The following is a 288,358-nucleotide window of genomic DNA, read 5'->3' on the forward strand; positions in this document are numbered from 1 at the left end:
GCGCATTACCTTAGGTCTGGGCGCTGGCTGCGTGGGTTGCCGGGACTTCTCAAGATGGCAGCGTGCTAACCAGAGCTCTGTGGAGTTGTGTTGTATTTCGAGAGTAAATCTGACGTACGACCGCTGGTGGTTGGGGATCTACCTCAAGTGTACCTGGTGCGATCGGTTAGTGTGGTGCTTGTTCTCAGTTGCCGGAGCTGCCGATTATATCAGATCTCTTTGAAGATTGGGAATCGTAAGACAGTCTCGTTTATTTAAGAAGTGGTAGATTATAGGGTTAGGGAACCCGAGCGAACCAGTTAATTGGGGAATTAGCGAAGCTTAGACTAGAAGGATTGTGTGCCGTTGTTCCATGCTTGTTGGCATAGCGACGGTTGGTTGCGGTCCTGGTCTGAGAGCTTGCTTTCCTCGTTGAGGTTTACTGGGTGCAGGTTTCCGTTAGAGTCTGGTGAGGACTATTATAATCGCCTTCTTAATCAACTTACCTGTGTTATTTCATAATAACTTGAAGTGGGTGAGGGTTATTTAAGTCACCTTAAACCTTGTTGCAGTTTTGGAAATGTGTTGCTTTGTAAGGCAGTACAGATTATTCTTGTATAAGTGTACCCTGTTGTGTTGTACAGTTACGAAGATTGTAATTGCTTGTGTGGTCAAGACTTATCAGTTATAAGCCATCAGTAGATTATTTATTTAGATTTGAGGGCTACCCTGATCACTGTGAGGGTTACCTGGTTATTGTGAGGGTTACCCTGATCACCGTGAGGGTTTACCCTGATCACTGCGAGGGTTATTCTGGTGTAGGTTAAGGATAAGGCTGATTAATCACGTTCGTGGTGCAGTTGACCACATAGGACTATCTCCCCGTGAGGATAATTTTGTATATAGTTAATTGCTGTTGTATATAACGGATAACTGAGCACTGACATTGAATAAACCAATCATATAATTGCCTTAGAGATCACTGGTCACCGTGAGATTTAGTCAGTCCTGTATCACTTGTATTGACATTAACTGTAATCTTTATTGACATTGGGATCAATTACCTAATCACAGAGCGGTGGTAAACTTCCACCAAACGAACAGCCCCTAAGGCATAGTCCACCGTTCGTTAACTGATATCCCCCCTTGCGTTTGGATAGCCGCTCATTCTTGCGTAAGGTCAAATAAATATATTTGTGCGGTAGGCCAGGTCAATTCTATCTCCGATCCGGCCAGGCTGCTGGTCCGCCACAAAAAGGTGTCAGTTGTCCCGCCACAAATGGTGTCAGAAGTGGGATGATCTGTGTTTTTGTTATAGTTGTATTTACCAATAAAGAGAAAAATTTTTGTCATTTGTTGTGAAGTGGATGTGCCTCACAGAGGTGCACAGCGAGGGTATTTGTAACGAGGTAGGCGGGTTATGCTTACCTGGGTAGTTACTGCCTTGTACATTGTATTCGTTGTTGGGTTGGTGACATTGGTGGGGATTCTGTTTAGGATTCGAGCGGAGTTGCGATCCTTGCGACGTACTGCAGGACAGCAACTGCCAATCCTGTTGAGAACTCACCGGGTGGTAGTAGGTATACAAAGCTTGGTAAATTCTGGAGGCTTGGGACTGGGAGTCCCGCAGCCTGAGTTTGCCTGTGAGTTACCAGTATCGCCAAGTGGCCAGTGGCCGAGTCTAGAGAGTCTAGTTGAGACTGAGATCCCTGCTCAGGAGGAAACTCCAGTATGAGCGTGGTTAAGGACAGTGGTGTTAGCTCGATGGGGGCTGACAAGGGTTCTGTCCTGGACGAGCTGAACCGGTCAAGAATGGAGGTTCAGTGGTTAAAGTGGGAGAGGGACCGTTTGTCCGCAGAGTTGGAGGCTGTCAAGAAAGGTACACAGCCTAAAACGCTGAATGAGGATACCCCTAAGAATAGGGATACACCTCTGGTTGAAGTTGATTCTGAAATCAGCTGGAAATTGCCTAAGGGTACCCTCGGGTACGACCTGAAGGCAAGAGAGCGTTCCTGTGTTGGCACATCGCCGGAATTGGTTCCAAAGGAAGTGCCGAGGCACGCTGAGAGTACGCCTGTGAGGCCTATTCCCACGCGTAGTCCTAGCACCAATCCGTTTTTGAACCATGAGGTTGATTGCGCCGAGAAGGAGCGAGGGTTACACAGTGAGTTGTTGAGTTTTCTTACTCGCCCTACTGTGGAGAAATCTGACAAAGTTGTCGATAAGGTGGACTCACCTGGAGTTGGCCCTTGGCCACTAAAAAGGGAGTCTAGGTTGGTGGGTAGTGAGGGTTATGGTACACCAAGCGGTAGACCTCGAAGGCCTACGATTACCCCCGATCGGTATAACGGTAAGGTTCTTTGGAACGAGTACTACCGCCACTTTGAGGCGTGTAGGAAGGTGAATCAGTGGAGTGAGGAGCAGGCAACCGAGTTCCTGGCTGCTAGCCTCCAGGGTGATGCGCTCCGTATTCTTGGCGACGGGTCCAAGAAGTTCACGTTTGAAGAACTTGTTCAGGTTCTAAACAGGAGGTTTGGTCCCAGCCAACAGGCTGAGAACTACCTCGTGGACTTAAGGAGCCGACGTCAGGGGTTGAAGGAGAGTCTTCAAGAACTGGGGCAGGCAGTCCGTGAGTTGGGGGTGAAATCCTATCCAGAGATTCCCGAAGAGGCACGTGAGCGCCTGGGGAAAAATCACTTCATGGATGCTGTGTCGAGTCAGGTGGTCCGGGAAGGCATTTATCGCGCCCGTCCGAAGACACTGGACGAGGCGATACGTGCAGCTATAGAGACTGAGAATTTTGAGAAAGTTGAGAGTGAAAGGCGAGTAGAGAAGAAGCCAACGAAATTCACAAGGGCCATGGACTCGGGCACCGAAGAGCGTTTGCAGAAGTTGGAGGAGAGTGCTGGGCAGCAAGCCAAGAAGATAGATCAGGTGGTCAAGATGTTGACTGAGTTCACGAGTAAGGGGCTGAGCCAGGGTGACGATAAGCCTCCAGCGAGGCTGTCGCCGAAACTAGAGAAAAAGAAGCCTTGTGTGTTGAAGTGCTTCAGGTGTAAAGAGGTTGGTCATTTTGCCAAGGAATGTACCAAGCCTCGGAAAGAGAGAAAGGGGCAGGCTGGACCTCCCCGAGTGCCCAAACGAGGGACAAACGAAGCCAACCAGAGGCACAGGACAGAAAAAGGCAGAGAACCACTAGGTGCTCAGCCCAAGTCTGTTTCCCGGCCAAGGTGTGGGCTGTTTGTCGATGGAGTCGTTAGAGGGGCGAAGTGTCGGTTCTTAGTTGATTCAGGGTCAACAGACACTTTAATCAGTAGTGTTGTTTATCATAAAATTCCCAAGGAGCAAAGGCCTGTGCTGGAAGCGGAAGAGGCCAGCATTCGGCAAGTTGATGGCAGTCCATTAGCAACAATGGGTACTGCTTGGGTCGATATACAAATAGGCAAAACAGTTTACCCGGTTAGGGTAATTTTTGCCGACATGAAGTGTGAGGGTATATTAGGGATGGACTTCCTGTTACCTACCAGAGGTAACTTAGATTTTGGAAGGTTGGAGTTGAGGCTGAATGGAGAAAGATCAAGGTGTACTAATGGTGCTGGTGGGCCGTTTGTCGGTCGAGTATTGGTGGCGGAAACCACCGAGATCCCAGCGGGCCATGAGGCTATTGTGCCTGGTACTGTAGCCAGTACCTGTGAGGCAATGCGACAGCCGGCCTTGGTTGAACCTGTGGAAGGTGGTGGCGAATTGGCTCAGCGAGGGTTAGTTTTAGCCCGGTCGCTGGTGGAGCCAAACGCCGAGTCTCTACCGCTGCGGATATTTAATCCGAATGAGGAGAGACGCGTTGTCCGAAAGGGGACAGCTGTTGGTACAATTGCTGCGGTTGAGGCTGACTCCATAGTCCTGCCTGGTGAGAACCATGAGTGTGAGGTCTATGGAGACCTGCCAAGTCACCTGCATGATCTGTATGACCAGTGTAAGATCAACATTGGTGAGGAGTATCATGAGGAGGTGAAGGCTTGTTTGATTGAATATCAGGACGTATTTTCCCGTGGTAATGAGGACATAGGGCAGACTGATGTGGTAAAACACCAGATCAATACTGGCGCCGCGAGGCCTATTAAGGAGCGGCCAAGGCGTCGTCCCCTGTGTAACCAACAGGAAATAATGAGGCAGGTGGAAGATTTGCAGAAGAGGGGCATTATAGAACCATCTGACAGTCCCTGGGCTGCAAACGTGGTGCTGGTCCGGAAGAAGGACGGGACCCGACGATTTTGTGTCGATTACAGAGGGTTGAATAGGGTAACAATCAAAGATGCTTACCCTGTCCCTCGTATTGATGAGACGCTAGATGCGTTAGCAGGGGCAAAGTGGTTCTCGACGCTTGATTTGGCGTCGGGATATTGGCAGGTCGCCCTCGACGAGGACGCGAGCCAGAAATCAACCTTTGTGGTGCGGAACGGGTTGTATAGGTGGCGTTGCATGCCCTTTGGTCTTTGTAACGCCCCTGCGACGTTCGAGAGGTTGATGGAGAAGGTGATGGCGGGTCTCCAGTGGGAGACACTGCTCATCTACCTGGATGATGTCATTGTTTATGGCAGGACTGAGAGAGAGGAGATTGAACGGCTTCGAGTCGTTCTCTCCAGACTCCGAAAAGCTGGATTGAAGTTGAAGCCTAGTAAGTGCTTTTTGTTCCAGCGCTCTGTGACCTATTTGGGTCATGTAGTGTCGTCTGAAGGTGTGGCTACCGACCCTGAAAAGGTTCGGGCAGTGGCTGAGTGGCCCACACCTAAGTGTGTCCGAGAAGTTCGAAGCTTTTTAGGCCTCGCTTCTTATTATAGGAAGTTTATCAGGGGATTTGCCGAGGTAGCGTCGCCTCTGCATGCGCTGACTGAAAAGTCAAGAGAGTTTCGATGGACGGATGCCTGCCAAGAGGCATTTGAAGAGTTGAAACTGAGGCTGCAGACTGCACCTGTGTTGGCATATCCCATACCTGAGTCTGATTACGTTTTGGACACGGACGCGAGTGGGGATGGACTGGGGGCAGTTTTGTCCCAGGTCCATGAGGGTCATGAGAAGGTCCTGGCCTTTGCAAGCCGCAAGCTCAGCAAGGCCGAGAGGAACTATTGTGTTACCCGGAGAGAACTTTTAGCGGTAGTTGTCTATCTGAAGAAGTTCAAACAGTATCTGTATGGTCGGAAAGTTTTACTTCGCACCGATCATGCTGCTCTTAGGTGGTTACTTGATTTTAAGAACCCCGAGGGTCAGCTTGCTCGGTGGCTTGAGGTAATCTCCGAGTATGACGTGTCCATTCAGCACAGACCTGGACGTAAGCATGGAAATGCTGACGGGTTGTCTAGGAAGGTCTGTAAACAGTGTGGTCGGTCTGATATGAAAGGGGCAACGGAAGTTGCCGGAAATCCAACGGTTGTGTCTGAGAAGGAGAGTCGCCGTGAGGTTGACTCTGACTTAGCAGTTCCTGAGGCAGACGTGAGGGGCATCTTTGCCGAACCACACTGGTCTAGGGATGAAGTAAGGGGGGCACAACTTGACGATCAAAGTATTGGTTGGATTGTGAGGGCTAAAGAGGAGTCGGACAGCCGCCCGGTTTGGGAGACTGTATCAGCCGCATCCTCGGCGCACAAGACCCTATGGTCCTCATGGGATCAGTTGGGGGTGCGCGATGGTGTCCTGTACCGAAGTTGGGAGTCTGATGACGGAAAGTCATCTAGGTGGCGACTGGTACTGCCTGAGAAATTGAGAAAGGCTGTACTGCAGGAGCTACATGGAGGTCAGACTAGCGGTCACCTTGGGGTTACAAAAACCTTGGCTAAGGCCAAGTTGCGGTACTACTGGCCTGGGATGACCGCAGATGTGAGGTCATTCATTAGGAGCTGTGATCTGTGTGCGAGGAGGAAATCTCCTGCCCAGAGGAGAGTATCCCCCCTCCAGCAGTATTTGGTGGGCGAGCCCATGGAGTGAGTGGCTGTGGACTTGCTGGGGCCACTGCCCCAAAGTGACAGTGGCAACACTTGGATCATGAAGTTCGAGAACGACATTAGATGAGCCACCGGAGAGGTGTAGGAGGAGAGCAGCCCTGCTAGAGGAGCGGATCCACCGGCGAACCTTCCTAGACGGTGAGCTGGTCCACGAGGAGACCACAACTGCCAAGTACAAGAAGGTGGTGGACGCCAGCTGCTACTCAACCCAAGCCTAATTACACTTTTTATCTTCCCAATCATAATAATTCCAATTTAAAATTTGTTTTATATTCATGATTTTTGATTGCCTAGGATTATTTGTAAATAGACGATTCACCATAATTTATCTTAAAGTTGCGGACCCAAACTAGCGTTTTCTCCTTGTAAAAGTATAAAGTGTGTTGAAGTGTTCTTAAATTTTCATATTAGTTATCTCTGTAAGGTTTTCTAAAGCATTTTATAAAGTTGCAAAAGTTCGTATATTTTCTAATTCAACAGTGCATAATTTATGTTAATTATGGTGTATGAGGATTACTAGGTAAGCCTCAGGTAAGTTGCTTGAGCGTGGTTGCACGTGCAGGTACAGTAATGAATGTGTTTGTGTAACACGTATGTGAGGTTGATCAACTAGATCTCATGGAATGGTTTTTAATTGTATAACATGTATTGTGTGGTTTCAGGTAAACCTCACATGTTATGCTGTATAAATTTCTATTACCCCTGTTTCTTTTAATATTTCGGTTAAGCGTTTTAACCCGGGACGGGCTAAGCTTAGCTGGGGCCTGTGTGGCGAAACAGGGTAGCTGCGCAGACTTGTGTTTAGTCTGGGTCATTAATAATTCAGGAGCGTCTTAATCATGCATTAAACATGCGCGCGGCAACCAATCAGAGGCGCGCATTACCTTAGGTCTGGGCGCTGGCTGCGTGGGTTGCCGGGACTTCTCAAGATGGCAGCGTGCTAACCAGAGCTCTGTGGAGTTGTGTTGTATTTCGAGAGTAAATCTGACGTACGACCGCTGGTGGTTGGGGATCTACCTCAAGTGTACCTGGTGCGATCGGTTAGTGTGGTGCTTGTTCTCAGTTGCCGGAGCTGCCGATTATATCAGATCTCTTTGAAGATTGGGAATCGTAAGACAGTCTCGTTTATTTAAGAAGTGGTAGATTATAGGGTTAGGGAACCCGAGCGAACCAGTTAATTGGGGAATTAGCGAAGCTTAGACTAGAAGGATTGTGTGCCGTTGTTCCATGCTTGTTGGCATAGCGACGGTTGGTTGCGGTCCTGGTCTGAGAGCTTGCTTTCCTCGTTGAGGTTTACTGGGTGCAGGTTTCCGTTAGAGTCTGGTGAGGACTATTATAATCGCCTTCTTAATCAACTTACCTGTGTTATTTCATAATAACTTGAAGTGGGTGAGGGTTATTTAAGTCACCTTAAACCTTGTTGCAGTTTTGGAAATGTGTTGCTTTGTAAGGCAGTACAGATTATTCTTGTATAAGTGTACCCTGTTGTGTTGTACAGTTACGAAGATTGTAATTGCTTGTGTGGTCAAGACTTATCAGTTATAAGCCATCAGTAGATTATTTATTTAGATTTGAGGGCTACCCTGATCACTGTGAGGGTTACCTGGTTATTGTGAGGGTTACCCTGATCACCGTGAGGGTTTACCCTGATCACTGCGAGGGTTATTCTGGTGTAGGTTAAGGATAAGGCTGATTAATCACGTTCGTGGTGCAGTTGACCACATAGGACTATCTCCCCGTGAGGATAATTTTGTATATAGTTAATTGCTGTTGTATATAACGGATAACTGAGCACTGACATTGAATAAACCAATCATATAATTGCCTTAGAGATCACTGGTCACCGTGAGATTTAGTCAGTCCTGTATCACTTGTATTGACATTAACTGTAATCTTTATTGACATTGGGATCAATTACCTAATCACAGAGCGGTGGTAAACTTCCACCAAACGAACAGCCCCTAAGGCATAGTCCACCGTTCGTTAACTGATATCCCCCCTTGCGTTTGGATAGCCGCTCATTCTTGCGTAAGGTCAAATAAATATATTTGTGCGGTAGGCCAGGTCAATTCTATCTCCGATCCGGCCAGGCTGCTGGTCCGCCACAAAAAGGTGTCAGTTGTCCCGCCACAGTATTCTTATTTCTGTGACTGGAGTTTGAAACTACTTGAAACTATCAGTGTCTCAAAATCACGTGGTCCACTGATATGTGAGTCCTGCCAGAGCATTTATAATAGCTGCTACCGAGATTGCATTCATATTTCAACTATCGCCTGATACTGGGTTATCACCAACAGACTGAAAATTGCCTAATATTACCCCTTTATTCAAGAAAGATTCCCCATCAAACTGTTGGTCTATTTCCGTGACGTCTACTTGTTGCAAGTTACTGGAACATATTATTATGGACAGTCATCTCATGGAACATCATCAAATTCTTGTTGAAATTAAATATGCTTTCCGCAAGGGCAGATCACGAGAAAGCCAGCAGCGACTACTGGTTTAAGCGTCTTGGACTTTGCTAAAGCCTTTGATATGTCTCATTAAAAGCTTTGATATAAGCTTAGCCATTATGGATTGGGGGGATAAATACGTGGATCTCATCAGCATTCCTTAGTTATCACCTCCAACAAAAAATGGTTAACGTACGGTGAATCGTCAACGTGGCGTCCTGTCACTAGTGGAGTCCTCTAAAGTAACAGTGACTTGGACACCACCTCCCCCAGAGGCGTAACTACTGGATTTATAAATGACATCTGCAAGGCAGTAAAGTAGGGGCAGGAAGTATTATCAGGCTGTTTGCAGACGATTGCCTACTCTAAAGAAGCATAACCTCAGTGCAGATGAAAAGCATTCTAGAATGATCTCAGTAACCTCGAAAAATGGGCTACCGCCTATGCGTTTCAACATAAGCAAGTGCAAAATCACACGTTTAACACGACAGAAAAATCCTGGCGCGATGTCCTATACCATGTCTGGTGAACTTCTCATAAAGAAACTAAAGATTTCCACCTACTTGGGCGTAATCATTCAACATGATCCTGGACGCGAGACGCAAACAAATGCACAGAGTCATCGAAGTACTAAGAACGCTGAATTTTATTAGGGGTAATACATGTGCTCCAGATCAATCAAAGAGAAGCTCTACCTGACACTTGTATGACCCCCCTTGGAATATAGTATTGCTGCCTGGAATCCAAACAGAGTGAATCACATATCATCTACTGAGTATTAAAGGTTCAAAGGAGAGCTGCCAGATTTGTTTGTGGTGACCACTCAAGAAACAACAGTGTGACAAATGCTGGCAACCTTAAACTGGGACACCTTCGAGTTGAGACGTGATACCTATCAGATCAAAACCTTATTCAAAATCAGACGTCAAGCCATCAAAGTAAATATTAGTTATATCTTGAAACGTAAAACTAAGGGGTTAAGGAGGGGGCAATTTCAGGGTTGTAGTAGTAGTAGTTGAACACCCGTTTTCTAAAACTTATTATGGAACAATCTAATTTAACCAGACCTTCATTGATTCGCCTTCGTCAGTAGTTTCCAGTCAAAGGTGCAAATAACTACACTGCAATAACCCCCTGAAATCAAATTAGCTTTAATTCCTTTTCCTAATGGCCTCCTCCTTAATCTCCCCATTGGAGAATTCAGGAGGAGTTTACACGAAGTACCAAGCAAGGGGTAAGCTCATTACCAACGGAAACAAGTTCATTTATATTGGCTCATTCTGCAGGAACCTGTCATCTGTAACCGGGATATGTGGTGCAATCTTGAAGAAAAACTCATAGGAATGATATTGGAAAATTCATTTCTTCTTCCTTGAGAGTGCTACATCATGTGTATGACGATAAAATTATGCACTGTGTTGCACATGTGCTGGTTACTTGAGCCGATCACCCCTCAGCACAAGCTGGAGGGCGCTGAGGAATTTGTGCTCTGCTTGATCTACTGCGCAAAGAAGACCAAAGTCACTGTAAAAAAAACACGGAATGATGAAGACGCAACCTTTTTTCTTGATGGGGATGCCACTAAAAAGGTGGAAAACTTTGAGTTTCTTGGCTCCATCATTAATGTCAAAAGTGACATGCACCCATGAGATAAAGCTCAGACTAGCAATGGCCTTGATTGTAGATAAAACATGGCCAAACTGTGAGAAAGACAACTCCCATCGTCCGTTCGACTGTAAAAATCATCAGCCTTTGCTGTGGCATAATGGCTCTGAATCCTGGACTATGAAAACGGTGTAGAACAATACTGGATTCCTCTGCTCTGTGGTGCTATCGATGTACGTATCCTGAGGATACCATGGTCTGAGAAGAAAACAAAGGAGTGGGTACTCCAAGAGCTTGGGTTTCGGAAAATTTGGCGGGCTCTATGGCCAAATAGGCCTAATTGACATACTTCAGCCATGCCACCAGACATCACTGCCTACAGAAAACAATCATCCTAGCCGCGGTTGAGGGAAAACGCAAGAGAGGAAGATCTGTAGCAAGTAGTGGCTTAACGACATCAAGATGATTACTGGCCTGACCTGACTATCACATACGCCAGTGGAGCTGCGGCTGTCAGCATTCGATGGCATTTTTCTAAGATCACAATCACGCCTTTTATGCAATGTGGCCTTGAGAGCGAGGGTCTACGGCAAATCTGTTCCAGTCCCGAGGAGGCCTAGTGCGTGGAAAGAAGGAGTGCGTGAGAGAAACGAAAAGGGAATTGTGCCCTCTGGTTCCCAACAATGTCGACTAAGTTGTCGGTGATTTTGTATATCGTGACCAGGCAACTGTGTCCTGTAGAGATGGCCCGTTAAGATCCCTGTACTAGCAGAGACACTGCTTGCCCTGCTCATACTAGTCCCGCATAACAAAGCGGGCTGCATTGCGATAAATCTGATCAACCTTATTCTGTGTCCCGCTGCGTGTGGGTATCCTATGATGCTTGGCAAGCATATTCCACTATAAAGGTGGTGTAGGCAGCTTCCTTTTCCTTATGACTGCGATGTCTGGGGTTGTGGGACGAGAAAGCCAAGGTAGAATTGGCTCGGATGGTGCACACGCAGGTATTAAAGGTGAGATGAGGATCGAGATAAACTCCAAGTATACTTTGCTGACTGGCTTCTTGCAGGATATCAGTTGCCATGAGCAGTGTGTGACGCAAGTAATGTTTGGTAATTCAAAGAACTAATTGATACTTCTTGGCGTTGAGCCTTATCAATGTTGAACAGCATTGAGATCTCTTTGAAGAATGGTTGTGCCTCAGGGTGCAATGCGCCACGCTGTCGTCAGCAAGCAGCCTTGTTTGAGAATCAGGGATAGGTCATTGGTGAAAATTAAGAAGAACAGGGAGCCTGGCCCAAGACACTACCCTGTGATACCCCCGATGTTACTCGTGATTCGGTGCTCTACTAGCCGTCACTTTGGACAACTCAGTGGAATCGTCTGTAGAGGAATTCCTGGATCCAGTCTTATAAGACTATATACCAAGAAATAACTGGGAAGGTCTTACAGATGATGACACCAACATCTTGTTTTATAGATACTAAAGCCATACGAGAAACGAGTGACTACGAAGCTGTTATCATTGTAAACAGAAACCCGGAATTTGCATTTTAAAGGAAGTCAATAGGGGCAATATGGATGCTGCCCAATTGAAATCTCATAGAAATCAAGCAGAAGATGGCGCTTGGAGTTGGGAAATGAAAACTGGACCTTGCTGCGGGATGCTATCATCAACACTGTTACTGCACACACACTGATTAATTGGAAAATAGGTAATCTGAGGATCGTCCTTGCATGACTTATTACATAAAGAATTAGAATTATAAGACACAAAAGCGTCAAAAGATAAAAAAAAAGACTGATAAGCCGGAAGACTGGAGATTGTTTCGTTCATTACGAAACGACATTCAACGGGAATTCGATAAAGCCAAAATATATGCTCGACACAGAAGGTCTCTGAGCAGCGCAAAAAATCTGGTCTTATAGAAAAAAATTATGTGGTCTCGTTTGTGACAGTAAGAAGGAATGCAGAGGCTTTGATTGCACAGTAACATTATAGTAGCATACGTAGGCCTATTCACCAGGGAGGATACATCATCAATACCAATAATATGCAGTTACCACGGCTCGCTACGATGGAAACTTTCGCTGTTGATCATGCAGGGGTACTTAAGCTGACATCTTATCTCAATCCTTACAAGTCACGTGATCTAGTCCAGTTCCAGTCCAATGAAGGAGTGTGTGCACGCGATAGCACCAATTCCGACAACCGATCTCCAGCCAATCACCATACAAACAGATAATCTGCCCTCTACTGTAAATGGCTATCAGCCAATGTTTGAACTTAGTGCAGGGGGATCATCACCCCCAAAAAACTACAGAACAAGAATTCTTTCCCTTTGGGCAATCCTTCAGGAGCTGATTATATTTTGTCCTTTGTTTATTTCTGTTCCAAAAGTCAGTGGACTCGCAACTAGTGTTGTATTCCAGTCCATTAAAAGTCCCTGCAAGTCCCTGTAAGTCCATCACAAGTCATCCAGTCTTAAGACAATTCACAAGCTGTTCAAATGAGCTGTGACAAAAACATTCACCCTGTTACTTATGACTGGCATAGCGAAGAGACTCGTGACTGGACTTGTCAAGGGACTTCGTAATGACACTGATGTTGGCATCCCTCATTACCTCACCCCCGAGGAACATTTCTGAAGAAACAGACATAACCAGTGCTATATGCTCCGTGGCGATGCTCCTCTCAAACACTAGGCCTACCGAAAAATAAGTTTTCTCATAGACGATTGCACCTGAGTATAAGCTTCCCTTTGGAATTATTCATCCGACATCATCATTGCTATTTAAGACATCCCACGAAAAATATCTTTCATCACGAATTTCATGTATGTCTTGCACCGCTGCAAAGTCAAACGTGGGCGATGATGATAATGCCTATCGTCAGTAGCGGCGCGACGATGCCTACTCACTGCCACTGTATTAGCGCAGGGCAGAATCACCAACCACGGACAATTGAGGGCGCTATGCATTCCACCGAAATTTCTCTTCGGTCGGAAGACAGCGTCTGTAACAACCGTGCGAAAAGTGTAAGTAAATTTATTTTAACGAGTGATTTCAGACTGGAGAACGTAAATTTTCTCTCCATGAATAAAAAAACATGCTGAGATTTGTCCATCAACACAAGTCGATGAAAAGAAATGGGTTTTTGGGGGGGCTTCAAATTTTCCGCTCTGTACACATGGTAGCCCCACTACCGTGGCACGGACTATCACTCCGTCCTTAGCCACACACATCCGTATGTGCAATTTCGTGTCGGCGTATTGAACATTCCGGCGCACTCACTTATCATCGTGGGTGCAATTTCTTTTGACGAAAATTCTAATTTTGAAGCCTTACCTTTATTAATTGGACCAGCAGCACACCTTGGGAAGTAGCTGGTGGCTTCCCGTTTTGACATCTCTGAGTGTCTGGTAGCCCATCACCTCGTGCCAAGATGATGGAACTGAATCTGCATCGGGCAGATTATATCCAGGTAGGCAATCAGGTTCACATTGTCCTTCAAATTAGACACTAAACCAGTCTACTCATGGATAGAGTTTATCACACATTGATGGTTGACCTGAACTACACTAGAACCAATATTATATCCAGCAGGAATCAAGGTCCGTCTGATGTGAGTTAAACCCTCTGAAACTGCTAATGTCTAAAAGCTTGGAAAGATGCCTTTTATGTTACCTCTTACCACAAAAAGTACATTTACAACAGAACATGGAGGTGTGTTATGTCATGGTTATGTAAACCCTAACTAAAAATATGTTTCTGATTCACAAAGATTGCCAGAAACATGTTTGAGGCACTGGGAAAAAACGGAGAACCCAAGCTGGTTACACCATCCAACAGAGACAAAATACAAGCAGATCACATCGTTGACAAAACGTCAGTTTTGCTCAATATGTAGCATATTTCTCACCACTGCTGCTCACTTTTCACCTAGAAGAAAGCACCCTTCACTGTACGGAACAACAAATTTATGTTGGAGATATGACCAAAACATCCACTCATTTTCTGCCAATTTGGACTCTGAATGAACCAACTCCAATCTTTGGTTCTTGCCTTGGTTGGAACAATGACGTCACCTAATTAGGCATAACCTAATTCGCAAAAATGGCAAAACGGTGATTAGAATGGAAATGCATTTCTGGTCTGGGTGGCGAAAGCACGCTCCATCTTTCAGATTCAACTTCAAGGCAGAAGTCATTTGGCATAAAAAAGGTTTCCCAGTACGGGAGACACCATTCAGTTTGGATCGAAATGCCCACGAAATCAGTTCTGGCTGATCTCTGGTTTATTAGTTGGTGTGTCATTTGTCAGGTCGGGGTCACCACTCCCCGTACCATGCGGCTCCTGCCTGAGAAGAAAGCTAAGGCACCGCAGCGGGTGGCTGTAGCCGACCAGACTGGTGTCCTACAGTGCTTCAACATAAAGAAACGGGAACCGGTGGTAAGTCGTAGCGTAAGGCCTGTACAACTTCCTCCATTGCATCACTGCTTTGAATTGGTCAAAATCAAATACCTACTTTTTGCAGAATATTGATAATTCAGACACCGGTTGCGGAACCATTTTCAAATTAGGAGGGGGACAGTTGTTAGACCATCAGACATCATCCATTAATAGGCCGATCCATTGAGCCCCACCCTGTCATAGGATCTGCAAAAAGTGGCGGGTGAGGGGACCAGGCCCCCCCATCACAAAAGTCACTTTCACCCTTCTTCGAATGAAGCTCAGTGTAACTGTTTTGTGTACACTGTGCCATTGGTTAATTGTACACTGTCGGAAAGTTCCCAAGCAAAATGCAGTGTTGTCGATGAGTCCGTAACAAGACCCTGCAGGTCCATCACAAACCATCTCAATCCGTTGCCAAGTCACAAGCAATGCAAAGGAATGGTCACAAAAGCATTACTCTGTCATTGCTTTCACCCTGATGGGTACAACTGTTCCCTTGGCTGTACTTTTGAGGGGACCTGTGAATGACTTGACTTGCATGCTGCTAAAATGTGTAGACACGAAAGGTTAATATACATGTACTCAGGAGTTTTAGGAACTTCTCTGTGCTGCTGAGTTTCCCTACCAATGGGAATGCAAAATTCATATTTATGCCAGTGTTGGGCATTTCTCTTGTGCATACAATGATGTCCAAAATTCCAGGCACAATGGCTGACAATACTTCATAGGTACCAGTTGTAATTGTTGTCACCTCTAAGCTGGTGTCCAACCTCTCTTTTTGAAATCTGTAATTACACGGTAGGAAACGGGGGACCAGTGTCCCACTTTAAGTTTTATTGTCGGGCTAAATGTTGCCATTCTTATCTTAAAAATAAACATTCCGTATTTTTTACCAGAGTGCTTTTAAGACACTACCAGGCCCAAAGATCAACCGGCTGGAGCTGGGCGGGGCCCTGGGCACCCCTCCCGACAAGGTCTTTGTGACCTCAGGGTCAGAGGTCAAAGGCTTCACCAAGAAGGGCAAACAGTTCCTGGGCTTTGACACCAACTTGACGGAGAGCATCAAGACGATGTAAGACACGGACTTTGCATAGTAGTTGATTGACAGTCGGACTATGTCCTAAAGTTGTGGCTATGGCAAGAGCTAACACGTGTCAATGGAAGCCAGTGGCTAAAGCGGCTTGCAGACACTCCCATAGATGCGTGTGCTACTGCCAGTCACAGCCATTGGGTTAGGCGTAGCCATAGACATGGAATTTGTTTGAATTCTTGAATGCACTGTGTTAACAGTTTCGACCAATCTGGTCCATTTCACATTAACTCCTGTAATTCTTTTCCGTGAAAATTTTGTCAAAGCATTAGGTTTTTCCCACATTAAAAGACGTCAAATAAACTCACACCTTCAGTGCAGCATGCTATCAGATAGCACTTTGCCACAGACTACGAAATTAAAATCTCGGAATAACAGGTTTTATGGGTACTAAGTTCTCACATTTCGTGAAACTAATATATATCAAAGCAGAGGTTCCAACAGTTCACGATGCTCCGTTTTTTAAAGAGACAAGACAAACAAGGTGATTTAAAGAACAAAATGAAAACTGCCGCACTGTTATTCTACCGGCTAAGCCATCCACCCTTAGCAACTTTGAAGGTCGCCATTGTCCTTGCGAATGGGTGCTCATGAAACTTGATGGTTTATTTAGCCTTTCTTCGAACCTTTTATTTCAACACAGAGAATTTCTTAACCAATTGCGTCATCAAATATGTTTATAATTCTGAATGTTTTGTTGCCTGAATTGTAGGTGGGTGTGCGGAAGTCATCTCTTTCTGGGAGGCAACTACATCTTCAACCATTACGTGGACTGCAAGGACGAGAACTATTACCTCTGTAGCGACCGCATCAACGACATCGTTTGCCTGCCCCTGAGCAGGGTGAAGGAGGTCACGCCCGTCCTGGCCTGCCAAGACAGGGTCCTGCGGGTGCTGGATGCGTCCAACCTGCTGTATGAAGTGGAGGTGGCCGGCCCTCCGCAGACCTTATGTCTGTTTGCCGATGAAGGAGGTATGTACCACTTCAGAAGGGGGGGTGGTTTCACTTACGTCATCAGCACGTTCTTACTTTTGAAAAGTTACTATTTTGAGGAACTTCAGCACCAACACGGTATTTGCTACAGCGGTTACAAATTTGAAATTGAGGCATTTTATGAAAATTGTGGATATGGCTACTAAAACAATGCAACATTTATGGATAGGGCTTTGCATACTGGGCATACCGCAGCCCAGCAGTCACGGTTAAAAGAATCCCGCCGTGAAGGGATTAAACAGCCGTAGCCAAGCAATGTTTAACAATGCCTGAGGCATACTTTTCGGGATGGCCTACTTTCTCGAGATCACTGAGAGTGCCACCCATGGCTGTATAAATTGCTGTGTCATTTAATCCATTCTTATGGCTAGGATCAACTGTTGGCAGAGTTCTTATCAGTGACAATAGTAATGTGGAAAAGGGACAGCACACAAATCATGTCATTGGAAAAAGACCCCATCTTACCATATTTTGAAAGATGTGTCATATCCTGTCTGTCTAATCAAAGACTGACAGAATTTTCAGGAAATTCTTGTAACATTCTCTTTCGTGGTGACGACCAATGATATATGTTTCCCATAACCGGCTGCGATTAATGTTTTCGTCGCACGCTTAACTTGCAGGTGAGGATGGCGAGGAGGTTTTGTACGGCACGTCAGATGGCAAGATCGGACTGGTGCAGCTGGGCAGGTAGGGTGGCAGCGTGAAAATAAAATGAAGCTAAAATAAGGTTTGTTGCATATGGAAAAGATGGAAACTATACTTAGGTGTCGAGACCTGACACCAGCGTATCACCTCGTCTCCGTGCAAGGCTTGTACAACTGCACTGGCTTTTCTGTAAAGATTTTTATGTCCCTAAGCAAGAAACCTTGCTGTAATGGACCTTTCCCATGAAATAGGTAAAATAGATGGGTGCCTGCGGGCTACCACTGGTTGGCAAGCGCGTCCCATCAACACTGTTGGCAGTGTAGGCGAGCTGCTAGTAACCATAACCTGGAGCATTGACGGTCAATCAAAACCATATTACAGCCTTTGCCCGATACTTGAGCATGCTTTTCTCGAAACTAAGTAAAAAGTTTTCAGTTTTCTGAGGATGGAAAGTAGTTCCTTGTCTTTAAGGTTGGCACTCATGTCAAACTATAAGAAAACGGCAATATTGACGAGCACATGGCGATTTGTATTGTCACGTCATAGATTTAAGCAACTTTGCCAACCAGTGGCAGTAATGCGCATGCACCTGCCTTATTTGCATATATCATGGGAAAGGTCAATTAGGCTTGTGCCTGGTCTCAGCATGCCTTCACGAGGCTGATCTGTCTTTATATGATGTCAACTTTTTCCCCAAGATGCATTTGGGTAAAGTTGGATTGGCGTCCCCCCCCGGAGAAGGGATTTTCATTCACCACGAATTGCTCTTTAATTGTGAACTGCTAGAAGTGGCATTTGTTTTTAGTATTGAAATTTTCGTTTATAGGAAAGTACATATAATATCTTTCAATTTTCATTTTTTTCCGTCTACAGAATGGCCCCAAATCACAAGTGGGAGGTTCCAAACGAGAAACGCCACGGGGGTGTGCTGTGCCTGGACAACTTTGACATCACGGCCGACGGAATCCCCGATCTGTTGGTGGGCAGAGACGATGGTCTCGTCCAAGTGTACGGTTACGACGAATCAGACGAGCCCGTCTTGCGATTCAGTCAGGTGCGTGCCTGAAACATGTTGTTGCACAAAACATGGGCTTTAGATGTTTTACCTCAACATTGTTTCCCTGTAGGCTGTAAAAGTTTTATGCAAATCAGCAGACATGCTGAAATTGGAAGGAAACCATAGAGGGGCTTTGTTCACAAACAAAGCGTAGAATTCCACTTTCAGTCAACAATGACAGAAAGTTCATTTTTGTCTATAAAAACAAAATTAATGGTCGTATTCAAGTGTGTTACTAGTGTAAACGCGTCTATACGCTAGAACGCATGGTCAGCAGGAGTGTCACCCAGGTTAAAAAGGAAAAAAAAAGAGCGTACTCCCGATCAGAATGGTGCTTTGCTCTTGCATCACACGATTGTTCCAACGAAGGTAGTCATTCAATGTTCGAACGATGTCATTTGAGAGTTCTGCGTACACAAGATTTTCCTGCATCCCCAAGTATGGAAAGTGACACACACACATGTAGCTTACAGGTTTCATTAGAACTGAAAAGGTGTTGGAAATAACACCTGCTGATGACTCTCTGTTCATCTCAAAGTACACTACCAAATTTCACACTTCCATTGGAAAGGCGGATGACAATCAAAGTTCTGGTATTTTGTCGCATTGAAATTGTGGGAATCTTATGAATCTGGGGAGAAGCCATTTGCGGTGACACCGTACCTGCGCACATGTTACACATTTTCTTAAACGATACCTTCTTTTTTCTTAATCCCTAATTGCATGCCTACTTCTCATTGCGGTTGATGTACAAGTCTCTGTTTGTCCTTCTTGCAGACGTTGAGTGAGAGCATCAGCTCCATCCAGGGAGGAACTGTGGCCACGCCGGGCTATGATGAGGTGGTAGCGTGTACCTACGCAGGTCAGTACCCATTAGTCAACTCTTGATGCTGGGTGGTGTGGTGCCCTCGTTCGCTCACGCTCGAAGCCAACACCTTGCAATCACACAGACAATGGTATGCCTTTAAACTGCAGTTAGCCTTCATTTGAAGAAGTGTGCGTCAGTGTTGGTTCTTTGTGTGATTTGCACAAGTTTGTGATGTTTCGTTTCAGGCTGGATCCAAGGGCTGAGCACGGAACCGCCCCTCAAAGAGGCGGGGCCAGGAGACAAGGTCAAGGTCAGCCAGGACACCCAGAATAAGATTTCAAGTCTCAAGTAAGTCAGGCCAGTCTTTCAGGGCTATGGGGCAGTGCTGCACCGGTTAAAACAGCGATCTTGGCACCATCCAGTCCAAGGATCGGGTTATACAATCTTTTCTTTGATCTGTGCGTACGCGCGCACTCGTTGCAGTTGTTTTCACCGGCCGCGGTGTGGTTGCTACCCATATTTTTGTGAAACTCCCCGATGTCCGCGCTGCCCCATAGATTTTCTTGCGGTCAGAAAATTTGTCAGGACTTTTAAAACTCCAAATGCTTGTTATACTTGACCAGAGCTGAGTTGGAGGGTCTCCAGCGTCGCGTGATCCAGGAGCGGGAGAAGTACCACTACTCGGCCATGAACACCAAGGCCATCTCCGCCGTGCCCTACTTCAACATCAACGACCGGTTCTCACTGAACCGGGACGACGCCAGCTACACGCTCAGCATCGAGGTGCAGGTAGCCATTGACAACGTGCTGCTGCAGAGCGACGTGCCCATCGACCTGCTGGACGTGGACAAGAACTCGGCCGTGGTCAGTTATAGCTCCTGTGATACAGAGGTCAGTAGGTGCACAGATCAGATATAAATTGCAGCCTTTCGGCGTACTCCTCAACTGTTAATTACCTGTGGACGGTATTATTCCACATCAAACTTGGAGGACAAACTTGAGGGATGTACAGTCAGTCCTGTTGCTGTCTTTAACCTTTACTTTTTCTGTCTGATTACTTTGAAAATCTAAAAGTCACAACAGCCTTCATAGCCAGATGGTTGTAAATCTTGAAAAAGCAACGCTTTAGAAGGCAGCCCTTCACAAAAGGCATGTGCAAAAGTACTAAAGAGTTTTGAAAGTGCAGTATTTGAAATGCAAATGCAGACATCAATGCAGAAAAAGTCACAAAATTCTCCACAACGAGGCTACTAAATTGCAAAATTCAATGGGATGAGAGGTTCAGAGTTCAGTCGATGAAAAGTGATATCAATTCATAATTAGAAATCTTTTAAACAATCGAAAATTTAATCAGAATATAGGGTTACGAAATTACGAATTTACAAAAATGGAAACGTAATTGTGCTGGTTACCTGATTGATGGATGAAACACTTCAGATTAATTTCCTTGGATGTAATCCATTTTGTGAAAATTGTTCCGCTGAGAAATGTACACCAGAAAGCTTGTACGATTCTGCATTCTTGTTCTCTCCTATTTAGAATGGCAACTTTCTGTTGGCCACATACCGCTGCCAAGCCAACACCACTCGTCTAGAGCTCAAGGTGCGGTCCATCGAGGGTCAGTATGGGGTACTGCAGGCCTACATCACCCCCAGGCTGCAGCCCAAGACCTGCCAGGTCAGACAGTACCATATCAAACCGCTGTCCTTGCATCAGAGAACACACGTACTGGACGACGCAAGGTGAGGGGAAAATTCATGACAGAACTGATGAATTCAAAATCGTTAAATTGTTGAGATGCTAAGTGCGGGATTTTGATAAGCAATTAAACAGACCACCTTTGCTAAAACAGGTTACTAAGAGCTGTGATCTTTGAGATTGGCAGTGCATTCAATGACTTCCCGGGTGCTTACCTTTAATGTCGTCAAAGGTTTGAGCGAGCGTGGGCAATATGTGATATTAATGAACGCTCAGGTCATTTGAGGTATCCAAATGGGTGAAAAGGTCATGCATAAATCAGATTTGTAAAAGCCATTTTGAACTGTCAAAAGCATCGGATATCCACACACACATATTTAGCTTTTAGTTCACATAACCTACTTGAGTTGACTTAATTTACCCCTACATGCTATGATTTTTCTGAGCTGTTTACAGTTTCATTAACTTCCCTTTGCGTCCTTCTACTAATATCTAAGCCTCCATGTTTTTGCCTTGCATTGTGGGATAATTCCCCCATTAACCAATTTTACAATGATTGCGGGGTCACTTAACTCATAAATATAATCTTTTCCACTGTAAACTTTACATTATCTGTCAAATTGCAGTGAGATTAAGCTGTAGGTTTTCACGGCGTTCATTTCCTTCCAACTTAAAATCTGTAAACCGTTTACAGGGTTTTCCTCACAATACTCATGATTAAGACTTCACAATTACCGAGTCTACTGAACTCATTCCAAATGGGGTTAAACAAAGGGTTTTTCAAAAACTCAAATTTACCTTGTGAAAGAAGAAATGTAGAATAAGAACTCGGGTGTTTTGGAATGTCGAAGTGTTAAAAAATCAGGACACTTTCGTACGTAACACCTGGCGATGGAACAACCTCATTGTTAAAACATTTTTGGCAGGCCCATGAACACCCTGAAGTTGAGCGGTCAGTTCAGCCTGGCTGAGATCCACTCCTGGGTCTGCTTCTGCCTGCCGGAGATCCCCGAACGCACCCCGCCAGGAGACACCATCAACTTCCACTTCCTCTCCACGTTCCTGGACACCCAGCTGGACTGCCTGTACAGGTAAAGCCACTTCGGAATGCAAGGCTGCGGCTTATGTTCTCTTTCCATCTTTAATAGTTCCCCTCAATTTTTCCTTTCAAATTTCATTTCAATCTGACCTTGCATCAGGTCCAATTTATAATTTTCCTATTATGGGTAAAAAAAAAAGGGAAAGAAACGAAGAAATCACAACAAAATGAATATTACGTCACAGGAAAGGAGAGGGCATCTTCCGGTCGGACAACATCTCCACCGTCTCCATCCTGAAGGACGTCCTGAGCAAGGAGGCCACCAAGCGCAAGATCAACCTGAACATCAGCTACGAGGTGCAGGAGGAGTCGGTGCCCGACACGCTGAGGAGGCTGCACCCCAAGCTGGAGTACCAGCTCCTGCTGGCTAAGAAGGTTCAGCTCATCGATGCTCTGAAGGTATGTGGGAAAAAAAAGCCATCCTCCCTCCCCCAAAACCCGGTGTAATCAGTAACATTACGAATGTACAAAATATAAAGTGACCCTCCCTCAACCATATGTTGCCGGGGAACTTGGGATTCGGGTACCTTGAGTTTGTACGTCGTCAATAGCGGAGGAAATCCGTCATTGTTTTGAAAGATTATAGAACTGTTTGTGGTATTCAGCGCGAGCGGATTACCACAGGGGACAAAAGCGCTCCAGCACTCCAGTGATGAGCGACACCATACTGCTGTATGATAATCTGGCTCATGTTGAAAAGATGACAGCAGCGTACTGTGCCAGTTTCAGGGAACAAAAGAAACTTTACACCACACAATCTGGGCTCTTTTTACCAGGCGCCAGGCCTGGCTGAAATACTCGGGCGTCAGTAGATGTTGTCTGTCAGATTAGAGTAGCCGCCAGACAGTCACTCGATGGGGTTTAGGCGTTCAGGAAAAAAAATAAGAAATTTTGAAGATTTTTGAAAACCGAAGATATTAAAAAATTGCCCGTATGTAGGAGCTGCATTTTTAAAAGGCACCTGTCAGGAAGTGGTGCCCCCCACACACACTTTTCAGAAGTGATTGACGCCATTGAAATTACTGTGGATTTTAAGCACGACATGTCAACTGGTGTAATTTATAATTGACATGAAAGATTTTTGTTCCAATTTTCTTTTCTCTCTTAGGAGTTACAGATCCATGAGGGGGATCTAGAATTCTTGTCCCCCGAATACCGGCAGATTCTTGGTGATGCCGACACTTTGCAGGCAGAGTACAAAAAGCAGCCATGTCACCTCGAGAGGTTGTACGGTAAGCAAGAAATAATTCGTATGCTGGTTGTTTTGTTTGGTTTGAGTTGAGGAATGTGGGAATACTCCAAATTTTCCCCAACTGTCTTTCTGAAGAATTACTCCCACATAAGTCCTCCCTGTCTGTAAGACTTCTTGCCATGTAACCTTACGGTTTTATGAAACCCAAGCTTAATGCAGAGTAGATAACTTAGGATCTCCAGTGACAGTATATACGGTGCTTTTATTTGCTGTTCTGCTACTGCTAATTATGTTTTATCCCACTTCTGACACCAGAAAAGAAACTTGGTATGTAATTAATGGAAACAGTCTGAATGGGTGCTCTTAAGCGGGATTTTAAAAGTCGTGAAACCCCAATTCCAGCACTGCACTTGTTCTCTTTGCTTAGCACACCATAATTTGGCAAACACATAATTTGGGAAGTGTCCCAAATGTTTGGACCAGCAAGTTTCTCCAGACTCAATCTGCTAAATTGACCATGCAGTTTTTTTGTCTGAACAGGAATGATTACAGATCTCTTCATTGACAAGTTCAAGTTCAAGGGAACCAACGTCAAAACCAAGGTGCCTCAGCTCCTGGAGGTTCTGGATAACTATGAGCTCCAGAACCTAATCGACTTCTTCAACTCAGCTGGCTCATAAAAAAACCCAAAAAGAGTCAAGCTCCCCGAAAATCAGTCTCCTTTCTTCACCAAAACGAATCTTGTGGCATCACTTCCAATTTAGAAACAAACACTGTCCATTGTGCAACACCTGTGCTTGCCAGGATTCTGCTTCATTGTAACTGGTCAAAGGAGAGAGCTTGGTGATGTTTCAAAATCCTGTCGGGGTGCTATAGGGCCCATGTAAAAAATGGAGAGGTCACTTTGTTGTCTGACCCCAATATTGAAATTACGACTTCATGAGGTGAGATGTTTCATGTATTACTCACAGTCACAGCACTTCCCAAGCCTACCAGGTCTGGAGAGATTTAACACTTTTCTGCGTCAAACCGTGTTAGCACTCTGTCGTTTTCTGGACTCACCGGTGGACATTAAAATGCATTGTAGTCACAGATGGGTTTAAGAAGTCCTGCATTGGGATTGGCAAGAAGTACAAGTGACCAATTTTCCACTGAATGTGTACAAAATGAGCATTTTCGGGTTTGGATACAGACCAAAGTCTCCAAAGTTTTCTGCGTTGACATTTGCTTAGGAGTGTTATAGGAGTGCGTATAGCCTACATGGGAGTGCTTTAGTCATTAGCAAAAGTGGTCCATTCTAGGCAAGAGAGAGTAGAGCAAACTAATAAAGCATTCAACGAGTGCCAAAAGAAACTGTGTACAACTTTTTTTATCAGGAATACATGCATTCTGTCAGTGCTCTCTGTCTTTACAGGTTTCCAAGTCTTTGCTGCTTGGAAGTGGGGTGTCTGGTGTAACACCCACCTGTTCTGGTGATGTCTTTGTCATTCTTCCATTTGAGAAGATGATTTTTGTATAAAACGGTGTCGTTATTTTGTGAGGTGGGGTTTTTTCCCCCAGATTTTCAAAATTGGAATTTCCATTTCGTTTTTTGTTTTAGTACAAACATTGTTTTCTTTGTGGTAACATGTACATGTGACCTACACATGCAGAGGAGAGGACTAAATTCCAAGAATTCATACATTTTCAATTTTTGCAATGATGACATTTTTCTTCTTGTTGCGGAACCAGTCTATACATAGATCCACTGCTGTCTCATTCTGCTGGACAGCCACACCTGCTCCTAGAAACAATCCTAGACCTTGTTTGCCCTACCTTATGCTTTGCAACAGAAAACATAGACTACATTGGAAAGTACTCTTTATGTGTAAAAGTACATATTTGCACTTGCTGTGTATACTTGAATGGAATCTGTACATTGTATATGATTGTAAATAAAAGTATCGTTTATCATTGCTGTGACAGTCAGTGCTACTGAATCAGTTCATTTTGAATATATTACAAGCCGTGCGGTGACTCACGGAGGGTCCAGTTTCATGTTTCAGCTCAAAGTGATATGAATTGCAAAATTAGGGCCATAAAAACAGAAAGATGAAAGGAATATCATGATCCTTTTCGGGCAAATTTACCTGGATTGGAACCTGTTGAGTGTGCAGTGAAATTTCTGCCACTGAGGTACTGCATGTTCTGGGCACTTCTTAACAAGTATATATTTGCACTTGCTGTGTTAAGAGCTCTTGTTACTTCATAACAAGGTTTAAGGCAAAAAGTTTGTGCTGTGCATGGTCAGTTAATGTACACAGATGGAAGCGGCATCATCCTACTGTGTTACGTATTCCTAGTTTTATATCTCAAAAAATCAAGGCCTTTATAAACAAACTCTGGTTGAATTTGGTTCAACTGAAAGAGTTCGCCCCTTTCAACGTGATGTGTCATTCGGAGGTAAACAGATTCCGTGGGATATCGTTTGTAATTGATGAGGGGCGAGATTGAAGTATGGCAGTATTTCATTGTATCATTACTGATGAGGTTTCTTGCCTCTTAATCTTACACATTTTGGAAAACCTTATGTATGTAGGGTTTGTTAATAAACCTAAATTGACCCTTTGAAGACAGGTGAAACAAACCGGAAGCGGGGAGCCAAGTGGTCTTTTCTCTTGTGAAAATACTGAAATCAGGTCGTGCGGGTCGACCCAATTTCAGAAAGGACTTCACTGCAAGTCAGCAGCTGCTTTCCTGAATTTTGCAGCATTTGCTGTATCAACAGTCTTCCTTTTTAACATTTTTTTCTGATGGTTTTGTAGAATGGGGGTGTGCAACCATGATGTCAGAAATTACAATGAAGCGATCACTGATTTCTGAGTGAGCTCGCGAACATTTGGTGTAAGTGACGGCCTGGACGTGACACAGATCCAAGATATTCTGTCTCAGACGATGGATCCTTCCAAGTTGATAACCCCACCTTTTGTTAAAAATTATTATTGTTTGCTAAATCATCCATCTTTGATTGAAGACTCCCTGGGCCCGGGTTTTTTACATTGAAAAAAAAAATCAAAATTACCGTGAAAACGAAATTGGAAAATAATTCATAAAAACGAACTAGAGTTTCGTAACGTAAGGTTTTATTCCAATTTTATTTAGATGTGATGGAATTTGTTGCAGTAAAATTGTCCCAACAGAATTATTGTACGATAAACCTATGTCCACACATGAATATCCAGTGCATAATTTAGGAGGCGTCACTGGCAGACACACTGTTTCACAGTGCCACGCTATTTTTGGTTCCAACATCGCCCGGCGTGAAAAAGTTTCGCAGGCATTATTTGCCACCGTTAAAGTTATCTAGCGCCACCAAACGCGCCACCAAAGCATTATTTGCCACCGTTAAAGTTATCTAGCGCCACCAGACTTTCCCCCTCTGAAAGGTTTCTAAACTTCGGCTTCGCACTGTTCGGCTGTGCCTCGAAATATGTGAGTGCTGCTACTGAACCCTTGTATCTCGAACTACAAGAAAATAATCCCATATGTTGATGGACAATATGCATATTTGATATTCCTGTAGCAGAAAAAGGCTTTTTGTGTTGTGTTTAGCAACAATTTTAAGATCAGTTTTTTTGCCCCTCTGATTTCTGAGTAAAATTAGGTGGAGTAGTGGAAACGGAACCTAGATTTGGACATTCCTGGACACGTTAAAGTTATCTAGCGCCACCAAGCGGTGTGCCGATTCGCGCCGGCGCGCCATACGTGAATTGCACATGGCATGACGCACACACATGTACGCGATACTAACCTTGTTGTTTCTGTACTGCTTCGGCAGTCTACATAGTGCGTGGTGCTGATGCAACGGGAGTTGAAATGGACGAAGCAAGATTGGTCGAGTTGGTTCTTAAACTTTACAAAGTTGAAGCCGTCAAATTTGGCTCCTTCACTTTGAAAAGTGGCATACAGTCGCCTGTCTATTTTGACTTGAGAGTCATGGTTTCGTATCCTGAAATAATGGCAAGTAAATTTATTAGGAATAGCGTGAGTGAGGCCATTCATCATGAATTAAGCAGCGGCTGATTTCACGAAACATGGCATAAAACATTGAACCATACTTAGAAAATTTTCTCAATTCCCTGTAGACTTAGTACACAAGTGGAGTCAGGATGCAACATCCTTTCAAAAATTGATGATATTCGTCTAAATCTTGTGATGTTGCGTAGACACAGACTTGCCGCGAAGACTTGGTTTATACATGAACACAAATTTTCTTGCATGCTTTATGATGTGAAATTAAAACCACAAGGCTGTGAAACTCCTATATAGTCTTTATTTGTATTGATAGGACGAAGTGTCAGAGTTATTGTGGGAGGCATCCGTGCAGAGCAAGGCTGACTTCAGTGTGGTGTGTGGTGTGCCGTACACAGCCCTACCATTGGCAACAGTAAGGCACAAGAAATATGAATAATGAAAGTGTTTTCAAAAAGCTGTTTCTGATGTTGAAACTCATGTTTTTGAATTATTGGATAATGTAGCTATAAATTTATGTCTTACAGATGTGCCGTCTCAAACAACAGAAAATAACGTTTTTATGCGAGTTACAGTTTCCAATGTGAATTTCTCCTTTGTGAATATTTTTTGAGTCTCCAAATTTCTACACAAATCTTATAGAGTGGATGTTTCCATACAAGATTTCATAGGCATTTGGACATTTCACTGTCTCAATTCACTTGCACACATTTCACGTACATTTATATTGTCCAAGAAGGTTAATGTTGATAGCTACATGGAATTTCACTGGTCCCCAACCTAACAGTTGATAGCAGTGAATCACAAGAAACCGATGGTCATCCGACGCAAAGAGGCCAAGGATTATGGCACCAAGAAGATGATAGAGGGCGCTTTCCAGCCGGGCGACCACTGCCTGATCGTGGAGGATGTCGTCACGAGCGGTGGGAGTGTCATGGAAACAGCTCAGGTGTGTTTTGTCCACATCTTGATAAAAAAAAACCAAAAACCATTGCGCAGAAATCCTTCTCATGCAATTATTTTACATTTCTATGATACCCTAAGGCTGGTTCATATTCGATGCTAAAGCAAACATAAACATGATTTTGCAACGTCAAATCAAATACATGCACTGCAGATTTCCAAGTGTTTGCCCTTAAGTTTTGTTTTTTTCAATTGGCCAGCAGGGCTAGCTGGCCCAGGTTTTTGCTGGCCTGCAGACATTCAACTGGTCCTAATAAGATTTTTACAAGAATCTGTTCACAGAGAAAAACTAAACTACATGTACATCAACGGTAGTTTAATTCACAGTAATTTATTGTTTATTTTAACCCATTCATCCTAGCGACTTAGAAAGTGTTGAAGCACATCCACCACTCCTATTTGTACTCACAATTGTTCATCTACTTTATAACCCAGAAATCACTCGCAAAATTTCTTATGACAAAACATCCTATTATATGCAGATTTTCAGACGAAGCATTTCTTAACAAAGAAAAATCATTTTCTATGAAATAATTCTTGTGAATTTAAAAAAGAGGACTTGTTTCATTTAAATTCCGACGCATCTTTTTTGAATGCACTAGCCCGAATTCACCAACCACATCCCCTGTGCCGCAAAGTTGACCAACCCATTACATCATGTAAAACCAATTATGCACATGTAGTTGAGTCTGCATTATGTGTGCGTTCGCAATCCAAAACTAGGAAATAATTGCAGACAAAATAGACTAAGGCCGTGTCCGGAACAGGCATCCAGAGCTATGGCTAGATCTGTTGTCTGCGCATCGCCGTGTATCTCTACCTAGACCTAGCCATAGATGACAGATTCGGTTGTAGCCTAATAAGCCTCAGCTCTGGAGGCCCATTTTGGACACTCAGCCGAAGCCGATCTACGCATGTGCCGGCTGGGTTGCTGTTGCATATTTTGCTGTGCTGGGCTGACTAGCCGCCACGGCGCAGCACGTGCTACAGCAATTTAAGTCTATCGTCCCCCGAACATTATTTTGCAGAACAAATTTGCACATGCATTTATGTATTGCAGATGGAAGCCAAGCGCATGCATGCCTCACACAGTACGTACGGCGCGGTGCACCGGTCTGCCAGCTGGTCTGGTCTGGCCGAATGTGTTGTGAAGACGATTGTGTACTGGAAGGCCGCACTACGAAAAAAAGAGTGAATTTAGGTCAAAAACTAAGTTCATGATGTAATACATTTTAAGCCTTCGACATCTGGGCTCTATCCTTTATAAACAGTCAACATTGTGGTTTGGATGGAAAACTGAATCTGTTTATTACAACTGTTCAGCTGGCCAGCTGGGCCATTTGGGGATGCTTCTCAGCTGGCCCAAGGCAATTCTAACTGTCATTTGGCCAACGGACCACCGCTAAATTGAACACTGTTCGACTCGGGCAACCTTCTCTGATCGGCCTTCAGGCATGGCAGAAACATTGTTTCAGTTGTCTGCTCTGAGCAGTAACAAGAGAGGGCATGGTTTCATTTTGCAACCACCGTCCTTTGGCGCAGACTCACCCCTCGTACACACAGGTTCATGCGCGTTGGCCGCAAGAAGCATTGAGCACGCACAACCAACTTCTGTGAGAATGCACAGACTTTGCATGCGTGCCTGGCATGTATGCGTACATGACCCCAGTGTAACCACTTCCCTCCGGCCTGTGTCTTTTTTGAGCCAATGAGGGTACTCTTCAACTCTGAACAGATTGGTCAAAATGACCTTTGTCTTTTTTGAAAGTCCAACATAAAACAGAACCAGACGTGTTCCTGCTATGAGGCTAAATATGCTCAGTGTAGCTCCATGAGGCATTTCCCAGTGTCTGTTTTGTCTCTTCTTTGACTTTTCTCGACCAAGGGGAGTGAAGGAGAAAAATGTTTTAAACGTCGTTTGTGAAAAAGGGTTGCTTTCCTACTTGAACGAATCCATATTACATTCAACTACTCCGGGTCGCTCAAACTTTTCAGCTGTGGGATTGAATCGAGGCTTCTGGTATTTTAGTAGGGGCCCTACAAAATTGACAGATAGGATAATTTGACGGAAACTATTTGGTCTAATTTAAGTCTCTTTTTTTCCCCTTCACAGTCGCTGAATGCTGTCGGTATGAAAGTGAAAGATGCAGTGGTCTTGTTGGATCGCAGCCAAGGTGGAAAGAACAGACTGGAACAGCGAGGCATACGCTTACAAAGGTAAAATGACCCCTACCGTCTATTTGAAGAACACAAATCTATACACTCATGCAAAGGGACACTAATACTTGGCTCCAAGCCAAAGTGTACGTCACATGCATTGTCAGCAACAGGCGAACGCTAGTATTCCACAACAAGCTTATCGTATTATTTCCAGCCCAAAATTCCAACTTTTAAAATGACAAGGTACCATATCCCAGCCCTTTACAAAGTCGGACTTAACAGATCAATAGCGATATTCATTAGTCAAATTCAGCCAAGGTTTGTGTGACATTTATCACTACATCATTGCTTTTTGACACCCTGCAAGAATGTCGCGGTTCACTTTGCCACAATGCCAAGGTGTGGCCCACAGTCGCTTGATGGGCTCCACCCATGCTCAACCTCCTTCAACTCGTTTGAGCCTCCGTGTGTGTACGATTTCAATGGGAATCAGTCAAGTGTGGAGACGGGTGTAGATGTCATGTTGAAGCGTCCACTGTGTAACAGGCACAAGAAAGTCGCAATGCCCTCTTGTCCGAGGGACATTTAACTTTCATGGAAGACCTGCCTGTAAACTTGATACCACCACAATAACGGCTTCTAAGTTCGTCATCAGATAGAGTCCACATTCAGATGATGAATTTTTGTGTCCTCCTGGTTCTATTTATATCGCAGCGTCCTCACCCTGCCCAAAGTTCTGCAAATCCTAGAGGATCATGGGAAGCTGGAACCGAGTGTGGTTGCTGCCGTGAAGCAGTTTATTGTAGACAATACCTTCCCCGATGAAGCGAAGGTCACTACCCCGGAGAAGCCATCAGATGCTAAAAAGCCTCGAATGGTACAGTTTTCCCATGTCTTTGCCAACTGCGGTGCTTGTCTCGTTGACCAGTGCCATTGTTGGATCCTGTTGTGGCTGGTAAATCCGCTCTGCTCGGAACAAAAGAGGGCATGTTTTTTTGGGTACTCACCGCATAGGCGCGCCTCATGGCGCGCAGGTATATGCGAATTTGACGCAGAGTGCGCTGAGTACGCGTAACTAACTTATTCCAGCCTGTATGGTCTTTGCGTACACCCAGAACGCGTGCAAGAACCCACTTGTAACCACCTGTCCCTCTCATGCCGATTGGGGGCGTGCTTCACCTCGGGGCGGATTAAGACTCGGAGGCTGTTTGGCCTCAGGGTACTTGACCCATTGGGGTATTGCACACTGACCTCACTTCTCTCTTAAAACCTGGTCATACTTCCGGCAAAAGCGAAAGTGAAGCGAATTTGACGTCACAAAACCTTCCTACAAAATCCATTGAAATTTGTTCAACATATGCAAATTCACATTGGAAATATGGGTCATTCTATAAATTTGGGGTCCAAAGAGTGACATTTTCCCGTCCCTGTTACTTCTGATGTGTATGCTATCTGACATATTTGACAAGGGAAGTATTACTGAAATTGATTTCAAACTATTATTTGTTTGGCAGGTAATTTGCAGTACTTATTCAATCTTGGATTTAAACAATGAGTTCTAAACATTTCAAAATCATATGCCGGACGTTACAGGGACGGGAATAAAATTGGACCCCCAAATTTATAGAATGGCCCGTATTAGAGTTAACATCACAGAATTGTGTTCTATTTTTTTTTTACACCAAGTTTGAACTGACCTTTTAAACACCGGCAGTGTTGCTTCACTGAGCATTTGGTGTACCCTCAGTGCTAAAGGAGATAAGGTCAAAAAGGTTTAACTTAGTGTCGGGTGTTCAACAGTCCAATCTTCATATGTTTGCGCACGCCGCTGTCATTGACGTGTACCCCCTTTCTTTTTTGTGTGTCAGTCTGGCTATGAGACACGGGCGGAGTTGTGCCAGCATCTGGTCGCTAAGCAACTCTTCACCATTATGGCTGCCAAGAAGACCAACCTTGCCTTCTCGGCCGACCTCACATCTTGCCAACAGGTCCTTCAGGTAATTAGCTTGAAAAAAAAATAAAGTCATGTAGTTGATAACAGTAAGGCACGTAAGGCTACCCAATACTGCAGTCTCAAGCCAAAGACACGGGATCTACAAGTTTTTCTGAAGTCGGATTGATTCTGTTTTTTTGGCCAACAACGGTATCTTTTGCCTCGTGCATCCTCCTTCAGCTTGCAGATAAGGTCGGTCCCCACATCTGCCTCCTCAAAACTCATGTTGACATCCTGGAGGACTTCTCAGCAGAGTTTGTGTCGTCGTTGACAGCCCTCGCCAGTAAACACAACTTCCTGATATTTGAGGACAGGTGGGTGCGAGCGTGCCTTCAGGCATATTGAAGAGTTGGTTCATAAACTTAGAGAGCGTCTCAAAAGTCGGAACTTTCCTGTTCGCATTGGAACGCTCCATTTGGGAACACCAGTTGTTCCCATCGGGAACACAGCCTTTTCCAAATGGGAACAGCCAGTGTTCCTGTTGGGAACACGAGTTGTTCCCAGCTATTCTGTCGTGAACGCTTTGTTGTGACGTCAGCGTTCCTTATGGGAACATTCAAAGTCAGTCATGTCAAGTTCTAATTGGGACGCAAAGCAAACGAAATAGATTTATCCTTGGAGAAGCACTCGACAACATACACATCCCTACACTAGAGCTCTGTATATTGAGCATACCGGAGAGTAATCGAAAGGTAGTTATTTTTGGTTTAATTTTTCGTATGTCCTCTGCAGAGTCAGTTACTGTGCTTTGAATTTGTGTGGAAATATTGTGTAAACATGATAAATTATTTCCCTCTGGTACTGTTTGTGCTTTTAACCGTTTGCGTGTTAAACCCTGAACATTGTGCTTTACAATACTGGTACTAAGTGACTACAACCATTTTTGATGAGGGGTATGCCAAAATACACAACTTCCTGGCAACTTCCAAGTTCTTATGTTAGATAGCCCTTTCAATTTGAATTTCATAAGTTCAATATCGATGATATACAAAATATTTAGGTCGTTCTCAATGGGAATATTCATATCATTCACAAGAGTAAACGCGCGTTACATCAGGGAACAGTGGCCTTCCCACTGTGTTCTCTGTGCATTCTACCAGGGAACGGCAGTGTTCCACAGAGCAGATTTCTTATCAAGTGACGATTTCTCTAGTTTCTTAGAATGTTTAGGGTTTACTGAAGTGTGATGCTTGTGGTGCTGAATACGAAAGCAGTATTCAAGTATTAGGTTCAGTGTAGGTTTTCTTTTTGGACGTAATCTGGAGAAATTCGAAGTATTCCGTCGACAAATAGTTGTCAAGTCTGGGAACAAGGAAGCTTGCCTTGATAATAATCCCCTCAGCATCAAATACTCCAGCCTAGTCTATCATGTGTAGTACTGCAGTACCCGCGGTTTGATTCAAATTTGAAGATTTAGTTTGCGGATAATATCCCAAGATTTACTGAATCTTAATCAATACGGTATCAGGGCAAAGGTCTCGCTTCCGACATAAACAAGGACGCTATAAGTTTACTTGCGGAGAATACACCATACAAAGGCAAAAGCATTATGGACTGACTGCGAATGGGAAAAACAAAACTTGTGTGCTCAGCATTCATTGACAGCATTCCGAAAAGGAACACATGCGTTCCCTTATATCAGTGTTCCCAAAAATGGAATGTTCCGTTCGGGAACAGCGCGTGTTCCAAACTGGAACAAGGCTTGTTCCAAGTGGGAATAGCCATTGTTCGTCATCGGGAACATCCCCTGTTCCCTAAAGGAACGTTCCGACTTTTGAGACGCTCCCTTAGGAAGATAGAAGATGCCACTATGGGTCATTCTATAAAATGGGTTGCAATTCTTCCACGCCTTGGTCGTGTCTAACGTGATTTTGCATGTTTAGGACACATTCTTGAATTTTCAAGTGATGCAAGTTACCTGCCAGATAAACAATAGTTTAAAGTCAATTTTTAGTGATGCCTCAGTGTCACATTACATAATTTAGGTGTATCCGGGAAAACAGTAATACATTTGGACCTCAAATTTGTAGAATGACCCTTATAAAAGTCTTTCAGGGACTGTTAATCTCTATCAGACATCTTTCAGCCTTACTAGTAACAGTAAGGAGTTAACCCCTTTGCGCCGGGAGGCAGCTAGACAAGTCGTAAAAATTGAGATCCTCAGCCCACTTTTCAGCTATTATTCTTGGCCCAAGCTCGAGCAAACACGGTGAAAGAAGGCAGACCCTGGATCTTGTATATATGGTAATTGGTCTTTGTGCGTAGCCCAGAAATGAAAAGACCGATTTTGCATCATAATCACCAGCTTCACAATAGTCCCCACTTTGAAAAGAGGCTACGGGAATGTGGAAGGGTGACTAGAGCTGCATGCCACCCAACAATTAGCCTTTTCACCGTGTAATTCAAAGCATGCAGAGCACGCAGGGCCACAAACCGAAAATTTGCGAATTGGCAGGTGGCCTTCGTGGCCAAGCGAGGCTGGAATTCTTGGAGTCGGCATTTGGGAAGAAATTCCCGGTGCAAAGGGGTTAAATATCACCAGTGAGTGACCTTATCAATCAGGCACAGATGCTAGGCATGGCTGTGCCTACAGAAGAAGATTAGCCATAAATGTCCATTTTCTTTAAAAAAGTATAAATTGTTTGTTTGCAAACTTGGGCTTTTCTGCGATTGAGTAGAGAGTAATTTTTCTGTGGATTTTTAACAAAATATTATTGCCATGAACTGTTTTCTCTCTGTCTTCAGGAAGTTTGCCGACATTGGAAACACTGTCAAGCACCAGTATGGTTCCGGACTCTACAAGATCGCAGACTGGGCGCACATCACCAATGCGCATGCCGTCCCCGGGGCCGGGGTGGTACAGGGATTGAAAGAAGTGGGCGTGGCCAAAGGGAGGGCCTGCCTCCTCATTGGCCAGATGAGCTCAGCAGGAAACCTAGCAACCGGAGAATACACACAGTGTAAGCTCTTAAATGTATTTAAGTCTTTCCTGTATATATAACTGTTTTATTGGTTTATTTAAGAGAGCCTCTCGTCAGTAACCACATGCATGAATTTCACCATTCAACCCAAATACTAAAATGCGATTGTACTAAGCGATAAAGCTTGTTTTATTTTTGACGTAAAATAAAAAGAACGCACATTCTATATATTACAAGAAGTTGCTTCTTCCAGCTCTATTGTTAATTGTTTCAAACTGTTGTAGATTATGTTTATTTCCGTAGCAACCGTAAAGATGGCGGAGGATCACACCGACTTTGTGATTGGATTTATATGTACGTCAGGGCTGTCTTCGGATCCAAAGTTCATTCACATGACTCCCGGTAATAAAGACAGACCTTGTTTTTCCTTTTCTTTGACAGCTTTCAGCACTGGGTCAGTGTTCGTTCAGCCATTGCAAATTGGACACATGAAAACATGCTGCGATGTTACACGGATGCATTCACATGTGCACTGAGAATGACCCAACCCATAATGCAGGAATCAGTCTTGTTTTAATGCCAACTGTGCCTCATAGGACATGGGGGGTTTCTCAAAGCAGACCTTTTTCAACAGTGCACAATACAGCCGTTCTCCGACAACCCTAGTCGAACCATTTCGTAAAATGTCCCAGTCACTCACATTTTGCCATCGACTGCAACTCTCGCGACATACACGGTCATCGCTGACAGTGTTTTCTTGTGAAGGCTTCCCTCCATGCTGATAAGTTAATTGGCTACTGATCACCAGCAGTGCAACCAGGCCCGAGGGCCCGGTTCCAAGTAGTCTGCTGGATGGTCCAAAACATCTATCTTTACTTGAACAATAGTTTACTGTATTCATTACTGGAACATTTACTTTAGTGCAAGGTGACTTGGCATGTGAAAAGGAGCTCTTTGTCCTAGGAAGATGCGACATGTGATGTTGCTACCTGTGCATTTCGCAATGAGGTGCTTTGCAGGGGGGTTCATTAATTACAGTTACAAGTATCATTTTCACCATGTTGAAATTAAAACAAGTAATTGTTTTCTTAAACCTGCTACAATAGCCCCACTGTTTTGGAAATGGAAAAAGTTGTCACGCTTGCTGGCATGAATTGCAAGTTTGTCTTGATGTGTTTCAGAGGTCAATTATTCAGTTATATTGGGTCACATCTGATGCAGGTGTGAAACTCGCAGAGGGGAATGACGCCCTGGGCCAGCAGTACTTGACCCCGGAAAAGGTCATCACCCAGCAAGGCAGTGACATCATCATTGTGGGAAGGGGCATATATCAGGTGAGTGACATAACAACATGAGCAAAACCCCCTAGGTGTCCAGGTTAAAAACTGATGAATACTTAGATTCATTAGTTGAGATCCCCACATGTCGGTGGGTGTAAACAGATAAGAACACAGATATTGACAAATGGGAGAAGCCACCAACATTGAGGACTGGATAGCTCAGTTGGAAGAGCACCGGTATGGTATTCCAGATATATGATTTATGTTCAACAACCACTATCCTCTCTGAGTGATCCCTGTTTCACCACCCTGTTTCATGACTTCTGGCCAGCACCCCCCCTCCCCGAACAAAGATATTGACAAGTGGGAAGAGCCGCCAACATTGGCAGAGCACCGGTATGGTATTCCGGAGGCCGCAGGTTCAAATCCTGCTCCGGTCAATTTCTTTGTTTATCTTTATAATCAAATGATAGTTACAAGTTTCAAAACTTGGTCTGGTTTTATGTGATTTTTTGGACCAATTCTTTTACTGTAACCATCGGCCACCAACATAATTATTGTCATGACATATAGGCAGGTCTTTAGGTTTTTCTGTTATCGTTCCCTACGTAATGTATCATAACCACCATATCACACTTTTATTCCTTTAACCCTAACCCCCCAAGGGTTGCTGGCCCTAACCTTCCCCATTCCCACAAAGTTAAACACCCATATGGGACTTTGTGCACAAAGACTGTTGGACTTTGTTTTTCTGAGGTATGCCAAACCCAATGCAAAAGCCAGCTGTTATGGGCTTACCAGACCTATCCCCACAGAATTAAACACTTTACTAATGTTTAATTCTGTGTGGTTGGGGAAGGTTAGGGTTAATAGAATGAGGCTGTCGTCAAAATATAACTTGGGAATTGATATGTAATCTGTGAGGGGTTGAATCGCCCCCATTTTTATTGTGGTATCGGGAAAAAGAGGGGGAACTCAGCTCGAATTTCTGAACTTTCTCGCCGTTAATTTTGGTGAATCGTCTGAAAACGCCTTCTGTGCAGGAAACCAATGGCATACCCTTTCTGCTTTGACTCTCAAGGAGCATTAAGCTGCATGTAAAATGCAAGCACCTGTGGCTTGGCTATACCTTCCCCAATCCTTTGAAATCTTCCAGTGGACTTGGAAGGACCTGATAGGGTTAGGGTTAATGTAGCTCTGCTTTTTTTGTGTGTGTGTTTGCAGGCAGCCGACCCAGTGGCAGCTGCCCAGGCCTACCGGGAGGCGGGCTACTCCGCCTACCTGAGCCTGCTGTCCTGACCGAAATGGGACATGACCCGCTCAAGTGTGGCCTCTCAGAGATGTATGCTTGCAAATGGTTCAGTACATCGACATCTAGTTTTAACTTTTTCAGGTTTATGGAGTACTTTAAACAGCTTGGGTATAGAATACCGAGGTGTGACATCACTTAGAACCAGAAAGTGTAGTGTGAACGAATGGAGTAACGCGCACGCATTGGTTCACACGCTGGCTCAATGTGTTTTACACACACAATCGTGTGTGTGACATATTTGCTTCGGTACTCTATAGGGACTTTGTAGGGAGGTCTGTCGGGTCTACTAACATGAAGCGGGCAGCAGTTCATGCAGCTGCACTTGGCAGGAAAACATTACTCGGAAATTTTTTACGCTAAGCACAAATGAGCAGAGAACCTGTCTCTATTTATGGCACTTTTACCGATAAACTAATTTTGCTTAGTATGTATTGCAGTGCTGAGAAAATGTTTCTGCTGAGCAGCTGTATAAAATTGGCCCGTACTAAAGAACACATACTTGTTCCGAAGTTGAAGGCACGTACGTTTTTTCACTAAATTTGGGGGACCGAAAATGTTGTGGGTCAGAGAAATGTCCCCAAAATTTGCCTGACAAAAGAAATTGTCCCCATAACAGTGAAGGCCTGCCCTCGGTGCTTTGTGCAGAGTGTGTACAGCTAGCATTCGTCAGAATGTGCACAAATTACTTCTTGTAATGAGAGGAGTGCACGTGTTCTCTACTAATCAGAGGGATGCACGTAAGCATGGTTTGTATACAGATTTTATACAAAGCCCAACATTTGATTGTCGATATGCTAATTTCTAGAGGTTATTTGTGATGGCTACCATGTAAGATTGTAAGATTTACCAGTTCACAGAGTAAGCCCAGAGACCGTCACCATAGGTCTTGGTGCACTGTCCAGGGTGAAGGAAATGTTAATGCCAGTCATTGAGAGTTTTATTGGGGAAAACTTCCCCATTTTGAATCAACTTAAAAGCCACTCACATTTTTGGTCAACTTTAATAAAGGTCAAAATGTTAAAAAATGTAATGAAAAGGGTTGGGGGGTTGGTAAGAATTTTTTATTTGAAATGGATACCTGTTTCCCATATGGACGAATACTTACAGAAATGACCGTCACTGCGTATTCCTCAGTAAATTCTCTAGACTCCAGGCCGTGGGACTGTGCTGTAATATTGTGAAAATGTTACAGGAGTACTTATTTTGGAGTCATTCTGTAGATGCAGAAATGTTTTTAGAATATTTTTATCCGACACTTATCAATGAAAAGTTGTGATTTCATTCCAGGGATGTTGAGACTTGTGGAGAAAAACAAGGAAAGGCCCATTCTATCTCAAATCCATAAAATCACATTTGTTCACCAAAACACAAAAATACTAGTGTTTATTTTTGTCCATTTGTCATTTTTGTCAGCACTATAGTTTTGGTCCATTGACAGTCATTTTCCATCATCAGTGATTGGTCATGGCTGGTCTTTGTGTTGATTATTGAGACTTGGCCCATCCGTCCGCCTCCGCAGCTTTTTCCCTTGAATCTCCAGTGCTCAACACTGGAAGACTTGGGCCAAATGTGGCACTGAACACCGGACCAGAGGGTAGAGTCACGGTGGCCAACGGGTACAGTCTGAATGCATTCATCATCACAGTTTGATCACAGTTCATTAGCGTACATTGCACCCGACGATGACCGGACAACTGTTAACCCCTTCCGGCTGGGATTCTGTTGACCGTGACTGCTGGGCTGCGGTATGCCCAGTATGCAAAGCTCTGTCCAGCAGCAGGCCCACATTGAAACCACAGCTGCATAATGTATAGAATGCACGTGTGGTATGCACTAATCCTCACATAAAGCCGCAGGATGAAGGGGTTAATGCACTTTGATTCAAATCTTGGGAGTAACAAAATTCGTCACAAAGTACACCAAATGGAATTCTGCTAGTTAGAATGACTATCAGATTTCTTTCAATGATTACTCTTTATTGAAAACCCTTGGCAGGAAATTATACAAACCTGTGTACTGATACGAGTAATGTCCTAATTCCGTGGTACTTTTTTTCCCCACACGTCATTTAACTAGGGGTATCACCGCCCATTCTGCAGATACTGACTCATAACACTTCCAGTCACTCTTGTCAAGGAGTGGAAATAATGACAGAACCAACTGGCCAGAGGAAATGACGGATTGGTGAGGTGTAAAATGCACCACAATGTACCAGCAACCTCCACAAAGGCCACAGAAAGTTAGTACTTTATAAAAGTTCCAAAATGTTGCCCACCTCTCCCCTTCCACCACCTGGACATTTGGTTTTCTGGATCCGCCCTTGACTACTCATCAAGGCTCGTGCAGGAAAACTCCTACCGACTCTTAGTAACTGAGTTCTCCAGCCTCTTACACTACTGTACCTACAAGTTTATGCGATTACTGAAAAAAGTCTGTCACAGGAACAGACAGGATGTAAACGACACATAATTTGATTTTTAACCGTAAAAAACTAATCAAATTTCAAATCCTGCAAAGATTTACATTTAATCAAGCCCAGTTTACAGCAAAGAAAAAGCTATTATGGAAGAAAACACTACCAGTCCTTCACAGTCATGTAGTGTACATGTACATTGCTCCTGACTACTTACTCATTTGATGTGGATTTAGGCATTAAATTTGCAAAGCAATCAACTGTTCAAAAACAACGTGGACCCAAAGTTTTCCGAGGGTTCCCACAGAATTCAAGCTTTCCCGTGTACGTTATTAAACTGCTTACAGCTTGGCAGTTGATTGTATCAACACAATCTCGCAAAATATTGATGTACATGTATATGATGATGTATAATAAGGCATTTCTCAAATTTAAACTTTCAAAACTATAAATACACTTTAACCAAATAATTTCAGTGTTGTGGGTATCAAATCTAATCAAAATCTTCCCCCTTGCATTTCTCCAAGGATTAATTGATATTTCTCTCTCTGTATAATATATGCATCAAATGTAAAAATCATCTCAGAATTTTATTTACACACATATACATTACAATTATATTTAAAATCAAAGATGTGTCAAAATAGTTTACAAGCAAAGAATCAATCTGAGACATCGAATGCTTGAAATATTAAATTACAAACTGACATAAAATGACTACCATTTTATACAATATGGAGGTACATGTACATGTTAACTTCAAGAAGATTAAGTTGAATTTTTTTACAAGAATAGATTTACCGTAGGAAGAGGGGATGTATGTTGACAGTGTCTATTATCATGGGGGATATGGTTTGTGCTTTATAAATGTCCATTACTATTATCTATTATACTATTATTAGGTAGGCACGCTATCAGAGGGCATTATTTATGGTCTTTATGTTCAAACCTTCATCTGATAAAGAGTTACTTCCACCATGACCACTTTCAATAAAACTGACTTTTTACAAATTTTCGTCAATCTAACCAACAAATCTGCACACACACCTGTGTGCTGTGCAGATGTGTACACATTGAATGTCGTGTAAACTTTCCATGGGATTTTATTGCTGGTGATAGGAACTGAATTAGAAAATGTTTTCATCTTTAGAACCAGGAAATGGATATGATCCTTTGTCAATGCCCTTGGATTCAATGCCCAGAGATGCTATTTTAGAAAGTTCACACACTGGGAAAAAGTTTGGTATTTCGTTGGGTATATTGCAGTATTTTAACACAAACAAAAGGTACATAATTCCATTAACTTTTCCACCGAAAAACTTTGGAAGAATACTTCCCAGAATGTGAAGGAGATAAAGCCTACTGTTTGTGAGATTACACAAACTGTGAACATTAATGTCCCCATGGACCAACAGCAGGATGACTGTACGGTCAGTGCCTACCTTCACGCAGAAAATAACTGCTCTGTGACAATCATTATGGAAAGTGGTTGGCACAGTGCAAACCTGTGGGTGTGTACACATCCCAAGCTCCAGCTGGCCTGGTGAATGTGTTAACATACTTCAGCATGTCCCATTTCAACAGCAGATGGTTTTTCTGCTAGTAACTACACATTTAAAAGAAAGGCTGGTTTATTTTTACATCCTTTTGTATACATGTGCATTCTATCTGAAAAAATCTTGACTGAATTTTTTTGAATAAGTGTTAGGACTTAAAAACTCTCACATAAAAGTGAAGCTTGAATTGGTCAGATTTTACTTGACATGCGTCAATAGTGACTGGTCAATGGTCACTGTAATTGAGCTGTCTTTTACTGTCTCAAAAACTGATTGGCTGGTAGTGGTAGAAGGCAGAGCCACCGCTGGATATGTGCGCCATTTGCAGCGACCTCAGAGTGGGTACCTGCTGCTGTAGCTTCTCGGCCGTCGCCATGGTCACGCCACCGCACTGTGAGATGTTGAGATGCTGCAGGTGCTTGGTGTATTGGCCCAGGGCCAGCAGTGTGGCGTCCGTGACCTTCTCGCAGCCGCAGACATCCAGCGACCTCAGCCCCCTGCGCCGCTGGACAAGAACCTTCAATCCTGTGTCAGTCACCTGGTGGCAGTGGCCAATCAGCAGCTCCACCAGGTTGGGGTTGTTGGCTGCCAGGGCAGCCAGGCTCTGATCGGTGATGTTGGAGCAGAGGCTGAGGGTGAGCGAGTGCAAACAGGGGAAGCGGACAGCGTGGGATACGCAGATGTCCGTCAGGTGGTTGCAGGCCGTCAGATCCAATGATTCCAGCCTGGTCAGCGCCGTCAGGTTGACCTGGTCTGGGGCATCCATCAGCCTCTGAATCTCCTTCTCCGGGATTTTCAGGATCTTCTCGTTGAAGGACGGGCGCTTGAAGAAACCCATGTTGCTGTGGCTCTTGGTGAAGCGGTCGCTGTAGTGCTTGGTGGCTTCGTTGTCGGTGATGAAGACCGGTGCATTCTGATCCAGGCCCAGCAATCCAAAGTCGGTGATCTTCTTGCACCAGGCTAATCGAAGCTTCTTAAGATTGGGCAAAAACCTGAAATCCAGGAGGGATAAGAATGAAAGAAATACAACGAGTCAGTTACACATGTAGGTTCTAATGAATAACATTATCGAGAGGCATATAGAATATCATCTGTCAACTTGACAGGTGTGAAAAGTTGATCAACATTGAAACCTGAGGAAAGTTGTACAAGTTGTTTCACTATGTACACAGATCTTTCAGTGTCAATTTAAAAGTGATACAAAGTCAGTGTATTACATGTGTACATTGTATGAACGTCACATTTGTGAGAATTTTCTTAAGTAGTTGATGAGGACTTTGAAGTACATAAACACATGTAAATGTAAGTCCCTATGGTTTCATGGCTCCTACCTTGAAATGGCATGTACACTGGAATCTCCAACGCCGAAGCAAGAGCTGAGATCAAGTTGCTCAAGCTGAGGTAAGCTCTTCACGAGGCTCAAGACGACCTCATCGCGGACGGACCCGCAGCCCCCGAGGCTCAGCGAGACCAGGTGGGAGGAGTTGCTGCTTCCGAGTCCCTTGCACAGGTGGTGCAGGCCGACGTGGTAGCAGTTGGACATGTTGACAGACTTCAGGTGCCGCAATGAGGAGAGGTACTCTGATGCCTGGGGCTCTAACTGGGACCACTCGCTGGCGTTCAGGTGCTCCAAGTGAGGTAGATACTTGCAGATGGCGATCAGGGATGGGCTGTTCAGGGACGCTACGCTGCTGAGATCGAGGGATCGGAGCGAGGACTGCTTCTTGACGAGACTAGCGACTCCCTCGTTGCTGATTCCACTGCACTTTTTAAGGGTCAGTTCCTCTAGCACCAGGCCCTTGACATGGCTGATGAGATGGAGTGCCTCACTTCCTATCCCGGTGCAGCTCAGGTCCAGGGACAGGATCTTGTCTGCATGATGCTGCAGGTACATCAGGAAGTTGGACAAGGACATGAAGGAACTGGACTTTCGATCAGCGCTGATGTAGGCATCGCTCTGATGGATGATGTTGCAGGATGCCAGCGAGAGCTTGGCCACACTGGGCATCACGCCCACAAGTCTGTTGAAGAGGATGTCTGACAGGTACCGGTTGGAGGCAAGGTTGAGGGAGGTGACATTCTCGAGTGGCTGGGCCACTTTCTCCCGGTCCTCCGCCTTCTGCAGCAGGTTCCCAGACATGAAGAGGCTGTTGCAGCAGCTCACGTCCAACCGCTGCAGCCCAGGGCAGTGGCCGATAATCCCGACAAAGACAGTCTCGGTGACGTCGGATCCCCGCAGGCTGAGGCTGGTCAGATGTGGGCCCAGGTGGTGGCCAATCTCCTCCAGGACTTGGCCACAGTCACGGGACCCATCAACGTGGCTCACCACCAGGCTGGGGCTCTTGCGCTGTCCCAGATGGTGGAACTTCTCCCCAGTGCTATTACTGGCTCGGAGAGTTATGACAGAGCTCTGGTGCAGGGCAGGGTCCAGCGATGCATAGTACCATTTCTTGCAGACCAGGGATGCTTCATGGCGCTCAGAAGATGTTAAGAATCTCATAATATATGAGATCAGCTGAAATACAAAGGAACAAACATTTTCAGATCTTTTTTTCATTTACAGTTAATCGTACTGGTATCACCAATGGTATGGCTCGGTTTAAGTTTACAGGAACTTATAAAAGTACATGCTGTGCACACTATTCAGATGTGTCAACCTCTTTAACTTGAAAAACAAAGTATAAATTATGCTAAATGTATACAAGAGAAACAAATCATATGGGGAAGCGCAGACATCAGGGAGTTGAACAAAAATACGGGTAGCAACCACACCGCGGCTGGTGAAAACAACTGCAACGAGCGCGCGTGTACGTACAGATCAAAGAAAAGATTGTATAACCCGATCCTCATACTGGCTGGTGTGTGCGTACGTCGCCAAGGTTGCTGTTTTCACCGACGCAGTACCTGTCATTTTGCGAGAATCCCGGATGTCCGCGCTGCCCCATAGGGAAACTGACTACAGCTTAATGTTAGTTTTAAGCCCTGTTAACCCTAATATTAGTAACAATTCTCAAATTTTATAACATGCTTATTTCACACAACTTAGTCATAGTATTTAAGGCAAGGTTCAATCTCCAGACATATCATACCAAACATGCCATACAGGCAGACTTCTCATCACTTGTCTCAAAAGGACATGTTTATAATGAAGGATAGGAAATGTCACCAGGGTGATTCAAGTAGGTACATACATGTATATGGTTTGTACTAGATACATAAGAATACAATATCTACCAGTACACGCATGCACGTGACACGACCTGATAAGAGAAAATCCATAATATCACAGGTCCCCACTCATGCCAGTATCTACATCAGTAGGCCTACATGTATCTGATCCTGATATGTATAAGTTTTTTTATTTCCCTGCTCTATCGATCAGTCCGTGCTTACTAACTAGGCTATATGATGTACTCACTTCAGTTGGAAGATCCATCCTGAATCAGAAATACAGCATTTATCACACAAATGACCCACTAAGCGCTTATAAAACAAACTGCGATGACCGCTTACATCAGGTGAAAACACTGAAATCATCCTTAACGAATCACCTGACAGATCCGATGATAGCGTGATGGCTGGTATGAAGCGCCTATCACGGGATAATTAAATAATTACATCAGTGTACCTGTGCGCGATGGAACGGGGACTATTGAGGGCGGGCTACTAATATATTTCCAGATTACTGAAGAAGATGGCGGCGTACGTCGGAGTGAAACTTCGTGTGTCCACAATTGGAGGCGATGAATTCGAAGGAATTTTACACTCTTTTGATGCCAATAGCAAGAAAATATCTCTGATGAAAGGTAAGTGGTACATATGGTGTTCTAAAACGGACAGACAAACGTCGTGTGTGTTTGAACGTCGTATTTGTAAGTTCCAACGTCTGGACGTCGTGTGTGCATGGTGTGTGCGTGTTTAAAGGTCGTGACGACCCGTGACGTGTTTGTGAGTTTGAACGTCGTGTGTGTGAGTTCAAACGTCATATTTATGAAATGTAAACCATGTAAATGTTGTCAGGTTGTATATGACTGGCTATCAATGCCATACCATATTAAAGCCGAACATCTGAACCGACCAGTTTGGTTTGGTTCGAAAGTGCCATGTTCAATGATTTTTGGTGCGGTTCGGCTGCCGCACAATTGCATTCAAGACTAAACAATCGGCGTGCTGTAGCGATTTCTTCAGTTTTGTGGGCTTGATAATCAATAATAAGCACAGTTCAGTCGCCATAAAATTTGGCACAAATGTTCAACATATCCATCTTTGGTCTGCTACATTTAAAATGGGACGGCCCAACAAATGTAGAGATTTTTGAGATTCAAAATTGCTAGCATGTAAAAACAGTTATAATGTTGCATTATAATCGAAAAGAAAATGAAAAACAAACACAGTATATATTTAACACAGACAGAAATTACTCTCTGAAACAGCAAGCACTCTGGCAGAAAATGCATTTTTATGTTGTCCCTTATTCTGCGCAAGTGTGATATATCGAACAGCCACACATTGACCAATCAGAGAGAAGAACCAAGATGCTGTCATCCCGACCGTGAGAATGCCCAACGGGCTGACACCAGCACTAACCACACATATGCATTGCCAGACACTTCCGGATAATCCATACTATACTGACAATCACAACATTGATGGGCATGGCAATCAGGCCCCACACGTTTCATGGTTGGGCAGGCATCTGGGCATGGCTGCAATTGGCAGGATTTTATACTAATAATATCACGTCACTTGATACACGGTTACTGTTAGGAAAGAATGTTGCATCCCGACTCCACTTCAGCTGCTGCCTACAAAGTCCAAGGAGAATCAAGAAAAATTTTCTTAGTAGACTGTGGCAAGATTTTACTCTTATCCACTCTGAGCGGAACAAAAGAGGTCATGTTTTTTTAGGTACTCACCGCATAGGCACGCCATGAGGCGCGCACGTATATGCGCGTTTGACATGGAGCATGCTGAGTACGCGTAACTAATTTACTCCAGTATGTATGGTCTTTGCGTACACGCAGAACGCGTGCAAGAACCCGCTTTTAACCACCTGTCTTTCTTTTCGCCAATTGGGGGTGCACTTCAGCTCAGAGCCGATACCCCCTGCGTAAAAAAAACAAAGTCAACATTAGACTTATTATTGTTGTTTGCTGAAACACCTCATGAAATGGCAGAACTAATTCGGGGGAGATTCACCAAACCTACTTTGAGAACTCAAAGTCGCTTCTCCGGATTGACTCTGAGTTCTCTAAGTACTCTCAACCAATCTTGGAAAAAAATGGAATGAAAACGGAAATCTTGTGACGAGTGCTTTTTCTCAATATCGCAGTATGTCAGAACTTCAACTGTGCCATGCATTGTGTATACATGTGTGTCAGTATTAAGCAAGCTTTGATGATCAAGTGATCATGAGGCCAAGCGTTAGATGCACAGCACTATCACTGGTCCCCTTTATAACACATGTAGACCCACCACAATCCATTTCAAAATTTTTTAGGGGGGGTGTACCTCTAAAATAGCTGCATGAATATCCTTTTGTTGTTTTAGATTGAATCCCACATTAAATTGCTTAGTATTTTGTGTTCCTTTCTTGATTCATGGCTTCAGAGATTTTTTTTAAAGAACAGAAATAAGGTCCAGTGTTGCACTACTGCCGAATTGCATCTCGCGAGAACATATCCACATGCAACATTTGCAGGGCAGGACCAGACACAGATTTACGTATAAGTATGATCATTTATCACAGTGAAATTTCACCCGGAACTCACACTTCACTTGTTCAGTCATAGTGCCAGTACAGAAGCCAAACAAGAGGCTTTGCATGGTAGCCATCTTGCAGGGCGGCTCTTTTGTTCCACAGGGAAACTTCCTTTGTGTATATCCTGTGGAACAAAAGCACTGGCCCCCAACATGGCAGCCATGGAAGCCCTCCATTAGAGCTCGTTGGTGATATAATCCCTAGTACATGTACATGTTGTACATGTCCATATTGTAAAGGTTTTACTCGGTCCCTGTTTCATAGCAACAAAATTTGAAATGTAATATTGTGCACATGTGTGCCATCCACACACCGTGAACCATTCCAAAAGAATGTGTTCATGTAGTTGTACCACGAATTTCCCATTCACAAAAGTGGTGACATTGTTGATCTGGGACTTGCCGATCATTAAATAGCACAACCACAAAGAGCACTAACAATGGGGGAACTCAAATGCAGCAGAAATTCTTTCAGTCGGAGCCATCATGAGAGCTCAAACCTTCAAGAAAAGTCGTTCCTTTACGGAAAATGAGAGCTTACATGTGTACAATACTTTTCAAAAGAGGTGTGTATGATTTTTCTTAGAATACAATGACAAACAAGCAAAACAGCTTTTACGTGAATATGACATTGCCAGCAATGCAGGAAAGTGGGCACTCGGTTCACTGTCAGAGTTGTCAGCCCGGAATATTGTCATGACCCTGGGGACATTACATGTACCAGGCCAGATAACTTGGAATGTGGAGCTTAGCATGACTGTGTGCTGGAGAGAAGGCCTTGACACTTGTGGGTTGTTTATGGGTGGGGAACACCTGTTACTATGTGTCAGGGGCATTTGGTCTCTGCTGATTTCTGAATCTATTTGACAAATTTAAGTCTCCATGGTATTTTTCTATTTAAAGTGAGTATCCTGCCGTCTGGCAAGAAACTGACAGGGCTGCTTCATTTCTATGGACAAGAAATAAAGGATTGTGAGTAGACAGGCAAACAGAAGTTAGATGTTCTGTGGAGTAGTCTTGTTTTCTTGCCACGAATCTTCAAATTTTATTGCTGCATGCTTTTGTGGTCCACTCTGTGGATCTTGAATATTGCTACTTCTGAGATTGTACAATGGTACATTATGTATTATGAATTTCCATATATTCATCCATGCAAGCACCTTGGACAGTGGGTTTGGTGGAGTAGAGCAGTGGAGTAGAGAAATGCACATGCATCTCTAGAAAACCGACAAAATTCATTATTATAATCATTAGTACATATGTGTTATTATGTTCGAGTCTACTTTTTATCAATAACACTCTCTGAAGTGGTCAACAGTTCCATTTGCTATTTAATTACAAAAAGCACTGCATGCAGTAGGGGCGTTTCACAATAGCATGCCTCCAAGAATTTGCAACATGTTGACCAATCACAGTGTGCGAAATCGGTCAACCCAATGCGCATTGGGAACAGATGGACAGATTTCGCCCTCTGTGATTGGTCCATGTGTTGCAAACTCTTGGAGGCGCACTAGTGTGAATCGTCCGTATTCTTTTCCCTTCGGTGTGTATTAGATATGCAAAAGGTCCTTTCAAACAACCCCTGATACAGGTAGTGTACCATGGCATTGTATCTCTTGTGCATTTTGTTTTCCCGCCAGTGGTTGAGGTGGTGGACGTGCCAGAAAGCAACTCAAACCAGACAAGGAAATCACCAGCAAGTCAGGCCAGCAAGGTACAGTGTACGTGTAACGTCAGACTCACAAAATCCACGCTGCTCCTTCCTTCACGGTTTCATACGCATTTAAATTTGCTAGGGATTGCAAATGCAGAAGTTTTTGAGTAAGTAAATCTGTGAGTTGTGAGAGAAAGACTTCAAGTATCAGAGAAACTGAGTTCAAAAGCATACTCAATAGTTATTTTTGAACTAAGAATTTTTTTTTTTAAATTTTCATTTTGAAAATGATAGTGTCAGAAGAAGAACAATAACCCTAACTACCCCAAACCTGCCATACTCCAACAGCAGGTTTTGTGAGGTTTTGGCAGGTTTGGTACCGTACCTGATGAACTTGTTGAATTTTGTGAGACTTGGGATGAAAGGCCCAGGGAGATGGTGCTGGATTCTGTGTGAGTTGGGACACACAGGGTTCATTGTGTGCAGTGTCTGGCTTGCTGTACCAGTTGTTGGACTATGCTTGATTTTGTCAGGTTTGGTACTGTTCAGTGCAAGTCATCCTATACTGCATAGATCCATCCATACCATATCACTCAAACTCCAACGGCCTCATTCTGTTGGAGTTTATCAGGTTTGGTACAGTAACCTGCATGTACAAGTACATAGACAGGTACATGAACCTGTTGGATTTTGTGAGGTTCGGTATGCTTTCTAGTGCAGGAGCCTAGTGGGGTAGGGTTAATTTGCCTCCCCAACTTTGATGATTGTTTGCGTAAACTTTTTCGGATCGTTTACATGACTTTTTACAGAATGAAGTTGGCCCCGCTGAGACAGAAGATAATGAGGACTTGAACCTTGAGACACCAGAGGGCTACGTTTATCTCCATCGCCCAGGGGCCAAGTTCAGGCAAGCCGTAAGTGTGCCACGTACACGTAGCTACCCACCCTGCCTTTATTTTCAGCTATTTTCAATAGTTTTCAGCTATTGTTTTGTTTGGCCTAACCATTATTTTGATTTGTCCATTCAGGTGGATGTCATCAAAACCCAGCAGCTGATTGGTGTTGCTACGGAGGCGGAGAGGTTGGGCCGCAGAGCCAAGATATCCCTCTTACAGGTGAGATAGAAAAAACTGCTTCATTCTGTCTATTTACATACATGTACATGTGCCATTGCAAATGACTATATTTGCTGTATGTGAAAGGCAGTAACCGTGCCAGTGTCAGGCTTCTTTGGCTAAGGCTTTTTATTCATGTCAGGCAGAATGCTGATGCTGATCCATAGCCATGTTGAAAATAGCTTAATGGCTATTGTGTATTCAATAAGCCACTGGTATGCTATTGACATGCTTTGAAATTAAAGCTTTAATGAATGTGAAGCCTGGACTTGTTGCAGTGGTTGATGTTACACATAGTTTGAATCTTGTGGACCACACAAACGGGTAGTACATGTACACCGGCATGCAAAAGTCTGATCGCACTTGTGTGCACGATTTCAAACAACTGTTCTCTTGTAAAATGTCCTGAGTTACGAATAAATGACAACTGGAAGGAAGTGCGTATTGCATCAGATCGAATCTGAGGAAGCTAGATGAGATTGGGACCATGGATGTCCAACCAAGATCTGGCTGTCCTCGGGCAGCGACCAAGTGGGACGACAGATTCCACATCATCGAGACACGACCACTTCAAGACCACCCCTGAGCCTGGCAGTTGATCTGGCCGGCGTGACCGGTGTTGCGATTCTCCGCAGTGCTGTGTCACATCAATGGGCTGATGCTGGTCTTTATGAGCAAGTTGCCAGGGCGGATAGCATGGGTCTGCCGCCGACGGCCACCGACTGGGACCACTTTCTTCGGACAGCCGTGTTTATGTCAGGCGGGCCTCTGGCAAGGAATTTCAGGAGGACTGTGTGGTTCCTTCTGGAAATGACAGAGGCTCTGGCATCATGGTTTGGGGCTGTATTGGCTCTGCAGGCCTTGGTGACTCGACATGGGTCGAGGAGCATATCTGCACCAACTTGCTGCCATCTGCCCATCATTTGATTAGCCCTGAATTCCTGTTCCAACATGACAATGCACCGGCCCACACGGCGAGGGTAACACAGGAATTCATTGCCAATCCATCGAAGAAATGGGGAACAGTTGGCAGTTTGAAGTGATGAGTTGGCCAGCGCCGAGTCCTGACCTGAATCCCATTGAGAATCTCTGGGACGAGCTGGAGTGTCCTCTTCAGCGTGAAGACAGACCTCGGAATAAAAGGGAGTAATACATGTAAAAGATTCTCAATTGGATTTGAGAGGGACAGGACGGCCAAATCTTCACAAATCTCTTGGCCTCTGTGCCAAGCCGTCATCGACCCTCATGGGGCCTATACATGTACATGCTACTGATCCATGGGCCATCTTCGTGCTTTTCAGGGAACTTGGCACCACCATCTTGGATTTTGCCAATATTGATACTCTGTGTTCACTTTGTGCACATGGAACAAAAACGATGTCACTTTTCAACATTTTGGTGCCTTTGAAGAGAAGATTCAAGACATTAAGCATGAATTTATTGGAATATGGATATTAACAAAGACACAGGTATAGTTTTTATTCACATTTTTTTTGGCTTTTAATGATCATTTAAGAATAAATATTTTGTACAAAATACCGGTTGGTGCGATCAGACTTTGCACGCCAGTGTACAGCGTATATCCCATAAATTAGGGCCTGCTTTTGCTAGGCTACATAATTATGCATTGCCAACTTTGGATGAGAATTGCAAGAAGATGTGAGGGCGGTTGCTGTTGTATGTTTTGTTAACATTGATGTGACCTAGCAAAAGTTTATCTCATCTTAGAAGTTTACACATGGTTGCACATGTTGATTGTAATGTGGACCGCGTGGCCTGGGTTTTAGGGTGTGTAACGCGCGATCATAAAGTTGGGAGTTCAAATCCAGCAGTGAGGCAAGGGTTGTGTCATTTTATCCCACCTCAGCACCTAGAGGACAGAGAGGGTTTTTGACGCCGTAAGAAAGTGAGATGGTTTGGGGAACAGGAGAAAGGGTAATTAGGTTGCACAGTGCCTTGGTGGTGGATATCAGCGCATGATAACTTTCTCTATTATTACCAGATTTGCTGCGCCAATCAAGTCTTCCTCTTTGACGTCCTGTCTCTGGGGCCCTCTGTCTTCACCCAGGGCTTGGCGGACGTCTTGGAGTCTCCTGCTGTGGTCAAGGTAACGACTGTCCCCGACAAGCCTGATTTGTGTGTCCTCCATTCCATTGTTGCAGTGGTCATGTGACTACTGATAAAGTCATGTGACTACTGATTAAGCCTAGCTATCGATTCATCTTCTACTTGTTCAGGGGATTATCTAAAAAGGATCTTGAAAATGAAAGCTACAGGTTTAGCTTTATGTTTGGTACATTGCTTTAAGCCCAAGTAAATTTTTGATGGTGCCCTAGTGGCCTGTCGAAGTTGAATTAACAAAGAAACACCCCAAACTGGATAAGACTTCACAATTTTACCACAAGCACTTTGGGAGTCATTTAAGGCAGCAAAATTAAACCTAGTGGAATTCCTTGCCTGGAATAAAGATACAACATCCCTGATTTCCTGATTTTTAAAAATTCTTTGCCCAGGTGATGCATGACAGTAGATGGGCCTCTGATCAGCTCTACCATCAGTATTCAGTCAAACTCACCAATGTCTATGACACACAGGTACTTCCAGTTGCCTCCAACTTCCATTTTGTATGACAGAGCTTCGTCATCTTTTTGTGACGGTTCTGTGAAATTTAACCAATGGAAAGTTTGCATGGTTGCCATCTTGCTGGCCAGTGCTTTTTTTCCCCAGGGCATGCGCAAAGGAGGTTTCCCTGTGGAACAAAAGGAACTGCCCCGCAAGATGGCTCCCCGTGCAAAACCTCTGTTAAAGCTCACATCGCTTGTGATAATCACATGTCATCAAAAGTCAATCATAAGTCATTCATGAGAAGTGGAGTCTCACATCAGGTCAAGAGCTTTCAAGTTACCAGGGATGAAGAGCTTGTCTTCTTTTTTTTTATGTAGTCCATTCTCTGTTATTTGCACCCAGATGCCTGGTACGACTTACAATTGATGATTTATTTTTGATTAACTTGCGTTTGATTAGTCACCATACGGGGAAGGGGATGAGGGCAAAGGGTAAATGACCAGAGTGAGAAAGAGATGAAAGAAAATGAATATTGCCAAATTACTTCAAGAAAAAGCAAAAAAACCAATAAACTTGACCTCTGTCCACTGTTTCAGGTTAAGGTGCCTGTTTGTTATTTCCAAAATGCGAGGTCATTCGGGAACATAGGTCTGCGTTGGGTAGTGCTGAGAGGGCAGATCTCACGTGCCCGTCACATGCCTGATGAGTGTTCCCCACCCCCTAAATTCCCATATTGGAAGGAAAAAAATATTGTAGATGTTTTCTGTGGTAACCAGCGATGGAAGATGGCGCAGCACGCGATACCGTAATTTCATTGTTTTTATTTTTGGCCTGTGAAAAAATGATGTCATCGGGATAATATCAAAATCAAAATTTTTTTTCACGATATATCGGTATAAAGGGAAAAAATTGATATTTTCTGACTTGACCAGACTGACTTGTGACTGACGTATGATTGACTCATGATTTAACTTAAGTTTTGTGATCGACATGATTTTTTTGGAGATTTAATCCAAGGTTGTCTTCCAACTTACATATGACTGATTCAGAATTTAATTTGTGATTAAGTTACAATTGACTTGTGACTTATAATGGACTGAACCATAAATCCAAGCCAACTTTTATTTACCTGGTAGACACCTGTTGGTACACTGAGCCTATATTGTGTATTTTTCCAGGCTGCCGATGTGCTGGTCAGAATGCGACAGCTGAACGGGGAGCTGCCACACAAACTGAACAGCCTCCCAGAGTGCATGCTGGAGTACCTGAACATGTCCATAGGACACGTCTACCCCCACTGGCTGAATGACCAAGCTAGGGAGGTAGGAAACCAGACCGTTCTTAGCCGTATGCAATGGTATGATGAATAACGCATTCAAGCCACTGCGTGCAGTTTACAAACTGGCAAGAACCTGTCAAAGGTTTGTGCCAATCACTTCATGGTCATGTACATGTACTAAAATTTGTTGTGATTGAAAAACTCTTGTCAGCTCCTGTGTTTGTCTTTGGTTGCTTTCCAGACTGAAGCGGATTCCTGCTGGTTAGAGCGCCCTCTGTCACCTAAGCTGCTCGCCTTGGCAGCCGGCAAGGCCCGCCACCTGCCGGAGCTGCGCGTCATAACACTACATCATCTCCTGGCCGAGTTCACGGCGTCGGTGGACGTCTTCCTGAGCTGCATCCGAGACATGTCGGACATGAGCCGCAGCAAAACCAATGTAAGGCACAAAAGATTTTTTGGTTGCCTTGCTCTGTTTTATCACTGAGGGTTCGCATGCCTCCTGGAAAATCCTGGAAATTCCTCAAAAGTGCAGTAAACTCAAAATTAGTTTTAAAATAAGACAAAACAATCAAATAAAAAAATGATAAAAACTAGCCAGCTACATGTAGCTTTATCCCACAGACAGTACTCGCAGATGCAACTTTTCTGTTTTTTATCGGAAATCTGACTTTTTAATATTTTTATCACTGTTTTATCACTGAGGGTTCACATGCCTCCTGGGAAATCTGGAAAATCCTGGAAATTCCTCAAAAGTGCAGTAAACTCAAAATTAGTTTTAAAACAAGACGAAATCAAATTAAAAAAATGATAAAAACTAGCTAGCTACATGTAGCTTTATCCCACAGACAGTACTCACAGATGCAACATTTCCGTTTTTTATCAGAAATCTGACTTTTTAATATGTTTTACCCCAAATCCAATATTTGAACATTTCCCCTTCAAATTTTTTTTGAAAGTGAGGAATTTACATTGAAAAAATACAGCTGGAAGGACTGGAACCTAATCTATCATATGGGCATGACCCACACTGTGCAACTTGGTATGCAGTCGTCTATACAGTGTCTAGGTCAGATATACAGAGATATTAAAAAGTGGAGTCATCCGCGAATGGAAATACGTTTAAACATTGACCTTTGTAAATGTGAGTCACGCGCCATCGTTCAATTCAAGAAGTGTACTTGCTGCTGGTCTGTGCTGTCATGCACTCGTGAAAGGGAATCGACTTGCTTTCGTTATCTGTTGATTTCCTATTTCTGCAATTCGCCCGGTTCCTCAAACTCAAGAAAAGGGACTTTGTTTTCATGGAAACACGGAAGACTTGGTTTGCATTTTGGTTGGATAGTTCACTCAAATGTCTCATGGAAAAATAATGTTACTGACGGAACCACCTCAGCAAATCACAAAGTACGGCCAAGGATTTTTTTCGCCGATCACGGTTTGCGACAAGCTGCTCTTGCGTGCTTTTGCGTGCTTTTGCGTGGTATTACGTTTGTCGCTCTTTCAAGCAATCATCACAGTGACTTTTACTGCATCCAAATCTGTTGTCTAGGGCTAGGTCTAGTTCTTCACTCCATTGGAAATGCATGGAAACGCGTAGACAATAGACTTAGCCGTAGCTCTGGAAGCCCGTTTTGGACAGGGTCCTTTTTGTAATCAGTAATGATCTGTTATCCAGCCAAGTACTCATGTGGCCTTGAGTACTTGGAACCAGAATAGGTGATGTATTAAGAAGTTTATGAATATCTGGTCTGCAGATTGATGGTGATTTTCCCTGTTTTTCTATTCAGGTCAGTACGTCAGTGGTTCCCAGGCAATTAGAAAGGCTTGTGTATGGACGTTTGCCGAGTACCGATCCCCCAGTGTTCAATCACAGCAGCACACCCATTGGATATGATCCCTTACAAAAAGGTGTGCAGTTGGCTTTCACAGAGACTTCCAGAAACATGTGTTTCCTTCTTATTCATCAAATCCACAGGCAGCTTTTGTGTCTTATCCTGTGAGCTCATTTCTAAAAATTGTTTGTATATTGCATCCTCGGCATGTTATACATAATTGTATTGTGCTGGTAAACTGTTGTGTCACCATGGTAGATTGACAAAGTGTCTGCGATAGGCTGTTATTTCCTGCCTCCATGATTCCATGGAGGAAGGACCTCGGATAATGTAAGTATTATTGGCTTGTTATTTAGGTGAAGTGGATCGTGACTTCAACTGTACAAGGTTGGTTTCACGTCAGGAGGCATGTTGGTATTCTGTACTTGTTTAGTAGTCTGTAGTTCGATCAAATAGTTTCAATTTTATTCATGTGGCATAGTGATTGAAAGTTTCTTGCTAGATATCCATTTTCGTTCCTCAAACAGAAACAGTGCCTCATTTTCCTGGGAACGGGCACGGCTCCCTTCACCAGCAAGCATCTTCAAATACTCAGACCTCAAAGATGCCGACCAGGGAGTCTCCTCGCACCACCGCACCGTCCGAACCTGCAGCTTCAAGCGAGCAGAGCTTCTGCGTGCCGAAAACAACCGTTGCCAGAGAGACGTCAGATCTGGCCAGACTTACAAATGGTTTTTCCCCCGCCCACAGCAAGAGAGCACAAAGCAAGCCTAGCCATTCAGGGAAAGTGGCAGGCAGACGGGGAACGGCTGCAGTCTTTTGTTCCCCGAGCTCAGACGCAGAGTCGGAAGTGAAAGAGAAAGAGAGAGGTCAGGCTGAAGAGAGGAGTGCCTCCACGGCGGATAGGAGAGAGAGCGACCGGAGATTCTGGGATCATTCCGACGATGGCCATACGGCGACAACCAGTCAGGAGTCAGATGAGTCGTTGACATTGATGGCCGAAGAACAGTCTGTCGAGCAAGATGTAGTCAGACACACTCAGGGCAGAACTTTAACTGTGCGTGGGGATCAAGGGATCAAAGGTCAAGATGGTGAGGTGAATGAAGGTGATAATGGTGATGAAAAGAAGAAAGAGGAGGAGGATAGTGAAGATGACAGCAGTGATGAAGAAGATGGTGATGATGACAGTGACCAAAGGGCAGAGCCCAGTGAGGAGTCGGATACTCCCAAAGACCCCCTTCCCAACCCCAGAGGACACACCCAAACCATCCAATGCCTGTTGAGCCTCTCACCTGGACGACAACCAGGGCCACCCTCTCAGGAAGGAACCGGCCGCAAAGTGACCACACGAAATGCCGGCAGCACCCTGGCAAACAGCCTTTCCATCACCCAGAAGACCAGCGCGATGCCAGAATCGGGGAGGAGAGAACACACCACAAGCCGCCTGTACAGCTCGATTTTGAAGGAAGCGGGACTGATCAGGACTGAGAACGGGCAGGGGGATATCTTAAGAGTTCAGTCGCCCGCCCAGTTCCCCGCACTGGGTCAGGAGACCCATACAGAACCCCAGGAGCCAACCCGACCCGCGGTTGGCCGTGGGCGAGCCAGGGTATTGGCTCAAAGTGGAGATATGTTGAGAACGATACGGAGGCCAGTGGTATGTGTTTTGACTGTTTTGACAACTCTTACTCCTCATTTTGCAAAGAAAAATCATCAAAAGGAATCGCTGGTTTAACACTAACTATCCAAAGTCCCTCATACTTCAAGTGTAGGTTTTTGTCACGTTTTGGTTGATTCGATCCGTACCATTCGTGACGAACTTGATGGATTGAGGAAGAAAGGCCCAGGGTGGCGGTGTTGGATTTTGTTTGAGTGGGTACACACAGCAGTTGGTCCGTAAAGTGACTGGCTAGTGGCACCATGTGTTAAACTGTGCTTTTGTCAGGTTTGGTACTTACCACTCTGCAAGCCACCTGCATACTGCCGGGATCTGTCCATACCAAATGCCTCAACCATCATCACTGTTGACGTTCAACAGATTCTGTCCAGTCACATGCCAGTAATTACAGTGACCCCCTGGTAGATGCGCTAGTTGTATCTGTCGAACTTTGTTAGGTTCAGTGCTGCTTGTAGTACAACAGCCAAGGTGGTTAGGCTGAAAGAATGCTTGAAGCCCCCTCCTATAACTTTCAAATAGGGCATTCAACAGAAGATGCAATTACAATGGGACATCAGACATGTTTCAACCAGATCTTTATTTACACAATGATGGTCTTTATCAAATTGTGCACAAGATGCACGTCTGTAACAACCAAATATTATTTCTTGACAAATACGGCAAACAAATGTATTAAGTTTCCAAACTTTCTTGACGTCATATTAATATGTTCAGGGGGTTTTATCCGTATCAAAAAAGGTGATGTTGGTGATAGTGATGTTTCTGACTTTGAAATTGATATTTTGAATAATATTAAAGTGAGGGGAACTTGAGTTTGCACTTAACCACTACCTGCCGGGCGACCCGTTTCCGAGTATATAGGCTTTATATGCAGAGCTGGGGAGCCCGGAACTGGGACAAAAGAGTTGGGCCTTATAACAAAAGACCGAGCTCAGCACAAAAGACTGAGCTGCTGGGCATTACTGACATTTTTTTGCTCTCAATAGTGGAGACAATCTGGGCTCTTTTTCCAAGGCTGCAGGCCTGGCTGAAATATTCAGGAGTCAATGAATTTTAACTGTCAGCTTTAGAGTAGTGCCCAAAGAGTCCTTCATTTTGGTATAAATGGCCATTAAATGAAATGATGCATTTTTGAAGAATTTTGAAAACGGAAAATCTTGAAAATGACCCGGCATCTTGTCTTGCTCAAGAAAAATCCACCCGGCAGCAAGTGGTTAAAAAATGTTTGGCATGGAGCTGAATGTCTGAGAGAGAAAGTTGATGCCGTAGCTTTGGTCCGGGGTATACATTGTGAACTGATCATTCAATCACCACTTTGCTCTTCTTCTGTCTCTCTCTCTCTCTCTCTCTCTCTCGTTTTTTCTGTCCAGGAGCTTAAAGCAAGAACGTTCCGGATGCGGCAGTACGACTTCCCGTCCCAGGAGGAGATGGACAGGGTCCCCAAGAGCAGGCCCCTCTTGGCCAGCGATTATTACACGGGCCCTGAACCGCCGGACGGCAGCTACCCTTGAGGCGTCACCTCGACCCGGGCCGTCAACCTTGCTTAGTGACAAGATTCTACAGAGCCTGCAAGTCCGTGTCCCAATCCGATGATGTTGAAGACGGCTGCTACATTTTTGCTCAACATCTCGCCTCCTGGCCGTCGCCCTACCTGCACTGCCGGTTCACGGACCCTCGTGGTCACTAGAATCTAAGGATGTACCTTTTTCAAACTAGCATGGCAAGATACCAGCTGTCCTAGGGATGATATCTTGCCACTTGCTTTCACATTACCTCCTGTACCGTTCACTAAAAGCGTTCACCTGACAATTAAAGACTGAGAGGCCTTTCTTCATAGCCAGTTCCTCCCACAGAGCAACTGATACCTCCTTCCAGATATTGCTATACATCTAGTGTCTGCTCAAACCTGTCCTGCCCTGTAACACATCATGATGGTGACAAGGTTCCAAGAAGCCTGCTGTCCAAGCAATCTCTTCTCAGAGCCAAGGTTACACACATGTCAAGCAGTAAGCCTTCCCGTTTCTTTCACAGTCCGGCAGGTTTTGGAGTAGTCTTTCGGCTCCCGGGAGGTACTCCCCAGCAGCTGTTTGTTCACGTGGGATTTATGTTCCTTGAAAGCTAGCTTTCAGAGAACGTGTCACTGACATTCCAGATTCCTTCACCAGACCAAAAACAAGTTCAGGAGTTAGGGTCAGAGATATTCCTGCATCTCTGTCGCTGTGTAACCCACCTTGGACACTTTGAGGCCCAAAGTTCACAATTTTAATAGAAAAACCTGTGCACTGAACTATGTCTTCCCAGTTGACATCACAGCAACAGCGCCCTCAGTTGTTCGGAAAACATGGATAAGTTAAGTGTTTAAAAAGTGCACTTTTTAGTATATTAAAAGGGTGCACCTTTCAGTACATTTAACCCATCAGAAGTGTAAAAGAGTTTTCATACATTTGAGAAGAGTACACAGTTGCAGAAAAATTGTGTCCAAGAAAACTTCACTGTGGCTACACTTTAAGACAAGAAACCACTGTATTAGTGTCCTTTTGTGGGCACTTCTGTAAGACTCCCATCCTATTTTTCTTCTTGCCACCTGTAAAAAGAAGTTTTATTCACGACTTGGCATAAATAAATGCTTTCTTATTTTGTGTGCTACTTTTGTTAGATTGCTTTGTATACTTTTCGCTTCTTGTCTCCATTCAAGTTTTAAACATTTTCCAATTTTAAATTTATTTGTACAAAGTGTTCATATGTTATTAAACAGTTTTGTTTCAAAAATGGACCAGATGTAGATGTTGTTCCTTGTAGTTATTAAGCCTGCAGTAAGTAGCCGCTTGAAAAATGTACGTTCTCAGGAAAGAACAGGCTTCTGTCAAAAATTGAAACTTTTTCAGACCAGCTGCGCCTTTCCTTCCTGAGTAGGAATCCAAAGTCATCAACTCCTTGCTGTTGCAAGGATCAATACGATGTGACTGAACACTTCTAAGGGTCATTTCACGCAGGGAAGCGTTAGCGCTTGGCAGGTTCTTCTCCAAAGAAAAAGAATTGTAACATTGGAGCACCGCCAACAAAGAGTGGGCCAGATGACTTGATGTGGCATCACTGTAACATTCCACGCTGACAGGGTCTAAAGGTTCATGAATTGTAATTTTTGATTTTTGAAGATTTACATATCCATTTTAGCCAGCGGAGTTAGTAAACTGCATGTATTATAAACATTTATTTTATATGGGCTACAGTCTCTGTCTCCACCATAAAGTAATTCTCATTTTTCTCGATTTTTTTATACCATGGTAATAGCAGTTTACACAATAATTGCAAACATAACACTAAAATTACATGTCTTTTTCATGCAGAACGTGAACACTGGATAGTACGTAATTTTTTCATCTGGTACTTACATGTACAGATGCCCAAGTTTAGCATTTTTCATAAGCTGCATCAACAAATATGTACTTTCATTTTTAAGAGAAGTACCATTTGTTATCTTTTATAACCCCAAACGGATTTACTTGCACTCTGTGGTGATTTGTTTTTACAAGTAAGTCGTTTGGACCAATGTTTTGGGTGTTTATATTTTGTAAGAAATTGTCAAAACCTCCTACGAGCAATAAATTGGAGCGGACTGGTTTTTATGCTGTGAAACAGAGAAGGTTGCCTGAAAGTTGCCGCTCAACATTTGTTGTGAAAGTTGTTGTACTAATCATTTATTTCCACCCTGAGTTGAGGGGACGTCGGACTTCCCTGTGTGACACTCCATGCAAGTGTCTTATTGCTGCTCAAAAACATCTCTGCTTGACAACACAACACAGTTCAGCTTTGAGGTGCGACAACCACCACTTTTTATCATTTGAAGCAAGATATGGGATGGAGAGAACCCTCCCCCCGCCTTTGTGTTGGTCATTGTTTGATCGGAATCTCAGGAAATCTTTACAGACTTCTGGGGGATGTGTTAGGTAACAATAGTCTAGAGTGTGCATAGGGATTGGACAGGTAAGGGGGGTACCCCTCCATCCCATATCTTGCCTGGTATACTTTTTAGACAAGTACTGCAGTTTCAGTGAAGCATTCATGTTAGCTGTGTGACAGTGTATGCATTTGCTGTGTTTATGTGCAAACTGTCCACATCACATGCATTGGGTCAGAAATGTCAGATGTATTACCCTTACGAAATCAATTGCAGCTGGTGACTTTCGACATAGGCACTGGATGGCATTTGTTCACAACTACAAAATGAGTCGTCACAAGTCTGAATTTACAGGTAGGTGCCTTTTAACAGTCTTTCAGTCAGAGTTGTCTTGAGGGAGGAAACAATGTCTTACAGGTAACTATCATGATACACGTACAGTGTAATTCGGTAACCAGAATTAAATGCCATTAGTGCGGTGGCACAACACCTGTAGACAGGTGGTATGCGGCCGTTACATGCCTCTTTGATCAATAGGGTGTCCCGATATGCCAAAAGCACACTGGCGTCAAGCTGAATAAACACGTATGAGTGCAGTGCCACCGCAGTTTGGGCGTCTAATTGGATTAATCTATGTACGGTGTAAATGCACAGATTCACGGCACCATACCATGCTTGATTCTCCCAGTCTCACAATTACCCACGATCAATGAATTAAAAGGGTGGGAAGTTCACACGTTTAAACGTTTCTAGGGGTTTGACATTTTAACTGTCGCAATCTGGTGTTCATTTTTATTGTAAATGATGCCTGTAAAATGTAATGCAATTCTCAGAACACTTTAATGCTCAGTCACATCAAAGGAATACCATGAATTCATCACCGGAATTGTGTCAACTACATGTACATGTATTTGCATTGTAAACAATTTGTTGTGTTTAAAGTCTTCAACAACACCGTAGGAAGGGTTGGACGTTCACACGTTTAAAGTGTATGGGAAATCTTAACATTTTTCAATTAAATGTAAACTCCCACCCTTAATGAATTACTACTAATGCATACTCAGCTTGTTACCACTCTGAGCTTCGCAGTGGGCTGCCATCAAACAGCCAAAATTTGGTAACCATGCTTGTATACATATGCACATGTATATGAAGAAGCCGCCATTACTAGGCACTACCACATTTTCCCACAACTTGTATGTACAGATCAGTGCTGGGACCAACTTCAGTTATATTTTCTACATCTTTGCGACCATTTCTGGGGTATGTGATGTACATGTACGAGTATATGTACATGTGCTTACATCCCCACTTTGCCAGGGCAGGAAATCGCATATGACGAACAATAATATAAGGGCTAATCAACCAACATTATGTAATGAAAAAAAAAGACAAACCAAACCAATATCTTCATTGTGATCAAATCCAGTGGTTTTCTGACAATATTGAAATCGAAATAGTACATGTACATACAATTAAAATTATTACATAATTAACCATAACTCCCATGGTGTATGGAAAAAATCATATTCAGATTAAGGAACTGAGAGGACTTGGGCTTAAAGGAATGAACAGCTGAATCTCATTAATTGGGGGGCGAGTGGCCACTTCAAATTAAAGCTGAAAGCAGCTAGCAAAAAGCTGAAATGTGAAAGGTTCCATACCTTTGTACAGACCACGTATTGAAAAAAAAATAAAATTCTGGGTCAACATCGAAACAAAAAAGCTGAAATCAGCTACAAAGCTGAATTCTCACATCCCTGATTAATATTCTTTCCAACTTGGTTGACTGTGTACATGTACTGTACCTTGTAATAACAGAAACCTTGTATTATCTGGTAGGAAGTACTGTACCTTGTAATAACAGAAACCTTGTATTATCAGGTAGGAATACAATAAAACAAATGATTGAGACATAAAAGTGACTTTGTTACAAGTATGTTGTATAAACAGTGCTCATATTGACAAGTTTGAATGTACATGTATGTGCTTGGCTAGTCGTTAAACACTGGTTTACGACCAGATCAGGAGGATGGATGGATACTTAGAAAGGCCTGAGCCCAAGGATGAGGGACATTACCCGCATCCACTCTCCTGGGCCAAGCAACGGCAAAATCCCATTGGTATTTGTACTCTGGTTTGTATGCTTATTGTGTGAACTTGGTAATCTGGTCAAAAACTGATCATGGCAGAACAGAAGCAAGGTTTATCTAGTGTCTTTTGGGTCTTGTTTCTTTTCCACGACTGTTGACGGGTACTCCTCAGCAAGTTCTGCCTTACCATGCTTCAAAGGTCACTGGCATACCAAGCCAAAACATCAAAAAACATCAAAATTCAAAGCCAAAGATCTGCCCATGTACATGTAATACAAACGTCCTTGGGAACTAAAGTCGTGTCTCACCTAATATAGGACAAGACTTTCGATTTGATATCATAGATATATGTACTCGGATTCTTCCTTGAGAGCTCACATAAATTTTGTCTTTTAGTGAAAAACATGTTTTAATTTTACTTTGTACAGATAGGCCAAGGAGCAGAAATTAGCAGAATTTCACGTTAATACACAGTGTCTCGAAAACATTCTGAACAGTTTTAATCTTGAATCCCTGGGCCCCTGTCTTTCAGTGTTGGCTGTTGACTCATTTTATTTGTATGTCTACAAATTAAAATTCTGTACAGAGACTGCCAGATTGCGTCATTTGTCAAAGTGGCTTGCCTGCCCAGAGCAACAAAATCCAACAGGTCGGCTATCCCTAAGGCCACACAGTTTGGGAATCTGTGGTTGCCAGCCAGGTCCGACAGTGGCATTGTTCCATACATGCCGGATCAACTCCCATTGTCTCAGTGTGGCCAGTTTCTTTGGCAGCTGTTGATTGCCCGGTGTGACAAGAAGCACCAGACTTTTTATGCCTGGTGGTCTTTGCTGAGCTGGGCAGGGTAAGGGTTGATATTTTAACTCTGTCCGGGAGTAACAAGCTCATACTGTCCACAGGTTCCGCCACTGTCTACAATGTCCTGAACAAGCTCGCTCAAGTTGCGTTTCTGTTTGACCACCAAGAAGCGCTCCTGCCCTGAACCGTGTGACTGGCTCTTTAGATTAAACTTGCGGCAGGCCAGGTGGATGGCTTTACGCTCGTCTTGGGAGAGCTCCGAAGTGAAGATGAGATCGTCCCGACGTCCAGAATGTACATAGTCTTCCAGGATCCTGCGAACGGCCGCCATGTCAAGCATATTCTTGATGTTCTTGGGAGCCTTGACTGTGTACCCGAAACCCTCGCGAGAGAACTTCTGGCTGTCCTGGATGGGCTCCACGATGCCGTTCTTGCCCAGTGCGCCGCCCGTCCAGCCCATCATCTTCAGCATCTTGTGGCCCAGATTGCTGTCCTCGATGGCGCTTGGGGCCAGCGAGGGCTGGGGAGACTGCCTAGCCTCGAGCTCGGCCCGCGTGATCGCGTTGGCCTGTGCACTGTCCAGGTTCTTCCGGAGGATGGGGCAGGTCTTACGCAGCAAGGCCAGCGCATTCTCAGCCGCCACGTTCCGTGCCTCCCGCTTGTTCATGTGTATTCCGGTGCACACCTGTACCCCGTTGATGAGAGTGGTGCAGACGAATCCTGACTTGCCGTTGACAGTCTGGATGTCTTCTGTGGTTTCAAACCGTATCGGTACGTGGTTGCTCTGTGCAGAGTTGATCAAGATGCTCGTCGCAGAAGCCGCTTTCACTTGCTCTGTCAGGACAAAGTTCTCCAGCGTCCATGTTGGCGGTGGTGCCCCGCACCGGTTCTGCTGGTCCACCCGAAAGGTCCTGGTGTTCAGTCTCTGGTCGAGCGGCAGAACCTCTTTCGAGAACTTCCTCCCCAGTTGGCTCCGCTTGTTCACCTGCTGCACTGTGAAGCCAGCACCCTCCAAGATAAGCACAGCCTTCTCAGCCGCAGCCGTCTTGGAGTTGGGCTTATTGTTGGCCTCCACGCTGGCCAGGAGTGCCTCGCCCAGGTACAGGTTGCACGACCACCTTGGGTTCTTGAATTTCTTCATGCCCTTCCACTGCTCGGCACTGTTTACGATGGTTGGGACCTCAATGAACTCCAAATCAAGCGTCTGGGCCAAATGCTGACTGGCCTTCTGGAGCTTGTGCAACGCTGGCCCCCCTATTCTGTTGCTGTTCTGCTTCTTGAGGTTGTAGGCCAAGTTGGCGATGATCCTCTCGTACCCTGTTTTGGTCCCCGACTGGTTCCAGCCACTTGACTCACCGGGGCCGCTTTTCGGCCCGAGGCGGTCATCGAATCCACGGATTGCTCGCTCTCTCGCACTCTGCCCCCTTTGCATCTTCTGGGCCTTCTCGTTCCCCGTAGTCTCCTCTTCCAGGCTTCTCTTAACCGGTGGACACAATTTAGAGGAGGGAACAGGTTTGTCTTGGGCTCTTCCCTGGGGCTTAGCTTCGGCTTTGCTCACACCCACATTGGGTTGGAAATCGCTCTCCCGGGCAGTTAGTACGTCCAACGATATCCCTTTACCCATTTCCTGCACTCGGGCCATCAGCGCTGGTGGATATCTTCAACAAAGAGAACACCAGACATATGTTTTGTTTTTCTTCAAATGGCAACAATAATTTTCAGCACGGTGAATCAGAGTTCCTGGAGCAACCATCCCTCAGCATTCTGAAAACCAGTTTGCCATAGCGTGAGGTTAAGTGTGGTTTGAAAATGGTGTATTTAGTGGGGTAAGGCACAGTTGAGACAAGACTGTGGCTGGCAAACCCATGTATATACACGCGCATGAAAAAAAGCATATTAGCCAGTGTAAAAGTCCAGATTGCCCTGCAGGTCTCAGCTTTTAAATGTTCTCATGAGAATTGTTAATATTCTAATGTGAGAATTTTATCCATGGAATAAAGTTTTGCCCGTGCTAGAACGAGAAAATTGGCACATGGCCCCGTTTTTTTTCATTCTTTTCTCAAGAAAAACGTGGTTTCTGTCAAGATTTTGAAGAAGCAACAATGACGGTAAAGCTGATTAAAGTGAAATTTGCCACTTCTTAAATTTTTATGCCAGGACTGGGAAAGCGATTGTTAAAAACTGCTCTGCCACTGTCTGTCCAACTGGCAAGGGCCCAACACCCCCCCACTTCTACATGATGTTAGTTGTGTCTGTGCTATGCTGATTGTACTGCCAGTGTTATTTGTCCACAGTGATCCCTTCCGCCATCATCTTTACTCTGACCATCAGCTCTGCTGGGTACCTGCAAATCAAATCAAAGTCATCTGCTGAGGGTTGGAAGACAGTGAACTCTGAAGCATGGGGTCTGCTTATTAATCTGTGACAAAAAGATGCCGTGGAGAAAAAAAATTAAGTTCTGGAAAGAGTTTCATATACAGACAACACTTGATGCCCCTGTCCACAAAGCTATGAGACCTGTCTGTAAATACCATGGTGTTTTCTAAGGAAATGCATTGGAATTTTCCTAGCTCAAGTTTCCTTTTTGGGACATCACTTTCTGATGGCTGTTATATGGGGAAAAAAATGGTGTCCGTATATGGAACTCTTTCCACAGTTTTTTACGGTAGGGCCTAGATTTTTTTCTGTCTCTACCATGTCCACTGATCTTTTTTTGGTAAACATTTAACATATTTTGTTTTCAAGAGGCTTCGTGTGGTCGACAGTTTTAATATTTGAACAAGTTTAGTGTTATTCTGGGAACGACTGCAGTATCCTACCCACCCCAAGAATTATGGGGTATGTCATCCACCGTCATGACACTTTTGACAGTCAGACAGTCCTGGGGTGACAATCAGACAGTTTCAGGGGCAACAACCCTCCCCCCTTTAACTTTTGGGGTTAGGACTTGAGACTGAATTCATTCATCGCTTTAGGATAAACAGAAATAATTTGTTTACAGTTTAAAATTTCGTATGTTACACTTTTATACCAAACAAATGCATTCAAACTGAATACAAAACATGTTCCATTAAAAAAAAGCGTGTCATACATCATGTCATGATTATGTGAACGATCAGATGACGTGCTCGTGTTCAGACCATGGACTTACGTTGCTCCGTCAAACTCCACATTTGACCAGACCATGGACAAAGAAACCAACTGGTTTCCAGAGTATTGATCCCAGTTGTTTATCATAAATTGTTTCCGCGCCTTCCAATGAAGTGGAGGCTCGTATTTGTGGCGATGAGCTTCCAGAAATTCTTCCATCTCACTCGTGGACGCCATCTTGCAAAAATGAGTGGCAGGCAGAACAAATTCCTGACGTCTATGCCCAAAATGAATGTACAGACAAGGGCTGATGTATGTCACGAGTTGGCACCAGGCTTATTTCTTCATGGTGTTAGCCACCTGGTGGCGCACTACAGTCAAAACAACTTGGAGACGAAATCACACCAAAATCAGGAGACCTCGTTCGGCTCTCTTAGGAACAGAGCAGAAAAATATCCTTTGCATCATAGTTTAGCGAATGTTTTAACAACACCTCGCTCAGGGTTGGCTTTTTCACTAGTAAATGGCCACGACTGTGAACTAAACATGTCAGTGAAGAAAAAAATAGTAAAACTGGTTTTCATTTTCACTAGTTAAAAGTTTTGATTCCGAGTGTCCTACCCCTTGGAGGAAGGAAAACATCTGTTTTCCTTCCTCCATGGCTACCCGTAGAAGTTAGAACTGTGGGGTCCGACGTCCGGGATCAGGTCAACTCAGACCCAAACCAACTCGGACCCAATACTAACTCGGACCCATGACCATCTCGGACCCACAACCAACTCGGACCCACGCCAACTTGGACCCACCTCGAGTCAACTCGGACCCACTGAGTCTCATGGGTTATGGTTGCACTACACCAAAGGGGTCCAGACAACTCGACCGTGTACCAACTTGACTTCGGACAACTCGACGGTCGAGTTGTCTCAACGGTCAAGTTGTCCGAAGTCGAGTTGGCAAACGGTCAAGTTGTCTGGACCCCTTTGGTGTAGTGCAACCATAACCATAAAATGAAGAGGCCTTCATTTTTTTCGCTTGAAACTCAAGATTATTTTTGCTCCCTGGAAATTCAAGATTATGGCCAGATCGATCACTTTTCATTTCAATTTTCTGAACTTTTTTAATTCGCCGTTTCCCGAAGATACCCCCCTAATAGTAGTAAAACTATGCGCTCAGCTCTGAATGTAGCCGCCCACCTCTATCTAAAAAAGGCCTGCAATGTGGGGCTTTTTGTGAAAGAAATACTCTGAACAGGAAACTATCTATCCCAAATTTGGGATTTATATAAATAATTCTATGATCCCTCGAGATCATGGCTCCTCTTATTGTAAAAAGAACGTGGCATCACAAAATATTAATAATGAGCTCGCGAGCAGACACACGACACTTCAAAACTGTCTCCAAGTTTAAGACAATAGGAAATATTCCACATTTTTACTTTAAAATGATTTGATTTGTGTTGGGTCCGAGTTGACTCAGGGTGGGTCCAAGTTTGTCGTAGGTCTGAGTTGTATTGGGTCCGAGTTGGTCGTGGATCCGGGTTAGTATTGGGTCCGAATTTGCATGGGTCCGAGTTGGTCGTGGGTCCAAGTTGGCATGGGTCCGAGTTGGCATGGGTCCGAGTTGGCATGGGTCCGAGTTGGTTTGGGTCCGAGTTGACTCGAAACCCGACGTCCGCCCCGCTCATGGGAGCGGGGCGGACGTCGGATCCCACAGTTCTGGGGGTATCCCACTGCCGCTCGTAAACTTACCTGACTGTCGAAACTACAGCCATTGCCTTTCATGCCTTTAGAACGGAACTCATAATTTGTAAGAAACTGAAATGGCAGCATCTTCCAACAAGCGAGTGTGTCTTGCTAGCCGGCCAGGTAATTGTAATAACGTAGATTGGGTGTTGCAGTTTACTACAGTATCCAGCTAATTGTTGGGGAGTAAAGTTAGGCCTAACATGGCAAACTGGAGTAATTGCAGAATACCCTGCCACTCTAAAAAACGACCCCTGGATTGACTGGTTACGTGGGTACAAGGTGAAAATCCCATGAAAAGAGCGTGACACTTTGACCTATACCTGGCTATGACTAGTATGAGGTTGATCATGCGGGGTGGTGGGGTATTCTGCAATTGAGCTTTTTTCTTTGCATGCTTCCTACTTCGAGTAGGTCACTGATAAAGTTGGGATATGATATCCCTACCTTTTGGGCTACTCCCAAAACTGTAAGGCTGGTTTATACAAACCTTACAGGTAACGATGTACAAACTCACATAAGCACATTTGGGCTGAAAAGCGGAGCTATGATTGGTCATTGGAATGGAAGCAAACTGGGCCAGTTACAGTGTGGCTTTTATCTGTGGTTGACGGGAAAACAAGAAGGAACAGATAGAAGCTGTGTTTTGATTGGTCAAGCTGTCATGTAGCTGACAGTATTTGAGAGTACATGCTGCTGATATTCTGTAGTGTGGATGGGCAAAGTCTTCTAGAATTTCACCCTGTTAATGAGGACGTAAGGTGAATAAACCACCCCATCAGACATCTAAATTCACCAAGAAGGTATATGTGTGAAATTTTGTTGCAGAAAATGCTGTGATGGCAGAGTGAGTGGGCACGATAGAAATGGCCAAAATGTGTTTATGTGAGTTTGTACATGTACATGGCTATCTGTATAGTTTGTATAAAGGTTCTGGAAGTTCTCTTGGGCAGTCTTCCTGTGTATTGTGAATGGTGGAGATGAACTAAAGATCCCCATCCTACGCGTGGAAAACTTGGCCAAACCAGGAGACATGCATGAGACCCAAAATTGATGCAATGCCGGGGGGAAGGCAGTTAACAGGTTCATGAATATCAGCTTTCATATTGAGTCAGTTGGTGGGGGAAAAAGTCCATATCTGGCCACCACAGCTCTCCAGTTTTACAAATACCAACACTTTTTCTAAAATAACCAAGAAGACTTTTCCGCAGACAATTTCAGTTTTTCTTACTGTGAATGAAACGATTGTCAATTAAATGACCATTCAGAGTGAGGTGGCATGTGTTTGGATATGAGTACATGGTGGCCAGATCCAGAATCCTCGCCCATTTGATTAAAAAAAGTGAACTCAGGATTCTCAGTAATAAACTATAATTATCAGATATGAATTCAATGCGTCTGTCATGCAGAGATAGAGGTACTCAGTTGTTTCCCATTTTGCCTCAGTACGCTGTGCCAGGAATGGGTAAATCACTGCCTACTCAGACCCTGTTTGTCTTGTTAAATTTATGTTGAGAGGGACTGTGAAACAGGGTGGGTACCTATCATATTTTTGTTATTTATTGGGGATCTTTAAAATCTAGGAGCGAATGGGATACCTACGGTAGAGAACTTTCGTGTGGAAGATTGCCCCATGCCAGAGGTTGAAGATGGCCAGATTCTCATCAAACTACTCTGCCTATCTGTCGATCCCTACATGGTAAGAAGTGCGGATTTTTATAGAGGAATCCAGTGATCTTGGTAGCGCTAATCACTGTTCATTTGCAGTGGCCCCTGCCAATGGCAGTTAAGTAATGTGATAAACAGTTGCTATGTACACAACTCAACACTGTGCTTTCTGCCATTAAAGGGGGCCATTGGAAGCGTCCAGGGAAACATCTCTTGATTTGTGTACACCGGTGCTCATTGCACCAGGATAAGTTCATGTAGGTGTCCCTTTTTGGTGCCAGAGTCAAGCCACATGGCTTCCTCCTCATTTTACTTTTCAAACTTCTGTTAGAGGGATTCGCATCTACGTTATCTGTCGAAAATCAAGACGTTTTGTAGAGCATCTCAGGGAAAAATATTACATTCATGTTCTGTGGTTCAAATTCAATTTTTGTAAGAACTAGCTCCAGATTTGTATCCTTTGCTTTGAAATATTGAGAGATTTTTTGTGTTACCAGATGGAAAGAGTATCATTTATTCTGTGGTTTAACTCATCCAGAGGTGTAGGATGAACATAGACACAGGCACGGACTACATGTCGCCATGGAAACTAGACGATACCATTGAGGGAGGAGGGGTGGGTGTGGTCGTCAAGAGCCGCAGTTCTGGCTACTCCAAGGGTGAGGTGATCGAGAGCTTCCACTTGCCCTGGCAGCTCTATGCAGCGCTGGACGTGCAGGGGTTCAACTGTCTCATCGTCAACAAGGTGAGTAGTGGTGGAGTTGAGTCAGCCACTAGTCCCTGCAAGTCCGTTGCAAGTCATTCGGTGTTAAGTCAAGTCACAAACTACCAAGTGAGCAATCACAAAAGCATACCTCCGTCAGTATTCATCCGGTTTGGAAGCATCTGAAAGCTCGTCCTGGACAAGTTGAGGACCAGTTGCAGGTGGAACCGCTTGAGACTTTACCCACAAGAAACTCTGCATTCGTCACGGATGAGTACCGGACAAACTTTCAAAAGCAACTTGTTGACCATTAACAACTCTTTACATTTGGCCTGATGGCCCGCAAAAGGTGGCCTCAAGAGAGCGGTTTGCAGAGGAGTTTTTAACTTAGATTGCTCAATGCAAGCTATCTTCAAGTGCAACACGGTCTGAACTTGGTGATTTTATTGGAGTATGGTCAAACGTGAAAAAATAATTATTTTTTGATTATCCATAATGTAGAGGTTCTGTATGGCAGCCATTTTTTTCGGTAAGAGCTCTTATTCCACAGGGATACACATGAGTAGACCTTTTGTGCTATCCCTCCGCGACAAAAGCAGTTACCTGCAAGATGGCTGCCATGCACAACCTCTATACTAGTACATATGTACATCAATATGTACAAAGTAAATGTACATGACATAAATACTGCCATCAACCGAAGCTGCAGACTGTTAACTCTGTAATCTAAAAGAAGGTAGCAGTCAAAGAAGAGGTTAGCAAATGCCAGTTTCATCTCTCGTTTTACTTTTATTACCTAGGGAATCTGTTAATGTACCTCCAGAAACTGTCTATGAAGCATTTTAACCACTTTCTGCCGGGTGGAATATGCATGTGCAGGATGAGTTCCCAGGGGATTTTCAAGATTTTCCGTTTTCAAAATTGTTCAAAAATTCATAACTTCATTTACTAGACGTTTACACCCACACGAATGACTGTCTGGTGGCTACTCTAATCTGACAGGCATCCTCCATTGACGCCCAACTGTTTCAGCCAGGCTGCGACCTAGTAAAGAGAGCCCAGATCGTGCAGTGTTGCATGATTTCCTTTGTTCCCGAAATTGGCCCAGTGTGTTTCTCAATGCCAGTGGCGTCTTTTCAAATTCGGCCGGATTAGCATACAGTGGTACTGTATCGCTCATCGCAGGAGTACTTTTGTCCCTGCTGATAATCCGCTGGCACTGAATGCCTCAAACAGTGGTATATTGTTTCAAAACAATGACGGATTACCTCCGCTAATGATGAAAAATGACGGTAAATCCCAGCAGCTTGGTCTTTCGTTCCAAGTACGGTCTTTTGTTACAAGGCCCAGCTCTTTTGTCCGATTTCAGTTACCCAGGCTATGCATACAAACCCAAGGTGCCCGGTTCTGGAAACCCTGGAGGCAAGTGGTTAAATCAGTTTTGTCTGTATTATCATGAAGCTATGTCAACATCACAGGACAGTAGACCATGGAGTAGACACAGCCTATAAGAAAGCTATGGTGTCCTTGAGTTGCCATTGTCAGGGTCATATCATCCAAGTACCAGAGCTTATTAAAGTTGAAAAGATTCAAAAATGGTTAAACTGGCAGGTGTTTCATTCCATGCGCTTACTTTGAATAGAATGTGGACCTAAACAGGTTAAAAAAAGGTGTTCTTAAAACCTTAACGAATACCCTGCAGTCTCCCTCTGCAGGAGACCAGTGGCGTACTCTTTGCACTTATACAATCTAGGGGCATCAAATTCACTCTCAAGAAACTGCCTCTATCTTCCCTAATTCTACAAAATCGCTCAAGACCTCCATGTGGAATTTCAGAACATCTTAAAGGTTAAGGGCTTATGCCCAAAATGTTATCAACATCAGTTGTTCATTTGCTGCCTCTTGAAAAACATATTTTATAGGGAGCCCTCGGTGTTTACCTTCCAAACCAACAGGTGGATGTCGCCCTGGTGAAGAAGCACTGGTCCCTTATGCTCGGCCTGTACGGCATTTCAGGCATCACTTCTTACCTTGGCATCAAAGAGAAGGGACACGTGGCACCAGACGGCAGCCAGACATTTGTCGTGAGTGCCGCAGCGGGGTCCTGTGGATCACTTGCTGGACAGGTTGGTCACCAATTTGTCTCATTCAAATTTGTTTCACTTTCGTCGGAATGAGTACAAAAAATCTCTTGCCAGGTGATAAAACAATTCAAAGAAGGAATCTGTTTTGAAAATGTTCAAGGAGCATGAAGTGGTAGTGTTACTCCCAACTGTAGCATTGTCCCATTACAGTTGGGACAATGCTGTAGTTGGGGCGTAACAGTGATAAGGTCCCATTAAAGATGCCCAATTACTGGACCATCATGTTGCAAAGATTTGGTGGGGGACAAAGCCACCACCCAGCAGCAAAAAGACCAACCGTAAACAATGGAAAGGGGTCATTTCTGGGATATTTTCAATCAAACTAGTGAATGTCCTCATTTCAATTATTTTTAAATAAAAAATTTCAAATTGAAATTAACCCTTACTGAAAATTAAGCAGAATCTTGTTGGATGGTTGGGGTTCTTCGACTCTCACTATGTGACCCACTCTGTGAAAATGAGTCACAAGTCACCAGAGCCACGGTCTAGTGAAAGACCTTTCAAGAATCTCCGGCCATATCAAGCAAGAGGAACCCTCCACAGTTCTCGCCCGTAGAGTGCCTATCAACTCAAAAAGCTCAGCTTACCCTATGGTAACGGAACATAATTACTGGGGAAAAAAAATGTCATGACTCATTTTTCACAGAGCAGTTCACAGACTAACTGTGGCAGTGACAATGGCAATAATTATTCAGATGATTTCGAGATTATCCTCCATTTTTTTACCCCTGTTTTTTCAGATAGCCAGACTGGAAGGCTGCACAAATGTGGTCGGCATCTGCGGCAGCGAGGAGAAATGCACCTACATCACCCAGGAGCTGGGCTTCAGCCACGCCATCAACTACAAGACGGAAGACGTCGGGGAGCGACTGCGAGAATGCTGCCCTCAAGGGGTGCACGTTTACTTTGACAACGTGGGAGGAGCCGTCAGCGACGCCGTCATTCAGCAGGTGGGACAAGTCACATTTACATTGAGGATAATTGCATGCATTTTAGCAAAATAAACGGTATCAGAATAAATATTTGAATCACTGTTTTGAGGATTTTGTTTTGACCCTAAGAGCTTTTTTAAATAAAAACATTCACCACTTGGTCAGGTTTTAATGAAAAGCAGTCGTAATCACATTAATATGTTTTTATCTTTCCGTGAGACATACTATGAAACATTTTCATTTTCAAATGATTTACCATAATTCTCATTGAAACTGTAAAAGAACGCCCTATTTCTTGTTGTCACTTCTCCAAGGTGAAAGTCAAATGGTGGTATTCTATTTGTCGTGCATCGTTTCCATGCCAGGTTCCAATGGTGGTAACGTTCACCAACTTGTTGTGGATTTGTATACAGACATGCAGGACAACTCATGCTAAAATCTTTGCTAGTAGTTGATGCGAACCCATCAAAATATTGCATCTGTTCAAATTTCCATCAACCGGACTCGGAAATTAAAATATTTGACATTTTTCATGTGCTTGCTCATGTTGCAAGTTATAGGCGAGGCCAATCCTGGACTCGTACATAAGTTTTTTATCTTCCAACCTCGCCTTTCCAAAAAGCCATTTCAAGATTCCCTCCAATTTGTGTTCCTACGAAGCAGACACTAGAAGCCTTGCATCAATTTCGCACCTTTGCAGATGACGCCCGACTCTCACGTCATCCTCTGCGGTCAGATCTCGGTCTACAACACCGACGTCCCTTACCCCCCACCCATCCCTGCCGAGACGGAACAAGTCCTGACCGAGCGCAACGTCACCAGAGACAGGTTCCTGGTCCTCAACTACGTGGATAAATTCCCTGATGCCGTGCAGCAACTCTGTGCCTGGTACAGGAAAGGTGAAATCAAGGTATTTGAACGTATACGCACTTATGTCTTGAACACTGTTCATTGCCTTTGGCCTAGTGCAGTCCCATGTTGAAGGGAAAAGGTTAGCTTTGCTGTGACATCACTCAGATACTGCTTTGCATATCATTTGCATAATAAAGACACACTGTGCTTTGCTGGGCGTTTGTCATAGGTCGCCTGTTCTTTCAGTCTTGCCGCTTGAGAGGACAATTTGCCGTAAACCCATTTCACGATAAAACCTGCGGAATGTTCACCAGTTGTTGACAGCTGTGATGTGAGATACATTTTTACTTCCATTGAGCATAGCTCTGTCTTGGGTGCCATGCATCCCATGGGCATAAAAAAGCCATGTCCCACCATTACAGTACTCAACAATCAACCATTGTATGTTGCATAAAGTTAATCACTAGATCCCATGGACTCTCAGAGCGTATCTACACAAACCAACATGGCCAACTGTGGCAGAGCTGAATGTGTGTAAGGTAACCAGAGAAAACGGGATGCAGGCTCTGAAGGAATGTCACTTGTGATAGTTTTTGACATTCTGCACAATGTAAACTCCACTTAAAATTACACTTCCACTGTAAATTTCCTCATTTTTTTCCCCTTTCTTCCAGTACAAGGAAACAGTTGCTGAAGGACTTGAGAACGCCCCCTTTGCATTTGTGTCCATGATGACTGGAGGAAATGTAGGCAAACAAATAGTCCGTGTGGCTGACCTATGACCTTAAATTCAGCTTGTGTCTCTCGTATGCTAACATCTGAGAAAGAAATTATTAAATGCCCAGCTGATGTCTGCTATCAAGCTTCCGTACCCATTGCCGCTTTTAATATTTAAATGTCAAACTTGGCCCACCCCCATCAAAAATGATTGGAGAGTGTCATTCTGTCCTGTAATAGGCTGCAGTAGATGGGCACTTGGACAGAGATTGTGTACAGCTGTGACTGGAAGCTTTCAGTCAAAAAGACTTAAATCTAAAAACACTGAAATCTAAAAATTATGTGAAGATAAAATAGCTATTGGACTGGTACATGAATGATCGCCTGTGGCATAAATGAAGAATGGAGATTGAAGACGCATGAGAGGCATTATTTCTGTGTACTCCGGTGCATCTGATATAAAGATGCTACCAGATTGGGCTCATTCTGACGAAAAATGGTCCGGCACACTTTTTGAAATGAGTGCATAAATGTGCAAATAAATGTGGCAGTTCGGTGCATCCTTACTCTCGTGCTCTTGTGAGAAAGCCAGTAAGTGTGGTCAGTCAGGTGCAAAACCGTCTTTCTTTCGTAACCTTGGACCTGGTCATCTCAGACTCAGTCAGGAAACTTGGGCATTGTCCTCTTGCTTACAAGTAAGAGCATGTCCTAAAAGTTTTGCAGCAGAGGTCCAGGTAAACATAAGAGCACTGCAAAGTATTTCAAAACTTTTTACCCCAGAATTAAATGCCCCTGAAAATTTATTACCACTCTCGGCTAATTAAAACATGGAAACCACGTAAGTGTGAGCTTTGCAGTGTAGAATGTTTACTCACGATCTGTATTCAGTCAATCCCTTTTCTGTGCCCTTGGTACATTGCCTTAACCTGTCCTGGAGTTCAAGCATAATTGCAGTGTTAGGCTGTCAACTTTGAGCATTGAGTGACCCAGTGGTGAAAAATTGTGGTATATGAACGGCTTGAACACTCCAACCAAGATCAGTTCACACATCCTACTTTTGCATTTTGCACATTCATGTGAAAATCCTGCGTGCACAAGGCAAGTTGTACCCTTCACCAGTTTTCAACCAGTATTCAATCATATAGGAGGCCCACACTCAAGCCAGGCAGCACAAATTTGAACCGATGTGGTAGCTAGTCATTGTCACTCAACGAAAGTTGATTCCCTTTGTTGAGGGCCTTTTTATGCATATTTGGGCTGAATTTCTTTTTATTTTGTATATAATTTATACAAGCCTCTCGTAGAAAGCTCTAGACACACACTCAGTGGAAAGTGGGAACTAATGTATAAATTCCCTAGCTTCTTTAAGAACGGATTGCATCCATAGTCGAGAAACTGTTTAATTGCTTTGTTTGTCCAGGGAGAGTGTGTGGTAACAGAATCACGGTAATTCCATTGAAAAATAAATCGTATGCACGCTTTTGATCTGTGTGCCCTCATATTTATAATGCATATCACATTGACTTTCAGTATTTGGTACTGAAAGTACTCTTGTTGGCACTGAGTGCAAATACAGAAAAAAAACAAGGACCCGAGTACGAGTCGAAACAATGTGGCACTTGAGATGTAGGATACTCATCCAGAACTAGTACTTCAACTTTTACTCTTACCCATGAATGCTTACTTGATTTGGATTGAAGAGATAAGGTTTCATTCACACACATAAGTGTAAATTAAAGCTTCACGGGGAAACTAATTCAGTGGCGCGTGCACCCAGGATGTGCCGTGAGGGGGGCTGGTATTTTTGTTTTTGACCGGAATTTACCCCTTGAAACATCTCATGATGTCCAAGCGCCCTTCCCCGTATTGTGCTGCATGGGGCTGGAATGTAAGGCCGTATCAGAGTTAGTAGTTTAGTTTCAGATGTAGGTGTATAATTTTATCTTTGTTTAAAATAAATTTGACAAATTGAAAATAGGAGCTCAAGCCCACCCCCTTGGGTGCTCCTTAGTGGTCTAGCACCTCGATACTGAAATTGTAGACTCGTGTTTCTGTTTTAATACTCGCACTCAGGTTCAGCTACGGCGTTGAGTACAGTCAAAGGAATGAGACTCTCTTGGTTACACTTACAGCAAATATAAAAATGTGTACACCCTACCTGAGAAAAATGAGCAGCTCAAAAGCTGTTCAGCAGTAGTCTGGTGCTTTGGCGCTAGGACTCACACTCGGTGTACTCGCATGCAACCCAAGGGATGAGCTTGTATTCATACTGTTCTTAAATTTCTGAATTTTATTGGATTGAAGTCAAAGATTTCAAGAGTCTTTAGAATTAAAAAAAAATATCATTAACAAAGTAAATCACTATGCAGTGCCTTTGAGCAATTTTTTTTTTCCAATTGTGCATTTGTGTGTGAACTTTCTTTTTTTGTGTGAAGTAAAAAATGTATATTTTAGGAATGGACACTCAAGCAAAAAAAAAATTGCAATTATTTTGGTTATATAAATCATACAACGTTGACTTTTCTAAATTACTGAACTGCCTTGTTGAACAAAAATATCCATCACGTTGAATGACATTTGGATTAATTTGTCTGTGGCCTAGACAAACAGCAGTATTTCCTTTGAACAAATGGAAAATTTGTGATGAATTATATTATGTCAGTTTGTAATTGGTACGTAAAATTTGTAGTAAACATTAACCCCCCTGCATTTGGTTAAAGCTAAAGGTGAATTATGTGTGTAAAGTATCAAAGGTGTATGTGTACAGCTGTGTTGTATAATATGAACTAAAATAAAACATCTGCACCAGTTCAGTGTTCAACTTTCTCTGTGTTCCATCTCTCAAAATTTTTTAAAGGGCTACACAATGCAATTTCTCTTTTATGACATCCATGAAAATTCATCTTTTCATTCTAAGTGACCTTATTTTTAATTTTTACTCAGCATTTTAAGTGGTACCTTGGATACCTCTTGGTTTTATGATGCTCGTACAAATTTCCATACGAGCTAAAAACAGTGATGTCATTCCAGGCATCATACCTCAATGTAACAGTTATTTTAGAATTTGGGATATCTTTTTTGTTTTAAATTAAGTTAAATTATTGATTTTAAGTAAATTACCATTGATCAAGCCTTTCTCACATGTTTCCAATGCGCACATTTTGGGTTCATAATTTGAAAAGAAAGTGTAAAGTATATGTAGCTAAACTGTCTTCTTTGAAAGGAATGACAGCAAGCAACAATCTCTGGAAAAGCACGGAAAATTTCAAGTAACATTTGTAAAAAGAAATAGTTTTCATTGAGAAAAATGGATGTCAGATAGCTGCATAAATGGCAATACAGGTGCAGATTCGGGGGGGGTAGAAAATAAAAAAGATTAAAAAAAATGGGGAAAAAACAACTTAATTTAAAAACAAGATAGCATCCTGCAGATTCTTGTGTACAAGGTGAGTGTTACAAATAAGAGTCTCTGGTGTAGCTAGAAAGCATTGCCTGTGTGTACGAGACATTAAACAAAATCTCCAGCCTGACAGCCCCCCCCATGGAAAAATTCCGGGATCCGCCCCTGGTCGTAAGCAAGTTAAATGATTTTAGAAAATAGCTTACTGTAAACTTTTTCAATTGTACACTAATGCAAGTTTTGGTAAATTTAAAGCGGTGACAGTTGATGGGATGTGCACAATTTTCTGTAAAAAAGACTGGATATTATCCATTTTCTGTTGTGTTAGGTCAGTAACATGGTACATATCTTGTCAAAACACAAGCAAAGTTGAAACAGAAGAGCGACTTCAAAACATGTCCGCTGTTTGGAATGCCTGCCCTCTGTTGACCATTTGACAAATAATAAAAAAAACGTTCGGGATCACTATTTGTCGTTCATTGACCACCGTATTTTATCCACAGGTTTTTAGATGGTTACCCTTACCCCATTGTCCTGAGCGTGGGAAACAATGGGTACCAGACCTGCGGTTGCAGGCGACAGCTCGAAGTGCCCTCTGCTCATAGACCGCAGAATTTCGATTCTCTGGATTGTTGATTGAGTCACTGCACAACTGTACCGGCGTATGGCTGTAGTTTTTATCTGAAATTAGCAAAATATTCAGTTCTTACGAAATGGAGGAGGGCGAAAGTGATCCCAGAACGCGAACGTTGGACGTGACACTCCGAGGTGGCGCACCCTGGGGCTTTTCTCTGAAAGGCGGGTCGGAGCACCGGTGCCCACTCACCATTGCCCGGGTAAGTCTCCCATGTGTGTGCTAGCATGATATGACTAGGGCCTACGCGTCACTTCAGGAGGTCATCCTTATTTCCATTACATCAGATTACGAAATACTGAAAGATGTCTGTATCTGCAACATTTATATTACCGTGTAAACATGCACCGAATTGTTTGCAGTTCGTGGTGTAAAAAAAAAATCCACTTGAAGTTGGCATGATTGATGGTAGCCTAGACAAGCTAGAGATTGTTTCTTTTTGCGGATTTCAGGAGTTTTTCTTCAGTATAGACTTAAAGATCCACTGCAGTTTTTGTTCTCATTTATTTGGCAAGACCAAGAGTTTCACATCTGGCCACAAGTTCTGTAATTTTCATTGACAACAAGCCTATGCACCTTTGGAACACCTGAAATTGTCTGAGATAAATTTGTCTTTTGTTCCAGTCAAAAATTTTATTTGTGAAATAGAAGAATAATGGTGGTAGGATACCGAACTCTCCATTTGTTTTTCTCTTTTTTTTTTACGATCTTATCAAAAAGTAATCCTCATAATGTGAAAAGTGGACTGATATGCTCTTCATATAGCCTAGACCCGTAAACAGGACCCAACGAATACTCCTCTGTCGTATACTGGGCCCTGTCCCGATTAATAGGGATTCTTTCGAAAACTTTATCCGGGATATCCGGGGGCATAACTAAACATCCACTTGATTTTATGACGAATACTCCTCTGTCGTATACTGGGCCCTGTCCCGATTAATAGGGATTCTTTCGAAAACTTTATCCGGGATAACCGGGGGCATAACTAAACATTCGCTTGATTTTATGACGGAGTAGTATTCATTGAGCCCTGTTTATGGGTCTACATATAGCCTAGTAATGAAATTTAGTGACTTGACTTTGTGTGAAAGGGTGGGCAAATTCCTCTCAAAGCGGCCTCAAACATAATTGGGAAAGAAACACGAATGCCACTTCCATAATCTTTCCTTGATGTGACCCACTAGACATCTGAAAGCAATAAAATGTCTTAAAAACTCAAATTTGGCAGTGAAGATATTGATGTATGAATTCACATAGAAAACACAATTTTTAGAACAATCTCATAGTATTTGTGCACAGGGTGTCAAGTGGTGTCCGTACACAAACTCTCTAGGATTCTTTCCTGTAATGGTAAATCCTTACTTCGTGAAAGTCAGGAAAATTAAAGTGTAAATGATATAGATTAACCCTAACCCCCAAGGGTTGCTGGCCCTAACCTTCTCCATTCACACAAAGTTAAACACCCATATGGGACTTTGTGCACAGAGGCTGTTGGACTTTTTGTTTTTTTGAGGTATGCCAAACCCAATGCAAAGCCAGCTGTTATGGGCCTACCAGACCTATCCCACAGAATTAAACACTTTACTACTGTTTAATTCTGTGTGGTTGGGGAAGGTTAGGGTTAAGAAGGGCTCTAAATGTTTTCAAAGTAACTTTCCAAAGTTGGATTTTTCTTCCCCAAATCATTTTCATCAAAATTCCTCCTGGCATACATGTGCCTGCACCCATATTCCAAGTTTCACTTTAAAACTCTGTTTCCGCTGAAATAATTCAGAACTTGGTCAAAGTTTTCCTAGAAACAGCACATAAGGCAGCAGTCACGTGCACAGGGGTCTTTTTCAGTGACGACTGTCGGAACTGAATTTTTGAAGTGCGTGTTCAACTGTGGCATGTTCCAAACTGACTTTAGGAATAGAATGCAAATTATTTCCAGACATTTGGTATCTTTTCCTTTCTTCCTCCTGAAATATTTGTCGAAATTTTTCCCCCAAAGATAATGACTCGTGTTCTAAAAGTACCTTTTGGAAGGAAATTGAGCCTACATGTTTGTGTCCTAAAATAGTCTTTCATGCTTAGACTATAAATATCTCACATGCGCTGTGCTTGAGAGTCCCAAAACTTAAGGTAGTGTAAACTTTGCAGTACAGAAAAGTAGACCAACACAGTCCGGTACCCTTTACTGAGTATACTGTAGTGACTGACTGTCAAAGGGAACATCTTGTATTTCCATACATTCTCAGTCATACCACCAGACTCCTGGTAACATATGGCCAACCTTTCCATAAAAAGTTGGACAAGTGCGTGTACATGTAGGTACCACTCTCGTCTTAGGCTAAATCAGTTACAGTACACTTACACTGAAGAAGGACAGCTTTTACACACTGAAGAAGGACAGTTTTTACACACTGAAGAAGAGTTTAAGCATGTACAAAAAGTGATTCTGAGAAAAAGTTGTTGCATTTCTCCTTTTTTCATTCCTTATTAATTAATCATTAGTCAAAGCCTTTTCAACCTTGGTTTGTTGTACTTTTGGAAGTCTTGTATGAGTTAAGGTTTAAAAAAAGTCGACGTTTGAAAGAATCTTGGGTGTGTACATTCTTAAAGTGTAGTTTTCCTTACCCATGACAATTTCCTAAGGTACGATAGTATGTGATTTGTCATGTATTGGTCATCGTACTTGCTAAGACGGCTTCTTGTGGTGCAGTATTTTACCCGCGGAGTCATGACTGTCAGTACATTTAATCAGCGATCCATTTATCCACATCCTGTATTGGCCATTTCCTGAATAACTTCTCATTAGATAGTGAAGGAGTTGGTGCATCCTATTCGTTTACTGGGGGAGGGGGGAGACCCACGCGACGTCCAGGCTTTGAGCCCACAGTTAGCCCAAGTTCCGACCAAGTGTGAAACTGGATCCAGCATGCGGCTGGATGGTTTGATGAAAGCATGCATGCTTTCTCTTGCCTGTCGGAACTTCCACAATCGATAATGACGGATCTTGGGAACTCAAGACCCTGGCTTGATTTGGGGGATTTTTTTTCACCAGCCTACTGGTAACATCTAAAGTACCTGGTAAACACAAATAAATTTTCAGAGTAGTGAAACTTATGCAGGCGGTTGACCTGTGAAGTGTCAATTCAGGGACCCTGTATGTAAAACGACTTGAGATCTTTAAGATTTTTTTTTACACCATGTACAGGTGATTGTGATAACTGGCTGGTCTTGAAAATGAAATAACCCCCAAAATTCTGAAAGTCTGTGGACAGAAGGGAAAAGTTTTTGAGGTTGAGTTGATGTGAATACGATATCTCTCTACCAAGCGCAACTGAGTGAAAACCTTGAAAATTGAGAAAGGCCAGTACGTTGTAATTTACACGTACCGGTACATGTACATGTAGTTCTACCAAGTAATGTGTCACATTGTCTGTGAGCGAGATATTATGCAAGTTTGTCATTCCGCGCCTCCCCCTTTTAAAGAGGTCAACATTTATGTCATAATTATTATCAATTACATGGACTGGTAGTTTTGCAGGAAGTACCAGTACATGTACATTGTACAACTGTAGGTGTTTTCGATACCTGCAGATTTCCAGCGCTTGGTTGCTAGAGTACGGTACATTGTGGGATGTAGCAAGGAGACATTAATTGGTCTGGTGTCCCAGCAGTCGTGTCATAACATAATGTAATAGCTGTTTTGGCATTTATGTACATGTACCAGTATACAGGAGCTTAATTAAAGTGGTGCCTGGACTTCATGCATAAAATTGTTACAGTAGCCACTGTGGAAATTATGCCCATAAGCTCATGTTTGCATGCATGTACACATGTCTTTAAATGTAGTACAATGTACATACATGTACACTGTACATGTACTTGTATATAAATGTGGACGTATCATTCTTGAATGATAGGAAATGACTTTTTATTTTACAGTGATACGATTTTTGACAAACGTTTGTACACTTGCAATGTAGGTGTACGGGTGTCCTTTTTAACAGATTTATTCTTTTTTGAATTTCTCATTCTGGTCTCCAGTTTCCATTCTTGATTCTGCCAAGTGTAGTCACAGACCTACATGTACACGATTAAAACGGAGTCAGTCCTTACATAGATGTTAATTTCTTTCCCACGTAAACGCAAGTCTAATGTGATAGCAATTGATTTTTGTAGTGAGTGCCCTCCTTGCCAGTTTTTACATCGTCCTTGGAGTGAATGAAGACATTTATTGGCTTTTGTGTACACTGCCGTGGATTAACTGCTTGCTATCTAAACTCCTCCGAGACAGGGATGGGTACGGTTAAAGAGAGAAAAAAAGGGACCCAGGCATTTCACCGCCGTTGTTTGCAGTCACAAAAAAAAATCAGTCACAGAAACAACCTTGCATACTCCACACCTGACAAAAGAATATTTTTTTTGTCCTTTTGAAGCTAGCTCGTGCATGTAAACATGTCTTGAATGGTTTTGATTCAACATGTAACTGCCGGTTTCAGCCCCAGTGCACAGAGAGCCTTGTCCAGGAACACAAACAAGCCAAGTTGGAGCCCCGGAGCTAACCAAATTAGTCTTCATTTTACTCGATCACTGTCATACATCATAATAGTTGGGGTTTTTTTCCTTCTTTTTTTTCTTAATTTTTTTTAAAAACGTATTTGAGGCAGTATCTTGGGCATTGGACCTGCTAACACTTAAATGAGTTTGGGTCTTTTCCATTTCAGAAATAACACTATATAAAATACACTGTAATGTTTCCGATAACTTTCCTGTGTTTTATCTGGACCCAGTGTCAAGAGTTCATGAATTTCTATAATTTCAAAAATGCCAATAATTATCCTAAATAGCATTTGATCTCTTTTTGCAAGAGCTTCCTTCAATTTAAACCTGCTGCCTGTTTCAAGGGTCAGTGATTTTTCATTTCCGAAATTTTCCACGTACATGTACTGTGTATTTCAAATATTCTTCAGTCTTTTTATTTTTAAGACTTTTCTTGTGTTTAATCTGGAGCCCTTCTAGGAGATGAGGATTTTCCATTTCAGAAGTGTGGTTTTTCTGTTTGAAAAGGTATTTCAAATATTCATGGTTTAAAAGTCTTCCTAAAACTTTCCTGTGTGTTAATCCTGGTGGTGCCCCGAGTCAGCAATTTTTCATTTCCAAAATGTGAATTTTCTTTTTAAATTTTCTATTCACTTAAAAACTGCACTACTGAATACCATCACTGTACTAGAAGTGTTGGAACATCTGGTGCTTGTAATTTTATCTATCACTCGGTAAAACTTAATACATTTGTCAGAAAACTTTCCTCCCTGACCAACTGCCATGCCATGAAATAACCAGCCTACAAAGTACATGTAAATCGAACTTAAGACAGCAAAACCTCCAAAACTCAGGCAATTTTCAGTGCAGACTACAGAAGTGGCTGCAACACTGTGATTTCTGCTTCGAAGGACTCCACACTTTTTTCTCAAAGAATGCAGATTTACATTAAGGCGCAGCACAACACACCGTACCCTTTAAGTGGCACATTTGAAACTGACATTCAGGATCAATGGGACACAACGGAGCTAGTACTCAGAGACGGGCCCTTTAATCGGAACAGAGAGCAGATGAGAAGATCCTGTGCATATGTGACCACCTTCTCCCAGGAACTGAGCTGGGATGCTAAGTCTGAGTTCATACGTGTATGTCGTTTCATAAAAAGAGCACATAGTAAATAAGGATTCTATGCGGTATATGGACCTGTGCAGAGCCCTTGGGTGTGGATGTATTCATTGAGTTAGTGTTGAGCAGTTTTCTTTTGTACTGTCACTGAGTTAAAATTGATGCAGGGTAAGAAAAAAATCAAGTTTCTCTCTTGTGCATTTTATCTGAAATATGTACAAGACTACTTTGAAAGGAAAATTCAGCAGTATTGACTTTTCAAGTCAGTACAGGTGGGTAGCCCAGAAAAGTAGTTTAAAACTTTGTCCCTCATAATTCCTCTGTGTAGGGCTATGATTAAATGCGTCGTCGTGCTGGACAGAGCAGTCTTAGCTTTCCACTTTCACTATTTGGCGGGCATGCATTTTAGGATTTTTGAAGTGTACATGTATCACTTGCATTCCACTCATGGATATGGCCATCGCATGTTTTTCTTGAATATTCTCCATCCCTCGTTTGCAACAATGGCCCACCTGTGCATGCTTGAAGAAAGATATGCGAGCTTGATCTCCAATTCCCGGAGTGCCAGAGTGCCGAAACTAGAACAGGGCTGCCCTAGGTCCAGGGCCCACCAACATCCGGAGGTGGATTATACAGTAGGGTCGACACATTCTGCTGGCCGCTGGCATTTATTTATCACGGTTTTGAAGGTTGATGTTCATGCCGCGTGGGGGTCAGAGGTCGCCTGCATTGTTGATCTCCCAGCCATTTGTGCGAGCGGCTGGAGCTGAGGGACATGAATTGTGCATTAGTGACAGAAAATGTTCCAGCTTGTTAAAAGAAATGTGTCTGATTCCCCCCCCCCAATGTTTGCCCCTAGGGATGTCTTTTCAGGGCCTGGTTGAGGTGACAGGTATGGGTACGGGTGTGAATGGAATGCAGGTTGAACGTATGTGAGCAGAAACGCACTTTGCACTTTCAAAAAAAAAAGTGAATAGTACATTTGTCTGTGGCTGCTAGGAATGAAATGATTGTTGAAATGCGTGTACATTGTAAATTGTACCAATGACAAATTTCACTGTATTGTTTGGGTAATAAAAAAATGTTGTGGTTATCACTGACTAATGTCCAATGTATTTATGAAAACAAAATTTTCATGTTTATAGGTACAGTCATTCACACAACTTATACTCTCTGTGTTACTTGAAGCCCAAAAGGGGAAAAAGGAATAAAATTAAACATGTGCCGGGTACCGCCACATGTGTGCCGGGTACTGGCACATGTAATAATGGCCAGCATTGATGAATTGTGCACCTCTGAAAGCAACGTATGGATGCATTTCAATCACATTCCTTTGAGATTTCGAACATTTAACCCTAGCCATCCCAAATCCTTACAGACGGTTTTGGAGGATTTTGGAGGCTTGAGGCTGCATGGCAGAATTGCACTGTCGATTGCGAAGGATGCACTGTCTCAGGTTTGGGGTTACGCCTTATGTTGTTTATGTTCAGCGGTGCATAAATTCATGCCCACCTTCCATGCGACATCCTCCATACTGCTTCTGGATACCATCCACACTGCCTCAGCATAATGAGAGGAATTGCTGGAGGATTTTAAAGGGTCGAGGCAGTGGGCTCCCTTCCACAGTACATATTCAAGAAAAACATGTATGGCTTTTGGAAGACTGAGGCTGTATCCAATTATTTCATGGGGCAGTTGGAGGATTTTGAAGGATTAAGGGTGTAACCTCTGAAAAGGGCCTAGGCAATTAGGGTTGAGTCTAATTCCTTGACTCCTTGCATGTTATTTTGCCTATTCATGACATACACCTACATGCAACCCACAGACCTGTTTATCTTTTGTCCCAGTCCCATGTACATGTTTGCTTGAGAACAAGGTTATGTGAGTTCTTCATGAAGTAGATGTTTATGCACACATGCACATGTATGTACATACAGAGGCACTGCAGTTAGATGCACCAACCAGTTCCTCTATACCCAGCAAGATGTGGGATGGAGGGTACCCCCTACATGCCCAAACCCTATAGAGACTCTAGACTGTGGTTACTTAATACATCCTCCCTAGATGTCTGACAAGAATTCCTGAGATTTTGGCCAACAGTGACCACCAAAAAGGAGGGATGTTCTCTCCGTCCCACATCCTGCTTCAGATGTTTTCCTTTCTCAGCCTCTTCTTTGTTGACTGTTCTTGCGTTACATTTATTTGATTATTTCGGCGCACATGTACTTGTTACAGCATACGTACAGGTGCAATTTCATGTACCGCTTTGTTTTTTTACCCTTTTGCTCACTGCTAATATTAATCTTCCAAAAGTCCAACCGTACAATGCCGAGATCCAGTGACTTGAAACCTTCAAGGGACAGTGAGCCCCATGTAAAATACTTCGGACCGGTGAGCAGTACTTGGGGTACGTGTACATGAGCATGTGCCCCTGTTTCTATCTTGCAAAATCCTGCCCAGATCTCCCGGTCGATTGTGAAGGATTGGGGGGGGGAGTACATGTAGAAGGTTATTGCAAAGGGAAGCTTTGGCCAACAAAGCTTTCAACAAGTCTTCACACAATGTCTGAGTATTAATCTTTTTGCTGGCCATTTCTTTAGTTTAAAGCCTCAAGGGGGTTCTCGGAGGATTTTTATGTTAGGCCACTGATGATGCCTCTTCCAAAAATGCATATTATATTGCAGCAAAGTGGAAGAGTTTTGAAGTTTCAAAGTGCAAGAAGCTTCCTGTGGAGGGTAGGGTTTAAAACTACAATACCAAAACAACAACCAACATTTTTCCACTTAACAATTGTTGTCTGCCTTCGCGTGAGAAGTTGTTTGGCACCCAGTGAAATGGCAGGTCAAAACGGCTGGAATGATACCCCTTTGTACCTGTCTGTTGCACGTGCAGGTGTGATGGGGTCCGATTTGGGCAAGTCTCAACATGTCGTGCACCCCCCTAGCCTCTCCCCATGTATGGTATGCCCTTCTGTTGTGAGCTTTGTGGTGTACACATGTATCCAAGCGAGAAGGGAGTTGAAGCATTCTCAATGGGTTTCACATGCAGCACCTCAGACCTGACATCTTGCTCACCAATGATGTATGAAGGTGACGGGGAAAAATGGGACGGGGAGGAAGCCAAAATGTCAAAGTTAATGCTGGCCTGTGACTGTCCCAAAACAAATAATAACATCACATTCCCCACATGCAGTGTTTTGGAGAAAATAGAAATGTATATTGAATAAAAAGTGGTATTTCGTGAAAAATCGTGCTTTGAACTTTAAGTACATTCTTGAGTAAAGAATGTACACTATTTGCTTTCCATAAATATCTCGAGATACCATTTTTAGAGTATGAATTACAACTGGACATTTTTACACCGAGTGATATTTTTTTTCTTACATTTCCTGTGCTGTTACATGTAAGTCTTAGATTCATTGTAAATAAATGAATGGATTCCTGTCTTTCTCTGATGTGTGTTTTCCTTGTAATTAAGAAAGGAGCCAAATGAGACATCACACTCTGTAGGTCATCACGTTTCAAAGCATTTGTGCACAGAGCCCTGGCGTCCTTGTTCATTAAGGGGATACAGAATGTTGACATTGCAGGTGTGAATGTAACGACAGATCCAAAAAATGTCCACATGTGAGGGATGGTTCCCTTGGTTGAATTTGAACTTTTCAATTTGTTCTGCGAAAAATGCTGTTTTGTTAAACATGGTAAATGGAAATAGACTAAAACTGACGTGTAAGCATGAAACATGGGTAATTCCAGAAATTAGAATTTTTTTTCGTCCTGTCACATCTTACATATGAATGATTCTGTAAGTTCAGAACACATTTTCTGATATCCAAGAGTGATGAATTAATGCAAAGTACATTGTACCTGCCAAACAAATAGTAATTGTTTGAAATCAATTTCAGTGATATTTCCATGTCATATAACAAAGGTCACATGTAACAAGGACACGAAAATGTCAAACTTTCTGGAGTTACCCACATAGAAACCTTTTTTTACCTTTTTGACAAAACTCCCCCACCACCAAAACCCATTCAGCTCAATGCAGCTCACGTGCATAGACTCTTGTCTTGCCCATTAAACAATTTGTGGAATTCTGTACTTTTCAAGTGCAGATACTTGAAACCACCAGTTCCCCTAGTTTCAATACATGAAGGAATGCCAGCCGTTTTTTTTTGTTTTTTTTTTTTGGCTTGTTGTCCTGAATTCAGCGGCTCCTCAACCTGGCTTAATAGCTAAGTCCAGTCGCAGTTTCTAAAGCGGCACAGCTGTCTTTGTGCATCAGCGGTCCCTTGTGAGAAATCTGCATGCTCCGCTCAAAGCCCCCAACAATGATAATGCTGTCAATAGGAATAGGAAGTCTGTGCCAGAAAAGTTTCAGGAAGGGAAATGAAACTGCTTTGTTCATAAATTTGTGTTCATTTTACCAACTACCGGTACAGTGTTTAATTTTGGAACATCTACCCTTTTGGCACTTCAGCCTGTAAGCTTTTGTCCACGTATTGAAAGATTGACTGTACTCACTCTACATTGAGTTCTTAGAGTGTCAAGCCCAAGCACGACAGAGCCTGGCATGGCAGATGTTTGTGCGCATTCTGATGGAAATTATTAATGCCCACTTTTCAAACCAATAAAATGCCCACAGTATGATGCTTTTGTGGATGTTCACACATTTCTACTGTATAATTGTTACTGCCTTAAGCCTGTATGGTACACATAAGGAGATATAACTCAGGTGCTTACTTACAAATCAGATACGTTGTACCTGCATGGTCTTCATCTTGAGATGAGTTCATTTGTTCCAAGCCACAGAAAGTTGCAACTACAATAATGGTTGAGGTACATGTACATGTAGCATGGTGTGTTGGTTGAAATAACCGTCGACACCGAAAATGTCAAGTTATGTCAACATTTTTTTCTGTAGCATAACATTCCTGGTGTCTGTTTACAGTGTACACACAGTGTCTTGTAGTATGCTGAAGGTGCAGCCTATACTGTTAACAAGCGTCCAGTTATGTGACTGTTAAAAAATAAAGGCAAAGCAGGCTCCATGGAAATTTGATTTGATTTCAAATGGAATAAAGTTTCTGATGTAGTTCTTCCAGGCGTGTTTGTGACCGTTCCACTGCCAGTCAAATCTCCGTGAAACAAATGTACTCAAATCTTGTCTTAGCCCCCCTCCATAACCCACCATCTGTGGAAATTTCTGGAAATGATGCCGAGGATTCCTCAAAAGCACTCCAGGCACTGTAGCTCACAAGCCTGAAGAAACCTGTAGAGAGGAGACAATGAGAAGCAGGCACAGTTTTAGAGGTGGGAGGAAAACCCCAGAGGAATATTCTGGGTAGAACCCACGGAATCAGGTAAGGATTGAAAACCCAATCCAAGTGGTGGAAGGTGAGGAAATAACCACCATGCCAACCTGAGCTTGTTTTGTGTGAATAATTTTAAATTCCCACCAAAAATGGAAAAGTAATGGAAGGACTAAGGCCAAGACAATAACTTCATTTTATTTGAGAAATTCCAGTAATGTCCTTTTACATGTTATGGAGCCCTGAACTTTGTTGATTATACAGTGTTATACAGTGTCCTACACCCTGTTGCAGTTCCATACCAACCAGATTTGTGAATAGCGCCCTCTGTTGAATACATTTAGATCATGGCTTTATGGGTACAGTCCACAAATTCAAGCCCCATTGAAAACAGTGTAAAATCAACACCGTTCAGGGCCCAATAACATGCACGCCAACATCCCTGAGATTTCTGAAACACAAATGAAATTCTTGTCCGGTCACTAATGTTTCAATTTCTTTTCATGGATTAACCAATTGCATTTTTAATTAATCCCACAAAACAAAATCACCCCCCAAAAAGTGATTTTTTCGAAGTCTGATTGCAGCCATTTTTCAAGTGACAACCCTCAACATTCTTGGGCACTTAGGACCATTTTCCAAACATAGTTTTTAGCCATTCTGCTCTCATATGAAAGCTCAAAGAACCAGGGAGTTGATCCTGGCAAGAATTTACACAATCTCACCATTTTGGGGGCCAAACAATCTCCTAGGAACAAGACTTGTTCCCAGTGCAAGTATGGTGTACTATTTTTGACACATACAAACATTTATTAGATTTCAAAGGTATTACAGTCAAAAATATGCTTTTTATATTTAGCGAAGTATCATATCAGCGAACATGTTCACATACATGGTACTAATCAGTAGTATTGGCCAATGTCTGTCCATGCGGACGTGTGCTTTATCTCTCTGAAATATGTGTTTTGGGTACAGTGGCAAGGTTATGGCAATAAGCAAGTTTTATTATTGCATTTGAAGTCCAAACAAGCCAAGAGTTGTCTTCTGTTGTGGATACAACCGGCCAGGTAGTTGTCTCTGGGGTCTGTGGGACAAAAGCGTCGCATTCCTTTGCAACAACAGGGCCCTACATGCGTGACCAGAATATGCCTCAGCAGCTTGCACTCAATTACATAAATTCATGCCCAATTGACCAAATCAAGGTCTGGTTTTGTAAGTTTCGATGTTTCACAAGGATACGTCCTCAAGGTACATTATATCCTTCGTGGGGTGGAAATTCTCTCTTTTTGTTGTGATTAAATAAACTTTAGTGTACGGCATGTCACCTGAAGATGATAACTACAGTAGGAGAAAGTCCTGATGCTGAATTCAATGTGATCTTCAAATTTGAGGATAACATCCACATACTGTTACATATACCGGTATCTTGTTATTAGAGACAAAATGTTAAATGTACATGTTAGGGCTGAGTCAATTCGAATAATTCACTATTCGAATATTCGACCTTCAATTTGATCGAATATCCGAATATTCGGTCGCACCAACCAGCAGATTGTTGATGAACAAACCAAAATCGGTTGCAATAGCACACACAATTGTACATGTACATGTGTACGTTATGATCAATATAATAGCTTCTCACATCTAGGAGTATCTCAAGCCACGATTCAGCACAATTTTAAGAGATGAACAAGACTTCTTGCCCGGTTGGACATTTCTATTCATTTTAAATTGTTTAATGAATAATTTACTTTTTAAATCGTTGTACAATTTCTGAGAAAAATTTCCCTTTTCATGAATTTTGCATTTGAATATTCAAATTAAAAAAATAATATTCGAATATGCTTCTACTTTGATTTGTTAGTTGTTTCATTTACTTGTATTATTCTCTTGTCTCATAATTATTATATTTACCTATAATTTCAAAAATTCACTATCTGTTTATTCGATGAATTTATGTTATTTTATATAATTTTCAGTTCATGTTTTATATTTCTCCTCAAATTTTGTTTTAATTGTTAAAATTATTTTGTATTTTGTTTTTAATGTTTCAGGGCCCTTAAGAATAGCAGTTCTATAACTGAAAAGGTTACCCTGTCGAAATAAAACAAATATAATATTCAACAATCGATCAAATATTCAGTTATTCGAATATTCGGCACAGTCCTAATACATGTATGTACACAGTGAACCTCCCCAAATGATTATGGGCCTGAAACCTTGCACTGCCATGCTACGGTAACTTTAAATGGGGGAGGGAGGGACCTGGCAGGATGGCCCCATGTCTGAACTGCAGTTTACAATGTGTTTGTTACCCCGTGTTGGATTTTCATCGGTTCAGGGCGATGTTTAATGAAATCGCCCCAGGAGTTAAGGTTTGAGGATTTCACATGGGTTTTGCAATTTTCATAACTTGAATAAAAAATGTACATGTAAAACTTCAGAACAGTCTTTAACAATCCCTTTTTTATTTTCCCAAATGTTCACTCTTACTGGACCTACCGTCAAAGAACTGAATCAACACTTTTGCCTGAATGTACATGTACAGTACAGTTGTTCTTCATGTATGTAAACACGTTCCTGGTCTGGAACAAGTGGTGCACTTGTTCTTGCAAACTGCACGAATGCACAGTGGTCGTACATGTATAATTCTGTAACCTTCCTTTATTGTGAATGGGAATAATTGTACATGTAGTGCTGGTTGGGTGCTGCCAGTTTCAGAATCCACCTGTGCAGCTTCAAGTTTTTTGTTCCTGTGGCTTCTTTTCTTTAGCCGATGTCACCTGAACCTGCTGAATGTGTATTACGATGAGGATAAAACCACAAATTTCTCGAGTCATTTTAATCTGTCGCTGACTCATTTGGGATCCAAGTGTTATACACGCATATACCATAGATGTTCTAAGCCTATTCTAATCGGAACACGCACTTGCACAATTTGCCACGGTTTGCGTAGGGTGGTTTCCTAAAGAGGCCCCGGTACCCATTCACAAAGTGAAACCCTTACAAGCCAGCAAAAAAGCGGGCCCCCCGGATTAAGGTCCCTTATAGACAGATGACTTCATTACTGTATCAATATCTGCCTATCGTCCCATTGTTGTAATCCCTGTAAAGTAGTTGGGGCTACATCAGGGACTATTGTGTTCTCTCGGCCTACACAGCCGGCAGATCCGTAGCCTTGGGGCACTGGTCTATTAACCTCCCCCCCCCCCTTCATTATCGCAACACTAGTTTGGGGTTGGTATTTGGGGTAGTACTTCCGTCAGTGTCTGTGTCAATAGCTCTGGTGTAATAGCCCCCACACCAGGTGTGAAGATGAGGGGAATATGAGGGGAGTCTGGGCAAATAACAACTAAGCCAAAATACTGACAAGCCCAGTTAATGAGTGACGATGCAGAAAATCTTGTACCTGTCGGTCTGTATCACGTCCATGCGTACCGTCTGATCTTCCTTAGATACCAAATACACCATCCCTTATATCCTGTATCATTGCCTCATTATGCTGATTTTTAAAAATCAAATACTAGATTGGTTTCTTTTCAAGACAGAGCTGTGAGGTTCTTTCACTCGCCTCTGGGCCATCCAGGAAGAGATCTCTAGATTGTGCATCTTTTGCGCATATTTGTCAAACATGAGTCCGCAGTTTTTTTGGTTGCCACACACTTGTGGGTTGAGCCTGTTATGAGTTGGTGTTCCTTCCTCCAAATGACCGTTATCACTGCTCAGGAGATTGTAACTAGGGCTGAGCTAGGTACTGTAGATTTGTAGAATCATAAACCATAAATCCGTGGGCATTTTTGCTGGGGGAAATCGCTTAATTTGCCAACCCAGTCAAGATAAAATGCTGCCTTCATTTTTTAGCAGAAGTTATTCAAAGTGGTTGAACCCTATATTCTTCCCGTATCTCTCCAGTTGTTTTTGGAGGTTTCTTGGAAGATTTTGTGGGATGGAGAAAGTTTGAGCCCAGCCACTCTCATTGTAAGCCCCCTTTTTCTTCAAAGTTGGGAGTATGTGCCATTTTTTTCTGCAGAGTGGAAGATGCTGGAAAAAGGTGGTTTACAAGCAGACGACTGAAGACAGAAACTCGCATGCAGCGCAGCAATAAAACTAAACAATACTGCCACGATCTATGCTCCTGAAAGTAGTCTCGAGGACATCTCCGCAATATCCTTTCTTTCCATAAATAGACTGTAGTCTATTGTACTTGCCATTTTGATGTTGCATACAGTTGCATCTGTATCCCAGAGAATGAGGACATGACGTGGGCAACTATTGATTTCCATTGCGCAATATTTGTTTGAGGGCCTACGATGTACAGCTCAAAAGTGGTTCCTGACTATGTTTGATACTTACTGGTTGTGCCAGGGATGCAGTCTGTGTTCTAAACTGGTCTCCTAAAGGCATACATTGTACACATACATGAATGTACCGGTACATGTACAAGTACACTATAGTGCATACATGTGTATATTCCCAGAACTTCATCCAAATCTTTCCTTGGCCATCCAGTAAACTAATTATTCCTGTGTCTGCATCCACAGTCCTCCAAAGTCATACAGTTAACTTTTTGCATGAGGATTTGGGTTTATGAAGTCGGGTTTGTAAGTTCAGCATCAAGATACCGTTTCTCAACAGGTTTAACTAAAATTGAAATCCCTGAAGCCTTCAATAAAGAACTTCTATAAAGCTCTATTTGAAATTCTAATCTGTGATTCAAGAAATGTAAAAAGCTTAATGAAAAAACAGAATTCTGGGAGATTCCCAGTTTTGTGAATGCAACTTGAATTCAAATTTCCATAAATGTCCATACATGTATACAATTCACGTTGGATTTTTTTCCCTTTGTTTTAGATTGAGCCAGGAGGTAAGGCCAGCCAATCAGGTGCCTTGCAGGTTGATGACATCATCCTGAGCATCAACAACTTTGAGTGTGAGGCCCACACTGAGGCCATCCATCTGGTCAAGCGTTCCCCCGACACCCTGCAGCTCATCATCCAGAGGTTGGTGGCACTGTCTGTCTGGCTGTGGGTCAGTCTGTTTGTTAGTTTGATTGTTGGTCTATCGGCTGGTGTCAGTAGCTCTGGCATCTGGTTGTTTGTTGGTCTGTTATCTGATTTGACCTGTTTGTCAGGGCTTGTGGTATTGATACTGCATGATCTTGCATCTGGGTCATTCTATGAATTTGGAGTCCGATTTTTTTTCTCACGTCCCTGCTAATCTTGCATATGATTTTGTAAGCTTAAGAACACATTCTTTTATTTGCAAGTGTGACGATGCAAATTACATGCCCAACAAAAAAAAATAGTTTGAAGTCAATTTCAGTGATATACCCCTTGTCAAATTACACAGGTCAGGTGTAACAGGGACAGAGAAATGTCACGTTTCAGACCCCAAATGTACATAATGACCCACCTGCTCTTGGTTCTACCATTGTGTGAGTTCTTCCAGTTAGAGTGCAAGGGATGGAGAATCGTTGCAGCTACTTGCAGTGACCAGTGTAATGACACAAGCTGGGGTGTCGTTACCTCGGCTCATGCATGTACCAGAAAGCCAGTTTGCCAGTCATCAACAACCTCCAGGATTGTCACGTCCTCAGTGAGCCAGTTCATTATTTCAAAAAGTCCAAGGTCTTGCAGGAACAAAGCATGCACGTGAGTCAGTGTGGCTGGGCTAGCGGGACAGACTATCCCTCACACACTCTTCCCAAATAGCTTCGTTCTGGGTTTGCGCTGTCGGATTATCGAACTGGCTCATTATCTATGAAAATAAAATGTAAAACACAAGTTACAGATTTCCAATCCAAAGTCAAATTGCAAACTGTGTTGCATTTTATGAGACCCAGGCTGTGTCTGAATCAGGCAAGCTCCCAGAGCTACGGCTAGTTCTATTGTCTGTACAAGCTTTATGTACAGTACATTTATCTCCAACGGGCTCAGGCCGAGACATGCAAGTACACGTAGCTGTCAGCAGCCCAGAATCACTTTCACTGTTACATTGCGCCCTCAGTTGACCATTCACAGAGATGATATTGCCCTGGAATTCCAAATTCAAGAACTGTCTTACAGGTTACATGTACATGGGAAATCTGGCTGTGCTTTGCAATAGTGCTCCTGAAAACTTTTGCACCTGACAGGAACTGACTCTGGCAATCCAAACACAATTAGTAGACTGTATATGCATGTATGCAGTGATTCTAAGACAATACGTGTACATATAACACATCTTGCTGAGGACCGCGACATTTCGGGTTGAGTGTCTGCTTGGTCACTTCACCAGGACTGATCCAGTATTACTATTAGGCTGTAAAGTTACATGTACAGCATAGGTCCCCTATGAAAGTGATGAAGTAGCCTATACTACTGTGCCGGTTTGGGCAGATTACTGTATCATTGCACGTTGGTGCAATAGTACCAGACGGTTTGCACAAGTTCGCATAGAGAATGTACATATGTACATGTATACATGTATACCCTGTGATTATAGGCATTGACGGTTCCTCTCTTCATCCTGTGCACTGTGTGAGACCTGTTCCCCCTGTACTGTGACCATATGCCTTAACCCAGAATGCCCGCATGAACATGTATTTGTTCAGTTTGCTTTAAGCTAATTGCGCTCATTTCCGGCCCACAGCAAATTAACAAAACAGTTGATCAACTCTGGCATTTGCTGTTCATGCTTAGAGCATGGTTAATGAGGTATCCTACCATGCAGCAGCCGGCTTAGCATTCCTTTGCCATCCAGGTGTGACTAATGTCTGACTGCGTGCTTGTCTTTGTGACAGACATTCTCATGTGTATTTGCTCCAGTCCAGTAAGAATTGGTTGTTCCACCACTTCTATTCAGCACGCTCTCTGCATCCCCTCAAAATCAGGAACTTAGGGGGGGGACTTGGATGACTGTAACTTCCCCCTCTTCATCCTGTCAACAAAAAAAAAGTTATCCCTGGATTGTGTCCCATACCCTCAAGACAACTACTTTCAGAATGGTTTTATTTTTCTTCGAGCTTGCATCCACCTTGCTTCAAACGAACACATGAGGGCCTGCAGTGTCTATTTGTCAAAGCCCAGTGTTTCTCTGAATCATACTTTATTCTGAAATTGGTCATTACATGGTCCAGTCCAGTCCAGTCCTCTCCAGCAGTGATTCTCTGTAGTTTTGAACGAGCGTTTGTTTTTCATTTTTTTTCAAAATATGGCCCTGATGGATTGTTTGCTTACAATTACGTGCCCACTGTGTACTGTCCTTGCACACTCCAGGTTCTTTTAGTCCATGAGTACATGTAACTGTAAGCCCAGGGTGCTCAGGCACAGTAGCATTCCTTGTGTTGATGTAACACCCCCCCAAAAAAAACCCGCAGTTAACCCGAACCAAACTCCATATTTTGTTGATCTCTTTGTCCCCGCTAATCACATTGATACGTGTACATACATGTACGAAGGTGCACTTGTACTAATACGTGACATTTCGGTAAAGCCGAGATTTTATTGGGTACATGTTTCTCTGAGGAATGGACACGCCTGATAAACGGCAAGTAAATCCTTCAAATTTTCCCTCAGGGGAAATTCAGAAAATAATCACTGGAGCCGATTTATTATCGTTATTGTCGGTGTAATGGAGGTCATGTCAATAAGTCCCCTGTGCCGATTAAACTGGATATCCACCTTGTCAAACAGCAAGGTGCTAATTGGAAAAAAAAATCACAACACTGTCCCCACCACTTATCTCTGAGTCAAGGCACCAGACCGTTTTGGGAAATTTTTCCTCACTACAGTTTGTAAGATTAAAAGTAGAGTGGGTGCACTGGGCCAGATGTTGCCAGTGTTCTTGCCTTTTTAGCACCTGTGTATGCAGTGGGAAGTCCCCAAATATTGGCCAGTTTTTCACAAGTTAACAGCACTCCAGTGAATGCTGTGGTGATACCAACCAGTATGGGTATCAGATAAGATTACAGTGTAATTGATATTCACCAGTCTTAGGGTACCAGTCCTTTCACAAATTAAAATTGACATTTACACAGGTGGGCAGTTGCAATTTAAAAACAAAACTGCTCCTGTTTTAGCTTTGGATCACGAGTCATTTAAGCTGGTTGATGAGTTTTTGAGTTTTGCACTTTGAGTTTTAAGTTCCAGGTCAAAACAGTGGTCTGAAATAGTAGTGTACAAGGACCCTTGCACACGTAGTCCCCCCTCCCAAAAAGATACAATTTGCGGTGAGTTTGGTGTGAGCTGTGAGAGTAAGAGTGGAAGTTTGTTTACAAGCCTCTGCATTGTTGGGTGGGTCTTTGACCATAATATACCACTGGCACATCTCTGTTGTACTCTGACTACAGTACGTGTACATCAGGCCTCCATTGTGAAGTATTGGTGGCCAGATGGTAAGATTTCCTACTGCAGAATTCTCTGAAAACTCAAGCTCTGAAGAAATTGGGAAAGAGGTGGAGAAGTTTATTAACACCAGAGATTCAGATACCTGCATGTACCCGTTACATGTACTACATGTATTGTTTATTTAGGTGTCCTCAGCCATACACATTTGGGTCATTCTGTAAGTTTGGGGTCCAAACATGACATTTTCGTGTCCCTGTTACACCTGACTTGTGTAATTTGACATGGAAATATCACCAAAATTGATTTCAAACTATGTATAAATTCTATTTGTTTGGCAGGTAGCTTCCATTAAGTCATCTCTCTTGGAAATTAGAGAATTTGTTTTGAGTTTACAAAATCATACAGTATGTCAGATGTGACAGGGACACAAAAACATTTATAGCATGACCCATTTGCAAGCAAAAACACCGATAATGTTAACGTACCGGTAGTGTGGACATTCCTTTGTTTTCAGTGTAGTTAAGACAACTCAGTGAAACTTGAGAGATACCTTGCACTGTGGAAAAACTCTTTCACAGTAACTTACATGTAAGCTGGATTTCTGTTGATCGCCGCCAGATCACCCCAACCCCCAACAAAATGCCTGTAACAAAGTGTTTTCCAGAAAGGGAATAACCCTGTGTAAAGCTGGCTTAGGCCCCATGCATAAGAATTGTGCAACCTGCACAGGCTGCATTAATGGAGACCTAATTTCTTAAGCACAAAGCTGACCGTACATCTTGAAAATACATCTTGAAAAGCTGACCGTGTCCACCCCCACAGACACTTTACTTCCCAAGACTAATGCCAAGTACAATGTATGTGTACACATGTACAGTTGCATACACTTAGCTGTCACTGACATGGTGCGTACATGTACATGTACACTGTACATTGGTCGAAGATGCACGTACAGTACATGTACATGAGCATACATGTCCATGTCCTGCTACAGGGAGCTATAAACGAGTGCGTATCCGGTTCGTAAGTGTGACGTCACTTCAGTTTAAACCACGCCCACTGCACACGTGCACTGCACACGTGCACTGCACGTAGGGTTACATGCATTGATCGCCGTTTACATGGAAGCATGGAACCGGAAGTTAAAGCGCACCTTCAGCGATTGTCCAATGAGAGCCTGCAAATCGTGGCGCATTTGCCTTTGTGACAAAGTCACTTACGAACCAGATAGACAATTCCGGGGTGACCGTGGTAGCATCATCACTGGTAATGTTTTAGAGGCTCCCTTTAACGGTGGCAAGCATGGGACAGCTATTGTAGGGAGCCACTGTTCTATAACAGTTGCACCATAAAAAACCTACACAGTGCTTACTGCCATGGAGGGGGCCATCGGGGGTGTTCACTGGTCAGTAAAATATCAGTTGATTCGTCCAGGTATACTTTTACAGCAGCTAGACATCACTGCCAAATCTCTGGTTAATGAGCTTGTAATTTCGTGTACTTTATTGTATCTGAACAGAATCAAAACACAAATATTTGTGGGGTTTATTTTCTTCTTCTTTCTTCCCCCCCCCCAACCATATTTGTTTGGACCGGGTATTTTGAGTACCACCTTGTGACACAAATGGCCCCCCCAGGCGCGCTAACTCTGACTCCCCTAGTTCCTGGGGGCCCAGGTTTGTTAATCAGATCAATCTGATATCATTACCTTGGTGACAGTTGCGGCTAAATTAAATCAATATCAGCGCCTGAGGCGGGCTCTTTCTGGAAAAACCGGAGACGATGGAAGGAGCCTTGGTCCGTTCTGCCCAGTCTGAAGTGAGTCAGCACCTTGAGAAGGCCTGCAACTTTTTGTTAAATTTTTTTGTAATTATCCATTAATCATTCATTTTCATGTTCAATTTACCGGTTTGACAAATCAAATGACCAGTTTTTGGAGAGTACTCTTATTTTCATGTAAAAATACTAAAGGGCCAAGCAAATCATCTTGGAATTCTTTTGAGTAATTTTATTTTGAGGATCATATTGAGTTTATAGGTACATTATGTTTATGAATTTTTTAAGTGTCACTCATATGTAATTTTAACATTCACATGCAGCAGCTGTGTTCATTTTTTAAGGATTTTTTGGCCAATTTTCTCTCATCATCTGAAAAGAAAACCATTATTTCTCGAACTTGCTTTCGATGAATTGGATAGAAAAAGTCATCAAATAATGTACATGTATGAAATACAGGTAGACTGTGTCTAACACTTGCCGACCAAACTTGAGGGATTTTGTCTCTCTTCTTGTTTCTGTAGAATTTTGTACAAATCCTGTTGAAAAAACTCCCAGTTTTAAAATTGTTAATCCCCTAAAATGTGATTCATATTTCTCATGGATTTGAAAAAAGATCCTATTTGTTGGGCAGCAGCAGATGTCACATTGAAGCTACAGTTGTCGATGTGATGAAATTTACTTGGGTTTTACCTTCACGCAAAGTGGGAATCTGACTCCAAGGAAGATGAAATTACCTGCCTCTAAAAATCAGTGGCTTTTTGCGCTTCAAACAGCATAAAAAGTTGTCCTCACCACTTACAAGAATAACAAAATCTGCCTGTCCTCCGGAGTAAAGATGGTTTGGGAAAGTTACAGAAAATGTCCAACCAGTACATTCTGCAGTAGCATGCAGTGACTGGCCAGGGGGCGAACTTGTGAGTTGAACTTTACCAGCAGTTTAACACACATTACTGAAGCCCAGATGTGGAGCTGTTATCTGGGTTGAATTCCAGGCATGTCCTGTACACATCTTTGAAACGTGTAGGCCTGGAGCAGTGGGCATGTTATGCACTAGTTGGTCCGAGTTATTGGGTTTGAGGTCGTTGAGGTTAAAAATGAGATTGTTCTTCCTTTTTTTGTCTCGTTGTAAAAAAGGAATGTTTGTCTTTGTGGCAGAGCAAACAACATTACCAAACAGCCTGTGAGCAACTGGTAGAGAAAATGAGGTGGTTGTACTTTCAGAAAAGGACAGGGGGAAAAAGAAAACTGTTTTGAATACAAGCAGTCTACCAAAACTGTCTTGTTTTCATAAGAACTGATTTTTGAACCAAGGAGAGCGTAGTGTGTTTTGAGTCGAGTTTACAGTACCGTGTAGATTGAAGCGCACAGCAGATGGATACCCTGGTAAGATTGGCCCGTGCATTCAGAGCTGCTGCTGCAAAACTATTATCTTCTAAAGTCATTTTCTCGGCCGGGCCGAGTGCAGAATTCCACTGCCTACTCAGAGAAATATATTGGCAAGCGAGTGTCTGTACCTGCTCAGTAAAAGTCACAGAGCAATTAACTAGAAGTGCGGTTTCCATGGCATTATTGCGGGTCGTCTGCTTTTGCTAAGCAAACGTTGTCAACGCTTGGCCAAGTTACATTTACCCGTGTGTGCTAAGCAAAAGTCACTTGAGAATAAGTCAGTGAGAAGTCTGGGCCCTGGTACATGCTTAAGCCTGTACAACAGCATATATTCTGTCCCAGGAATGTGGCCGACTCCAATTGCCAAAGTGCCGTAATCCAAATCCTCCAAAATATTTGGGACTTTCACCACACATGCCATGCCACCCTGCCCCAGGTCCTCCCCAGGAAAAAATCCCCTCCCCTGTGACAGTTGGGTGCTAAATGCTAATTTGCTTAGGGTTTCTACCCCCTCTTCCTCCCCAGGTCATTGTTTGTGTATATTGGCATCCCCAGTATAACAAAAGGGGAGCTTCCTGCTTCCTGCATTGTACTGTGCTGGGGGAAAGGAGTCACTCCTGTTGTCTGAAAACACAGGGATTTGCTGTATCCACTGTATGGGATTGGGATGTGGTGTGTGTATACATGTAATCCGGCTGGTATTTGTTCAGACCAATTTCCCCTTGCATACAATATCTGTGTGCGCGTGTTCTATCCATGGGTGCGTGTGTGTCCCTCGGAGCACAGTGTGAAGAAGTGACCACTGGCACATTGTATTACAGTGTACTGCATTGCATACTGGCCTTCCATAACCTCTCTTATGAAGAAGTACATGTACGTGCAGTCACATCGGCACAGGGAGGCAAGATTCTAGAAGTGGACTAACATTGAATTTCAGACTAAGAGTAAAACTTTGAGATTTGAAAAGTCACTGACCCAAACAGGCTCGTTAAGCTATTACTTATTGGCACACACACTGTACATGTATTCATCCATGTTTATCAAATTGCATGTGTATAAATCTACAATTTTTGGTTCAGTGGAATTTGTGCTGTACCGTATATCACTGATATCATCTCCTTCATGAATTTGTTAAAGAAGAATTCCTTATTCATATGATATGTTTTTCGATGTTTCTTGTAATTCGGCGATAAAAAAATGTCTTGCCTGAGTAGGAATGGGGTTACTCTAGGGCTGAGCCGAATAACCGAATACTCAATCGATCATTGAATATTCGAGTATTATTTTCCGAATTTGAATATTCGAGTGCAAACTTCACGAAAAGGAAGGGAACATTTTCTTGGTTTAAATGAGAAAAAATGCACTATGAATAGTGAATTATTCAAATTGACTCAGCCTACATGTAGGTTACTCAATGTACGTACATGTATGTTCATGTATGTACATCAGGTATCCTCAGATCAGATTTCCTTATTTATCACTTCTCATGTATGCCACTACAAATTGACAAATGCTGTACAAAATTTTATGCAGTTGGAATCTTCCTTTTTGTCCCCCAAATTTCCAGTTGCAAGCCTGGTATCCGATACGCATGTAGGCTGCTCCACATCTGAAGATCACATCTGTCGGCCATTTCCATGAAATTTAAGTCTCTCGACCAATTCTCCGTTTCTGCTGGCACTGAGGATGAGTTTGAACCTTGTCCATCCAGTAAAAGCTGGTTGTGGTCTGGTTTTTGATGGATACTTGTTGCATGGATGAAATGTAAACTAGTTACAGAGAGTGTACCAATATTTGAGAATTTATCTGTGTAGCAGTAAAGTGTATGCATGTTGATGCGCTTGTTGCATACATCTCTCAGGCATAAATGTTTAATGACATTTCCTGCCATGCTGTCCCATGAAAGATATATGTACACATCCCTCTTGGACCCCAAGTGACGGCAGCGTGCGCCTGGCTCATTCTCTTGCTCTCTCTCTCTCTGTTTTGATGTGTAATTGACTGCTTCATGAGTACAGTCTAGGAACATTGCTACAGGGAGGTCCCTTGCTCTGTGTTTGATACCTGAGACCTCCTCAGGGCCGGATGCTATGTAGCCAGGCTGGAAGCTGAAAGAATGTGGGCTCATTGTTCTGAGGCAGTCTCCCCTCCCCCCCCCTTTTCAATGCCTGCTCCGCTCAATATCGCCTGTCATTAGCATATTGACTGTCCCCTGCTTGGCGCTATTGTCAGGAGTGCCGAAGTATCCAAGTGGAGGTGCACTCATGCTTGCATGTCGTGTCTAGTGTGTCGGGGCTCACATGCACCGACAGCCACACAAAGTACAGTAGGGCGAGCGCCAGCGGCATCAGCTTCAAGGAATCTGCTCTGGCTTTTGTGCGAGAAAAGTAGCCACGACGGTTGCCTCTGGTTGAAGAGAGCAGGAGGATCGTTCGAAAGAGATCTCAAGGATGTACTTTGAGGACGGGGATGGATCTTGGAAGGACCGGCGGCGCAGGCCCGTCACACGGTCCATGTCATACTCACTGGGGCGTCAGCGCCCACAGCCGCAACGATGGGGCTCCTACAGGTGAGGTGTTTTGTTAAATTGTTACCAATCGGAACACCCCTGGCCAGCAGCACAATTTAACCTTGAATGCTAAGCTGCCCGTCAATGATCCCACATTGGATTAGGGGTATCATCCTCACCGGGACTTGAAGGGAACTTCAACAAAACTAACCCTAACAGGCCCTCTCTGGCTGATCAAACACAACAAATAGGCTTCAAGGATACACCAGGAAGGTTGCCAGAAACAGACTTGTCTATGTGCAGCTCCAAAGAAATTGGTGTTTTAGCATGATTAGTGAAGCTTGGGGTGTGTTTTTTTTTTTTATTTAAGGGGTCAAAGTTCTCTTGCACTTTTTCCTCGGTCAGGCGTTGGTTCCGCGGAGTTGCTTCACCGCCTACTGTCCAGAACTGATTGAAAACTTTCCCACCGTGAAATGAGGAAGAATTGATTGCCCAGTCCCCCTTTGCCAGCTCTGTTGTGAAATATCAATTTGGAGTTTGGGGACCTAATTCCCCCCCCCCACGTTTCACTTGTCTTCCTGTCAGGGTTCATGCGGGGGACATGTGCTGTCAGCGTATCAGACGTCGTCACGTTCATACCCAGCATTTTCAGAATCATCTTCCTAATGATAACCGCAAGGCTTCAGTACTGTACATGTGACCCAGTTCCATATTTTTGACAAGAATTAAACGAGATCCAAAATGTGAACCAGAAATCGGGCTATGTGGGGGAAACGGCCCTCCTTAGCTATCGGTTATTGTAAGGTTCAATTCAGCTCAGCCATTTTGGAGAGAACTCTTGCTTTTCTTAAAGTTGTTAAAGAGTGTTGAAAAGTCACAATGCGTTTCTTTTATTCTTGCAACCGGTCTACTGGATTGTCCAAGGAGTGTTCTTCATCCCCCAATCTCATCCTGTCTCTGAGGCTAAAATTAGCGTGCCTGTGCTCGTTATGTACTATGTCGAAAACAGGTAGCGTAATGTTCATTATGTCAGCGCATTTGACCCCACAAAGTCTGTGGTGAACCAACGGCAGCTGAAGAGCGAACTTGGGTATCGGGGGGGGGGGCCAGAGAACCTGGCACTCACAGGCACACATGCCATTGTGGAAAGAACTTGTTATCTCGGCCAAATTTGGAACTCAAAAGCTCTCCAAAAGACTTTGGCACACAGATTTTTGTTATCGGCCCTGCACCTTTTTTGCTGTACAGCGGTGTTAAAAATGGGAATATAATCACAGTAATGTGTTTCTGTTCGCCTGTGAGTGTAAGGTACATATCGCAAGGCCATTAATCACACGGTTACAATTGTCCGGCCAGTGTTTGATTAACTATCATGGCTGAACATTGGATTGCGTACAGTGTCCGTGCCTCAATGAAAAACAACCATCTTCAATGTCATTGTTTAGTGTTGGGGGAACCTACTTTGAGTTTGCATTCAAAGTCTCAAGCAATGATTAACCAACGCGAACAAGAAGCAAATGGCCAATTTATTATGGCTATCGAAATACCAGCTCTCAACATCGACGCTCCGGGAGATCAGAAACAAAACTCATGGATTTTTTGGGGTCTTTATCGTGCGCGCTCCTTTGCCTGCAATCTTTAGATAGAGTCTCTCCATTTCATTGAGCTTTTCAAGAGTCCTTCCATTGTGGTTTGGCATTGATAAGGGCTTCGACATTACATATATTCCTGGGTAGATTACATATCAAGTGAATCACACAAACTCTGCGGTACTGTGCAATTCTTTGTACAAAGGGAAACAGGTCCCATGTGGACCGTGTAGTTCAGCCCCAAATTCACGAGACTGTTTCAAATGTTGGCTGCAGTTTTTGAAGGATTTTTAGGGAATCCTGGCAGGACTGTAACTCAGGTAATGAAGCTTCATGTTGCACATAAAGGCTTTCTGACCGACGGTTACAAAATGGCATTAGTTCCCAATCAGATGAGGTCAATATTGTACCATATGCGCCTTTTCACTGAAGTAATCCTCTTTTTTTTTTTGATTCTGTGATTTACTTGGAAAGGCCTGGGCTCTCTAGAGGAAAGGAAAAAAAGGAGAAGAAAAGAACAAGCATTCCAGCCCAGTGTTTGTCCCCAAATATGCAAATTTGGGGAGGGTGGTTCTTTTGGCTCACACTCCCCTCCTTCTCCTGGCTTTAGAAAAGACCTGGAAACCTAAACGCCCGAGTTTGTAAACCAAGCCCTGGTCCTGAAGATTTGGTTACCAAAATGCATTGTCACCACACACTGTGTTCGTGACCAGGGCCCCTGGGGAGGTGAGAAGAAAGTTCGGTAACCCAGTTCCAGAAAGCATGGCCAAGGATTTTGAAACTAAGTCTTGCGAGCAACTGCCAGAAAGTTTCCTTCCAGGATAACAGTAGGTCATGCTGTCTGATAAATGGTGTTTAGAAATAGGTTTTTATATGCGTCTGTTTATAAGGAAAACTGTGGTGGTGATCCCCACTTAAAAGTGAGTTGCTAGGTGCCAAAGCCTGTTACACAAATCTCTGCACAACTGATATCTGCAGGAACTGATTTTACTCACATGATGGGTATTAAATGTGTCGACGGAGAGGTGTATGTACATCTATGCAAAGAGCTTGAGTACATGCAGGCTCTTCAAAATACAAACAAGGAAGTGAGGGAGAGATTAGGACGCATTTCTCATGATTTCTGTAAATTATTACATTTTTACTTGAACAAAGATGGAGGATCTTGCTGAATTGGGGTCGCATCCTAGCAAAAAGGCCTCGGGAGATATTGTTTGGAGATCATCAATTGTATGAAGTTAAAATGTTCCATTCAGAAGTGGTTCAACTTTACAGTGTAAATATACCAGCTACCCAGGGACTGTTTTCTTTTTTCATTTTGTTTTGGATTTTTCTTACGTTTTTCTCCAGAAAGCTACTTCTTCCATTATTCATGCATATTCATCCACTAGTGTTAGTACTGTACAATCTCCACAGCGCCACCATTGTTCAACAAACCTTTGAAACCAGGGCATTTCACTCTGTTTACCCTGTGTCTGGAAATTGGCGCAGTTTCCACCACATGATGACAATAAATGGAAGTTCAGTGGTTTGTCCATTGTCCACAGTGATTGTGCCAAAGTCAGGGATTATGGCAGAACAAATAGGACTTGTCAAGAAGTCACGCCCTCCTCCCAATTCTGCCCTGCTCGCTGTCAAACTTGATGCATGCATGATTGTACGTTCTATTTACGCACATTTCGTGCGGTTGAGCCTGTGTCAACATATCGGCCTCCAATTTATTTTAATTTGGTCAATTGAGATCGAGGGGGGAATGAGTACTTTGCAGCTAACAAACTTGAGAATGTTGTGGCGTCAGTTTTTTGAAAAGGGATCCGGTGAAAGGAAAGAATGAAATGTCATAAAACTAAAGAAATGATTGACTGTACTCCTGTCAGGATGGAAAGCAGTGGGCCCGCCATGATTGATTGCTTAGAGAAATGTTCCTGGCAGGGATGTGAAGTCATATGTCAGACCTGCCAAGCGGCTGTAATTCTTTGCACCCATTATAAGTGGAGAAAAAGGGGACTTTTGGGAGTAGATGTGTTTGTAAGACAAGTTGCTGAATCCTTTTTGACCCCTCCCCTTTTAGGATGTGAAGTTATGTACTATTGGTATCTGAATATTGTTTGAATCTTTTTGTCTTTGTTGAGCTCTGTGTTTTTGTTGTAAGTTCCAGTAAAATTCCCAAGGCCCTTTCTTCACTGCGCATATTAAATTATCTTTTCCTGTCATCTGGAAACAATATAAGTGTGACAGATTTTTTTTCTTCAGTTGTCCCACTGGGATCCCAGTTTTAATTCTAGTTTTCACTCCTGAAAAAAGTATACAGATTTACAATTTTTTCCTGTTTTAGAGAGTGATGTTACAAGGGCTGAAATTTCAAGCCCTGCTTGAAATCTTCTTACAGTTTGAATTGCGATTAGTGAGATACAGTTGTAAAATTTATGTCTGCAGTTATACAATTTGTCATCCGAAAAAAGAAAATTAATCAGTACTCCATACACGACATAATTCTACCATTGCTTCATTGCACTGTGTTTACAGTAGCATGCTTGTGCGTACAGTAGTGTGCGTGCTTTCAGGAAGATTTTCAGGAGAGCTGTGCTGTAGTGTGCATGTAATTGAATGCAAGGCAGTGGCACTGAACCATGTGAGCACTTCTGGTGCTTCTCTACAGGAGACCAAATTTTGGGGGTTTTTTTGTTGTTGTTTTTTGTTTTGTTTGTTTGTTTGTTTGTTATTTTTTGGGGGGCAGTTTTTTGTTTGCTTCAATAGAACTTTGCAGTCATTGTGAACTGTGTTGTTTGATAAAACCATGGACGGAACTTTGAAGATACATGGACAATGAGCAAGTGGTTGAAACCAATTTTTCAAATAGCAAGTGGTCTCCAAACGTCGCTTGAAAACTCATCCCCTTTATACTTGTCCTACAGTATCTGTTGATTATATGTAGACGTTTTATTTTGATTAGGTACACACACACTCACAGAGTGGACTTAACGTGTTTATTTGCGTTGCGTGTAGACCCGTCTGGTTATGGCGTGGTCAAAGGTTACTTGCATTCACGAATAATTTACTAGACACAATGGGCACCTTCAATTTTTTTTTCTTTCCCTTTAATGTTTTTTTACGAGAAGTAATGTGCCATATTTAACGTGTGTGGTTTGCGGGCCAGCAACATAGTCGTAGACGGCTCACTCTGGCGTTGCTATGAGTTTGGTAGAACAGGACAGTACCACAATTCAGTCCATCACACCAACAGCGGCCGTTTTCTTCGTTGCTGGTGCTGGAAAATCTGACATGCAACGGCAGCCCACAGCTGCGATCTCTGGAACTCTGCAACTTGTGCACTCCCCTTTGTTCTGCACATGCGAGTAGATCTGGGAGCGTTGTACATGTCATTCGCCATTGGATTTTAGCCCTTGCCGTCACATCACATTCAAAATGGCGACTTGTGAAAAGGATGATTTGCCTGACGGGTATGTATGCTGCCGGAAATTGGAACAAAGTTTTCAGTATCGTTTGCAGCAATTTGGGATTTTTACTTCTCTTACGCTACTTTCAGAGAATCAATTCCAAACAACTGCTACACTGTTTCTATATGGGTACCGCGGTAAGGAGACCCCAAATGCTGACGAAAACTGCTGTTAGTAGAACTCCTATATAAAGCTACCGGTACCTCGTCTAATCGGGGGAAAAAAAGGAGCAACCTACCTTTTGTGAATGTGAATTTTCTTATCATGTTCACTTGAAAATAATGTAGAGTAATCCTGTGCAGCTGGAGCAACATCAGTGCAGTGCAAGGTTGGATAATATGTCGAAGCCAGAATGGAGGCAGCTGTTTGGCGAAGAACACTGCCAAACAAAATTGGAACATTACTCAATTTGGGGTTGGTGCATTCCCGCTGGGTTTTATTTAATAAGAATTAACCTAGAAACAAACGAGGAGGCTTTTTTTGCAGCTAATCTGATTTAAGGAAAGGAAGAATCATGATTGGGTGGAATGTTTACATGGCATTGCTCTGCATGTAGTACAGGTGATGCAAGGTTAATTATATGAATGTAAAAACTATCGCACTAACCTTGATTATATTATTGTAGGTTTTTAACTAAAAACTTTTCTGTATTTTTACATCTGACAACCTTGAATTCATGCCCGAGGTTTTGCAGCTTTTTTTTTGATTCAGGACTTGAGAACCCGGCCACTATTTCTCTACACAAGGCTTGGCGTAGTGGTTCTTTCCTCGCCTTCCACCTCTGCGCCCCGGGTTCGAATCCCAGCCCGGTCCACATGTGGATTGGGTTTTCAATCCTTACCTGATTCCGTGGTTTTTTACCGAGAATATTCCTCTGGGATTTTCCTCCCACCTCTAAAACTGTCACTGCTTCTCATTGTCTCCTCTCTACAGCTTTCTTCAGGCTTGTGAGCTACAGTGCCTAGGGCACTTTTGAGGAATCCTTGGTGTCATTACCAGAAATATACAATAATAAAATAATAACAACAGTGTTGAGTCATCTTTTGTAGATTTTGTGACGGTCTCAAGCAGAAAAAAGCACGGGAGTTGTATGTGTACATGTACATGTTGATTACGTGTTGCACCCATGCAGGTTGATCTCAAATTGTTGGAATTTTTGTAAGCTGTCTCTATTTTATTCTGTTGTAAATTGTGTTCTCATTGATATATTGCCTTTGTTGTTTGTGCGTGCATACATGCAGTTCGTGTTGCACTTGTTTACAGAAAAATGTGGAGTATGTTTGGCGATAAGACCCTATTCATATAAATCTGTTATTTATGGCTATTTGGAGCACTGGATGAAATTCCTGTTGATTTGAACAGGGAGACATTAAGGCTTAAACCTCGGATCATTTACCCAGGGATGTGCAACTTAAGCTCAGAGCTGGTTCAATGCGTGTTGCGGCCGGCACAATATCACAGCAGAAATTAAGTTGGACTATGTAACACTTTCTCTAATAATAAAACATATATTCCTGTCTACCACTTTGTTTTCTTGTAATATTTTAAGTCAGGAAACACCCTTTCTAAAAATATGCTGCGCAAGATATTTCATCCCATACATTCTGAGAAAAGTGTACTACAAAATTGGGGAATTTTGCCTCATTAAAACTTCGTTTTTGCTTGAAATTGATAAATGAAGATTTATTCGTTGTAACGAATAGATTTAAGCACATCGTCTCGGCAGAACCACGGCTGCACTGTACATGCTGCATGCTGCAACGCGTGTCATGTGGTCGCGAGTTTTTTCGAGAAAGTCGAGAGCGCCGGCGGGGGTCATAACAATCCGTAACAATCATGGAACCAAGGTCGCACATGTGTTTGCACTGGGGCCGCTCACGGTTGCACATCCCTGGGTAAATGGTCTGTGCTTAAACCTTTATTTATAGTGTCATTTATGTTATCCAGATTTCAGTTCAGAGCTCTCAAATTGGTCGGTCTCGTGATCTTTGCACAGGCGTGTGTTTTGGATCAACATTGTAATTAATAACCCAAAGTCTATCAGGCATGATCGCTGGCATTCATATGGCTTTTTGGGCTTTCGTTTTGACAAATGGAGACCTCTTTTTGGCGAGCAGTGGAATTCTGTTTTGTGGAGAAACTTGGCTAAGTTGTCTGGCCACCATGTTTTGCCTTGTTTTTTCTTTTCAAACCGTGAAATTTGTGGGGTGAAAAATGTGATTGTGGGTGATTCTGTGTGCAAGTGATACTTGTCAAAATGTGTACATATATGTACCTTGAGACAAGCAAATCAGAGAGTGTTTCAGACAAACACAGAGGGGGGATTGACCACTATACCGGTAGTCTGTCTGGAGGAATAGCAAATGATGTCAATGTGGTCTCTCAAGTGCACCCACTGGTTTACTTCAATTTGGTGTAAGGTACATTTACACATGACAGATTTTCTTCTGAATGGGCACAACAGTGTAGCACCTTCAATTGGGCCGTGGACTTGCTATTCATGCACCTCTGTCACTGTTGAGGGGTAACTGTACCGGCCGCGGTACACAGGGGCCCGTCTCAGAAACTGAACTTGGTGAAACTCATCGGAACTCGTAGCTGAGACACAGTTGTACTAAGATGTTCTTGAAAGTTGTGTCCCACACATGGAGATTTGTTGCGGGATGTCAGTTGAGGGTTTTGTGACTCTTTCCTTTGTCGTAATCAATCAATCTGCATTGAAATCATGTTCTTGAAAGTTGACCCTCAGAGCCCATTGAGACTTGACGATCCAATTAGGACTCATCAGAGGAAGGAAATCCCTCCTTCATGTTGAACAGCCCCAGGGAACCAGGAGAAGAAATAAAAACCCAGAATAGATTGTCCACCATGCCAGTGCATTATGCACTGGTATATGCTCCTCATGTTGATATCTCAGCTCTGTAGCATAGAATCGGATGTGGTTAAGCCCGGTTCATGAAGAAAGGAGGTTACTTGACAAGGGGGGAAATCGCTGCATTCCCTTCAGTAAGTCGGGAGCTCCAGTGAGATACCTTTGGGAGAGAAAAGAGCGAGGGGGGCTCAACTATGTAAGCTGCATAAGGCTCTGGATGGGGAGGGGGAGACAGGGTGACTAAGGGTGTCAAAGGTCAGCATCCTGCAAAAGAGCTGATTGGTTGAATGGGGAAGAGCAGCAGGGGAGGGGGGTGAGGTTGACAAAGGGATTGTCTGTACTGACTGGGACTGCAGTGATCCATGGAAACTCTGATGAATGTTGGCTGTCTGGGGAAGGGCAGGATTGCCAGAGCATAGGTAATAGGCTACGATGTTCTTTGCTGATATTTTGGAGCTACAGCGGGCCTCGTGGAGGTTCCGGAGTTTGCGTCTGCCACAGCCATTTTTGGACAGCCTAAAAAGTAGTTTGTTGATGCACAGATTGGAAGAGGTGCAGTTCGCGGCAGTTATGATGAAAATAACCATAGCCAGGAGCCCATTGTGCACTAGTTCAGCTCTTCAGTTTTTCAGCTAATATTTATGATTATATTCACAAGTACGCCCGTGTTTCAATTGCAGTTATGATTTGATTTGACCTACCCCAAAGTCAACTTTCCACATACCTCATATGTGTGCCATAGATGCTATGGACATAGACTTGACAAAACTGATCTGCATTCTTCAAGCCTGCTTCAAGCATACCAGTAGTTTTGTTTGGGCAAGGACCCAGGGGAAATCAGCTGGCCACCCACATTTCCACCCGGCAAGAATTTATGATGTCAGAGTGATTGTGGGCATACATATACATGTACAGGGGCTCCTAAGCAGGACTTGAATTGGGACCAACAGCATCACGAAAGCCTGAGAAATTGCTGGGGTTTTATTTTGTTTGTTTTTTAGGAGTTTATCGGCTGAGTCAGTTTTGTGGGGGGGGGGCTGCTTGCCTGCCTAGCTGGTAGCAGACTGTTCCACATTGTAGCCAAATCCTGTCAACACCATCCACGCCAACCTCAAGATTTTCCAGGGACTGCCAAGGGAGGTTTCTGTCCCACGAATTCAGGAACGGGATTTCCTCTGACAGCACCGAGCTGAACTGAACCCATGTTTCTTTCAGTGAGGAGAGCACTGTTTATCACGGACCACGTGCTGGAGGGGCTATAAAAGTGATGGATTAGCAGACGAGTCTGGGTGAAATGCTGGTGTTCCCCCTGCACAGGGAGCGGCCTGTCACTAAAGAAGCCTTTTCACCTGCCCGGATTTGGGAGGCTTGGGAAAAACCGGTCCAGCGCTTCCCATGTTGGAGAACACAAAAGGGAGCTTTACACAGGCAAGGGAGTGTTACCGGTACCTAGCTACATTGTTGTTTAACACAGTTTAGTGTGGTTGTCAACTTTTGGCCATGCAGGAACTAGATGGAGTGCAGCCCAGGATGCAGTCCACTCAGCCCAGGTGAGATCCTGTCCCGCTGTTCAGTAATTCAGCTCTTCCATGACCTCTAGTTCAATCTGTGGAAGGAAGCGTGACCCTGAAGGTCTGAATCCTGACCTCCTGGCCACCAGTAGTGTACATGTACTTGTACTCTGGTGTGTCCTGCCTACTACACATTCTGGCAGCTGAGCCATTACACTGTGCACTGTTTCCCATATTCCCCACATAACAAGGTCTTTGCTCAGGACAGGCCGGTGCATTGGGGTAGGGTGTTGGCATGAGATGTTCTGTTGTGCTCTGTGCTTGTTAGCCTACACTGAATTGCCGTGGACTGATGACGTCTGGAAGACTCAATCAGTACTACTGATGGACACCGGACTACCGGGGATTAGTTTGTGAAATCGTTTACTGGTCAGAATTCATCCATTCAATTCGTTTACCATCCGGCCATCTTTGATTCCCAATCCGGAGTTCCCGTGCAGTCGTCGGCCATCGTCACCAGCTCCGTGATGGAAACGGAGGAGGGGACGCCGATACCCATCTCGCCAGGCTACGTCAAGCGTCTGGTCCTGAACATGCAGCTCAAGATTGAGGCTTACGCTTGTCAGGACACTCCCAAGAAAAGGTTGGTCCAAAATAAGATACATGTACGAGCCATTTGAAATTTCTAGGAGTTGACTTGAGCCTTCAAACGTGTATACCATCGTGTCTTGCAAATGTGAAATATGAGTGTTGAAAAAAGGGCTTTATTCTGAATTCAGGTTTCTTAGTTTAGTGTTCTAATGTGTAGAAAAAAGAAATTTGTGCGAAGATGGCCCCTCTGACATAAAGTGTAATAACCTTTGGGTCAGTTACAGGTATGATTGAAGCCTGACAGAAAATGGGGTCAATATTGCTCGTTATCGAAGCCCTTCCCCCCTCATTATGGTCTCGTTTTGTGTGTTGTAACAATGTGGCACCGTCAGGAGTTCATGCATATGTGGAGAAAGGTCGGTATCGGACCCTTGAAAATGCCAGATATTGGCTAAGAATGCGGAGTGGTCCCAGTCTTTTAATTGCATTGCAAATTCATCAGTGATAGGGCCTTTTCTTTTCCGTGTTTGTTTGGGAGTCATTTATTTCGAGGATGCTGGGTCCTTGTATGACCGCAAGGTTCAAGGGTCTGGATTATCAGACTGAGGGTCCACGGCCAGTGGGCAAACGAGGGCTTTTTCCTGCAACCCTGGGAATTCAAGTTGCATTAGGTTGATGCTCGAGATTTTGGGGTCCTTGAATCTCAAACCTGAGTCTGTGAGTCCCCAGTGATTGAGTCGTCTGAGTCTACCTTTTTGAGTCATGAGAGTAAAGGCTGATTTCAGGTCATTCACAGCGGCATCTGAGTTATTTTAAATTTGTGACTTATTACCCTAACCCTAACGAATTTGTGACTTATTATTATTATTAGTTGTAGTAGTAGTATTTATTTCTGATAATGACACCAAGGATTCTTCAAAAGCATCCTAGGCACTGTAGCTCGCAAGCCTGAAGAAACCTGTAGAGAGGAGACAACGAGAAGCAGTTACAGTTTTAGATGTATGCGATATCAATCATGGCTCGGACTCATGTGGCTTAGACTTGAAGTCATGAGAAGATCAGTTCCCCTTCCAAACAGTTCAGTTCCCCTCTCAAACCATCCCCGAATGAGCCCCGACTATAAATCTTGAAGAAACTCAGATCGACTGAACACAAAATCATCAACCACAGGGAAACTATGTTTGGCAAATTATGCACAGTGCACTTGTGTACAAATGCAGTGCCAGGCTCCTCGGTTTACTCAGCAGTATATTTTCCAGTTGCACGGTTACTTGTGGAACCAGCCCAGGAACTTTGTTTCTCTTGATGTACTTGCGAGTCACCACAAACCAATATTCAGCCATGAACTGAGCAAAACTGGAAAGGTGCCACGATTCATCATGTGAGGGGCTTTTGTGGGGAAAGGATTTGTAAACTTTCTGTGTGGAAATGTCAACCGTGGTTAGACTCAACTGCAGACGTTCATGGATTACTGTTAATCCAAACAGGGGATGTAGCAAATTGCTTTATGTAGCATAACTCACGGCTAGGAGTTGCCCTTTTTCCCAGCACCTCAGCAATGCTTAAAATCAAAACGCCACTTGCTGGACTTTGCTTCATTTAATCAGATCCAATTAACTCGGACCCAACTTAATTTTCCAGACAATTGAGGGATTCCTGTCGCGCGTGGTTGCCAAAATAATTGTCGGGGCGAGTTCAGCGATAGTTCAGAAGTCAGGGTAATGATGTATGACTGGTCTGAAATGGGGCTACATGTGCAGTCTTACTCGTAAGATGTAATTGCATTGCGACCAAAATGAGAAAAAAAAGGAGGTGTCTTTGGATAAATAAACAGGAATGGCAGACGTGACTCAGCGGGCAGGCTCTGGTTTTTTTTGTGGTTTTTTTTCACTGTTCTTTATTTCATATCTCTGAGGAATGTTGTGTATCTTTGAGGAGTCTAGATGTATTTATTTTATGGGATGGAAGGCCCAGAGGTCAACCGTAAAGATGAGCCAGGGATCGATGTCCTGAGACTTGTTGCTGGGGGACGTTGCCTCCTTGAATTAAGCGGCCCGGGCGATGTACTTTGCCAGCTTCTCTTGGGCAAAGTTCCGAGGCGACATTAATGGACTGTTGATTTACAGGTTGCAAAGGATCAAGAGTTTCTCATTTTATGGGTAGAAAATGCAGTCGACAACGTGGAGAAGGATTGGAAGTTGATTCATGTACAGTACTTTGTTTCTTTTCATGGTGTTGAAGTGAAATCATCGCCAGTCGTACTTCTGCATCTGCTAGGTGGTTCAGAGGATAGTGCAGGGTTGAGGAGGGAGAGAGTGGAGCTCAGCCAGTAGAAGTGTGCAAGATTCATTGTCCTGGACACCCCTTGAGACTGTGGCATTTGTGTCCTGCTGGGTACGCGTTGGAGAATTACTTCCAGGTTCCAAAAAAAAAAAAAGTTGAGGGAGTGAGGGTTGAAAGTAATTGAAAGCTTTTGAAAAATGTTTCAGAAGTGATGCTCATGAAATTAATTTGAAAAGACATCTTTACAGTATTTGTTAAGAAAAAAGAACAGAAACAGCACTTGTTGCAACTTTGTTTTCTCAAAATTAAAAAGAATCACATATCTGTGCATGTAGGTTCAACAGACCTCTTAGTCACATCATGAAAATCGCATGACTGCTCATGTCAGATTAAAGCAGATCCTAGACAGACTCGTGGCAAAACAATGTCAAAGAATGAATCAGCCTTTCCTCTAACAACGTTAATATAATGCGTAAACATGTATATTACTCTATTCACTACACACATGAATAAGCATCTTGAAAAACAGTGTGTGCCAAAACTGCAAACACGTAAACAACCTTCAATGCAAAATACCACCGCATTGTTTGACTGGCCTTGAACCATATGTAGGCTGTTTCATGCTTCCCAGAAAAAAAAACAGTACAGCAGCATGTTGTCCGACATTTCCCGCAATGTTTGCAAACTCAGGAATATTTACAGCCTCGTTCCTTCCTAGAAGTTGTGAAACAGTTGTGGAGATCATGTGCACAAGTATTGGCAAGTGCATACCAAGTGGCTGTGATGATTCTTAAAGATATACGATTTGTAGTGTTAAACTCCCAACCCCTTTGGCCATCAAAATGTAACACTGCACAGTTATAAACTAGGGGCGCATTCTTCATATACAGAAGCAATTACATGTACATGATAACCTAGCACTGTACATAAATTTAAAGTAACAGTGGCTGTTCTGTGCATTCCTAAATTAATACACTTTAAATTACTTTAACTTTATATTTTAAACTTCAGCTTTTTTGTGGATTGGAGAGGTTTTGTTTATGAATTGTATGCAGAAATCAGTTTTCGAATGGTTTATAAATATTTTTTGAATGTAGATCAATTGTTAATGATGCTTCTGTGGTTTTCACGAGACAGCCATATTGCGAGGCAGGCACCTTTGAACTTGCACGTTCATTGCAGTTGGTGCCAGTAGCTTCTACCTTGGGCGGGATTTTACAAGTCATTGTTTAGTGTTTGTTTAGTGTTGTGAAATCTATTTGCGTGTTGGTTGTGTATTGTACTTCAGGCCAGTGTTTGATTGTTCGGTTACATCATGGAGGAGAGAAGATGAGACATGGGGCAGTCCATTTGGCACTGTTGCGCTTTCATGGTTGAAAAGTTCCCAACTGTCTAGTGTCCCCTGTCAGAAACCTCCATGCCCAGTACATGTTGGCATATGCAGATTGTATTCCCAAGTTTTGTGTTCATTCTGGGGAAAACAAGCAGTCAGGCAGAAGGCTTGGGTTTACCCTAAACTAAACGCGAACTGCATCGGTTACATCAGTGCCTTTTTCAGCGACACGCACACAGCTGCAATTTATGGCAACATGGCAATGAAATTCGCATGTTCATGGACAAATTGTTTATTGGATACAATTCAGGTATCATTTGTACACCTGTCTAATGAAAACTTACCACAGGTGGTGTTCAGTAGGTACATTTGCACCAGGTTGTTTATAAACCAGATGCATAGAGTGTATTCTTGCTCAACTGTGTTCAGTGACAGTTGACAGTTTTTGCCGCCCGTGATTCACCTCGACTTTTTGGATGGACCACAGGAAGGGGGCAATTCTGCGTCCCTCTGCAGATGTTCATGTATATTCCCCCAGGGTGACATCCACCTCAGTTTGCCTCGACAAGATACTAGCCCTCTGACCCAGAAGCAACTTGGAGGAAATCCTCAATCACCTGGGGAGTAAACGTTTTGCGCAACCAATAAAAAGATCTTCTGTCATCTGGTGTATTTTGGTCCCATGTTGTCCCAGAGGAGTTGTTATGGCAGAAATGCAATCTTCTACATGCATCTTAGAATGCAGGTCTCTCTTCATGCACCTGTATGGCTTTCAATACCAATGAACATACCAAGGCAGGGGCCAATCATTGAGCTGCTTAAGCATAAAATCTGCTTTAGTGCAAAATAACCTGTCATAAACAAAAATGAAGGTTACCAGCAGCTCAAACTCTATGTGATTGTCATGCTAACCAAAAGACAGCTAAATACATGTTCCATTCCGAAACTATATACATCGCATGGAGTTTTGGCTGGTTATCTGATTTATCAAGCAAGGTTTTCTCACACTTAAGCAAATTTTGTGCTTGAGCAGCTGTATGAAATTGGGAACTGGGTAGTCCCCTTGCTTCTTTATGGCAAGTCCAGGAGCGAAAAATACAGCCTTCTGATCTTGGTTAGCAATGGGAAAAGTCCTAGCTCTCCATGAATGTGTACATTTTAGAGACAGTTTTTGGTGTGTGGGCTGTTTGTTCAATTCCACCTACTTGTGCATGCATTGGCACATTGACTAGGGATGCAAAACTGTTTTGTCTTTTCCAAATTCTTTCCAAAGGAGAAAGAGAATTTGGCTTAACCACTGGCGTGAGAGCTAGACTTCAAGGACCCCAGTTCACTTTTCACCGTTGAATGTGCTGTCATTGTGAGAGTGGCTCTTCCACGTGCTTGTGAAGAAAACTCCTCTCTCCCCCGAACCGTGGGGTCCGAAGTCTGCCCTCCCTCCCACGTTTTTTACACAGAGCTTAGCATGTGCGTCAATTTTGTATCTTCTCCTTGCTTGTCCCGAGACACCTGTAGGTGAACCATGACCTTCTTGTAGGTTTCTCCCAACACAGGGAAAAGAATCAGAAGTTCAGGGGAATGGTCTTCTCTCTCTCTTCAGTCCCACTGTCTTGGGTTTGCAGTCTCTATAGGTCCCCTGATTCCCCCTACCTTGAAGCACCTGCAGAAAGAAATGCACAACATCTCCTCACTGAGCGCAGTGGCAGAATTACAACTCCTCCAGGAGCCTGCCCTTTTCCACTGTCCCCAGTTTTGTATCCTCCAAGGGGTTACAGTGTCTGTTTGCTTGCTACTTATCAGCGGAAGACAGAGCAACCTCTGCTGGGGAGCAAAGTTAGGAGTAAAGACAACCTGTTATCCAAAACGATCAGGGAAATGTCAAGCCAGCTCCATGGTGATGGATTGGCATAAATTTGCAAACTGCATGTGTATCAATTTTTTTTTTCATTCTGGCATGAAAGCGGATATTTACCTTGTTTACTTGTGTAGTGCAGTAAGCTTAGTTAGGCATTTAAGTGATTAGTGAAATCAGCACAACTTTATTGCCAATAGTGCATTGGAAGCATACAAAAGTTGGTTGGACTTCTGCTATACCATCCCAAGTTCCAGTCCTTCCTTGTGTCAGCGTTCTCTCCATTATGCATGTTTTTTTTCTTTCTTTTTCTAATCACTCTCCATGACAATTGGTACGCCTATCCATGGAAAAATGTCAAATTTTCTTTCCTGAGCTTATGTTACACATGCTGATCTATGTCAATGCCTTTCGTTTCTTGCATGTGTCATTTTCATCTCCATCTTTTTCCCTCCAAAAAAATCTGATTTGTAGCAGTCCAGCCCCTCCCCTGTGGGAAAATTCTTAATAAATCTGTCCTGGGTCTTAGAAATTTAAAGTAGAAATGGAATTCAGCCCATGTCCAGGACAAATCCGGGAAATTTAAGTGCCTACAGCAGCATCCAGCAAAATCTAGGGGAAAAAAGTTTTTGCGTGCGAATCAGGACCCTTAACATGTCACTCAAGTATGATTGATTCAGAAGAGTGCCTACCAGTGTCGGCCTTGTGAACTCGCCTTTTCCCTAATTTTTCTTTCTACGGTTGTTTAGTGATTAATGTTTCATCTACACTGCGGAACATGAAATGCAATCTTTTAATCCAGCGGAACATCGCCGAGGTCACGAACAGAACTCTCAGTGGACCCCATTCCAGGCATAGTGAAACCCCAGGCTGGGAGGGAAGGTCAGGGACGTTGTGCTTGCAACTTCTACCTGCAACTCCCAGTGGGGCGGCTGCTGACAAAAGCCCCGGAAGATTAGGACCTGCTGGCTGCTGCAGGCCATACAGCTGTATTGGCCGTGGAATTGTTCCACTGTTTTGGAGAGGGTGGGGTAAGTTAATAGTTGTTTTGGAAGGGCGGGGTATTCAGAATGTACTGTCAAGAGACCGGTACTTTGGGCCAGTTACTTGACAGTGAAAAGTTGTCTCATTCTGAATAGTTCTTCAAAATTTGTCAAGAAACTAAAAAGGGTGTTTTTAGTTGGAAGTTTAACTGAGTTTTGGCGTCCAGGAAAAAAAGGTGCACATTGTATATGCACATACCCGTCTGATACTCTATATGTGTACATGCACATGTATGTGCTTTACATGCCGCCATTATCATTAACAAGGTTCAGCCTTGCATCATTGTATTGGAATAATGTTCACATGTGTTTCAGTGGTTACATGTTCAATGTACCTCATTCCCAAATTCAACTATAACTTTGCATATCATCTTAGCCTGTACATTTTTAAAATTGCTTGACAGGAATTTAAAAAAAACAAAACAAACAAATCCTGCCAACCAGGGGGTCACTTGTTTATTTGCCAGGCTGCCCCCTGCCTGAATTTAATGGTTTGCTTAACACCTTCCAATCACCCCCTTACAAACCCCTCAACAACCAGAATTGCCAAGTACACAACACACAGAGTAATAATTCTGGTCAGGCTAATTCAGCCAGACCTGCCCCTCCCCTCTCAGGCCTGGCAAAGTCATTAAAGGGAGGTCAGTGGCCCATTCCATTCTGTGGGTCTGGTCACTAGGCTAGCTGCAGGTGGCCTGCTCATTATTTCTTATCAACCTGTTGATTTGCTGATGAGGTGAGCTCATCAGTGTTGCCACTCTCCCCATCATGGGTGTTTGTTATGTAATAAGGCTCACCTCTGCAGTGGCAGGGGAACTAAATATTGACACTTGAATTAAAGTGCAAAATATTTGGTGTCTAGCAACTTAAGCAAGTCTAGGCAGTTCAGCATTCATGTGGTAGCGTGGAGCTCCATGTTCAGTAGACCTCGCTGCATGCGCTGGCTTGACAATGCCGCCATCATGTCTTTCAGTGGGAGTTGATGTAAATTGTGGGTGTGAGTCTCCACAGTCCTTTTGTTTACAAATGTTGAGTACCATAATGTGCAGGTGGTCGTCTATCTTTGCATACTGTATTTCATTGCGGCTGTTATTAATTTGCTATTTTGAAACATTTGGCAGTTGAATACTTGATGAATTATTCCTTTGTTTATGTTTGGATCACTGGTCGTCAAGGAATCTGTTGGCAAAAAACGTATGAGCGTGATATAGCAGAAGAAATTTTGCCTAGTGTACAGTTTAGCTGATCTTCCCAAGTTTTTCCTCTTCACAGTCAGCAGCTTTGCTGAAATAAAGCGTATTTTTAAACGACATCCAGCTCTTTAAAGGGTGGGTTCAGGTTCTTTTCTTTCAGCGCATACCTCATTGCTTGTTTCGTGCGGGGCCAAAACCCGGTTTTGGACAAAATTCTGTGAAATATTAATGTTTAACTACGAGAGTTGATTGAAATGCGCATGATTCTTAATGCACGTAATGGATATATACACGGTTTTTACCACTTGAAGCGAGGTTGTTTTTTTCCTGAGTTTCTGAGCAACGCTGCTTGTTGCAACATACATGAACACCTGAGAGACACACTCTGCATGTGGAATGGTCTCTCTGTTTCAAGCACATTGATTCCCCTATTATAACTTGAAACTTTTTGTGTTTTAGTCACAGAAACTTCAAAAGGCTTTCCTTCATGGAGGAGGTCAAAGTAATCCACACAGCACATGTACATGTAATTGATTACAGGGTTAACTGGAATGTGACTCATTTAAAAGTACTGGCATCCCCTAATGCGAGGAATAATGTTACTGAAATGCACGTGCTCAACAGGTGACGAACGATAACGCATGTGGCTCAAGTTAGCACCCGTCTTGCGGGATGTGAGTGAATTACTTTTGACGATTCGTGGCGTCTGCCCCCTTCCTCTCAATTTCTGAGTGGAGTTAACATTTTTGGGGGAAAGGAATGTTTCAGCTGTGCGACTGGGTCGAGTGGAGCAAGGAGGAATGGAGGATGGGATGGGCAGAGATGGCAAAAGAGGAGGGGGTGGTGTGCAACTGTACGTATGATGAGGAAAAACGATACAAGGATTTTTAACTTTCCTAGGCGACTTTGCTAGATCCAATCCTGAATTCTCTAAATTTTTCTAAAAATTGCAGTAAACGAATGGCACATTCTTTATAACCTTAACCCTAACACTCCTCAGTCCTCCAACAGGTGAAGGATTGAGGAGGGTTAGGGTTAATTGAGCATCAAGGTAGTGTGAAGTAAGACCCAATAGTGGTACCCTATAAGCACTTTTCAAACCCTCTCAATTGTCCAAATTTCCTCCAAAGATAAGCTCAAATTTCTATTGGAGTGTTTTCTTGTTTCTTTTTTTTTTACCAATCCGTCAAAGCCATTCACAGCAGAATTCTATGAGAAATGGAGGGTGTGCAAATCTTGATTCTTCCAACGTAAAGCAGTTTAAGGGTTGATGTGTGTTCACCAGTTAACACAGCCCCTACAATACCACGAAAGGCTCTCATCAGGAGTTTCCCACTAAAAGCCCCTCTCAAAGTGGTGTTGCATAACAGACCCAGCCAAGAACCCCACCACTGTTTTTTTTTTCCCCAGAATTTAGAACCATATCCATGTATTGTGCTTCTGAGTGGATAAAGAAACATCCCCGGTACCCAGTGCACATCTATAGTCAAAAGTCACACCTCAGAGAGTACGGGTCCCTGGAAACACATCCAGGCAAGTGCGGTAATCTTCTGCAATCCTACAGTGGCCGATTTCAAGGTCACCTCTTGTTTTTTCCCATGGCCGGATTCATGTATACATTTCAACAGTTGCAGGATGTGACACAAACAGGTGGCAAGGTAGAGGGGATATTGCCTGGACAGGAAGGTATTAATTCTCCCTCCCTGCAAAGTCAAGGCAGACAGTAAATCATATCTAATTGTTTCTGCAGACGGAAACTGCACTCTCTCTGCTGGGAAACTAAAGTTTTAGGGACGGATGCATAAAGCCTAAGGCACTGTACTAATGACAGCAGTGTTACAGTTGTGTACATATGTCCATGCTAATAATCATCGAGACGCAATTTAGGGTTGAATTTTTTCTTCTGTTTTTGTAGAAATGAAACTGACCTGTTTTCGTAGACATGCCACACAAGCAGATAAAAACTTGTGAGCACTGAAGAATTACTTCAACCTCCTTTCAAGACTGCCGAAAAAAAGTTGAACAACAGAATTGGCCTCCTGCTTCGCAGTTAAAGTGAAATATAATAGGTATGAAAAACAGAAAATGTTGACATTTATCAAGTAGAAGAGTTGGTTCGAAGCTTCAGGTGCATTTCAGCAGGAGACGTACATTTATAAGTGTAGGTTGTGGTCCGTTTCAAACATTCCAACCCATTCTTCAGCTTTCAAAAGTAAATACAACGTAAATAGAAAACAAGCTATTCTTCACTATGGATTTGCTGCTTTGAGTCTGAAGAGATTCCAGAAGGGCGCTAAGTGCACAAAGACAGATTTTTACCGTTATCAACATTCCCTCAAAAAAACCACACAGGGAGGAAAAACAGGATTTCTAGACAACCTTCACACATTTTTACATGCTGTTTGTTTATTTGTCGGAGCCCACTTCATGTTTTTCCTGGCCCAGAATGTTTCAATGTGTGCGTGATGACGGAATGCTGTGGCAGTTGTTTTTTCCATCGCGGCTCACCTGCGGTGCCAGCGGACCATTCATGTCCATGCTTTGTGATAAGAGTAACAATAATATCTGGCGATGTTTGCACGTAAGTCGAGAGCTGTCATTCTCTTTTTTCTTTTCGTGCCCTTTAACCCACATACAGGTTGCCATTGTCAGAGGGGACACTAATTTTTTTTTTTTAAATTCTGTCACCATTAGGCGATGTTCTTCATATTACCGTCTATATTTGTTTGAGCATTCAAAGAGAAAGTTTGTACAGAGTTGGACAAACTAAAAAATTGGACCTTGAAACGTACAATTACAGTACCTGGTTTGTTTGTGTGCATAGAGTCTGGGATCAAGTCTTCTTAAATTGCCTCAGGCAAAAAAGGTTGGATGTATTTTTTTGTAGCCGAGGGTTAGAAATGCTGAAGGAGCCAAAAGTGTGTTGAAACAGCAAAGATTAACACAGAACAGAACTGAAACACTTGCAGTGTCCAGAGGTTGATAACCATGCCGTCTTTTAAAAGAGTTTATTTCAGTGAAATTCAGTCTTCAACCTTCAAGTTGGATGTGCACACCATATGGGAGATTTGAATACAGTGTACCTGTACAGTGGGGTACCAAATTGATTATTTGGCAGTTCTCTCAGCACGGAAATCTCACTATGACTGGTCGGTCATTTATTATTTTTTTAAAAAGGCAGTCAAAGCCTGCAGACCCTCTTCATTTGTTTAGATCTCCAAGTCAAACTGAATTACATGTACCACTTCCAGTGTGGTAGCATTTCAGACGTGTCTGGCTTCCTGAGTCCATTCATGGCTGCCGAGATGCTATCAGTGTGTACTGTGTTACCAATCATTTTCCAAACTTTCAATCATCAAATCCCACCCCCCCTTACCCATAAAGGCGGGGTGTCAGATTAGAAACACTGACTGCACTCCCTCCCATGTGGCCTTTCAAAGGTCAAAGCAGCCAATCTTGAGGCACCCAGAGAGCAGCGTTTCCTTTCTTGTAGGATGTTGCAACTTCAGATCTGTGTCTATTTTAATGCCTTACACCCCAGCCAGCCAAACTGGGGTGATCGTTTGACCCCTAAGGCTGCAGAGGTCAGATATGATTTGGCTTTTAAGGGTTACAAAGTCAGGCGGTTTCTTGTCTTTTAATGGGACTTTGAAGAGGAGCTTTCAGGGGGTCTTAAGTGGCCCATTTGGTTGTCATTTAAAGTGAGTTACCAGCAGGGCTTGAACCCGAAGGATTGAAGTTGGCCAGGGAACTGACTGCTGGCCCAGCCCCCTCAGTGTTTTTATTGGGAGTTCAAGTGTAGAGTGAAGACTGTCTATAAAACCATGGAAGAGGTCAGAACATTGGTAATTAGAACTAGCTCTGCCTTGTTGGGGCATTCTGGCCCTATTTACAGATGACGTTCTACGGTTATTGGTTAGAACAGGAAAAACTTCTCCAGTTTTATAAATATCTGTGTAAATTCCCTTAAACGCCCACCAACGCTGTATTTCAGGGAACGGTCTTGTGCATGTTTTTTTTTCAATACAATCAGGACTTACTAGCTCACTTCGTCCCAAAGCAGTCTCCGGCATCTAGCAGGAGTAAAATACATAATTCCGCCTGCCTGGTACCCCGCTGCTGCCATGATTAAGGGGTTACAGTTCATCAACTCTTAAGCTTGTCTTCCTGTATCAAGTACACCCGAATTAATCCAGGTTACAGACTGCATGTACCCTCTGATGACCAGGCTGTTGCTGGTGCTTTCTTGGGTTAGGAGGGTCAAATCTTTGGCTAACACTTCCTGCAACCCGTGACTTTCATGGGTGATCCCCCTCAGCTTAGCCAGAATGATGAAGCTCATCCGGAAGCATGGCTCAAAGATTTAGCACACACTGTTGTAATGGCTTCAGCACCGGTGTTACACGTACCATGGCAGTGGGATACCTCAGAGTTCACTACCGTTCAGCTTGAAAGTGCAATGTACCTGCACAAAACTGATTGGTACATGCAAGGTGCATGTACATGTACTGTAACTGAACCAGCTATGCATGTATGGGCAGCCATCAGGGAAAATAGACAGCATGAAAAATAAAACTCCAGATTAGAAATTGATATTTAAGTCACCTTTTTATATTTATTGCAAATGAATATAACAAATGCTTTTAGAAGAAATAAGACAAAGAAAAATTTGAATGAAAAAGAAAAGAAATTATTTGTAATAAATGATTCAAAACAAATATTAGAAAAATAAAAATTACAAATTCATCAAATATGTTAAAAAAGTAAACAGAAAAAAGGAAAAGAAATATCAAAGAAAAAAGGGAAAATATAATCAAAATTAGAAATCCAACTCAGAAATATACGAACAACTCAGAAATAAACACCCACATTTACATGTACATGTATGTGTTCAAAACCTTTCTTACCATCAGCTAATGTCTGTTCCTTAAACTAGGAAAAAACATTGTGTTGTTAGCCACCAAGTGTAAGGAGCCCCGCCAAACATTTGGTGCAACTGAAGATCCATGTTCTCCTACTGCAGAAAATACATCTGTCCTCTTTCCTGCGCATGTTTGCCTAGACTATTGTCTGAGGAACCCAACTATCCCATTAACACCATCTTTACAAATTCCCTCAAATTGGAATTGTCATTTTGCAGTGAGAAATCATAGTAAGATACTTAAGAGACTTTGTAGTACTGCTAATGTGAATTAATATAGGTGCTTAAAATGCCGGGAAAAATCTTTTGGCACTTAAGAATTTGTTCCGTAATGCCGCAGTTCCTGTGTCATTTGCTTGGAGCGGTTTTCAGTGTGTAACACTCTGGTAACCTCAACCTTCTGAAATCCCTCAAAAACCCACCAAGAAGTTGGCCCCTTGGTTACTGTTTCCTTTTAGCGGGGGAGGGGGAATACTCCCCAAAAGTTTGCATGTAAGCACCAAGAATAAAGCGTTCAGGCTCTTTTCAGCTCCAGAATTCACCAGCAGTTTCCCTTTTCACCCTGTAAACTAAAATGTGGCCCCGTTACGTGTCTGCACCTTATATCATCAGGACTTGTCAGGGACTTTGAGTAGTCCTCAACAGGTGCGAGACTGGGGCAATACCGGGCCCATGAGAGACTCTATCACTGCAGCTGGGAGAAAGAGAGAGACCTCTTAAAAGGGGACCTGTCTGACCTTAAAGATATCTACATGGGTTGACCCCTCAGTGGTTCGGGTCAAGGTTGGTCCCGGCATTGGCCCACTCAGTCTGCGGGCGGAGAGGAGCTCTTTGTTTTAGTGACTGCAGGGGAGGTCTGACCCAAAAGTGGGCCGTGATAGATTGACTGCAAGCAGTGTTGTCTAGGACATGTTTGGACTTGAACTGAAAAGTCGGCGGTGGAGATGTTTGATGCCATCTTGTATGTGACAGAGCTGGAAGTGGCAGGGCGATTTCGTCTTGGATGTCAGAACTCTTTTTGTTGGCATTTTCAGCAAGTGGCTTTTGCAGTCGACACTTTCTGTGTGGATTGTTAGATTCGTTTCATGGTTGGCATCCTGTGATCTTGTAAGTACAGTATTTTGTACATAGCATGTTTGTATACTGCTGTCATTTTGCCCCAACCAGAGTTGGAACGGCTGATGACGAAATCCGCTCAGGGATATTAAATGTGAAGAATGTTGTAATAACAACAGGTAAAATAAATTCGGAGGCAATTTCCAACAGCAGTGAACTGTTGCTTCCGAGTTAGATTGCTTTTACTGCAAAAACCGTTGTGTTGATTTATCACCCTGGTTACTACCATGGGACCACACCAGACTAGGTCTAGTCCTCTGATAACACCCAGGGTGTTAAATCAACACGAAATTAACACTGTAATACAGTAATTAATTGTGACCTGCTTCCACAAAATGAGCGTAAAGTCGCACAGTACCGTTTCACTGTACGGCGGGCCAAAGCCAAAATTTCGAAGGGGTGGTAGATTTTCACTTTTTATGATTTTTTGAATCTGCACATCACTTTCCACCCATGCTGTAGTTTTTGGACAATTATGCAATCAGAAAAATGTATTTTCAGCCCATTTTTGTTGTGGTGACCGTTCTCATTATCTTCAGAAATCTTTAAACAAAGATGCAGACAATGACAAAACATGCAGTAATAGACTGGCGCTTTCACCCCGTTCACCCACACCTACCCAGTCCTACTACCCGCACAATTTTGGTATCGTCTGAAAGCTTACAGTACGGCCTGCTTTGTTTTTAGGAATTGTTGTTCAACGTGCATTATTCTGTGTGATTTGTAATACACATCTTGGAAGCCTCTTTTCTAGGAAGCTATTCTGTAAAATGTATGCAGACTCAACGCTTTTCAAGTCTCAAACGAGAGAGGTTGGGTCGTACCCCATGAATTATACATCATTAGAAAGGGCGTCTATTGCAGATTTCGAAAATACTAAAAGCCCAAATTTGAAAAAAAAAACCTGACTCTATGCTTATTTTGTGGTAGCAGGTCTCAATAGTTTTTTAGATGACCAATCAAAATTTAAGGAGAACTCAAAATTTGAAAAACATAAAGTTTAAAAGTTGATGAGTCAATGCCAGTTTGTAATCTTGGTTGCTGCAGGACTATACTTGCTTTGACACTGCATGTGTCATTTGTAAGAAGAAACACAACGACAGTGGAAGTGAAATAATTCTTGAACAGTTAGGAAAGAATGCCAAATGAAACAGGAGGTGGCTTGAGGTTTATCTTGAAGGTTTTACGAGGTTTACCAGGTTTTGGCAGGGTACTCAGTACCTCGGGGCAGAACCTTAAGTAACCCCTTGTTTGCACTGTGTCTCAGCTCGGTCTTTAATTTGTGTATCGGTCTTTGTATCTGTTTTGTTCTTTTTCATTTTGATTCTGTCAATCGTCTCCACTGGTAGTAAATTGACACTTTTCAGGTGAACACACTGCAATTTCACTTGTCTGTCAAGTAGCCAATATGTGCCAAGATACTGCGGGAAGCCAACCTGTTATATTTCGTGTAAACAATTTCTTTCAGATTTATAGCCTTGTTTTGGATCTACCGGTAGTGTTGCCATTAACAGAGATTGCCAGCCAATGCTCCTGGAAACCAGATCCCGTTGACAATCTGTTGAGCTTGCAGTCCAGCATCCTGGGGTTTTTTTCTGTATGTTTTTTAATTTGATCCAAGAATGTTGACATTATGACGTACATTGCCCTAGTTGATAATATAAAGGGCCCACCAGCCCCATTTCAACTTCAAGACTGTGCCAATTGCGTCATTGTTGCAACCTCTCTTGACCCTCTCGCCCAAATGTTTGAGAGACATCACCAGCAGCGAGGCTTGTAGAAACAGAGTAGCTCCCCTGCTTGTTTATTTATAACCCACAAGGGGACCCGGGGAATGGAACCTGTCATTTTTCAAGAAAGAAAAAAAATTGGATGCGTGCTCGGTGTGGGGTAATCTGCAGTGTTTGACAAAAGCAGGGTTCGGTCAGTGATACCCTTGTGCATTGTGGCAAGTCACAATCCGGTTTTTTATATGGTTCTCCCCCCCCCCTTTTTCCCAAAGGGGGAAGTTTTTGTTTTGCCCCGTCAGAGGAGACTCAAGGCCAGACAACAATGGACACATAGTCCATTTTTTCTGCTTGATTAAACACTAAATAATTTGTGAGATGGCAAGGAGAGAGCTGTCGTTGGTGATTTGAACGTCTGGTAGGCCAAGCAACAGGTGGGGTTGGTCCGCCGGGATTTGTGCCACACTGATGAATGGATGTGTCATTCAGAGCAGACAGGCAGTGTTCTATCACTGGTGAGTACATGTATGGGGTATGAGCATTACTCTGCAGGGTGAGACTTTGGTTGTAAAGTATATTGAAGCAGTAGCAAAAAATTGGAAATAAATGCACTTGGTTTTTTTGTTTTGGCAGCAAATGATTAAAGTTAATTTGTGATGAGGGGAAGTCATACCTCTTCTGATCTAATCTTTTTTTTTTATATGAAATCTGCATATTTTCTTTCACAGATTTGTACACATCCACGTGAGCCTGTTCTTGTTCTATTCGCGAGTCTCTCCTTTGATCAGTTTCCAACAAATCTGTGGTTGGAAAACGTTTCATTTTTAGAATTCAGATTTTGACGTTCACACGTTTGGTGAGTTGGTGTACCAGACCTGTACCCGTGTATGCACATACATGCTGCATATCCTGCACCTGTACAGTGTACATGTACTTGATTTGCTTGGTGTCCTGTCAGTTTCCACAGCTTGTCAATGCGGTTGGTGGCTTGCCTTCCGGAATTTGATACATTTGGCCGTGTCACTTTTTTCGTTCGTGGAATTCACAAATTACTGGTCTCCTTGAATTAACACAAGCACAGGAGTAGAAGTGCGAGGTAAAAATCAGGCGTCTACCTCTGTGTGCTGTTGCCATTTTTGTAGAGACAAAGCCAGGTGTCTTTTTCGACAGGCAAGTGCCCCTGAAGAGAGTAGGAGCAAGTCGTTGATCTGGAACTTAAAGCTGTCATCGTTTCTTTGGTCTTCAGATACAGTGTTGGCAGGCATTGAGGCAGTGAAGAACACAGTTGTTGCTTGTTGCAGGATTCCAGCTATCAGTTGCTGACAAAGGGCAACAAACTTCGGCTATATTCTCGAGCAGTTGGCTACAAACATTTGTATTCAGAACTGCAAAGAATGAGAAAGTTCAGTTCCTGCATCAAGGTGCATTTTCACTGAAAATTTGGCTAATGTTCAGCACTGGCTGGCAAGAACCCTGGTTTTCTACTCGGGGGTGTAAGAATTCAGCTTCTAAGCTGATTTCAGCTTTTTTGTGTGTGTGGATGTTGACTCTCGAGTTTCAGCTTTTTTGTACACCCGGCCTGTACAGAAGTATGGGAACTTTTTACGTTTCAGCTTTTTGCTAGCTATTTCAGCTTTGATTGTAAGTGGCCACTCACGCCCCTGCATACTGTATACCTGGGTCTTTTGTTAGAGACCTCCCGTCCAGACTCCAGTTTGCAAAATTCGGCATTATTCAAGTCTAGGTTCGCCGTGGAGTCTGGAGTGAGGGTTTTCACTGAGCGGGATGGGCAGCCCTGCAGACTGCGAGGGACTGGGAAATGAATAAGCTACAAAATGTCATCCTTCCCCAAGAATGATTACAGGTAGAATCACAGTGAAAAGGCAATCAATCAGAAGCTGTCTCCCTGTGAGAAGAGGGAATGGGGATTCCTAAGGGGTGCCCAGGGCAGTGACTAATACCAGCCTGCTTCCTGGATCTGATGGCTAGGACCTTTGGAGATTTGCGAGACTCCCTGAGGACAATGATCCCATAGGGTCACAGCTTACAAAAAAAAACTCATTCCTGGCTCCCCCCCTTTCTAAAAACTCACAGGATGCAGGAAACTTGGCGATTCCCTGCGGCATCTTAAAAACGTAATCCAATTAGGAAGGAAATGCAAAGGCAACGGAAGTGGGTGCAGTTGCCACTTGCCTCTGAAAAACTTAATGCCGATCAAAATTGACTGAATCCGAGCAAGATTTCATTCTACTGACACATGCTGATGAATTTATATAATTGCTGAGTCACTTCAAGTAATTCAGTATTTTTGTTACTTGAGCTTCCCCTCCGATGGAATATTGTTTCAATAATCAACACTTGTGGATTGAGGAATTGACATCAACAAAACAATGACACCTGCTGTTCCAACAAACTTTACAGAAACTGACCTTGTGGTACTTGTATAAGAGTACCAAAGTGTGATGTCATTTTGAACCAGGATGTATACTATAGTGTATATGAATGGAGTACACATGCGTGCCGGTTCACGCACTGGTTCTCGTGCTAATGCCTATTTATACTCATAGTTGCAAGTGTGACGTTTCCACTTTGGTAATCCATGACAATAGGTAACAGCCTGTCCATGTCTTAGATTTCATTGGCTCTGTGCTGTGACAGTGGTCCCCTTCCCAGCAGCTTCTATAGGTTGACCCAGACCCTCTCAACCCATTGCCTGGGGTCACTGGAGTAGATAAACTGCCCCCTCTGAATTCAATTCAATTCATTGTTTTTCACATTGACAAAAATGTGAATTTGACTTCCAGGTTACAGTCATATAAAGGATTAGAACATTAAAATGTTTTAAGTAATTAAACAATTCATTAAATTAACATGTATTAAACATCTTGCACAACATTCAGATGAAATTTATAGGTCAATTGAAAATCTCATCCAAGTCCGACAAGTACTCAATTAAAACATTGCTTAAAACACCAAAACACAATATAAACTTAAATGTACGAAGGACCAGAAAGTATCCCCCTGCCAAATCTGTAATGTAAGGTGGACCCTGTCTCATAAAATTGTTTCATTAAACATTGTGCATCTCACTTGATCTTTTGTGGCACTATCAGACTTACTATTGTGCTTACAACGTCAAAGTCAGGAAGTAAAAAAAAGTCTCCAATCTTTTTCCTTTTTTTTCACTGTAGGGGGCAAGTTGTGCATAGTAGTGGTATGTACAGGCATGATAATGTTATCCGCTCATTTGCTAGAAAGGGCAGAATTAATAACGTCATTATTGATTTACACACTTATGTGATCTCCATAGCCTGACAATCCAAAAGTGGCAATTCCTGTGGTAGTAGGTCATTTATTTCAGATCAGTTTATCAGTTTCCCACCCAGTACTGGTAGGCTCAACGGATTTGACAGTGTCCCGTGATTCAGCCTGATGAAGTGGGCGTGCACCTCTGTCGCTGCCCGGGTCGGGCGTAAATTAGGGCTCCACGCGGCTTAGTGGGTTGGAGGAAGTTGTTAAACCTGTACCAGGGCTCTTGTCTTGCAAGGGATTTGCGACCGCTTTGTGGGGACCGCCTACTCATTTGGGCTTCCTTTGTGTTGGGAAAACCTTTCCATGCAAGCCAGACGACTGGTGACAGGTTCCCTCCTCCATCAGTCCAAATGCAGCAACTGTGCACATTGTTGCACTGTGCGTGTTGATTTCACTCGAAAAGAATCTAGATGAATAAAAGCCAAATGTCACAACACACTCCTTTATACAAAGGCCCATCAGCCACAGTACGAACAATGTTTTGTGGTCATATGGAACCTAAACTTACATAAATCTCTTGCTGTGTAACCACTCGACAGTGTTCGGTTAATAGCTAAATTTAGAATTTACATGTGGCTTTTCTTTCATACTCTGCATTCATACATGTACATGTATGTTTCTGATTGTTTATGTTTGTAAAAATAATTATAATATTGCTGTATTCTCTATAATTTTTCAACAGGGAAAAGAGTTTTGCTTGTTCATGTGGCATTACGCTTACTGGGTCTTGTGTAGCTCCAAACTTCAGAGTTGGAGATGATTTCTTTTTGTAACCACCTCTCTTCCCTCACCCTTCCCCGCAACAAACATATGAATTCAAAATCCTTCCCCTTCCATCAAAGAAAGGATGCAAGAGCTACGGTACCTAGTGTGAGCAAGTTTGGAAATGCCACAAAAGATGGCTGTGGTGGTGAGGTGAAAAAAAATGAAATGGTTCCTAGGTCCAGATGCACTTACTGATGTACCGGTACACTGCTTGCACAATTACTCCTGTATTTGGTCACGCATGCAAGTCCCTAAAGATATGCTCCATGAAAACGCTGTCACCAGTCACATTGTTTTTTTTCCCCATAACCCTCCAGGTACATTTTCAAACTCAGCAAAAACATCCCCGGACCAAATTCCAGTTGTAAAATTACGGATGACTGAATCAAAATTTAGTGGTAGAATCTGGGCAGCTCATATGCGGAGAACTAAAGACTTAAATTGCACATCATCGTATGACGACTGGTGTTAGGCATTCATGACTGCATGTTCTCATTGTTTTGCTCTCCGCAAAAGAAAACCTGTGTTAGGTTGAATTGCACAATATGCCCCTGAGCAAAAAAGCATTGAAAGAACAGCTTTTTAATTTCGTTTTTAAATTGAGGTCTACCGATCGACTCTCGCATAGAAAACGTGTTGGAGTGAAATTGTTTTGTTTCTTGGAGTCTCTCCTCCTTAATTTTTTCATTCCATCATGTGTGGATCCACGTCAGGCGGCGCGGTGCGCCGCCGGCTATTCGTTATTCATACTGGGCAACGCATTGTCATCCAGTTGGCGCCATTTAACACACCCACCTCTCTGTGCATTTGGCACTTGTGACAAAGGCCCGCAAACCTGTTGAAAGCCTCAGCACAGACCAACGTCTGTGATCCGTGCCGTGAGTCACGTGTATACATGTAATTGTCTGATTGTCCTCAGAATGGGTTGGCACTGTTCCCAGGATGATTTGGTCGCACACAAACACACGTTGAGGCACATGTGACACATTGTACAGATCCTCTCAATGAATAACGTCATCATACTTTACCTTCTTCACTGTATGGAATATAAAAATATACTGAAGGGATAGGCTTGTAAGTTGTATAGCCTCTATAGATATTTCTTGGGATGCACAATGAGAATGTACTGTAACTTGAATTACATGTACATGTACGCTCTTGAGCTTACACATGTATGTGTAATCTCATCAGTATATGTTTCTAGTGACTAACAGCACAGGTGTACTGATCTTTGTCCACCATGTACATGTACAGCAGGCTACTGTGTGCTAAAACTGTAACGTCAGTCATTGTTGGAATGAGTTCAAAAATACAGTAAGGATTCAACATTGCTGTTGTAAGCTGTGCGCTGCTGACCCAAGGCCTTACCCCGAGCATGGAGGAAGGAGGGTCCCGAGTGTCCCTGGTCTCATGCCATTGTCTTCAGTCTCTGTGATGCGTTGCTGTGTAGCCTTTTCTCATTCGAAGTCAGCTTAGTGTTTGACTGCATTATATCTCCATATACAGACAAACAGCATTAATAAGAGGACTTTGGGACTTGGTAAATTACTTTGTGTTATCAGGAATGAACACCACGAAGAACAAAGGATTAGGACCCCCCACAATGTCCCTAATAAGCAGAATCTTGTATTGACAGTGCTCTTATCATGAAGTGGAACTGTACTCAGATGACAAGATTACTTGAGCATTTATTTACCAATCCAATATTCCTGTTGACTACACCCATTCGTTCAGGTATTAAAAACACTGCCAGGAATGAATCCCTCAGACACAGTCTCCAGATTTTCTGAATCGATTGTTTATGGCATTTACTCAGGAATAGTGATTTATGAGTACAGCTTAGCTCAATGAGTGGAAAATAACTGTGCATGTACTCTGCATGAGTGATCTCCTTCTGGTGAGATAAACATTGCACAGCACTAGTATACAAGTATGTACATAAATACATGCTATAATTTACAGATGAAAAAATGTAGTGTCAACTTCCTCAAGGTATACCTGAGCTACCCAGGGAAGGACCAACCAGTGAAGCTGACAGCACTGGAGCCCACTGTGCATGTGCTTGTACAGGGAGGGCTTGCCCCATTAGCTGTTCAGTATGAAAGAGAATTTCCTGTGTCCTGAGCCACAGTTTGCTTGGGCTGCGCTGAAGCAGAAACAGCTCCATCAACAAATAACTGAGAATAAAGTGAGACAGGCAGTTCAGATCAGAAGATGAGTCTTGAAACTGGTAGCCCGCAGTCCAGACTGGTAGTGCTGGCAAGTGTGGGCCAATGACAAAATGCTGTGTGACTTACAAAACTAGCAAATGGACATTTAATGTTTAATGTCTAGTATAAATGCATAATTGCAAACGTGTAGGCCTACTGTTAATGTGTCTGGGTTTGATTGTGGCAAATAAGCTTTTATGGGATGCATTGCGTAGTTGTCGTTTTGAAATAAATGAAAGAATTTAGATTAAAAAAAAGGAACTCGGACAATTTGGATCAGTGTTCAAAGAATTTTACTGGATGTAAATCTGCCAAGGATTAATGGAGACTTCAACCTACATTTTGGTGTCCTGGCCAAGAATGCCCTCCAGGGATCATAAAATGAAATAGATGAGACAATCTGTTCTGGCGTGATATACGGCACGTCATTGCACAGAGATACACACTGCATATCTTTCATAATATGATCACTCCTGCAGTTTTATTTCAGGGAGTCCCTGTACTTTATGAAGTTCCTTCATTTGAATACAGTCATGTAAGCTTTACAGAGTACTGAAAGCTTCACTTATATCAAACCAGGGTACCATGACTCATTGCTGAGACCAAAATTTCATGAACTTGGCCTGCCAAATCTATCAACCGAGAGAAAAAGGTTAATGTGTTTTCGAAGTGCAAAAGTACACAAAGCAAATTTGAGTCTGGGACATTGTTGGAACACAAAATTATGGAATTTTAGCTTGAGCAAATCGGGTTTGAAGTTTTTGCCCTGACTACCATAGGTAAAGTTTTGCTAACTTCAATGACATCATGGCTATATCGAGGACCTGACAGTCCATCAAATTATCCTTTGCCATAGAAGGGCATTCAGGCATTTTAAAGACAACTTCCGTTGTAACAGCTTGCCTATGTCCTTCTGCCAGACAGCAGATGAAATGAATTAATGAAGATCTGGCAACTCAAGATCTGCTCAGAACAGAAATTTTGCAAAAATAGGTCACCAACCAAAAACTGGGGTGACCAATTTGCATTTGAATGGACCATGGCTGAACTTTTGCTTTGGACAGAAATTTGTTCAATTCTTTGTTATGGTTACATTTGGAAGCTCCAGGTCAATTCTTTGTTATGGTTACATTTGGAAGCTCCAGGAAGTCTTGCCCTGATTATAATGGAGACCTGCAGGCTGAACACTGAATGGTAAAGCATAATAGTGGCCTGGATACCAGACCAAACAGTGTGCCAGCAGGATGGAGTGGAATTTGTAGTTAATTGGCTGGTGACAGACAAAGCCTCCAGGGGTCACGACCTCAAGTGTTTGTCTGGCCCCAGTCTGGTGCATGTTGGACAAGGTGGCATGTGGAAGTAATAGGACAATTAAAGAACATTACTGGAGGCTTGTACTATATGTAACCATGGGAATAGGGTATGGAAGCTGCCATTAAATAAAAAATTTCCACTAAAGCCGGTTTAGAAATTCATGTAAATGCCAGAATATAGGAGAATACTGATTTTTTTTCTGTATGCAACACTCTTAATTGCATTTAAATTTTTAAAAATATTGTAACTGAAGAAAGTGTGTTTGGAGTTTACTTCACCTTCAATGGTTAACAGATTTCTTATTTTCTTTGTTCATTTTCTACCTGTCTTTTTCACTTCATATTTGCTTGTTTTTGTGGGGGGGGGGTTGTCATGTGGTAGAATGGCTCTGTATAGGTGCTGGTCACCTGTTCCACCTTGCCATTCACTGGCTTTTTAGGCATATTCTTTTTTTGCACCAATCATATGTTTTTTGTTGTGCCGTTTCAACTTTTTTATATACATGTTTTTAACTTTAATTTTTAAAAAAAATTTTTGGAATTTATTTAATTTTTGGTTAAACAGCCAATGGAAGAGTGTAATCAAATGAAATAAATCAATAAATACCGTAGATCATTTTTCTCAGGAACTGATAATTTTTTTCTCCTTTAAACAGTTTAACCCAACCAAACTGTTCAAGCCCAAACAACAACATGAACCTTTTTAAGTGACAGATTTCCATTAAAAATTCAGAATAGTAGTTAGATTTTGAGGGTCTTCTCGAAATGCCAGAAATCAGACCGGATGAAGGCCAATATGAGTCAACACTCACGACCCGTCCACCGCTCCGGCACATCTCAAATCACACCAATATCAGCAAAATAATGCCTTGCATTTGTCATGAGTGATTGCCAGTAACACACTGATCCAGTCACACACATTACAGTCTAGATACAGCACAAGTTACTCAGAAAGCCCTTTCCAAAGTGAGGAATTGTAAATACTTTTCTGCGTCCCGGGAACTGTCACCGATTCCTCCAAGTGTATTGTACAACCACTGCACGCGTTCTTGCAAACATTCCAAAGTGACTTTAGTTCAGAAAAATGTCGTACTCGGCCTGTGGTAATATTTTGGTGGAAATTACCGCACCGTCCCAAAGGCCAAAAAAAAATGTCTTCAATGTGAATGTGTACTCAACTTGTCCTTGTACTGGTGTGTTGCTATGTACTTTGTCAGGCCAGCAGGTACATGGCCCGAGCACACACTTTACTCATGAATAGACTGCTGTTGGAGCAAGGTTGTCTGAGGTTATGTACACAGGCACATGAGCAAACATGAGAAGGTTTCTCATGGATAGGTTTGGGCAGCCGAAATGTGCAACATTTATATGTATGTAAGCATATTGGACAGCATATTTACTGAACTTTCATTGCAGTCAGTGCCTGTGATGAAATTGTTAGATAATATTTTTGAGGAATTTTAAAGTAGACTAAATTGTAAGTGTCTACTTATTAATTACTGATACTTTCTTGTTCGTGTAATTGGAGACACTGGAGAAGTGTTGAGAATTCAAATCAGTTGACTCCTGGTTCTTTTCATTGAAACAGTTTTTCATTTTGCCACAAACTATTGAAGGAAACCAAGCTGTCAGTCTGCATGCAGTTTGTGGGTTGTCCTTGGTAGTCCCCTGACTCCTGTTTAAAACATATCTGTGACAAACAATGCAGCAATTTGATGTCTGTTGATTGAACCAGACTACAGTGTATTCACATCCCTGGAAGTCACAAGGTGTACGTGACTATCCAAATGTCAGCTGATAAAAATCAAGAAACCCAACCTCCTTTGTTGTCTTGATTTAAATCCACCCGAAAAAAAAGAAACACTCTCATTTTTTTTTTTAAAAATAGCCACTGTGTATATCGGGTTGCGCTTGGTGGAACTAGAAATAGAAGGCAGGTGAACGGTCCATTAGTTGAGATCAAACGCCCCAGCACCTGGGCTGGGCCCTGCATGGGGTCTCCGAGCTTGGGCCACGGGTGTCTCCTTACGTAGGTTATAAATGAGGAGAGGGAACGGCTGGACTTTGGAGGAACTCGAGCATGAAGGATTTGGAATGAAGTAATGTATATCACCCTTTGCTCTGCCAAAAAAAGTGGGGGGAAGGTTTCTGGGCTGTTTTTTTTTTCTGAAACTACTTTTACTACTGTACATGTTCCCCAATATTAAGTGTCTGGTGTTAAAAACAAGTCTTTTTCACGCCTGATTTGATTTTGGTTTATTGAAACAAATGCTCAGTAAACAATATTGTGAAGTGGCACCGTCTGTTTCCATTGATGCAAGTGTAGCATACAATATGAGGAGCTGTTTGCACCCTCCCCCCGAACCAATATGAATTAGGTCTTAAAAGTTATTGTTTCTAGCAGTGTCCTGTTTACCAATCCCCACTGCCTAATCACATTTACGGTAGACATTAATGGAATGTAATGGAAAGATTTTTAAGCATTCCATTTTAAGCTTAAACTACACTACATGTGATGTTTCCTAGTAGCACACAACTTTCCGCTCCGCATTTACATGTAGACTTATATCTACCAGTACATACACTTGGTTTTAGCTAAGCTTAGTTACAAATTTTTGTAAGAGATGTGGAAAGTACACCCTTACTTCGTTGCCAAGTTACCAAGTTTACAATAAGTATGTGCACACATTGACAGATATCGGTGCTTGTTAATTTTCGTGTTTTTGAAGGGTCACCTTATTCATGAATGGATGCATCATGCAGACGTCTATGTATATACGCAGTTTAATTTTAGGGCAATCCTCAAGTCCGGTTTTTTATGAAAGTCAAAGTAAATTATGTGCATATGTTTGCCAGTTTTCTTAGAAATGTCTGACACATTGAGCAAATGGTTTGGAACTATGACAAGGTCTTAAAATATCGTTCAGCCTGGACAAGTACATGTAAATTGAGATTAATGTGAAATTTGTTGAGATTTACTCAATGAAATTTATTCTCTGGAATTTTTTTGATATTCATAAAGAAGTCGGCATGCATTGATAGTGAAAATATGTTGTCAGTAACTGTTGGCCTCCACAAAAATATTTGCACAGTTCTTGATAAGGGTTATGTAGAGCAGTGCATGTTGATTTTGGAGGTGGATTACCAGTTACGTTCTACCAGTCTCTCCCAGTTGCATGCCTGCATGCATATTATGCTTGCATGGCCATCTAATCAATTTTTTGTTATATGGCAAATATTGACCGGGTTTATACCAGCGTTGGGACTTTGCGAGTGTTTACCGTAGCTTTTCGTGACTGGTTGGCCGCAGCATTCCTCCGCATGTTATCTTGTCTGCTGTCTATTCTCCTTGGGCGAGGAATGCCCATTATTTCGTTTTTTCCGAATATCGAGTGTTTTTGTTTGCTTGAGAAGTTAGTTGTTTTCCCAGCAAGGCATTTGTTGTGTTGAGAATGCTCTTCAGGAATTCAGGGATGTGTTGTTGAGGAGGTTGTCACCTCGTCATCCCTCGCCTTTACAAAGAAAAGAGGAACAGAATTGTTACACAGCATAGGCCTATTGTAACCTAATACTATTCTTAGAAATGGAATAAATATTGGAGTTGAAGGGAAAAGGAAGGACTTGTTCTCAACCCAGATGTACAGACCGAGCCCTAGTTCTTTCTGCATGTTTTACCAGGATCTTTACTGAATCTTCCAAAATCATCCACTTTGTAGGAATTGAAGGACAGTTTTAGTGTCTGTAAACTTTCAAGGGGCGTCAAATCCCTGTGTTTCCAAAGTAACAGTGGTAGGGCTCAACCTTCCCTATTCCTGAAAATCTTCTGCATTTCCCATTGAATTTTGTGTGAGGCCATACCTGTTGATGTTTGGGAGTATTCTGCGATTTCCGGAAGTATCGTTTCCAAAGCACGTAACAGGAGGTCACTCAATTTGAATATGGGATCTTCCAAAGAGCCTTTTTTACGTTTATTTCAATAAATTTTTTTTTTTTAATTGGGAGGGGGGCAGTTTCTTAGGGGCAGGGGGGACGATCTCCGACGATTGGTTTTTTGGTGGCCTGGTCTGGGACAGTTAGGGCAGACTCAAAATAGGGAGGATAATTTACATTTAAAAAAAAAAAAAGAAATACGATTTCCTACATTCAGTTTGATCAGCCATCCATCCAGGTTTGAACGTTGTCATTGGGTTTTTATTTCTGTTCTTGAGATCCATGGTCTGAGCTGCATCCTTTTGCTAAACCAGTGAAGTTTTCCCTCCCCCCCCCGCCCAAGTGGATATGTTCATTGATGAAGGTGGAACTGCATCATTGAATTTGACAGTGTACGGTGTGGTCAATCGCCTCTTTTGGTACTCCTGGGTAAATTTACATGAAGGTTTGACCGGTTGGCATGCAGTTATTCAGGCAGAAAAATCACCTGAGTGTGTGCCATCTGCAGGTATATACCTGTATGTACCCGATACAATAGACTCATGCTCAATTCTGCATTCATTTGAAAAATTTTACCAAAGTTCCGCCATTGGCACACTGTACTTTCTTCTTTCCCTTCTGGTTTCCTCTTATCAAGGTTTCGGGGCAGCAAAAGGAAGCAATTTGATGTACAGGTGAATTCCCCTTTTCATTTCACTGCTCAAGATTATATGCAGCGTTTTAACAAATATCATGACTGGATTCCAACCTGGTCATTGTTGCCCCGAATGTGTGCCATGTGCGCTGAAGTGGCCCGTTGAATGTGAACACGGCCCGCTGCAAATTCTCACGGCTTGCCCTCGACAATAGGCACTAAGCATCGCACGGCAAGAGGTTTTGTTCAGCTTGTGAAAGGGAGGACTTAGAAATAAGACAACATCAAGCCCAGGAGTGAGCATGGGTGCTTGTTCTCAGCACTTGCCATAAGAATGATCTCAAGATAAAATTTAGGGGAGAGAGGAGGGGATGTCTCCTTGGAACTCTCAGCAGCTTAGATTTGTACTTCTTGGGTCCCCCAATTTTGTTTCATTGGAGTTGCACACTCAGGCTTATAAGTGCAATGCACTTTGTCACGGCATCTTTGGAGAGACGTTGGAGAAGATTTGTCCAATAGTCCCCTCTTGTGGAGGGGCCGAGTGGTCATCTCTAAATACGGTCTCTAAAGCAGGCACTTGTACCAATGGGGTGCACCAAGCATTGCTGACCTCCATCATGACGAAGCAGGATCAAAATTTCATCGTGGGTTGCAAGCTTGAACCCCCACCACCACCACCCTTGAGATCCTCAAGCAATATCTTAAGGAGACAGCTCCTCACGCACAGAGTGGCTTGGAATGTTGATGCGGGGTACTCTCCAAAAGTGTTCAAAGCTTAACCAGATTGGAGGTCCTTCATCGAAATCCTCGCCTACTTGACCAAGTCCCCCCAACGAACATCTCTGACACGTCATTGATGGCTGGTCTGCATGTCTAACCTTCTTAAGCCCCTACACTTTTTCCCCCGTTGTGACTAGCAATAGTTTGCAAGCCGACAGCTCCTGGCACAAAGCGTAATACTTTGAGAAGTGTGGCTGTGTGTTTTAGGCTGTGCTCTCTTTGCAAAGCAAGCAGCGCAAGGGAACGTCAAAGAACTCAAGATGAGTGTGTGCAGAGCACTCGGGTCAATCGGTCACCTCCCTTTGCGGTCAGTCCCCCTCCCTCCCCGCCTTTGTCCTCCTCCCTTGAGCCAATGACCGACCCATTGTCCGGCCTTTAAGTGCATTTAAAAGCTTGTCAAATTTGCTCTCAGTTTGTGTGGCTTATGGCTCACTGAGAAGAGATAGAAAAGAAATGTCACAGTTGATTCATTCCCTCAGAGGTAACTAGTTCCACCTTTGTTTCACTTCGCAATTCCACATGAAGCAGACCATCTTATACAAGAAAAAACAAAAACAAAAAAACTGCCCAATTGGTACATGAATGACTTTACCCTGGAGGTCAACTTCAAGGAAAAGTGATTTGTGCAGCCGCTGCCAGTTAGTGAACTCATCAAAAGTTAATAAACTTGCAATCTATCCAGTGGGTCCATGATGACTTTGGTAAATGTTTACCAACTTGGGTAACCCTGACAGCCTGCCCACGCCTGATTTATCCAGAGTTTTGAGGAATGCGTGGTCAGATGTGTTTACCCCCAAATCAGAAATTACACATGCACTCGTAAAAAGGACAAGTTATGCGAAAACAAGTTTGAATGACAGTTTGATTCAATAGACACATTGCAAACACCTATCTCCCCACCCTGCCACAGCACTCACTCGCACACACACCAGTTTGTAGCCCTGTGTGTACCGTTGGGGGGGCCTATCACTCAAACAGTAGGTTGTGAACCCAGTTTTATTTGTTTGCTCTTTTCTTGGTAATGGCACCGGGATTATGATACTTTAACAACGCCTATCAGGAAATGTTGTCTGTGGCTGACAGTCCACTTCTCAAAATTACAAAACCTCACAGGGGGCTTTGGTACGGGTCATAGAGCTAGTTAACTGCGGTCAAGTGGGGTCCAGAACAAGGCCAGCTGACCTGTCACAAAAAAGGTCTCAGTCCTCAGGCCGGACGTTGAGTTCTTTGGAGATCTCCCACAGATGGAAGAGACTTGACACGGAATCCACAATGGGTGTTGTGTTCACAGTCCCTCTCCCCAAGTTCAGAAGCAGGTAGGTCCTTGTTCCATGAATAGAATCCCTGGGTTGTAGTGTTAAATCTGGTCCTTCCTACCAGTACCTGTGGGCCAATGCTTGTTATAACTGGATGAGCCACGGGATTAAGAAAGCCAAATACACCTAAGCTGAGCTGGGTTTAGCGGGTATGTCATGTACGTGTATGTGGAGGTCCTGCTCTGTGAATAGCCTTGGGGTCAGCAGTGTTCCAATGTTATCTGGGTGGCAAGTACATGTATTTCTTGGCTGGAGCCTGGTTCAAGTTGTGTCCAGAGTTCTTCTGTTTTGAGCTGCCTGTTTCAAAGAGTTGCTGGAGATAAAATTTGCTCAGCTGAGAAAAATACTTTCTTAGCAGAAAAAGAAAGGTCATAAATCAGTTACATGTGACTAGATTTCAGCTGATTTTTTTTCTCTGCACAAAAGCCTTGCTGAATTACTTGAGCAGCTCTATGAAATAAAATCCTGATGTGAACTTCAAGGCTGTATGTACATGTACATGCCTATATCAACTTCAGTAATGTTTAAATCAGATAGGTGTGCAAAGATGTATTCCTTGATCTGATGTTGGAAACAGTCCATTGGATGAGGAATGAATGGAATAGAGCACAGTGCAGATGCTTCATTTAGCACCCCATCTACATGTGCATCCAGCAAGTTACGTATCTCTGAAGTGAAGGAAACCAATTTGCAATATCTCCTAATGTTTTGCAAACTTGGTGAGGAAATGAGTAATGTATAAGTTGAGCAGGGTACAGTCGGATGGGGACCTGGCAACTTGTGTGCACCAGTGTACTGGATCTGTAAATTAGATTTCAAGTCATAAATTGTCTGATGATGGGCCTCCTGTGATTCATTGACTGCCCTTCCCCCCATTGAGGAAGTGGACCTATTGCATAGCGCCCCCCCTCCCTTCCATTCCCCAGTAGTGTAACCGATCGCAGTGACCGTCAGGCATGGATTCATTATATTTCTTCTTTGAAACTATCCCTTTCCCATTCCCAACGGAACATCTGTTAAGAGTGGCCGTTTTCTTTTCCTACCTCCATGCTGCAACCAAGTTCTGTTTTTTACTGGAGTGTTCTGCAGAGGTAAGGTAAGAGGTGTTCTCAGACGTTTTGCAACCGTCTTGGGTGGGTTTTCTGCAGCAGGCTGTGTGGTTAAAATGCAGAATAAAAACAAAAGCCAGGCCAGCTTCAAACAAGTTTGCACTTCAGGGTTTTTTTTTCACAGAGAATCTCAGTTTTATAGAGCACTGAAGTGTGATGTCATTAACCAGAAGTTGTAGTGCAAACGAATGGAGTCACGCATGTGTTGCTTCACACGCTGGCTTTCACACTACCTTTTACATACACACAATGCATATGACTTATTCACTTCAGTACTCTGTAATATAGTACATGTGCTAGGTTGCTGTTTTGGAAGCTTTTTGATGATATTCATCTTTGTTTTTACAGTAAAACCTCTTTGCTTTGTGGGAAGAAATCAGTTCAACAAACCTGCATCAGTCAGACAGAAAAAACTGATCAAATCTTTGCAAGCCAATAAACTAAACACATGAATGTTGGTCGCAGTGATCTCGTAGACGCCCATGAATCCTGATACTGCCTTCCACTAAAGTCCAACGAATAACAGACCGGAGAAGTGAATGCAATTTTGTCAGGATAATTAATGTGGCTGCTAAAGCAATATAGCCGGATGTTTAAAAATATCGTCAAACACATTGGTACAAATCAACTGTTTCGTTCCTGCAAGGCGTTAATAAAGTTACCCAGATATGCATACATGGATATGTATAGTCCTGGATGTATTTTAAGATCAGGTTTACTTCACACAAAGTGCAGTTTAGGTAATATTAGTCCCTGCGAAAGGACATTCAACACGTGGCCAGTACATGTGCATGTATGTGTACACAAAAGAGCTGTGCAGATCTGTATTTCTGTGTATCGATCTGTTGGTCAACATTTCACAGCATGTTGGGGTCGTTTCATTTGCATATCGGGATTGCATTGTGGGCCGCCCTACATCCTGTGTTTTGCAAGGCCGGCCGCCACAAAGGAGACAAAATGTGCGACGCAGCGGGCCTGCCTGTGTTTATTCTTCTCCGTGCTCACTGGCATTTGGATTTTGCATTCAAGCCACCATGATGGCGATTCACCGACATTCTTGAAGAGCTGTAGTCTTTTAATCCTTTTGAGGATCAATACTCCCCTTTTATTTCTTCTTTTTCTAAATTTTCTCTCCTGTAGAGTCCTTTTGTTTCCAATTGTCGCACAGGCTCCTGAGCTGTTCTCCCTAACCACACTTGCTGTCACTCTTGAGGCTCCCCCCTTGTGAAAGGCATATTTTGATTGGCTAATGTGTGCCGACAATAGCAAGCAAGGGCCCACATTGTTGCTGTGCCATCGAGCGTGCACGGCGGGGTTTAGAGGGCTGAGTGTGTGAGTATGAATCGGGTCTGTACCATGAACCCTCCCATCATACCCGGACAGCGCTTAATCATATGTACACATTGGGCACAATCATTGGGCACCGCCACTCAGCACAGTCTGTGTCTTCCATTGTCAGACCTCTCTTGCCCATTGTACGCTGCCGGCCCGTGCCTCCGCGACGGAACCAGTCAGTTTCAAAATTGAAACTTCCACCAGCAAAGAACTGTGATCGGCGGTCTGGCACAACGTTGGTGCAGTTGTGGGAACCAGAACAGCCAACTGACCTGATTTGGATGATTAAGCAAATAAGCTATGGAAGAAAGCATCGTTGTTGGTGTAATATTCGTTTCTAATGTGGATAATAGTCGGAAGTCGTTATTCCCCCGTCGTCAAGTGGATTGTATAGAGCTATAATTTACAGTCGTACGTGTATCTCAAAGGTAAGAGATGGAGTTACTGCATTAAGCTAAATGTACATGTTGGTTTCCCATTAAATTGTCTCATCCCATGTAAAAGTGGCAGGCTGCCTCTCTCTGATGTTGGAAGTTTCATTTTTTGAACTTACTGAATTGTTTATGAATAGCGTTTCTTTTGTGAGCCTACATCCAGCGAGTGGCATGTAGTACATGTACTTACAAAAAAATTGGGACGTCATGGTCAAACCTTCAGTACAGTGACTGAGCTGAACAGACGTGAACTGTAGGATATTTTGTATATCCAACAAAGGATTTGAAGTGCATACTTAGCACAAAATCCATTCTTTCTGATACTGTTCAACCATGCTGAGGTAACAGATGTTTTAATGTTGCTTCAATTTTTTTTTTATACCGTACTGTGTTTACACATCATAAATACGAGTCAATCAATACACGCATTTCCGGCCTTGCTTTGCCTGCAGCGATAAGAACAATTCACCGGCAGTTTCAACTGAAGTGGTAACAAAAAGATACTGTTACCATGTGGTTGGAAACCCCAGGCTGTAGTTGTGCAGGTATTTGTAGGAAAGTATTTCAGTCACTACTAGAAGAGATTTTGTTTCTTTATTATGGTAAAGCCAATTTTTGGCCAAGAGTTCTTGTGACTTTCAAGTCACGTTAGAGTTTCAGATTGGAAAAATATTTTTTTGAGCATTGTTTTGCTTAATTTCTTCACACCTTGAATAGCCACATCGTTGTGTAACATGCATAACATGCTCCCCCCCTGAAGGCATTGTCCTCTTCAATATGCTGGAAATTGTTCTGGAGAAGTTTGAATTGCACATATCATAAACTACACGCACTGAAATAAGGCTAACTGATGTATACCGATTCCTCCAAGAGTTATGGCGACATAGGTCAAAAAGAATGGTTTGATGCTTGATTAGAACAGTTACTGCAAGTTGTTAAGAACAATTGGATTAAGGCTTGGAATGTGTTCAGCAATGGATAGGCATGGTGCCATTGCACTACAGGATTTACGACTGCCAAAATCTGGATGTTGAAGTGTTTTAGGGGGTTAATGCTCGGGATGCTGCTTGGAGATGGATGTGAAGGTGTGAAGGCACTTTGGTTGGGTCTGTCTGGAGCTGCAGTCTTGAAAAATGTTGACCTTTCATGTTGGCACCCAATGCCACCATTGTCTTTCTGTCTGTGTCATCATGTGTGGTGCAGGCAGCCTTTGTGGGGTTACACCCTTGATCAAACAATGGGTTCCTAAGACTCAGAGAATGCTTGGTATGGTTTCAACAGTTACCTGTCCGTCTCCGGAATTGTTTTTTCACTATATTTTTGGAACCTTTGATCTCTTTTGAACGACGTGGGCCCGACTTTGAATCACGTGGGTGGGGAACAATAGTCAACACAAACAGTTTTGACAAGATGGATGCTCGTGGATCCTGGAGTGGTTTGGTGAATTATTCATCTTGTTTGAATCTCTGGAAAGAAAGGAATAGAAATGAATTGCAGTTTTGTTTTGTTTAGAGATTGTCCTATTGACGCAGTCGTTGACTTTTTGTCGGCCGGCCGGCATTGTTTGGGAAGGTTGAGTTGGCCGTTGTTGAGTGTGTCAAGCTCAAATGCCATTGCACAGGTATGAATCAGCTGCATTTGCATCTATGAATAGCCAGTGATCGTGATTGATCAACCGGAAGGGTGCCTGAATCAGCCAGGCAGAAGGAACAACTGCCAGAGTCCTTTTTTTGGTTGGAGGAGGAAAACTTGGTGGGAAATTTTTCAGAGTGAGTTGTTGGAAAAGTTCACACCCTGGAATATCCCCCTTCCCACCCCGGGGCCCATTTGTATTGTGGCATTGATGAGGAAATAACTTGCAAAAATGCCTCAAGAATGTGGGATTTTTTCCACCACATTGTGAGCGCTCCTGGATTTTGAAATGGCACTGAAAGCTTTTGTCAACTTAAAGGCTGTATTTGGGTTATTAGTCACTGGTTTGTTATCAGTTGAAAAATAATGATGACGCGGTACACCTTGTCATGTTACCCCCGTCTGGCATTGTGTGACATATGGAAGAAAAATTCCTGAATCTGCTTGTTTTGAAATCGTAAGGCAAATGAAAAGAGTATTAAAACTCTCCCGCAGGACCTGTGCAGTTTTCTGATCCAGATCAGAGCCACTGTATCTTCACTAGAAGCGAGAGGGAGAGAGTTCAACACAGGTACATGTACATATGTAAAAGTGTGAAAGGATGGCCAGAAGGATACTTGAGGTTGTACTTTTATCCACAGGTCAAGGTCTTGCAATTTTTTCTTGGACTCAACCCCATTGCAAATTTAGGTACATGCACCAGTATGGGTACAGTATGTGTACAGCATGTATACATGTACATGTACATCATGTATGTTGGCTGTCCTTAAAGCTACATGTAGGTTAGTTGGAGTTATGCAAGTGCACCTGCATACTTTCTTTCTGTGATCTCACTGTGATTTAGTAATCTACAGAGGAAGGTATTCTCAGAAATCCTTCAAAATCCACTGGGAGATTTGGGAGGATTTTAGGGGCTTAAGGATGGTACAGCATGGACACTGAAGCCCCCCAGAAGTTAACAAGTTAATACAAAGAACATGCCATCGGTGGTTTCCCCCGCACAGTTACAAAACAGAAGTGCCCAAGAAAGGTTCTCTGCCAAAGGCGCATTTGATATCTGAGGCTTGGTTCACACATGCACATTTCTCCTGTGCCTTCCTAGGTCTTCAGAGAAAAGTCTGACAAGGGGCCCTGTCCAATTGTCCATTAAATAGAAGCCACTAGCCAGAGATGCTAATCTGGGGATTAAAGATCCACTCAACTGTCCCTGCTTCACAACTTGCTTGTTTATACCACTCACACACAAGCTGTTTACTCTTGCAGTCTGGGAGCTTTCTGCCAGTGCACTAATCAATGAAAACATGTTGCTTGAGGAATTACACGTAGTTCAAGTAAGATGTTGTGATGTGGCTATCATCCCATGGCCTCTTTGTCATGTACTACGCTGGGGATTTTTTTTCCTTGTGCTCACCTATTCTTTTTTGATCAGGCAGCCCGTTACTTGGAAAGTGGAGAGTGTTTCAGTATTGTAATGGTCTTAAGCTCTTAACTCTGGGCTGCTGTTTGCCAGAGCAGGGAGGGAGGTAAACAGGACATGCTTCTATTGATTGTGTGCTGAGTTTCTGAAGGAGTGAGATCTTTCCCACTGTGTACATGTACATTATGTTTAGTGACTTGTACAGTTACGAGATGGTTAGGAGTTGAAACGGTGCAGAATATCACTCTTATGGGAATTCTGTTGCGAAGTGGATGTGAGTATACATGTAGTTAAACTAGGACTACTACTGGCATGTTTTTAGTGGAAATTGTGTTTGGCAAAATTTATGGCCATGTAAAAGCTGAGACCGACAGGGGAAGAAAGGTCAGACATTGGAACAGCAGGTTGAATGGCAAATGCATTGAGGTACATGTACATGTGCTTTAATTTGATCAAGTCCCACACAGAGCACAGTAGCCCCAAGCACTTTTTGAATGTGGAAAAAAAAACAGGGATGGTGAATTGTCCGCCGAACGCACTTTTTGAAGAAATCTGACAGGTGAAGTGGTTGGACAGTGAGCATTTGTGCATGTGCACATCAGCATGCAGATAAGGTTATGCCACTACATGTACATGTATAGAGTCCACTTCTGTACCATACGTGTACATGTACACATCATTACCAATTAGGATATGGTTCGTGTCTCCCAACCATTCTCGGTTTCTGTCTCATCTCTTGCGGCCCTCATTGACCGGTCAAGCTCGCAGGCTGTATAACATGTTGACCATGCATGTGCCTAGTCCTAGGAAGCCTGTGCATTCTTGCCATTCTTGCGGCATTTCCAGACAGGTCAGTTCTAAAACCAGCTAAACAGTTTTCGCTTCCCCAACTCTGATTTGACGTTTTGTCAATTCCTCTCCACACACCATTGATAGATTCTCATTTGTCCTGATTCCCCCCCCCCACAGATTTCACCCCAGAAAAAACAGTCATCCAGCAAAAACAGAATTTAGCTTGACACATGTTTGACTAATTCCCCGGTGACTTCAGACTGGAAAACCTCAGCAGTGTTCAGATTTTTTATTTTTTAATTTTTGTTGAAGGTGATAATTCATGCTTGCGCATGCCTTTTGATAGTACCCGCCTACCTTCCCTTCTGGGCTTTACCCCCAGCTGCTTGCTACCTGTCCCTGCCCTTCTGACTTCACAAGACTATTTGGCCAATGCAAACATCAGAAGGGACTGGGACAATTAAAGAAAGCACGACCCCTGCAAGTTTTTCTTTTTTTTCCTTTGGGTTAACTCCCATGGGGTGACAAATGGGCCTCGGGGCACCACTTTGGGGGATTTTTTTCGTCTGGTATTTGGTGTGAATTTTTATTGAGGAATTGGGAACTTGTTTTGCTTGGAGGATTGTTGGTACCGTGTTTAGCTTTGTTGCATGCCGGGTTCTTTCAGGTTTTATTTCACGGCGATGCCGAAGAATGATGAGGCGTGAAATTTGACTGAAGGTAGCTCGATGCATTTGTTTCTGCATGAGATAAGATGTGCCATAGTACCACACCAGGGTCTGAATGGGCCTGTTAAACAGACGGGTTCAAAAGGAGGTTACATCTGGCATTGCCACATACACCAGTAACTTAAATGGATTCTTATGCAATACATTGGCAAAGTTTCAACAACAGTGAGCCTTTCTGTTCTTAATACGAACATAGAAAAATCTGGCTTTCTTTCATTCTTTCATTTTCATTAATACATCAGTGCACATTGAAGAAGATCAGCCAGTTCCAGGCAAGTGTTAGCGTGTTGGTCGTCCATAAATATTTAAAGGCGAGGAAAGAAGTTATAAAGTGTACGCCACAATGTACTGCACAGGAAGAATGAAATTGTTACAAACCTCATAACACACTGGAGGTATATGCCCATTTGTACATGTAGGCCTACATCATGTATCGTTAAATGATAGGAAAGCAAATGGCTTTGAAAATAAATTTCGATACATAATGTAGAAAATGCTTTCAAATTTTTCTTGCAGATTACAGCTTTTATTTCTAGACTGAAACATTGTCATGTGCAGTTGTTACCTGTAGCATTCAGGCATGCCCGGACCTTAGACTACACTCTTTTGAGTTATGAACCTCTCCTGTTGTCCATCATTGGTTTATTTACCTCATGCGTTTAAAGTGTCGCTCTGCCTGTTGCAATGATTATTTTCAGGTGCATATTTCAGCCCGGAGACAGAGTGTAAATCTTCCCTGAATGGTTTATAGTGTCTGGATTTGGCGGCTGCATTTTTACAATATTTTGTGATCTGGATGGCATCCAAAATGAACCTCTCTCGGCATTCGCAGGGTTACCTGCTAAAACAAGCCAATGGGCCGTCTGCGGTTGTTTCTTTCAAAGACTTTTTCCTGTGGCGACTTTGCAGGTCATTTAAGGTCAGGGTCGAAGTTCACATTGTTTTTCACTGTCTGGGCAACCAGCATCTTTTCAAGTTGGGTTTGGAGGGGGGCATCCTGCAGGGGCACACACTGTGGGGTGCCATCCCCCACTTTTGTCACCTCATATTCCACTGTGTCTCTTGTGGTTTCTGTCTAATCCTTCCATGATCAAGGCAGGCAGTATTAGTCCACTTAATCCTACATTAATCCACCTGCCCTTGAGGCTCAGGCCAACCTGAAGGGTTGCCTTTGCAAAGTGGGAATTACTTCTGCCAATGCATCAACCGTAGGGAGAAAAAAAAGGGAGCATCACCATGGCCGACCGTGAGCCGAGTCAGTGTGTCGTCATGATGCGCTGTTTTGTCTACAAGAACCTTGGAATCCAAGCACAATGGCGCGCCGCCCATTCATTATGGATCTTCCTATTGAAATGTTAATTGTGCACTGTGCCGCATATTCACAGTGCCGTCTTGGGGTGATAACAAGCAAATGTCGGCCACGCTTGAAAAGGGGAATGGAATTGTTCTCATTTGGTGAACACTGCTGTGCCACTTAAGCAGTGTCAATATTTTGTTTTGGACTGTGCTCATCTGTCCTACATATGGATATTTCAATGCTTTGTGTACAGGTATTTGAAGCTACTTAAAATAAAATACAATTTTAATGTAATGTACCAAAATGGCCAGCTTGAATGAATGACCTGGTTTCAGTACTCATGGTTGACCTATGTGTACATGTAGCGTTACATGTATGCTTTCTCAAATTCTGAGAAAAGTGTGTCATTTTATATTTTAACCATTACTACAGTACTACAGTAAGTTAAAAGGTTTTTTCTCACAGTAATTGCGTGATCCTGCTTGCACTCACATTGAGTTGGAGTTCAGCAGTAAAATGAAAGGAGTTAGGCTATAATTGCTCATTATTTGTTCATAAAATTGTGGGATATTAAATTTGACAACCACTTCCTCCAGGCACTTTTACATCGCTGAATATGAGAAGTGACTTGCGCTGCAAATGTTGGTACTCTGTGCATGTTCATGTACCAGTACCTAGCATGTGGATATTTGAGTGTACAGTGCACTGTGAAAAAGTATAAGGAAGACGTGCAGGTGGCAGTTTTGAACAGTGCCTTTGCGTCGTGTCGCAGCACATTGTACTTTTGAACGCACAAGCAAATATTGTCATCTTCAAATCTTGTCAAATCAAAATCAACATCTTGTCAAATCAATTCAGACCTTTCAGACTGACGTGCTGTATTTCAATTTTTGTTCCCATTTTTTTTCTCTCATGTCCAGAAGCGGATCAGACCTCCATCTTCGCCAAACCATGAAGCAGACGGACTACAGCAAGTCGCCCCCCTTGCAGGACCTGAGCCCGCCAGCCGTGAAATCGCCGTGCATCTACGACGTGGCCCCCTCGCCACCCCCGCAGCCCTACGAGAAATCGGGACACATATATGACACCAAGAAATCTCCAGACTACGACGTGCATCCCAGCCCCAAGGCTGCAGCAGGAGGCGTGACCAGAAGAATGAAAAAGTCAGAAACGTAAGTAGTTGATGCATTTTCATTATCTCTAGTTGATGCAAACTATTGTTTGGTTTTTTTTATTTCAAAAGTAAACAACCATTGGCAGTGACTGTGAAGCCCCGAAGCCTTGGTGAATCTTTTGGAACCGGTTTAGACTTCTGAAGAAAAGTTCCTGTGGCACCACCGTCAGCTTGAGAAATCATGTTTTGTAGGATTTGGCCTGAAGAGACACATTCATTTTCCCATGCCCACCTTGAACGAATGGTGGACTTTTACAGACAACCAAAACCTTTTCGATTCATTGCATGCAGAGGCAAAACATCTAATGGCATGTTTCCAAAGACTCCTGAGACACATACCAGTTCATCAAAAGACTGGAAGAGATGCTAACATGTTTACTGAAACACCATATCATCTGATTCCAGTTATAAACTACAGTAACTAGACTGTGGAAAGAGAGTACTTTTAAATCCCACAGTCTTGAGCGCTTAAAATTCACAATAAACATTCGGTACAAATTACATCAAACAACTATAGGCCTATTGTGGATCACAGTCAAGACATGAATTTGGGCTGGTAAAAAATCGAAGGACCTTTCGACTCTTGGCCTTCATGGAGATATATGTGTGGGGGAATTTTGTGAGTTTTGCCATGTTTTGTTTGCCTTGCCGTGTTGTCGCAGTCTATTCAGGGTCCTGCTTTGTCAGAAGTACAAGACTCTTGAAAGAGCCGACCCCTTATTATTAGAGCTGTTCCGAGGCTCACTTGGGGTTATAACCATTAACCAGAGGGCAAGGAGAGGCCTGGCTTTAGAATGTTTGAAGCAACCTGGCTGAGTTCTGGGCAAATCCATTTCCCATGAGGAGTTCTCTTTAAAATCCCTCCTCCAAACGTGAACATGTTGACAGTGACTCGGCGAGAGTTTTCAGAAAGGTAAAGGAAAAAACTCGATGGGTCGGATTTGGCACCGGCCCACCTGCAATGCCATGTAGAGGAAGAAATGGACACACACTGGAGGAACGCTCTCATTCCAAGCCATAGTTGTCTTGTAATTGACAGGTCTAGGCAGCCACTTGTGAATTCCCCAGATTCCATTTTATGGCTTCCCATTGATCCCTCTCTTATTTCTCCCAGGGATTAAACTGGAGCTGGTTATTGGTCTGATCAGGGCATTGAGAGTAAATTTAGGGCATGGAGAGGGCATGGCATGGGCACTTTTTTCACTTTGACAGTTTATTAAGGTTTTGGCGCCTTTTTTACGACCATTGATAAAGTTGCAGGAAATGAGTAGGATGAATGGAATCAAGCACATGAAATGAACCTTTAAACTGTGTACATGTAGGCCCTACAGACTATATGAAAACGGTGGCAGAAGGTGCTTACAGAAATTGAAGAAAAAAGTCCTGCACCTGTAAAGTCCTATACCTACAGGTGTACTTAGTGAACTATCACCTTTACAAATGATGCAAGTTTTGTCATGCAAGTCACCAAAGGCCTACAGCTTCATCTGTATTTATAGACAGTTTGTCCCATTGCCCCACGCAGTGTACATGTACAAACCTGTATACTCTGCCTTGAATTTCTGAATGACACACACACACTACACACTACACAATGCATGCCTGTTTCACAGCATGCAGATAGTTCCAGTCTGGAACAAAAACATCCACACTCGTTCCACTCCACCAATGAGCGGTCCAGTGGACACATGCAACACACATGGTAAGTCTTTCTCTACGTGGCAAAAGACAGACTCTCAAATTCATTTGAAACTCACCCCCCCCAAAGAAAATCTGTTTGCAACATGCAATGTGTATAGTAACATTTGACAGTACTGAAGTTTGATGATGAGATTGCTCAGTGCACGGTGCACATACAGACAGGCTACACCAGGTGCCATATACAGGTACAAGTTTGTGCGAACAATAAGTGCAAGCCTGACCGATACTGTCATTGTCGGGCCCAGTTTCCCATCCCATTTTATACTTGTCCGTCTTTTCCCTGAAAGGTCATTATCCCGCATTTCCAGTGAAAAAAAGGGGTTTTATCAAGAGCTTGATTGTGAAGAAAAGCTCACGATTGTAGTCAAGTTAGCCGAATTACATGTTTACGCGTAACTTTGACAAGGCTGTTCCCAGAAACAGGGCGCCCATTTTCGCGCCAAAAGCAATGTTGCAGGTTGTGGGAACATGCTGGGGAAAAAAGCATCAGCCGAGCCCGCATCGCACAGCACACAATGGACGGAGTACTCAACACTGCACAATGCCCTATGGCAACGACCTCTCTTGTACATGTACATAACACTTGGCTATGGTTATCACTAACTGTACGTCATCACTCAGATATGCCATTCCTTTCAGTCCCACGCCACTCACAGTCACACACTCTGTATCACCGCTGTGTAGAGGCACTGGAACATGGACTGTGCATTGACAATAGCAATGTAGCATAATACTGAGTGACTGCTTCACTGGTGGTACCGTATTGAGTGAGTAGAAGCTGGTACCTGTACACACATATCCATCTGTGCATAGGCCTCACTGATGCTAGCGCTTGTGTACAGTTGTGTCCTGATCCATAATTGAGTGCATGTTGGATGCTGCCGGCATAATGCTACAATTGTGAATGCCCTAGAGGTTGCAGTTCACACTGGATTTGCTTCTTGTCGAGGGTTTCTTCTCAAGTCGCTCACTGGTTTCTGGGGATTGATATTTCGTGAACTCATTGCAATTAGACTGTGTGTGGGGATCGCATGTGGATGAGCCTTGGCGCGGTCATTTCGTTAAGTCAGTGGTAAGTACATGTACGTGCCTTTACAAATACTGTCCATGTAGTACTTTGGAATAAGCTCATGTGCATTAAATAGAACTCCGAATTTTAACATGCTTTATTCCTCCACGATTGCCATCTGTCTGTGCAAGATTTTGTGCTGAAGACTGTCCCTCATTTTTTATGAGATTTTTATCAAATTCACTCAACTCAGAAAGATATATGCCATTGGAATTTGAAAAAAAAAATTGTTTACAAGCTGTCTTTTGTTAGTGCATGCAGTTTTACAACTCTGCTGTAGATAGAACATGCTGAAACCACATGTTAGCTGGCCCATACTCCAGTGTGTGTTCTAATGCCTCTATGGTATGCCTCACTAAGGTTAGCACAAAAAAAGCTGTTATCAAACCTATCCAAGCATTGAGAGAGTTCAGTCAGAACTAGAAGTAGTTTATTGACTTGCATTTCAACCATGCATACATGTACATGTAGAACTGGTAATGGTAGGTAGAAGTTTTTTATGGGCTCTGCTCTAACAAATGTCAATAAATGACACTCATTTACTGATCTTAAAAATTCCTCACAGACAAGGTATTAAGTTCATGAGAAGTTGTACACAATCGTGCTCGAATAGTTTATTCCCAGTGTTGGCCAGGCACTACGTGTGTGGTTCCCTTTGTTAAGGAATAGGGTTGACATGTCAGGAATTGGCCCCACAGAAAACTACATGCCACGGTGAGTCAGTGGTGTTGGAATTGACTCCAGGGCAATAGCACCTCGACGCATTCTATTTCAACGCACCATCTCCAAAATAGTTGACTGCTTTACAGCAGGGACATAAAAGGGTGGTTTGCAGCTCTCCTTGGTCACATTGCTTCCGTCTGTTCATGCGTTTGCATAACATGTGCGTGTTTAGTGTTGCCTGGTTTAGTCGTGAATTCAGTAAGCGCACACTTTTCATTGCTTAGCCCTGCCAATTTCCTGATCCTCAGTATAGTTAGTTTGGCATATTTGAACTGTCAATGGATGAATGCTATTCATACACAAACCGAGAGGCATAGTTTAGTTCTAATGGGCTAAAGGTAACGGTAACACTGTTGGAGATCAATTGAAATTACTGGAAATTATTTGTACATTGCTTGTCATATTATCCTTCCTTCCTAGTTACTCTACAATTTCTAAATTAAAAAGGGTATTCTTACACTCTATGTAATACAATCTCTTCATACCCTATGTTTGCTATACCCTCCAAAGTGCTTCAGCATTTCACATGAGCATTTTGTGCAGTGAGATGAAATTACCTTTGTCCGTTTCCCTTGTTGTAGGGTTTTTCCCCTTTTTTTGGTGAAGCTCTGAAGCGATCCTTCTTTCAAGTAGACTTACACTTTTTCTTTACGTTACTCCCTCAAAAATTCCCATTACTGATACAATTTTTCCCCCCCACAAGCTGTGGATCTTCTAAATTTATTTCATTGGTAACACTGTGGAAATGGGTTGTGAAGACTGTGATATGAATTTTAGCCTTGGTGGGTGTCATTGGCAAAAGTCAAGCTGGAGAGTGGTCATTTAATTTGACACTCTCTGCTAACACACTCTATCATCACAGGAAGTAGGCTTGCATGCAGTGATCCATTATTATTTGGTGGTTTGCTTGGCATGCAGACGTGTGGTTAAGGATTTTTTCCGGAACCTCCAGTTTTTTACAAGTTTTTCCGATGTTTGGAGGGAGTTTGAAGGAGTTATTTCTGGATTTGCAAATCATTAGAAGCAGGCTGTGCAGATTTGAGACTGCGGAGTGTGCGGGAGAACTGATGGGAACGTCTTTCCAAAACACTAATTACCATGCATGTACAAACACTAATCTCCACCCTTGGAAATAATAGGCCTACCTGTACATCAGTTTGTTGAATTTTGTCACTGTCAGCGTTAAATTGTTTGGGTCCAGATGTACATGTACATGTACATGTAGGGCCTACACAGACTAGCATCACACAATGTGCAGTGTACATGTGTAGATTGCTTTGGTTGGTTCATTTATGGAGCAAAGAACACAGATTCAAAATGTAACCAATTCTTTTGAGTATGTCACATTTTAAGAACAGCTTCTTCCTACACTGTCCATGGCTCGCAGGAAGTCTTCATTGTTGCCTTTTTTTACTGGTGGCGACATTCGCTTTTCATTCTCTTTATACTCTGCCCTCCTTCAATTTCTTCCATTTAATCTTCCATTTAACCACGTGTGCTTTTGTGTTACGTGACAATCACCTCCATGTACCTTGAAAAAACCCACAATTTTTGTTGCCGTCTTCCTCTTATTTAGTCGTGGAATATCAGTAGTCAGATACGGATTTTTTGTTTCTGTTTATACGGCAAAAGTTCCACAAGATTTGAACCCCATGGTGGGTGTGAATGTGGAAGTTCCGATGTTGCAGTTGAAAAGGGCACTAGGTCCCTCAGGTATGCATATAGCTGTCGCCAGCTGGCATGTTGCCATCACTGAAGTTGTCTCTATTATTTCAGCATGTGTCTCTGTGTACTTTGCTGAAGCCTCAGTCCCTGTAGATTTTAATCTGTTGTGAAGCCCAAAGTGGTAGCACAGGGGATTAGACTCAAAAGCAGCACAATGCAGTCGTGGCCTTGTACTTAGTTGTGGGAATTTTGTTTTTCTTCTTTTTTTAATTTTATTTTTAAGAGTTTCTGGGCATTTTGTCATGCACAATTATTGAACCTTGAAATAAGACAAGCTGGTGCCACCGCAACCCATGCCCACAATACTTCATCCAATTGGTACCGGAGAAACCACAATACCCCCACTTGGGTCTACATTTCAACATCTCGGTTCCCATGGAGCCAGCCTTGCCGGATTTCTGTGGTTTCCCTGTTTCTTCTGTTGTCTGAAATGGACACCCTTGTCTCTTCTTGGTGCCATTTTTAGCTGCCCAGCTGGCCTGGGTGATCTCTGACTGCCCATGAGAAGTATGCCTGGTATTTGTTGTCCACCATTTTTTTTTTTTTCTGAAGTGCACTGTGGAGACCTTGTGGGTTACTGCATGAGTTATTGGTGTATATGGGACATTTCCTAAAACCTGTGGAAGCTCTCTCCCAAGCTTGTGCAGAGGGCTTAATAGTTTTAGGTTCAAAGTTCAGGAAGTTTTTTTAGGAGGCAGTCTGAACCAGATAATGGTATGGCCTGTCATTGTCTTTTGCCATCAAGGTTTGCCTAAGTAAAGAGTCTATTTTGAGACAGGAAATATTGTTTACTGTACTACTGAGTTCTACAGTGTAAGCCTTGAAGCTGCTGAGCACAGGAAATACATGTACATGTACAATTAACCTCGTTGATAAGAGCACTGTTAAAATTACTAGATTCTGTTAAGACAAGGAAATTGTTAGGTCCCAATCCTTTGTTTTTCATTGATTTCATTCCTGATAATACAAGGTTCCTGTTATAACAAGGAAGTTTGCCAAGTCCAAAGGACCTCTTATTAACGAGGTTCGACTGTAGATGCTCAGCAAAAAACGTGGTTACCAACCAACAAGTCATGCGATGTGTTCTAAATGTGGCTGTCAGCCGTTGCAGGTGACATTCCATGGCATTTGTCCTGGTTCTGCATAACAAAGGCCCTAATAGCAAACGAACTTGTAAATCAGCCTTGTACTTCGTGTGTATTACATTTACGTGCATAAATGTGTGTAACCCCTTCAAGTAGTCATGCACACAGCCTTATGGGTTTATTTGCAATATTTGTCGGGTACATTGTGTTTCTGTGTTGTGTACATTATTGTTGTCCTTATCAGGTGGACTGTGACATGTACATGTAATAAATGCCTGTACCAGCCAAAAATTGGAAATGGTTGAAAAATTCTGACATCAGTGATCATTGAAACATGCTGTGTGTGATACCAGTATCATTTTGACTCTTGTGCATACCGGTATGTGTAAATAAAACAAGACCCCAATTTATAAGGGGCAAATAAGTTACGGTCCAGATACTTGCTGAGCCATCCTGTTAGCAAAAAACGCAAACATATTTATGCTGATCCTCTGAGAAAAGCTTGTGAAGTACAGCAATGCCCATATTCCAAGCTAAACCTTCATGAAAATTCTCCAAAACACGAAACACTCTCAGAAATGACAGAGCTGAACACTTCCTAGTTTGGTCATTCAGTGCTTATTAGATTTTTTTTCTCCCTTTTCCTGCAGAGCCAAACAGCCAAGACCCAAGTCATGGCACACAGCTGATGGCAGCGAGACATGGGAAGATCCTGGCTTCAGGACGTCCCCCAAGCCTGTAGCCCAAACCCTGCCCCAGCCAGCCCCACAACAGGCCCCTCACCTGCATTCACCGAGACTGGACCCCATGGAGAAGCTGACTGTGATTGAGACGTTCCACAAGAGGCCACTGCCTCACAGCAACACCCACTCCATGATCAATCTGCATGATTTCAAGGATGAGGCAGAGCCAGGTCATGGATTTGTCAAGAGGAGGGTCTCGGAGTACATATACTCCAGCAATCAAGAGCTGAGCAGCAGCCGCAAGGACAAAGACTTTTATTTTGTCTGCAATGATAAGAGAGAGTCTCTTACACCCTTCAATCCCAAATTCAGGGATGTGAACTTGCAGCCGGCTGAAACGTACCCCAAAGTTGCCATGGCAACACAGATAAAATCAGCACAACAGAAAGCATATATTGGCCGCGTGCCAGGAACTCAGACTCCTCCCGAGTCCCAGCCCAACACCTGCAGCTCTTCACAAGTCGTTAGCTACTCCACGGTACAGATGCCGGAGCGCCATTATGCAAGCACGATGAAGCTGACTGGCAAGTATTGCGATGAGAACACCCTCCCCCATCAGCAGAAACCAGAGCCCCAGGTATCTCCCACATCAGGGCATCTTGTGTACCGAGCCACTCCCAGAATGTCACCATCGCCAACCTTCAGTGACAAACGAGAGCCACCAACACCCCCTCAACGCGGGGATTCACGGAACCGGACTCAACAGATGAGTGAACAAAGAAAGCGCCCCTCATGGCCATTACATGCCCATAAAATGCAGGACAACAGTGGCAGGCCAAGTTCCATCACTTTAGAGGCTCCCCCAGTAAAGCTCAGCCCTCAGCAGGATCAACCAAGACCCAGTCTCATAACAGGAGAGCCAGAACTCTTATACACTTATAGTGGTGAACCCCATCCAGATATTCCAACCTCAACCTCCTCAGTGTCACAAGGAGAGCTAGAAACTGTTGGATCAAATACATTCCCTGGAATGAACAGGAACCGTGACAAAGTGGACTACTTGTACACTGCAGTGCCCTTGTATGTGGATCCTGGATCAGATGATCCTGAAACGGGGATCAACTCTTTCTTCCCCAGCTCAAGTCCCCAGAATGTACCAGAGAAGCAGTCCAGTTTGGAGAATCAGCCACGCGGTTCTCCTCCAACAAGAGACAGTGTTGATAGAATAACTGTGGATTCTGATCCCCTTGTAGCTGCTTTGGAGTCATACATGCGAACAGCCGTAGACCACGAAGAGCAACTGCACGGAGTTAATCCAGAGGACTCTTCAACAGGGTCAGAATCACCTGTTCACCATCCCCGCTCTGTGTCCCATGGTGATCATAACAGGCCCCAATGCCAGACTCAACCCATGTCCATCACAAGGAATGAAGGGGAGAAACGGCTGAGCAGGACTTCACTTTCCTCCCTGGATTCCCACTCCAGCAGTGGCCACCGGGTTAAGTCACCCACCAGCCGTTTGTCATCCGATGAGGAGGAGCAGAACAGGAAAAACAGCCAACTCGGGAACGCGAACCAGCGCACCTGGAAGAATCCCAACGATTTCTCCAGCAAGAAGGCGGAGATTGACACCGAGAAGCACTGGCAGGACATTGTTCGATTAGCTAACCCCAACTGGGGCGATAAATACCAGCAATCTGACCTATCCACCAACTCCAAAAGTGAGGGGCATGTGAGAACTTCCAGTCAGATTGATGAGAAGCTCATCCGGGGAAATGCACCTGGAATACGCTCCCCAATCAGCCCACTTATGATGGAGGCTGTCACCACAATTGAACCCTCAAAGCCGGAAACAATAATCGAAACACAGCAGAAGGAAATCAAATTTCTGAAGGCCGAGGGGAGAGATAGTGGGTATGAAGTTGATTCAGAAAACCCCTTTCGGTCCCAGCAGGAGTCTCCTGTCCCACATGTGACCGATACCTTCTCGTCAGATGACTGGATGAAGATGGGCAATATGGAGTCAACAGGAGGCACCTCAATCCTTTCCCAGCTACAGAAGGAGACCCCCTACAGTCAGCACTACACGAATGGTGAGCCTATCGTGAAACCTACGGCAAACCAAAAAACTGCAAATGAAAGTAGCCGACAGAAGGTTGCTAGATCAGAGGCAAGCATCACCCAGACACGGAACTCAAGACCCCAGCCTGTTTGTCCGCCAAAAAGCAGAGATGATTTCTTCAAGGATGTAAAAGGTCCCACCGGTCAGGTTGTCAAGGATGAGAGAAGTGTGTGTGGGAGCCAACCGCAGCTTAGCAGGCCAGGAGGGAGTGACTCATCAAGTCGTCACTACCACAGCAGCTCTCTTGACCTAGACACCAAAGCTACCGGTGCCCAGCTCCTCGCCCAACCTAGCTTCCCTCCATGGAAACCAGAGTCGAGCAACGACTCTAGCTCTGTTTTTCACACAAGAAGCCATTCCTACAGCGGAGGGGGCTACCCAAGCTATTCGGGACCATCTGAGCCTCGCTTCAGTCGGATTGATGAAGAACAAGGCGTAGAGTCATCTGAGTCTGTGCCCAGTTCACAGTCAACTAACAGACCAGACCGCCGATCAGCTGGCGGGCCTTTGAATAGGTCACATGGAAGCTATGACGGTGAAGGCAGAAGTCACAGACGTGGTGATTCTGATCCAAATAGTGGACCCTTCCCAGTTCGCAAAACATCAGTTGAGTCTAAGGGGAAAGCGGACTCGGATTATCGGCATGGGTACTCCAAGTCAGACTCTGAGCGACATCGCAAGAGTTCTGCAACTGACCAGTGGCACAAGAATTCAGACCCGAGTGGTGCCATCAGCAAGCCGCACAGAGTATCAGATTCCCATGAAAACATCAGAGAAGTTTTAGGCAAATATGTGGAAACCAAGCGAAATCTTCTGCGCTCAGATGGGACTGTTTTTGGCTCCAATCAGGGCAGTCTCTCTGGGTATGGATCCATGGCATCTCTAGACCAATCCTCGCGTTTCTCTTCAACAACATCACTGTACGGGAAGCCAGGTTGGAGCATGGACAGTGTCGATCACTCACGACAGTCGTCATACTCCAGCCAGGCCTCTCATGCTCATCGAGACTCAGGAATTGTGTCCCCGTCTGAGTCCTCGTGGGGTCCACCATCCCCCAACACGTCCCCTCCTGGTGCAATGGACCACAGACCCCGCAATCAGCAGAGGGTGCTGGACCACCACCACCAGCGCGCTGCCAGTGATAGCACCCATCGGACTGAAAGAGTCCGTGACACCAACAGCCTGGGGAGAAGCTCGCTCTCAATGTCGGACGAGTACCGGCCAACAAAAAAGGTGAGCCGTTCCAACTCCATGATCCACTCGAGCAGGGTGAGGCCGCAGAGTTACCATGACCCTCGGGATGGATTTAGGAGCCGTGACGACTCAAGCAAGGGCCTGAGCCGCACTGAGACGTTCTCCATAGGCCAGGGACGCAGCGGCGCTCCAACGAGACGCAGCCTGGGGCCTTCAGCCACTTTGCCAGCAGGCGGTTTCCACAGCAGCAATGCCAAACCTTACTTTCCATCACATCCCATCAGAGCAGAGCCCTGCTTTGTCCGGAGCCCGCTTTCGTTGGAGCCTGGGAATGCTGACGATGTGCCCCCGGCGCTACCCCCAAAGCAGGTGACATACAAATCTTCAGCTTCATCTTACCAGGTGGCCTTGGTTTGCACTTTCTTTTTAATGAAATTTGTAGTTTGGCTGAATGTTCCCTCAGTATTAGTAGTACAGTGTCAGATTTGAGGTTCAGCGAATTTAGATGAAAAAAAAAGCATTTCTAAGAGAGTTGTACTTCTGCCAAAAATTGTGGCCTTTCAAATGTATATTCAAAAGGTCTTGCCACACAAGTCTGAATATTTGCGTTTTGGAAGTGTTAAAGAATGAGATAAAGGCATTCTTTTTCTTGGCCTGGGCAGCCCAAAAAAATGTCACTGTAAATCTTCACCTGAGAATCAGCCACAGACAAAAACTGATCAAATCTGTTCTAAACTTAAAACAATTTCCCGGCTTAGCAGCTTCCCGAAACTAATCCCTTCTTGCTTTCTTTACTTTCCTTTTGTTTTGTTTTTCACTGAACAAAAATAGCATTACTTTAACTTTCTTTTTCCTGCCAGGACAGATGCAGTGTTTATTTATGCTTTTCACCTGTTTCTATTGTACATGCAGCACTCTGCTTATCTTTTCCCTGGGATTGTTTGGAAATTCTAAACTTGAATGGGCTATTACATTCCTGAACATAAAAAGTTGCTTATACTAACCTCAACCAGCAGAAGTCACCCGCTCATGGTTTTGCTGTTGGTCTAGTGTGCAGTGTCCCTGGCAAAATGGCCCAGAAGGTTGCACATTTGAGATTCTGTGGGGAAAATGTAAAACCGCTGGTTGAATTTGGTGGTATAAACATTTCTGAAGAATTGACAGTTACCAAGAATATGCATGTACATATGCATTACAGAAATGCCCGACTGGTTTTATGCAGCTCTGTGGATGCTCCTAAAATTTATTGGAGAGCGCCCTCAGTTAGAAATAAATACTTCAACTCTATTTGGTTTGATGTGCATCAGTAATGTTAGTTAACCACGGATGGCACAAGTTAACTAACATGATGTTGACTTTAACTGACCACGATTATTTTCCAAAGAGGCCTGTTTTCATCAGTTATTCGTCCCCCTTGTTTTCTCTCCCCCTCCCCCGCCAGATCAAGGAGGCCCATCTGAAGACGATAGCCAAGGTTGAGTCCAGACTCCCCAAGGAGGATGAGGAGGCAGGGCACCAGATTCCTGACAAGGAACGGGAGAGGAAGGCCTCTGGGCCGGGGCAGTCCGTCTTCAACTTCCCCTCGCCAACGCACGGGGAGCAGCACAGGTAAGACGATTTTTAGCTGGGATGAACATCCCTTGGCAGAGTTGCAATTTTTCACTTCACTCACCTGGCTGGGCAAGTTCTTCCAGAGATGTAAGATTCAGTGTCGATAGTTGATTAGAAGGGCACGAAACTATTGGGCCATTTCTGGACTTGAGTTTCCCCCTGCAGAAGTCTTTACCTGGGACCATTGTAACAGTGAGTGTAGCCGTAGAGAATTCCAATTGAAGTCAAAGAGGTACAATGTAATATAAAAAAAGTGGCTTGCCAGATGTTCAAATGTGACATGCAGAAATGGAATGGAAACTAGTACATTTTTTAGGAAGGGAAGGGTGGAGATAGGTATAAGGCCACTGATACATAATGATCTGTGGTGTTTCACTAGAGACCTGTATAGTATGTAGACAAAACTGGCCAAAAATTGAGAGACCAGTAATTTCTAAAACAAAAAATGGATCAAAGTTCCACTGATTTAGTGTAACAAGAAGCGGCAGCAATAGACCACACATTCCTAAGGCCTATCGTATTTATGATTTCTCGTCATCAAAACCAGTTTCAAATTTCCGGGTCCAAAATGCCCCCAGGAAGTGGGTCTTGAGAATGACTCCCCAGAACAGATACAGTCAGTCTTGCATATCTGTGGTATAGAAAGGGCGCCCTCTGTTGAAATTTCTCATCTCAAGTGCTTCATGTGCACAGGGAGAAAAAGCAAGGCCAGGTGCCTTGCAGTTGTAAATCAGTCGTTGGGCTCCTGAAATCCATGCACGCATAGATATGCAAATGTCAGCCACATTTAATGGAAACTGTCAGTCATGAAAGCATCAATCGGTAGATCTTTGTGGCAAGTAACAACCAGCACAGAGTCAGTGCATGCTGTTGTGTGCTGATGGGGAGCCAGTGTTGTCCAAATGTACCCAACAGCTTTTCCCCCGGGCCAATTTCATAGGCGTAAAAAACCTTGCTTGACAAATCAGGTTACCAGCCAAAATTTATGTGATATGTATATTGGTTTGGAATGGTACTCACCTGTCTTTTGATTAGCATGACAGTCACATAGATTTTGAGCTGGTAATCTTTGTTTTTAAGCAATTTTTTTTTTGTTCTTAAGCAAATTTTGTGCTTAATCAGCTCTATGAAATAGGCTTCTTCAGATTTATAGAGCACATGTTGTTCAGTGCTGCCATTGGTTTTTGCATAAGTGTCAAGATAGGGGAAGTTGGGAATATACATGTGTAAATGCTATGCCTTTGATTTTAGGGCATACATGTAATCATGTGTCAGACAGCATTGCACAAACCCTTACAAATTGCCTCCTGTAGTGCTCTGTATTTGCTTCTAAGGACAAGTTCTTGCACAAACAATAGTTTGACAAGCAGTTGATTTCTTTTGAACAATGCGCATCACCGAATCTAGTGGGTCAATTGTTTTTAAATCTCATTGTTACATTTCACCGTTGGCTGCAATTCTCACAGTGTGCCTGGTCATTGAAATCTGGTACAGTCATTTCATTTAAATGGTTCCCTCTGTAATGTTAAATGAAATGGGCTATTGATAACCAGTGCTGTGACCATACCCCTGGGCCTGGCCCCAAATGGCGGACTAGATAGTCCAAACCATCCATCGTTAAGCGGTGTTAGTCAAACTGTATTTAACTATAGCCGTCACTTGAACTTGTCCTAAGTTTACATATTAAATGCCTCATCAGCAATATCTCTGGATTAATTTTGTAGATCTTTTGGGGCCTACCTCCCACATGTATTAGGTCAGAAATGCACTCACTGTTGCTCAGTAGGAAATCTGGAGGCTAATAATGCATGTGTTGATTCATTGAGCATTTGAATGAGATTACTGACTGACTTCCTGTGCATCTGTTTAGGGGATAGACTGTCCAATTTATACCTGGCTGACACACCTATAATAAGCACCCTTTTAATAGCATTCCCCAAAATAGGTTAAACCTGTCACAGATCAGATGACTCAATGGGGATTCCCCTCATCTGGCTGGCCAGAAGACCCAATTAATTATGCAAATGAGACACCTGCCAGTGACAGTGGGCCTTGTTTGTAGTTTCCAAATACCTGTCCCACAGGCAACAATATGGGGCTTCCAGGCAACTAGTGATTCATAGGCGTGGTTGCGCTGTCATGGTTCATTGCTTGTGGTATTGATAACGACTTGCAAACTGGGCATTCAGCTGAACTGTGTAAGTGCATGACTCATATTGGGTTTGCATGCGTGGAGATTGTCTGTGAATTGTGTACAAATTATAAGGTAGAAACATGATTCATAGGATGAAGCTAATGTACTTGTACCCAGACTGATTGTGTGGAACACCTACCGCATCAGAATGATTGTAACCAAATCTTCCTGCAATGAAGTGTGCCGTTGTGTGATTCCAAGCGGTCCATTCAAGGTGCAAAATGCTGTGTGAATATTCAAGAGAGTTTTTTTTGTAATTATGAAGCAATAGCATGCATAAAAAATGAAGTGGGTTTTTTTTTTATAAAACTTTACCAGTACATGTTATTATTGGTATCATGCGTGAGTGACTTCTGAATATGCATTAAGTGAATGACTCATAAGCATTCCATCGCTGTACCATTCAAGGACATAATTATTGTACACAGAGTGTGTTCATCACATGCACATGTACTTAATCCACTCTAACTGAAAGCAATTAGGTTGACTGAACATCCTGGCTGACCAAGCACATAAACATATTGGTATTCATTGCCCTGGCTTCTACATGTACGTGTCATCTCTTTTCTTGGAAGCCCCTCCGTGATTGGCTGGGGCACTAATTGAACGAGAGGTCAAGTGAGAGCGTTTGCTTCCCCCTGCAAAGTGTCTGTCTGTTTGTATACATATCATATACACATATATTCAACACCATAAGCTGTGTGGCGTATGGGCCTGCCGCAGTCAAGGTCCGTGCTCTGTGCTTATCCAGGGTGTAATTATATGTACTACAGTGTGCGTGTCATTTCTGTTCGAACGTGGACCTGGGAGTAGGAAAGGTGAGATGTACACATACACGCATACAGCAACATCAAAACTGGACTAGCAGCATTTGGTCCGGTTAGACTTGATCCAGATTAAATTGATTTTAATTGAAATCAATACTTTGGTGTTTCTATGCGTATGTCCTGTGGGGGCACACAATGCAGTTGTTGATTGCTTTGTGTTCTGTTTGATCGATTGTTACATCAGCAAGTGAGTCAATTGAAATTCACTGGGAATAAACATAGTATTGATGTTGCAGTACAGTTTTGTGATCACTGAGTGTCAAATTTCATCAACAGATACCCGTCTCCAAAGACGTCCCCAACGTCAGCAACCAAGGAGCCATCGCCGTCAGCTCAAGTCACCTCAAGACCAAGAACAAGGACCTCCCCTCCCCTGCCTTCCAATAATAAGGACATATCGCCGACCCGTCCGGTTAGTGCCGGGTCGAGAACAAAGTCCACACCAGATTTAGCTGAGACCACCGAGAGGTCACCGTCTCATCCAGCCAGCACAAGACCAAGGACTAGAGCCTCTCCTCCCCTGACTTCCACCAAGGGAACATCCCCTACTCACCAGGGGAGACCTAGGACCAGGACTTCCCCACTGCTCCCTACCGGCAACGAGGCATCTCTAACTCATCCAGGGGGCCCGAGGACTAGAATCTCCCCACCCCCGGCCGCCAGCGAGAAGTCCCTGACACACCCAGCAGGTCTGGCAACCAGGACCTCCCCTTCCCTGACTACCAGCAAAGAGACGTCCCCGGCCTATCAGGTCCCAGCCAGTCCACGGCCAAGGGCTGAGAGCTTCGACTTGCCCCCTCCTCCAACACCTCCCGCCGTGCCAGTCATCGAGGACTTGGAGCAGATTGGGGAACTTCCGCCACCCCCTCCAGAGGTACTTGGAGAATACCCTATCTGTCAGGAGGAGGACAAGCACGTGGTTGAAGAGCAAATAACTAGGAGGTAAGTTTGCATTTCTTCTTTGGTCAAGTTTTTTTTTGGGGGGGTGAGATTGAAACAGAGTGAACAAAATAGTTAAGAGCCATATATCAGGTTTGACTCTGTCTCATCTCTTGTCCAGTTCATATTTAAGAGAACTGAAGGAACTCTTTGTCACTCTGACTGTTCATTTCAAATTAATTCTGTCTGCTTGGGAGGTGTTTCGTAGATTGTTCCACATGTTATCAAATGTAGCTTTAAAGTTATGTGCACCAAAAAAGTGTGGCACAAGCTTGCCGTAGCCGAAAAAAAGCATCAGCCTCTGATTTCATAGAGATGGAGCAGAGTCGGCGTATTACCCTACAAAAGCGGTTGATCATCACAAGGAAATCAACCAACTTGTCAAAAGTAGCAGCACACTACTGTGATATTTAATGGAAGCCTGATTATTAGTCAGCAGAAATGCTATACTAATTTGAGTTTCCTTCTGAGCTACTAGATTCGGCTAAGGTGGGGTGATTGAATGTCCCCCTCTCCCAAAAAAGGAATGTGGTATTTTGAGCCTCAAGCAGGGTGTCCATCAGAGATGAGAGCGTTTGGTCAGTCCGCATGTTTTGGCAAGCCCTACCTTTTTCCCCCACTGGAGCTTCCGATCCCCTTCCAGCCCACCCAGCGTCCTGCTCGGCCTTTATGGCCGAGCCGTTGGGAGTGCACTGCTTGGGAGACCCCTGACCCCAGCGTTTGATGTTCCCCAACGTTTTGGCTCAGGTATTAACCTTGGGTCCCCTAAGGCTCTGTAAATCTATCCAGTGATCACAGGGGTTGGTGAGGGAAATCTCAGGTGTGCTGTTTGCTTCTCTCATTAGTTCGCCATTGGCAGGTTGGGGCATGTACTGGTAAAAATATATACATTTACTGTTGTTGTGGGCAATTTGGAAATTTTAGGGGTACCCAGGAGATGCTTGAGGGTTAAAAGAGGGGGTTTGTTTTATGGGGGTGGGGATGGAGATATAACAAACTGTAGTGATAAGAAAACTCCTTGAAAATCTTTAACTGCTTGGGAAGCAGAGAGTGAAAAAAATCCTTGAAAAGGGTCAGACTGTTTTTCGTGAGCAGTTTCTAGCCAGTAGTTTTAACGGGACGATTTCCTCAACAAAGAAAGCCAGTTTCCCGTGGAAAAGGGAAGTTGTACGTGTATGCCTATGTCACCAAGCCTGTTTAATTCTATGAGTTTTCTTTTTATTCCTTGTTCGTAATGTTTTATTTTTACATTAACAATTGACATCAAATGTGATAAACATCAAGACAAGACTAACAGTGGTGACCAAGCTTGACAGTGAAAGCAGAACCACACTATTGTTTGGTGTTATATTTCATCATGTACATGTGCTTGTAGCAACACATTACAGTAAACGGTTAATACATTGTGAGACTTCATGATGAATTCCAAACATGAAACAGCTGTAAGATTTATAACTCCACAGTCAGACAAACCTTTAAAAGTCTACGGTCAAATACCCAGTCGTAGCTCTTGTTCTATTTGCAGCCAGTCAATGTCAAAAGCTCACATTTGTGCCTTGAAAAAGGCTGAGGAATTTCTTGGAAGATGGATTAGACTAGAGAGGCATAGTTTTAGGGATTAACTAGACGAAGTTGTGACTACTGCACATTTTCCTCATGTTTGTGGCACCTGCTTTCCTGGTAAGCCGTCACTGGTAGCCATCCTCCTTGTCATTGGTATGTTTACAGTGTTTGAAAAGGATTATTATTGTGCTGTGATTGATGGCACTATCAGTGCACTAAGCGGAATGATACAACTGAATAAGGGCACATCTCTGTGTGGTCACACAGTTTTCCTTTACATACATACATTTGGTTGGGGTTCAGAAACCATGTTTACAAGCTGTAACTGTTGAAATTGAAACATGGCCTGAAGTTTCCCTTTGAAGACTTTATCTTCGGCAGCAAAGTGTCTCATAGATCTGTGTGATAGAGTGCTACCGGTAAATGTTAAACCTAACACCGTAGGGTGTATGTAAAATCATATTGAAATTGAAGGATCGAGGACTGTTGGGGTTAGGCCTTTTTTTTCCCAGCAAGTCCTGCACTAAAAAGTGATTAACAAACAGGTTTTGTGAATTTTCACAAACAGGAAATGCATTTTTGGGAAACTTGAAATAAAGCCAAACCCAACTGCACATTCATATCAAATCTGCAGATGCCCTGGACGTGTTCATGGACGGCTGTGCTCTGATGCATCAGAAGTTAATAATGTGGACCAGCCCGCTTCCTTAATCTGTGGATTGGAATTGTGTTTGTTTCTATATATAGCTTGTGACAATAGACATTGTATCGCAGCGGAATGTAAGCCATGATCCAAGTTTAGCCCGATTGTATGCTTTGGGCATTGTTATCTGGAAATGATGATCTCCATTCCAGTGGCCTGGAGTTCATTATCCTTGTTCTGCGGACTGGACAGTCAACATCCTTGATTGGTTCTCTGTTGCAAGTGAACTTTATATGTGGGTTAATAGCTGGTAATCATTTACAGACCTTGTTCCATTGTTTATTTTTGTGGTGATTGGTGACTGGAAATACAGGTGGTGTAATCCAGCGCTCAGAGAAAGACAGGGAAAGAGGTGGACTCTATGTACAAGCTGAAGCATAGTGGAACTTGGAAGAACTCCAAATTGTGCAATTTTGCAGAACTGCTAAACTGTGTGATAACAGATATTTTTGTCAAACTAAGTTTGGGGGATTGTCATAGTTATGAGATTTTGTAATTCTGATGTTTTTTTAGTTCTGTGAATTTGAAATTTAGATTTCTTCACTTTTTATTATTTGAGTAGTCTAGTTTAACTCTTTCAAACAATTTAGAGAAAAATGACCACCGATTTACAAAACATGCACATGCATCTGAATGTTTACAAAAATTTCTGTAAAATTTCCAATCCTGCACATTAGTTGATTTTTTTCCTAAACGTTTTCCCATTTTTTCTTAGAAAATACTCTTTGGGTCCTTCCACTTAAGTGCTTTTTATTTGAACATGGAACACTTTTACAAAGCTTCTCTGTGACAAATTTCAGTTGAAGTTTCTGAAGAGATAATCCCATTGTTACACTGATTGCTTCTGAGAGCAGAAAAGAAGATGAAACACGCTGCGGTTCCAAGAAGTTTCCAGTGTTGGTGTGCGGTTGCTCATGAAGAGTAACCTTGGGACGAAACACTTCAACAAGAAGCTTCCAAGAAGGAAGAACTATTGAAAAACAGAAGATGAGGAAAGCATTTTTTAGTCCAATTCAAAAGAGGAAGGACTCAGTTACAAAAGATGGAAGAGTTGATGTATTGTAAAAGTGGTGAAAGTGTACATGCACATGTGCACATGCTCTGAATCGTGTTTTGCATGAGAAAGCGAAAGCCACACAATCAGTGCTTTGCATTCCTGGACTGTTCTCATTCTGTGACTATAAATAGCACTCAGGGTCCAACCAAATGAAAATCTCACCTTTGTCCTAGTTCCAAGTACCTCCCTCCTAACAGAATGGTAGAGCCCAGTATTCCCCTCAAGACTGTTTGGCTACATGTTCTTTGCTGCTACTTTTTTCAGTAGGAATTTCTCTCCTGGCCAGGCTTGCGGGTGTGTCTGTAAGACTCACGGAGTTTACCGAGTTAATGCTTCCATACCTTCTATTCTTTTCTCCCTACAAGTGTTGTGGCTGCCCCGACTGCCTGCAGGGCTGAAGTCTTTCAAGAATTTATTTTTTGTTTCCTGGTTGGGAAGAGAGAGTGATTGTATGCTTAGTGTCAGTCTGAAATAATGCAATCGGAAGAGGCGGGCCCATTGTCCTGTGGTCTGTGAGGCTCCATGTTGTGAGCAGGATCAGATACAGTAAGAAAAAAACCCACACAGGAAGACTTGTGAAGTTGTGGTTCTGGAGTTGACAGAGCAGGACCATTGATGCTGAGACTTGAGGCTGGAGAAAAGGACCTCCGCTATTGCAAGCAGTGTTCTTCAGAATCCTGTCTCGGCTGACTCGCTTTGTTGGAGCAAGTTTTCATCTCTCGGTCAGAGGATGCCAGGGCAGTGGCACCAAGGACAGACTGTGCTTTGGAATGCCCGATTTTGTAATAAGGGCTGTCCAGATTGCTCAACCGCATGAGAGTGGGCTGTTGACTGGCAGGCGCCCAATAGATGCCACATTCAGGTGTGTTTACTTAAGGCTGGCAAAGGCACTATGAGATGTTGTGACTAAAATAACATTGTCTTATCCGGATTCTGATAAGATAATTTAGCACTGACAGGGATATGGGAGCAGTAAACAGATAACAATATCTGTTCAGGAGGAACATTGATTGACTTGAGTCAAGACTAGTGAATAGTAATTTCTCTGAGTCCAAGGGAATTGTGGTTTGCTGGAGAGCTCTTTATAGGAGATAACACTTTATGATCCTGTAATGACCCATCTACTTGTACTTTTGTATATAAACCTCCATCCTGTTTCATTGCTGTCAACATTCCTCCTACATGTACCTCATCAGAGGGGATATACCATAAATCCTTTGCATGATGTGGTGTTTAAATGTCCGCTGGGAGGTGTCAACACTGCAGTAATGGGAGATAACAGCCCTGCTGTGAACATAAGCTGAGGAGGCCAGGTACTCTCCCTGCACCCTGCCGTGGGTAATGAGAACCTCTACCAGCTATCAGATATAGCCAACTACCAGACTATCCCGAAGGTGCATTTTCTAGACTGTAGAATCTCCATTTCCAGGGTGGGTTCTGAGCTCATGGTCTAGCGCCACGGTGAATGTTCAGGAATGTTTCTCAGTAATCGGGGAGGTATTTTTCTAAACTTCCAGCGGGGTATGTCACAGCGGCAAACCGATATCAGCGTCGGATAGTGAACTCTCATTGTGAATGATATAGTAACTCTTCGTCACTCGTGAATGTCCTGACTTGAACCATTGCGGGATGACCCAACACTCTTGTGCAGTCACGCTGAGCAGTGGCAGATCAAATGTTTTAAGGACAGGGAACACATTCAGAAAATGCTCTTGAGTTGCATTTGACTCGCGAGAATTTTGATTGAGCTGGGTTGGTCCTTACAGCTTCAGTGGCTAGTGATTCCACTGTTTCTCAGGTTAGTTTTTTTCTTCTTTTGTTAACTTGTATTTTGTGCTTTATACGTACTATCAGGGATGCCAGTTTTCATACAAAGCCCGGTTTCCAGCTTTGTCATTTGACATGCCGGTGTGACTCCAGGCCAAGGATCTCTGACAGTGTTGGCAAAGCTGGTTGGCAAAGTTGCTTAAATCTATGGCGTAATAATACCAATCTCCATGCGCGCGTCACTATCGCCATTTCTGTGGTAGTATAGTTTGACATAAGTGCCAAACTTACAGACAAGGAATGGTTACTTTCCAACCTCGGAACCCAGAAAACTTCACTTAGTTTCTAGAAAAGAGTGCTCAAGTATCGGGCAAAGGCTGTAATACAGTTTTGATTGACCTTCAACGCTCCAGGTTATGGTTACCAGCAGCTTGCCTACACTGCCAACAGTGTTGACGGGACGCGCTTGCCAACCAGTGGTAGCCCGCATGCGCCCATCTATTTTGCATATTTCATGGGAAAGGTCCATTGTTAAGAGTCTGTAGCTTGTTTTAGATTAACATTACTCGTCAACATGTCGATGTGCCTATTCATTTAGCGTGTACATGTGTACAATGTAAGTGAGGATTAATTTGTGCCAGTTTCTTGAGTGAAAAAATCCTGACGTAAACACATTGATAGGGTTTTTGAAAGCTGCTTCTTCCCATTTCAATTTAGAATGTACATGTACATGTAGATGCAGGTCTGTTGTTAAGTTCAATCTGCCAGAAAAAGTTCCTTTGGGAATACATGAACTACCTCACAACAAAACAGGAAACCCCTCACTCCAGGAATCATCTTGACATAGGAAAATGAGGGAATATGATCCAACGCTAACTCTCTGTCAGTTTTTTTTTTTTTTACACTTGAAACGTGTGACAGTGCCCTAAATGTTTAACATCCAACTCTAGATTGGACCCCCTATTCCCCCATCTTGAGCTGAATTGGCACAATGGCAGACGTGCAGCAAAAGGCACGTGGACTTCCACATTGGGCCGTGCGATTGGACAGAAGAGCTTGCACATCATGCAATGCAAGCAATCTCCTCAGACTGACCCCCCCTGGCCCACCTGAATTACCACATGCGGTCGCAGGGAAGCATCAACACAAAAAGTCGCTTCCAAGGAAACCAGCATTCCATCAGCCCTTACTGTATCTGGTTGGAGTCACCCTCAGCCAACCGCAGGGTTGATCCACCCTGTTTCAACGCAGTCTGTGGAGTCAGTAGACAGTCGTTGGGGAAGCAGGCCGGGATAAGAATATAATGGAAATACAATATTTTAGGAAGTGTGCCAGGTCACCAGAGAGGAATGCAGGATGATGTCATGCTGCGGCCTTTGCCACTTCAACTGACACCCTGGCCAGTAACAAACAATGGATGTGGAAGCTTTCCTAATCATGTTTAAGGTCTAGGATCCAGACTTATGTCTATAAACACATACTGCAACCACACTGTACAACACATCAGATAAATACAATGGCAACATATTAAAGTAGCGAAAGCTATAATTATGCACATGTGAGGTTCGGGGGGGGGGAACTAGCACTGCGACCAATTTACAGGGTGTCAGTCTATTGCTGAAAACCTGGCATTTTTTATATTTTCTCATCAATATAACTATAAGGAGCTACGGCACTTGAGAACTGATTTTGATAATCACAGTATACCTTCAGATGATAAATTACTCAAGATTAAAATTTGCTCAGTAATCTTTGAAGTTCAGCTCAGTTGTAATTGTAAATTTAAATCCCACGTTGTCCTGATGCATGCCTGTTGCCAGGTGGATATTTACTCTACACGGTAACTGAATCTGGGCATTTTCCCCCATAGCACATGTATTTGTATGCAAGATATGCACTTCACTACCCCAAATCCCATCCCGTCCCTTCAGTGCTCGCCCGTAATAAATTGACCACTCTGTCAGCCTGATGATTTCTGCCGCCCCGCAGTCTCCTCTGCATGCACCCTCCTGTTTGTGCAATTCCTGCTCAATATAAGCTGGCTGCCCAAGTTTCTCGTCAAGCTTTTGTGGAAAGCCTCGCTGAGAGATACAGTTGCACATGTGAGGTGCAGCAACCCCCCCCCTCTTTTTATCCTCCTTCTGATTTCCCTTCTCCTTTTGCTGACTGAAATTCTGTGATCAGTGAGGTCTTTGCCTTTTCTTTACAGGCGAGCAAAGGCCCCGGGGCAGGCAGTGGGGCCCACCACTAGGGACTCCGGGAAAACAGGCGGATAGTATTACTTCAAATAATCAAAAGAATTTGTGGTGTCTTCAAGGAAGAAGATAAGGCATTGTTAGAATTAAACACGTTTGCATAGTAATACATTCATGATTTTCTGAACATGTGAATGATAACCATGTATTTGTTTGTCACGGATTTTTAATTGCTGAAATGCACCGGCTATCCCCTGTATTGGTACTGTAGCTGTCAGATTGAAGGCCATTCCTTGAATTGATTTTGCGTCAAGTGTTTGCAGGGCCGTGAGCTACTGGGAGATTTTATTCAGGGCTGTAATTAACTGGACGCCGTCATTGGCAGGGAGAGTGCAGTGTGCACATGTCACAACCGCTGCCTGTGTGTCCACCCATAGAGTAAGGACTCGGTAAACTCTTTACTTTTCTGTTTTGCGTTTTACCACCCTGGGAATTGCGTGCAAGCTGTACAATCGTGAAAAGAATGCTAAAAATGCTGAGAAATTGGAATATTGTGGCCCTGGGGTTCATCATGTGCAAGGGCAGCGTGTTTGCAGACAGATTTATAAGGCATTGGAGAGGATGCTGGTGATGCCACAGAAACTCTGTAGTTTCCATTTCATCCATTAAAACCAGCATGGTTACCCTTCCTTTTGGTCAATTTAGGTCCAGACCAACTTGGCAAGAAATTCTGTATAACCTTCAGTTAGTTACATCGCGGGGCCTGTTGTCATTCCAGGAAGGTTTTTTTTAGCAGGGTCAAATATCTTGACCTGCGGTCAGACCAGGGCTTACCCCATGGGGTCAAGGCAGCGGTATGGGACAAGAGCATTCAGTGGGCTGGAAGGAGATAAACACCCTCCTTGTATCAATGGCCTGAGATAGGATAAGGACTTGGGGGGGGGTCACTCATCAGTGTTCAGTAGATTACTTCACAACTTGTCACAAGTTCTGTAGGATTGCATGGAGTTTGGAGTGCTTTGCCTGTGTGAAGCTATGGTGCAGTAGTCAGGTAAACTACTCCTTGGTTTGATTTCTTTGTGCCTTTGGAACTTCTTTCCTACATGTATAATTATCCCTCCCAGATGGTTAAGAATCTACCAAGAGGTGTGGATAGATTTTTGCAGCAGTAGCAGGTTATCTATACAAATGACCGAAGGCCTCTTAATTACTACATGTGTAATTGTGTTCTGTCGGTTTTGCATTCAAATGATTGTGAATTCGCGTGAAATTTCTGAGAGAAGTCAGTGCCATTGTCAACTTGGCGTAAGACTTAGTGGTCGACTCTTCATAAAGCTTCTTTTGTAACGAAGAACATGTCTCTCCCTTTGCTGCCGGTACATCATGATGTATACTCTCCAGGCTCACTGACACGGATCAAAACTGCCACTGGACTGCACAGTTTGAAAGTACCCCATGATGTGGCTGGGGTACATGTACCTCGAAGTGAAAACACTGCAAGGCCTGGACCTTGGGTCTGCGGAAGCTGTTTGTGCCTGGACTTCTGAGATGACAAACTGAAGCACTCTTGTTTTTTTTAGATTAAGTTTCTTTGAAACCCATCTCTGTTCCATCCAGCTTCACCCCGCCCCCATCCACTTCAGTACTTTCCTCCTCCTGTGGCTCCCATCACATATGCACCTTGTCTCTCCGCCCCCCCACAGCATAGACTCAGTAACGATGACTCCTTTCGCTCCAGATCCTGAGCCGGGATGCCCTCTTCCTTCTTATTATCCAGCAAATTATCTTCAGCCGGAGCCCGAGCCTGCAGCACGGATCCCCATGTCCCGTCGAGGAGATGAAATCTGTTCCTGGCACGGTGACAGAATCGCGGCAGTTTTGTTCATGCCGGGCTGTCGTTTTATGTTTTGTGATTTGTTTGTTTCCGTTCAGTCGTACATGATATTAAATTGCCCCTCAGCATTCTGCGAAATAGGTTCGCGTTGATACCCAGGCACCTGCCTCGTGCATTTGTAACTGTTTCATGTACAACCAAATGCAGGCTGCACAACACGGATACATGAAAAGGGAATCTTTTGTATCAACCCTAACACCCTAGGGTGTATGTAAAAATCATATTGAAATTGGAGGATTTGGGACTGTTAGGGTTAAAAAGAAATAAGTAGTAAGTGTACCGTCTGTGGTAAAATTCTCGTTCACACATTTAGGGCCCCTTGTTTACAGGGCACCCAGATGATGCTGTCAATCAAAGATTTAACTGTTTGTGCTGTTAAAGGTTATAAGGCTACACCAAATGTGAGGTACATGTAATTGGAATGTACCATTTTGGGCATTCATGACAGGCTGCCTGTCCGATATATGGGGTGTCTAGGTTGGGAATCATGGGGCCCCCTGATTTAGCCTGGTGGCTGTTGGAGGATATCACCTTTTAGATTTTATTTTGAGGACTAACATATTTCTTTCATTAGCCGGCATGCAACTTTGCCTCGAATCAGCTGATTTTCTCCTTTCTCAGTTCACACTCCTGCCATTGAAAATTGCAAATACACTGCGCCGTCTTGTAAAGACTGGGATTTCCTCATTTTCTGTCACAGTCCAAGTTGCGTGCCTGCATTAGAGGGTAAAGACGTACCCTCCCTCCGGTGGCATTATGAGTCTGCCCTCCTGACATCACAAATTTCATATTACCAGTATGACACAAAGTTTACTTTATGGCTTAAACAGGGAAACGTGAGGGAACATGTGCATGTCATTCCTAGAGTCACAGAAGAATCATACATGCACGTATCAGGACTGGAAATGGCATAAATTTTGTGATTCATACACTACTCAAAAAAGTTAAGGACCACTTTTTATTTTGTGTATTTTTTTCTATATGAGATATTTTACTGCTGAAAATGTGCATTTGATGTTTTTAAACAATTTTTAAATTTTTATTCCAATGAGAATACCATCTAGACAAACAAAACATGAAAGAACTAGTCCCCACTCATTGCTTGGACTAAAAAAAGTTAAGAAAAAAGTAAAACAAATTCCAAAGTCCTGTCTCCACTACTACATGATGGCAGACCTGAATTGAAGTTTTAAGCCTGGTAAATCTAGTTACACCATCACATAAACATAACAATTTGAATTTCCCAGACTAAAGACACTGTTGATATGCCTCGAGATTCGGTGTACCAGATTTTATTCAAATTTAATTTGCATAGGTTTGTTCTGTGGCATCCACATGTTGAAAGGATTCCGACTCTAGAATGCTGTGCAGGAATATTGACACTCGCAAGGTGCAAGCTTCTGGTTTTCTCATCATTTTGGGAAGGACCAGTCCTTTGGTCTGGTCACTTAGGATTAGCCAGGTGTGTGATTTATGGCCATTATGCAGAAGATATGATGGAGTTACCAGACTGTCAGATGCATTAAAATAGCACAGGAAACGGGCTGGTATGAGGCTCATGCAGAAACCATCTGCAGTAAGGTTATGATTAGGGGATCTTATTTGTTGGATTTTTACTGACTGGGGTCTGATATATTTTGACAGCCACTCACTGGCCCATTTTCTTGCCCCGATGTGGTTTCTGAGTAGGCGTGTCAACATCCGCACAAAGAGAATAGTGCATATCACAGGTGTATAAAAGGCCATAAGGCATGAACAGCAGAAAAGGGACTATTGTGGGAGCTCAGAGTCCAAGACATGTTGGAAAGTAATGATGTGGGATTTGATGGGTGTCTGTCAGTGTCAATTATTTATGAAAATTGGTGAGTACAGCAACACGTGGCCTGTACGACATGGGCATCTGTGTTTTGCTCCAATTTGCAGGAATGGATTTCACATTGTAGAATGAAACGCAACATCATGCTTCGTGGAAAAGCCAAGATTTGCTGAAAATTAGTTGATATCAGAGGAATATGTTTGTAGTTGAGCTGCAGAAAATTGCGTGTTTGGCGTGATTTCGGTCAGACGTTTCAATTGTTGTAAAGTACACTTCCAACTCTACATGATTCATTTGTCCAGTTGTAAATATTTTCACTGCAAAGGAAGCCTGAAGTTGAAGGCGTTGAAGGCTGGAAATGTGCATGCTAAACCGCTCTTGCCTTGTTATTTGATTCCCTATGGTCTTAAGGCAATCAGCATTCACTTGATCACACCGCCCTGGCATGTAAAAACATGCCCCCCTCCCAAAGGTCGCTGAGGAGAATAGGGCAAGACAGCGGCTGCCCGTGTAGAGATGTGACAAGCAGGGGCAATCAATATTTTACAATTGCTGTGGGAGTGTTTGCGCAGCTTAGAGTGTGATCTGAATAGAATTCAGTCCCAGCGAGCCGGGTTCTTGAGGAAACATGTCAGAAATTAGTTGTGACACGGCCAGGCAAAGGTCACAAGTTTGATACAGCACTCTACTTTTGGGCACTAGTGTATTTTTCATGTGCACATGTAGTTTGTGATTGTACCTGTCAAGAAGACATTTTTCATGATTTCTTGTACATTTTGTTCCAGGATGCTTATCGTATGCTGTTACATGTACATGGAAAAATCACACACAGTCAAAGCTTTGGTACAAAGGTACTAGACCAGCGATCATTGTGGATGATGTCATCAATCATTCCTCAACCAGTTCCATATTTGCTTTGCATCTGTACATGATGTAACTTTTTTTGCACAGGCGTGACATTTCTCAACCCCGAGATATAGGCCATCATCCTGTGAATGCCCTGTGCTGTGGACATTCAGGGCACAGCAGGTTGTTTATCAGTCCCCCCCCATGAACTTCCTCCTTTCTTGGGACCCTACCCTGTCATCCACTTACTACTGGGCTGTATGCTCCCCACATTTATATCCATGGCTCCCACTGGGGCCACATTCCAAAGAACTGGGGAGGGTGTAGTTATCACTTTAATAGCAAATGGCCCCGTATGTGCTGAGCATAAAAAAAGGCTGGGAACTGTTGGTAAGCAGACTGCTTACTGTCTTTTACCTGGCAAACATTCTTCTGCACTCAGCAAATACTTTCCTTTGCAGCCGTGGGCAATAAATTTCCGAGCAGTGGGTAGCACACAGCCGAGTTTTGCTGGTATCCCCATTTCTGTTGTGGAAATAAATTGTGTTCTTCACCGAGCAGAATTCCGTGCGTGGAAGTTTGAAACCCCACAGTAGGTTGGTCAGTGCCAGTGTTTCCGCATATTCCACATTTTCAGGTTCAAATAGCTTCTCAAGAGGGTCTGACCTGTATTTTTTTCTCTCTTGTTCTGAAAAAACAGAAAATTAGAAAATTGGGAACACACCTGTGGATTGGTTGATTGATTGAATTTTTTGGCCTGCAGCATCAAATAGTTGCCAGGATCAGCAGGACAGCAGCAGGCAAAGTTGGCTGGTCTTGCTATACTCTCACTGTACACCTGCACTCAAGTAGTCACTTTCTGGTGCCAAATACGGAACGGAGAAAAGCAAAATTTAAGAAAATTGCAGGCCCGTTGCCTGACCCGAGACGAGGGGGGTTCATCAAACCAAAAAGTGAAACGTTTGGCACTGTGAACACATTTTTATACAAAGGCCTATCACTATGAGCTTTGGAATACAACATTGAAAAGTTGCCTGTCTGTCATGAACCAAAAGTTGCATGTAAAACTTGTACACAGTAGTTTTCAGTATTGAATAAAATTAACAAAAATACATTGATTTCATACCCTTTGAGACACCTGAAATATGGATATTTGCCGGAACTTCCTGACACTAGTGACAGTGCATATGACTGGAGATGGACTCATTAATATGCAGAATCGTGGTCACCTTGAGCTTGAGAATCAACGTACATGTACCAGTATAAGCCGTGGCTTGTATGCCGAATATTACAGTATATTTGAAATATTCAGTACGCACAAAAAAAAGACCACCAACAAGCGGAACTCAGAAGCGTGCAGGGGGGTTTGTTTGAACCCCCCAAACCCCCCTAGCCTATACAAGCCTGAATTGTGTCATTTTCACATCTGGATATTTGGTGAAGACCTATGAAGTCCAATTAGGGAGTGAAAGCAAACGTAATAGTTGGTCAGTGATGCAAAAAATTAACATATCATTACTTTCCTCTGTGGGCAAAGCCAAACAATTTCCTGTTGGTTTTACCCTTGAAAGATCAGTAAATATTCTGTTGTGCGACATTTGCATGTATGACTGAGTGTCTGGAAACTGTCTGCATTGGACTGTTGGCGTCTTTATTCAAGTTTTTGCACTGCAGGCTGGGAACAAGGAAGTGGTTGTGGTTGACTGTAGCGTTCATGTGAAACTGTTTGCAATTGTGATCTTGGCAGGGGTCGATGCGCAGGATGGGAAAGTTGAAATGATCCTTCCTGCCTGAAATGTTTGTTTTAATTTGAAGACAGAGCAACTTCTCCAAGTGGCAGGATGGCAGATGTGCTCTTCTTGGGCCCAGTGCCTTTGGAAAGTTTTGGACAGCTTAGGAGGTCATTGACATACATGCATTGCCAGCCAGTTCTTGATATATGTTCGATTTTTATACAGCTGCATCATTCTCTGTCAATCCTTGCCATCCCACATCTGACAAAACCCATCAATGGATGTTGTGCGATTTTGACAAATTTCAGGTCTGTAGGCCCCAGATGATCCGGTTTCCTTCCCACAGGGGCTCATTGACCTGTTTTTCATCAATGCCGAGAATGTGCTACATGTAGGCCCTATAGGATAACTGCACAGGCCTATGCGCCATGTCTGTTTAAACAAATGCTTGTGAACAGGGGCAATTTTAAATGTAATTTCCGGTGGTCAAGGGCATGTTACATGTGCATAAATTTTCCACTCACCCCAATTTCATGGTATTTTGCAGAAGATTGTTAGTTCCCCAATATAGTTTTTTAGGTTAAAATCTCTTCATCGTTCATCGGTTCCCAGTGTTGCATTATTCTGCATGTGCCTTTTCAAAGGCCAGCCGCCTGATTTGCCGGTCTAATGCTTGGCAACTTTCCACCAAGAGCTTGAATTTTTCCCACGAGTCGATCCGAAAATTTTCCCACAAGACAATGACTTACTGCACCTCGGCGACCGTCATGTCGTCACGCATCATGCCATTCATTTTCAAATTTGGAGGGACTATGCAGTGGCAAGAGCATGACACACACATCCTGCCGCATTTGCGGTTTCTTTCCTATTTTCATGTTTGCTTTGGGCCTGCACTCATTCCAATCCCTTCTCAAGGACACAGAAACATTGTTCACAATTGGACAAAAAAGTTCAATGTTAGTATCAGCCAGACCTACCGGTGTGATATTACATGTACTGTGTTAAACTGCCATTGCGTGATGTGCACTTCTTCACAGAGTCATCGTCAGTGATCGTTTTTTGGTTTGTTTCAAAATGATTTTCCAATCTTACAGTTTATATGACAACTTTAACTTGTCAGCCAGATATACCCATGTGCGTGTGTGTGTGTGTACATTGCATCTAAATGGCCCGGTTCAGATTTCGGTGGGTTTTCCTGGCTTTCCTTGTCAGACACATTTTGGGGGTTTGGGCATCCAGTTTAGCCACAGTAAGGCCATTATATTAATTCTGTGTTTGAATTCAATGCCAGCCCCGGCGTGCACTTACTTCCTGGTTTCATTTTGGCTTTATGTTGCGGTCCAGTTGGCATTAATCCCATATCCTAAAGCTATTAGGACACATGTATATATACATTGTAAGTATTTCTCTCATTTCAGCAGCTGCCAAATGACCATGGGCATCAGTTCATGTGCCATTGAATCATATGGTTAAAAAAATATCCCCAGTTTTCCTGTTGTTAATGAAATTCAAATCAGGCAGGGTGTCGATACAGACATGTATATTGTGTATCATATGTACACATGTAATCACTGCAGTGTACCACTGGTTCTGTATGCTGTTCAGGATGGCCAGTAATTGCAACAGGTGTGTACATGGACCTCAGTGCCCGCGTCATTTTTTTTCCTTGTGAACACTACCAAACACACCATTCTGTGTGTGTTCAGTACATTGGAATTGTTGTTTGAGCCAATCCTTGTCTGACTTGGCAGTTAGCAATGTGTTGTACTTGGTCAGTTTGACCTTTTATAAAGTGCCGTGTTTGTTTTCAGTTCTTGGTTCATTGTAAGCTTTCATTAGCCTTCAGTGATAGCTACTTGATTGGTTTTCTTCAAGTTGACGACGAGAGGGCTCTTGGTCAAGCTAATCCAACGGGCATTCAGTGCATTAAGAAGAGAAACAAAATCCACAGTATTGCTTTAAAAAATTTGTCTCAATTTCATTTCAGGAGAGCTGCCCAAATTCATGCCGCAGTGAGCCGCCCAGAGTCCCAAATAGACCACGCCTCCTCCCCCTCTGCCTCATCTCGCACGTCCAGCCCCAATTCGGTAGACTCAACCGAGGAAAGGTCAGCATTCACCAACCCTGACATCGACCAAGAGGTCAGACCAAGATCAGAGACACCCAAGAGGGAGGTGAGAGTGTCCCCCAGCCTCGACAACCGAGCAGAGGAAGCCGACATCCTGACTAGGAGCAGCACACCGTCCTCGCTTTCGAGGATCAGCCCTGTCGGCCGCGGGCGGCCCCCACTTGACTTGGGCCTGGAGGATGAGGCCAAACCCATTGAGGTCATCGAGATTGTCCACACCCCAACCCTCTCGCCAAAGCGGGGCGAGCGCGACCTGCCGGGGAGTGCCCGGGAGCACTCCCAGGATCCCTTAGTGGACTGGGTCCTCCACTCACTCAATCCCCAGGACGTTGCTCTCAGAGAGCTGTTCAAGTTTCCAGAAGAGCCCCAAAGGCCAGGGGCACTGACAGAGGAGCAGATGCCGCACGAGAAGAAGGGAGAAGCCCAGACACCTAAGAGGTACATATACATTTTTGTAACAAGGCATTTTTCCTCTGACATACGTGTTACACTCCAGCTGAAAAGCTTTGTAACACATATCTGTCCAGAGACAGCATTTGCATAAAACATAATTTACTTGGATGTGTTGGGGTAGTCGGGGTCCATATTTCCGGCCAGACATCGTGGACAGTGACAAAATGGAAGTCATGTTTCAGGGCATTGAATAGATAGGAAACCAAAGATACATCTCTTCACAGAAAAAAACTGAGACTGTTTGTAGCCATTGTTTACCCTAAACATTTCAGCTATCAAAACTGAAACAGTTTTAAGGTTTTCCTAGAATAGATTTCTTTTTATTTGAACAACACCTGCATATCATGTTGTTACAATGATGTACTTTAAAAGCTGTTTTCGGTTCCATCCTTTTTTGTAATCGCTAAACTATGGTGGCCCTGGAGGGGCATTGCCATATTGACGATAGGCAATGTTCCTCCAGGGCCACCATACTAAAGACCTATATACCGGTATCTCACTCTCATATATTAAACTAATTATTCAGTGTCATGGAACTATTTGGAAGCAGAGTCAAGAGCATGTTTTTTTTGTCAGTGCATTACCCCGCAAAAATAGAACTGCAAAATGTTTACCTGATTTTTGCCCACCAAATCATCTCCTTGTTGTGTCCTCAGGTCTGAGTGTGACGTCAAGTCACTGACTCACGCCCTGTCCAGCTCCATGTATCTCCAGATCTCGCCAGCCAAGGCCCTGCTGCTGACGAGGGCCAAGAGCATGAGCGGCCCCAGCGAAGTGGTGCAGGGAGACAGCGAAGAGCTCAGGAAGACCAAGGTTTGTGTCCATGAAGCAGACTGCGGCCCATAAGGATCCAGTAAAAGACAAATTGAAGTTTTCAGAAAACACGATTGTTGGTACTTCACACTGTGCAGTAGATAAGGGAATGGCATGCAGCGGTGTGTCTCCAAACACTGTTGATATGAATTCTATCGGTTCACTACAGAATTGTGCAAACCCATTGCAGAATTGTTTGCATTTTGAAAATGTTGGAAATTCCTGGCAGTTGTAGGGAGTTCAGATTGAATAATTGGTCTTAAAGTCAGGAAGACATTTGCAATACTGAGTCATACGAATCATTCTCAAAATCCAGCACTCTCTCTTCATAAATCGGAGCAAACCACACAACAGTTTGATCTCAACTGAAATGATAGTACTGTGAATTGTATACATTATAAAAAAAATCCCTTCACGGCGTCATCTCTCACTCCCTGTACAGGGGGCAGATTTTCTTTGAGACATTACAGTAGACTGTTGGTATTCGTGACCCAGGAAGTTGACTAGATGTCAAAGTGTAGAAGTGCCCTTGTACAAGTATACTTCACCGTGTACTGAAAGTTCGGCGTAGTTGACACTGAAAGAACAGTGACCTAATTACCTTACCCTACTAAGGCAGCAGGGGAGGAAACAAACAGAAACCCGGTGTAGACGTATGAGTCACTCATGCAGGGGGCTTTGTTTATGCGATTACGTCTTTTCACCGGGCAACACTTGAGTGACGGCACCAGAAATCCTTTTTCCTGTTGATGGGTTTTTATCAGTGAAACCTCATCTCGACGGCGATGCCGCTTGTAAAGTCAGGGTCACAGAAAGTAGAATGTGCGTGTGAAACTGTCCACCGCAGTCCTTCCCATTGTTTGTTGTCGCTCGCGATAAAAAGGCCAGTCCGGGACACACTGGTCGGCATACCTGTCTGGGCCATCACCGCATACTCACCGTTGACAGCCCAGTTCAGAAATACTTTTAAATTTGGATTAAGCAACAGCTTGGGAGGTAAAGGGATTGTCCAAAAATGATTGAAAGCAAGGTATGTCTACCTTCTTCAGTAACACCATTGTCGATGGTTTGTTGGTTGTGCTTTTAACTGAATTTGTGACAATGTCGACCGTTGCTGTACATGGCATCATATATCACTTCCTGGATCAAACATTTTCCACAACCATAGCCAGCAATTGGTTTGCATGTATGGCTTGGTCTTGATCGATAGCAGCAATTGATTTTTTGTCCAGTTCAGACGCTTGCTGCTTTAGGTCAAAATTAGGGTACTGTCATTGTGGTTTTTTTTTTTCTGTAGTTGTATTCGTGCTCATCTACTCTTTGCATTAACCAGAGAAACTAGACGCCTAAACTTGTCTAGGTTCAGGTTGTTCAGGCAGGCTGTCAGGTCACAGTTGATTAATTTGGGGGCATCTCGTTTGTTTGCCAGGAGGAGCTCATCAGCAGATTGGCCCGGAAGGTCTCGGACCTGAGAAAGGAGAAGGAAGAACTCCTGAAGGAGATGAGCAACATTGAGGACCTTGGCAGGTTAGTGCACATGCACTCAGTGGAGTTGTAGTGGCCATGATGATCCAAGCAGTCGGGAAAGATGACAGCGTTGCCCAGCAACAAGACCTTAGGTTACAATTGTTTCTTCCAGCCAATGAGCAAAAGGGTACTCTATCAGGGCCAAGTCGGTCATTATGGGCGAACTTCTGAGGCATTCACCAGAGCTACAGTGTGGGGAATGTTTGCCCTTTTTTATACACATAACATGAGGAATCAGAGTGAATGTTGGCAATAGTTGCTTCTGAGGTCAGCCATCGGGGCAAACATTGAGGAGCAGGTTTGTTCATTGCGTTTGGCCTGTTCTTGCTTTTTTTTCTCATGAAAAAGGGACAGTGTCTTGTGATTACTGTGTAATCACCAATGACAGATATGTTTGGGCACCAGTACTTGATCAGAATGTACACAGTAATTGTTTATGCATGTTATTGGCTGTTTCGTGGGCTAACATAAAAACCAGATCAGTTGCCGTCATGTTGCCACCAAAATGGGCTAAGACCTACCCCGTCCGATGTGAATGCCTGGTTGTCAAGCCTTGTTGGTAAGTGTCACTCAACTATCGCTCACTGTGCTTCATGCTATTTTCCCCACCAGGCAAGTCACAGAAAATGTGAGGAAGTCCTGCAAGACCAGCAACGTGGACAAGTACCTGATGTATGTGGGCGATGCGGACAGAGTCACAAAGCTGCTCCTCTCGCTGTCGCGCCGTCTGGCCAAGGTGAACAGCGTGCTGGACAGGCTGGAAGGCAACGATGAGGAAGAACAAAAGGTGAGAGAGACTCGGCATATTTTCAGTTAGTTATCAAGAATGGCTCAAGGGAAAGAACCTAAAATTGGCCGTGAGATTGCCGAGTTATATGTAACATTCCAGCCTTGGCTCGGGAATCCAATTTCTGGTCTTTTGTAGTCCCAGACTAAACCTTAGTTTTAATATTTAATTGGTAAGGTACATCTCATTTTAAACTTCACCCTGTGTATATATCCGTTATGGTCTTTCATGTACTTGTTCATTTTCAGCAACTTTAATCGTGCAGTTCATAATGTTAATAATTGTTTGCACCGCTCTTGTTTCATGTAGCCCGATCTTCAGAAAATGCATGAGGATTTGATGGGCAAGTACGAGGACGCCAAGGGGCTGAAAAAGAGCATCGATGCCCGGCACGTCCAGATCAGCAGCATGCTGCAGGACCACCTGAGCCCTGAGGAGTACGAGGACTTCTGCCACTTTGTGCCCATGCGGTCCCGGCAGCGCATCACGGCCCAGGAGCTGGATGACCGCATTGCCCTGGGGGAGGAGCAGCTGCAGGCGCTGAGGGAGAGCCTGAAGGGGGAGGGCGGGCCAGAGGGCGAGGGGTCACAGAGTGGGGCCCAGGCCAGCTGATGCGGCGGGCGAGACGTGCCCATTTTGGTCAGATGAATGGATCTGAGGACCCGGTCGTGTTGGCGGCTGCTACACAACTGAGACAATTCTGCCAATGCTTTCTTGTGAGAAAACGGTGCCATGCTGACAGTCCTTCCCGCAACATGTGACCTATGTCATCGTCTGAGGCTATTAAAGGAATAATTTGGCTGAGCCGCGTGATTGGAATGGATGCAGGGACTCACAAATGTCTCCCGGCCAATCAGAGATTAGCCTTTCTGAGCATGATTTTTCTTCCCCGATGGAACTCCAGTGGGGTGGCAAATGAGCTGACTTGGTGCTTTCTTTTTTTGGGGGGGGGTTGTAGATATTCTATTGTGGGCATCAGGCAGACTCTGCTTTGAACAAATCATTCCAAGTGTGCTGTGCTTCCAAGGCAGCACTAAACAAATGACTTGAATTAAGTGTAGCGCCCTCTAGAGGGTTTTGACTGGCAGGCAGATGGCCCAGCTTACCTTTCATGTAGTAAGAGAGACAGCTGTAAATTTTACAGTAAACATTAACAAGTTTGTAACAAAACAAAAACATTGTGCCTACATGGTGCAACGGGAAAAAGTATAGAGTTTCTTCATTTAATCTTCAAGGAGGTCTGCGTTTTCATGTATTTGTAATGTAAGCTATGTGTGCAAAGTGTGTCAAAGCCTTGCCGATGTTCTTTTAATACTGCAGATTTTTGTTATTGAGATTTTTCTGTCATCTGGTGCCTGAAGATTCTCTTCTCTTAATAGGCGTAACATCCAAAGAATTTTGTTGGTTCTCTTTTGGAAGCCACAGTAGACGTGCTTTAATTTTCATTTCTGGGGTTTTAGTGTTTCTTCAATAAACTTCCTTCAAGTTGCATCTCACCAAGAAGCGATATTGTACAGATTCGTGTGTTGAGCTCATGTGCCGAGCACAGCACGCCTGATGCAACAGCCGAAAAGTAAACCACAAAGGATGGTTAGGTAATTGGAGAAGAGTAAAGTGTTTTGTCACGTTTTGTTCTACTCTCTCATTTCAATCGTAACCACTGTAAACTTTGGTATTCCACGTTTCAAGAATTATATTCATGCAGAGAGAACCAAGCAGAAGGCACTAAGCTTGTTTTTTTTTTCTGTCCCAGAGTAAAGTATGTACATGTATTGCCAATCACGTTTTGGTGTAAATATATAACTATATATATATATCATCTTGTATCTGTTTGACGTGTCATATGAGTTTGTCCACAATATTATCCTATGGGCTAATTGTGAACAGGGTGTTTGCGTGTGTGTGCGTTTTGTACTTCATTCCTTCACTGTGTTGGGCATGCCTAATCATCTTCCAGCTGAGAGCCCGCTAAGCGTACTACTTTGCTGATACCCAGAAACTAAAGGGTGATAGCATGCAATTTGTGAATGGTATTCCCTGATATCTGCTTACAGTGTAAATACGCTAAGCAGGGTTTTACGTGCTTAGCGTGAAATGAGGTCAGCAGCATTCTGATGTGTGTGAGAGCTGCCTGGCATTAGAATGTCACTCGGTGAAATTGCTTTGTACATATCCAATGGAACCTTTGGCTGTAATTGGTTTATTGTGGTAGAAAATATTTACATGTTTTGGGGGTAATTTTGTTATGCAGCTTTTCAAAAATGAACCCTCCACTGCCCCTCTGTTTTTTCCTCCCAACATTGTAACAAATATTGCCATTTTGTACTCCCTGAATCAAACAGGGACAGCCCGAGTACTGTCCTTAGTTGAGTCTGTACGTGTTTCGATTCACGTGCGAGTACATTTTCCAACCGCATGGACCACACTGATGTAATTTTGCGTTCTTTGAAGAGAATCCTGAGCACGAGGTCGTTTTCCGAAAAGTATCACAAAATGATGGCATTCCCCACAACAAGAATGATTTGAACAAAAGTTTGAATAGCATACATGTCTGTGATTTTCAGTGCAGTGACTTGAAAGGATTTTTTTTTTTTCATTTATTTCTAGGAAAGGCTATGCACCAAATTTACTCGGTGTTTCAAGAGGCTGACCCCAAAACGTTTGCTTGCTTGCTTGAAAACTCAAATTCAGGCAAGATTATATTAAATTATGCATACTAGATCCTTTTTTATACTAGATGTTTGCGAAAAGTTTCATGTATTTAAATGAGTAATTTATTCTCAGTGTTTATAGAAATCACAACCAAAGATTAGTTATCCAGTGATATCCAGTAATTAATACCAAATTTTTTTTTTCCTTTTTCATTGATGTATGACTGATAATGCAAATTTGGATGGAAAAAAGTAACACATATTGGTGTGAATATTCCGTGTTTATATCTAAGCATAAGGGGATTTCTCTTTCACTAGAGAGTCGCATAATTCAGAGTTGTTCAGTGGAAAAGCTTTATTTCTGTGCTTATCAGGAAGAAAAACAGACCAAATATGGGTGTCTTGCCACATCAAGCAGCCGTAGAGTAAACTAAATGTGCTGCCTCTGTGAATGAAGTGTTTTCAACAATACAACGCGGTTGAAAGTTTTTGTGTTGCTTTTGATTTTTTTTCTCCAAGCAGTACTGTTTGTTTCCAAATTGAAACAACACCTAATCTGTAATAATATTGATAAGTTGGAAACCTGGTTTGAAGTACTTCAGGAAAGTGTAGCACAGAAGACCATTTGAAAGCTTTTAACGGTTTCCATTTCATGACTTTGTACATTAACTTGTGTTGGTAACTTTTTTAGCTGGTACATGTATTTGGAAAGACATTTTTAGTGCCAAAAGAACATTCAGTTTCTGAGTTTTCTGAGTTGTTGTGAAACTGTGGTTTTTCTGCCGTCGTTATCTGAGAGTATTAGGTCGAGATTTTGGAGGACTTCAACTAGAGGCCCATTTTCACGGAGCACACGTTCCTGAATTCAGAGTGATTTGTTTCAAAGGCAAGGGCTGTGAAATGCTTCTGGATGCAGAAATCAAACTGAATTGTGAGACTGAACCCATGTTTGGTAATTCCTTTGTAGCATAATTTGTAACGTCTCGTTAACATTGACAAAAAAAAATGGCTTCAAGTACTTTTGTTTCCGTTATTAGCAATTGTCCAAACTTATTTTCCCTTCCTGTTTTTAAGTTATTTGGTTGAGAAGTTAAAATGCCACCATGAACACTGTAACTTTCTTTAAATGGTGCAATAGACAAAAAATTGGGGTTTTTTTTTAGAAATTGATGGAAACTACTTTTGAGTCTTGTGTAGTTTAACTTCATTGACAAGTAGTTGGCTTTGGCTACTACAAAATAATGATCAGTGTATCACTGTTCATGACATTCAAGCCAAGTGCCATCACTGCTGTGTGTGGGCAACCATATTATAGTCAGATACCTTTTCTCTGAAACAAAGTAATGAATTATTTTCTGAGGGACGTGGATTTTGTTAACCCAAAAATTCTCAACAATGTAAACATGCTAAAACAGAACTTGCTTTGTAAAATCAAAGCTTGTTGATATGCTGACATAACTGGGTTTTGTATTTACCAGATTCCTCAAACGCAAAAGCTATCAGAAATTGTAGAGGACGTTTTTAATTGAGAAAACTGGAGTAATAGTTTTAGTAAAACTTGGGAAACGACTTCGAAATAATGTCACTGTACAAGACATCTGGTACAAGTATTGTACATATTTTTTCCCATAAAAATGTATATTTTTGTGAATAGGAAACAAACACTTATGAAGTGTCATAATTAACGTTTTCTTTAATTTTTACATCGGAATTTAAAAAGATATAAATCACACAATGGTACAATGATAGGTTAGGGCATTTTAAGGGGAAATTTTGCTGTCACACACATAGCATGTAGTGTACTGTGTATGACGCCTTTTTAACGTTATGCTTTAATAATGGGATAGATTGTATTGTGGGCTGAGCCGGGTTCCGTTCACGGAACATTGGTTCCAGACACAGTGCTTATAAATTCCGTGCAGTTTTATGCCTAGTAACTTTTTGTTGGAATTTACGAATAAAGAACTGAAGAGCTAGGTTGACGAATTGTTTCAGTATAAAACAGTATGTCTCTTTTTTTTTATTCACGTCATTTGTTCCAGTACTAGGCCTGTAGTCAGCGGAAAGTCTGCCAACAGAAGTCCAGTCTAGTCCGAAGATCTTAAAGCGCCGCGAGCATGAAATACACGTAAAACGTTATTGCATTAGCACCATTTGGTTAGGAATACTGTGTTAATGCAATAGGCGCAGGCGCCACGACAGGCATGCACACCTGGTATGCCTGTGCGTATGCGTTAACGTTCACACTCGATTGGCACCGGTAGTGATGACACCTTTTGGCCAAGTTATCCATCTTGCAGTCCTTGGTGTAGTCCATCGCACGCGTCTGTCCACCACTCGTCTTGGGCCAAAACGGCAGAAGTCAATAGTGAACTCGATCGAGCATATGGGTGCACCCACTTAAGTAGGCCAGAAAATGTCAGCAGAGTCATTAATAAAAAGTTATACATAAAATAATATCAATATATTCTTTTTTTTTCAGGGTCCTGAGAGCCATGGACTTGGGGAATTGAAGAAATATGGCACTGAACCATTGGCCCGGACTCCGGGGCTTCCAATTCTGAGCAATTTGAATGCAATTGGTTCCGAAAGTGGCTCTCTTTTAGCCGTTAGGCAGAGGGATGCCTTTTCAAAATGGCTACTTTTCCGGGCAGTGAAATTTCTGGGGGGTCTGCTTTGGGTGAGAATTTTCTTGAAAATTCATTGGTCAACCCACTAAAAATTGAAAGGAAAATGAAAAAGAACATGTCGAAATTAAACAACTGTCGATCACTGACGTCTTGGGCAAAGACTATCACAAGTACAGACTAGACTACTGACTTCGCTCGTTGGCGTTACGCGCGCGTTGCCCAGACGTAATGACCAAGCAGAACAGCGCCACCAATCGTGTGCAAATGGACGTGGACTGCGTGGGCTTATTTATTTATTAACGTTTTTTTCACCCTGACAGTGATAAAAGGTCACGCAGCGACCTTCCGGAACCCTCGCGCGGTCCGCCAGGGATTTCACGTTCGATAAGTTTTGGAGGAATAATTCCTAACTGAACCCATGAAACACTCATATTGGAATTTTACCTTTGCATTCCTCAAGTAATACTTAGGAAAAGTCACCTTTAGATGGGTAAAAAACGAATTTCATGAACAACCTTTAATCACGTCCTGCGATACCCAGGTCTCCTTGTTCATGCACGTTTGTTTTCACTCCCCGTACGTACTTACGTGAAAACGAGATTGTACATGTAAAACGTTGCAAAGAGTTTCCTACCTGCAGTCGATGGGTTCCAGATTCCGTTGGGTTGATACCACGCAGCTGTTTTCAGCAAAAGGTAGATAAAATATTAGAATCTTTCGTAAAATTAGATTATTGCCTTAACTTTATTATATTAAATAAGAGAGTTGATTAAAAATATTATGATTTGTTTTATTATGGCTTTTACTGACAGACTACAATAAAATTTCAAACCTTAAAATGCTCATCTGCGTACGAGACCGCCATATAGACTGTTTTTCATGTATTTTAAATTTTCGGAAGTGATGGGTCAGTTTTGGACAGGATATTTCTCTTTTAGGTCAGGTAATTTTTCAGTATCTATAAGTTGATGTACTAGCAAATATTTTCCAAAGCCCCTTTTCCGAGTTGGATTTTTTAAGAAGTAACTGAACGGAAAAATATTACAAATTCTAAAATCTTTGCACGTTATTTTTCCTTTCCAAGGGTTCTGGAAGCGCGCCATCAGGGGTCAACTTTCTGCAGACTATATTACGTTTGAAAATTTTTGCAAGAACGATTCCCCACCGAGACCACTCTGAGAACAACTCGTGTTGGAAATTTACCTTCGTGTTCCTAAAGTGATATGTTGGAAAAGTCACCTGGAGATGTTTAAATTAAAAAAAAATCATGAAGGACCTTTCACTTTCTTGCAATATCGTTCCTAGGTCTCTTTGTTTAAGCACGTTTGTTTTCACTTCATGGGCTCAGGTGAAAACGAGATTGTACAAGGTTGTAAAGGTTTACCTACCTGCAGTCGTTTCTGTAAATTAATCTGATTGCAAATTCAACGGCCTTTTCGGTGCGATTTTTAAGAAGTAAACGAACAAAAAAAAATGGAAATTCTAAAATCGTGGCCCCTTAAGTTTCCTATAAAAGGGTTCCAGAATGGCGTTTCCTGAGGTCAACTTTCGGGCTATACGAGGGTTCCAGAAGCTCGCTGTATTTATACTTCCAAACGCACTGTTCTCGTGTTATGTTGGACGAACACGAAAAACAGGGTTCTGAATGACGAAAATGTGTGAACATTTTCCGCGAAGTACTGGGGAGCGGATGGAGAACGTAGATGGCGGTCATGCATTCCGTAACTTAATTTTGTTGCATACAATAGTTAGCACTCACAATAAGGAAATATAACTGAAGGTATATGTAGGAGACAATCTACCGAAACTATTACCCACTGTACTTGTATATGGATATTAGTGGGATTTGATTTATCAGAGGATGCGGCAAATTTTTAAATTTGTTCGTGTCTAAATTGAATGTGCTTCGAGAGGGCGCACTTCGGTATAAACTGCGAACGCGAAAAGCGGGATGCTACGGTGGTTTTAAAAGGACATGGTAGGAAAATATATATTGTCGGCCAACGCACTTTGTTGGGGAACAAGGAAATTTTGTTGAGGGAACAACGAAGTTTGTTCTATGAAAATAGACACTGATATACTGCAGACAACACAAAGAGACAAGGGGTTTAGTCCCATGAACTCAATCCCCATTGAAAATAGTGTAAAGTCGGTGTAGTTCAGGGCCCAATAACACGGATAGTAACATCTCCGAGGTTTTTGTCTGGTCCCTAATCTTTCAATTTCTTTTCAAGTTTCTGTGGGTTAACTGATTACATTTTTAGTGATTCCCACAAAACAAAACCACCCTCCAAAAACCGAAGTCTGCTTGCAGACATTTTTCAAGTGGCTATCCTCAACTTTCTCTTGTACTTAGGATCATTTCAACCGTACTTTTAGCTATTCTGCTCTAAAACGAAAGTTCAAAGACTCAGGGAGTTGATACTGGTGAAATACACAATCTCCCCATTCTGGAGGCCTAACAATCTCCCTTTTCAAAAGATACTGTATGGGCCCTTTAATCCTTAAGCACGGGAAACGCTCAACAAACGGTCCTCGCTCAACAAAATTTGTTGTTCCCTCCACAGAAATTTGTTGTTCCTTCAACAAAGTGCGTTGTCCGACAATATACATTTTTTCTACCATGTCCCTTAGAAACCACCGTAGGATACCACAATTGCGGTTGGGAGTCGGTTTGGTCAAGAGTGTATCATATGCAGATTTGTAACTTCACTGTTTCTTTCATTTTCGCAATGTGACACAGTGCTGACGATTGACGGCATACATGGGAGTAAATTTAAAGGCTGTAAACCAACCATCAAATAAACTTGTAACGGCACTAACAATAAATGCTCTCAAAGACAAATTTCAGAACTCGATACCGCAACTGTAAGCTCTGAGACAAGTAGCGGCCTACACATCAAAGTGAAGCTTCACCACTTTTCATAATTCACTTTCCGTTAATTTGGGAATGGTTTTGGAATGACTTGCTTCTCTTTGTACGGATGTTATACACCAGCACACTTGGGATGTGGATCAAGAGGTGATTTTAGCATTTTGTGACACCAAGCGTATACATCCAAATTATGTGTAACTTGTAATTAACCCATGAACGGAGCGGGGCGGACGTCGGACCCCACAATCCTGGGGGTAATGTATAAGCACGGTGGCTGAAAAGGGCCTGGTGAACAATGAAATAATCCTTATTTTAATTTCTCTGGCAATTGCACGTAAAGGCATTACTTATGAGATTGCACGTACAAGTTCATTTTAGATCAAATTTTAGCAAAGATCGTAAAGCGCCGCTTTGATGTTTTAGTGTATAAACTTTTTGAAAAATTTTTCGATTCCTTCGTACTTGAGTCTAATCTCGAATAGTCGGGAATCGATTCTTCGCAAAGTTCCTGCCTTGAAATATTCAAGATGGCGTCGTCTGTAGACATGGTGAGACACTACGCGGCGGCGACGCGTTGCTGGCGGAGTTAACTCGGTAATTTCCAGCATACCATGGGCTTATTCCAGCAGCAGCCATGTCAAGAATTCGAAATGGACAATTGCCACTGCCGGCTGGATGGGAAGAGGCCAGGGATTACGACGGGAAGATTTACTTCATCGACCACAACACGAGAAAGACGTCGTGGGTTGACCCGCGCGACAGGTTGGTGATTTGCCTAACCAGTGCTAGGCCTAACCCAGGTGGACTCCCTGACCGTATACGTGGAAGATGTTACGGAGGGAGTGAGGGATATGAATGATCTAAAAAGGGCGACAAATTTTATAACGAAAGAGTTCCATATACGGACAACACTTATATTCCCTTAAAACATGTAAAATGTAATTATAGCCTAGGCTGTTATAAGCTGAGAAGCCATAGGGCCTAAGGCTAAAGCGTATCAAGCCATTGATCAGAAAGTTACATGTTGGGCCTATAACATGTCCTAAAATATAAAGTGTGAAATTTAGCTAAGAATTCCGAAGCGTTTACTTAGACATGTTAGAAAACACTAAGCATGTTAAGGTTTTTTCAGACAAGTCTCGTACTATTAGGTTTGTGCACACGACAGGGGCATCAAGTGTTTTCCATATTCATGGTATTTGGAACTCTTTCCTTTCAGCATGCTCAGAACTATTTTCAACACTAAGCTTGCTAAGGCTTTATAAAGAAGCTAATTTCATGTCTACAAATCCTATGTGCCCTAATCTATCCAGCTGGTGGGTTGAGAAATTTGACACATCACAACAAAGGACAAAAACAGGAAAATCAGAAGTAACACTAATACTTGGCCTGTTTTCAGCCATTCTCTAGTTCATACAGTGTGCGCGGGCAACTATTTGGCGTACAAGAACCTGAGCTTCATACACATTAGGCAGCAGGTGCAGTGTGATTGTCAGTCCTGAGCATGTGCAACATTGTGGGCAAGGCTGTTGCATGCGTTGGTGATGGTAGGCCTATGTGCCTTCACGTGTACTAAGTCTACTGCGTGGAACGTGAAATTTAGGATTTATACAAATCCTAGGCCCTATTTGCAATAGTTAGGCCTACATGTACATTACAAGCCTTCATGTGTCAACAGGTTGACTTAAAACAAAAGACTGACAAAAGGTGTGCGTAAAATTTGATAAAAGTTTAAGGGACTGGCATTATCCAGCAAGGCTTGGCAAATTACTGTTACTTGTGATTGAAGGACTTATATTTGTTGAGTTTGTCAATTTGAAAAGATACATACCGAATACATTTTTGAGGGCCAGAGAACTTTCCAAGTGCACAGGCAGAATTAGATATTTTATGAACAAGACTGTTCGGAATATATGGGTAATTTTAGAAATTTGGGGTCCATTTTTTTCATGTCCCTGTGACACATGTAACATGATCTTGTAAGTTCAGAACACATTCATGTCAAATAACAAAGGTCAGTGTAACAGGGACACAGAAATGTCACACTTTTGGATCCCCAATTTCTGGAATTACCCTTATGAGAGTCAATAATAGTGATTAACCATGATCTCTTGTGCTTTAACTTTAAAATGAAAAATCACATATTATCTTTCAGATTTATTGACTTTTTGAAAGGTCACACGTATTGTTAGGGGATCCACCACCCGATATCCGGACAGCTCAAGCCTTACCATAAACTCAGTTCAATCTCTCCAAACAAGCAAATGAATTTTAAGCCCACTGACAAAGATGTTTAGAGACATTTCTTCACAGAAAAACGTTGACAAAAAGTCAGAAGGCACTACTAATGATTACAGGGGACAGCAAAAATATTTCATGAAAGTTTGCGAAATATGAATGGGCTGCGTAGCTCCGTGATAGGAATGTTGACAAAAATATAATTATACAATCAGTGCTCTGAATTATCTCATTGCCAAGCTTTTGGTAACTGACGAATGAACCCAGTTCTGAAAGCTCGGCAATAAGATAACTCAGAGAACTGATTGTATAATTATATTTTTGTCATGAAAGTTTGCAGCTGCTTAGCATCAAGTACGTCAGTTCAAAGAGGAAGCATGTTCCTTTTCCCCCCAAATCCATATGCATTAGGTCCACTCGCCTAGCGATTTCTTCAACAGTCAACACAGTCCAGCTATCTGTCTGCTGCTCTAACATTCAACTCATCACTGCCGATTACAAGTTCATTTTTGCTTATTATAATGTGCTGTTTGGTTACGGGTTAAAACTGAAAGGCCGATCAACAGCACAACTTTTTGCATGATGGCTACATACTGCATATGTGTGGTACACTGCCTGTGCCATGTCTGCAACTGTTGCCGATCTATGAGCATCGACCCCACCCGTTCATTACAATCATCGTGGCTGCAATGTAATCCTTTTTTTATTCCTCACTTATCAAAACATGTTACTGTTTCATGTGATGGAAATTACAGCTCTACAACATTATGTACTTAAACAATTTAATTAATAAAAATCTACAAACAAATTAAGCACTTCAAAGAGAGATCAGTGATAACCGTTATTCCCATTATAAGCATGTTGCATACTTATGGAGCCTGCTATGCTGATCAAGGTTATTATAATAAAAATAGCAGGTTGTTTTGCAACTTTGACTTTATGGACCCAAATGTAAAGCTGAACAAAATTTACATGTACATTTTTAGGGGTACCGGTATGGTGTTACCAGTCAGTTTGAAGCCCTCAACCCTACAAAAAAATGGTACTGGAAGTTTGATAACATCGGTTGGGTTAGCCGGGTACCAGGTACGGCTTCCATGTAGCAGGTGTTAAAAAGTGCTTCACTGGAAATCGCACGCATATTTTCCTCAATTTCGCTGTCCACGGTTCTTTCTAGAATTCCTTCACCCCCCCCAGCCAGATGAATAAGGACATACATGTAAGGAACATGTAAATGTGAAATGAGCTCCTTCAACTGGGTTGTATTATACAAAAGTCTTAGAACTTGGACGGCAGTCGTAATGTAACGAAGACTGGCGTCCAACCCCGGTTACTGATTTTCCCTGTCTACATGTACATGGTTCACCCACTTCTGCCTTTCATGTCCAGGTGTCTGCGTAATGTTACACATTCTTTTCACCAGGTTCCGTACCGTCATATTCTCTGTTGGCACTTTACTGTGCAAAAGTAGCTTTATCATTGAATTGTTGAAAACTTGAATTTTCATGAGTATGATGAGTGGACAAGCTTGACAAGCAGGAGGTTTTTTAAGCGTAATTTTATCAGAGAAAAATGCTGCCAGGTTTACTGTCGATTATCGTCACTTGGGGCATTTATTTCTTGTCACTTGTGGTATTCATTTTTGTTGGAAAGGTACGTAAAGTTCAGTAGTGTCAAACTGCATTTTTGTAGAGAGCCAGTTCAGTTTAACGTGGGAACACAGCACACGTGCGAGTCAGCGTAGGGACTGCACTGATAGGGCAGACCTCGTACTCGGACGCACTTAAGTTTGGTGTTTTTTTTACATTCCCTCCTCCCGTCCCCTCAAATAGTTTGTAATTGGCATCACACCTGACAATAAAGTCTGAAGGAAAAAGAACCTGCCTTCTAGTTTCCTGTGCAGTGAAAGATACAGGAATGTCCCAAGCAAAGAAACACGAACATTGGGAGTTGGGGCTAACACTGACAACCTTAAATTGTCAAATCAATAACAGGAATACATGTAATTCACCATGTACATGTACGTGTTCCACCACATGTTCGCCTTGCGTAAGCCACTTTCCAACTTTCTATCGAACATCTTGCTTCATGTACATGTATGTACTAGTACATACCGGTATGCTGCATGATCCTAGTGTACATGTAAGTCATCTGTCCTTTTTTGATTACGTTTGACAAAAATATTACAAATGTTCATGTATCTATATGTACCTTGAAACTTAAAGCCAATGAAGTATGTTTCTGAATGTGAAAATCCTGCCTGGTGAATGAATGCCAACTGTTACAGTACATCAATCCCATGTTCAATGTACATGTATGCCATTCGCTATTGTATGTGAAAGTTGCCAGTTTCCTCTGCTACTGAATAGGTAATCTGCCCAAAAGGTGTGATAATGTCTCTGTCAGCCCGGTACAGGTTTCACTACAAGTCTTCACAAATCCACTCAGTGGAGAAGTTTGACCTCTGTGTTTGAATCACTTTGAGAATTTATTGTTTGTGTGGATATGACTTTGCTTGAAAAACAAAGGTACCAGCAAGTTCTTTTAAACAGACAATGAAACCAAACTTTTTGGTATGACATACTCTACATGTACTGGTACATAAAGGGCTGTGCTGAATATCCCAATATTTGATTGATTATCGAATATTGGAATATTTTTTTCCAAATTTGAATATTCGAATGCAAAATTCATGAAAAGAAAGGGAGATTTTTTTTTTAAATGAGAAAAGTTTCACTATAGAGGCTTGTTTCAAGTAGACTCAAATGAAAAGCGACAGAAATTAATGATTAAAAAAGTAAAGTATTAATTAAAAATTGAAAGATTTAAAAGGAATAGAAATTTTCAACAGGACGATGTATTAGTCATCTCTTAAATCTTGCTATATCGTGGCTGGAGATATCGTACTCCTAGATGTTAGAAGGTGTGATAATGTCTCTGTCAGCCCGGTATAGGTCTCAGTACAAGTTTTCACAAATCCACTACGTACATTTGTAATGAATTGTACTTGTGTATTCTTTGGGTCAAAACATCACTCATGCACACATGTACCAAAGATCTCTCTCTTTTAAAAAAAATATTTGCATGCACACAGTGGTTAATATAGTTATATTTGGGAGATAAAAAGCATAAAGTAATCGCCTTTACTCAGTGGAGAAGTTTGACCTCTGTGTTTGAATCACTGTGAGAATTTATTGTTAGTGTGGATATGACTTTGCTTGATAAACAAAGGTACCAGGTATGTTGGACATTCCTTGCCGTTCAAGCACATCATGGTTCACACATGGAACCTTAACAGTGTATTTGAATTGGACATCTGCACACATTGTGTGGACACTTGTCCCAAATAATAGAATTTTGTTTTGCAAACAAGGGAGCTATGTGTGTTCAAACAAGCAGGTGTAATCTTCAGGTGCATTGGGATTCGTGTTTAAAGGAATGCACTGTCTAGGTATTACATGTACCGGCACATGCAGATGATATTGGCCAACACCTCCTTTAGACAACTACAGTTGAAGCACTTTCACGTCGGTCTTTTTTAGTCGTGGGAAAAATCAGTGCCACACCAAACATTCCAACTCTCTGAAATGGTTTCCTCCCGCCCTGAGCAGAAGCATCCCCTCATTGGTTGAAAAGAGCTGTGGTGGTCAGAAGTTTTTGTCGGTAGCGATGCAGCGCTTGTGTTTCATAGTCGTTCGAAAAACAGAGATCTGCAGCTACTTGTACTACCAATGGAGCCTCCATTGCTAGGAAAATTATGCCCTCTCTTGGTCCCAGCTCAGAACCCATTGTGATGCAGTTGCGACTTTCCAATCACACATCACGAGTTCAGCATGCTGCTTTTTCATCGCTTGCTATGTGATTGCCCATTGTTTTTCCTGCCGTCAAGCATAAACTTGTATTTTACTTCTCCGGTACCCGAGTATTTTTGTCATTATGAACTTTTACTGTCTTCAGCAGTCGTACATGTACACCTTGGGAAACCAGTGGCAATTTAGGGGAGCAGTTGTACATGTACCATCCTCAAACCGGCTGAACCCTCCAAAAATTTGAGGGAAGATATCTGTTGGAAAATGAAAAAACGTTCCATCATGGAAAATTACTTTCATTGGCACCTGACAAGTCTGAGATCGGTTTACATGTTTACAGTGGTACATGCACACATGTGCAATGCGGTGTAGTAAATGCAGTTGAACAGTCCGGTAGCTTTAACATGTGCCAAAGGAATGCCACCAGCAAGTTTTGGAAGATATTCTAACCTCCATAACTGGAATTTTTCAAATGTCTTGGGGGTTGGCCCCCTTAAAGCGGATCAGCAGCTGAGAAACAGAGCAAGGAAATCATCCTAATGTTGGGTTCAGTGTGAAGGGTGCAGTGCTGCAGGGCCAGGCCGTGTACACCTGGGAATCAGGGAGTCAGCCGCCTTCACCTTGCCTAAGCCCCTAGGATTGTAATGGGAGACCCCTGCACAGGTTTCTGTAGATGGGCCCTTTAAAGGGACCATCTATAAGTTAAACTTATTGGAGACCCCTGCACCTCGGTTTAACTAGACAAGGCCCTTTAAAGGGGCAATCCAGTGAGAGCTCTCGTGTAGCATGTTAAATTATAGAGAGACTTTTTCTGCATGTTTCTTTACAGGAAACTTCAAAGGGGCAACTCAGTGAACTTCTCTGGTTGATACCTATGCTTACATCATCTTAGACCTCTTCACTTGTGTAGATTTCTCCAGACGGGGTCCTTTAAGGGGGCATACACATGTACCTGTACATGAAGGCTGGGGTGCCTTGCGTAAGCTCTTTTAAACAGACAATGAAACCAAACTCTTTGGTATGACATACTCTACATGTACCGGTACATAAAGGGCTGTGCCGAATATCCCAATATTTGATCGATTATCGAATATTGGAATAATATTTTCTGAATTTGAATATTCAAGTGCAAAATTCATGAAAGAAAGGGAGAATTTCTTTTTATAAAATGAGAAAAATTGCACTATGGAGGCATATTTCCAACAGACTCAAATGAAAAGCAACAGAAATCTCACAACGATTAAAAAAGTAAATTATTCATTAAAAATTGAAAGATTTAAAAGGAATAGAAATTTTCAACAGGACGATGTATTAGTCATCTTTTAAATCTTGGTATATCGTGGCTGGAGATACTCCTAGATGTGAGAAGCTATTATAGTGACTAGAATGTACAACTGTGTGTGTTGCAACTGATTTTGTCGTATGGTTTGTTCATCAACAATCTTCTGGTTGGTATGACCAAATATATTCAATCAAACTGAAGGTCGATTATTCAAATAGTGAATTATTCGAATTGACTCGGCCCCATGTATACTATTTTTCATATGTACCAGGGCCCTTTTCGAATACCCGACTTGGGTTCCGTCTCAGGCTTCGTTCCCAAAACCAATCCCCGATTGCGGGCCTGAAGCGTTTAAATTAAATTGAATTACTGTAACTTCTGGCTCTCTTGAATCTTCTTTGATGTTTTGTGGCACTATTAAACTAATTACTGTGCTTACAGCTTCAACGTCAGCTCGTTAAAAAACAGTTGAAGCCTGAGACGGAGCCGAAGTTGAGTATTGGAAAAATGCCCAGTATTCTGCGTAACTTCATTGCTGCTGATATACAGTACACGATGTATGTACAGTTGGGGCAAAAAGTTTGCATATACTTACACAGTTTTCCTCAATTTTTCGCCATTTGAAATAGTTTTGCCAACTTTTTTTGGAGATCAGACATATTATATCTCAAATTAATGGTCATAGCCTGTACCGGTACTTCAATTGAAAATACTCAGAGACATTTATTATGGTTCAAAATATTAATATTTCTAACAAATCATTTCCTGAAAATTTACATCTACCCCCCTTATTGTCGTTCAGAAACACTTCAGAAAGTGGTCCACTGTGACTGTGAGGTGTGACCATAAATACAGACAGTGGCACTAAATATTAGGGTTGGAATAAGTAAGATTTAGATTTTTTGTAACGTATATAGATACACTGTATGAATCATGTACACGTATGTCCCTGGGTGTTGTTATTTGATGCATACGCCATGTACATTAAGTAGAGACCCAGCTTGTCTGTCCTCATGAAAAGAAAAGTTGGTAGGAATGAGTTAAGTTGTGAACTTTCAGGAAAATCTTTTTTTTGTTCTACCAGGTGAACGTAAACATTTAGCCCCAACTGGATGTAGGTCTTTTATCCCTGCTGTTTTTTTACTCAGTGTCTATCATTATTAATTAAACATGCCTTTCGCTATTGAATGCTGAATGGTGTTTGTTTTCACAGGATGCTGCAGTGCTGAGGTTGATTATGGTCCCTTTTCGCCTCCTTGTAAATTACATGTATCTATTCAATGTCCTGTTCAATAATGCTATTTCATGGTCGTTGAGTTCTTGCTGGGTTTTTTTTTTTTTTGGTGCTTTTTTTGACTTTTTCAAGTCAACCTAGTAGCATTTAGATCTTAGAATGTTGCACACCTTTCTCATACCCACCTAACCACAAACTCCCTTTCTGGACCAGCCCCAGGCCCCCCTCAAAACTCACCCATCATTTGCTCCTTTGACCAATTCCTGCCGCTGACATACTTGTTGAAGAAAAAAAAAGAGTCCAATAAGAACAAGTGTCTTAAAATAGAAGGTCAGCGGTCTGAGTGGAAGGATATTTTCCCTCTTTGTTCTCTGCCTTCTCTCTGCCTTGTGAGAAGATGACCTTAAGATTTCCCCCAGTGTGCACAACTCTTTGTTAGGGCAGTATGCTGATTTCTTCCAGGGTCAGTGTGACCGTGGTGGGGACTCAGCAAGTGGTTGTGAAAGATTTGTCAGTCTGTTTTTTTTGGGGGGGGGGAGGCACTCTCTCTTGTACCTCTTAGCTCTGTGTTGGTAACACAAAGATTATAACCAGTTCCTCCATAATCGGAGCCTCTGCTCGGAAGACAAAGCAGTGAGAGAATCCCATTGACCCCAAACGGAAAAAGATGCTCTCTGACGGTGCCATAGATGGGTCAACGTGTCAGTCATAGTTGGTTTTGGGGCAGCCAGTAGAGTTCATTCTAGAGCCGATGCCCTTTGTGCACTTTATCAGTAATGCCAACAGAGCGGTGGCATTGGGGGATCATTTGAAAGAGGAAAGAGAGATCAGTTTGAACAATTCAAGAAAAAAAAAGGTGGAAAACCTCGCCGGTGGGAAGACTCTTTAGCTTATGTTCACATAGTGCACACCTTGACGAAACGGCCCTGGATGATGTCTCCTTCCTGTGATGGAGCACATGTACATGTGAGATGGTTGCCCACCGGCAGAATTCCAGCGGGGGCCAAACGCTCAAGGAGCTAATCAGTCAAGCATGTAGAGGTGTCTTCAACCAGCACGCTTGCAAACCTTAATAACCCCTACCTCTGAAATGGCCAGGGCTGTTCTATTGTACGAGGGAGGAAGGGAGAAGACAAAAGTCAGGCATTCCATGTGTGAGGAGTGCGTGGGTGCAAACGCAGAGGCGCTGCGTGGATGAAAGGACAGCGAGGGGGGTGGGATGGCATGCCATGCAGATTGCATCCTGCTTTGACTGACAATAGGGTTAAGAGGGCTTTGGTAGGGGCTCCTGAAGAAACAACTCAAAGAGCAAGGGACAATGGAACTGGATTGGGTAGGAGGCTGATTGACTATAACTGTCCCTTTACCTCTCCAAGACTTTAATGCCTTAGCCACGCATGAGGGACGTATACCAGACCCCCACATACCAGGCATTGTCAAGGAACCCGATTGTGTACACAAGTCTCCACTAAAGTGGAATCTGTAGTCAGCCCTGCAGCGGGAATGTCAACGTTCGTTTGCTGAAAAACCAGCTTAGATTTTTCAGTTGTTGTGGTTTTTTTCCCTTCTCCTTGTACCCAACCGCTCTTTACTTGGTGTCGACTTTGGGATCACCGTGAAATGTAACATTGAGCTTGATATTTGAACTAGCGCAGGAGGAAGCCAAACTGGCCTAGATAAACTATGGTATGTACACAGACAGTTAGTTGGTGATTAGCTTTATCAGGTTGGTTATCTCTGTCAAACATGCCAAAGTGGTGGCAGAATTTTGAGGGCTTTTTTTTGGGGGGGGGGCAATTTGGTGACTGAACCGACTTTGTCCTGCAGTGTGAGATCGGGAAAGGTTGTTATCTCTTTTTTCTGATCTCGTTCGGTAACGCTTCTGTGTTGTTTGGCTTTTGACTTTTGGCTTGTGTGTGGCCACACATATTTGGGTTTCTGGGAAGTCGGAAATGCACAAGAGAAGCGAAACTGTTGAAATCCCTCCAGGACTTTTTTTTTCCCGACTTGTTTCCTCACTGAACTAATTTTGAACTGTCAACAAAATCACCTCAAACGTCCCCCGGTTTCCAGTTTCAAAATAATTTGGAGAAATGCTACTGGTGTTTTCGATTTTTCAAAACTTGCCTCTCTTCTACCCCCCCCCAAAAAAAAACCGGGGAAAAAAAAGAGAGACTTGGATTTTCACCCATGAAAGCAAAAAAGTTACTGGGCTTTTCTGCCACGCGGGGTAACACCTGACAAGTTTTGTTGAAAAAGGAAAACTGCATGATTCAGAGTTTTTTTGACAAGAGTCTATTCATCGAAAAAATGGCAAGTATTTCAGAAGGCCAGAGGGGTTTGTCACTGGCGACAAAAGAACGTATGAATGGTGGGGAAACTTGTACAGAAAAGTAATATCGAGCCTTTCATTTGTGCTGTATCCAACATCTACCTTAAAAAAAAAAGACTTTTATGAAGAATGTGTGCTAGTTTGAAAACAGGCACTTAAATGTGTATGTGAATATATTTCTCTTCTCTCTCTTTTTTTTTTTTTTTTGGTGCTTCGTGTTGTATGTGCCTGTACTTTTAATTGTAGCCAGGATTCTGCCTGGCAGTGTCTACATTTGTCATGAAGAAATGACCAGTTTGAATTTGAGCTGTTTGAAAGGCCACGGAATAAACATGGTTCACATTTCTTCAACAACTTGCATCCATTTGAAATGGCTGGACAAATCTCTCCGAGGAGCAGCTTTCCACAAAGTTACCAAGAACTGAAAAACATACTTATATGTGATGGCAATAAACGTACGTTTGGAATGTAGACGTTGTTTAAAAAAATTGTTTGAATTCATGGTATAACGAAAAACTGGACATGTGGATTTGGAATTAAAAAATTATTCTGCTGCTTAAAGTGATTCTGTGAAATTTGTTGGGCTACTTTGGTTGAGCCTTCTGCCCTTGGATGTTATTTTTCGTTTTCACTACCAACAGGGTAATCTAAAATGTTCAAAGTCAAGTCCAAGCAGCTTGCAAGTTTGAGTTAATGATAAAGTGTGTGGTGATTGTTGGAGGACAAACAGTCCAGTTGACTGGTACATGCACATGACCCAAAGACCTCATTTTGTGTAATGATAACACAGTGAATTATGTCCAAGAGGAATTTTGACCTGCTTTCTGGTGTCCCAGATGTGTTAAAATGGGTGATGTACTGTACATGCATGTATACGGGTGTGTATTGTGCGACATCAGTGCGCTGGAGTTTGTCACAGCAAGCCGTTTCGGTATTTTGAGAGAGCAAGGGCGTTCAGGAACGCAGCATGCACGCGAGCCTGCGCACCAGTAGGGCTGCGCCGATAGGACAGACCTTACATGCGCACGTTCGAATGACCTCAGACGTGCTTCATATTCGGTAGGCGCTGTCGGAACACTGCATTATGTACATGTAGCTCATCGTAAAATCAAGCTCACCTTTCAGGAACTGTTTTATGTAAAAGGAAAAAAAAATTATTTGATATTCACAGGAAAAAGAAATGATTATAAAAAATGCCCCTTTTTGAAGAGGATGCATGAAAAAAACTTGTCAACAGAGGATGTTCCAGCAGTCTTTCTGTTAATACGAAATACATACATGCACCTTTCAGACGGGGTTTCTCTAATCTGAAACATGATTCTGAGAAAATGTTACCACAATATATTCATGTTACAGGATGCATTCATTTGATTGATTTTTTTGTGTGTCTTTCAATTTCCATCCACCAGATTAACCAAGCCACAGACTTTTGCTGACTGCATTGGAGACGGTAAGTATCTTTTCATTGTAAAAACTTCTTGCTCATGTCCAACGTTCAAATTCCTTGCAAATGTTCATGCGCTTGTGCACAACATTGGAGTACCGCATTAGTGACTGCACGGGTACAGTGAACTTTCCGTAGTGACTGATGTGAATTGGAGTCAGAAGCAGATATTAATGTGTAGGACTGCTGCAGAAGAGGCAGTGGAATGATAACTGATAATCAGTCTTCCAATGCACATAAGTTTAGGCGCTGCATTCGACTAAGTTATTTTATCAACATTTTCTTGTTTCCATTTCAATTTTTAACTCTCGCTGTATATTGTGAATTCAGAAGTCGACGTTGTCATCAAAGACAAATTCTTGGGTTTTTTTTGTGCTGCATAGTTTTCAGGGAATCTTTCAGAACAATATCCTGTCTGTTCAAAAGATTGTACATGTACTTAATATAAAAAAAAAAAATGAAGAGAGATAGAAAAGCCACTCTTAATTGTTTTGGTCACGACTCCTGACCAAAATTATTTTCTCTAGAGAATGCAGCACAGAGATGTGGTTTTTCATTGGAACAGCTCTGTGACACAGTGGTACATGGTATGTGAAAGGCAAGGGGAGTGGAATGAAACTAGAATGCTTGCGTTCCTGCTTGCTGCATTCCTTTGATGTGATTTGGTTTCTTTTCCCCCTGAATTTTAGAGTTGCCTTTCGGCTGGGAGGAGGCGTATGATCCTGTTTTGGGCATTTACTTCATAGACCACCTCAACCGTAAGTGTACGCTTGCTCTGTTGCACTTTTAAAAACTGGCCTTCCCAATTGGGCCAACCTTCAACACTTGGGTCCAGCTCCACAGAGTTGCTAAAATTGCAAAAATTATTTGCTTGGTAAAAATAAGTTACCAGTCAAACATGCCACACACTGTATCCCATGGAGGATTTTTAGTCACCGTGATTTTTGGGGGTCAGCATTCAATGTACACAGATGTGTGCAAGAACGCGCGCACACGTCTTTGAAGTCTCTCCACTTCTGGCAAACATGAAACTACTCGTACCAATAGAAATACACAGATTCCAAAACGCATGCACCTCCGCAGAACTGGTATGCTTCCTGAAATGCCTTCAGCCGTCATGGTACATCACGTGAAAAACCTATGTACATTTTGCTACCAGTTCTCTGCTGATTTTTTGGTGAGCACTGTACATATGAATACTCTTTCTGCTTGGCCACTCTGTGTAAAATGGGTTCTGGTTTCGCATGATCTTGTTGAATTTGAGCCTTTAAAGTCTCGCTGATTTTTAATGATATTTTATGGCATGTGGAGTTTGTTTCAGACAAAAACCGCGCGTTAGTGTTTTTTTTTTTAAGTGAGTAATGTTGGATTTTTGTCCGATCTCCGCAAAGCTTTCTTGTAAACCTACTGTTGGTAGGGAGTAAGTGAGGTGTTGGATATGAGATAGTCAGCAGTGTTTCATGGCGTGGTTGTGGACTGGAGCCACACTGCAGTCATGCTTTTTTGGTAGCTCAGGCTCCACCATTGGAGACTCGGCATGCCGGCTTGCAAACTCAAATCATCATTCCCGATTTCCATCAATTTGTTCAGATTATTAACCTGTACATACAAATGTACATATATAATTCCACCCAGCAGTGCTAATGAATAGTGCACCCAGTGTGTTACAAACAGTGTATTTCACGGCGTTTCAAACTTCTCATAATGTCCATGCAAGGTTTAGTTTTACCCCCCCCCGATCCATCAAAAATTAATCAAGTGGGTTTGGAAAGATGTTGAAGGATAAAGGGGAAAGAGAATACAGTTACTACCGCTTCACATGGACCTGGATGCCCCTCGAAATGCAGCACTTGAAAAAAAGTGATACATTCCCATCAGCTGGAAGATTCTGAAGGATTCAGGAAGGTTTCAAGCAGGAATGCTGAGGGACTTTAATTATGCCCAGTCCTTGCATGCATGTGGTACAAGTTTGGTACAAAGCATTTCAAGACATCGAAGTACAGACTGTGGTTTGCATTCCATCTTTTGTTCATTTCATTTTCAGTTTTTCTTTCCTTATTTGATTTCAGGGTTTTTTTTTTTAACCCAAGCGGTGTCCACAAAAACAAAAATATTTAAGCACCTTTTTTTTGGGGGGGGGCATTGTGTGGTCTTCAATTTGTTGAGCAATTTTGATGTCTGCTTATGCAAGCTCACCGTGATTAGTCACCACAAGCATGCACTGATGTTGGTACTGTCGGGATAAGCTGATATCAGCGTGTTGACATGTCCGCAGCCATTGCAAAATGACAAACTGAGCCCTGCCAGGGATTTGTCCTGCTTTTGAAATGGTTCGGGTATGCATGCACCAAACTTGTGATGTACCTGTATCTGCCTCTCCCACTGATGCTAATAAAATAGAGGATCTTGGGCAAAACTGGAATTCCATCGGCCCTGTGTGCCTGGCACCCTTGTAAGGACCCTGCCGATTTGCTAAATTACACTTGAGACCCAGCACTACTGTAGGTGCCAAACTTGTGCATACGCTCAGTGGATTTAAGCTTTTCCTCACACACATTTGCCTTTGGGTAATTCCAGAAATTAGTGGTCCAAAAGTGTGACATTTTTGTGTCCCTGTTACGTGTACATCTGACCTTTGCTATTTGACATGGAAATACATGTATCACCGGAATTGATTTCAAACTATTTGTTTGGCAGGTAATTTGCATCAATTCATCTTTCTTTGAAATTAAAAAACGTCTTCTGAACTTACAAAAGCGTCTGTCAGGTGTGACAGGGACACAAAAAAAACCGGATCCCTAATTTCTGGTATTACCCATACCGGTATATGAGTACCCCCCCTGAGTACATGTAGATTTTCGAACTGTTATTGAGGATGTTGATGAATTGCTTGGTTAAAACAGCTCTTGCATGGTAAAAGTAGCTCCTTGGTTAAAAACAGCTCCTGCAGCTCAGGTTTCCAGACAGATTTATCAGGTCATTACAGCACAAAATGGATCATGCCCATTAGAATGGACCTCGCCCATGAAATGGATCATTTCATTTATAATGGGCCTTATGTGGACACAAAATGGCAATTTGTACATCATGCCTCCCCATCTGTTGTAGACTCCTGAATGGCAGGGTGGCCCACATTTTAAAAGCAAATTGGTTTGTAGGCAAGACTGTTTAATGACCTTTGATCCATCATTTGGCATTATTCCACGGAGAATAATGAGGGTGAAGTGTCATTTGGGTCTATGAAATTATGAAAGAAATAGTAAAATTAGAAGAAAATTAACAGTTTCAAGCTGTCTGACTTAGCTGAAGATCAGGTCAGATGCGATCAAATCTGGTGATCTGGTGAGGTTTGTTAGACATCCAGAGATTATTTGGATTACACTCCGTAATATTGGGATAGTTTGGTTATGAAAGTTCCTTGGTTGGGAAATATTCCTTGTGATTTCATCTTTGTGACTATGAACATCCAGAGTAATCCGCCCAACTTTTGTGTACATAAGATAGGGCACTAGGGTACATGTACACCTGTACACCTTGAACTATGTAGGTGATACAAGCAGGGGTGTACATGTATTTGTGAATGCAGATCTGCATGCCCATTGAAAGACTTGTAATGCATGGAACTCAGTAGTTGGCATCTTTCTGGTACGCTGAATAGTATACAAACTTTGTCATTCCACAAATGACAGGTTTTTTTTCCCGAAAGACCCAGGCATTTCCATCAGGGACCTTTCAGATAAGGTACCCTCCAAAATGCAGGAATGCAAAGCGTTCATAACTTTTTTGAATCTGAATAATCCCGTGAAAGCACTTGCACCTCCTGAATACATGTACATTCTTCTGAAGAAAAAATTCCCAATCTGAATAACGAGCCGCTGGCTGCCTTACGGTACTTGCATTTATGAGTCCAGGCAGTGCATGTGACTGTAAACAGTTGGAATTTTGAGCTGTTTACCACTGAAATGGAACTGTGTGGCAATTCCAAATGTTGGGACAGATTATTTCAATAACATGTGATCAACCACCCGTCAATCGAATGAATAGGGATTTTTATCCAGGGTTGCGAGCACGTGTAAATACTGCATTGTATTATCAAAGAAGACATCTGTGAAAGGCACTATTCAGACAAATCAACTCGGTATCATGTTTCTCATTTTGGAATTATGTTTTTGGCAAATTTTTTCTTCTTCCCCCAGAGACCAATCAGATAGAGGACCCTCGCGTGCAATGGCGTCGGGAGAAAGAAATGATGCTGCGTGAGTACCTGACCACGCAGACGGACGAGGAGGACTCACGGGCCAAGCAGGAGATCTGCAATGTCAAGCAACAGCGATTGCAGCTGGCTGAGAACGAGGTGGGTGGTTTTTTCCCCCTTTAATAGTCCAGGGGTTCCCAGGGTGATAGTGTGGGGCAGGGAAGTTCTGAAAGAAACAGGGTGGTTTTTTTCTTTTCAGTTTCAAGGTCTACTTACGTCAGTGTTGTCGTCGGGTCCATCACAAGTCCCTGTAAGTCCATCAGAAGTCATTCAGTCTTAAGCCAATTCACAAACTATTCAAATGAGCTGTGACAAAAAGCATTCTTTTGCCATTGTGCTCCTGTTACTTATGACTAGCCTTGTGAAGGGACTTGTGAGGGGACTTGTGAGGGGACTTGTGAGGGGACTTGTGAGGGGACTTGTGAAAGGACTTGTGAAAGGACTTGTGAAAGGACTTGTGAAGGGACTTGTGAAGGGACTTGTGAGGGGACTTGTGAGGGGACTTGTGAAGGGACTTGTGAGGGGACTTGTGAAGGGACTTGTGCCTGGACTTGTGAATGGACTTATGAAGGGACTTGTGAAAGGACTTGTGAAGGGACTTGTTAGGGGACTTGTGAGGGGATTTGTGAAGGGACTAGAATACAACACTGACTCACATGTGTCGTGGAATGTTATTTAAAAACAAGATGCTTGTTGTTGCTTGTTGCATTTCTACCCTTTGTTGAATTTGTAATTTGCTGTCAGAAATGTGATTTGTTAAATATCCAGTGAGCATTCGCAAAATAGGATTCACACAAACAGTTTTTATAGTGTTGAACTGGGTGTTGATGAACTAGATTCCTGGTTTGCACAATGGACTTGTGGGAAAAGTCCTGTTTTTTTTTTTACAGAAGGTGCAAGAAACCCACTGCCTGTAGTTGTGTATAGAGAGAGAAGCAGACTTTGGAACCAAAATGGCTGCTCATTATGGATGCAGTACAGCATGCAGCTGTCCCGTGCTAATTAGCCACATGCAGGGGCTCAAAATGCACCATTTTGGTGCCAACAACTGAGACACTCATGTCGCCATTCTCTCTTTAGAAACAGCTCTGCCAGTGGTCACTGGCGGTACCCTTTGATCCTGTTTCACCTGTTCATAAATATTTCATTTCATGTCATTTTTTTTTTACATTTTTCATTTTTAGGATACACTTACAAAGATATTCAATACACAAAGATGCATTTAAACATCTGAAATAAAACCTAACCATAATAAAACATAGTTAACCAGCTCCCACTGAATTTGCCCAAAAGAAAGATTTTCTGTTGAGGGGCTTTCCAACTGGTTAAATAAGAATTTCAAAAAAGAAAAAATTATCCCCAAAAAATTATACGTAAATGCAAAAAGTTAAAGAAATAAAAACTGTATTAATGTCGCGTAACATAATAAGAAACAACATTTGAATATAAACTGAGTTGAGTGCACATACGAAATTAACTGGTTCTGGCAACCATCAAATAATACTGTGCTTCACAGTTGAACCCAATGATATCCAACAGTGGCCACTTTCTCCGGGATTCGGTTGATGTGAGCAGTGAACAAAATGTCCCTTTTGTTCAAGCCGTTGGAGTGCGTCGGTTCAGCGGGCCTCGCACTTTTCTGTTTTTTTTTTTTATTCTGTCTGGTTCTGCCGTATTGCCTACAAAAAACGTGAAGGGGGATGAGGGTGGAGCTGTTTTTCTACCCTCAATCTACTTTTTCCTTGTGGAGTTGTCCATTGTTAAGTTTTGTTCTTACTCTTTGTCTTTCTCTCGGCTCCAGTCCATTAGGAAAAACAAAATGCTTCCTGTTTCCCTACCCACGCTACAGTTATGGTCTGACCCTAAAGTTAATTATGGAAGCTTTTGTGGCAATGTGAAATTGGAAAGAAAGATAAAATATGTCTCTTTTAGCTTGAATGTGATGCAAACTGACTTACCTATGCATGCAACTAGTATCCTTGAAGGTGTTACTACATGTATTTCATTTGAAACCAGTGCCATGCAACCTCTCTTACTGCTTGTATCCGCTCCGAGCGGAACAAAAGAGGGCGTGTTTTTTGGTTCTCATCGCAGAGGTGTGCGTTTATAATGGAGCTCAATGGAGCGTTTTGACGTGGAGCACGCTGAATACCCGTAACGAATATATTCCTTAATGTATGGTCTCTGCGTACACACTGAACGCGTGCAAGAACCTGCTTGGAAAACTGACTACCATCTGTCTTTCTTTTGCCTCTTGAGGGTACACTTCAACTTGGGGCAGATTGCTGCTCTTTTACTCAGTTACTCACTGAAGCAGTTTTAAAAAAAAGTGCCAACACAGATTTTTTTTTCTACCTACCCATCCTGTTTTCAGATGCCATGTAATGGGAAGCAGAACTATGCTTTCTCTTGGGGGTGGGCTTTTGTTCCACAGAAAAGAACATACATGTAATCTAACAAGCGTATTCTGTAAATTGTGACAGATGGGTTTGTAATGAGTGAGCATTCGGGGAAAGAAAGAGATGACCACGTGCTGCACTCATGGTTGCACCTGTTATGATGAAGTCTCTTCTGTTTGTGTAGCTGTCAAAATAAGTGGCACTTTCTGGAACAGGTCCGGTGGGAAAAGGCGCTGAATGGAAAATCCATGTCACTGACGATGTTACAAAGAAAAAATGCACATTTAAGAAACACTATGGTGAAGAGGTATGCGAATGTGATATTTGAATAGCAAACATTTGCCTCTTGCTGTCACAGACACACACCTTTTGGCGTGTTGGGGTTTCTTGTTCTGTATTGGCTGTCCCTAGCATGAAACAAGTACTCTACTGTTGTCTTGGAAACCTCCAACTTGCTATCAGTGAGAGACATCCTTTTAAACTGTGGCCTCTGCTGTAAAGTATTTGGAAACCAGACACGCAGTCCGATGCTTAACATGGCCTTTCATTGTAAAACAGCCTAAATTGAAGAACTTCCTTTTTGGAGAAAACAAGTTTTGAAGTGTTTGCTTCTGAGTCTAAGCATACAATTGGCACAGGAAAAAAAAACGCACAGCCTTGGACAGGGGGAGCCAACATTCAGGAGGCAATGTACTTGAAACTTAAGAGTTTTAATCAAGAAATCACGATACTCCAAAAAAGAACCGTCACCTAAATACAAATTCCCACTTTTTTCACAATAGTTTGCCTTCTTCAACTTTAATACAGACGGCACACCCACACACACAAAGTGGCTATCGTCCACAGGGCAGGGCACTGTTTGTGTTCACGGCCATGCTCATAAAAAAATTTGGGGGGGGGTTTGAAACAGGTTGACATTTCACTCTGTTTGCTTGTAGGTTCAACATTTGAATGATGCACTCAGCGGCTGGCAGTCCAAAACAAGCCGTAAGTACAGCAGCCTTTGTCAGCTGATCCAGCACCGTTCGGTATCCAACGTTTTTTTGTTTTCTTGTTTGAATGCGGATTCGATGAGTCATGTTCAAAGTATGCTTGGTGTGCGAAAACAATCTGCAATTCACAGAGCCGCTGAGAAGCAGAAAATTATGGCTCATTGTGTTGTTATACTGAGCAGAAATCAGCTTCAAGTCTCACCAGTAAAAAAAATGGTAACCATGAAAGTCTGGGCCCAGGTTTGTAGCGCTGCCAAACACACGGCTTTACACTTACAGAGGGCTTTGCACTTACAGAGGGCTTTGCATGTTTCATGGAGACCGTTGTCAGTGAGCTCAGCTAGAAGAAGCAGACTCACCTCAGAGGAAAAAGTTGCTGAGCATAGTGATGTAAGAGTGGAAATCTCCATACCAGAACACATGCAGTTGCCCTCACAATCACGCCATGAACTTTTACTTAAGCTTAGCAAATCTTTCTACTTTTTGTAAGCACAAGTTTTCTGCTAACTGCTAAGCAGTGTCATGAAATTGGTCCCTGGCTAGTGACCCTTTCAAAGCAAATGCATTGGGTGTTATGATGCAAACTTTTGTGCTAGGTGCTGTGAAAGTGGCCCCCAGTTACCTCAGGTGCATGAGCGACACGGGAAGTGTGCTTACACACCGTACTTCAACCCCTGAGTTCCTAAGAAGTATTGCAACTTGATTCTAGCACTCGAGAGAAGATCAAAGCGTATTCCTTGAAATGTTGTCATGGCAATGCCATCTTCTTCTGATAGCCGCATTTTTATCGAGTTTGCCTGGTTTTTTGCAGAGTAAGAACGAGTATACATACATTAGTTACTGCACCATTTGTTTCTTGTCACTGTTTAATTGAAAGTGTGAAACTGGTAGTTGGCAGCAGTATTTTGGTACTATTTACAAGGTACCACTGCATAATGTTTCCTTATTTGGGACATACTTATGCGATAGTCTACTCCACCTCAAAATTGACATTTATGTCTTTTGGGTTCAGTAAATTCCAACAGTTCCACTGGCAGCACCCGCTATGACCCCGACCAACTGAAGGTGGAGGTGGCCAGTGCCAAGGCCAGGGTGGCTCAGATCCGGAATGAGCTGGAACACATGAAGGCGCAGGTCTACCTGCCAAGCCAGGAGTACAGGTAAATGGCACAAGGCCTCAGAAGTCCTTCTAGGCCATCACAAGCGTACAAAGATCCTAAAAGTTCTCACAAAACCCATAGGTCCCCACAAGTCAATACAAGCTTCGAGATTCCTTACAAGTCCCTGTTGGTCCAGTTCAGTTCATTTAAGTCCTCCCAAGTCTTGAAGTACCCATAAGTCCTCACAAGGCCCCAAAGTCCTCAAATGACTGTCACAAGTCATCCAGTCTCAATTCAAGTCAGTAGTTAATCTGATCTTTTAATCAGCTTTTTGTACACAGTAAAGTCTGAGAGAGAAAAAAAGCTTGTTCAGGTGGAATGTGAACCCACAACACCTGATTGGGGGGATGTCTCGGGTACTCAAACATCAGCAAGTATTGGCTGGAGTGACCCTATCTGAAGATGGAATTGGGGTTTTTGTTTTGCTTGTATTTTTTTCCTGCAACCTGCATTTTGTTTGTATAAAAAGTTCTGTCCGTTGGAGAAAAATAATAATTCAAAGGGGAAAATGTGTATCGCATAATTAATGGGCCAACCCCCAAAAGAGTGTTCGTGTAATTTTTATTTTGTTTTGACCCTGCCTCTTTTTTTTTTTTTTTTGCTTTGTAGAGGAAATGAAAAGGCTTGCAGCAGCCCAGAGATTCGCTTCCATTCCGAGGATGGGGGACAGTACACTGAGGTACGGTACCCTTGCACTCAACACTAACCCTGCTACCGGTAGATTCGTTGTAGGTTATTGACAGTTGGCAGAGTATGCACTGGGTACGTGTGTAAACTGCACAGCCCCAGGGCTAGTACAACAGAATCTGGCATTGCATTTGATTGCAGTTTTGTTGCACTCAAGTTGTTGTTGTCATTTTAGAAGTGTTGGATTTTTGTTGCACATCAACAAGCAAGGCGCCCAGCCAAAACCTAGGGTTAGGGTCGTGGTGTATCATACAGTTACTTTATAAATTATATAACCATGTCTTTGTTGCTTTGAATTCCTTTGATCACTTAAAATTCAGTATTTTTTTTAACTTGCGTGGTTTTGTTCCTGTTTGGTTGTCTAAGAGTTTTCCTCGGATATCTTGTACCTTTTATTTTTATCCCTCATTGTTTGAATCCAGTGTTTCATCATATGGATTTCAGAACGGATCTGATCCTTGTTTCTTGTCTAATCACCAGACTCCTTCCCATGTCCCGACTGTGATCTACCAGCAGCACCGGCTCAACACCACGCTGCAGAGTGACCTGCCTGGCCACTTCCATTACATGGGCGGGGGGAGGCTGGCCGAGAAGGAGCGGATAAGGATGAAATACGAAGATGCCCAAAGGAGGTAGAATTTTCTGCTCTGTTCGCATGCCTCGTGTTCCTTGTTACTGCTTTGAGAGTTGATTTTTGATGTCCAATTTAGTTTAATTTGTGCCTTGAATTTTGTTGGTCATCAAGCAGCATTTGTTTGTGTTCTGTGTTGCATTAGCAATTTGCCTTGATTTAAGCTTACATGATAACAGAGCATTTTATTATCTACTTGGTTTGGAAACTTATGGAAAAAATGAACATTGAAGTGTTGAACTGAGACTTGATTGTGGATTTCAAGGGAAATTTCTTCATGCCGTACTGGTCTTAAACTGAGACTAGATTGCGGATTTCAAGGGAAATTTCTTCATGCCGTACTGGTCTTGAACTGAGACTTGATTGTGGATTTCAAGGGAAATGTCTTCATGCTGTACTGGTCTTATTCTTGGGCTGCATAAGAATCAACCGGCTAGGGCAAGAAACAAGTTTAAACCTTAAGCTAAAGTTTGTTGAAAAGGCAGAGTTTTAAGGAAAAGGTCCAGGATAATTTCAACGCTGCCTTTGGGTTCGGGTTGCCATTTCTGTGGCTACATTTCCTTCTACTGACACATATGACTGTCTAATCTGAGGCCTGAGTTTGAAGTTTTTTGTTTGGCTTCAACTCTGAATGCCTTCAACCAGGCTCCTGCGCCTGCCTGGAAAACACCCAAAGTCCGGTTGTTCAAAGAGAAGTTGGTCATGCGTGCTTAGTTGCGTTTCGCACCAAAGGTGCGCAAGCCTGTGCATGCATGCTGCGAGTTTCCCACCAAAAGACGACCTTTGCTATGTAAAAACACACCCCCTCTTGTTTCCACTCGGAGTGGATTTGCCTGGACCAGCACTTGGGCATGGATAGCTTCTCAGTATTGTATTACATAGTCTGCTCATCTTATATTCCAGTCTGATTGGTTTGTTTGCAGGATGTGTCTATTGCAGATCCAGATAGCGGAGCTGGACGACCAGAATCCTTCCGGCCAGAACGAGGCTGAAAAGGACAGGCTGCTGCTTATATCGGTAGGAAAAACCAGATTATAGCCAAAAACCAACTCCAAGTCCAGAAACCTAAAATGAAATGAATAAATCCTCCCCCAAAAAACCAAACATTGAAATGTCTCCCCCCCAAAAAAAGAAATGAAACTAAAAACGAAACAACAGAAAACAAAAACTGTTTAGCCCGGTTCTTTTGCCGAATGGTACCCAGTGAACTTCCAGTGGCACTATTGTTTTTTTGTTGATGCTGAGGTTGTACTTGTCTGCAGTGTCAACAATCTCTTATTTCCTTTGGGCCTCAGGAGAAGGAGGAGCTGTTGCGGGAGCTGAGGAGCGCCTACCAGCACAAACGCAGCCCCGAGGAGAGGCGACAGATAGAGGCTGAGAAACAAGCCCTGATCCAACAGATCACCGAGTCCAAAGAGGAGGTCACAAGGGTGCTACATAACAGGTGAGTGTTGTAGCATCCCCCTGCCCCCATCCTGACTGCACTTGCTTCCATCTCCCCACCGACAGACTAAAACGCTGACCAGAAGTACAAGCCATTACTGCAGTGGTGCCACACCTGCTCCGCACCTGCGTGCGAGTCTTACCTGTGCGGTATGTGCCTGTTTGCGTGATAGAATGTCGCGGCTTTCCAATATGCACGCGCTACTCACAGGGTTCCCAAGGTCATGGGAAAATCCTGGGAAAAAAGTTGTCCCGGGAAGTCATGGAAAATGGGAAGACAAATAGGACGTCATGGAATCCTGTTGTTGAAGGAAGAAAAGTCACGGAAATCTAGATCACGCAAGGTTTATTTTTGATGCGCCATAGGCCACTGTTGATGTGATCACAGAATAGTGATAAATTTACCGGCAATCCCTGTTGGTCTATAGCAGTGGCTGTGGCAGTCTTCCAGTTCCTAATAGCAAACCACATTTCTCTGCAAAATAGCAGTAAATGTCATGGAAATTGTCACATTTTAGCCCTAGAAAGTCCTTGGAAAAGTCGAGGAATGTGCTTTCCAGATTCCTGTGGATACACAGAGTTCACTGCTCAAATTCATTTTTCCTCCTTTTTTTGCCTTTTTTTTTTCTTCTTCAGAATAAAACTGCAAGAGAAGAAAGACCAGCTGAACCAGCAGCTAGCTGAGGTCACCCGGGAAGCTATGCAACTAGAATCCCAGCTGAAAAGGTAGGCCCAACCAGTAAAGGGGAGTCTTTGTCCATACAACAGTGTGGTTTCCCTGACCGTACCCGCCTGGTGCCAGGACAGACACTGTACATTTTCTTATCCATAGAAGGAATCAACGGATTTCATTAGAAGTACGCCCTCATTGGAAAAGAAGAGATTGAGACGGGAACTATTTCAAATCGGCACGTGACGCACATCTGAATCGATTGGTTGTGCATGTTCAGGGTGGGATTTCAAGCTTTTCATGGTGACAGACAACTAAGGTGGAAAGATAGCAGTAGCACCATGCAAGGATACGATCTCTTTGTGAGTCTGTATGGTTCTGAAAAGAACCGTGAGGAACTCAGAGCCATACAGACTCACAAAGAGATCGTATCCTTGCATGGTGCTACCGCAAGCTTTCCACCTTACATGTTCAGGGTGTCCCGCACCAAACGTGCAGCAACCTGCATGATCGGACGTGGTGTTTTCCCCTAAATGGGACGTCGTTCCTGTCTGAAATTACTTCAGCTCTTGTTCCTCTGGAGGGGTATTTTGCTCATGTCTGATCCTAGCGCTCTTTTGTCAAAATACTTCTATAGCTCCTCTCGCATTGTTTACTCTTCATACGGGCAGCCAAAGCCTGCAGAGATATTGCCCTGGCTTGGAGTCAGATATAACCACAAAGCAATGTCCATTTTCCCCATGACCTTCAAAGAGGGTCCTTGTTTGTACGCAGTATTCAGTTTCAATTCATCCGAGTCAAATTTGGTAAATGCTTGTTCTGTGGCAAGATACAGCTGTAATGTAAAAAAAAGAGCGGAACACCTGAGACCTGATTTTTACCTGATTTGGTAAGTGCAATTAGAAGACATCTGAGATGGGCTGTGCTTTTCGCATCTTATTGAATACGGATGTTTTGCGGTAGTGCGCCTCCAAGAGTTTGCAGCGCGTTGGCCAATCGCAACACGTGAAATTTGTCCCCCATTTCCATACATGCATTGGGTCGACAGATTTTGCGCATTGTGATTGGCCAACGCGTTGCAAACTCGTGGAGGTGTACTATTGTGAAACACCCGTATTTCTTCAACTCGCTTTTGCCTGAAGTCACTTAAGAGTATGCTCGCAGTAAGGAATGGTTCCGTCAGTATACGTCGGCAAACCCACTGCGTTGTTTTGCCCTCTACAGTGTGTCCGTCAGCACGCTATCGTCGAGCTCAAGTCGGGGATCCCTCAGTGCTTCCAGTCGGGGCTCGTTAGCGTCCAGCAAAGGATCCTTGAACAGCGCCCTCAGCTACCCTGATATCTACGTGCCACCATCGCAGTATTCTATGGATCTTAACATGAAGGACATACAGCAAAAGGTATTAGAAAAATTGTCAGGGTATTTAATCATAAATGTATAAGCCCAGGTTGATAGGCCATTGGTAATTCCATGGATGTTTTAAGCCCACATAATTGCTAATCCTCCAAAACGTTCAAGTTTTTTCTTTGCGTGGTTGCCTACAGAATTAGCACGTATGGTAAAATCTTTCTGGAGTAATCCTCCCTTTCTTAAAAATCTTTGATGATGGTTCCATTTTATGATTCTGATGGGGTTTGAGGGACGGCCAGTTCTCTCTACATCACATTTATCTGCAGAGCCTAATGAAGCAGAGAGAATCTTGTGTACGGTGCTTGTGCACGGACCCAATAGGTTTGTGCACATTCATGTCGGGTGTGATTTGTCTAGACTTTTCTGGATTTCCGGAATTTCTGTGAGACTATCCGGAATTTCTGTGAGACTTTCCGGATTTCCGTATTGTCAATGTTTTCAATATGTAAAGCAAAGACTACAATACTTGGTGCGAAACTAAGCGAAAGACTTGCACAAGTTTAGGTGTATAGCATTCGCTTTTGCATTGTTACTCCCCCTGGAAATGTGCCAGATACATAGGTAATGGTACATTGAACGGAGGGGGTATCACTGTTAAAACATAGGGACCCAGGCCAGCGGTATGATCGTTGTGTGTATGTACATGTACTGTATGTACTGTACGTTCGCTGTGTGTATATGCACGGTACACGTGTTGTCATTGCATGCACTGTGTAAAACTTGTGTCCGTCTGCCATTGCGGTTTGTTTCATTCTCGTGGTGGTCTGATGTCGTCAACGTCCATCGAAAAATGTCATACAAGGTACATGTAGTAGGTAGGGAAGGGGATATGAATGTAGACAAAGGATTCAAGAATTCTTGGAAATTTTCCTGGCTGGAAACTTAGGTGGACAGAGAATTAACCAGGGGAAATCAATATATTATCGTGACTGTCTTGTGAAAATCAACAAACCTAGGTACTGCAAGTGCACGTGGTGTCACAAGTAATGCAGTACTCATCTGCATGAGACAGTTTTCAGTTTTAATAAATTGTGATAGAATTTTGTGGATCACTGATAACTGCATGTGTGTATTACACTTCTAGGTCTTTGATTGTCAGCAATTATAGCTTACATGTATAATTGCAATTGAAGTGAATAAGGACAAGGGTTTTGTTGCAGTAAATGTTATAATTGTATCCCTCAAAGTAAGAACAGCTCTTGTGGTGGCTTACATGTAGTTCCTGAATCTCCTCCTATCATCAAATAGATATGTAGCAAATTGTAGGGAAGCTGTGACCGACGCGACTTGCAAAACCCTCCAACGAAAGTTTCGTGGATTTTTCATTTTCCCCAAATCACACCCCTGTCATGTGAAAAGTAAGGTCACGTACCTGTGTGCACATGTGGTATGTCAGACCTGTGGCTCTTAGTTGCTGGGTACTGGATAACCTCTCTCAATTGTGCATACCATTCAGACCTTTTCAGTTGGAGGGTTTGAGGGATGAAATGGTTTCATTGAGAGAAGGGCTCAGTTTTGGAGCGTTGAGTGTAAGAATGCGTAGTTGACTAGTCTGTGTGACTTCACTCCATGTTTGCAGGTGGACGCCTTGTTCCATGAAAGCATGGAGGGTCCGGGCTCCCTGGCTTCCAGCTCTCCCCACCACGTCCATCCCACTCCTGCCACTGTCATGCCAGTGCCCGGCGCGGCCGACCCCAACCACAAGTCCATGACCTCGCTTTCCTCCCGCTCTTCCCTCTCCTCCATGTCTCCACCCTCCTCACCGGGCCACGCCCACCTGAACGGCGACGTGGTGGTGATGGCGACGCGCTATGATGGCCTGCCTCCCGCCTACCTGGATCACCTGAGCAGTGTCCAGCAGCGGCAGAAGCAGAATATTGCCGGGTACCTGCGCACCCAGGGCCTGGAGGAAGAGCAGCTGGTGTGCTCGCTGTCGCAGCTGGCACTGAATGGTGGTGCCGACCCTTCGCTCCTGCAGGTGGCCCAGTCGCTGCATGGGCCAGGGCCCGAGGGCGGAGTAATTGGCGGAGGAACCGGCATGGCAGTGGGCGGGCGGGGGCTGTCACGGCTCAACATGGACCCTAAGATTCCAGTCTCCGAGTACAACATGGAAATGCTTGGAAACACACCTCTGAGTCCAATCAGCGAAGGCATTGCTGGTCAGTCAGTCTTTATTTAATATGAGTGCTCACATCATTGTAATAGTTAACTCGAGACATTTATGTGAGTAGTCCTTGTACTGCAGTTTCTCCAGGTCTGTACTTGTATTATTGTATTTGGTTTGAGATCAGGTGGCCAAGAATAATTGAGAAACAGAAATCTAGTGGTGAGATCAAGATGAAGGGATCAACTTTGTTTGGTTTGGTAAAGATGAGTTGCTCAGTTGGTACTCAAGTTTTGTCTCGGATATTGATTAATCAATTAATTACCGTTTGCTTTCAACATCATCTTTTGATTATTACAATCAGGTGTCAATCTGCAACGTCTTCAGGGTCAGTCCACAGTAGCAGCTAGAAGCGTATCCGCAGCAGTGTCTGATGAATCCGTGGCAGGAGACAGTGGAGTGTACGAAGCATCACATAAAAGGTACTCGTCGATGTTGATCTAAGCTCCTGTAGGTTGACTCAGTAGAAGTGATTCATGGCACAGTGTACTGCCAAACTGTACGCTTCAAAACGGCTACTCTTAAACATCACTGGCATCTTTCATATTTATAAACTTTGGAATCCTCCGTGGGTATTTTGGTCAGAATCCCTGCCAGACGTATCTGCGTGCATCATCTGTCAAAACTCCAATAGGTTAGCTTTCCCCAAGGCCAAAATCCCTCGAATTTTGCGATTGCTGGCCTCCAGAGGATCCTACTTTGGCATTGCGCAGTGAGACTAGTTTTCATTGCCTCGGTGTGAGCCTTTTACTGTGCTACCGTTGATCACCTGGCATGACAAAGTGCACCAGACTCTCACACCTCTTGCACTGTACTGTGTCTGACAGGGTTAGGACTGAGGAATAAATGGCTAAAAATAACAGTCGGGCTAGTCGATTATCTCCGGCACTGATGTCCAGCAGAAATATGTCGGGTTAATTGACTTTGTTCCGGTTGGACAATCCTGACAATCTCTGCTTCCCTGGTCGACCTCCTTCCTCTCAGGTCGGTGGAGTCAGACTGTGACACCTTCCTGAGCGGCATCTCCACTCTCAACTGTGGCCAGATCCTGCTGACTCTTCAGTACCTGTCAAGTGAGGGCGTGCTGGTGGTTGCCCTGGAGCAGCTGCGACACATCCGGGAGATGCTGCCCACCGATTGCACCAAATTGTGAGTACCAGTTGCGCTTTCAAAATGCAAAGAAGTACCTCGTGATTTCAAAACCTTCCTTTCTGCATTCTTTTTCTTCACATACATTTGACATGATGTCTGGGAAAGTTTTCAAACAGCTTTCATCCTGATTGATGATTCATTCATTTTTATTATTTAAACAAAAGAGAAGTTTTTTCAGCAGATATCAGATTCTCTTTAAAACATATTTTTACTTCTTAAAAAAATGGTTTTAAATATGAAGACGGAAGAAATAAAAACCCAGAGTGTTCTAGGGTTGGGACTGAAAACCCGATTTACACGCTGGTCTCAGCAGGATTCGAACCCAGGCCATAGAGGTCACATGCAATCAAACCTGTACAAGTCAAGACTGACCCTTACTTGAACTTGAAAATCAACGCAGATCGTCAAGTAAAGAAGAGCCTAGCCACTATTTTGCTTCCACATGCCCCTCAAGCTCGAGTAATGTACCATTGGTTAACTGCACTGTGAAGGATTTTAAGGGACTCTGAATATTTTCTTGGAAGATTACATTTGGAGATGGAGTTACTCTGTGAGATCAGCATTCCCAAAATCATGTAGTATTATTACGTCATTGCACATGAAGTTTAGAGTGGAAAGACTTGATTTATTCAATGCAGCTACATCAAAGGAGACATCCTGCCCTGCCCACCCAATGCCAACCTGAGCTTCAAGACGGACGACATTGAGGACACGAGCATCAGGGTACTAGGCCAGACTGTTAGCTTGCCCATCATGGAGAATAAGATTGGCACCAAGACGCTGCAGCTGTTTGTCTGGAGCGTGGGCGACATGCAGCGGGAAGAGTGCGTGGTAAGTAGCACTGGAGTCGAGTTGGAGTCAAGCGGAGCTGTGCGTAATATTACTGAACAGTCCTTCAGGGCCAGAATTAACAGAAACGGAATCCCCACTGCAAAACTCTAGTGGCTGTTGAATGATTGGGGAGGGTTAGTTAGAATTGCAATCATCTGGTCTGCTCAATGTGACCTTCTGCATGAAATTGACGAATCATTTCTCTTACCACCCCAAGGGAGGAACCAGGATAAGCCTGGCTGACCTGAACCTGCGCCACTCGGCCAAGTCCCAGTGGCACAACATTGTCAACTTCAAGATCCTCCAGATGGAAACCCAACGCTACGCCGCTGCCAGTACACCCTCCGAACCCAGCCACCAGGTATGTGGTACCCTTCAATAGCCCCTGACTAAATACTCCTTCTCTCTTCAAGCCCTATCCAGCCACGCCCAATTTGTAATGTGCTCGGTGCCACACCGCTGGCAGTATACCCTTGGACTCCGTCGACAAGGTATTTGACACGCCTCAACAGCTCCCCTGACTGAATAGTAATCCATTCTCCGTTGAAGCCACACCCACTTGGAACATCGCTACACTACTGGCATTGTACCCTCGGAACCCAGCCGCCAGGCGTGTTTTTTTCCCTCGCCAACTCGACAGCATCCACACCCACCGAACGCATCTGCCAGATACATCTTATGTCATTTGTCGACACTCTAACCAGACATCTGTACATCACCCGAGCCACACCTAGCCACACCCACTGCGAATTTTCCCCAGTGCTAAGTTGCCACCAATGCAAGATCTAGCTGTGTATCAGTGCTCCATAAGAAGGTTTTAAATTATGTTGTTTTTTTTGCTTATCATTGTCTTCTTGGTACTAAATCTGCCAAACTGCGTATTATGTCATTGGTGTCAGCAGTCAGGGGAGCTATTCGCATCCCGAGCACGGCGAGCGTCAGTTGGTGACCAGCCTTCCACCGAAAACAATCCTCCACCACCGGCACCCGACAGCACCTCCAGCACGACAGACACGAGGTAGGCGCCAGTTGATATTTATTTTGTTTACCTCTGCCTGGCACTACCACATTGACAGAAGTGAAAGATTAAACCAGAGCATTGTTGGAATTTCAAAGGTAAGCATATTGACAGAGGTCCAACTTGTTAAACATGTCATGTACTTGAGACTGGCCAACCAGGTCAGTCTGTTATCATCAGCCATGCTCAGTGTCGCAAAGTCTGGACTGAAATGATTTTGGATTATCTTTGACACAAGTTCAGCCATGAACATTTGCAAGGTAAACGACTGAGGACACTCTGCGTTTGTACAGACTGCAGTGTCAAATCATTTTCATCTGAATGTACACAAAAACTGGACACCATTGCATGGTAGCAAAAGCTCTCAACCATATGCCACTGACGAGTATTTTGTACAAGCGTAAGCTAAAGGATCCATGGGGTGAATATTTCTTAGACTCTTCTCTAGTGCACTTTATACTCTTCTTCAATGTGTGAAAGCTGTTTGAATTCCCTTTGATTTTAAGAGTGTCAAATGTGCATTTTTTTAAAGATTAAAAATTTGCCAAGCTTTGTTGGACAAGTGAGGGCAGTGTTACTGTGATGTAAATCTGGAATTTGCTCTTTGAAAATGTTTCTGAGTAAAGGTTGCTCACTGGCTTGTTGCCGTATACTCACATGACAATAAATTGCCAAAGAAATAGAAATTTTCCACTGCAAAATCCCAAACATTAGAGTATTTTTGGGTTTTTTGGGAGGGGGATCAATTCAACATGGAGGTTCAGTGTTTAAGATGATGTCACAGGTTTGCTCATAAATATAGAAATAAAGGACACCAAACTACATAATAAAATGACAAAACAAAAATTGAAAATAAGACGAATTTAAACACAAAGGTGCAATTTCAAAGGTGGTTGTAAATCAATTGTATTATATTTTCCGTTTAAGTCTGTGACAATAATAATCATTTCTACTTGTGGCTGTTCAGTAACCTTGGATTATCCCACAAGGACCGTTGGTATTTGAAATGATGAATTAATTTTATTCGGGCAGATTTCGATCCTCTTCATTTGACAACTCATTCATCAACCGGCATCGCAACCTGACCACCATCGCTGTTAGCATCAACGATGACCGGTCCAGCCACACCCACTCCTCCTCCTTCCCCAACTCTGCCGCCCAGCCCCAGCCTTCCCGGGGCACCCTCCCCACCCTCAGCTCCGCCCAGTTCCCGGCCGACCGGGAAGCCCGGCTGGAGATGCTGCGGAGCAGTCTACGGGGGGCGGAGCCCCGGCTCACTGTCCCCCATGGGAGGGCTCCCTCGCTGTCCCGGTCCAAGACGTTCAACGCGGGCCAGCCGCCACAAAAACAGTACATATGCAAAGTGAGTCACCTATGCCAACATCCATTTTGACGGTGGAAAAATTCTAAAACTCCATCTCATATTTCAGAGTATAGTTTGCTTTTTGCTTGGCTGGATCCAGTCCACGGTGAAACCGGAGCCAAATTCATGGTGTAGCTAAACTCGCGTAAATATCTCTGTCGACAAACTTTTCATCTTTTGTAAAGATTGTAGAACAACAGTAAGTGCTCCAGAGAGCAAGCTAACTTCAGAGGGAACAAACTTGGGGATACAACCACAAGTCTCAATCTCAATCCTCTCAATGATAGAGCTTAAAAATCAACAGATTTCCTGCTGAGGGTGGATTTTTTGGCCAGTTGTCAAGTAGTACTGTGAAGCTGGCCTCCCATCACGGCTCAGTTTCTTGGTCTTCTTGTGATCTGTTGGATTCTTGTCTGTTTGATCAGTTGAATTGGATTTGTCTTTTCGTTTTTTGCAGCTTAATCGTAGCGATAGTGATAGTGCCATGGCCCTTCAGAGGAGGGCTCCGTTCTTGAGGAACTCACTTGAGAGAAGAAGTCTCAGATGGAAACAGGTAGGATGCTTGTGGTAATCTAAAATAATGAAAAAAAATTGATCTCGGAATGCTCAACCAGCCTATTGAGAATTTTGTTTTGATGACCTGTGCTGCATATTGAATCCCAAGATCCCATTGACAAACAGGACTTGAATCTGTGACTTCCTGTGTGTGCTTGTTGGAGACGGGATTGTCCAGTGCCTTTTGTGTAGCTGGAGAGTTAAAGTCTAGTCCATCACGAGTCAGTTCACATGGAGAAAAGGGATGATCATGCCCCCTAACTTCAGTTGCCTCTGGTCCTTTTACATTGCAATTGGCTCTGCATTTTTTCCACCTCGCACTCAGCAAAGGTCTTTGAGATTTTGCAACAAGTTGTGTGTATCTTCTTGTGTTTGATTCTTTTCACATGGTTATGTTTCCTCTATTTGCCTCTCCCTTGCAGCCAACCAGTCTGTCCAGCAAGCGGTCATTCCACCAGAGGTCACCCAGCGACCTGGAGGTCAGTCTGCAGGTGTCTAAAGAGCGACAGGCCCAGATACGGGAGGAGATCGAGAGGTTGAAGGAGATCAAGCGGTGTGTGGAGCAGGCCAGTGCTAGAGGTAAAGATTTTCAACAGAGTGTGCACAAATGAAATCTCTAAAAGGCTTTCTGTCAACCGCTTACTGACTAGAGTGACGTGATACATTTGCAAAGCTCAAAAGGTCAGAGGGCCTGATGTTTAGAGAACCCAGCAGAATCTTTCTCCAAGGTCAAAAAAACGTACCATGATTTACTGGCCCTTTTTTTGTTTTTGTTTGGTTTTTGTCATGTAACAAGTTTTCAGAGGTTCAATCACAAGTTTACAAACCGTGAAATCTGTGCGCACAGGTCTTCATCGTACAATAGTTGTCAAGGCTGAGGGGAAAATGATTTCGTGCGAGCTGACATTGCATTTTTTATTTTTTTTTTTTAAGATGAAGACAGTCCTCTGCATTCCTCCTCCAACAATGGCGACATCCTGCGGAGACTCATCGAAATTGCCGAGAAAGGCGCACACGGCCAGCAACGCAACGCCACACAGCCAGTGACCTCCCAAACATCTAGTCCCGTACAAAGATCGGCAACATTCAGCTAAACAGCCAGAATTGTTGTGTAATTCAACCAGTAAGCATTTTAAAATGATAATATTTATATATGTATTAAAGCATTTTTTTCTATTTCCAGAATGTCAATTTTTCTCGTAGTTCACAGTCACATATATCCAAAGCTCTCGACGTTTTTCCTCGTGTAACTTTCAAAAAATAACAATTTCAGATGATTTGTAGATGTACCTATTTTCAGTGTTGAATATTCATTCGTGCATATTGTATTTTAACGATGTGAAATGACCAAGGGGTTGTTTACTTAAGGACATTTTATGCAGATTTTTTATGGAAGCCGATAATGCTACAGATGTGGCCTAACAATATGTCTTTCTTATAATCTGACCCCTCTTCTCGGCCAGATTGTATGCAGCTCTTTATGCATAAAAACTTGCAAGAATAAAACGTGCTCTGCCAGAGAAAAAAAACATCGGCTATATTTACATAATCAAAGATGAATCGATTTGCCGATATAATCGGTGAATTGTTTGAGAAGGCCGTATGTGGTGCTGTTGTTTTCACCCTGTGTCTGCATTGTTTTAGTTGTTTCTGACTATCCACAATATGTGCTATGTATCTGAACCCCCCCCAAGTTGGTTTACATCATACCGTCAAGATGTTTTCTTGCTTGAAAACACCTGATGAAACATCGTGTGGTATTCAGGCTCATTCCGTCATCTTTACTAGCTGCAGTGCAACAAATGGCCCACTGAAAAACCAAATGTGGTTCACTATGCAAATATTTGAGTGCCTCTGTGTTCTGCGCATGTGGAAGGGAAATTTAAAAAAAACCAGGTTTTTCCATGATCCTCAAACTGAAAGCCCATAAGAATTTCACTCATTGCCAATGCGCACATGTGTATGTAGTCCTTATTTCTGATGCTGAAAAGAAGCATTCGAGTCAAGGGTCAACTATAGAGTGCCGAAGTGTGGCGGTTCACATGCTGGTTCTCGTGTTTATCGTCTTTCGCATACACGTAATTGTGCGCATGACATGTTCACTCCGGTACCCTGTTGCCGCTGTATATCCCCAGTGGTTCCGCTGTTTGGAGTAAGGAATTCTGACCTCAGTTTGAGCAGCACTTGCAATTGGTGTTGGCCATTCTATCCTCAAAGTTGGCATATGCTGTTGCCTATGGGCCTCGAGCTGGACCAAGAGAGGGTGCTATTTTCTCAGCAAGGGAGAGCTCATTTGGTCAGAACTGAACTTCGCTGGTTCACGAACGACTAGGAAATGCACGTGTCACAGATGCATTGTGACCAACAAAATGGACGCTCCCGACCAGCGCGGCTCTTTTCAACCACTGAGGGGGCAATTCTGTTGGAGGCGGATTGTGTGAAAAACAATTACAAGATTTGCAAATCCTATATTTTAACATTGCCAGTTTGCAGTTCTTTTAATTAATGAAGCGTCTTTGTTTCTGAGTGACACCGGCATTGTCAGTGCTAATGTTCTCTGAAAATTTGGAGGTTTTTTCAAACTGAGGAATTACAATGTATCACCCAGTCTTCTTGTCCATCAAGCCCAGATTATCAGGCCAGTCACTAAATACATGGTGTGCCCTATTGAATTTGCCTGAGAAATCCCAGAAACTGTTTTGTTTCAAACTTCGTTTGGATGGTTATACACATTGTTGAATTCAGGTTGTGTCATCTTTGGTCCAATTTAAGTCAGAATGACATGTTAATTTCTGTTTCTTTTCTTTTGTTTTCTTGTTTGATCACACTTTGCTTGGTTTTATGTATTGTGATTTGACAAGTTCATGAGTGGAAAGTTTGTGGAAAAAAAACTTTCCCTTCAGCGCTTCATTCAATTTCAACCATTGACAAAATCTTTGGAAAGTCTAATTATTGTTTTTAGTACCAGTATACTTGATGTACTGTTACACATGTATGTACACTAAGGAAACATTGTGTGGCTGCTAGATATAACACTTGTGTAACACCAGAGTCTTTACTATACACCCAACCAGGAGGTCATGATGCCTCATGTTCCTGAGCAAGATACTTTATCACAATTATCCATAAGGAACACACTTTACTGTGATTGTACTTGTGTAAAATACTTCAGTGTTACAGTGTTTGCCATTAGCAAATGGGAGAATAGGTCTGTGTACTGACATCACACTTCATTGATGTGCACTCTCCTATGGGCCAGTTGGGGCCCATTGTCCATAGGAAAGCACACACATAACAAAGTGTGGCATCATCAGTACAGGAGTCTATTGGTAATCACTTGTGGGTTGTGCTTGCTTCTAAGAAATCTTCAGTCATAAGACTGACTCAAGGTATGTTGCTGCCTGTATGCTTGGGTTGATATTCAAAGCTACCTTAGTTGCGAGTAAGTCAGGATTATTTGGGTTTTTTAAAAATGAATTGGCCCTCCAACACTGACTATTGGTTTGTGTCATGTTTATATAGCTTCAAAATGTTTGTTGGAATTATTTTTGTTGTGCTCAAAAACATTCTACACAATGAAACGCAACTTGCTAAGGATTCCACTGAAGAGCATGCATAACTGTATGTAACCTTGTGGTACCTTTTTTCCTGGTTCAAAATTCATTTTGATTGGATGTGATACCTTGCGTCAATCTCTTTCACAAACTTCAATTATGGACTGGGGCGTAACCTCCAAATTGGACAGTGTATTTTCAAAAAAAAATGAACAGAAATGTCGGCATTACTACTCTACAGTTACTTCCCTGGTTTTTACGCTGGTATCTGTTATACTGATAGCTTCAACTTGGGCAGGACTCTCTCAGATCTTGAAGCCAAAGCTCTCCCTTTCAAACTGCCCAATTTATGAAACTTGAAATGTAGTCCTGCCCCTTTAATCATGAACCACCACTTCATGTTAGTTATCGTGACGGAGATAAACTGGTAAGCCCAACATGGGTCTGCTTATGGAAGCCATGTATGTTTCAAAGTAACATGTTACTGATGAAAGGCACTCATTGGTTGATGGACTGATTGTGCCAGCTAAGTCGTTAGACCTATCCGCCCCGAGCTGAAGTGCACCCCCAGTCGGTGAAGGAAAGACAGGTGGTTACAAGCAGGTTCTTGCAAACGTTCTGTGTGTACGCGAAGACCCTACATGCCGGAGTAAATTAGTTATGCGTACTCAGTGTGCGCCATGTCAAATGCGCCTATGCAGTGAGTACCAAAAAACGCCCTCTTTTGTTATGCTTGGAGCGGATAGTGGGTATCAAACTTCAACAAACATGGCGTCCTTCCATAGCAACGTGTCATATTAAGTGTTGTATACCAAAAACAATGCTGATTTTCGGTATAGTGTCGAGCACATCGGTAGTCTGAGAATTTCATTGACCATCGGCTTTATTTTTGGTAAATAACACTTATGACAAACTTTTCTATGGGAGGACGCTATGTTTGCTGCTGTTTGATTCCCACTAAAGGTCTATTGCCTTGTATGTTAGCAGTGCATCTTGTGTATACACCTAATGGCGTGTTCATGCATTCGCCACATAGCTGTAGCTGATACATTCTACCTGTGATATTGCTTCTTTTTTAAATTAGATTTTGTTTATACATATGTATGTTCCCCAAACATAAGAAATTGTTGAAATTGTTTATGACGAGCAAATTGAACAGTATTATCATAATTCTTAGTATGCTGCTATTTATTGCTCGTCATTTTTGTAAAAGCTTTGTAAAGAGTGATACTTTAATGTGCAAAACGCTATTTTCCAATACACGTACTGGTAGATAGTGTATTATATTGAAAGGCATTTGTTGCTCATGCTATATTTTCTGAATGATAGATTTTATGCTGAATTTGGGATTCAATTCTAAGTTGTCTTTTTTTTGTTTTAATTGGATATTTTTGGAGCAGTATTGTGGTCTAGTTAAGTAAAGTGTTGGCAAATCATTCACGGAAAATCCACTGGGCTTTAAAGATTATTTCTAAGAAAAAAAAAGCAAAATGGAATATTTAAATGATCTTTCTTGTAACTTCAGATTTATAAGTCAACTTGTCATCAATGTTACATGAAGCTATTTTTTTGAGTTAATGTATGAATTAAAACAATGCTATTATTTTATATATATTTACTTTGAGCTGCCTTGGCTTTACTGTTTTTCAAATGCTGTTTACTGATGACATTGGAAACCATTTGGGTCTTGCTTCTTGATCGTATGACACAGTGAACTTGTCCCCCAAACTTTAGGGTCTAGCTTATCGCTCTTCAGACACCTAGCTTGCTCAATTGAAAGTGTAACAAGCATTGTCTTAGGCTTTAACAAAAACAAAAACAAGTTTCAGGACTGGCACGGCAAATATAACTTTTTCTTAAACCCTTTAATACTTTTCATATAAAAAAATACACACAACAATGATGTCAAAACAAGTGTCTTCTGAAGTAGATAATTTTTCTTTGTACTTACTAAACTAAAATTAAACCGTTTTTTTTTTGTTTTCAGGAAGGTTTCACATCACTGACGTTTTGGTGGAGACAAATGATTAAGCTCTATACATCCTCTGCAATGATGCCCTTTAATGAGGATGGTTATCTTTCATGGAATGTACTTTCAGATTTGACTCAATCCAATAACTGCTCGAAATAAAATTACGTGTCTGTGAAGATATGAACTACAGGCTGGACACCAGACTGAAGACACATTCTTAACAGGGCTGTTTTCTAAACCGCAAAACAGAAGGCTACATTTCGGGGGGAAGAGGAAATTTCCAGTTTATGAAGACAAAGTTTCTGATAATGTACGAAATATTTAGGGAAAGTCAAATAATAATTATATTGATAATAGATCAATTTTCAGTAACTTGCATCTCTGTGCTGTTGAATGTTTTTCTTGCTTTTTACATTTTTTACGCCCGAACCATCTTGCGTCCATGCCATGTTTTAAGCACATGTTACAAAGAACACAGGTTTAAGACACAATACAGTTCAACGTGATGTTGTGTTCTCTTCCAGTATAATTTTCATGTGAACTTCAATCTGCCTGGTGCTTGAAGAACTGCTCAGGAAACTTGGACGGCTGCTTGGTAATGTTGGTTGAGCTTTTCACAGCGAATACCAGAAAAGGCCATCGGTGTACATGCACTGGCTTGGGGGCATCATGTGGGTGGTTGGATAGCCTGTGGAGTAGGTGGTGTTGGCCAGCATGGAGGCTGGACTGGCAGCTCGGACAGCTGCGGCCGCTGGATCACTCCAAGCGCCCCCAACCACCGGGGAGGATGGATCCAATGTTCCCACACTGGTAGCATGGCTCTGCCCGTAGGACAACGTCGGCTGCAGCAATGGAGGGTTATTCCATGTGCCCACCCAGGTGGGTGATCCGAGCTCCTCGGAGCCGGGGGCTTCCAGGTGGGAAGTGGACAGTGACTGATCAGGGCTGGCCGTCCAGGGCTTGAAGAATGGATCAGTCACTTGGTGCACCTCCTCGGCAGCGGTCAACATCTTGTCAGTACTGGACAGGTCAATGGCAAGGTGTGATTGGCTGTGCTCTGCAGCAATTGGTTGCCATGGATATGGGCAGTTAGACATATCTGTGAAAAAATGGGGAAATGCAACAGTTGAAATCACTGGGTAAAATTCTTCAGTTTTTTTATCAGGGCTTAATCTTTAGTGACAAACTTTTACAGGTCAGTACGCCTTTTCTGTAAAGTTATCTGGAACATTTTTCCCTTTGAGACAGCAAAAAGCTTAGGATAGACCCGTTTATCAACCATTCCTGCTATTTCCTTTAGAGATACTGACTTAAAAAGTGCCTCTCTGGTGTTTGTTACATTTACTCGTTACAATAATAATAATACTTGAACATCGTTCCCAACAACACAGTGATGGGGGAAACCAGCTGAATTCAAAAGAATCTTCTTGTAATTTTAGACCAGAATTTTTTTCACTATCAAAATCTTGCTAACTGCCAGGTGCAGTAGGGTAAAGCAGCTAAACTGTTGACCACACAGTTAAACCGGCAGGAACACGGCAAAGATAGTCAAATTTTGTTCGCATTATCTTTGACATGCACCACATTTTGTAAATCACCTAGACTTGATGAACTGGTGCTGGTGGAACCAACCGCGCTGGTCCTCTCTGGGCTGTCACTGGTCAGGCTGAGTTTCTTTCTGATCGAGCGGAGCTTCTTCCTTGCTCCGCCCTGGCTGACGATGGTTATGCCCGTGTCACACAGCTCCCACATACTACTGCCTCGCTTGTAGGGCTTGCCTAGAAACGATGCAAGTTTTTAGAAGTGTTCATGGTGGGGATTTGGATGGTTGTAAAAATGACAGCCACTGAGGTTCTCATGCACTGGTTTTTGGACAGTCTTATTACCTTTCACTTTACTAAGCGTTCCCAGATGTTTACGAGGCAAGCAAGAGGGGTCTCAGGTTTTCTGACGGCAAATTGACAGTTTTGGGCATTTACCAAAATCTGGGGCAAATTTAGCACACATTGTGAGGTAAACAGTGACACATTCTTTGTCTGAGATCTACTGTCATCCAAGTTTTTCAAAATCACGTGTTGGATATCAGATAACTGGGAAGTAGGTTTTTCAAAACTGTTTTTCTGAACTTCTAAATCAATTTGTTGGCTGTCTCAAATTCTAAATTTTTGATCTCGGGGTATGTAATGCAATATTTCCTCCTGTTGGTTCTTATGTGTTTTACTGATACCACTCTCTTCCGAGGCCTGGTCGTCGATTCTCCGGAACTGGCGGTTCTTGCACAAATTGTGTCGCACTGAGTTCTTCCAGAATCGGCACTCCTTGGACATCTTGTAGTAGGGGTACGACTTCTCTATGAAGTCATAGATCTGACTGAGTGTGGCTCGGCAGTCTGGCTTGGACAGGAGAGCCAATCGGATCAGGTCGTTGAATGTGAGGTTGGGCCGCTCGTACATGACAACTAGAATCTAGAAACATGGACTAGAAAAAAATAATATACTAAAGACTAAAACAGCTTTAAAGCTTTATTTTCCTCACCCTGTAAAATTACCCAACTGGTACTACCCTGGTCTAAGTATTTGCACTGTAGGCCCTTCTTTGGTGTGAAACTTTTAGCAGCGTGACCAAAGTGGCGATGGCAAAATGTGACTTTTAATAAGCTAATAATGGCGGTCATTACCATTAGCACCCTGTTCCTATAAGGAAAACTAAGTCCACTTTTTCAAACTAACATTCAGACCCTGAGGATCCATTTCTTAATCTTAGTAGCTCTAGTTTAGGTAAAGTAAAGTAAAGGTTTAGGACAATATTTAAACAAGAAATCCAGAATTTTTTACCCGAGTTTGGGGAAGGACAACCGCATCACTCCATTTTTTTCACGTCTTGTTACCTGACCAAGCAATTGTGGATATACTGAATTTCATAAAAAAAACTTTTATGGTTCTAGGTCAAGGAACCAGACTACATGTGCTGATTCATCTTCGTTCTTAGCTCTTCGTCATATCATTTACGCTGCCATTTTACCCCATAATATCCCTCGAAAACCAAAGCCCTTCCCTCTTTCCTTTCTGATGTGAAAGAGGACATCACCACCAACTTATTTAGGTGAGTTGTTTCGAAAAGGTAGCCTTTCGTCTCCTTATTGTAGGAGCAGAGTGCTAATGGTAATGAATGCCCTAATAGGTCCTAGCCCTAACGTTACACTGATGAGTGATATAGCCCACATTGAAAAAAACATCAACAGACTTTCATTTACTGGCACAGGCAGCTTTTGAGGAAAACACTTCACAGATTTCCCACAAAATATGTTTTTATTCTTTTCAAGTTAAAACTCCAACCTGTTTATAAATGCACCTCCCACACCGAGACCTCAATTGGCTTACTGACGAGAGCACCAATGACAATGCAGGCTCAGCGGATTTAAACCTAGGCAGGGATCTCCCTTTTATAAGATGCCCTTGCTTCTTCAACCAAATTAATGAGAATGTCTGTCAAAACCAGTCATTGATCTCTGTTGATAAGTTATAAAAATTTGCATTTACCGGCCAATGCTATGCTCATAATAATGCTGTCCTTCAGTGCAGTGAAATGATATCCAATCGCAGCCCTTGATTTTGTAGGTCTGGTTACTGGTATTCTTGCGACCAGATAAAGCGCTCATGCCCTTGGAAACGGAGCCAGACGATCTGACACCACGTGCAGAACTTCATTTTTGAAAAATGAGCCCGCCAAATATTGCAAAGTCGATAATAGTCAGTATTTTGTAATAAATTACTTATTCCTCACAATTGTAATGAAACTTTGTGGGGAAAACTGAGGATGGGGTAGCTACCTTTTGTGCCAGTTTATCTACGGTTTTCAACGGGATTTAAGTAAACCACGCGTAAAAGTATGCAAAGTGGCTTTTGAGTGTGCCATAGCTGGTGGGCCTACTGGAAAAGCCACACGAGTTCGTCATTTTGGTTTGGACTGCCTTTTCTTTAATGTTAAGTTGTGAAGAGCAGAACACGCTGCTATAACGGTAAGTTTCTTCCTTTTTCTCAGAGGAAAAATGTAGTTATTTCCTTCTTCTCTTTTCGCTGAGTTCACTCCCCTCCTCGTGGGAATTTGTTTCGACAATTTTGAGAAGGATATATACTTCCCAGATAATGATAATGATTATACCGGTCAGTCTAGTGGTCAGTCATGACATTTCTGTAAAGCGGCACGCCAAAGGCAGGCCAGCACCTGGATATCATGAAGTCATTGGCTATACCTTTCAATTTCTCAAATTATCAAATTAATTTGACATATTGAAAATGGTTGAGCTGTAATTTTGTTTTTTCTTTAATTCCACCTATTTTTAGCTGGTATATTTTACTTTTCTGCGAAAGTAACGACATAACGAACCCTACAGACGTGTCAAAATATGAACTCAGAAGAGTTGGATGGCATACATGTAAATTCATATAAATTAGAGATCACCACTTGTATGATGCAGCAATCATATCGCTTATGGGCTGGCGCACAGCAGCCACCGTACACCTGTTGATTACCAAAAGTCAGATACCACTTTGGATAAAGTGGTGCAATAACAACGAACTTAGAGGTCACAGATACCAGACCAATTATTATGCGCGCGCTCCCTTTAATTTTCCCGGGAAAACTGGCAAAATGGCTGAAAACGGACTTGAAGAGAACAGGCAGGTCAAAAACACGGTTGGATTTGTGACACCAACCAAGAAAAGCCGATACAATGATACTAACGGGGAGGTGAAAAGGTGAGTGGCGGTAAATATTGGCAGACCACTGAAATTGAGGTTAGAGCTTAAAGATTTTTCGTTGCGTTTATATTGTGCACATGGTGCATAGACATGACAGACTAAGCCCATGATGATGGTCATGATGGTGTCGACTGTAACTAATCACTAGGCCTATGCCATGTATAGTAGGCATGCTAGGTCATTTTTGTAGGCCTATATCACGATGTGTGTCTGCATTGAGTTATGTCCATGTGATTATGCAGGAAAGGTCTGGAATATATCACAAACCAATTTGAGATACTTGCAGAAAGTGTTTCATAGCCTTATCGCAAATACTGCATGAGTGTTTTGCACCATGGTAGAAAGGCATTGTGGCAAGGGGAAAGGACCAAACATTGAACAATGTGCAAAATCACGAATGCAATATTTGCAATAAGGCTCATGTACATGTACGTGTAGGTTTGTGCACAGGGGCATCAAGTGTTGTTTGTAGGCCTATCAGTAGAGGCACACATCACAACTCTGGGACTGTCCCTGTGTTCAGAGTAGTCCCTTTATTTAGGGACAAAACCAGTCCCCTGAAAGAGATAATGTCTCCTTAAAAGGGGACATTTTTCCCAAATGGCCCTAGGACTTACTAGGTAAAAAAATATCCACATGCTATTATCAATTTGTTTTCTCTCATACATGTATTTTCCATTTATATTTAGTGAAGTTGTTTTCATGAACTTTGTGCCATGTCACTTGATTAACTATATCATAAAGAATTGATTTTCAGAAAAAAATTGTTTTGATGTGATCTTTCCCCTACCCTTTGTGTGCCATTTCAGACTGCTACTTGTAATCCTAGAGGTAAACGGTAGAATGCTTTTAAACGGCAGCCTTGGATGTTTTCTTCTGCTGAATCCAAATAAGGCAAAAAATTGTCCCATTTAGAGAGACATTCTCTCATTCTGGGGACTGATTTTATCCTTGAATAAATTAAAGGGATTTCTCCAAATACAAGGACAGTCTCTGAGATGTGATGTGTGCTTCTACTTTATCTGGAACTCTTTCTGTTCTTGTAATTGCTGTTGTGCAACTGATTTTGTATATGGTTTGTTCATCAACAATCTGCCGGTCGGTAGACTGAATATTCAGATATTGAAACAAATTGAAAGTTGCATATTCGAAAAGTGAATTACTCGAATTGACTCAGCCCTATCAAGAAATGTTATCAGGAGAACAGCACATTAATTTTGTTGATATTTGATTGCAGTGTTACCAAGAAGCGAGACAATTACATAGGCTGGGACGAATATTTCATGTCAGTGGCATTCCTCTCCGCCCAGCGCAGCAAGGACCCAAGCTCACAGGTATTCATTTAGCAATGAAGATTTGTGTGATCTCCAGAAATTGTGTCAAGTCTTTGACGAGTTCTCTGTCCATTTCTGTAGTCGATTCTATCCAAGAAAGTGTATAAACTCCTGCACAATCCATGGCGCAGTGTTGCCTGTACTGTTGTTGTGCGAATGGTTGACATACCTTGCGAGGACCAGGGAACAAACTAAGATGTCTACATCAGGTTCCAAGAAGTTCCAAGGAAATCATTTTTAGAAATCCAACTTGAAGGAGTTTTCACAACGGAAGAAAACTTTTATTTTTCTCTGACTATTCTAAACTGCGGGAAAACAAAGGAATGTCCACATTACATGTGTAGTGTTTGAAATGCATTTATGTGTGGCACATGTGTGTAGTGAGAGAGAGCTAGTCAAGTATAGCTGCAGGAATATTGTTACAGATTTGCCCCTGTTTTCCTATAAGAAGCAACTTTGCTTGTCCTCAACTTTTTGTTCATTTGAAGCAAGATGCCACAAAGTCAGAAGTTTATGACATAACATGCCATTGTATAAACTTTTCCCGGTGGTGTGCAAGAGTTCATTATGTCTCCTTTTTTTTTCCTCTCTCTCTCTCCCCTAAGGTTGGTGCTTGCATAGTAAATCAGGAAAAGAAAATTGTGGGCATCGGTTACAACGGCATGCCCAACAACTGTGGGGACGATGAGTTACCTTGGGGGAAAGAAGGGGACTGGCTGGACCAGAAATACGCATACGGTGAGACTTCTTCATAGGGCCCCAAGTGGGGATTGCATTTTGATTGCATTCACTCTCCCAAACTGGCATTTACAGTAAAACAATTGACTGTTTGTGCCCTCTAAGTCACGTGACCTACAGTGGATATCAAATATCAACAAGCATGGTATATTCCATTATTGTTTACCACAAATGAAGCTGATTTTCGGTATCGCACTCAGCACATCAGTGGCCTGAGTACTTTACCAACCGTTGGCTTTAGTTTTGATAAATGACATTTATGACACAACATATGTCTGTTGATGTTTGATACCCACTCGTGGTTAAGAGACTTATTGGGCACAATCGGTCTATTGTATCACATGGTCTCTTTAAAAATGAACAGTGTCGCTGCATTTTGACCAATTACAATTGGAAACTGGTATTATTCAATCTGATTTGTTTTTAAGGTAATAACATTTTGTGGAGTTGTGTAATGGGTTCTGGAAAACAGGGTCAGTTGAGTGACCCAAACTAAAGATATTTCGTTTATTTGGCCTTTACTTGTGTTGTAGTCAAGACATTGAAGCAGGTTGCCAAAATAAGTCATGAAAATCCTACAGTGAATGCCTGCTGTAATAGATAGGTGGTTGTTAAATTAATTCAGTCTGAACTGTCGCACAGTGGAAAAGTCAGTGCTTGCACATATATTTCAACAAGTTTGCATAACAACTCCATTTACACACTTGCATATGGAAGAATCCAGTTTTTGGATAACCCTTGATTGCCGTGTGACATGAAAATGCTAACGTCCAATTTTTGGAGATTTGGCATCAAGAGTTGTGCAAGAGTTGGAAGAAAAAAAGTCGCGGAAAGGACAGTCTGACATTTGCAGCGGTTTAAGAGGAGTGGCAAAATGTCCATTGGAGAGTAAAACTGACTCCCCTTCCAGTCTGTACGAGGTGAAATAGTTCTGTTTCCAATTCATGTTTTTGCATCAGTTTGTCATGCTGAAATGAATGCCATCATGAACAAGAACTCCTCGGATGTCAAAGACTGCACCATCTACGTCGCCCTGTTCCCTTGCAACGAGTGCGCCAAGCTCATCATCCAGTCAGGCATTAAAAGAATCATGTACCTGTCAGACAAGCACCACGACAAGCCAGCCACCCAGGCCTCCAAGAGGATGCTGGATCTGGCCCAAGTGGAATATGTGTAAGTTGAGAGGCAACTTTCCCCATCTTGCTTTGCTATCAGTCAAAACAATGTAACCATATTACTGAGACTGGAAGGAAAAATACAGTCGACTCTCGGTAATACGAGCTCGGGTAAGATGAGACTCCAGTTTAGACGAACACATTTGCTAGTCCCGACTGAATTGTGCACATTCCTATGAGACAAATATGTGTAATATGGGCTCGGATGTCACAAGATTTCGGTTGGACGAGCATTTTCGCACGCAGGCTGAGCGCAAATCTATTGTTATCTGTCTATTTAGCGCAAGCTTTTTTGAAGGAAACTTTTCAATTAGCCAGTCCATTCAATTTTGAAAGGTGCTTCCGTAATTTATGCGTGTACAGTAGAACAGCACTGTGGTTTTCCCTCACTGAATCAAGCTGTTTGTGTCCGGTGCTGCAAGAGAGACGAACAATGGACATTTTCAGTCCCCGTACCCAACGTAGAAATTCTGTGTGGCGGCTCTCGTACCGCCTAAACACAAGCGAGTGCCACCGAAAGTGCTACGATATTTAGGACAGTGGTGAACAAAGAAAGTCTTTTATTTGATTCCCCCACCCCCAAAAATTCCCCAAGACCAAAGTCCCCCCAGGAAACAAATAAAAATTGTATTTCGTAACACCTGGCGCAAAAAAACGTGACCCCCCGGTCAACAAATAGTTACCTGCTCCCCTCCGTAAACATGAAAATATCACCCCTTCCGATGGTGACATTTCTATAAATTCTCAGCTTATGAAAATCATGACTAAACCGTGGTTTTTAGTCAAAAAATGTTTAAAGAAATGATATCCACAAGGTTTGAAGAAAAAAGTGAATCCCTCGCTAATAATTTTTCACCAAACCCACACGCCATTCCAAAGTAAAATCCGATATTCGCCCTCTGCTGTCCACACCACCAATAGCTGGTTTCCTCCCATTTTTATGTGCAACAAGAGCAGCTCTGGTGTTGGTTACCAACTAAAGTGGTAATGTACTTGCTTACGTGCGTGCATGTTGATCTCATCACAGTGTACGGGGCCGGGGATGTGTGATATGGCATTGCTCTGAATCGACATGACTAGTGGAAATTCCACTTCCTCCATTCTTACATTTGATAATTATTCTTTGTTACAAGTCTTCATTCATCAAACTGTATCTCACTTTCATAAACAAACTTTTTAAAATCAAATTCATGTAACAAAACGTACGTTCCTTTAAACAAAAAGTTATGCATACTTGTACACACGTACACTTTACCTATGGTCGATTGGTGATACATGTACATACGTCGAGCAGGACGGCAGCTTTTGCATAAGACGAGGTCCAGATAATACAAGCTAATTTAGTAAGTCCCAAGGCCCTCGTATTAACGAGAGTCGACTGTAGTCTGTACCCTTTTATCACTATGTGATGATGTATCACTGTTGCCAGTTGGGTCTACTGGAAACAAGACAATCATGGCAGCATTGTGATAAAGGTGTATGTGGAGTTGCTTTTAGGTGAGCTGGGCCACATTCCACTGGCATTTTGGGGACTATCACGTTTATTTCATTCTAATAATAAATCAAATGTACACAAATGCAGTGCTGTAGCTGGGAACCTGAAGAAACCTTACCATGGGAGAATATTTGTAACCCAACCAAATGAGTTGCAAGTCGCTTTAAATCATTTTCCAGCTCAAGTACTTGAATAGCATCTGTCATAATGTCAAGACAGTGGACATTTAGCTGTTGCCAGCTACATTCAACTAAAAGGCCCAAAGCATTAAGCTGTTGGTTCTGTGTCAGTTTGGAGGAATTTCCTATTTCCTGAACTAGGTGATGGCGTCTAAATTTTTTCTCTGCTTAAAATTACCTTTGAATTTTTGCTATATTCTACATTTCAGGAAGTACATACCAAAAAAGCACAAGGTTGTAATCGACTTCTATGAGATTGACCCAGAGTCTCGACCTCGGCCGTCGAGCTCCATCATGTCACCGTGAGTGTAGGAAGGAAAGAGCATTCAACCAGGTGGAGTCTACTCCAAGCGGAGTGTCGAAGCTCATGCCAGATTATGTTCAAACCTTTTTAACAAGAGATTGGGACCTAAAGATTTCCTTGTTACAAGCAGGATCTTGTATTAACAGTGCACTTAACGAGGTTCAACCATATCAGGTTTTCTGTTTAAAAAGTGGACAAGTTTTTGAAATTGTGTTCAGGTCTTGAAAATGCAAGCCTGGAGTGGTGTAAAGATGGCAGTTAATTTATACTAAAAGTAATATACATGTATCTATTTTTTGTGTGTTTTTTGTAGATGTATTAGTTTGGGTATTTTGTTGCCTTGCTCGTCTATCAATAATATAAATCAAGCCAGTTTTGAGGGGGATATCACTTTGCAAGCTGTGTAAGGAGTACAACATTTCTCAATAGTTCTGGATTGGCATTGGCTGTAGCTTCTTGTGGATTGGTGTTTTTATGATTTGATGCTGGTTTGCTCTGCTAAAGTTGAAGATTAGTTTGCTGTCATGTTTGACCGTGAAATTTTGGGATTTATTTAATGGAGGAGTGTTCTGCATTATTGGCTCTTGAACTTAAACAAGCTGATACCACCGTAGATGACCTACACATCAAAGTTCTAATTTGAATTGTCAGGTTTTTATTTTATTTCTTTAGTAATTTTTAATTTTTACATTTCTTCTCTTTTCGCTTAAATAGAATAAACTGAAGTGAAGTTAAGATAAAGGAATTGGCATTGAAATTTGGTGGAAAACTATTCACTAATTTCAGTTTTTCTTGTTTTTCTTTGGACTGTTTGCATATTAAAAAAATCCACTTAACTCTTCAATCAGCTGGTTTGAAATCATTAAATGAGGCAGAGTGTTGCTAGAATGAGCAGCACAACATATTGGAACAAACACACATACTCATTCAGCTTTCAATCACTAATTAGCTTAAATGCTTTTAATTATCCTGGACTTAGGGGGAACTTTGTCTTGACCACACCATTGGAAACTGTTTGAATTTTAAAATCTGTTTAGGGTTGTGTTTTGGTTGGAATGGAAAGCGAGGTTGCCTTGAAGATGTGCCACTCCCGTTCCTTGAAAGCTCCCGGGCATTTATGAATTTTTGAAAGTATGTTTTATTATATTTTTTGATTAATTAAACAGCAAACAAGTATATTTTACTGCGCCAGGAAGCATTTCTGAATATGTCAAGGACAGTCACATAGCCAGTTTTTTTTTTTTTGCCATTTAGACAATAGAACTACTCCTAGTCAGTCAAGTTAGTGATTTGAAAGGCATTGCTTTTATCACCTATTTTCACCATCCTGGTTTCTGCACGTAGGGTCTTCTCTTTTGAAGTCACTGTCGTGTTTTCCCTACAAGTAGATGCGAAAACTATGGCTTGCCATCAAAACAAAAGTAAAAGAGTAATTCAAAGTGTCGAAAATCCCACACAGCTATCAGAACACCAGATAATAATACATGTACCACTTAAGATGAAAATACAACCCTATTGGAAAGTTAGTGGGACAATTTGAACGAATTTGAGGTAAAATTGAAAAGCAATCAAAAGGTGATACAACTGCAAACTGGCCGCCCATACTATAAGTTATGGGCAAAACGAGAGTAGTCTGTAATGGTCTATTGTGTCAGCGTCAAGGACCATTCCATGGTTGCTTTGAAAATGTCTACCCTTTGTAGTGGTTTAAAGAAATTCCATTTGGGGCTATTCTACTGAAGATGCAAGGTTAATGTCCAGCAGTTTTAATTTTGACTGGAAAAAAGTCAAAAGTGACACACAACATCAAAAGAGATCCCCTACCCTGTCATTCTGCTGAGCAGATATGCGCGGAATAGTCTTCAGTCAGTTGCTCATAACATATTGAACTTTGATGTAGAAATATACTTGTACCGAATGAATTGATTGCTAAAAAGGTTGGCCAGTTTCGATTGAAATGGGGACTTCATGAAATAAGGAAATTGATTGTGAATCCAAGGACATCTCTGAGTTTGTTTGGAGAGTAGTCACCTACAGCCCCAATTTAATAATTAGTAAGGTTTACCTCGTTTGTTGATTTCCCGCGTAATGCTTGTTTTGTCAAAATGTCTGGGATAGCCAACTTACTCTTGTTTCGACACATTCACCAAAGTCATTTCTGTAGAAAACCAAATGCATGATCCGACCTTACTCCTTCCTAGACTACGATAGGTTTTCATTTTCAGGATGTCTGACACGTTGCAGCTTAGTGAAAAATTTGTTACAAAGTAGAAGGTTTATCTAAATCGGCTTAAAATATCAAATCTATGAATGATGTCAGGGATCTACTTTTCTGTTGGCCAGACGCACCTAGTTGATTTGGGAAAGGTTAGATATATTTCACGCACAAAAAAAACCAATATGGAAGAAAGGATGTAAGTTTCCCCTTGCTATTGGAATCCAATTTCGGGCCGACAATTCAAAAATGGACAACGTACCTCGCAGACAGTACACGCCTTTTACTTATTCTAACAAATCTTGTAAAAATGTATGCACCAACAAGGAGCCCATCTGAAATCAACAAAAACGTCTTGGGTTATATTTGCTATTTTGTACGAGGTGTCAATAAATGCGTTTTCCCTTCATTGTAATGGATGTTTAAGGTTTGGAGGGATGTCACTTTTCAGCCACATTTTAGTTGAACTTTCATTGAAATGACAAGATACAAGCCTTTTTACTATGTATATTTATTAATTTGAAAATTGTAAAAACTGTGTTTGGTATCTCCAGGTATTTTGACTTCTACCTTACATGCGCCTCTTTTTAAAGTTCCGATGTACTTTTTAAAAGTGGTTTTAAAAAGCGATACTTGTGATATCTTGGCAGTTCGCAGAGCTTTCCATAAATTTTTAATGATATTGAACAATTCGACGTTTACAACCTTTTTTTGGATACTTGATTCGTGTGAAAATTCTTAAAAATCAAGGTAGTGGCCATTGGCCGGCCCGCAGCACTCCTGAATCTCGGTGTTCCATCCCCATTTGCACGCCACATTTGAGTGGTCTTCTTTCCGACTGCTGTCATTTGAAATGTTTGTCCCACATCACAGCAGTAACGTGGCTCAAAGTATGTACAGAGGGCGCACCCACATAAGTACCATCTCTACGATTGAGTTCGGGCAGAAGTAGGCGAAGGAGAGTTCTAGACCAGCTTTACCCTCCTATACCTCATCGACCCCCCCTCAACCAAGACTTTCCCTACCCTCCAGACCTTTCCCCCAATTCCCCGGGGCTCTTCTCAACCCCCAGGATTTCTCCCAATCAAGGAAAAAAATCGCCGATCGACGACATTGCACAAAACGGCCTAGATTTCCCTCCTCAACCAAAAATTCTGAAAAAAAATTTCTCAAGATTTCTCTAGAAGTAAAATGGGTTTAACTTTTTCCACTAAATTCGAAAACGCCAAATCAGTCGCGACTCACGCGGCGTGGTTAACTGTAAACGGTTTCGAAATGGAACGTGATTTAATCGAGCAAGCGAAACTGGACGTACAGAGCCAAAAGCATCACATTTGCTGGGTGAGACAAACCTAAAACGGAAATGAAGTTTATAAACGGCAGCAAATCTTTCTTCCCAGTGATTTGCTTACCGATTAAAATTGAAAAATATTAAATTTCGTTAAATGGAAACAGACACGTTAAACCAAAAAGCCAAAGTCAATTGTTTCTTTTACAAAAAGACACGGTTCAATCTGTTAATGTGGTAGATGCGTTCAAATGTATTCATTGTTTAAATTCTGATGGTTTTTTGAATGCATCGACTGCAATGAATGTCACGACTGCCATAAATGTCAGAACTGTAGGAAATGTACCCAATTTTCAACTTGTGACGAATGCAGCGAATGTACAAATTGTGTATTTTGTTATGATTCTTACGACTGTGAAGATTCTAATGCCTTAGAAAGTTGTGAAGCTTGTTTTAATTGCAGCAATTGCATAGAATGTTTCGGCTGTGTCGATTGTGTTTGCAGCGTTAATTGCATTGAATTAGATGGAATGGATCATGTGGTGCTTATCGATGGCCGGCACAAAATAATCAGGCACAAACGAGCAGACGATTTACCGTCTAATGCTGATTCTAAGCTGGATTCTGATTTATATGATACTTTGGGTTAATAGTTGAATGTGACATTGACATAGAACATTTAATTTAGAGTAGATACTGAACATGAAAATTTAATAGACGCGGCCGATTAACGTCGCTTAAAAAAATGAAAAAATGTCAAACTAAAATACAAAGTCAGAAGCATGTCAACCCAAATTTACATCGTAACCAACGACCAAGAGCGTCTCAATGCTAGCAATGACTCCAAAGGAATCCTACAAATAGTATCACACAGACTACCAATATCGGCCTTTTTATATTGATAAAATGACCGACTCACAATTTCATCATCATAAGAGAGTGATAAGTGAAATTGAACACCATTATGATCACTGTTTCCAAGACCAGAACAGAACAAGTTCCAGAGCCAGAACCTATACATGTACATGTATTACCACCCACGCCTATGCAGGCAAAAGCACCTCAAGAGAAAAAAAACCATTAGACACTCCTAACGATGAGAAATTGTCGTTAACTGTTAGAACTATTGCAGTAGCCGGAATTGGTGTTATGTTGTACAAGGTATTAACTTAAAATATTAACTTTGACCTAAACCAAAAAATAAAAGGCATTAAAAATGCCCTTTCTCAATTTTAATCCGTTAAACCGACTTACATCTTTTGCACATAAGTCGAAATCAAAACACTTACGCCTACAAACAACGTCCAAACGTGTTCGGCTCTCCAACCGACTGTCTTGCTCACCACGTTTAATATCTGGTAATGCCGCAAGCGCTTTCAAGCCTAGTTTTTTTCAACACATTTGACAAATTTTGCAATTGCCATTTGATCCAATCGGTTACGCCGCCTGGTTTAGGCTTAGGTGGGTTTAGGCTTAGGCGCCGGTGTAGGGGTAACACTAGGCGCACCAACAGCTCTCACAGCAGCCACTTTGCTAGATACTATTGTACTGATAGCTAAACTAAAAGCCGTTAAAATGCTGACGATCGTGACGCCTTGTTCACGAGACAACACCCGGATTTTCTTGCGTAAAGTTAAATCACCATCCATCACCGCGGTAATCGTTTCTTTAATTCGGTTAATCTGGGTTCATATCCAATCGCTGTTTCTGTTAATAACTTCTAATCGGCCACGTCGTTCAACTTGTAAATCATCCAATTGTTCTTGAATTTCCGCACGTTCTGCATCAGTCGCAGCTTCTTCTAATTCATTTTAACCCGTTGAATCTTTTCTTCTAATTGATCCAATTTACCCTGGTTTAAAACCAACTCGCCTTTTACCGTCTGTAAAGATTCGTCTAAAGCAAGAAGTTCTTGGTAGTTTAATCCTTCCGTCTGAGCTTCCCGATTTTCTGTTAGCTGTTCTACGATGTTGCTTACTTGGTCGGCCGTGCAAGGTAGTTGTTCTATTTGAACTATTTCAGGATTAATGAATTTTAACGTTTTGCCATTTTTCTACCATACATTCGAAAACCTAGTTCTTCTCGAACAACTCTCGTCCCTGATGGCCATCGGGATTTCTTTTGTCGGTTAACAGTATTTCCTTACTAACCCCCGGAATCCCTTTGAAAAATAAACCGCGACCCCTTCGATATTCAAAATTTTCATAATCGGGTAAATTTGGTACGTCTGATCGGCCAGCAAGTTTGAAAAATGTATAGAAATTGTAAACAGTCGGATTGGTTCTAAATATAGCTCTGGCTCTGTTTAAACTGTCTTCTTTAGCTTATATCGCCGGTTGACCTTCGATAAACGACGTTTCTTCTCTGTCGGTAGTGTCTAAGTCAACATCATAATCTTCTTCTCGCCCTCGATCTTACAAGGGTATTTCTTCTGGATCAAATCCGCCTTCTGCCATGTTAATTACTTTATTTTATAATAAGCCGTTTTTTAACCGGTGGGTAAACTAATAATAAACCGTTTTAAACATACTTTTTAACCTGTGGGCAAGCTTGCCGGTAATATACCCTGCAACACGAGCCAACCTTGCGTGGCCAATGCACCCGCCGACACCACGGTCATTTTGGCAGCGTCTTCTATCGACAACCAATCCAAATCGGGGGCTTTCATTTCAATAGTTTAGTACTAAGAATAGCGTATCCCATTGAGGCTAATAACAGCACCGTGATATACCGTGTTGGCAATCCCGTTTACGTCGATCGATTTTGCGTTACTCATGTTTTAATATAAATACAGTTTTTAAAATTACTCCATGTCTAAAACGTCTGGTGCGGATGCTGTCGCTTGAACTGGTGCTTGAGCTTTTACCTGTGTCGTCACAGTGACAGTCGGCGTTTTCTTCTTTAAAAACAAAACTAAAGCTATTTCTCCAACCACTAAACCTCCTATAATCCAATTTCTGTTGTTTTCAAAAGAAAACTTACTTTCGGATTTCGTCTCTGACTCACGCTCTGACTCGCCGACTTTTAATCAGGAAAATTGCTGTTTCATTTTCTTATTATGTTTGGCTAATCGTTTACTTCAAAATATCACCGCCGCCACCAAGTGGCCGACCCGATCCGTGAGCAGATTTGTCATCGGGATTTCGGAAATCGAGCCAAATGCCATATTTATCTTTTCAATAACCGCCCATGTCAACGCCGGTTAAGTTTAGGTCTTTTACAACCGCACGGCCCGGCCCGATCCGTATCTGAGTCCCCGAAAAATTTGCTAATTTTGGAAAAGTGTTGATATTCAAACAGCGAATGTAGCTCATTGGGCTTACCTTCGACGGTGACGCTTGTTTTCGTGATAGGCGGGTTGTAAAATCGTTAAGGATTTTTTACAACCGGGTCTTTGAATAAAATCAAAACGCCTTTCGAGCTTTTAATCGTTTGATCTATACTAATGTTCCATAGAGTGTCAGATTTATTAACGGCTTGCTTTTTCCACGAGTAAATGTTGTAGAATAAATAATACACATTACCCTTACGCTTTTGCCTCAAACTCTGTGCCAGGACTCGATTAGTGACTACTTCATATTTTAAACTTAAATCCGAAATGCTGTACTCTGCAGCCGTGTCTGTGGATTTAACCACTTTATCGTGATTATCAAAAGCCAACTGATACGTCAACGGTTCTTTAAAACCTGAGGGATAAAACGGTCCGTGATCGGTTAACAGAGGCACGTCTAACCGAATCGCGTATCTGTTCTAATACGCATCGGCAGTGAATTTGTCTTTACCGTCGTTGCCTGCTTCGGTGGCATCTGCTGCTCCCAGTCGTAACTTGGCTTTATTTTCCCGTTCTAAATCAAAGTAAGCAATATTTTAGTCTGTGATATCGGCAGCCAGTTGTCCTTAAAATTGTGAAATACGTCTGCGTCTCAATAACTGACGATTTTATTGCCCTGTAGACTGACGTTAAGTTCCGAAATTAGGTTACGTGCCAGGTTGTTGTAAACGGTCATCATTGTCATCCGAGGCGCCGTCTAGTTCCTATTTGAAAGCGAGTTTTTCTGTACTTGGTACTACAACATCGTCTATACCCAATGCAGGAAATTTGACGTTTAGCGTATGACCGGCTGCTATGGTGCTTGGATAATGTGTAATGGTGACATCGCGTCGTTCGCCTTTGATAGCTCGTGGAACTTTAAGCCTACGGCTGGGGTTCAATTTTTTGTGTATTGTCTTGCCATGTTTTATTATAAACGGTATTGTATTTTAGCCGGTTTACCTCCAAATTACAAACATAAACGAAATCGCAATTAAAGATACGCCTGCCGCAAAAAAATAAGTCTTCGTAATTACCCAATAGATCACGCTTGTGAAACATTTCGTGTCTCATTTCGTTAAGTACTTCTTGGATCTCTAAAAGCATGTCAGAGTTGTGGTCAATGTCGGCTCGTATGTCGCCTAGCATAGATTTGATGTTTGTTTGATAGGCACTGATGTCGGTCAATTGATCTTTGATCAAATTGATCCAATTTTCTATTTGGCAATTTAGCTCAAAATAAGGTCAACGAAGAACACAAACGGCATGACCTTGCCCTAGAACAATTGGCGCAAGCTAAGCAAACGTGGGAAAAAAATCGCGTGCACATGTTAGATTTTCTAAACGAGCGCATGAGCCAAGAACGCGCAAGTCAGCAGTAGTTTACCGAAGTGGACGAGGCGTTGCAGGCTTACTCTGGGTTAATCGGTAAAACGTGATGTCCTTACCGCCAGAGCCCAAGTTGTCAGATTTCAACGTGCCTTCGGAAGACCATTTTAAAATGGAGAAACAATTTTCAAGGTTGTTTTACAGTCCACAGGGCAATTGGAAAGGTGAAAGTTCCGTGAATAATTTACATGAAAAGACGGGCGCGGATAAAACAGTTATACGAAACTGGCTAAAGAAACAAGCAATTTGGCAAATTTATTTACCTGCTCCTGGACACGTCCCCAGGCCAACGATGTTGCAATCGGAATCGGTCGAACCAACTTACGCCCATCAAATGGATATGCTATATCTACCCTGCGATCGAGTAAACCGTAAAACTTATAAATACGCTTTGACCGTAGTTGACGTGGAATCCAGATTTAAAGAGGCTGAACCGTTGACCAGTAAAACGGCTGAGCAAGCGTCTATCGCCATTAAACGGATTTGTAAAAGGTTACCTTTGACTTGGCCTAAATTTGCCATGGTAGACTCTGGGTTGGAATCTAAAGGCGAGTTTTAAAAGTTGTTTACTAAAAACAACGTTGAAATACAAGTAGGTGAACCCGGCGTACATAGATCCCAGGGAATCGTTGGAAGGTTCAATAGGACTTAAGCCAAACAGCCGTTTGGGCATCAGTACGCTCAAGAAATGTTAAACGTCGGTACGAGAAACGTAGAATGGGTAGAACGATTGCCTCAGGTTATAAAGCGTTAAATGAAGAAAAGACTAGGCTAATCGATAAAAAGCTCGCAGGAGCTGTTAAATTAGACCACGTAAAACAAGTACCTAGCGCACCAGCCCTCAAAAGAAAAGAAATCGAAGTACCTGCAGACGTGGTCGTTAGGTTCCTATTTTACTCAGGTGAGCAAGAAGTCGGCACCGTTAGAAGGGCGACTGATCCAATTTGGAGCGTGAACGTTTATCAAATTGAAAAACGCAAGAGTCAATTTAAACGAGTCCGAGGTAAAAAAAGGTAAAAACGGGGCCAACGTTGTATTACTTGTTAAACGGCCCCAAACGGTCTTTTGTCAGAGAAAAGCTTCAAGTCGTGCCTGCGGATACCGAATTGCCGCCTATAGAATAATGCCCGTAAGCTAAAGTTTTAACCCCATTTTGTATTATATAACGCTTCATATCTAAAGGCGAAAGGCTAAGTTTATTTTGCGTGACGGTAAATAATTGGTGTTTAGCCGATCTGAACAGCTGTCGTTTATTAAAATGTTGTGTCGATTAAACAGACAGTTTTTATACGCAGCATGTGTTAAATTTTTGGAGTTACCGTTTTTGTCACTCCTTTTGCCTTCTTTAAATTTTGATCCACGGTCAAAATCGAGTACATTTTTGGCCGTATACAAATGACTTATGAAATAACTTTACGGGTGACCAGGTGAGGGGCTTATGATCGGCAAATGTTCTGTTAATCGTGTGAACTTCTCTCGATAGTGATTTTACGAAATTAGTGGCTGCGTCATGACCTCTGTATGTTTTGCGATTGGCACATACACCGTCACATCGAATGACTGCGTAAGAGTTGCCGCAGTGGCGTTGCGTTTTAATCGTGTTTAATGGTTCTGATTAAAGACGCTCTAAAACAGACTCAAAATCTGCGTCAATAACAAACGGAGCGTCTTGTTTATTTTTGTAGTTTTCAAACTTTAGAATATGTTGACCCTTTACAGGTAATTCGACTTTACAAGGCGCCTGGGTGTCTGTTTCGTCTCTGTTCTGTTTGAAAGTGAGACAAGCAATTGAAACACCAATATGATTTACCGTTGTGATTGCTGACGTCACCCATAAATCTTGAAAAACTTTTAATCCATCAATAGTGTGCTATTTCACCTCGGTTAAAATAAAGTAAATTGATTGGCTCGTCTATGTGTTTAGTCTTGTGGAGTATAAAGGCACCGTCTTTCCCAGTGTAACCGAATACGTTAATAGCTAAGTTGTTTTGCGACTCGATGCGTGGAATCTGTGAAACCGGTGTGGGAAAGTCCACGTTTGTAGAATTGAAGCCGTCTGCTGTTGTGTACGTTGAAGTTCTTTCCTCGTGTATTTTATAATCTGGATTGATGTCGAGTTGACTTTTGACGTTGTCTGAATATAATTTAAAGCAGCTCTTAACGCCCAGCGAATGCACTGTTAGTCTTTTTTGTTTGAACGTTAATGATTGCAGTTTTAACCGCAAGTTCTTTGGGCAATGAAATGTAAGTCGCTCCTACTGAGTTACAACACACCACGTTATTATAAAACGCGACGACTTAATCAAACACCCAGCCGGAGCCTCATTGTTCGTGTGCTCCAACATCTTCTAAATGTTACTCTCTTGGTTGTTTTAAGGCATTTTAAACCTCATGTTTAGAAATGACGGTGTTGTCCTTACTCGTAAACGTGAAAACATCTATTATGGTTTCAACTCTGGGCTTTTCCATTTTGAACTGGACCTTAATTGCAGTTTGCAACTTGTAAGAGCCTATCTCTTTAAACTTGGTCAACGGTTTATCTTCGATGCACTTTTTGTAAAAATCGAAAAAGTGAAGCAGGTCGTCGGCATAGAAAGTAGGCTTCAGTTTCCAATTTCTGTAGTTACCTTGGAGGCTCTTATTCTTCGGATGTTTACCTCTGCGATAGATTCCGGTTTAGTGTAAGCTTTAATCGCGGTGATGGGGTCTTTTCGTAATATATTCCCCTTTGTGCCAGTGACTGTAAATGGGATGTCATTGTCTTGGGCTATTTTCAAAAGCTGATGATACGACTGCCTCGCGAGATTTTTAAATTCTTGTAGGCTGGCTTGAATCGCTCGTATTAATTCAGGCTTCGTATGTTGTTTGCGTTCAGCTGGTGGTAATGGAATGTTATGTTGTTTGACAAATGCAGATAAAAATGATTTTTTAATTCGATTAAAGCCCGATAAGACAGGGCGACGTTGCAGTTTTGTTGGAGTATTCATGGTCTAATTTATATATAGGTAATTATAAATTTAATTTCAAATTTTCTTGAAGCCTCATGCTCCTTTTTGGGAGGGTGGGTCTTTTTTTCCTGCAGGAATGTTTTAATGAGTTGGGGTAGATCTAGACCGTTTTGTGCGATGTCGTCGCCTGGCGATCTTTTCTCCGGGATTGGGAGGAATCCTTGGGGTTGAGAAGAGTCCCGGGTAGATGGGGAGAGGACTGGAGGGTAGGGAAAGTCCCGATTGAGGGGGTTTAATGAGGTATAGGAGGGTGAAACTGGTCCGGAACTCTCCTGCGCCTAATACTCGGGCGGCCTGTTCTTGACATGGGTTTGCTATTATCGCGCTCGAAGGGTTCACTGTCCCAATTCAAGGAAAATTTTCCGCTGGGTCGCTACAGTTTATTTTGAAAAGAGGAGGTTGTGTGGTCCAAGAAGTGGTGGGATTGTGTGAGTATTGCCCAGGATCAAATTTCTAGATTCAGGGGCTCACATCCGATGGCAAAGTAGACAAGAATAGCATTTTGAAATTGTCAGAAGAGCCTAAGAAAGTGGAGGAATGCCGTTTGAAAAGTGGCTGATGACAGACGTGGGAACGATCACTTTTGAGGGTGAGTTTGTTTTGGTGGATTAAAAAGCCAATTGGTTCAACTACTAAAATTTGAAAATCATTGAAATCTGAAGGACTCGAGAACACAATGTTTTTGTTTGAGAGGCCTCAGGGACTTCGGTTGCACAGAATAGGGGCTCCGAACTTTGTTGATTTTACACTGTTTTCAGTGGGGCTTGCATTAGTGCAGTGCACCCCCGAACTACAGGAACTCGGTCTAAGAATGTACTGCTCTCAGATTGAGATTTTGATTTTTGAACAGTAGCAAAAAAGCAAGATGGCTTACAGAGCCGGAGACAATGGGAAGTTTTACAAAAATAAGACAAATAAATTTCTAGAACACAGAAATGAATGTTCCTTTTTAAACAGAAAAGAATTCAGCTCAATTATCAAAGCGTTATGTCTCGAATATCGAAAATGGATGCCGCCATGTTACTTGCCACTACCAGTGATAACTGGTTGTGCCTTCTCAGAGTACGAGCGGCCGACTTACGAACAACAAATCCAACTAGCTGTTAGATAGAACACGCCACCCAAACTCAGCCTACGAGTCTACAAACCCTATGAGGCTGGCCTGAAAAATTTTGCTGTCAAAGCAAATGCTTCAACATTTTCATTGCTAAAGTTGACTTTTGTTGCATGGGATGGCTAACAAACTACTGCAAGGGAAAATTAGTGATGTCCGCAAATGGAACTCTTACCCACAAACTGCAGCTTACTGAGAGCAAGGTCCACAGGTATTGTACTTTGTACATACACAATACACAGAGTAAGTTAGACGCCCCCCCGTTTTCACTTTGAGCTTGATGTATCCAGAATTCGAATAGATGTATCATCCCATGCGTTTGCCTTCATAAAATACCATTACACTATACTGGCTCTTGACTTTCTTGTTTTTTGGGGTTTTTTTAAAGAAAAGTTACAGAGTGGTTTTGAACACACAAGGGCAGGGCTGCATTTTGAAGTGGACCTCGGAGCCATCAATCATTTCTCCTGTATCTGAGTGCTTTTAGCTGACCTTGAACAAACATTTCCCTTGCTTGGCTAACTGACAGACAACGCCCGCAGTGTTGAAGGCGATACCTAATAACCCCCTGACCAGAAGATAAGCGACAAGGCCAGTGACGAAAAAATCGAACCTCCAGGAAGGACTTCCTGAAGGTTACTGCACTTTTAAGGAGTCTTATATAGGGGAAACTTTCACCATTGAAAAAGTACTTTATCCCGCTGGAGCTCGTAATTTCTTTATTTTAAAATTTTGGCAGCGGGTTAATGTTCACTAAATTCTTGGAATCAGTATGAAGCCCAATCGTAATTACTTGTACCCCTAAAAAGTAACTTCAGGTAGATTTTTAGTTAAGGGCCTTCTTGCTGTCTGCGGACTCTACTCCGCAATAAAGAAATGTGTGTGGACAAAAATTAGAGGGCGCCCTGACGCAGTTCCTATTGTTTATTTGTACAGTGGCATGGTACGGAGAATGGTGTTAGGACTATACGTAGTTAGTTTCTCTGAATATATTCACTGTTATTCACATTCAAATTTTTTGTTAATCAGTTGTCTGGAAAACAGGACTGAATGTGTGTGGGTTGTGTCTGTAAATTGACTAGATCTGAAACCCCGCAGGAAATCTTTGTTTGGTTATTTTGATACAAATTAGAATACCGGCGATTCAAAATAGTGCGCCTCCAGAGTTTGTAACGCGTTGACCAATCACAGTGCACAAAATCTGTCGACCCTCTCCAAACGCGCACTGGGCCGACAGATTTCTTACACTGTGATAGGTCAACGCATTGCAAACTCTTAGAGGCTCGCTATTGTGAAACCCCCGTATTAAGCAATTGACAAGCAAATTTATTTTTTTTTATTCAACTAACAATATTGCAAAAGATGGCTCCCCTTTTTCAAGTTTAAGATATTCCGCATCAGTTAGAAATGGCAGTACATGTAAGAAGTATACATACAGAGAAATGGGAACTCTTTTGTTTTCTACCTGGACAGTTGAAAACAATTTGTAGACGAAAATTACTCCTTTGAACTGACACCGAGTTTGCGGTGAAATGCAGCCTGGAGACCACTCTCAGCTTTTAACTTTAAAAGGGTCAACGGGGTCATTCGGATGCGGTTTTGCGCAATACTATAATCAACCCACCAAACTAAGGTTCAGCCTCTTCGTTCTTGGCTTTGAGTTAACTCCAAATTCTAGACCAGGCAAGGGGCCTCAGCCCTGGAGAGCTGTGTTGATTCAAGGATTTGACCTTAATTGCCCTTCCTACAAAGGTGTCTGTATTAACACAATGGGTGTCAATGTTATAGATTACGCGTGGGAAGAAAGTCTATTCGTAGGCATCCCGTGTTCGCACTTTCTCCTCGCACACTGTTCCACATTCATTGTAAAAAAAAAAGTATATCATGCGCATGCGTTGCCTAGTCAATACCTCCATCTGCTGTTCAACTTAATTTTTGATCTGTTGGGCCCGCGCGAGAGGCTTTCCTGTTGTCGATCGAAAAAGTCCGAAGCTCGACCCAAAGTTTGTTTGGACCAGGCGCAGAGCGCACCGTGTCGGGCGTTACAGCTGCTTGACGCCTCGGGGGCAGCCAGGCTAATATTATGAGAGAGGGTTTTTGAGGACAACTGCCGGGGCTTTTAACGCAAGATAAACCGGTCTTTTCCTCGCTCTCAGCTTTATACGCGTGATCTGTCAAAACAAAGATGTGTTGATGGTTTGTACATTGCTGATTATTTATAGGATTTATAACGAATGGGGTCAAGTTGGATTGTTCCCTTCAAATCGAGTCTGTGTACCACACAATTGCCTCCAAAACAAGGTGATGTCAAAGTCAAAGTCAATTGGCTTTAGACCGATGCGCATCGATAAGTGAAGTACTTTCTCCAGACTGAACTTTCTGGAAACCTCGGGACAGTCTTCTCTTTATTTTCTCAAGTGGTCGGCGGTCTTTTGATGTGAGCAGCTTAATTTATCTTCATGCGCTTGACACAATGTCTGTTCTCTACAAAAAAAACTTGGCAGTCTGACAAGATCTAATGGGCATGGGCTACTGAGTTTTCAACCGTACAATTCTCATTCTTCAGTCAATGTTATAACAGTTATGTCCTTACATTATTATTAATTTAACCATGAATGGCAAACCCTTTGATGGCAAACACCCGTCCATAAAGATAATACTAATTCGTACTGTCCACCAAAGAGGCGTGGCATTTCTGTCGTTTTCCTCTATCCAACTCACTTTATATCAGTCCAAGATAGGCCTATGTAGTGAGATCAGTCAGATCAGATTTGAATATGCGTGCACAACTACACCAACCTGCAAACAGGATTTGCAGAGACCTGTGACCGAGTCACAGGTCTGGCCTCTACAGGCCGGAAGATCGACCGCTTTCCAGAGGGTAAGTGTATTATGAAGTCAGTGGAAACTTACAGAAAGGAAACACTTAGTCTTTGATGGTGATGCAGCGGTAGTGATGGTGGGCGGATAAGTGATAGATGCCAGTATTATTACCCAAGAAAATACCACCAGGATTCCCATACCCACGGGAATTACTGTGCTAACATGTCCGGGGGATGGGAGAAATGGGTTGACCTGCGTACGTGCGTGTCACTGAACTAGGGGGGTGGTGGTTCTTGGCAGGCCTTTACCGCCAGGTTCTCACCCGGGGTTTAACTAAACACACATTCCATGAAGATTGCACTTTGTAATTGACTTAAATGGAAGAAATAACACAATTACCATGCCCTCTGGGGAAGAGTGGCCAAGTTCCAGATTCAGAAAGCTCTTCTGTATTCGTTAGGTGAAAAGTTTTGACAAGGGTGCATGCACTGTTGGCGTGTCATGTACTGAGGTCCTGATAATGCGCCTATGCCTTCGTGACTCAATAAAGGATGAACACATCGTCATCACCATAAACATCATTCTCGCGGCCAGTAATTTTCCACCAATTACAGAGAAAAAAAATGTTACGGCAAGCGGTTCTTTCACCTTTGGTGAATGTTCTTCTCTTTACACTCATGTTTAGTCCCTTCGTTTGTGAGAGAGCGACGAGGCAGACTTCAGCCGAGAACGGTGTTCTTCCAAGTAGCAGCGGGGCGATCGAAGAGGCATCGGCCCAGCTGAGCGCGCTCATCGTCACACTCATGGAGCGCCCAACAGAGCTGGTCTTTGTGCTGGACGCTACTCAGAGCGTACGCGCCAAACGCTTCGAGCAGCTCGTCAAGGCCTTCGCCCGGGACTTCGCCTCGCTGTTCCCGCTCGCGTTCAACCGGACGAGGGTGGCAGTCGTCGCGTTCGCGAGCTGCCAAAAGGTCCGGGTCGGAGTCGACTTCATCGGGGCATCTCCGGGCGATGATTTTTCGAAATGTGCTTTCTTTGAGGCCATGGAGGAGGTCGGCTTCATCGGTGGGCCGGGGTCGTGTTTGGGGACGGGTCTGTTGAAAGCCGAGGAAATTTTAGTGGCGGCAAGACCTGAAGCTAACAGGTAGGTCCTTAAAAATCCACACAGACAGTATTGCGCTTTACTTCGAACAGCGTGAATGCCATAAGCCTCAATAATTTTAGTAATAATAATTCTAAATGACTTCATGGGGCCGTCCGAGCAAGGTGTTCCAAACAAATACACAATACACGACAGGTATGCGATGGTGCGTGTGGCTGCATTCGAAAAACATAGTGAAACTGCGATACCAACTTTGAATCAATAGAACTCTGGTCTTTTTATTGCATGTACATAATGAGAAGTTACTCGTCCATAGCCTGTATAACGCTGCAGCTAGGAATCATTTGGAGACTAGGCCCAAATTAGAATGAATACGAAGACAAACACATCCAAGGGTGGAAAAATCATTCGATGGACAATGCTTGCAGCGGCTGGGTTGCAAATCAATGCTGCATAATGCAAGGCATGGACTTAGGCCGTGTCCAAAACTTGCGTGTATAGAGCTACGTCTATAGGTCCTTCCTGTTGCGAATGCGTGAGTGCATGTTGACAAGCGACTTATAGCCGAAGCCCAGGCAGGGGCACGTAACGGACATGTTAACCACTGTGAAAACAAACTCCCAACAATATTTTAATTATGTGTGCATGCATAAAGGCAATCGCAAAATGCCTTCTCTAATGGCTACAAATTGATTATGGAATCTTTGCCCGAAGCCGCTGCATTTTTGCAGGGCTAAAATGTCTTTTTTTATGTATGCTTTAGATTTGGATTATGAATTGATTACAGAATCCAACTTCTAGAATTTTTGTTGTCGTTGTTTGGTTTTAGTTTTGTTTGAAATACATATGTTTTTCTGTATCAAAGGTTGGTGGTCTTACTAACAGACGGCCGGTCACGCGGTACTGATTCTCCCACGGAGGTTGCAAGGCGTATGCGTCGAGACGGGACGACTGTCATCGCGTTCGGCATCAGCAAGGGTGCGAACAAGGACTTGGTTGACATAGCAACGGAGGACCAAGCGTTCCCCTTTGCCAGTTGGGAAGTTCTTGGGGTTTTGACATCTTTTCTTGCCAGAGGTAAAATAATTTTATCTCCCGTAAAAGACAGTCATAGGAACTACGCAATCTGGGATAGAATTTAGCACTCATGGTGTTTCCGCCCCACCCTGAAAATTAAATTACAATTACAGTTGGATTACTGTGGATGTGATGTATTATTATAAGATATGATTTATCATGGACACGGTGGTATCTATACGCTCTCAACTGCATACCCCCCCCCAAGTGACCGACACGTCAGCAAGCCTGCGTACTTAATAAAGAAGTGAAACAAAGGTTGTACGTCCCGGAGAGAGAGAAAAAAAGAACGACACGTAGGCCGCCCTAAATTCTTTTTGGATGTCTGGTATTGTACTTTCCCTTTGGGTCACTTTGTTGGTGGGTTTTCTGTAAACAGTTAATGTAAACAGTAAACAATGTAATTAAGAGTTTGCAAGAAACTTATTTCCTTATTTTATTTTTGGGCGCATTTTAAAAGAGTTTTAAAATAGCATTTCGAAAAAAATCTTAAAATCAGGCCAGAGTAGAATTTCCTTGGAACTTCGTTAAATTTCGCGAACGTAAACTAAAGATTTATGCGTTGAGGACTTGATGAAATTTTACGTTTTGCCAAATTTTAGGCAAATATATTGCTCTAGCGAGGTACATGTACTGGTGGGACAAATCAAAGTGCACCACGTCAGGAGACATTAACACAATAATAATCGTTGTCAAGATGCAGCACTTGGAACACTGAAATGAATCGTGTTTTTAGTGTGATTCGCCAACCAGATTTAGGTGGCACAACGCTCGTGGACATGTGGTGCGCGTGCGTTACGTGTCTTATCATGCGCCAATCCAATCCGTGACTTGGTCGCAAAAGCGGACGCGTGCCACGATTTGCAGGCTCCTATTGGACAATCGCTGAAGGTGTGCGTCAACTTCCGGTTCCGCATGGGTACGATCATTGATCTCCATTATGGGTACGATCTTGCTGCGCCATGTTACCGTAGTTCCCACGATGATCTAGCCCATTGATCTGTTGTGGAGATCAATTGATTTAACCCCCGGTATTGCATTCTTTAAATGTCTTACGCGTGACACAGATTTACGCGTGACGTGCAAAAGAATACGTTGGCGCGAGCGTGCAGCTTTTGAAATACGCGCGCTATTGACTTTGCGTTTACGTATATTCATCCTGAATAGCCAGTCAGCTTCATTTTTGTATTCAGCACGACTAGGGAATAGCGAAGGTACGCGCACGCAGCCCATGGAGTCGAGTTTGACGACGACCAGTGCATGTAACTCTAAGGCCGTGTCCGAAACAGGTTTCCATAGCTACGGCTAGGTCGATTGTCTACTCGTCTCCACGCATTTCCAATGGAGTGAAGACCTACACCTAGCTCTAGACAAGAGATTCGGATGCAGCCTATGTGCAGTGCGTATGCAGTGGGCGTGGTTTAAACTGAAGTGATGTCACATTTCACGAACCGGATAGGGTGTTGTGATTTGCCAAATGAACACGCGTGTCAAGCTGAAGAATGCTCATATGAGTGCGGTGCCTTCAAGTTTAAAAAATTCTTTTGACGTGTCTGATATCAATGGATGTAGTTATTGCGTTTAAGGCAAAAACAAACAAAACAAAAACAAAAAACGAGCAAAAACAAAAAAAAACCTAACTCAGCAGGCCTATATAAGCGCAGGCTTACGTCCGTCGGTCAGCTCGATTTCCCACCATAGACGTTTGTAAAGTGATTTTTGTTTAAAAAATCATCGGCTGCTCTTGACATATAATTACTGTAACTGACGCGCAACCTGCTTACACGGATAGACTGATTCCCGTCCGGTACATAGTCTCAAGACGTCTTACATACGTCCTCCGTACGTAGGGACCGGGAGCGAGAAACCGGAGGAATCCTGCCGGTTTTATGAACATGAAGAAACAAGCCCGCTCAATGCACCAATCAAGCAGAAGCTGACAAAATTTTGCTTTTCTTTCTTCGTTACCGAAAATAACTTCACCATAAGTTGTTTATTTATCTGAAATAACCACTTATTTGAATACATTGCCAACATTTGATTTATCGATAATATTCCTTAAAAAAGTTATCGCACTGTGATCAAGAAAGGATTAACGAGGATAACTACTTGTGGATTATTTGCCTTACCGCTTGAACTGGTCGTACAAAAATTTAAATATTCAATAATGAAATAGTTCGCATACGTACGGTGAGCTGCAGCAAGCTAGCTGTTCCAATATGATAGGGATGGGGACCAGTCCATCCACGCGGATTTAATCTTGGACGACATTTTCAGGTGTCATACCGGTACTAAAGATCAGGCACTTCTGAGTGAAAGCGGTTCCTTTGTTACTGTGGTAGTTCTGTCATCGTGCACATTGTATCGGAAATTTTGCGTTGCCAGTAAGCTCACAATCGGTATTATTCACCGGTAATCAGTGACCTAAGGCCTTAAGATTAATTTAAAAGATGTAATTTTTCTGAATAAATTTCCTCCACCATATCTGTCATTGCCTATCTTCTCTCTTTCTAACAATTTCTTCAAGGCCACCCTGCCTATAGATATCCATTGCTGGGTTGCCATATGTCATTGTCACAAGGGTCAAAGGTGTCTATAAGGACGCTTTTTAATTTCAAAAGTGCGCATTTTTCTTTGGACTCAAAGTACGGATTTCGCAGAAAAAAACTTGCTTGCGTACGTGAAGCGCGCCCCCTATCTCCATTATACTGAAGCGTATAAGGGCCACTTGCAAGATATTATCTCGCCGCGGCGACTTACTTTCTCGCCGTGGCGAGTTAGCTGAAACCAGTTCAACTTGCTGCATATTAATACTCAGTCTGGATACCAGACCCAATGATTCCAACTACTCTTCTTATCAAGGGTCCTGTATCACCCAACACTCCTGTGACCAACACTCCCCCAGATTTCCGGGAATAGTCGAACCATTCCGAACTTATTGTCCATATTAAATTCAGTTTACCGTCAACATTTTTTTCTTTTATGCTCCTAAAAACTGTAAAAATGGTTACAAATTGTTAAAATTGGTAGCCAAATAGAAGGGGAAAGGAGAAAGACCATTTGCATGGTATAGTTAATTTACGGGCATTTCCGGCCTCGTTTGTACCAAAAACTGGTATACCGGCCCTAATTAATGGCTCGTAACCAGCTTCTTTTTCAAAAGCGTCATAAAAGTAGTCTACTCTATCTTCGACCAATAACCTTTTTAGTTCCATCAGTCTGACTTGTCTTGTACATTTCGCGTAGGGGGTCTACATCTTCAACTAATTCATTGTATCTATTTTCAACATCTAAAGTTTCAAATGTTTCTCGTTCCCCATCTGGAGCCACGGTAAAAGGTAAATCATCTTCTACAACATCACTGTCGTTGGTAAACGGCATTTCGTGTTGCGTTGTATCAAATAATATATCCTCCCAAGCTAAGGCTAGGTCTCGTGGGTCGTCTTGATTTGCTTCTTTTCCTCGATCCAATAGAGCAATGTCCTCTGGGTCAAATCATCCTTCTGTCATATTACTTTTACTTTAAAATAAACCGATTTTTAAGCGGTGGGTAAACTCGCTGGCAAGATACCCTGCGACACGCGCCAGCCTTGTGTGGCTTACGCACCGCTGGCAACGGCGATCATTTTGGCTGCGTCTTCTACGTTCAGTTTGCGCAAATTTTGACAAAGCTTAACAATTTTTACCTAGCATGGCGTATGCCATAGAAATGTCACTGACTACTGCGCCGTGATAGATCGTGTTGGCGATCCCGTTTATGTTGATGTTTGCGTTACTCATTCTTATTATACACCGTTTTTAAACTTGGCTTTTAAACCTGGCTTTTAAACTTGGCTTTTAAACTAGGCCTATGCTTTTAAACTTGGTTTATAAATTACTCCATGTCTAGAATTTCTTGGTCCAAAATTTCGGTTGGGGTAAAGTCGTTTGAACTTTTGGCGGTGCTTGAAAAGTTTGGACTTTTGCCGGCGTTGACTCGTTGGGCCTAGTTTTCAAAATCAAGTATAATGCGAGTCCTCCAATCGCTAAACCGCCTATAATTAAATTTCTGTTCTCTGAAACGGTTTTATGAATTTTATTTTCTTTTTTCGTTTCGGGCTTGGATTCGCCTAATTTCATTTTGGCCAAGTGTTGTTTCATTTTCTGATTGTGCTCGGCCAGTCTTTTGCCCCTTTTCGACGCGCTTTGGGTTTTTAACTTTTGTCACAGTTTGCTCCTGGCTCTTTACCAGACTCGGTGCTGGGGATGGTGCTGGTGTCGCTGCTTGTGATACTTGTTCTTCCGTTGACATCTTGTTTTATAACAGACGTATTTTCATTAATAGCTAAACGTTTTGTTATTTAAGGTGGCCACCAGGGGTGACAGGTAAATACCATATTTGAAGCACAGCTCGCTGAGAAAATGTCCCATTGTCTGGATAATTATGGGGTCGCTATTTAAATCTTCTTCCGATTTTAAATTTACGTTGAAACCTAAAAATTCAATAGGAGTGGCAATTCCTAAAAGTCGCACATACAAACTTAGAGTCGAGTTGCCAAGTATTTACGATTTCTTTCCCAAACCGGACCTCGTATAAATTAAATAATTTTTCTTGATCTGCCGGGGTTAGAGCTTCGATGTCCTTAAGGGAATATTCTTTGGCTAGTAGGTATTTTGTAAATTCGCCCAAGGCCACTTTTCAACATAGTCTATCTTTTACGCCGGGATTAAGTTCGGGTTTTTTTTAATCGACTCTTGAATCGGCGAGTATATTTTTGATATCGTCCATTTAATTTATGGATTTTAAAATTGTTGAACGTGTGCTTAGCACGGAGGTATTCTAAATTGTAGTAAGTCAAATTTAGGGTGATAATTAGCTCGATAACTAGTTGAATTAATTGTAGCATTGCTGTTATTTAATTACAACAAAATAAAAAATTGCTCGAGCCAAGCTGCATTAGCTTAGTTCAAGCAAAATTAAACAAATGTTAAACAAATAATAAGTAGTTTATTCTAGCTCATTAATTAGGTTTGTTTTCAACTAGCTTATCAGACTTTCTCTTGCAATTACAACTCCAACAACAGAGTACACGATTTGACTTAATGTGACCTATAGAGTTGCTTAACCTTTCAATTGTACATAGGTCAATTTTTTTTCTCTAAAAGCTGCATTTTTACTTTACAATCTGAATAAAAGCAACATGGATAATCTTCTATTGACCCGCGGCAAAAGTCAGTGTCAATAAACCTGTCGGAATCAAATCGATTATAGTTCTTGTCGTTCCTGCGGCAATCGCGAATCCATCTGCTCATGGTTACTTCTATAGAATTACTGCACAATTTACATTGGTTTCTTCGCCTACCATGCACACAAATGAAAGCGCCATTACATTGAAACATTCATTTCTTCGCCAGCCATGCTCACAGATTGAAGCGCCGTTACATTGAACGCATTGATTTCTTCAAATTTTTTTGATACAGGTCAATCGCCTCGTTTAATTCAAGTTTTTCTCGATTCCAGTCACATGAATATACGTTGTCATCGGTATAAATCCAAAGACGCTCCAAATAAGTTTTATTTTTAGACAACGTTGGACAAATTATCACGACCACCTCAAATGCAAATTTATATTCGGTTTCTAATAGGTCTAAAATCCACCTTGTTTTACTGCTACCCGTTTTACCCACGGTTAAGGCGCAATGAGGAATTTGATACATGTTCCCATTCATTTATTTTAAATCCGATTTAATAAACCAAGCTCTTAAAATTTCCATTCTCTATCGTCAAGTGCGAGTCCATTACCAAAAATACGTACATCATTAACGGCCCCGCAATCTCAGCGGTTCTTTCCATTTGTATCGAAATGTTGCCACCTCCGCATAATGGCCTACCTGACCCGTGTGCAGAATTATCGTCAGAGCTTCTAAAATCTAGCCAGAGTCCATATTGTCTTTTAAATAACTTGCCATGTCAACGCCCGTTAAATTTAGGTCCTTGACTATTGCTCTACCAGCTTCACTCTCTGAATCTCCAAAATATTTATTAATTTCGGCAAAGTGCTGATATTCGAAAAGCCCCTGCGAATATAGCTGATTGGCTTACCTTCAACCGTGACGACACATTTCCTGATGCGCGGGTTATAAAGTTTTTGCAGGTTCTTTACGTTCGGATCTTTAAAAAGTATTAAGACACCTTTTAAACTTTTAATTGTCTGCTCGATACTAATGTTCCACAAACGTGTCCGATTTGTTAACCGCCTGGTAATATGTAACGCTATGCATCCAAGGGCGAAAGACTTAATTTATTTTGCGAGACTGTGAATAGCAGATGCTTCTCAGATCTAAATAACTGCTGTTTATTAAAACGCTGCGTTTTTCAAATACACACCTTTTATAGGCCTCGTGTGACAACCTTTTTTCGGTTACGATTTTTGTAACTCCTTTCGCCTTTTTCAAATTTTGACGCTCGGTTAAGATCGAGTACATTTTTGGACGTATGCAGACGACTTCCGATATTGTTTGCCGATGATGTTTTTATTTTTCGGATCGTAAAGTATATGATCCCATGGATAATTGCTCAAATCGAAAAAACTACGCTTTTTACGCAGGGACTCGGTGAAATCGTCGGTTTGAATCTCGACTAATAAACTGTCCATATTTGTATATAATAGACAGACGTCTGAGCCAAAGTCGGCTTTCAACTCATTGTAGTAAAAGTCTTGCATTAGAGTCTTGGACAAGTCTAGCACGATTACGCCGCAGTAAATGGGCTTATTTAACTTTGTTTTTATGCGATACATTTCGACAAATGAGAGCTTGCACTCTTTAAACGGGGTAGTCGTTTTATAATTTGGTTTAAAAGTTAGTTTCTTATACCTTTCGGCGTCTTGTACATCTCTCAGCAAATTTCCATCGTCTTTCCAAAGACCGAATTATTCATCAATTTGAAAAGGGCTTTTTAAAAATCGAACTTGGCTAATTTTCTCAATTCTGTGTTTTTATCGATGTAACTCTTCATCCAAGGAGCCTGTTTAAAATACATTGCTCGGTGAACTTGTTTTAATTCTAAACCGAGTTCCAGATATTTTTGTAAAGTGCGATAATGAACCACGTATTTGTTTTTGTGCTCAAAGTGGATACGAGCTTGTCTATGGAACTAACCCTCTCCCCGTTTTCTATCAAATCTTTTTGGTATGCTGACAACCATTCGTTTGGCACCGAAATATTTTCAGGTGCTAGTGGGAAATTGATATGTTTGTCATGTAAATGTTTTGGGTAATCCAAGGTTACTTCGAGCACATAGCCTTTTGTCGCCTTTGGGGAAAGTTTCGAAATGTACTCGGGAGTAAATTTACCCGTGTCTTGAACCCATCAAAAATTTTTGAAAGGTAAAGGCTGACTCATGGCCCATCCATATAAACTATTTGCGTCTAAATACATGATGCAACAAGTCGGTTTGCTAGGGTCGTAGTCTTTTAAATCTGGATTATTTGCTTTGGCGTAGCCGCCTCGTTTAGCCCTTTCAAAAAGCAGATGCTTGTCGATGGTTGTCAAAAGCTCCAACTCCACGCCAGAGTGCTTTAAAAGAGCATCCCACGAAAGCCCCAGAGACTTGTAGTAATTGGCCGGGTCTAAGCCGTAATGTTTTTTGCACACTTGGCGAAAGTTTTCAAATGCGCCGGCTAAAAGTAAAGTGTCTTTCTCGACATATGAATTGTTGTAGTCTCCCAAATTTTGACATTCGAAAGTTTTCCATACATTTTGTGCTCTTGTGTATTCTTCGGGAGTAACGGACTGCTGCTTCAAAGTGCTGTCAAATGCGGCTAGAGGGGCAGGTCGGTTTCTTCAAATCAATCAAAGGAGTCGATATACTCGTTAGGGTAAATTCCCTTCTCTAAAAGTAGGCTCGTATTATTTGGGAGCCTTTTGCGAAGCAGGTTGAAATCTTCGGGTGAAAAATTTTTTACTAACCGATCTAACGAAGCTGCCATAAATTGAAACGATTCTTAAAAACGAAGTTGATCAAAGCTAACTGAAATGTAATTATTCGTGTTTTTAGCGATGACGTTAATTTTACTTCCGTTGAATGCTTGGGGACCCTGCATAATTAAATGCGCACGGCGTATTTTTCCAAGTTGTGCAAAATCACTGGAACAGGCGTTCGATAAGGCACGACCCGTAACTTGAGATTGCAGTTGGCATGTGCAGGACCTCGAGATTTACCCGTCACGTGACAGTGATCTCTGACTTTACGAAATTTATTGATGGGCTTTTCGCAACTCATACAAATGTAGTCTTTGAAACCGTGGTCGTTTAAAGAACTAAAAGCGGCCTTTTTTGCTTTTAGTTTTGGGCTCGTCCGGGATTTGACATTGGCAATGTGACTCTTTGGTTTTGCCGATGGGCCTCTCGCAGACCCAACACACTTTACACTCGTCGTAGATTTTTTGTAACTCACGCGACCAGGTTAGGGGCTTGGGATCGGCAAATGTTTTGTTGATTGTGGCAACTTCTCTGGAAAGCGACTGCGCAAATCTAACGCCCACGTCTCGGCCTCTGCATGTTTCGCGACTGGTACATACACCGTCACATCTGACAACCGCATATGAATAGCCGCATGGGATGTGAATTTGTGTTTTTAACGTGTTTAATTCTTTTGGTAGCAGATGTTCCAAAACAGATTCGAAATCTGCGTAGGTGACAAAAGGGGCGTCCTGCTTGTTCTTGTAATTTTCAAATTTGAGAATATTTTTGCCCTTCTCGGGAAGTACCACCTTTCAGAGCGCCGTGTCCATTCCTTGACAATCTTCTTTGTGTCTGTCTAGTCTTTACTTAGTTTGAAAGTGAGACAGGCATTTGAAACACCCGTGTCATTTAGCTTTATGTTTAGTAGCATCGCACACTAAACGAGAGAAACTTTTAATCCAACAGTAATGGGCTGTTTCACCTTTGGTAAAGTAGAGTAAATTGACGGGCTCGTCTGTTTGTTTATTTTGTAAAGTATATAAATGCCGTCTTTCTTCGTATAACCAAACACGTGAATTGCCAAGTTATTCTGCGATTCGACTCGTGGAATCTGTGACAAGGGTGTTGGAAAGTCCACTTTTGTGAAATTTAAGCCGTCGGCTATCGTTTACGTCGAGGTACGTTCGTTGTTTATTTTGTAATTTGGGTTGGTTTCTAACTGATGTTTGACATTGTCCAAATATAATTTTAAAGCAGCTCTCAGCGCCCAACGAATACACTCTGAGTCACTTTTGTTTTGAGCGTTGATAATTGCTTTTTTGTCTGCTAAATATTTTGGGTTGAATTTTACCACGTTGATATAAAACGCGACGACTTTGTAAAACACCCAGCCCGAACCTCGCTGCTCGCGAGCTTCGACGTCCTCTAAATGTTTAGCCATTTGTTCGTTTAACACATCTTTGACTTGTCCAGAAAATACCACATTTTTTATTGTGAATGTGAAAACGACAAATTTAATTTCGACGCCGGGCTTTTCCATTTTGAACTTGACCTTGATTACCGTTTGTAACTTATAAGAGTTTAACTCTTTTAACTCGGCCAACGCTTTATCTTCGATATACTTTGCGTAAAATTCGAAAAAGTGAATCAATTCGTCGTCAAAGAAAGAAGGTACAGAGTAGTTAGGAAACGGGGGGTACCGGAAGCGAGCTGACCCCTCCTAACCTCATCGTCCCATTTTTGCAGTAATCGAAAACCGAGGCTCGTTAACATTGAACGTTGGTCTTTTTAAAATCGAGTTTGATTTTTGGATTTTGGGATTGTAGGGCTTTTTAAAAGTTTTGAATGGTAGAGTCGGAGGGTTGCCGGGCTTTGGTTTTTAAGATATTGGGGGGGACGATGAGGTTAGGAGGTTTGGGTTGATCCTGAACCCCCCGTTTCCTTACTTCTAACCTTGATAAGAAGAGTAGTCAGAATAAATGGGTCTGGTATCTACTTCATTCTTTATTAGTCTAGGTTTCGAGTGTTTTATAATGAGCTGGCGGTACTGGTGATGGACGAGATCCTGGCCTCCATAGGTCTTTCCGATGAAGTAATGAAAAATGCGACGCCCGTCAAACAATGCGACGCCGGTTAAAAAATACGACGCCCGTTGAAAAATGCGACGCCGGTCGAAAAATGCGACGCCCGTCGAAAAATGCGACCAGATGGCACACATGGAACACCATCTTTTTGTATTACACATTTGGGAACCAGGTCAAACAATCAGAAAGAGCGGGGCCAAGTTCTAGTTGGTAGCGGTCAGCGTAACGCGCGCATACAGTCGCGATGTGTATGGAGATCGCGCGTTATACGGACCGGTACATCATTTCCAGAAAAAAAAGTGAATGTAAAAAAGCCGGGTCGCCGCACCACTTTGGATCCAGCTCCTCACCAGAAACTGGAACTTGTTTTTTTTGCCTAGGCCTTTGTAATAAATGTTCAGTTTTACTTGTTGACTCCGTGTCCCAGTCTTCTGCTTAAACTTAAAAGGTGTTAGATGTCATTCGTCGAGAGAACAAGATGGGAATATTTGCATTTGTCACTTTTTTTTCCTTCGAAGCAATTACACAATACTTACGTCATCATTCGAGCACTGTATATTACATGGACTGCCCATGCCACACTCTGCACATTCAACCTCGTTTTCTGAAACGGGAAACTTTTACACTACATGTACTCTGTGATGAAATGAGAACTACGTGTGTATGGTTCAGTGAACAATTTGTTCAACGAATTTATTGACACTCTGTAATGCAACTCTTCATTACATAACTTTCACATATTAACAAGCATACAAACAATCTGCCATATGCAGGAAGATATGAGACGGAGAGAACCCTCCCCCTGCTTTGTGTTGGTCATTGTCTCGCAGGAATCTGGGGAATTCCTTTCAGACATCTTGGGGGATGTGTTAAGTAACAATAGTCTGGAATGTGTACAGGAATTGGACATGTTGGGGGGGGTACCCCTCGGTCTCATTTCTTGCTGGGTATACAATCTGCACGGTGTTATGCGGTCTTTGCAGCATTTGTTTACAGTGAAAAGGTGGAATATTGTTTACAAGTGAATTAATTTTTTTACGAACATTTGCACTGCCACAAGCATTACCGTTCATGTTCTTAGCCAAAGTTAGTGAGTAATGTGATACCTGAGTACGGTAAGTGAAATTAATCTATTTAATAACTTTGCAGAACACCTGTACATGTATATAGGTTTAGGCCTAATGTAACGTTTAGCAAGAAAGGAAACCTTTGTGGCTTTGCCCTTTTCACTACACAGACCACTACTTGGTTAAACATTAACTTGGACATGTAAGAACTCTGAAGAGTGGCTTTCACCAACAACACCCTCGGTTGTCAAAAAAGTATGGAAAATTTGTGTTTAAAGAAATGCACTTCTCATTGCAATTAACCAAAAAGAATTTCAACTGGTTAATAAATACACATTCATTTAAGAGGAATGGAAAGTCACACACAATTTGCGGTTACCTTTGCAGCATGACCCTTCAAGAAGGTCATGTGCTACTTAAGAATGTTTACATAGAGATGGTTTACACTACTAGTAGGTGATAACCTGAAAGAAATACACGTATTCTCAGTTAACAGTTTGTACGATGTAGTGCTACTCCTAACTTTTTCCACGGCGCATTTCTGTACTCTATCATTATTACCGATACAGGATGACTTAGGGGCTGAAGACAATCCCAGTCATCGAAACATACAGAAAGAGTACTGCAATATAAAATATGCAGTGATTTCTCAATGCGATCAAGAATTGATTGGATTGAGAAATGGGAATGGTACTTGGATGCTACACCTCACACTTCCACTTATCAAGAGAACACTGCAGAAGGACATGTTGACGTGAAGGACACAGCCTCCATATTTCAAGATTACCACTATGGTGGTCATTTTCTTGCACGTATTACAGTCCTTCTTTAGATCAAGTTTGCCCATCACAAGGCATTAAAGGCATTTTAAATTAAGGGCTGGACAGAGGAGACAGAAAGAGGGAAATACAGGGTAGGAGCACAATCAAGTAGTGGCAGAATAAGAACAACGATGAAAGCATTAAGAAATGAAAATTAAACATTAAGTTTAAATTGTCTTGATAAAAAGGCCTAAGGGGAGGTGACATAACCGAGAATTGTTCGATATTTCTCTCCACACAGACCACTCATTAGTGTTGCAACACACAACATTCAAGTCTGGTGGTTATTGAGGATTTATCAAGAAATTCTGTGACCAGGAGAATGTGATACCAAGTAATCTATTCATATTTGGCAGTTCATGAGTTAGATGTTACCGATAGCAAGGGTGCTACCTTATTACCATGCTAACAGCAATGATGAAAGATTATTGGCCATGCTGAAAGCAATGGTGCAAGACTATTGACCATGCAGACAGTAATTGTTCAAGACAATTGACCGTGTTGACAGCAATGGTTCAAGACTATTGACATTGCTAATGGCAATGGTGCTACACTGCTCACCATCTGACCGACCATCGACAGCAAGAAAAAAAGTATCAAAGACAATATCAGAGAAAGGAAACAAAATGAACAGCTTTCAGGTCAGAAGATGCCCTCCAATGAAGATGGTTCCATCCACCCCTGGAAGGTGGCAGTCATGAAGAATGGAACCATCGTGGTGGGTGATATGACGAGGATGGTGCAGACTGAATACAGGTCCATTGATGGTGAACTCAGATGTACCACACCATTGAAGATTCAAGATTAACGTGTTCACCATCAAACCAACCATCAATGATCAGGCAGTCAAATCCTGCACATGTGTATGCAGCAACGTACAGCTCAGGAATTTACGCTGCAGGGTACAACGCTGACTATGCTGGTGACACTGAAGACGGCTCTCCCTACAAGGCTGAGGGGGGAGGGAGGGATGGATCACTGAGACAGATCAGTAGCTGGTAGTTGCTAACTAACAGTCAAGACACACCACAAGGTGTGAAGTATAGAAGAATATTGGAACGCAACCACTAATGGTAATGGTGATCTCCGACACACCATACCAGTGAAGATACAAGACTGCAGCGTTCACATGGTCAGTCAATCAAATCCTAAGCCATTTTTATACAGCAACAGCCCGGGCATCTACATTGCAGGGTACAATGGTGACTGTGCTAGTTGTGTCATCCACAGTGACAAAGAAGACGGCTCTCCCACTAGGCAGAGGTGGGGGGGAAGGGGGCTTTGTCACGGGGACAGATCAGTAGCTGGCAGTCACTGACTATTATTATTATTGGTCAAGACACACCGCAAGGTGTAAAGTACAGAAAACTGGACACAGGATCATAAATGGGCAACTCTGACATGCAGTACCAGCCAAGACTCCAGACCACCGTGTTCCCCATCAAACCAACCATCAATGGTTAGGCAGTCATATCCTGTGCCGGTTTATGCAGCAACAGCTCGGGCATTTACATTGCAGTGTACAACGGTGACTGTACTTGCCGCACCATCCACAATGACACTGAAGACGGCTCTCGCAACTAGGTCGGGGGGGGGCTGGTCACCAAGACAGATCAGTAGCTGGAGGTGGCTATTGCTCAGTCAAGATGCACTGCAATGTTTGAAGAAGATGGCATCGTAATCCACCATCAACATTTCCAAAGTACATCTTCCTGTTGAAAGAAGGAAATGAAGCATCGATGATTGCATACTTACTGAGACTGATGGCTGTCCTTATGTATTAAACCAAGTCATTTTTTGGAAGTCCAGTCCCATTGACAAGTCATTTTACTACCAATCAAGTCACACTCACAAGTCATTTTTTTGGGGGGGGGAATTCCACATACGGACACCAATAATATTTCCCTACAGTGATCTGTTGGCCATCTGAAAGTCAAATTTAGCAGTGAAAATATTGGGGTATTCACTTAGAAAACACTTTTTTTCAGACCAGACACATAGGGTTTGTGCACGGGGTGTCAATTGGTGTCTCCATACAGAATTCTTTCCTATTTTTTCCACAAGCCAAGTCACACTGACAAGTTCTCTCCAGTCAGGTCACAAGTCATTTGTTCCCTCAAGTAAAACAAAACAAAAACAAAACTGGCAGGTACTATTTGCATAACTGAAGAGTGCCAGCCAGCCTATAAGCCCATTCCACTCTGCCTTGTCAAGGGAAAAAAATGTTTACATCAAAAGTGATATTGTATAAAGTTTTATAAGTTGACTGAAGAAACTTCTTACATGCACAGCACAGCACTTAAAGATGTTAAATTTCAATTGTCAAAGTGCAGATTTTGTCTACGTTTTAACATTAACATTGTGCACAAAGATAAACACTGTCAACTAAAGACTGGAGATCCATGCGAGTGGAGCACTGCATGAGACATTAACATGCATGAACACACAGATGCAACAGGGTCTACTAATAAAAGGGAACTTTTAATCGTAGCAAATAGTATTGAAGTGCACAACCGAGCATAGAGAGCAGAGTGCATAAAGACTGGGGCTCTCTTCTTTTACAGCAGTGTCTGGTTTCACTTAACTTTCCACCTGTGATTCGATGGCTTTTAAGTTGTCTGTTGTTTCTAAAACTTTCAATTTTTCCATATTTTGACGAAATCTGTATCATGACATGAGATTTTTTTTTACTCCAGATCTTGTACAATTAGGTTGCAGACGTCGATTGACAGCTCATCTGGTGAAACACAATTGCACGGTCATGATGTACTTGGTTCCTGGCTTGTTATGTAGAATATTTCTATCCACAAAATCACTGTGATTGGGAACCACTGACTAACATTATAGATTTGAATTCAAGGCAGTGTGATAAATGTGCCCAGCGCTGCTGACACTCCAGTGTTTCAACAATCATAAATGCATGCAGGTGCAGGCAGCATGCAATGCACCACATGCAAGCTTGGCAGCCTTGTTTGTAAGGCTACTAAAGGGACAGAGCTACACGTGCATGCTGTGTGCATAGAGATGCACAGAAGTGAAAATAAAAATATTCCCCATTGTATTCTCTTTTCCAGCATTTTCTTTTGAGCCAAAAGGGAAAAAAGGAAAAAATGCAATTTCCAGGGTTTATTTTAAAAAAACCCACAAAACAAGGAAATCCGGATAAAACCGGGAAAGTGGCATCTCTGGTGTACAATGCCATTTCGTGTAGCAATCTTTTGTTTATTGTCACAACAAATCGCATCGAAAGCCATTTAAATTTTCCACCATTACCAATTGTGTGATAGGGAATTTGTCATTCCTCTCAGGGGCGAATGCGAAATACATGTTCATTCTCTTTCTGTTGCAAATTTCATCATTTTCATGCTTAGTCGCAGAAAATGGTTAAAACTTAGAAATACAAAGGATTTAGGCCTATAACAATTACCAGTATGAATTCCACTAATCTGGGCCTTGGTCCTAGTATGTAACTGTCCAATTCTGGCATTAGATTGAAGCACTATTGTGGGTGAATAAGCATATTGTAATTTTTACCATTAAATTAAGAAAATTATAAGAAGTGATATTGGATGACCTTTGACCCAAAATGTCGGTGACGAAAAGATAAATGATAACAGTTCTGTCAAGGAAAATCATTTCACAATTTGGCTGAAATCAGGCTTACATTAGACCGTAGGGCAGTCCAAGCGAATGTAAACTAAAGACTGACTCTTAATATCACTCACCAGAAAACATGAATATACCAGGTGGTTTACCAATGTTTGTGATGATTTCTTTCGGCAGAAATCCCTCCACCGAGTCCATCCGTCTCGTACGTGGACAGCAGCCGTTGCCACGGACTCTGCCGTTCAGAGACTGGAGACCCGGCGTGTTGCGATGCCCGAGCTCGGTGCGCGTGCCACACGGACATCGGGACGTTTGGGTGCGTCTGTCCGCCCGGCTACACTGGCGATGGAAGAATAGGAAATTGCTCAGGTTAGTGAGAACCAGAAATGTATATCTTAAGTTAACAGACTGTTGGAAAAAGCAAATATTTGCAAACTTACCAACACGAGCCCAAGCTGGAAAATTTGACGTGGCTTTAAAAGTTTTTGAGAACAGCGGCTGCTCGGCGCTTTCCCCAAACTTATGCAAATGTACCGGTGAGGGCGCTTCATCAAAATAACAGGTTGACAAACACGTGGGTTTTTCGCCTTCGAACTGTGTCGGGGCCGGGGCCGGGGAGGTATACCTACGAGTAGTACAAGGTGACAGTACAACTGGCACCTTGGGCCCGGCATGAAAGACCCTTTAGCTTAGTTCCTCAAAAAGGACAGGCTGTTCCAGTGGCCCTTAGCAATTTTGGTGAGATTTCTACGTATGAACAACTCTAATTTTTCCCTAGGCTTAAAGTGGCTTATTAGGGGCCTACTATCAGAAAGCGAAAACATCATAATTCACGCAAAAGTACACTTAGCCCTAGGCCTACATGTGCTGTGTATGACACTTACAATTTTTCAGACCAGCCTCGTAGACTTTGTCAGGGCCGCAGCAATTGTGATGTCCGGATATATGGAACTCCTTCCACGATTTTAATTTCGGGGATTGTAAATTTGGGACCCTGTTCCTATAATAGAAGGGAGAGCAACATTTTAGCTTTTGAATTCAAAAGGGCAGGGTTTTGAGGGAAATTATTATGAGATAAAACTGTGTTTCAACACATGACGCATGGTGGATTCAAATTTGCCTGGCTGGTTTTTCAGTAAGAAGTCACATTTTCTCAATTTACAAATTGTAATTTCCAAAAAATAGGGTCAGCGCAATAAGGAGATTGTTGCCTTTGTTTTTTGGGGGGACTTACCAGTTTCATGAGTTTGCAAGATTAAAATGACAAAAAGGGGGGGGGGTCCCCAAGTACAATCTCCTTAATTTCAATACATGTTCTTCCCAAACAATAACAGTAACCATTAGGCCCCAGCTGGGAAAATATAGATCAGTTAATTTTTGCTAGGCAAGTCTGACGGGAGATTCACTTTACTGCAGGCATTGACAGGTAGGCCTACCCCCCATTTCTTTTCTGCATGTATAATGAATGTAACAAAGTTGGGGATCTCCATATACGGAACTCGATCTATCTTTCCGAAATTACGATATGCCTGTTTGGTTGAAATCAAACTTTGGAAGTTACTGACTATTCGAAAGGATTCAGTTTTAAGGGAAGTGAATCTCGACATGTATACAAGACTGAGAGGATAATGCCTGCTATGACATCATCTCTTGCTGGCATTTGTGTTGATCAAGATTTATTGTAGTGCAGTAAAGACCTGTTTGAAGTTCATGTGATGTCTGGGCCCAATGTCATGGCACTTCTAAGCACATAACGTTACACTTACAGAGGCTCTGTGTATTTCGTGAAACCGTTAAGCAGCAAGCACGGAAAATTTTGCTTAACATAGTGACAATACAACGGAAATCTCTATGCGCACACAACCGTAAGTACAGGCACAAAAATGTTCTGCTGTAGTATGCACAACTTTTCTGCTAACTTTTTCGCAGCTCGGTGAAATTGGGCCTAGTTCTGAAAATGGCATGGAAGTTGTGTGCACGACATGCATGTACTCAGCAGGGTTTGTGTTATACTCACAAAAGAAGGTTGGTCCCTAATACCCACCAGGACAATCATAAGTATAGAGCATGCTCATTTCATTGAAGTTCGTTTTAAAAAATCTTTAGAAATGTTTGGTTATTGTTGAATTTTTTCAATAAATGATCTGGAAAGTTCGATGCCTGATCTGCAACCGTCTCATTTTTACAGGCCACGTGAAATTTACTCTCCTTTTTTTGCTTGTTCCTCTGTTCCATGCTTTGGAATTCTCTGATTTCTACTTAAAAGCCCTCTCTGGCTCTCTCTGCCCACTTTATTACCCCTCTGTCCTACAGTTTTTTCCAACTCTGTTTAAAAATGGTTTTGCCTTGGGAACTTGGAATGTATGCCTTTGAGCCAAAGATGGTTAGATTTTTATTTATTTAAGCCTGCATTTATGTAAGCAGAGATAAAGCCTACTATTAGGCAGAGACAAAGACAAGATAGGGAAAGCTTGTTTATTTGTCAGGCAACATGATTCTTGTTTCAGCAGTGTTGCAAAAAAATTGAAAGCCTCTTTGAAAAATGGTATTGGGTTTGGTGATGAAGTAACCTTGAAATAACCATGAAATATCATGCAGTTTTCGATCATTTGCAGCCTTACCAGTGCTTGAGCGATTCTGCCCTGAGCCCATCACTCCCTCCGATGGACAAGTGGTCTGTGATAAGCCCGATCACAGCATCGGCACGGAGTGCTCATTCGCCTGCAAGGATGGATTTGTTTTGGCTCACAACGGATCAGTCACCTGTGAGATTACGGAAAATGGCACAGCAGTTTGGAGTGGCCCAACCTCCAAATGTGAAAGTATGCATTCGAAAAACTGAACAATGACCGATTGTTTTCACCATTTCAATGTTTCAGAAGTCTGTAGCCCGCATTTGTAGATTTTGGGAGCCAGGTTGGCACAGTAGTACTTCACCTTGCTTTGTCTTTCATCTCTGTGACCCTGGACCAAATTCAACCAAAGTCAGCATGTGGATTTAGTTCTCAGCCCCAACCTGATTCTGTGGAGTGTTTGACTGGGATTTTCCTCCCACCTCTAAGCCCTGAACATTCCTTTATTGCCTTCTCTCTGCAGGTTCCTTCAGGCTCTTGAGATACACAGCGCAATGGCAGTCTCGTAACTAATGGGGAGCATATTCCCTTTTCCCGTTCAAGGCCTGTTACCCCCTCTTCCCCCCCCCACACTCCTCCCTTACCCCAGATAATTAGAGCAGGGAAAACTCTGGTGATAGGTCGCCTCGGTCAGTGTTTAAGTCAGAATGTGACTAACCAATTCAGTGCTCTCTTTCGGAAGATGAGGGCTTTCCAAATGCCCCCATTGTAAAATGTGACCCAGTTACATCACAGTCAAGGGCGTCAATCTGTTTTGAACAGTGGGGGGGGGGCATAGCCCTGATCAGAAACAAATGCGAGTGCGAAGCTGTGAGCGGTGTGGGGTCCGGGGCCCGCTCAAGGGCCCTGGCAAATGTTTGAGTATAGATGCTCTGTGGGGTGATCTGAGACAATTTTTGACTACTTTAGCCATTTTTTTAACAAATGCTTTTGCAAGCTATACATTTTCATTTAGGTTTTGGAAAAAAGTTTTTGGAGGGACAATTGATATAGTATCGCCCTACTTGCAAAAGTCCCCCCCCCCCGGCCCTCACCGATTGACGCCCATGGTCACAGTGTAGTGTTTCAGACTCTTGTGAGAAATCTTCAGTATCATCACCAGAAGTAAAACAGTATTTGAATAATGCAGCTGCCGGATGGAATCCTCTTTTACGTTGTTTAAAGACAACTCAAATGGTAAATTGACCGACAATTTCAGTTTGTTTGCTTTTTGTCTTATTCTGTTTCTCAGCTGTTCCAACTGAGGAGTTCTGCCGAGCTCCCGGCTCCCCCGCTAATGGACGAGTAACTTGTGATGACCTCCTGTACCGTGTTGGCACTACGTGCTCATTTGCCTGTAATGAAGGCTTTGGATTGGCCAGTGATGAACCAATCAGCTGTGAGAGTACAGACATTGGTGATCCAGTGTGGAGTGGACCGATACCAGTCTGTGAAGGTACAAGTGGTGTCACTATTTACACATTCTGAAAATGAAACCAAAGAATTTTTCAAAAGCATCCTCCTTCACAGAACTGAAACATTCTTCAAAGTAAACTTCAGAGCTTCATTTCTCCCCCATGTTTCCACAAGCCAAGTCGCCAGTCATTTTACTGGAAAGCCGCAATTCATTTTTCCACAAGTCCATTTAAGTCACTGCTCATTTTTCCGACAAGCCACATCACAAGTCCTCTTTCCGCAAGTCGAGTCATTTTTTCAAGCTTATCAAATATGTTCATCAGTGTGTGGAACTTGTACCCTTTTTCTGAAATCCTTTGTCGGAAACAGGACGTGTGATTGTTGTATAAATAGGTCCAATCTGTTTGCCTGTTGTGGATCATAAATGCACATATTTTTATAGGAAACATCAGTGTAATGAAAACAGAGTTGTTTGGTTTTACCCACTGAAGGTCATACATGGAGATCTAATTTTCTTGTTTTGAATTAAAAAATTTGTTAAAGTCAAGTGACGTCATGTCACGCCAAATCGTCTCATTCCACCTCAGCTCACCTCGCCTCATATTGTCTCACCTCACCTCAGTCCAAAAAAAATGCAACTCAAATCCACACTGCCAAGTTGAGCCCATGCGTTTGTTTCTCTTTTGACACAATTTTTTGACCCTTGATTTCCACAAGCACCAACAGCAGTTGTGAGCTGCCCAACATTGGAGGCAAGACCCAACATGACCCTGACTCCGCCTTCATGCGGAGAGAGGGGGATGAGCCCCGGGGAGGAGTGTCGGTACCAGTGCATCGATGGATTCCGGATGAGCGGGGGTGCACCTGTGTGGGTGTGCCAGGAGAATGGGGAGTGGTCTCGTGATGCATCGACACCGACGGTGTGTCAAGGTACAATTGGTAGACTGGAGTTTGCGTGTTGCTGTAATTGGGTCTGGTCTGTGCGATGGAACATAGCAGGGTTGCTGTCTAGACCAGTCAGACCATCACAAGATAGTCAGACCAACAGAGGGACTCAGGTCGGAATTCAAGTCACAGGCTTTTCACATGAACTGCAACAAAAGCATTCCTTTGTCATTGTTCACCCTGTTACCTGTGACTGGTCCTGTGCCCAGTTCTGTAGCTGGTCTTGTGATTGGTTTTGTGACCTAGTCTCATGAATGGCCCTGTCATGGCCTATAACTCTTGTGAACGCTCATTTGTTATGTCTTGTGATAGTCTAGACCGCTAAACTGGAACTTGAGTGGTGCCTTAAGAACTGACCACAGCATCGGGTTCATCGGGCTCTGCTTTCAGACATTTTTATTTTGTGAATTCAAGCCAGTGTTGTTTACCAGTGTCATTGCTGACACCGCAAAGTGGCGTACCATTTATTGCCATACCATGAACTGATGCATGCTGTGTACAAACTCTATGGACGATGTGTCATTTAGTGGTACGTCAAAACTACATGCATCAAGGCTCAGCAACAATTTGTTCAGCCAGTGGTTGGATTTCCCTGGTAACCATATGCACAACATACATTCTGGGTGCCCGGCAAAATCAAACAATGATTATGTAATAGTCAGTGACTGAACAAAATTGGCACAGGTTGAATATTTTTTGTGATTACTTTGTTTTTCAGGCCTTTCACCACCACAGTGGCTGAATTGTCCTAGTGATACAGTCGTACTGACTGACCACCGCCGTTCAACTGCCATGGTCTCTTGGACCACCCCCCAGGCTGTAGACCAGTCAGGCAGTCAGTTGACAGTCGTGTCCACAGTTGAGCCGCCCGTTGTCTTAAGAATCGGAACAACCTTGGTCAGTTATTCCGCTGTGGATGAAATGGGGCAGCATGCAGAGTGCTCATTTAGTGTTGAAATTATAGGTGCGAAAACCAATGTCTGTTATTGTACAATGAATAAATCCCTGCCCTCTGATTGGTGGTTTGTCAGCTACATGCATTGAATTATTTGTGCAAGTGCTTGGCATCGCCACATTGCAAAGAAGGTTCCATTCCACAGCAGATGGAAGTGCCATTCTACAATTAATGGAAGTTCCATTGCATGCCCTCGAGAAATTTGTGAAGTAGTAGTTGATGCAGAGATGATTTGTGCAGGCAAGTAGACATATTCAGATGAGGGTGCAATTTATTCGGCTTTACGCAATGGAAAGAATCATTTCATTTGGTGACATTCTTGGGCAGGGACAAGCACAGACATGATCTACTTCATACGGAAATTGCCACCATGTTTTAAAATGTCCTTCTTGTAACAGAAAATCCCTGTGTGTTTACACATTGTCCGTTGTGAAGTGATTAATGTCCCTGTTGCTTGTAGTTGGAATACGTCCAGTCTTGTTGCCACCATGCATTAACACTCCACATAATCTATGCATTGAAACTTTATATTTGGTACAGTCCCCCTGAGTTTAAGATCCTTTTGTTAGTTGTGTATCTGGGTGAGTGTTTTAACCCTTAAACTCCCCAATCCTTCAATTTCAATAGATTTTACATACACCTTAGGGGGTCAGGGTTAATCACTGTTAAGGCCAGTTTGCACTTTACATGAATGCAAAAAGAGAAGCGAGCTTTGGCATCACAAAATGTTTGCTGTGAAGTTCACCTGAGTTAAAATGGCTCACCTTTTGCAAACTTTCAGTGTGAAAATTTGATCTGGCATCACAAATTTTCATCCAAGTTCACTTTTGTACGAAGTATGAACTAGCGTCAATTATCTGTATGACAAGCTTTCTTTGCCTGTGCAATCTGTTTATCTACACATTTTAGATGAGGAGCCACCTATCTTTCTCACGTGCCCCCCGGATATGGCAGAGATCTCCAGCTCCCAGACTCTGCAGGTGTTCTGGGACCCCCCAAGGGTCAAAGACAACTTGGAGGCCGTATCCATGGAAACCAACAGTCAGGCAGACAGCATCATAGCAAGCCTCGATGCACGGAAGGAGGTGTGGTACCAGGCCAGTGATGAGGCAGGAAATGATGCGTACTGCAACTTCACGGTGTCTTTGAAACGTAAAAAGGCAGAATGATAGGAGATTTTTGTCTCCTCCATGTTTCCTGACATAGGCCTATTCTAGATTTGAACTGCCCATGCAAGAAATAGTAGAACAGTTCTTGTTCTTATATGTTGGACACAAGAGATTCTTTTAAGAAGTTTTGTATGCTCTATGTTTGATGTGGCTATACACTTCCATCTTTGTTTCCTTTGGATGACAATTTGCATTTATACTGCAATTTGGTAAACACAAATCACAAATATAATTGTGTGCTGATATCCACTATTTTAACCTGGGTGCAAGTTTCATAGAGCTGCTTAAGTATAGAATTTGCTTAAGCATGAAAAACCTTGCTTAAAAAACAAAGGCTACAAGCTCAAACTCTATGTGATTGTCATGCTAACCAAAAAACAGCTAAGTATGATCCCAAAACAATATACATTTCATGGAGTTTTGGCTGTTTACCTGATTTATCAAGCAAGGTTTTTTCGCGCTTAAGCAAATTTTGTGCTGAAGCAGCTCCATGAAATTGGCCCCAGAACTTATGGAAATTTTATAGGAGCAGATCAAGATGCTCCAGTATGAAATCCTGCAGAGAAGTATAGTAATTGAAGAAATAATTTAAAGACAACGGCAAAAGACGCAATTTCTTTTCTAAAATTCTAGGCAGAACCCTGACAGTTGCTATCCCTGCCATAAGAAAACATAGAATACAGCCGTTTTGCAATAGTGCGCCACCAAGAGTTTGCAATGCGTTGGCCAATCACAATGCGCAAAATTTGTCGGCCCAATGCGCGTTTGGAAAGGGTCGACAAATTTCGCACATTATGATTGGCCAACGTGTTGCAAACTCTTGGTGGCACACTATTGTGAATCGCCCGTATTGGAAACTGATATTCCCTGAAATTAATCTTGAACCATAGACAAGAACGTCGAACCAAATTGAAGGAAGTGAACCTTCTCTCAAACAAACTGATGATTTGTGTGTGTTGTGACCTCAATGGTGCCATTTTGTGTGAGAGCACATTTGTCAGTTTTTATGAGTGGTGTCCTTTTGTTTTCTGCAACAGCCTATGAGTGCCCCTACATGGAACCCCCTCTCCACGGTGCCCTGCTCTGCGAGAGCTGGCTTGATGGTGGTGCACTCTGTGCCGTCTCCTGTCAAGAGGGATATGACTTCCAAGAGTCCCCTGCTGCCCTCTATCTGTGTGCTGAGTCTTCAAAGAGTGTGGGAGCCCATGAATGGCAGGCCCTCGACATTGGGACAGCCACCTTGAATAGATTGGGGACACCTTGGCCTCAGTGCTACAGTAACGTTTGAAGCACGCTTGTGTAGTTGTAGAGAATTTCCTAATTTGGCAAAGTGGGACTTTCTCCCAGACTTTCTCTGAGCAGTGTCGTTAAAGGTCTCAGTTGATGAGTTTCAAAGTTGTTCTTTTGAGCGTCTCTTCTTTTACCTTGAAATCACTTTCAGTGAAAAACGTGTGTTGCAATTTGGTCAAAATGGTTACTGTCAGGAAACAAATTTGTAAATATTCCAGAATCACGTTGAACATATAAATATAAATCCTCAAGTCAATCTGTGATTTAGTTGATTGGAAAAGCTTCTTCTCCGCATTCTAGTTTTCCTTACTAGTTATGTAGTGCAGTATACTTGGTAAAGGAAAATTATTAAATGTAAAAAA

General features: G+C 42.7%; 11 protein-coding genes and 1 long non-coding RNA gene across 35 annotated transcripts in view; 8 read left to right on the forward strand and 4 right to left on the reverse strand.

Annotated features, from left to right (window-relative positions):
• The first annotated feature begins 13,007 nt into the window (after positions 1-13,007).
• Positions 13,008-25,037, forward strand: bbs7 (Bardet-Biedl syndrome 7). 2 transcript variants are annotated; one of them, XM_022231176.2, is made up of 15 exons: positions 13,008-13,071; positions 13,403-13,517; positions 14,357-14,485; positions 15,385-15,560; positions 16,291-16,550; positions 17,195-17,261; positions 18,093-18,273; positions 19,054-19,138; positions 19,330-19,432; positions 19,708-19,975; positions 20,624-20,826; positions 21,709-21,873; positions 22,067-22,280; positions 22,990-23,113; positions 23,614-25,037. In XM_022231176.2, exons 2-15 carry the CDS (start codon positions 13,479-13,481, stop codon positions 23,751-23,753), a joined length of 2,154 nt encoding a protein of 717 aa, XP_022086868.1. In that variant the 5' UTR covers positions 13,008-13,071; positions 13,403-13,478; the 3' UTR covers positions 23,754-25,037. The 2 variants fall into 2 exon arrangements, with proteins under 2 accessions (XP_022086868.1, XP_022086869.1); XM_022231177.2 differs by having other exon boundaries at positions 13,035-13,071; positions 13,400-13,517.
• Positions 25,038-26,799: 1,762 nt separating this feature from the next.
• On the forward strand, positions 26,800-39,087 carry LOC110977174 (uridine 5'-monophosphate synthase-like). Its single transcript, XM_022231058.2, has 11 exons — positions 26,800-27,072; positions 27,401-27,499; positions 27,872-28,033; positions 30,161-30,264; positions 30,922-31,084; positions 32,076-32,204; positions 32,381-32,514; positions 34,946-35,160; positions 35,425-35,523; positions 36,343-36,455; positions 37,626-39,087. Exons 1-11 carry the CDS (start codon positions 26,929-26,931, stop codon positions 37,698-37,700), a joined length of 1,437 nt encoding a protein of 478 aa, XP_022086750.2. The 5' UTR covers positions 26,800-26,928; the 3' UTR covers positions 37,701-39,087.
• A 581-nt stretch (positions 39,088-39,668) lies between these two features.
• Positions 39,669-45,280, reverse strand: LOC110977173 (uncharacterized). The gene is made up of 3 exons (XM_022231057.2): positions 45,101-45,280; positions 43,014-44,197; positions 39,669-42,674 (listed from the first exon to the last, which is right to left on the reverse strand). The coding sequence occupies exons 1-3, from the start codon at positions 45,116-45,118 to the stop codon at positions 41,945-41,947; spliced, it is 1,932 nt and encodes a 643-aa protein (XP_022086749.2). The 5' UTR covers positions 45,119-45,280; the 3' UTR covers positions 39,669-41,944.
• Positions 45,281-45,347: 67 nt separating this feature from the next.
• On the forward strand, positions 45,348-63,356 carry LOC110977172 (uncharacterized). Of its 2 annotated transcripts, XM_022231056.2 has the most exons (12): positions 45,348-45,488; positions 48,346-48,414; positions 49,083-49,156; positions 49,906-50,010; positions 50,125-50,211; positions 52,214-52,318; positions 52,725-52,805; positions 53,955-54,098; positions 54,297-54,491; positions 55,843-55,963; positions 56,415-57,544; positions 58,936-63,356. In XM_022231056.2, the coding sequence occupies exons 1-12, from the start codon at positions 45,377-45,379 to the stop codon at positions 59,074-59,076; spliced, it is 2,364 nt and encodes a 787-aa protein (XP_022086748.2). In that variant the 5' UTR covers positions 45,348-45,376; the 3' UTR covers positions 59,077-63,356. The 2 variants fall into 2 exon arrangements, with proteins under 2 accessions (XP_022086748.2, XP_086987437.1); XM_087131311.1 differs by lacking the exon at positions 48,346-48,414 and having other exon boundaries at positions 45,350-45,488.
• LOC110977179 (NF-kappa-B-repressing factor-like) lies at positions 62,873-67,714 on the reverse strand. 2 transcript variants are annotated; one of them, XM_022231065.2, is made up of 2 exons: positions 67,506-67,714; positions 62,873-66,012 (listed from the first exon to the last, which is right to left on the reverse strand). In XM_022231065.2, the coding sequence occupies exons 1-2, from the start codon at positions 67,679-67,681 to the stop codon at positions 64,416-64,418; spliced, it is 1,773 nt and encodes a 590-aa protein (XP_022086757.2). In that variant the 5' UTR covers positions 67,682-67,714; the 3' UTR covers positions 62,873-64,415. The 2 variants fall into 2 exon arrangements, with proteins under 2 accessions (XP_022086757.2, XP_086987448.1); XM_087131322.1 differs by lacking the exon at positions 67,506-67,714 and adding an exon at positions 66,591-66,698.
• Positions 67,715-67,814: 100 nt separating this feature from the next.
• ptgr2 (prostaglandin reductase 2) lies at positions 67,815-79,023 on the forward strand. 7 transcript variants are annotated; one of them, XM_022231072.2, is made up of 8 exons: positions 67,815-67,947; positions 69,212-69,309; positions 70,770-70,885; positions 71,393-71,599; positions 73,513-73,683; positions 74,442-74,651; positions 75,334-75,543; positions 76,160-79,023. In XM_022231072.2, the coding sequence occupies exons 2-8, from the start codon at positions 69,264-69,266 to the stop codon at positions 76,265-76,267; spliced, it is 1,068 nt and encodes a 355-aa protein (XP_022086764.2). In that variant the 5' UTR covers positions 67,815-67,947; positions 69,212-69,263; the 3' UTR covers positions 76,268-79,023. The 7 variants fall into 7 exon arrangements, with proteins under 7 accessions (XP_022086764.2, XP_022086760.2, XP_022086759.2 ...); XM_022231068.2 differs by having other exon boundaries at positions 67,827-68,011; positions 69,234-69,309; XM_022231067.2 differs by having other exon boundaries at positions 67,828-67,992; positions 69,234-69,309.
• Positions 79,024-80,158: 1,135 nt separating this feature from the next.
• Positions 80,159-194,678, forward strand: LOC110977222 (uncharacterized). 12 transcript variants are annotated; one of them, XM_087133732.1, is made up of 11 exons: positions 80,159-80,438; positions 96,054-96,202; positions 154,617-154,868; positions 161,824-165,574; positions 166,614-166,780; positions 170,081-170,746; positions 186,305-186,883; positions 187,555-187,711; positions 189,141-189,238; positions 189,851-190,025; positions 190,335-194,678. In XM_087133732.1, the coding sequence occupies exons 1-11, from the start codon at positions 80,316-80,318 to the stop codon at positions 190,635-190,637; spliced, it is 6,420 nt and encodes a 2,139-aa protein (XP_086989858.1). In that variant the 5' UTR covers positions 80,159-80,315; the 3' UTR covers positions 190,638-194,678. The 12 variants fall into 12 exon arrangements, with proteins under 12 accessions (XP_086989858.1, XP_022086832.2, XP_022086833.2 ...); XM_022231140.2 differs by having other exon boundaries at positions 80,160-80,438; positions 161,824-165,541; XM_022231141.2 differs by lacking the exons at positions 80,159-80,438; positions 96,054-96,202 and adding an exon at positions 105,004-105,263.
• On the reverse strand, positions 145,255-174,323 carry LOC147800126 (uncharacterized). 2 transcript variants are annotated; one of them, XR_015424553.1, is made up of 3 exons: positions 174,229-174,323; positions 166,177-166,271; positions 145,255-146,104 (listed from the first exon to the last, which is right to left on the reverse strand). It is a non-coding gene; the product is annotated as an uncharacterized LOC147800126 (long non-coding RNA). The 2 variants fall into 2 exon arrangements; XR_015424554.1 differs by lacking the exon at positions 174,229-174,323 and adding an exon at positions 169,117-169,207.
• Positions 194,679-198,679: 4,001 nt separating the features above from the next.
• On the forward strand, positions 198,680-236,422 carry LOC110977187 (protein KIBRA-like). The gene is made up of 22 exons (XM_022231086.2): positions 198,680-198,943; positions 210,486-210,526; positions 211,210-211,278; positions 214,717-214,874; positions 218,113-218,161; positions 219,179-219,326; positions 219,936-220,005; positions 220,494-220,645; positions 221,568-221,661; positions 221,940-222,088; positions 222,724-222,813; positions 223,982-224,156; positions 225,747-226,326; positions 226,636-226,753; positions 227,316-227,480; positions 228,122-228,314; positions 228,532-228,675; positions 229,217-229,332; positions 230,365-230,695; positions 231,153-231,248; positions 231,673-231,829; positions 232,184-236,422. Exons 1-22 carry the CDS (start codon positions 198,816-198,818, stop codon positions 232,342-232,344), a joined length of 3,384 nt encoding a protein of 1,127 aa, XP_022086778.2. The 5' UTR covers positions 198,680-198,815; the 3' UTR covers positions 232,345-236,422.
• Positions 236,423-236,650: 228 nt separating this feature from the next.
• On the reverse strand, positions 236,651-240,455 carry LOC110977188 (forkhead box protein I3-B-like). 3 transcript variants are annotated; one of them, XM_022231089.2, is made up of 4 exons: positions 240,316-240,455; positions 239,004-239,241; positions 238,375-238,554; positions 236,651-237,875 (listed from the first exon to the last, which is right to left on the reverse strand). In XM_022231089.2, exons 2-4 carry the CDS (start codon positions 239,227-239,229, stop codon positions 237,391-237,393), a joined length of 891 nt encoding a protein of 296 aa, XP_022086781.2. In that variant the 5' UTR covers positions 239,230-239,241; positions 240,316-240,455; the 3' UTR covers positions 236,651-237,390. The 3 variants fall into 3 exon arrangements, with proteins under 3 accessions (XP_022086781.2, XP_022086779.2, XP_022086780.2); XM_022231087.2 differs by having other exon boundaries at positions 239,004-239,254; positions 240,316-240,454; XM_022231088.2 differs by lacking the exon at positions 240,316-240,455 and adding an exon at positions 240,112-240,305 and having other exon boundaries at positions 239,004-239,254.
• Positions 240,456-241,347: 892 nt separating this feature from the next.
• LOC110977235 (deoxycytidylate deaminase-like) lies at positions 241,348-247,939 on the forward strand. Its single transcript, XM_022231178.2, has 5 exons — positions 241,348-241,533; positions 242,774-242,870; positions 243,476-243,608; positions 244,568-244,781; positions 246,667-247,939. The coding sequence occupies exons 1-5, from the start codon at positions 241,427-241,429 to the stop codon at positions 246,761-246,763; spliced, it is 648 nt and encodes a 215-aa protein (XP_022086870.1). The 5' UTR covers positions 241,348-241,426; the 3' UTR covers positions 246,764-247,939.
• A 14,359-nt stretch (positions 247,940-262,298) lies between these two features.
• The window catches only part of LOC147800127 (sushi, von Willebrand factor type A, EGF and pentraxin domain-containing protein 1-like), a 46,800-nt gene continuing 20,740 nt past the window's right edge, over positions 262,299-288,358 (forward strand). Inside the window, exons 1-9 of the mRNA XM_087132613.1 lie at positions 262,299-263,052; positions 263,876-264,087; positions 279,787-279,978; positions 282,225-282,431; positions 283,474-283,677; positions 284,355-284,567; positions 285,301-285,546; positions 286,447-286,689; positions 287,744-287,983. Of these exons, the coding sequence (XP_086988739.1) occupies positions 262,532-263,052; positions 263,876-264,087; positions 279,787-279,978; positions 282,225-282,431; positions 283,474-283,677; positions 284,355-284,567; positions 285,301-285,546; positions 286,447-286,689; positions 287,744-287,983 (2,278 nt within the window). The 5' untranslated portion in view covers positions 262,299-262,531. The remainder of the gene's footprint in view (positions 263,053-263,875; positions 264,088-279,786; positions 279,979-282,224; positions 282,432-283,473; positions 283,678-284,354; positions 284,568-285,300; positions 285,547-286,446; positions 286,690-287,743; positions 287,984-288,358) is intronic.

The sequence above is a fragment of the Acanthaster planci genome, linkage group LG02, assembly GCF_054643075.1.
Source record: "Acanthaster planci isolate LZ-2023a linkage group LG02, COTS_SCS, whole genome shotgun sequence".
Taxonomy (NCBI): domain Eukaryota; kingdom Metazoa; phylum Echinodermata; class Asteroidea; order Valvatida; family Acanthasteridae; genus Acanthaster; species Acanthaster planci.

Excerpts from the sequence above, each read along its gene's own strand:
- bbs7 (XM_022231176.2), top strand. The coding sequence starts at position 13,479 with ATGATGGAACTGAATCTGCATCGGGCAGATTATATCCAG. Across the intron at positions 16,551-17,194 it reads TCTGTTTGCCGATGAAGGAG|GTGAGGATGGCGAGGAGGTT; the intron begins GTATGTACCACT and ends CTTAACTTGCAG. Across the intron at positions 19,976-20,623 it reads ATAGCTCCTGTGATACAGAG|AATGGCAACTTTCTGTTGGC; the intron begins GTCAGTAGGTGC and ends TCTCCTATTTAG.
- ptgr2 (XM_022231072.2), top strand. The coding sequence starts at position 69,264 with ATGGCAGCATCTTCCAACAAGCGAGTGTGTCTTGCTAGCCGGCCAG. Across the intron at positions 69,310-70,769 it reads GTGTCTTGCTAGCCGGCCAG|GAGCGAATGGGATACCTACG; the intron begins GTAATTGTAATA and ends TTTAAAATCTAG. Across the intron at positions 75,544-76,159 it reads ACAGGAAAGGTGAAATCAAG|TACAAGGAAACAGTTGCTGA; the intron begins GTATTTGAACGT and ends CCTTTCTTCCAG.
- LOC110977173 (XM_022231057.2), bottom strand. Across the intron at positions 42,675-43,013 it reads AGTGTACATGCCATTTCAAG|GTTTTTGCCCAATCTTAAGA; the intron begins GTAGGAGCCATG and ends CCTGGATTTCAG.
- LOC110977188 (XM_022231089.2), bottom strand. The coding sequence starts at position 239,229 with ATGTACGAGCGGCCCAACCTCACATTCAACGACCTGATCCGATTGGCT. Across the intron at positions 238,555-239,003 it reads CCAGGCCTCGGAAGAGAGTG|GCAAGCCCTACAAGCGAGGC; the intron begins GTATCAGTAAAA and ends CATCGTTTCTAG. Across the intron at positions 237,876-238,374 it reads CACCAGTTCATCAAGTCTAG|ATATGTCTAACTGCCCATAT; the intron begins GTGATTTACAAA and ends ATTTTTTCACAG.
- LOC110977187 (XM_022231086.2), top strand. The coding sequence starts at position 198,816 with ATGTCAAGAATTCGAAATGGACAATTGCCACTGCCGGCTGGATGGGAA. Across the intron at positions 228,676-229,216 it reads CCTCCGAACCCAGCCACCAG|TCAGGGGAGCTATTCGCATC; the intron begins GTATGTGGTACC and ends TGGTGTCAGCAG. Across the intron at positions 231,249-231,672 it reads GAAGTCTCAGATGGAAACAG|CCAACCAGTCTGTCCAGCAA; the intron begins GTAGGATGCTTG and ends TCTCCCTTGCAG.
- LOC110977235 (XM_022231178.2), top strand. The coding sequence starts at position 241,427 with ATGGCTGAAAACGGACTTGAAGAGAACAGGCAGGTCAAAAACACGGTT. Across the intron at positions 243,609-244,567 it reads GGACCAGAAATACGCATACG|TTTGTCATGCTGAAATGAAT; the intron begins GTGAGACTTCTT and ends TTTTTGCATCAG. Across the intron at positions 244,782-246,666 it reads CTGGCCCAAGTGGAATATGT|GAAGTACATACCAAAAAAGC; the intron begins GTAAGTTGAGAG and ends TCTACATTTCAG.
- LOC110977179 (XM_022231065.2), bottom strand. The coding sequence starts at position 67,681 with ATGGCGTCCACGAGTGAGATGGAAGAATTTCTGGAAGCTCATCGCCAC. Across the intron at positions 66,013-67,505 it reads GTGGAGTTTGACGGAGCAAC|ATATCCACCAGCGCTGATGG; the intron begins GTAAGTCCATGG and ends TCTTTGTTGAAG.
- LOC110977172 (XM_022231056.2), top strand. The coding sequence starts at position 45,377 with ATGGCGGCGTACGTCGGAGTGAAACTTCGTGTGTCCACAATTGGAGGC. Across the intron at positions 50,011-50,124 it reads GGGCCAAGTTCAGGCAAGCC|GTGGATGTCATCAAAACCCA; the intron begins GTAAGTGTGCCA and ends TTGTCCATTCAG. Across the intron at positions 54,099-54,296 it reads TGAATGACCAAGCTAGGGAG|ACTGAAGCGGATTCCTGCTG; the intron begins GTAGGAAACCAG and ends GTTGCTTTCCAG.
- LOC110977174 (XM_022231058.2), top strand. The coding sequence starts at position 26,929 with ATGGACGAAGCAAGATTGGTCGAGTTGGTTCTTAAACTTTACAAAGTT. Across the intron at positions 31,085-32,075 it reads ATGCTAAAAAGCCTCGAATG|TCTGGCTATGAGACACGGGC; the intron begins GTACAGTTTTCC and ends TTTGTGTGTCAG. Across the intron at positions 36,456-37,625 it reads TGGGAAGGGGCATATATCAG|GCAGCCGACCCAGTGGCAGC; the intron begins GTGAGTGACATA and ends GTGTGTTTGCAG.
- LOC110977222 (XM_087133732.1), top strand. The coding sequence starts at position 80,316 with ATGGAGGAGGGCGAAAGTGATCCCAGAACGCGAACGTTGGACGTGACA. Across the intron at positions 154,869-161,823 it reads AGAATGAAAAAGTCAGAAAC|AGCCAAACAGCCAAGACCCA; the intron begins GTAAGTAGTTGA and ends CTTTTCCTGCAG. Across the intron at positions 187,712-189,140 it reads AAGAGCTCAGGAAGACCAAG|GAGGAGCTCATCAGCAGATT; the intron begins GTTTGTGTCCAT and ends TTTGTTTGCCAG.